At 41.3% G+C, this 288,358-nt stretch overlaps 1 protein-coding gene across 3 annotated transcripts; it reads right to left on the bottom strand.

The window, feature by feature from the left end:
- Positions 1-100,133: 100,133 nt before the first annotated feature.
- Positions 100,134-277,528, bottom strand: LOC123850220 (contactin-associated protein-like 3). Of its 3 annotated transcripts, none has more exons than XM_064580022.1 (24): positions 277,317-277,528; positions 246,268-246,378; positions 237,130-237,323; positions 196,160-196,307; positions 185,820-186,023; positions 184,941-185,125; positions 183,712-183,855; positions 179,619-179,880; positions 174,488-174,634; positions 166,327-166,498; positions 157,981-158,087; positions 153,893-154,012; positions 141,531-141,731; positions 137,780-137,936; positions 131,791-131,918; positions 123,721-123,891; positions 122,594-122,812; positions 120,357-120,596; positions 119,584-119,814; positions 118,221-118,354; positions 117,325-117,412; positions 106,389-106,619; positions 105,839-105,910; positions 100,134-101,850 (listed from the first exon to the last, which is right to left on the bottom strand). In XM_064580022.1, the coding sequence occupies exons 1-24, from the start codon at positions 277,399-277,401 to the stop codon at positions 101,657-101,659; spliced, it is 3,945 nt and encodes a 1,314-aa protein (XP_064436092.1). In that variant the 5' UTR covers positions 277,402-277,528; the 3' UTR covers positions 100,134-101,656. The 3 variants fall into 3 exon arrangements, with proteins under 3 accessions (XP_064436092.1, XP_064436093.1, XP_064436094.1); XM_064580023.1 differs by having other exon boundaries at positions 141,531-141,728; XM_064580024.1 differs by lacking the exon at positions 106,389-106,619.
- Between the last annotated feature and the right edge of the window lie 10,830 nt (positions 277,529-288,358).

Raw genomic sequence — 288,358 nt, 5'->3', positions numbered from 1 at the left:
GGGCTCGATCCCAGGACCCCGGGATCACGACCTGAGCCAAAGGCAGACGCCCAACGACTGAGCCACCCAGTCGCCCCTATTTTTTTATCTCTTGACATTCTCTCTTCTCTGCCAAAATCACATGGACTGGATAAAGAGGCTTTTCCAGAATGATATATGAAGAAACCAGAGTCTGTTAAGGCTTGAGAGTCAAGCAGAAAGGTAATAGAATTTGTGTGATCCCAAGGCTTCCATCAGTGGAATGGTCCTCAGGTGTTATGGGTTGAATTGCATCTCCTAAAATTCCTGGGTTGAAGTCCTAACCCCTCTACTGCAGAATGTGATTGTACGTGGTATGAGAACCCTGACTGACTTCTGCACCCCGTGGTCACTGTGGCCTGAGCGACAGTGAGCTCAGTGTCTTAAAGCCTGGGAGCTTCTGGGCTCCTGGAGCAGGAAAGGCCATACTTTCCCACTGCACTGAGCCTAGCCTGACAGTGGATCAAGGACAAAGTAGGGTCTGGGGAAGCAGAGACGAGCGGAAGGACCCAAAGGACTGAGCTTCTTCTTGTGGGAAAATAGTGGACGGGGCTAGGGTCTCACAGCCTGGTGCAAATCTGTATCTGTGTGAACTTGCACACATCCTGGATCTGAGTCTCACATCCCATCAGTGACAGGAGTGAATTCCAATGAGAAATCAGTAAGTTGTCTATGGAAGTTTTCAGCGACCCTACAAATGGAGACATGGTTCCCAAGGCAGTTCTCCACACATAGAAAGTCGATCTCTCCCAGGTAATCTGTGTTCTTGCTAATTAGTATTTTCATGCTCAGGTTATACATGAGACAAGCTATTTCAGGGGCTCTTAAATCCATGAAACCAATTCCTGTGGTTGCTTCAGAGGTAAAGTCTGTAGGCAGCTGATTCCACAGATGCCCATTACTGTGCTGAAGGCTGACCCTTGGGTTCCAACCTGCCATGTGTGTGACTCTAGGACCTGGAAGAGGGTGTCTGAGGGTATAAAATCCCATCAGGTAAAATGAGTCACAACCATTTGTCTTAGTACCTTATTTTCTCAATGATTCGTTTCTGGCTACATGTCACCTACTGTTTTCTTCTTTGTCTAATAATTTTATTTAAAATATGTTCATTATAATAATTTTAATGACATTAGCATATGTTTAAACCATCTTAATTAGAACATATTATTATAGCTCATTGTCATTTGCTATGTTTTCTTTTGTGCTCATTCTCATTAAATAAAGGAAAAATGTATAATTTTAAAAATACACTTTCTAGAGCAGTTTCAGGTTCACAGCAAAATGGAACAGAAAGTACAGAGAATTACCATACACCCCAACCCTGTAAATGCACACCCTCCCCTGCTATGACGTCCTGCCCCAGAGCGGTACATTTGCCACAATCCATGAACCTACTATGAACCCACTATGCTATGAACCCACTATGTCATTAGTTGAGTGTATTTATGTGGGTCTATTTCTGTGCTCTTTGTTCTGTTTTATGGATCTATTTTTACGTCAATACCACACTGCCCTGAGTAGTGTACCTTCGTAGTAAGTCTTTAAATCAGGTAGTGTCAGTCCTCCAACTTTGTTTTTCCCCTTCCGTATTGTGTTCATGTCTGTAATTTCCTTTAAAATATTTCTTCAAAGACAAGAATTAGAAAAGACCATTATGGCAAAATGTTAATGGTTGTTATATCCAGAGGACAAATGCTTTCTATGAAGTTTTCATTATAAAAGGAAAAACAACAGAGAAGTGAGAAGAAATATCATGGCCTTGGCACTAGGGTTTGGAAGTAGAGAAATGGCTGACAGAATTTGTTTTTAATAGCTTTTTATTTTGGATACTTTTAGACTTGCTGGAAAGTTGTCAAGATAGTGAAGTTCCAATCTGCCTTTTGCCCAGCTTCCCCCATGTTATCTTAGCTAACCAGCATTTTCCAAAACCAAAATGAAGAGATTAGCATGGGTATGATGCATGGGTATGATGTACTAACTAACCTACAAATTTATTTGAATTTTACCAGCTTATCTTTCTCTTTTCTTTTTAGCATTCTGGGGATGCACATTGCATTTAGAGTTGCTTAGAGTTGTGGGGAACATCAAAGTTTTTAGCATCATAGGAAAAGGTTTGAGAAGCCTGCTGGTTGCATGGAGCTTGCCTCCTCAGTTAAAGTAAGCGAAGAATATAATTAATGGTCAGCTACTGGGTGATTACTAAAAGCAATTCAAGGATAAGAGTTTAATAAGGTGAATAGTAACTTTATAAAGTAAAACTGGAGATTGTTTATATTTGAACAAATAGACCGGAAGACCACAGGACCACCACCACTACCAACAGCAACAGCAACAAAAAAGAGAAGAAAAAACAAAAAACCACCTTTCAGATTTACAAAACATTTGGCCTTTGCTTTTTTGGTTTTTGGTTTTGGCTTTCCCATCACACAAGGTCAAGACAGAAATAAAATAGAAACTCTTACCTATCCATGGAAGTTTTTCAGTAAATGTCTGCACTCAGTGAAACTAAAACCTAAAATACGAGCAAGTGAGCCTCAGTGTTCTGCTTTCTGCAAGTCAGCTTAAATTTAATGAATGAAATCATTACTTTCAAAATTGGTAATGAACAAAGTCAACAGATAAGCCTGGAAATTTCTACATTAAAAATTCTTTTTCAAGGACAATGCCTAAAGAATTAACATCTTGATTTCATTTGGAAAAACAAAAACATGTATGCATACCGAATACAATATCATTACAGAGCTCTCATTTTACTGGTCCACGTGAGACCACACCTGCCTACAGGGGAAGGGGGTGACTGCTTTAATCCTTTCCCTATGTGACTTTGACAATGGATCCTCAGGGGGGTACATTTCTCAATACTGACATAAATTATAATTTCTGTCAAAAGACTGACATGCTGGTCGGTTTAGAAAGGTTTATTTTTGAAATCAAGATAGGCTTGGCAGGTTTTGACACCAAGTCACATGGTCAGAGACTGTCCTCTTTGGAGTCTGAGAGGTCCATCTTGCTGGAGATGTGGATTTAAAGCTTACCGGTGTGAATTTGAAGCCTGATTGCTTTACAGGCGCAGCAGCTTGACAAGGCGGAGTCCTCAACTGTCCAGCAAGAAATCACATTGCTGTAGACGATGCACAAGGCCTCACTTGCAGCCTTGTGAGCCTCAGGGTTGAGTAAAAGGAGACTTGATGTGACTCTTACATTGTTCGAAACCAATAGAATGGCTTTTATTTTCAGGTCTAGCACTAAGATATTATTCTGTCAAGACTGGCATTTTTGTGAATTCCTAGTGTTTGTTTCCCCATGGTGATTCCATGCCCATATGAGAAGCAAAAAATGGCATAATAATTAAAATTACGATACAAGAGAACTATTAGAGGGGTCTCCCCTATTAAGAGTTACATAAAATTTAATGAAATGCTCAATTCTATGCTCTGTGGAATCCCAAAACTTTCCTCCAAAGTCATGAATTTTCCAGATGATGTAAGACCTCATGATCTTCCTGGATGAGAATTTCTGTTTCTTCATTTCATAGATCACTTTGCATCCATGATACATATATATTAACTCATAAATGAAACTAATTCCCTTCCTCAATTTCACCAATCAAGCTAATGAGGAAATCACAAGACTTCTCTTGAAGTCTTCTTCAACTGAGGGCCACAAAATATGAAAAAAGCCAATTGGACATCTTGGAAATGTAAAATGACATTGAAATAAAAATCAGGTAACCCTCAAAATAGATGAATAGAAAATTAGCAAAAAGAGTCAATTATAATAGAATTTATAATTTTAAAATTTATTCTGAAAAAAAATAAGTGCAATTTATTCTGAAATGAGATTTAATGTATTGTAGCTAGAATAAGGACTACACTCTGAACATAGTACAGTGATACTAAGAAATAGAAAATTAAATAAAAGAGAGATTGAAAATGTCACTTGAGATAGACCAATTAAAATTTACTAGAGTTTGAAAAGTAGAGAATAGCAAAGAAAGGGGCATTATTTTATTTTGTCTGCTTAATTCCAAAATACATCAATTAATTTTGAAGTAAGTACATGCTCTGCTCTCCCTCGGTTCATTTTGTTCTTGACCTGGCAATGAGATCTCCTCAGCATTTCCTTAGGATCTATACTATGTCTCTCTTTTCTTGTAGATTTCTTATCTGCCAGTAGAAGTTAAAATGAAACAATGTTGCTCAAAGGGTGCTATACAAAAGGATATTGCCAAAGGCTGTGATGAAATACAACAAATTCACAATCAAACAAATTGGGAAATTGGTTCTCATGTGAAAGGCTACGGGAACTCCTACAGGAAAGAAACATGCCTAAACCAATTGTAAATTATGTTTCTGAAATGACTTCATTTTGGAACTTCTTTCTCACTTGTAAAATTGAACGATGTCAGACCTTCCACTTCTAACAGAGGACGAAGGTCTGCCGCTCCCTTCCCACAAAAGCAGCTATAAATGAGCAAAAGTAACAAAGCGATTCCTTCAGACAGCTGGGAAATCAACCAAAGTCTTGAAACAATGGGAGAACTGTTCATTCTTGGAAAAGTGCTACATCTTGGGTAAGAACAGAGGACTCGCTGGTGCTCTAGCCTGGGGCTCAGGGGGTGCAGACATGCTGGCATGCCGTGGCGGGCCGTGACAACTGCCAGCTTCTCTGTCATGGTAAACAGGGCTCACTGGCAGAAAGAAAGGGCCCCAGTTAACCACAAATACGGCAGATCCCAAGGCTGTGTTCAGGCTCATGAAGGAGGGGAACGAGCCCAGCAGAAAGTATAAGCAAGACTTGAAAATGGCCTGAACTTTGAACTTGCTCCTCCACCCACACCTAGCTACACGGGCAGAGAACAAACGCATCACGAGCTTGAGGTGTTTGAGCACAACCTCTGTTCGAGCCTTGGTCTATTCCTGAGCAATGCAGACACAGGGGTAGTCCCTAGGAAGTCAGAATTATAAATTAAGAATATAACATTTTTTTGAGCAGAGACATCAGCTTCTGCACACCACAGAACTCACAGTCTGTCAAGACAGGATAATAAACAGAGAAACAAGCAAGTGAACAAAACTGATAGTAACAGCAACCTAAGGGGAAAGTCGGAATCTATATTTGATATGTTATGTAAAGTGTTCAGTTTTTAACCAAGATTAGGAGATGTGAAAAGAAAGAGGGAGCCGTGGCCCGTGCTCAGAATGAAAGGAACACATCAGTTCATATATTCCCAGATGTTATACTTAGGAGAGACTTCAAAGCAGCTATGACAAGTATGTTCAAACAAGTAAAGAAAACCGGGTTTAAGGAACTATAGTGTGAAAATAATCTCTATTTGAATAAACCAATAGAGATTCTAAAAGGGATAGAATTTATTTTTTACAGAAATGATCTAAGGAATTTCTGCAGTTGGATAAGGATAATAACAGAAATGAAAAAAATCACCTAAGGGGTTCAACATCAAATCAAGATGGCAAAAGGAAAAGCAAGGAATAGCATATAGATAAATAGCAATTGCCTTATCTGCAGAACATAGGAAAATGACAAAAAAAATCTAAACAGGAGAAACCCGTGGGAAACCACTGAGTGCACCGACCTGTAATAGAAGTCTCAAAGGAGAGCAGAGAGAAAAAAAGCAGAAAACATATTTCAAGAATGAATAGCCAACAATGTACCAAGCAGCTCAACAAATCCCAAAGAAAATACAGAGATCCACACCTAGACACATCATAGTCAAAGATCCAGTCAAAGGTAAAGAGAAAATCATGGAAGAAAGGAAGGAAGGAAGGAAGGAAGGAAGGAAGGAAGGAAGGAAGGAAGGAAGGAAGGAAGGAAGGAAGGAAGAAAGAAAGAAAGAAAGAAAGAAAGAAAGAAAGAAAGAAAGAAAGAAAGAAAGAAAGAAAGAAAAGAAAAGAAATGACTCATCACACACAGGGAAGCATCGATGGGATCCATGGCTGATGTCTAACCAGACACAATGTAAGGCGGAAAATACTGGAAAGGCATATCCAAAGTGCTGGGGGACAAGTGGGGCAGTCCACCAAGAATTCCATTTCCAGAAAAAAGATCCTTCATAACCAAAAGTGAAATAGAGACATTTCCAGATAAACGGAGTGAAAGAATGTATCACTAGCAGAATGGACATACCGGAAATATTAAAAGAAGGCTTTTTGTCTGGGAAAAAATTTACATCAGATGGCAACTTGAAGCTATAGGAAGAAATAAAGAGCTATGAAAACGGTAAATGTGTGGGTTAATATAAATATTCTGTAAGTGATTTTTTTCTTATTTCTTCTCTTAACTATGTTAAAAAGCACAAAATTGTGCAAGTGGTAATTATAACACTGTATCATTGGACTTACACAAAAGTTGAACATATATGATGATGAAAGCACAGAGGTAGGTTTGCAAATGCATCTATAATAGAGAAAATTTTCTATATTTTGTCAGAATTAAGTTCTTGTTAATCTGACCTAGGTTGTGAAAATTAGGAAATATTGTAATCCTTACAGCAACCACTTAAAAAAATAACTCAAAAATATTTAAGGATCAACATAGTCTTAAATGCTACAGTGAACTAAGTTTATCACAAAGGGTGGTGGCAAGAGGAAAAACAGAGGATCAAAAGACAGGATGTTCTCTGACTGCAACAGAATTAGAAATTGACAACAAAAAGAAAGCTGGTAAATCTAAACATGGGGAAATTAAAGAACTCACTTCTGAATGACCATTCAAAAAATTTCACAAGAGAATTTGGAAAAGATCTTGAACTGAACGCAAGTAAAAAACATGACCTGTCGTCGTTTGGGGGGTACAGCTTTTGCAGGTCTGAGAGAAAAACCTACACACATAAGTGCTAATATTAGGAAAAAAGAAAGGTCTCAAATTGACCACCTAAATTTCCCCTCAAGAAACTAGAAAAATATGTAATAAAAAGTCTGACTTCGGTTTTTGATGTTTGACTGCTGATAACTCTTAGGTCTCACTGGCCTGGTTCCCATTCTGTCGCCATCTGGACAAGCTGATAAGAAAGCCCCGGTGCAACCTCCTTTGAGCCCACGGGAAGTTTAAATACACCTGAACATCCGCACCCAAGCTGCAGACCCTAATCACCCTCACAACCGCAGGCCGGTCTTCTCTCCTGGCTTGCTCAAGCAATTCTCTTTCCTGCCTGGGAGCCGATTTCCCTCTCAAGAAAGCATCCTTATGATGATGACAGACATTTCGTTTCCTCGTGGTGGATGCATGTGGCATCTTCAGTTTTGACATCCAGACCAAATTTTGGGTGTGGAGAAAATAAAACGGAGTTCAGTGGAGGGGAGGAATCCAGTTAGTAGGACACGGGCAGTCTGGATGAGGAGGGACCAGAGGTCAGGCTGAGAAGATGGCAGCGTGTGTGGGGCCACAAAGTAGCATGGGATCTGAGATAGGGAGGACTGAGGGATTCACAGGAAGTGCTCAATGTGGCATTTTACCTGAAATCCTCTACCTGCAGGTGGGAAACTCACAACCACCAAGATAAGCGCCTAAAATCTGGCTTATCTTAGCAGATTGATGCTTTAATACTGTAGGTGCTTAAGAAATTTAACCAATGCAAATTGTGATCCGGACATGTATCAAAGTTGAACAAATTCTATCTAGTTTTTCTCTTGTCCCAGACAAGCTTGTAAAGAGGGTCCTCTCGTGGAAACTACTTCTTCAGAAGTGAGGGACTGCTCTTCGGGGTGTCCTTTCTGACAGTTCCATCTCGGCTGCGAATATTTGGGTCATCACATGGCTTGGAAAGAGGTGCCCGGATTGCTGTGGATTGTCACTGTGCTTTGGCAGCTCGTCTCTCCCCTGCGCCCCTGCATGGTTATAGGACCTGTTGTGGGGAGTAAGTCATCAGTGAGCTTCCACCAATAGAGTTTATTGAAGCTACAAGAGTTATTTTATTTTTACAATCATCGATTCCATGTTTTCCAAGCAGACGTTTAGTGAAAATGGTCACCTTTTAAATGCATGATAAATGTACAAATATGTTCGCAACAACATTTAGGTAAAAAAAAAAAAATGAGGTACTGATTTATTTCAGATGCTAGGCAGTTGTCAAACCATATTAATGTCTGCAAATCAATAGATGAGCCCAGAAGAATGGCAGCGAGGTCTGTGACACAGATGGGCAACATAATGGAGTCCATCTTTCATCAACTTAACCAAATTCCTCCTGTTCCTAATGCCTCTTCCCTTAGGACGAATGGGCTTTGCTGTGGCTTGTGCACAAGCCGTCTCCTACTTAACAGCTGCTGAGGGATGCGTGCTGACAGTGAACAGCCAGATGGTTATTAGAGAGACCCCTTGCATGAATGACAACTCTATGCAGAGGACACAAGACATAGCCAGACTTTTCATCTACGTTTTTAGAAACTTAGAGGAAACCAAGAGCTTACAAATCATACAGACGGACGCTAAACATTGGCCGCACTTAGTTCATGTTTGGCTAAGCAATTAACTAGGGGAAAGCCAAGCCCAGGTTCAGTGAGAAAGAGCCAGGAAAGCAAGCAGAGACCTCTGGGCAAGGCTTGGTGAGTGTGGCCACACTATGAGACAGGCTGATGGGTCAGGGCACACAGAGCCCCACGCTGCGTGTTGAGCCTCTCTCCCAGGGCTCAACCAAATGTGGTTGGAGGTGCTTTATTGGCCAAGTTGCAGAAGAGCCTCAAAAGGACACTGCCCCTTATTATCCAGCAGGAAAGGGTGAGCCCATTCCATAAGAGATGACAGACCTGCAAGAGGCTCTACCATGGTTTCTCTTCTGTGAAATCTAAATACCAGGCAGTTCCAGGGAAGAGTCCATGGCCTCCACTCCAGCCTGCCCAAAGACTGTCTCCAGGGGACAGCATCCAGGAGTCTACGAGTAAAGCACACACCCTGTTTGATTCTTATGCCCCTGTATTTAAAGAATCATGAGATTTACTGGGGATCCAGAAGACAAAGATAACCATTTGACAGCATTTCTTAACTTAAAAAATCAATCCCAAAAGTTACTTATCAAAGCAGATTGCATATTAGTCGTTATAAGGAATTTAACAGATACGCACAGCACACAAAACTCCCAAGGCCCAGAAGCTAAATCAAGACATAATGAAGAAGATCAGGAGAATATCAACATCTGAAACCATATGTTTTCATGCAAAGAGAAGCAAAGCCTAGGGAAATGAAAGCTAGAGGGAGCGATGCAGAAAGCAAAAGAAAAGAAAACCCAACTTTATATTTTGTGTGTGTAAGAGTGATAAATATCCCTGCCCACCATTCAAAGACAAAGAAAACAATAAAATACACTTAACTTGGCAAACGGAACAAACCATAAATCACTCATTCAAGAATCCTGCCCAAACTAGGAAGTTAGTGACATATAGTTTAAGGGAGAGTTCACAAAGTACTAATTACTTTCTGGGTGAAAATTTAGTTGTGATTAAATCCAGTTTCTAATGCATGATGAATTATCATGCTATAAAATACTGTGCTTTCTAAAATCACTTTCCTTCATAAAACGTGAGGTTCACAACCTCAAAAATTCCTCTAGAGACAGCTCATTGAAAAATGGGACACGGAATCTAAGATAAATGATGAAAACACAACAGGTTTATTCACATGAAGTTAGACAATCAGGAGAGACATGAACACAATTTGATGTCACTGAGGAAACACCAAAAACTTTATGTTTTCTAAAAAAAAAAATAAAGATGTTTATGACCCTATACTAGAGAAAGAGAGATAGTATCCCACAGGATTTTTTTCTTTTAGAAGGAATTTTATTCTTAAATGTACTATTTACAATATAATCTAAGCTTCTGGTAAAATGTTTGTTTTTTTTTTAATAATAAACCATCATTTATTAAAATAAAGTAAAATGGAATGAAAATGCATAATTCTTAGTATTTACAATATTTTGATAGAGTTAATGGTGGAGATTCTGAATTTATAGACTTATTCATGAACGTCTTCTTTATAGAATTTCGACTATATCACTTTTTCTTAGTTAGCCTGGCTGGAGGCTTGTGCGTTGTTATTGATCTTTTCAAAGAATCATCTTTTGGTTTTGTTGATTTTGTCTGTTGATTTCTTGCTTTAATTTCATTGATTTCTCTCTAATTTTTATTGTTCCTTTACACCTCCCTACTTTGGGTTTAATTTACTCTTGTTTTTCTAGTGGATTAAAGTGAAAACTTAGATTATTGATTTTTAGATATTAGGTCTAAATATAGACCTATCTAGATGTAGATTTTTAGATCTTAGATCTTTCTTCTCTTCTGGAACACTCATTGAATGCTATACATTTCCTCTGGAGCACTGCTTTTAGTACCTTGTAGACTTTGATAAGTTATGGTTTCATTTTTACTTCTTTGAAAATTTAAAAAAAATTTCTCATGAGCTGTCTTCTTTGACCCATGCATTATTTAGAAGTGTGTTGTTGAATCTTCATGTATGTTGGGATTTTCCAGCTATCTTTCTGCTATTGATTTCTACTCTAATTTCATTATGGTCTGAGAACACACATTGCATGATTTCCATTTTTTTTTAAATTTGTTAAGGTGTGTTTTATGGTCCATAATGTGGTCTATCCTGGTGACTGTTCCAAGTGAGCTTGAGAAGGATGTGTGTTCTGCTGGTGTTGGATGAAGTGGTCTATAGGTGTCCATTATGTCTGGTTGGTGGATGATGCTGCTGAGTTCAACTATGTCCTTACTGATTTTCTGCCTGCTGACATACCCAATTCTAACTGACAAGTGTTGATGTCTCCAACTGTAATAAGTCCACTGATTTATCTTATTCTCCTTGTAGTTTTATCAGTTTTTGCCTCACATATTTAAATGCTGTAAAACATACTTTATCATTATGTAATGCTTTTATGTATTTTAAGTTTATTTATTTATAATCTCTACACCCAACATGGGACTGGAACTCGTGACCCTGAGATTAAGAGTCACGTGCTCTACTGACTGAACCAGCCAGGGGCCCCAGTGCTTTTCTTTATCCCTGATAAATTTCTTTGGTCTGAAGTGCTCTATCTGAAATGAATAGAGCTACTTCTGCTTTCCTTTGATTAGGGTTAGCATGGTATATTTATCTTAATCTCTCTACTTTTAATCTATATGTGTCTTTATATTTAAAGTGGGTTCCTTCTAGACAACATAAAATTGGGCCTTGTTTTTTGATCTACCGACAGTCTGTGCCTTTTAATTATTGATATAGTTGGATTAATATCTGCCATATTTGCTACTATTTTCTATTTGCTGTCCTTGTTTCTATGTTCCTGGTTTTGTTTTCCACTCTTTTTTCTGCATTGTGTGGCTTAAACATTTAGTATGATTCCATTTTCTCTCCTTTCTTAACATATCAATTATACTTACACCTTCTCTTTTTTTATTAATAGACTTTTATTACTTCAATCACTTTTATTTCTTATTTTTATTTATTTTTTTACTTCAATCATTTTTAATTGGCTTTGTCATATTTATGCCTCTTATTGTAAAACCACCATAGGTCTCTTTGGAATTAAGTAGATATAAACGATTAATAAACATAGGGGCAAAATCAAGCTAACATATCAATTGCACATAAGAAAATGAAAAGTCAGCTCTTTTAATCCAGGGAGAGATAAGAGGAAAGAAATCACCTTTAAAATTAAAAACACATTTTAAAAATGTAAATATTAAGAGTGGTATTGCAATTATATCTTGATTTTCTTCGGTTTATGTCATCTGGGGCATTGACCTCATGAGTCAGGGGAAAGAGAGAAGCCAGGGAGAGGGATCTTTAAACACCAGGGAGAAGAGAGTATCTGATAGTGTCAAAGTGTTCAGATAATCAGAAAAATCAGGGCTGAAAATATGGCGCTGGGCTGGGAAAATGGTGGGCCATTCATTGGCTTGTACAGAAACTGGATGTTGTTCCCATAGGGACGAGGTCTCTCCTTTTGGAACATTTGCTGGGGCTCTGATCTCTTGGATCAGAGGAAATGCAGAGAAAGCACCATTTGTCTTAATTGAACCCATGCTATTCAGGCTTTTCCCACTTCCCATGAACTTGGATCATATTTATAAAATACTAGAATTAGTACCAAAGTAAAATTTATGCGAGAATGACTATGCACATTTTTGAGAGACTTTGATGCTTAATGCATTTAAAAATTGCTTATCTTATTAAATAAGATAAGCAAAAACTTATTATATTTAGTTGGATTATTTATTTAATGAACTTTGAAACTCACAGGGTTTTTTCTTTGAATTGGAAAAGTTTGGAAAACAGAAGTTTTGTGGAAAAGCTGTAAAGCTTGCATTTGACCTGAGCCTCAAACTCAAGAGATTATCTCATCTTAAAAGAACTCAGCTGAATAAAGAAGAATCCAAGACACTAAAAACATGGATAAGGTCAGAAGTAGTATCTTCTGAATGCAGAATTCAGCAGACAACGTAGATATAAGGAATGTGGTAAAATTCAATTAAAAATCTAGAAATATATTACTTTGACATTTTGCTTCCCCAACAGAGTCTTAGTGCAGAGTGTCTGCATTTGGGTTGTGTTTCTAGTAGGTGTATGGCCAAGTTCCTTAATATACATATCAGGGGAAAGAAGGAAAAAATAAAAGAAGTACCAAGGGCTTCCAATTCAATTCAAAGCATTGTAATGTTTATCTCTACTCTCTCACCAAATCTTTTTAAAAGGACAGTAAATGGATTTTAAGAAAGACATATACCCACAGAACTATGGTAAAATAGAGAAGATAACAGCAATATAATTTTGCAAGCAAGACAACAAACCCAAAGAAACCAACCCCAGGCTGGGAGAGGGAAAGCTGAGGACACCTAAATCCGTGTTGCCGAAGTCGCCGGAGCCTGAGGAGCTGGTGACAGCCCAGGTCCCTGGAAATGCAGGCAACCAGCCCTGCAGCAACACCCTGCCCCAGGGAATGTGTCCAAAGTCGAGGGGGTGACAAGGGACAGTAACACCGGGCTGCAGAATCATCGGAGACCATCCGGGAGGCTGCCCACCTCAGTCAGTATTGCCTTCCGGAGAGAGAGTCTATGTAAGAAAAGACCGTCTTTGGTAAGAATTAAGTGAAGTCAGCCTTAGAAATGAGAAATGTTAAATGCAGTTTTCAGAGCTTTGTCAGAGATGGAGACTGGAGAAAATAATAGAAAATAGAAAAATGCATTCATGCAAAAAATGAAGATGTTAGGAAAACCTTACAGTATAGATAGTCGTTACTCACCTGACTGATTTCTTCCCCTCAGATCAATGGACTGACTTTCAGACTCCTAGACTCCTAAACGGCTATTTTAAGAGTTATAGATAAAAGTTCAAGGTTTGCGAATGCTGCTTGGCCTCAAATTCTCTTGACGTGTTGACATCGTTCAATTATTTTCATTTGTCATTCTGCTATAATGGTAGATCCTATCGTACTGAAGTTGATAAGTTGATCAATAAACTGGCTTGTTATGTGTTGGTTAATTATTACTGCTGTGACATTATCCACTATTTACAAGTAACCATTATGTTCCTAAGCATCAGGTGAAACTTTTCATCATGACTCTAAAAAATGTGCAGGCTTGAACTCTGGGTATCCTTTTGTGGTCCAGACCATCGGTTTTTAGCGTATCTGAAGTGGTTCTGAGATCAGCTGAGCAAATGGCCAAGCCCGAAGCCTTGGAGCCCTTCCCCCCCTGGACGGCTCATTTTGCCTCTCATCAGAATGACAGCTGAAGACTGGTCCTTTCTTCAGTGTGGCTTTTCTGCTTTCCTCCGTGGAGAACCCACAAAGCTAGAAGACGATGCTAAGCGAATCATGTGGGTTCCACCACTGTTATTAATGACTTCTATAACAAATGATGCTCAGTTTTAAAGAGCAGCATGGGGACTGCACAGTCTCTGCCAGATCTTCCTCACCAAAACCCACATAAAGCTTTAGAGGTAGCCAGCTGATTTATTAAATGGAAATGGGAAAAGAGATGAAGGGGGATCATTATTTCATCAGTAGAATGATGGACAAATACACAGAAGAAGTTTGAATGAAGCTAGGATTACTGCGTGACAAAGGAATGGTACCTTCCCTCTTGCAGACAGCACTTTGAAGGGAGGAAACTTAGGCAAGGAGGAGAAGAGAACACTGAAAGAGAATAGGCTGGAGAATGGAGGCCAGTGACGGGAAATGGCCGAGCGGGCAGCACCTGCTCAGGGGGCGGGGCCTCGACAGAGACAAAGCACAGCCCCCACCGCTCCCGAGCACACCTGTCTCACCTCAGCACCCCCTACACAGGACTGGTGTAATTTAAATTACAGAACGTCCAACAGTGTTTGCTCGACGGCCTTGGTGTGCATCAGGGTGACAATGGCAGGTGCAGGTGTGAGCCTAACCTGAAGGAAGAACACAAGAGGGTCCTATGGAAGCCACTGGAACCAGTGTCAGTGAGGACCATTTGTATAAAAAAATAACCCAATGCTCTGATCTTTGACTTTTTTAGCACTTTTCTGAAAATATACTGCTTCTAATTGACTTAAAAATCAAGGAAGAAAATTGTAGTCACACCTCCAGATGGGAAGAAGAGAAAGGCAAGTCGAGACCTCAGGCAGCAGCCCCCTAGCCTGTCCCCCCTGCCAGGGAGCACGCAGCCTGGGTCTGCCCCAGACACACACGCTAGCTCCTACAGTGCACGAGCCCACTTGAAGCTACTGAGCTGCACTCCCTGGTAAGTAGTGAGTAATGGAGGGTGAGGAGTTGTCCCCCCATCAAATGGCCAGACCCCAGGGAGCGATGGGGCTCAGTGGTGGAGAAGTTACATGAGGATGGGGCCTCTCTCCTTGCAATATGTGACTGTGACCTCCTTTTTCTGGTTTCTAAGATTCCTAATTTAAAAATCCTTTTAGAGGGATGCCTAGGTGGCTCAGTCGGTTAAGTGTCTTCCTTTGGCTCAAGTCATGATCCCAGGGTCCTGAGATGGAGCTGTGGATTGGGCTTCCTGCTTAGCGGGGAGCCTGCTTCTCCCTCTCCTCCTACTTCTCCCCCTGCTGTGTGCATTCTCTCTCTGTCAAATAAATAAATAAAATCTTTTTAAAAAATCCGTTTATAGCGTCTTCTCTTCTCCTTGTCTGGAGAGACAATATACCTAACATCATGGACACTGTCTACTGATTTGTGAGTAGAAGAAAATAATGTATTTTCATGATGATAAAGTACATATCCATACTTTAGTGTTTCAGAAAACAGGATTCTTCTTTCAAATAATACTTGCATTTCAAAGTAGTGATGTTTATTTTCTGATCTTTACTAAAAACTTATTTATTCTATGTTGTATCTTCCATTTTATGGTATTTTGGAATCTAGAAAACATGGAGGAATGAAGCTTTTTCTGGCCTTAAAAAAGTAAACATTTATTGTTGGGGGTGAGTGGGAAAAATAAGAAAACAAGGTCTGTGAATGTGGTCCTTGATATAAAAAGGATGATTGGAGGAGGAGGATGGGGAAGGCAGGAAAGCTGAAGGTTTTACCCAGAGGAAGAGGTGGGGGAGAAGGTGGGGCGCCTTGCAAAGCTGCTGGTCTCCCGTTGTGGAGGACAGATCGCTGTTAGGACAGGCAGTTGTGTGAAGTCATCCCTTAGCTGGAATCCATTTATGATCCATGCGGACATATTTAAAAGGAGAGTTGTTAGAGCTTTTGGACATAAAGCCATCCAGAGAGGGAAGGATCTTGAATCTTTAGGGGTTGAAACTCAGCAGCAGGGAGGAGAGATTCACAAAGAGGAGAGAGATGGAGAGCCACCATGATTAGCAGAAGGGACTCCATAGCCTGTTGGAGGAAGGGAGTTGGGAAGCAAGGAGGAGATGTTCTGCCTGAGGAGGAACCTGCTGTGAAGGATGGTTTCTGTCTGGGACGGCATGTGTGAGCACCAGATGTTCTGACTGCTCTGTCCACAGTCACATCGGGCTCAGGGAACAGCTCAGAGACCCAACACCAAAGAAGGGAATAAGCAGTGTGAAAGGCACAGGTATGCACACCTTGGCGAGATGTTTTATTTTGCAGCCAGTGCTAAGCAAAATGAGCCATCAAGGCACGAAGACCGCCAAAGGGGTCTTGCCCTCCTTGGTAAACCCTGCTTGCCTGGTCATTGGAAATCGGGTGGGAAAGAGACACTGTGGGAGAAATAATTAAACACAAAACTTGTTGCTGGCTGAGAGAACCTCTCACAAAGCAGAAGACAAAGAAAGCATCCTCATTGTTGAGGAAGTAGGGAGCTGCATGTCCCAGGAGGCCCGCTCAAGAGATTGCAGAAACAGAAGGAAATCTTACCCTTTCATACAGCTGAGCGGCTATGCCCGGTGACGTGCATGATCTCAGGGTAAATGACAAGCTGCCCTCGAGGACGAGGACTGGAAAGCTCCATTTGTCACACGCGGTTCATCCTAAAAGCACCTGGCACTCGGGGTGGCCACCTGTGTTAGTTGCCTTTATCCAGAGGGAAAAGAAACTTCTCCTGTCTTCACAAGAAGAGATTTTAACATTTTGGGCCAAGCAGTTGTGTTAGTCTCCTACTTTCCCACTGAGATTGGGAGATGGGGCATCATCTTCCTTGATGATTACATTTTAGAGATGGGTCCTGGGTCCCTGAGAGTACCTTCCTTGGGATGTAAAGTAGCCAGAAGCTTGTTTAGGCTTTAGAACAATTTCCATTCATCTCAAAAGGGAAGAGCAAGAATTTATAATTACAAGTTTTCTAAAGTAAATGTTCTCAGAAAAGGGAAGGAGAAAATTCTTTTTCCTTCTTTTGCACCTGGGACAACTAAAAAAATTTTTTAATTGGTATTTGCCCTATAGCACCTGAGGTTTTACTTCACCAAAAGAAAATTTCCAGGCCTTAAAAGCTCCCAAGCATGCTTTGTTTGCCCCATAGGGGACTATAATCATTTTTAAGTTTGCCGTCAAAATTTAAATATCAGAAGATGGCCCACGAAATCCAGACTTTCCGTGTCTCAGAGAATTCAGAGTATTTTGTGGCAGTCAGCTGGAACTAAGATTAAAATATTAAAATGTCATTCCACTGTTATTTCAAAGTGAATTTATTTACTGTTAATGAGCTGCATGCTAGGTTAAAATCTATATTGCATGGCGCCGGGAATGAGGACATTTCTAGATACAATAAAAACGATCATTCGTTGAGCCCCTGTCATGTGCCATGCTGTTTTAATCATCTCCTCTTCACCCCCTTGGTGAGGGCGGGACTCCCGCCCTAGAGGGACGGGGACGGCCACACACATGGACTGGACAGCAGTTGGGTAGTCACGTATACTCACAGACTGGGCAGGGGAGGCCAATGCACACACCACGCAGGGCCACACGGGGCGTGCACTCGGGAGCCAAGCGAGCTGGCAGGTTGTGGGAGGCAGCTTTGTGGGGACAAGAGGGTGGGGCAGCCCCAGTTCCCACAGGAGGATGAGATGGGTTTCTTTGAATGATCCTGCAGTCTGGCAGGGAGTGGGAACCTGCTACTCAGGCAGAAGCAGCCACCTCACCTGGTCTGCTGGACAAGGAGGATTGTTTGCGGGCAGGGGCGGGGGGCACCTTACCCACAGGTGCAGAGTGCGGAGAGAGCTTGAGGTCAGGCTGTCCGAAGCTCTGCCAGCTTCCCGTGTCACTTAATAATACTAACCTTAGATCTATCACCCACCCTTGCATATTGACTCTTTTAATGCTCATAGCACCTTTATGAAGTAGTCCTGCTCTCATGCCCACCTTACAGATGGGGGAGCTGAGGTTTGGCAAGGGAAGAGATTTAACCACAATCACAGCTAACTACAAGTAACTGGGATGAGTTAGGCTCCAGGGTCCAGGGCTCCAACGCCTATCTAAGGAAACTGATAAAATGACATTGTCTCCTGAGTTACATTTTACCAAAATACTTGTCTCTATTATTTAATCTTACTATTTTATTTTGATGTAGTTAAGTCCTGTACCAAAATGTACTATAGGCTTTGACTTCAATGAATCAAAGTGAAATGAAATCTGGAGTGGTGGGGGGTGGGAGGGATGGGGTGGCTGGGTGATAGACATTGGGGAGGGTATGTGAAGTGAGCGCTGTGAAGTGTGCAAGACTGTTGAATCACAGATCTGTACCTCTGAAACAAATAATACAATATATGTTAAAAAGAAAAAAAAAGAAGAAGAAGATAGCAGGAGGGGAAGAATGAAGGGAGGGAAATTGGAGGGGGAGAGGAACCATGAGAGCCTATGGACTCTGAGAAACAAACTGAGGGTCCTAGAGGGGAGGGGGGTGGGAGGATGGGTTAGCCTGGTGGTGGGTATTGAGGAGGGCACATTCTGCATGGAGCACTGGGTGTTGTGCACAAACAATGAATCATGGAACACTACATCTAAAACTAATGATGTAATGTATGGTGATTAACATAACAATAAAAATTTTAAAAAAAGAAAAGAAATTTTTACAGTGTCTTCAGTATTAAACCAGTAATTCAACCTTTAAAAATGCTATAAATAAAAATAAAGAGATAAACATTAGAAAAACCATCTTTGCCTCTTGAGGTTAATAGATTTCCAGAGTAAGGTGCTTTGATTCCAAAAATTGTTTTTATTTTATTGAGCCAAGACCGCTAAATGATGAAGCCAAGCACTGATCTATGAATGGTTCATGGAATAATTACCCCAGAACGCTGGTAGTTCCCAAGAGCAACTGTGAGGAACAATTGAGAAAGACTTTGAAGTGGGTGAAAAAGATTATTGGGTGTCATGTTTAACACATTTTCCGTTACCTCTGTCTTTGAGCTATTTTATAACGCTTCAAGTTATAGAATTTTTATAGTAATGCAAGTATTCCTATCCTTAGAAATGCAAATTAGTTCTAGAAATGCAACTGAGAATTATCATGTGGACATTGAGCAGCTTTGCATCTTTTTCATACATTTATTTGTAGCATTCCTGATGACCTGTAAATGTTTATGTGTTTTGAATCCTCTGTTTAACTACTTGTAACATTTTCCCAGTTCCCTTGTGAGAAATAAAACCTTTGACACATGTTTATCCTTTTAGTTATATGACTGTCATGATTTACCTCTTTCTTTTTAAAAAAGTATCGTTTAATAAAACTAACTATTAAAATGTTGCCTTTGATCATTGAAATTACATGATACAACTCTGTGGTATGGATGTAACTTAAATTTGTATGAGCAAATGGTAACCTGCAGTTAATCAGAAAATTGATTCTCTTTGGTGTTTTAAACATGTCAAAACTAGTTCTGGCCCTTAAAACTGAATATCTAAGAATCAAAGTCAGTAAGGCACATGGGAAGATGAACTTGGTTCTTGGGCAATGATAACAACTGTCTTGTCAAGCCACAGTAGTGTAGCGTCTACAATTAGAATCATCAGTTCGTGTCCCCATGTGAATTAGTTCAAAGGACACCTGCTGGGGTCAGGTGTCCTCTGCTTCTCTCGATGCCCTGGGTGAACACTGGGCTCGGCGCCCACACAGCTGCTCTCCGCGTCTGTTCCCTGCACACAGAGTGTGTCCTTGCCCCCCAGGGTCTGGTTTAAGTGGCTGTGACAAGTGGACTGAAAGGCCCCGTTGGGCAAAGACAATTCAGGCACAGTGTTCTGGTTACTTTTCACTGTAATTTAATTTCAAACTTGGGGAAGAGTTTTGAGAGTAAGACGAAAAATTGCCCCCTCCCCATATTGTTACGGCTAGTCTTTGTTTTCTGGATTCAAATGTTGTATTGGCCCTTTTTCCCTTAAGTACTTTATTAATTTGGTATTTCGGTATTTATTTATTCGGTATTTCCAAAGAGCACAGACATTCTCTCATCTGACACTGTACAATGATCAAAATCAGAATATTTAACTCGATACAATACTGTTCACTAGTGCACATTCTGCAGATGTTGGCGATTGCACCAACATATGTCCTTGATAAGTATTTATTTTCCAGTGTCGGCACCCAACGCAAGATCACAAACTGTCATTATTTGCTTACTTTTCCTTTGATTCAGAAGAGCTCCTCAGCGTTTGTTGCCTTTCTTGACCTTGACATTTGTAAAGATCACAGGCCATTCTGCGGAGTGTCCCTCATGTGGTGATTGTCAGATGTTCTCTCATGAGTGTCAAAATGTTACGCATTTTGGACGTAACAACACAAAAGCCATGTGTCCTGTGCTGTATACCGTATCAGAAGGCACACTACCCCAGTCTGTTCCTATATTGATCACTGGTGTAAGGTCAATACATTTCAATCGTTTCATATAGACAGTGGAAAAGTTTAAGGATCTCATGATCAATCATCTTTATCAGACATGAGAAATGGCCATTGGACACCAAAATTGGCATTTGATAAATCTATAATATGCCAAGGGAGATCTCCATCCCCTTGTCCTTGAGGCACGTGGGCAGGGCTTCCGGCTTCACATGGAAGGCGTGACAACTGGAGCATTCCTCCAACCTCACAAGTGGCATCCAGGAACGCTGTGTGGCCAAGTTTAGCATACATACAATACCAAATGAATTATTGCCTATGTGTGTGCAGAATAACAACCAGAGAGTAAATGAGAAAATTTTTCACTGTAATGAAAGATTTTATGAAGCTGGTTTCTTTTTTCTCATTTTCCTTTTTTATTGTTTTTGTGTTTGTTTGTTTCTTCCTTTTCCTGCCTTCCTGTCTTTTTTAGTCTAATGTAAGACTTTCTTTATAGCTATGTCTTCAAAGTAAAACACTCTTAAAATACAATTATGAAATAAAAAAATGCCACTTGCCACACGTCTATGCAAATCAATTATGACTATAGATTGTTCTACGGTGGTCTTTAAAAACATTTCTTAAGTTTTGTTGATTTGCACTGCATTTACTCTGCAAAGACAAATAGCGGTTGTATTAATTTTGATTTAGGATGATGTATTTTGTTCTGATTCAATCTGAGAAGCAATGAGTCTTTCTTCAATATGTATCATGTTAAGACTGTGATTTCACCAAGAAAGCCCAGCACAGCAACTTTCTTCATATTTATGAAATATTAATTAAAAGTAGTCAAATATATTTTGCTTCCAACAGTGTGTAGAGAGAGAGAATTAGTTTTCCAATGTACCAGTTTTGAGCATGTTAAATAGCTAGATAGCCATAAAAGTTTATGCAAATAATGGTTAGGAGCTAACTCATAGGATATTATATATGACATACCTAAAAGTGGATATAAATTACATTCAGCTTTCTGGTGGTATCTGGGGAATGAATTTCTGATTTAATTAGATCTATAATCTCTATTTCAGAATTTATAAGTATTGAAAATCATCCAATGGTTGCAGATAGCTTTCAGCTGATAGAACTTTATTCAATTTAGTGCCTAACATTTTGAAAACAATTTTGAACTAAATATGATATAACCACATGAGTCATCTTCTCTAAACTTTTTGCTAATAGCCTTTAAAACACAACCATTTGAAGTTGTGAGAGGAAACATTTTCCTTTATGTAATAAAGCATAATGCATTTCTCATTAATTTCATGTAAATCCCATTCACTGATACGTTAAAAGTAATGATTCATGGGAAACAGTGTCTGATAAAGTGAAGAACGTGAGGTTCAGCCTTTCTGATGCCCACACGCTAAGAAAACGCTATACTGAGAAACACCAGCTTTGCAGTGAAATTTCTCTTTGACAACGTGAAGGAGCACACGTATGTCTATTTCAGTTTAAACTGTCTCTCTCCCCTAACCACTGTGTTACTACAAACACACTGTAATATGTTTGGGGAAAAATCTCTTCGGGCTCTAGAGGTAAAGTTTGAGTATTTTCCTTTAATAGACTGAGTTACATACCCACCTAATTCGGCAATGACTTTGTCAAATGTGATGGGAACTCAGTGGGACTTATCCATCCTTCAGTGATGCCAACCTCTCGTTTTCAAGCCACATTTCAGGCTAAGGGGTTGCCCACCTTGCCCTGTTTTTCCTGCTGCCATCACTCTCCCTTGGTCCCCCACCTTCCAGTGGTTCCTGTGGCCATCTGGTGTACAATGTTCTACCTGCCTAGGGATAAAGGGGTGCAGGGGGAGGTGGGAATTAAGGTTAGCTGCCTCTGTCTGTCTAGATTTTTCCAACAAGCCGGTTAGCTGCTAAGACAAGACGTCATTTTGAGAGAGACAGAGAGAAAGAGAGAATCCTTGGCCCCGATGACAGGTGTCTTTTTTTTTTTTTTTTTTTTTTTAATACTAGGAGTCACCTAAAAAGATTCTCCAGGGAAAAACTATCTATCTGGTCACATTAGGAAGACAGGTACAACCCGGGCAGCAGAGGGGCTGGTGTCATCTGCTTGGACCCAGGAAGGTTGTCCCTGTGTTAAGCTGTGTCACCCCGCAGGAAATGACTCCCACTTCCTTCTCAGAAAAGCCAGCTCAGGAAGCAGCCATGGCGGCCCAAGTAGGCACACACGTCCCTTGCTCACCAACCCCTTGGGCAGATCCCTACTGATGCCTCCAATGGACCAGGAACTGTGGGGGCACCTGGGCACGCGGAGGCCTGGACACCACATGCCCTGTCATCCCACATGCCTGCTCTCTCCTGAGGAGGTAGACACTGACAGGTTTCCTTTCAGACAAAAGTAAACACAGAAGACAGTGTAGACACAAGGAGCCCGGGGATCAGTCCAGAAAGGTCAAACCAGTTCACTCAGTATGTCTGGAGTGTTCAGTCAAGGAGGGGATGTAAGATGCATGCGTGCATGCATGTGTGTGTGTGAGTGAGTGTGACGTGGTGTGTATCATGTACGCATGGGCGTGTGTGCGTGGTTGTGTGTTATGCGGCGTGGGTTTGTGTGTTTGTGGTGAGGGTGTGGGGAGGGGAGTGGGGCTGAAGGTGGGACCAGAGGACAGGCTTGTGATTCAAATCGTGAGCGTTTACTGAATTTGCATGATACAGAGCTCAGATTTTTATTTTAGGCTAGTTTGTGACATTTGGGGTAGATACTATAGAATGAACATATCATTTCTTCTCTGCCGTGTTTTCTTCAATACAAATCATGCCAGTTGCTCTGGTGTTACTGCCGGTATTTCTAATTATTCTACAGCTTAGTGCCTCGGTTCAGGCAGATGCAGGAAACCTCTTTAATTAACTGCATCTAAGGAAATTCAGCTTAGCAAAGTGGTGACAAATACAAGACAAGGGCGTCCGGGCTCTCCTGGTCCTCCGCCAGCCTCGCCTCCTGGCAGGTCTGACCTAGACTGTGTGCTTCAGCTTGTACACACTCGGAGGGGATGGTTTGAATGGTTTTCTGACCTGTGGTCTCCAAACTTCCCCCTGGAGGACCTGGCCAGTTGTGTGCTAGGGCTAAGACCCACCTCCCAGGGCCCCCTCCCAGGGCAGAGCTGGAGAAACTGCGAGTCCCAATCTCTTAGCCTCTTATTTCGGTTTCTCTTCCAATCAGATCCCTGTGTTTACACATTTTGTCTGCAGGCATATGAAGACCATTAATTAGACAATGATCTTTTTATAACTTATCAGGACTTAACTTAAAATGTTCCTCGCTGTTTTGTCTTCTTTTCCCCTGGGATGATGGGGTGGGGATTTTGTTTTCTGTGGCTATGCGGTATGTGAACGGTCACCCTTTGCTTGTGAACCCCAAAACTATGTGAACCCCAGAAGCCTAAAGGAAGGCATGGGCTTCCCTCATCTCTCCCCCTCCCTCCGATTCCTGGAAGTGACCCTCTGTCAGTTGGATGCCTCTGAAGCAAGAGGATCACAGGGCGCTTGGAATTCATGCTGGGGGCAGGGACGGGGCCTGAGCACTGTGGTGCTGTGCCCCCTGCCACACCCCTGCTTAGAGCATTGCACAGACTGGTTGCCTACAGAAGGGGGAGAATGTTGGCTGAGCCCTAGCCTTCTCATTTATCTGTGAGTTGTTCAATACTATTCCAATTAATTTCTTATGTTGCTCTGGAGACTGTTTCTGTGGCTGATAGTCAAGAAGCCCTATGTTTGCAAAATTTGTCTGTGGTGCTGGTGATCTCATCCACTGGGTCAGCCACTGTTGCTTTACTCATTTCACGTTTGGAGTCCTGGATGTGCATCGTAGCAAGTGCGTCCTGATTTTGCAGACTTGAAAATGTCTTGTCAGGGTCACAGAACTATGGAGCCTCAGAACCAAGATTTAGACGTGGGTCTACCAACCTTAAAACCTCACATTTTTCCCTGAATTTGCTTGCACAAGAAAATGGTAGTGGTTGGAAAACTTTTATCAGGATTTATCCTGTTCTCTCTTTACAGTATATTATCAATTACCCATATTTAAATAAAAATAATCCATAGAGGCTCAGTTTTCCACATTGTCTTTCAGCCTCAACTATATGTGTTTAAGCCTCTATTGAAAGAATTAAAAATATAATGTATTATTTCCTAGCTAATGCAAATACAGATGTTGATAAGAAATAGAGCCAAGCTCCTTCTGGGAAAAAACAAAACAGAACAACAAAAACAAAACACACACACACACACACACAAATAATGGGCCTAACAGAGTTTCTAGCTTATTCCTACTGCAGCCACCCTGAACAATTTCATTACCCTGCAAATTTGTCTACCTCTAGGAAGTTTTGTGTCTCTCTCTAAGTTAGCCAATGATCCTACTATGGAGCCCCACAAAACCTAAGAGACATTGAAAAATTGGACACCCAATGTCAGATTCGCAATAAAAATGTAACATCTATTGGGGAAAATGAATGGGAATTGTAGTGAGCAGGCTTGGAGATGGCCCCCAGTCCTCCCAATTTCCCAGCACTACTCCCCCCCATACTTTGTGGAATCTCTTCCCCTTGAGTGTGAGCTGGTCGGCCTCACTTCCACAGCCCAGAACACAGCAGAAGCGATGGGGTGTCCCTTCTCACACTCCATCCCAAGAAGACCAAGACATCTAACTGTGGGGCTTCTCTCACTCTCCGTCGGGCTACTGGCCAAGCTGTCAGGTGGCCCGGGAGAGAGGCCCACGGAGCGATCTTGGAAGCCGAACTTCTGAGGCCTGCAAAGGCCACATGCAGGACAAGTGGACACAAATGCTTCAGCCCAGCCCAGCCTGAGACAGGTGATGGTGGCAGGGCCACCAGCTTGACTGCAGGTCCCTGGAGACCTGGGGCCAGAGACCTCCGGCAAAGCCACGTCCAGATATCCAACCCACAGAACTGTGACATCACACATGCTGGTGGATTTTGAGCTGCTACATTTTGGGGAAATTTATGATAGAGAACTAATTTTGATAAAGAACTAATAATAGAGAGATTCAGACACAATTAGCAGCTCTCCCTTAGACTTGGACTTGAGAAATGATAGGGCACTTCACCATGGTGGAAACAGGTCCTGATAAGTATCTTTGTTGAAGACTAGTCTTCAAGGAAGGACAAACTTAAAACCAGTGCAGGGGTCTCAGCAGCAAGTTGAGTCATGCAGACAACGCTGCAAAGGACAAACAGAAGCCACAGGGAAAAAGGACAGAGCCTCCTAATCAAGATACTGCTAGAACAAGCATGCCTGGTATGCCCAGCTGAACTTCGTTGTTATTCTGGAAATAAAATAAACAGAACAAAACAAAACAAAGTGAATACTGTTGCACTGAGGTGATGGTGGGAGAAAGGATATAAAATCCATTATTTTTGAACAGCCCATGTGCTCCTAGAACAGAAGTGGGCGCCAAACACCTGCATTGTGATGGTGGAGCTTCTTCCTTTTATGTTCCTGTCAACTCAGAAGCACTTGCAATTTTATTAAAAACTTTAAGAACTAATCGAGTTTATTACTGATTTAAATATCAGCGTTGTTCTCTTATATCCTATGTATTTTTTTCTGTCTCACATGCACTTTGTTATCGACTGCACAGCCTCTGAAATAACCATTACGATTTGACGTGTAATATTAATGTGTGGAGTCAATAGTGTGTGGGGGTGGGGGGGAGATGGGAATCTAGAAATGAAATCTAAAATGCAGAAATCTTAGGTTGTAAGGTTGTTTAAGGCCCTTGAGAGCAATTTGATAAATTATTGTCCAAGTACAAGAAAGAACACTTTAGTGACCCAAAGGGCTGAGCAGCTTCAAGTTAAAATCTGTTTCTAAGGAACAGTTGGTCCACTGGGAGAATCTGCTGAAATTTAAGTCAAGAATATTAACTTAGGGACTCCTGGGTAGCTCAGTCGGTTAAGCGTCTGCCCTTGGCTCAGGTCATGATCTCAGTCCCGCATCGGACTCCTTGCTCAGCGGGGAGCCTGCTTCTCCCTCTCCCTCTGCCTGCCACACCCCTGCTTATGCTCTCTCTCTCTCTGACAAATAAATAAAATATTTTAAAAAAGAATATTAACTTAAATCATCTATTCTAGGTTTTTATGGGAAAAAAGTAAAAGGTTTTGGAACTGTTTAGAAAAAAGCTAGACAACTAGTGGAATCAAGTGCCTGCAGAGACTTGGTGCTTCCCATGTCACTTTATGACTTCTACCTGCAGTCACAAAAGGTCAGTCCCTCCCCCCCTCGCAGACACAACAGCTCTGGAGTCATCTTCCGACCCTAACAGTAAACCTGGTTCACACGTGCTAAATTCTCCTTATGCACATCACCATCTTGACTATTCCGGGTCTTCCTACACTCTATCCCACTTCACAGATGAGCCCACCCAAGCCTCAAGGTCAGTGGAAGAGGCAAGAAATGACCCACATGTGTCTGATTCCCAATCCTCGTTGTGTGCCCTCTCCCCACAGGAAGGCCCTGCAATAATCTATTCACGCCGTGAGCAGCCACCGTGGTTGTCCTTGGCCAAGAGTTACAGAACAGGGGATTTATTTATTGTCCCTTCATGCTCCATTAATCCAAAACTTTGTTTAAAAACCTCTCCAAACAAAGGTGGACTGATCAAAAGTCATTTCGTTCTCCCATCCAAGTACTAGCCGGGCCCGACCCTGCTTAGCTTCCGAGATCAGACGAGATCGGGTGCGTTCACGGTGGTTCTAGAGGGGAGGGGGGTGGGAGGATGGGTTAGCCTGGTGGTGGGTATTGAGGAGGGCACGTTCTGCATGGAGCACTGGGTGTTATATGCAAACAATGAATCGTGGAACACTACTTCAAAAACTGATGATGTAATGTATGGTGATTAACATAACATAATAAAAAAAAATAAATTTTTTAAAAAAGTCATTGCATTGCTGTGCTCTCTGAGTGCTCTGTTCAGTCTTCTTATTAAGAAATGATTGCTCGATTTCACTCATTCACTCAAATATGTACAGACCACCTACTCTGTACCTGGCCCTGTGCTTGATCCTGGGAATGTGATGATAAACCAGAAAGAAACGGTCGCTCCCCAACACATGAAACTTCCATTCTAGCCATGGCATGACCACAATGCAGGGAGTGCCAGCCCCTCTCAGTGTGGAAGCGGAAGGAAGGGAAAGTGCAAGCTATTGGTTGAACATTGTTTGGGACATTCATGCAAGTAGGAAATATATACTGTAAATATAAGCAGGGAAAAACTGGAAAAAGTATACATATTAATACTGGCAAACAAATGCTTACAATGTCATGAGCCACCCAGTCGATGCTTAGAGACAATTTCCATTTGATTCATAAATAAAGGCAAAAATAAAGATAAACTTTGGGGGTAAAAATAAAGATGTGAACATTGACCCAAACCCATGAGCACAAAATAGAGTAGAAACAGTCCGGGACAAGAACAATTACATTTTTCTTACAAAGAAAAGATAATGTCAGGACTCTACAGTTTGGCGGCGCTCGAATGGTTTTCCTAGAAACAATGAGGAGGTAGTCAGGGATTCGTATTTTGCAAGGCTTCAGAACAGCTCTTTTTTATCGGCTTCTGAGAGAGTCGTGTATGACTTGGCCCCCAAACACGGCTTAATTCCTTTCTTACTGTTTGTCCTGCTCTGTGAACTGCAACATTTTTGCATTCTTGCAGGGCTTTGGGCTTTATCTCTGCCGACAAGGCACAAAATGAGAAGACTTCACATGAGCGGGCAGAACCTTTCCAACCAGCCTGGGTACTTCCAGCAGTTCTATTGTCTTTGGCGCCCCTGGTCAGTGAAGCCTGGTGTTTGTTTTGTCCGGAAAGCTTGTGCACCAGATAAGGTCATTTTAATTAGGCTTGAAGTCAAGAACTGAAGCAAACACACTAAGCACAACATGGATGAATCTCAAAAATGTTACTTCGAGTAAAAGGAGCCTTACACATAAATTCATCCTGGATGCGTCCATGTCTATAAAGTTCTAGAACCAGAGAATCTAATCTATGGTGGGAAATAAGGTCAGGACCCAGGCTGCCGCTGGGGAGGGGTGGGGGGGGGTCAGGGATGCAGCAGTTGCTCAGATCTGCTGTGGGGAGCAGAGCTGACGGATGGTTTGTAGCTGCCTGTGGGTCCACACCATGATGGCAGCAAGACTGCCCTTCCCCACCCCCCACCCCTGGCTGCTCACAGCCCATAATCAGCAGCGAGGCTCCAGCGCAGGCCCATCCTTGCCCAATGTGGGCCTCCCACAAGTGCAGCTTTGGCTTCTAGAATCCCCGTTGGGCTGGTCAAAATTCCCTAGCACTACACTGCACGGAGTCTCAGACTATCCCAGCCTCCTTCTCCTCCCTCTCCCAGGGTCAGAGGACACCATGGTCTGGTGGTTTTCTCCTCCTTTTTTTCCCTTCACAGACCTTCACCCAGCAAATCTCTTGCATGTTTGGTCCTCTTCTCAGAAGCCCACACAGACACAGTGATTAAAGACAGAGCTAGATTTCTCATTAGAAAAAATACTGTGAGCAAATACTGAGACCTGGGTCATTTTATATGCATGTAGAAGTCTTTAGGAAGAAGCAGATGGACATTTGCAATTTTCTTTAAAAAGTATCCGAAAAAAGATTCACTGATGAATAGATAGAGAAATGAATAGAGGGATAAGATAAAGCAAAGTTAGTAATGTTAAGGGTGGAATCCAAGTAACAGGTCATGGATTCTTTCAAAAGTGCTGTATGTTTGGAAATGTTCCAATAAGGCTGGAAGGCAGGTGCACACCGGTCAGAACACGATGATGTGATGGAACGTTTCTTGGCTGCTCACACTCCTGCTGGATTTGGCGATCACTTACAGACCCCTGGAGAATGCAAGCAGCCCCAGAGGTGGGCTGAACCATGTCCCTCCAGAGGTGCCCACATGGGGAATGACCCAGGAGGCAATGCCGGAGGCTGGGCTCTGACCGTCTGCTCCTGATTCTCTCATCTTCCTTTTTTCAAAATAGATTTTATTTATTTTATTATTAGATTATATATTATTTTATTTATACAGAGAGAGACACAGCGAGAGAGGGAACACAAGCAGGGGGAGTGGGAGAGGGAGAAGCAGGCTTCCCGCTGAGCAGGGAGCCCGACGTGGGGCTCGATCCTAGTACCCAGGGATCATGACCCGAGCCGAAGACAGATGTTTAAGTGACTGAGCCACCCAGGCGCCCTGATTCTCATCTACCTGGTGCAACTGCATGCATGCAGGATGAGGAGAGCAAGGCTCTGTGCTCCTCTTCCTCTCCCTCTCGGCAGGAGCTCTGCCTGTCGGGGCCGACTCACCTCGGTCGTCCACAGAACTGCTGGCCACTGTGGAGGGTCCTCCGAGCTGAGACCAGCCTGCCTGCGGAGCCTGGCCTGCAGATAAGGGGTGGGTTTTCCGTGGGAAGCCCGGGGCTGCCTCCCGTGCAGGTGTCCAGGGCTGGTGCAGGGCTTCCATTAGCACAGAGGGCGAGACCTGCCAGGACATGAGGAGTTGTCTTTTGTCCCCAGGTTCACGGGTTTTCTGATGGGCTCATCTGTGACAGATGCAGGGCTGTGGGTGGCATGTTGTGCTGGCCATTGTCACACTCAGAGGCAAGTTTGAGAAGAAGGAGAAAAAACACTGCTTCCTAGCCATCTGCTTCTCGTCTCTGCTTATCCGAGAGCCTGGGTGATCACTCCGGGTCACGTTCAGCGCTGCTAAGCTACAGGGTGGAGAGAGCAGGGCCCTTCCTCCATGTGGGGATCCCCCCCAGTGGGGAGCATAGCAGTTTGAGGTCATCTTCTATGTATTTTAAGACCCTCTGGCATCCTCGCAGCCTTTATCAGGATGCAGGAAATAGTGTTGGAGGAGGATGCACCTGGAAAACAAGCCTGTCCTGGAAACCAAGATCCAGCCCTCTGAACAGCATGGCTGCTGGAAGGCAAATCAACCTGGTGCAAAATCAACCTTTTGTCCTCATTGTGGCAGCAAACACCTGCCGACCAGGATGTGGCTGTGCTCATCCCTGAGGCTCTTCAAATGCTCCACGAACTTCTGCTGACAGACACCTAAAGACAGACTTTCTCCGGGCATGGGGCATGCTGGCCCCACCGCAGTCCTCCCCAGTGATCTCCCAGCCGGTGGCCCCATTCACACATTTGAAATCAATATTCTAAAGATGGAAAGGACTCCGAAAACTGGTGGGGGTGGGGGGAAGGCACATAAAGGAAGGAGAGTTAGTTATGGGCAAAGCTGTTAATTGGAATCTCTCCTGCAGAATTTATGCCTTAACTTTCTCTTCTTTTCCTTTTTTTTTTTTTTTTTTTGGCAAACCATAAATAATACCCAAACAAACCACCTTCTCACAGCCAGGAGATTGGGAGATAATAGAGAAAAGACTTCAAGCCACTGTGAAAACCGCTGGGAAAGAAAACTCATACCAGCCGACTTTAACTTCACACACACACACACACACACACACACACACACACAATCCCAAACCCAGCTCATAGTCCCTGCAACTGGAGTGGGGTGAGCTTTGTTACCCAGTAAGGAAGGAAAAACCATGGCATATACCAAAGGGTTTTCCATGGCTGATAAGGCCTTTGAACCTAAGTTTCTCTAACACACAGGACTGGATTTCAGTGAGATGCTAGACATATCTCCTAAAGAATACAGGTGAAAAACATTTACAGGATAATAACACTATTCCTGCACATTAGACATTTGGCATGATTAAAGAAATTCATATTAGTGTATTCGCAGTATAAGACAGTTTAAAGTTAGTGAGCAAATTTTCAGCTCTAATGCTAATAAAATATTTATCCTTCAAAATCTCAGATAAAATATGAAATAGATTAATGATGTAGGAGAGCATAGCATATGTATGACATTCAGCTCTAAGTATTCGGCACGTCCTGACGGGGCTTGAATGTAGATGATCACTCATGTCAATCACGAAGCTCCAGATGGAACAAAGTCAGGCAAAGAACCGGTGGGAAGACTTTGTGGCATTTTCATTCCTGCCGCATTCAAGTGCATGTGGGCATGCATTTTACACGTGTGTCCTCCGGCCATTTTATCTGGGGGTGGTCTAGTATTGCATGGCCATGGTCGCCGGTCAGAGCAGACTGCATCATAAGACGTGAGTTCCCGCCTCTCTGTGACTCATCTCAGAACACACTCCTTCTTTGTGCTCATTCAGGCTGTTGAAGGTCAACCACGGTCACTGTGTGCCATCAGCCCAGAGAATCCCGCAGACAAGAGCCTGTGAATTTCCTAAGAGGTAACTCACTTGTCATGCTTGACCTTAGTATTTACAGTAGAACTGTATCTGTCTTTAAAATCAGATGGGGGCTACCTGGGGAGGGGGGCGCTGTTGGTTAAGCATCGGACTCTTGGTTTCAGCTGAGGTCCTGATCTCAGGACCGTGACCTCGAGACTCGTGCTGGGCTCCATGTTCAGTGGGGAGTCTAAATAAATCTTTAAAAAAATAAATAAAAATAAAATCAGACGACAATATTGGTTAATTCAACTCAAGTAGCATCAACTAATTGAGCCCAAGGTGGTGTTGCGCCCTTACGACCTTTGGTATCTCTTTCCTGTTCTTTTCGTTTTTTTCACACTATACATTAATCACCATTGAAAATTGCTCAAGCTTTCATCTTAGTCATATATAATACATGCACTTGTTCATCTAAAATTCAATTATATTCCTTCTCTGGGCCAATGCAGTTTGTCTTCTCTTCTCTAAATTTCCCAAAAAGTAAATTACATTTTACGATTAGCTCAGAATGTCTAAACATTTAAAAAGTACTTATGTGATTTTACAAAGTACTGGGATATGCCATCATTTTGCAAAGTTCTCCAGAAAAAGGTTATTTATGTGAGCATAACATTCATAATATTTATATTTCATTCTATTAATGTTATTTACAACCTGGATCTTAGCTTTCTGTCCAAACTTGCAAGGATAGCCCTAGAATCATTGGTCACCGATCTGGCTCTTCTAGATCCTCCGGCTTTTTTTAAACGAGGAATTCTGCATGGAAGATGGTTTTTGCGACTTACGTTCTTTTCATCTGTCAATCACTGACGTCGCCGGGGCACTTGGACAGCTTCACTGTCTCCAGGGCCCCTTGTTGCCCACCTGCCTCTTCATCCCAAAGTCTCAGTTGCAGGAGGCATAACACGCAGCCCCATCTCCGAAGTCAACATGCCATGCACCGCTCTGCCCACTCCTGGCCTGACCCTCAGGAGAATGTCATGACCACATCAGTCTCTCCAAGCGATTGTCCACTGCAACATTTTTCCTCAAAAGAGCTCTTCTGAGAGCCTAACTCACATTGTCCTGGGTGGATTCTGGAGTTTGGTCTCTACATTGTCAGCCATTACTTTTTGAAGGGGGAGATGGAGGGCAAAAGTTTGGATATATTCCTCTCAAGTATGTTACTGGACTCCATTCATTTTTATCTGATAAACATAGTTTCAGTCCTCAGTTTGGGCAAATGCAGAGACGCTCACCCCAACTATCAGTGACTATTGGGCAGATGCCCAGTAAGAAGAAATTCTTAGTAGCATCAGCAAATGGAGGTGAGAAGGAACCCCAAGACTTAAGGGGATAGTAGTGCTTTCTTTTCAGATAACAAGTATTGCTCAATACTCTCGCAAGTAATTTAGCACATAAATCTTGAGTGAAAATGATGTACCTGGAAATATGAAGGGGAGATTGTGAGACCATCGTTGACAGTTGCTCACCTAAGAGTGGGACAGAGGCAGGTGTGGGAAACGTGGTAGGAGGTTATAATAGCAAACCCACAGACTTCCCTGATGATCTGCGTCTTGGTGCCATGAGAAACCAGACAGCAGCTCAAGTTAGTGCAAAAGAAAGATCCTCTCCAACACCACGGATCAGGGAGAGACCCAGGAGCCAGGAGCAATGTCCGGCTAAGGCTCAGGGATCTCACACTCCACGATGATCTGTTGGAACGACGCCTCCCAAGCGCCTTGATTTTCTGTCCTACAAGCTCAGCTCAGCTCAGCACCTGAAGCCTTTTTCTGAGTTACTCCCAAGCAGCCATTGGAATAGTGAAAAGGCCCTTCACTCATCCCACATGCCCAGCATAATGGAATTATTGTTTTTTGTTTGTTTGTTTTATTATTATTATTTTTTATTATGTTATGTTAATCCCCATACATTACATCATTAGTTTTTGATGTAGTGTTCCATGATTCATTGTTTGTGCATAACACCCAGTGCTCCATGCAGTACGTGCCCTCTTTAATACCCATCACCGGGCTAACCCATCCCCCCACTCCCTCCCCTCTAGAACCCTTAGTTTGTTTCTCAGAGTCCATAGGCTCTCAAGGTTCATCTCCCCCTCCGATTTTCCCCCCTTCATTCTTCCCCTCCTGCTATCTTCTTCTTCTTCTTCTTCTTCTTCTTCTTCTTCTTCTTCTTCTTCTTCTTCTTCTTCTCCTTCTTTTTTTTAACATATAATGTATTATTTGCTTCAGAGGTACAGGTCTGTGATTCAACCGTCTTGCACACTTCACAGCGCTCACCATAGCACTACCCTCCCCAAAGTCTATCACCCAGCCACCCCATCCCTCCCACCCCCCACCACTCCATCAACCCTCAGTTTGTTTCCTGAGATTAAGAATTCCTCATATCAGTGAGGTCATATGATACATGTCTTTCTCTGATTGACTTATTTCGCTCAGCATAATACCCTCCAGTTCCATCCACATAACGGAATTATTGTAAGTTAATCCCACACTTAGAAGAGAATAAAGGATTTAGAAAATACCTTCTAACCTCAAGTAGACACAAGGACCGTGGAAGCACATTACCCTGCTCTCTGGGCTCAGACTCACACTGCATCCCATCCCAATCATTGGAAGGAACAGAAGAGGCAGCACGTACATTTGTGTATTCACTTACATTGGGCGTTGATAGGTCTCTTGAAGTTCAGGACGGAGTATCAAGAAAAGATGGTCAGTATTGAACCTGTGAGAATTTTATGCTCACAAAGAAAGTGAGAAATAATAGAAAATTTGCTTTTGAAAGTTTTGCTTTTAGAAGATATCCTCATTTGGGTTAGACAGACATGGCTTTTAAAGCCACTTCAGCTCCTTCTAGTAATGTACCTTAGATAAATGGCTTGCCCTCCCCAGGTCTTCACATTATCCACTGAGGGGCAGTCTGTTACTCCTAGGGTGTCTTCCTGAGAAACAAATGACACCATGTATGATGAATACTTACCAAATGGCTTGGTTACAACCTCTGAACTCACAACTGCCAACCTCCCCAGGTGGATGAGCTCATGCTTTCCACTCTGGTCCTGGGGAGCAGAAGGCGTTCATCAAATTCAACGTCCCCTTAATGGTGAAATCTGATCCCAGTATTGTCTTCAATACACAGCATCTCTATATTAGACACATGCATACAAAGATAAATGATTACAATTAAACCCAACAACAAATTTCTAGAATAAGACCAACGTTGGAAGCAGCTAATAGCAGTTAATACCATGAAAAGAAATAGAGGATGAGCTTGAGAAACAACTACTGAAATGCAGAATTAACATTAAACTATTACACAAAGAGCCATCAATCTTCTACTAGAAATTTGCTTTATGTTCATAGCACCATTGTTTTATTAAGAGTTGCAAAACACCATTTATATTCGATAGAGCCATATTTTCATAAAGATAGTTGTAGACTATTTTAAGTGATATTAGCAAATTGCTGAATAAAGTCATGCATTACTCATTCTAAAAACATGTGTGCATGAGTGAGTGTGGTGTGTGTGTGTGAGTGTGTGCGTGTGCAAACCACTTTTTAAAATTGGGCTAAGAATTCTGGATAGCTGCAAGGAATTGTTAATTACATAAAGAGATGCTGAAATAGACTTTGAGGTTTGATTGAGAGGATATTACCTTGGCAACAGTTACAATCACATTAAACCTTGGTAAGATTCCAAGTGAGCTTGAGAAGATATTATAAAGGTAGAAGCATGGAGACAATGCTTTAAATGTTACATAGGGATCCACTTTCCCTAGTGTGCCTTTATGAATGGCAAACTCTTTTTTTTTTTTTTTAATTCAGTTTATTCTCTGTATCATTTTGCACATGCAAAATCTTTTTAGTAGAAAGCCTTGGAATGAGAAGTTTATTGAATACCTCATTTGATCAAGCAAAGAATGTGGTGACTAAATCTTATAAATAATTTAAAATCCATTTTTGATAAACTTAGTATGAAAACAGAAATAACAGATGTGACCTAATAAAAACATTGCTTGAAAGCTTGGGTACAAAGATATTGATTGTCATAATTTAAAACTAATTAAATCCAAATGATAAATAGTGAGCTTCTTTTTGAAATTCAATCTTGGCTTCCTAATTGAAAATGGTGAATTAAACACATATGTGTGCATGTGTTGTTGTTTTTTTTCCCTCATTTTCCTCCAAATTTCCTATTGAAATGACAGAGATGACGGACAGAGGGATCAAATCTGCAACTGGGCTGACAATTGTGGTATTGATGAAGTCCTGGTACACCCTGGATGTTGTAGCCAGATGGTTGGAGGACACGGTTGACATAGGAGAGGGACCCCATCCTCTTCCCCCCGCCCTAACACACACGCCATGCCTGAGCAACGGGGGTGGATTGTCCTAATGGGGAAGGGAAGGAACCACGACAGTATTAAAAGACTGATTTTAGATCTGCTGTGGCATCACCACTTTTGCTCCCTTCAACCCTGACGTAAATGAAAACAGAGGTATTTATAAAAGGCTAAAACCAAAAAGCAAGCCAATCTACAGATAGCTGAGTAAGGAATGAGCCAGGCCCAGATAAGACGAGCTAATCCGCAGTCTTCTGGCTCAGGACACACTAAAGGATGCAGTTTCAAGCCATTGGGTTTGGGGTGGTTTGTTGTTGCAACAATAACTAATTTATACAGAGTTTGTGTCTTTATGGAGTCAACATAACTTCACTGAACTCAGTGATCCCAGAGGCCTGAGCTGCATAGCCTCAGGAACCTCTGCGGGTCCTCTTAGAGGAGCCCTATTTGACTTTCTAGAAAATCTAAGATGTATGGGATTGAGCACACTGGGTTTGGTGTTGGTGTTACAGCACCCAAGGGCATTCAAGGGAGACAAAACTAGCAAATAGAATCCACTGAAATAAACAGACTCCCATGAAAAATTCAGCTCAGTTTGCTTAAAAATGTATTGACAATGGGCTAATGTCAGATTGTTAAAAATAACATCAATGGTTATTTGATCTCAAATGAATTTTTCATTTGTAGCCTTTCTTTTATGCCCAAATTACAAACTTTTCTTATAAAAACTATGACTCAAGGAGAAAACAAAGTAATTCTTAATTTAAGGATCAAATCTTTCCGCGTGACAACTCCTGGAAGCAATGCATTTTATTTGCATTAGATGGCCAGGAACTGGGCACAAACCCATGTTCTCAATTTTTCTTTCTCTAACTCATGTTAATTAAGTTTAAACCATCTTGACATTTACGTTTGGGGATTCAAGTTTATGGCTCAAGCTAAATTTTCATAAATTGTAATGTTTCCCTTGGCCATAAGATTTCTTAATCTTTCATGACTGACACTTTTCCTAATATAGAGCCCAAACTTTGTAAGGCTTTATTAAATCTATTCAAATTGCACATATTTATTTCAGTATTTTATATTAAATATCTTATAGAAGCTAAATGTAGAGGACATCCCCGTGCATCCAGCCACAGTAGAATAATTCAATTCATTTGATCTGTCCTTGCTGTCAGTTGTAGTAAAGGCAAAATATAGGCAGTCTTCTCTGAAACTAATTAGAGTACAACTCAAAAATATTTCTACCACAGCACTGTGGAATACCAATTTACATTATAAGACATAAGAGTAGCTCTTCAGCTCTTGATTTTCTAGGAAAAAATAAGGAAAAATGCAACAGCTATCCTTTCAAGAGTTTGCGTGTCCAGAGTGTCCCCACCTGAAAGGCTCAAGTCCTGCCCGTGGGAGGGGTCACAGGGACAGGGAGAGCAGGTGTTTCTCAGAGCATTACTACAATGGATAGCATCTGTCCACAGTAGAAATTTTCCAAGACAACATGACCTCAAGGCTCTAGTTTTCCCCCTTAGGAAATAAATTACTTCTCAGGAGAGAATCTTGTATCCCAGCGCACTGAGGGACAGGAGGCCTTCCTATTTCCCTTTTCCAATTCAGGAATCCTTTGTCCCAAGTATCCAGAGCTCAGAGACACACAGTGACTCTTCCAGGACACTGGTCCCCTTAGACTCTGCCACCCAGCAGCCTGGGGGAGGGTAGAAAGTCTGCAGGAGACGTCAGAAATAGAAGGGTCCCTTCCTGAATAGAAGGGTCTATTAAACACATTTCAAAAACAATACTGTCCTTCAATAAAATTTCTGTTTACTGGCTAAACGACAGGACTAGAAGCAGAAAAGATATTGTAGTAAAATTCTCATATTTCTTCTCATATCATTATTTTTTAACAAAAATTTCCTATTTCCTGTGTTGAAAATATGTGATTTTTATGTATTCAGTTAATTCAAAACCTGTCTCCACTTTGGCTGTGCAGTGAGAGGCTTTCTCCCTATCTTGGCATTTATATTTCCTGCTTTTCTGGGTAAAATATGCCCACTTGGCACCTTGGCATCTTTTAAATGTCTTCTTATTTATACCCTGTCTTGTATTTAAACAACAACAACCCCCACGTAAGTGATGAAAACCGGATGAAAGTAAGGCAGGCATATAAAACGTAAGATGGTTTCTGGTCTAGTGTGGGTGCAGAAGTGGCCAATTTTTTGCCTTTCAAATTTCCAGAATTTAGTGCAAAGAGGAGTCTCAGCCGCATGGCTGACCTGTGATGTGACCAGGTCCTCAGATGTGGCACTGGGCGTTTGGCTGACTCTCAAATAAATGCTCTCCATGAGGACCTCACAGAATAGACCTTAAGTACGATACTGAGCAACATTTTAAACAATGAAATGTATTCATGAGATTGTTTTCTTTCTTTTCTTTTTTCTTTTCTCTTGTCATTGGATGAATCTGTTTTGCTTTCATGAGGCTGTTTCTTAAAACATCCTTCAAAGTCAGGTGATGGCAGTAACCCAAAGCTGCATTCCAGAAAAAGCAGATCTCTACGGGGCCAAAATAATGTGGTTCCCATTTAAGCTCGCCCTTCACCCTGCTTAATGGAAAACAAATTAGCAGATGCAGAGAAATAGCTGAATTTTACATCCTCTAGACCATCCTGAGCAATTATTCTTTTGAATCAACTTTCACTTTGTTCAGAAACAAGAGTGAAACCACAGTCAAGGGCCCTGGGAAGAATGTAGCATGCTGGTGCTCTGCCCTACAGCGGGGAGAAGTGCCCAGATGACTCATCAGGTGGCCAAGCTCAGGGAAGGACGAGGTCCTCTTATGAGAGGAGCACACCAGGGAAGGGCTCAGATCTGTGCATGGGTGCCCCCCCCGCCGTGCCCCCAGGAACCTGCAGGTAGAGTCTCATCAGTGCAGAATCACAAACCGTGTGTCCCGGGGCATAGCCCCTAGTGCCAGTCCCCCCAGACATGTCTGTGTGCAGGCGAACAAATGGATAGTTATGAGGGCTTTTTCCCATGAAACTTTATGGAAGCAGTGAAACTTTCTGGTTTATCCAGAATTAAATGCATGTAATCATTGCCTACATCAGACTTTGGATTTCGGGGATCATAACACCCACACAAACACAGAGAAACAGAAAGAGCAGGTCCACATAGAAGCGTAGGGTTGCCCAGATGTCCCGCCAAATAGAGCCAGAGCATCACAACAAATACAGACGCGGCCATCAGACCCAAACATAGTCCCCTTACATCTGTGATCACAACCATTTCAAATTGAAAAGTACCTCGGCAGATATAAAATATAGAACAGACATAATAGTAAAAATGGAGGATTTTTAAATGGAAAATGCCATGTTATGACACCATCTTTATTTTTCTCATTTTTCTACGGATGAAGTTTATCCGTATTTTGATCTTCTTTTTGTCACTTTATTCAGAACATGATAAGCCCTGGGGAAGGTGAGTTAGATGCCTGTGGCCGACTTGCCATTTTGTGCAAGGATTTCACAAAAACTTACGCTTAATGGAACCAAATTCTTCAGATTTATGATTATGTAATGACAGGCTTTCATACTTTATTTCAATTCAAACCATTTCATAAAAAGGTATTTTATTCTCAATAAAGTTTCAGTTAATTAAAATAATCACAACAATTCCTGTTGCCTACCATGTTTGGATAAAATTAACAACCATTCTATCAATTCAGAAGCTCACTAAAATCCTTAATTTGATGAATTATTTTCATCTTGGTAGAGTCTCAAATTGAGAAGCTGAATTTGGTGACAGGCCTATGGTCTGAATACTTGGAAGACAGGAAGTCTGATTTTTTGGTTGTGGTTTGGAAGTGGACAACATTGATCTGCCACTCCTCACAGAGTGGTAAAGACAATTGCGTGTTTCGTGGAGGACACTCTCCCTCCCCCTAATCTCCTTGCCCTATGCCACACATCAGACTATAGGTCCCTCTATGGCTCAAGCAAAATGAGACCGTAGGGTAACTGTGGCTTATATGTAGGATATTGGCTCCCAACGATTGTTACCTCACCCATGAATAATCAGTTCATCAGGATATGGATTGTGTCTGATAGCCAGCCCTTCATCCCCAGAAGCCAAACCAAAGCAGCTAAACAATATTTAACAGTCTTACAATATTTCACAGTTAAAAAAATCTATTGAGTCCTCTAGTGAAACTTGGGCATTTAGTTCATAGGCACAAACATAAACTACTGGATATAAACAGTTACTTCTCTCAAAAGAATTATAATAACTTGTGAATTCAGAGCTGCTGTTCCAGAAAAACTATTGTCCATGTCTTGGGGCCATGAAGTTCTCTGGATTTTATGAACACAAGGAGCTCTGAGGCTGAGATTCTCTCAAACATGAATTCTCTGGCTTCCATTTGCCAAACAGATGAAGAAAGAAACTTGATACAAGTAACTCAGATCACCGATAAAAAGGGTATCCAATGAAATGTAACCACTATGGATATGAGAAGTCTAGCAACATGACTATTGTTGAAAATGATTTTCCAGTTTCCAGGTGAACCGTTTTTATAGCTGACCCTCTGAACTTAATTTACATAACTTGCATCACCTTTTCAATAAAAATAATTCCCAATAAACATTGAATTTAAATATTAAATTAAGAGCAATTTAAATTAATTTTCAGCAAATATTAGATTCACATGTCCAAAAACAAATGGAAGATGAAGAAATGATGCACATTACATTGTTCTCTAATCATCTCATGTCAACAAGCTCCTGACTTCCCCGTCCCCCCCCCCCCCCCGGGGGGAACACAGTGCACTCTCTGTTGCCCCATGCAGCTTCTCTCTCCGGTGCCCCGATCCTCCCCAGAGGCAGGCTCAGGCTGTGCACACTGGCAGCTCAATCATGGCATGAAGGCTCAATGCTTCACCCACTGTGAGGTGGGTGATAACAAACTCTTGCTTTGTTATCATTGTGCTTCGAATGACTTTGCGCCTCGATTCTGGAAGTGATGGGATCATCCTTTTGTCTCCATTTCTGTTCACAGTGACTGATAGGGAGTTTGGGCCCAGAGATGAAAGCCCTTGAGGGACACAGTGGAGATCAAGCTGGAGGAACCTACAGCTGGGCACTCGCTTACTGCTCTCTGAGTGTCTCTGAGGCGAGTGTGCTCTTTGCCTTAAATGATGAGACCTCGGCATATCAGTTTGTTCTCGTCCATGTTTGCCATCCCAGAAAGTATTTCTTTAAAGATTTATTTATTTATTTTCAGAGAGAGTGAGAAAGAGTCAGCGGTGGGGCGGGACAATGGGAGAGGGAGAGAATCTCAAGCAGACTCTCCGCTGAGCGCAGAGTCTGACTCGGGGCTCGATCTCATGACCCTGAGATCATGACCTGAGCCGAAACGGAGTCGGAGGCTCAAACGACTGAGCCACCCAGGTGCCCCAGAAAGTATTTTCTCTTCTTTATCTGTTAATATTGTTTTTACTAATCTTGAGTGCTTCCCTGTTAGAGGTGAACATTTATAGAAACTCAATATTTTCCTACACCAGTCATTCCAAAGTCCTAAAGGGCAATATTTACATACCAAAACATGACAATTTTTGTTCTTCCGTTGAAGAATATTTGATATTTACCAAAGGAAAGCATTATTTGCAGTCTTAAAAGTAGGGAAGTTAAAAAGCCAGAGGTTTTATAACACAGAGCCTAAAAATTTCATCTGCAACCTCAGATTGTCTGAGTTTGAAACTTAGTTTTACTCTCTAGATGCGTGACCCTGGCAAGTCACTTAACTTCGGCCTCTTGGTGATTGTCGTCAGACCTTCCCCGCAGAGCTGTTGTGAAGATCAAATCAAAGGAAGAAAGGCCCCTCACGTGCCCAAGACAAAGCTGGCTGCAAGGGACAGATACATCACCACTAGTTGCTTACGGTCGTACATTTTCATACTACCACATAAAGCATCAGCAAAGGTCTGACTATGGGGAACTCCAAAGAAAATTTTTGTTGTATTTTAAGAGGCTTGAATATTTTAAAGACTCACTAATTCATTCATTCTTTTATCAAACAGTTATTGGATACCTGCTCTGTGCTGAGCATTGCCTTTATTTTTTATTTTTATTTTTTTTAAGATTTATTTATTTATTTATTTGAGAGAGAGAGAGCATGAGACAGAGGAGGGTCAGAGGAAGAAGCAGACTCCCTGCTGAGCAGGGAGCCCGATGCGGACTCGATCCCGGGACTCCAGGATCATGACCTGAGCCAAAGGCAATCGCTTAACCAACTGAGCCACCTAGGGACTCTGAGCATTGCCTTTAATGTGAGAGCTACATAAAAATAAATAAATAAAAATTTAAAGACAACTAATCATCTCATGTCAAAAACATAGTGCTGGACTTGAGTTCTCGAAACGGTAGATGACAGGTGATCAGAAGATGGGCTCCTGAAGGGTTCTAGAGAGTGAGGACGCCCCAGGAAAGGTTTGTACAGGGCCACGTGGGGGCACAAAGCTGTGGGCATGAGCCTTCTGCAAACAGTCCCTGCAGTGGGTGGGAGCTGATACAACATCCAAGCCTCTTCCCTGCCACCATTCAAAGTAACCACCCACCCATCAGCTAATGAGCTTCCGGTTGCAAGTGACATTTACAGTAACCAGTTGACTTGCCAGGGTCCCCTCACTTACACTCAACCTGGGATGGGATGGTGATGGAGACCTGTGCCCTTTGGAGAGCAGAGACTATGACGACCCACTTTGTAAGACGATGGGACACCACAGGAAAGCCCACTGCCCCATTAAAAGAGACTGGATAGGACCTTCTGGAAATGGGGCTACACACCATAATACAATAAAATTATATCTTTATTAGAACCTGGGAGGAGTTTGGGTTAAAAAGAAAACAATTATTACCAATATGAATTCAAGACCTATCTTGACTGTCGTTGTGATTTCAGGGCTGTATTGCACATGTCAACACTGATCAAGTGTAATGCACAGTGTATTATTATATTTCAATTAAACCTTAATGAGACTGTCAGAAACGAATCTCTGTTCTATTAAATCACCTGTAGAATATGAGTTCATAGAAAGACCATAATATTTCTGATTAGTTTATGGCTTTGTTCATAGATTAAAATAATTATAACATTTTGTGATTTGATTGAAATTTCATGTATTTAGAACCATGTGTACCAGAATTATTTCTACATATCAGGCAGTTCTTTTATTCTCAAAATTCACTGGGGAAGATGTTTAGACCTTTTATGCTGGAGTCAATAAATATCATTGAAGCATTCTGATAGTATTTAAACTTATTTTAGATTGAACACTTTTGGCATTTAAAATTATCTAATATTTCAAAATCAATAATAAATTATAGAACGAGAAACACTATGTTCTCCAAGTTCTGAGCAGCATCAGATTCTTCATTGCTTTGACTTTAACTACAGCTCATGGTGATTTTTCCTGGTTGACCTGAGTATGCTTAACAGCTGGTTGTTTAACAAATATTTATCAAATACCAATTATGTACAAAATGTTACAGATACAGGGGTGAAAACAGACACACTCCCGACTCTCCTGGAGCGTATGTAATTCAGATATTAAAAAGAGATGACACTGGTTCTGTATCTAAAGAGTCATCCCTCCATCCTCCTAACAGGTATAGAGCTGGATATTGTCAAGAGGTCAGTTCTTCCCAACTGAATCTATAGATTTAATGCATTTCCAACCAAAATTTCAGCAAGGTATTCTGTAGATGTCCACAAACTGATTCTAAAATGTATATGAAGGGGCAAAAGATCCAGAACGGACAACACAGTATTGAAGGAGAAGAACACGGTTGGAGGACTGATACTACCTGACTTCAAGTTTACTATAAGGCTACAGTACTCAGGACAGTGTCATACTGGGAAAAGAATAGGCAAAGAGGTCAATGGAACAGAACAGAGAGCCCAGAAGAAGACCTTCATAAATGGAGCCAACTGACCTTTGACAAAGGAACAAAGGCAAAACCCAATGGAGCAAAGATAGTCTCTTCAACAAATGGTGGGGGAACAGCGGGATGTCCACATGCAAAAAAGTGAATCTGAACACAGACCTTTCACCCTTCACAAGCATTGACTCTAAATGGATCATAGACCTAAATGTAAATGTGAAACTGTAAGACTCCTAGAAGATCGCATAGGAGAAAATCTCCTACCACACGGAGAGCAAACCCTAATGTAAACTATGGACGAGGAGTGATTGTGTCATGTAGGCAGCAGGGGGATGTTGATAATGGGGAGGCTGAGGGGTGTGGGGACTGGGGGTCTATGGGAAACCTCAGTACCTTCCTCCCAATTTTGCTGTGAACCTCAAACTGCCCTAGAAAAATGGAAGTTTTAATTTAAAAAATGTAATGACACAAACAGATGTGTATTTGCAAGTTATAACAAATGCTGTCAAGAAAAAAAACTCCAATACTCGAGGAATGTTCCCCGAAGGTAGATCAGACGTAATCTAGGCGAAGAGCCAGAGAAGTACATTCCTTGAAGACGGAGCTCGCGGGGAAAGGCTTGGGTGTGAAGAGTCCTGTGGTGTTCCAGGGCAGGAGAGAGCAGGTCCCGATTGAGACAAATAGTTATTTTTGCAGAAGCTCAACTACTTAGTTGTCTCTGAAATCCTGCCACTTCTTTTTCTCAGCACAAGAGCCTTGTGTATTTTGCATGCAAGTGGCTATAGTGCTAAATTCCTGTTTGCCTTCACCGAGGAGTGAGCTGCTAGGTGCTTCCAGAATCATCATTTCAAGACATGCTTTTAATTAATAACTGAAGACTTATTAATTATTAATCAGAACTGAGGATAAAGTGCTTCATAACCAGGTAGTCGAGCCTTAATCAATTTCTAAAACTGCATTGTAGAGGATTTTGAAACTACGTTACTCCTTCCTAGTAATCTCTAAGTAATTCTCTGGTTTATGAACACACTGAAGCTTCTTTAACTTCCTCTGTTTACACCTGGCTGCCTGCACACTTCTTTAAAATATCTCCGGCTCATTTGATTCTTGAATTGTTCTCACATCACTTCTGCAAAGTAAGTACCATTTCTTCATTCCAAAAAATAAAAAAAAAATTTTCTTTTAAAGAAAGAATTGGAAGCTGTAAACTGATGACAGGTGAAATGTAAAAGGATCAAAGGCTAATTGGCTTTGGATTGTTCAAGAAAAGTCCGAGGAGCTCCCTTCGATGTGAGGGCCCAGAAATGTCTGATCCTGTCACGTGCTGTCAATATGTAGGAAAGGCCAAGGGGGCCAGTGTGCCCCCAAAGACAAGAATAATTTTTTTAAAGATTAATGGATTGTCTTTATATATTTCAAAAAATAATCTTCCATTTGATAAGATAAGTAGGAACATATATTAACAATAATAATTAATTGTAATAAGTAGGAGAGTATATAAATAAGTAGGGAAGTATGTATATCGAGCAATCTCTTGAATGGTAATAGGAAGTTTTTCTGACAGCCTGGCTTACCATTGATTAAATCATAAATAGTTCGGGGGCACCTGGGTGGCTCAGTCGTTAAGCGTCTGCCTTCAGCTCAGGTCATGATCCCAGGGTCCTGGGATCGAGCCCCACATCGGGCTCCATGCTCCGCGGGAGGCCTGCTTCTCCCTCTCTCACTCCCACTGCTTGTGTTCCCTCTCTCAAATAAATAAATAAAATCTTAAAAAAAAATCATAAATAGTTCGGATAGTGTTTAGAAGAAAACGTCCTCATTCCCTTTATTGTAGCTGTAGTTCTTGTTATAAAAGCTCGGCTGACTTGACATCTTTCAATGGGTTTTGAAATGACTTCAGGTTATCAAGCATGGAGCCCGTAGAAGGACAGGAGCACCGCGGGAGTGGGACTGGCGTGCCCCCTTGGCCTCAGCCCAGCAGAGGCTGACAGCTGCTCGGTCAACAGCTGAGACACTAGGATGAGGGTTTACAAACTTCCCCCCCCACCCTTCCCAAGAGCACAGGCAAAAACCCAAATGGAAAGACCAACAAAGCCAATAAAGTTAGAGGAGGTATGCCTCCAAGCAATTCATCATGCTTGTCAACACAAGCCATAGCAATGGTCATTGCAGGACTGGTTAAGCTGAAGACCTCTTGTCTCACGGATTAATATGCTGAAGAACATTTGTATTCGTTTTCTATTGCCCTGCAACCAACTGCCACAAACTCAGGGGCTTAAAGCAGCACACATTTATTATCTCACAGTTTCTGGGGGTCGGGAGTCCAAACACAGCTTAGCTGGGCTCTCTGCAAGGCTTCAACTAAGATGCCAGTGAAGCCTGCATTTCCCCGGGATGCTGGGCTGGGGAAGGAAGGGTCTACGGCCAAGCTCATTCAGCTTGCAGGCAGGATTCGTTTCCTTGCAGTTGTAGGGATGGAATCCCATTTTCTTGGTGACTGCAAGCCAGAAGCCCTTGCAGGCTGATGGCTAGAGTTTGCCTCAATTCCTCGAGGCCACGGCCAGTTCTTTGCTCTGTGGGCTCCCTAAGAAAGCTGTCTGTTTCATCAAAACCGACAGCAGAAGGAACGTGAGTCTCTTAATGAGATGAGTTACAATCCTATGTACGGATATCACTTTGGGGAATCATGCATTCCCATCCCCTTTGCTGTATACTATGGATTATTAGCAAGTCGCAGGTCCCAACCTCAGCGAAGTGGGCAAGGAATCACAGAAGGACAGGAACAACAGGAGGTGGGGGTGGGAGGGTGGTAGGACACACCTTTAGAGTCTGCCTGCCACAGCCAACAGCGTGGTAAACACAATAATATGAAGGCCCATCAATCATCTAGAGTTGCATTGGCCAATATCTCGAGCTTTGTTGTCCAATGTTGCAGCCACCAACCACATGTTAATATCTGAATTTAAATTTAAATTAACTGCAATTAGAAAACTCAGTTATCTGATCACACTAGTCACAGTTCAAGGGCTCAACAGCCACATGGGGTTAGTGGTTAATGTATTCAGCCCAGATGAAAAAATATTTCCATCATCACAGAAAATCCTATTGGGAACCAGTGGTCTAGAGTGACTTTCACGTTGGTCCCTTTGTTTATGGCGCTTGATAGATGACATTGGCTTTCACAAATTATAAAGATTCTTTATATCTTATTTGAGATCTATCTAGCCAGTTGTTTTCTGACATATAATTCAGAATGACATTTTCTATCCAATGTAAATATATAATATAATAACATCTAAAATAATGGGAATAAATAAAAAAATATATTTTAAAGTAACAAAACATTACCAGCTGTGCATTGTTAATATATATGGGTAGAATGATTGTAAATTCCATGAAGTTACAATTCCAAGTACATAAAGTTTAATTCTCTTGATTTTCTGTCAGTATTACAAACATATATAACCATATATTCAAATTCTTCCTTCTTTCCCTCCCTCCTTCCCTTTCTTTTCTTTTTTTTTTTTTTTGCCTTCACTCCACCCATACGATAATATTTATGTAAGGCCTACCATATGCCAAGCTCTACTGCAGATGTTTGGGACACATCAGAGAACCAAATGTGCATTCTAGTGATGATTAAAATACTTTCCTGAAACTCAATCTTTCCCATACAAGAGTATGATAGGAAATGACCAAATAGAATAAAGCAAAGTTCCTTTTGTCTGTGTCCTCAGCTTGCCAGATACACTAGTCCCAGTGCACGGGATGATACCTTCTGGGGTATTTTTAAGGCTGCTTGGCCTTGCCCAACTGGGAAGTTTCCTATGGGACAGTTAAACCTCATTTCTTATGTTGTCCTTATTAATAATGAGCAAAACCAAAACCAAGTAGAAATGAACAAAGAAATAAACAAAAACAAGGTAACACCTAAAGAGAGTTGATTTCTCAAGCGAACATTTCACAAATTCAATGAATGTCAAAGTTTTTCAACTTCACCATAATGTCACTAACTTCAAATTTATATGATTATTGAGAATCTCACAAAGCCTATTAGCAGTCAATTGTTCACATTGCTATAATTACCAGGAATATTCCAAAATATATTGTCAGTTCAGTTATTTTTAAATGTTTCTTGCCATCTTGGGATTTTTTTAATGAATTGAAATATAATTTTGAGATATAAGGAAAAGCCATTCCAGAATATAGATGCAGGCATATGTCATTGAAAGATCAGAAATGCCTTGATCATGAAGAATTCTATAGCTCCTTATTGCTTCTCTTGATTAACTGGTGAAATGCTCAATTAATTCACTCAAGTCAAAATAATTTTACTTATAAGAACATTGATTAGGGAAATTATTATAAGGCCCCCCAAAAGACCTAATAGTTAAATAAAATGTTCATTCTGTATAATATATGATAACAAAATAATAATATATTGGGCAAAAGTAGATCACTGTATATGAATTTGCTGATTTTTGTAGCTTTAGCTATCACATGTTCTGGGTGAGGAAGAAAACCCTTTGAGGAAAAACATTTTATCTGTACTTCTCCCTATCCCACATAATAAAAGCTGTATCATTCTCATTTCCATAGAAACTTCCATACTCAATACCCAGGGTTGTTTTTTTTTTAATCCACTATTTTCCAATTAGAAGTGAATGCAATCCTATCAGATACATATGGCCTCCAATTAGATATGTATGACAATCAATTAGATAAGCATGCCCTCCAAACAGATATGTGTGCCCTCCAGTTAGATATCTGTATCTACCTATTAAATATGCATGTCCTCCCACCAGACCAGCTCGGCCTTCTATTAGAAATGCAAGCTCCCCAATTAGAATGATCTGTCCTCTAATTATATACATTAGACCTTCTATTAGATCTGCATGCCCTCCAATATGATAGATCTACCCTGTAGTTAGATGTGTCCTCCTGCCTATTAGATTGGCATGCCTCATGAAGCCGGAATTCAAAGCTGTGCGGCACACACAGAAGCTTGAACAACCCCAGTAAAGGACCAAGGATATCAGAAGTCTTAAGATTGCTGCTTAGCTCTATCAGAGTCCTTGATCTGTCTGCTAAGATCTGTCAGAGGAAAGAATTCTTCCATACGAGGGGGCTCAGATTCTTCAATGATGAAAGATTGTAGGGACTGGAGTTACATCTTATGGAAAAAGTAAATAGTTTGATGTCGCTCAGTTGCCAGAAGCAAAAAACGGTGGGAGGAGGGAATAAAGCCAAATAGCATTAGCTAACACTTCTAGTATTTAGTAGGAATGTCTATTGGTTTCTGGTGTGTAGGTGCCTTTTATCCTGAGTGCCTCATTGTGACTTCTGCAGGTCCTAGGAACTTTTGCATTTGTGGGCCCCTTCTTCCACAAAAGATACTAAAAATTATATTTTGTGATTATATTGATTTAAGGATTTATATAATTGAGTCTGATTATTTTTATTTTCCATGAATATCTGTTTATCTGTCAATTTTCCATAGAAGTTGCCTCTATCAGATTCTTAGGGCTGCTGCGAAAAATTAGTTCAAAATTGGTGGCTTAAAACAACAGAAACTTATTTGCATATTTCTGGAGACCAGAAGTCTAAAATCAGGGTGTTGGTAAGCCCCCACTTCCTCCAAAGGCTCTAGGGGAGGGTCCTTCTTTGCCTTTTTTGGCTCCTGGTGGCAACTGGTGGCTCTTGGTGTCTCCTGGTGACTCCTAGCGTCTCCTGGTGTCTCCTGGTGGCTCTTGGTGACTCCTGGTGACTCCTAGTGTCTCCTGGTGACTCCTGGTGGCTCCTGGTGACTCCTGGTGTCTCCTGGTGTCTCCTGGTGACTCCTGGTAACTCCTGGTGTCTCCTGGTGACTTCTAGTGTCTCCTGGTGGCTCCTGGTGGCTCCCGGTATCTCCCGGGGGCTCCTGGTGTCTCCTGGTGACTCCTGGTGACTCCTGGTGACTCCTGGTGGCTTCTAGTGTCTCCTGGTGGCTCCTGGTGACTCCTGGTAACTCCTGATGTCTCCTGGTGACTCCTGGTGTCTCCTGGTGACTCCTGGTGACTCTTAGTGTCTCCTGGTGACTCCTGGTGTCTCCTGGTGTCTCCTGGTGACTCCTGGTAACTCCTGGTGTCTCCTGGTGACTCCTGGTGTCTCCTGGTGTCTCCTGGTGACTCCTGGTGGCTCCTGGTGGCTTCTAGTGTCTCCTGGTGGCTCCTGGTGGCTCCTTGATTTCCGGCAGCATCATCCTGATCTGTGCATCTGTTTTCACATGGCCTTCCTTCCCATTTTTATGTGTTGTTTTCTATCTCTTATAGGAAACACTCATTGGAATTTTTAGAAGATTTTATTTATTTATTTATTTGAGAGAGAGAAAGAGAGCACAAGCTGGGGGAGCGGCAGGCAGAGGGAGAAACAGACTCCCCGCTGAGCATGGAACTCGACACAGCGCTCCAGCCCAGGACCCTAAGATCATGACCTGAGCCGAAGACAGACGTTTAACTGACTGAGCCACCCAGGTGCCCTAGACATTCCATCTTTACCTTAATTACATTAACGAAGACCCTGTGCCCAAATAAGGTCTCATTCTGAGGCTCTGTGTGGACATGAATAGTGGAGAGACCCTATTCAACCCACCACATTGCACAAAAGAATATTTTTACCCTTATGATTTTAGATGATGGTATTGTTTTCTTTTCCGTGACTATGCCAGAGAAAGTGGCTGAAAATCAAAATGGAAGCAACACAGTAAAATTTTAATCATAAAGGAATATGCACTTTTAATACATCACCTGCAACTAATGTAAATGAGTTCTGTTCATTTTGCTCATGGACAATTTTTTCATTCGGATCTTACTGTCTCCTCTCATCTGTCCCTTCCCTCTCACTTTTCAACCTCCTTCATCTGACTCCATTCTGAGACCTCCTCCATCTTGGTCACTTGTCCCCACTGTTCTATAGCCTTCGTGTGTACAGATCCCCCAGTGAGCTATGACCAGTGCTGAACAGACAGGATTCCACCCTCTACTGCCGAGTGCAGCAGTGGGTGGCTTGGGTGCACTGGAGAGGTGCACTGTTGACTCCCATGAGTTTGCTATGGAGGGATTTCCTGAGTCAACTTCACATACTCTGATTATATCATGTTTTTAATACTTACTGTTTCAAACCTAAGGGTAGGGTAAGGATGTGTGTTAACACAGTTCCTATCACCAAGCAGACATTTTCCGAGTTGCCCAATGTGATGCGTGATTGTGTGCATTTATGTGTAAGACACACCAAAAATGTTTCTAAGTGTAAACGTGAAAATTATTTGGAGAGCCTCTCTCTTTCTTTTGCTCTCCCTACTTTTCAGTATGTTCAGTACATTCAACCCACCACTAGTGGCCAATGGCCCATGTCATAGTCCGCTGAAGCCTGAGGTCCCAAGTGGAGTGTTCCACCTGGACCTGCTTCTGGTCACAGGAGCTATTCCTTCTCCTCATCTCAAAATTCCTGTGTCCCATTTTCTTCCAGCACTGGAATATAATTAATGTGCTAATGGCACAACATAAACTGAATTAATGTCAGTGTTACTAATAGCTTAATGTTCTACTCCTCAGAAAGTATCTGCATTGTATCAGTGGTCAGTCGCTTCACTTTCAAATGGGTCATGTGGGGATTCTCAATGGAACTGCAACTCTAATATATGAAATAAACCTAGCTGTGCACACAGCAGACCCACACACAGACTCGGCCGAACATATTGTCAAGACTCTTCCTAAATAAACTGAGCTATTTTCCATAACTTGCATGAAGTTTGTGATGGGCTGTATTCGGCAAGATAAAGGGGTTATTGTTCAATGAATAGCAATGAAAGGATCAGAATTATAATGCAGTCTTTTAAAAAAATCCACAATGAATATTTATCTCTCAAATATTCACTTGCCTTGACATACCTCATAACTGACTGCAAAGCAAAGTATAAGAAGGAAATTGCTTGAAAGATAATTTAAAAAGAAAATATTAGCAAATAAGCTCTGTTATCAAGGAAAAAGCTAATGTATAATGTCACTTTTTTGACAATTGGGTTTGAAGAATCAGATATTTTTAATAAGTTCCTCATTCTATCACATACAAAGCATCTAGGAAAAAATGTATTAGAGAAACCTAACACAGCTCATGATTTGTGTTTTTAGCCTTAGCAATTATCCTGGTACAATGTGTAGCTTACGTTTGCCTAAATCAGAATATACATGGGACTATTCATGGCCCTGCATAAACTCTCATCTAGGCAAACTGATGATAAATAATCACTTGAGTAGACTATAGGGTGAATATTAAGTGATCTGATTTGAATTAACCATTTAGTTACATGGTGATAGATCCTGTTAATCAATTTCTACCGGTGGGTAAAGCCAGCAAATGGGATTCAACAAGGATATTGTATATACATACACCAATGGAAACAACTACAGGATCCAGAAGCAACTACGTTTGTATGTGGTAATTGATATATGATGCAGGTCACATAGAAGATCGGAGGGAAAAAGATGGGTGGGCTTCATGGTACATGAAGCCAACTGGTTTTCTATATGGAAAAAAATAAAACTGAACCTCAACTTTGCACATCTTTAAACAATAAATTTCAGGTAGACAACATAAATAAGCATTAACAACAAAACTTTAGAACTATTAAAAACAGCCCTCATCTAGAATTTAATCAGTGTGTTGTCTTTCCTCAAGACACAGATAACTAGCTGGAATTGAGTCTAAATAAATTCATTGTATTTCCCAAGGCACCATATGAAGAATTAAGCCATGCTTACCCGAACTCTGTCACACTATTGTCAACACTGCCTCGCTTAGAGTTTTCAGAACATATTAAAAATTAAGAATGAAATACCTTGCCATTTGAATCTACTTGGCCTTAGTTTTGGAAACGGGGCAAGATCGATAGGGACTGTGGCAAACAGGATAGTCGGTTTTCCATTCAGAGGTGGAACCACTTTCAGCAGCAGTGAATTGATTGCTTTGGGGAATATTCACTTATTCATCAAATAAATATTTACCGAGTAAATAGTGTAAGTCAATTGCTTTCTGGGTGTTCAGAAAACACTGATCAAGACAGAATTGCTATCTTGGAGGTGACCTCCCAGTGGAGAAAGAGAGGCAGTGAGCAAACACAAGGATATTCCAGTGTTTAGTGCTGCAGGTGCACGGGAAGAGCCATGGGGGTGAGCTTGCTGTTTTTCCCTAAGACAGTTGGGGGAGTCCTTAATGATAAGATAACCTTTGAGTAAAGAGGTGAGCCAAGAGGAGTGCATTCTATTCAGTATTTTGAGATCAGGGCATACTCAGGAAAGGCAGGCAGTATGTTTTAGGCAAAGTCTGCAAATATTTAAATGGGCAAAATATTTAAAAACTTAGTTGGGCCAATGCAATTATTGCCCTGGACAGAATGTGGCATTGGTCATTTTCCCATCCCCACCACTGTGAACCACACGCAGTCCGTCCTCCACCTGCCCCCATAGGCTGGGAGCCCCGTCTGCCAGCAACTCAAGGCTCTGAGTCTCCAGGGCTCTCTGACTCTGGGTCTTTATGAAATCGCCATCCCCTCTGGATTCAGGTCTTCTCATCTCAGAAGTAATAAGATTAGAGTCTATAACGGCACAATGCTATGATTGTATGAATATTAACAATGATGAAAATGGGATAGAACAGTTGATTTTAAAAGGCATAACCTTTTTAGTAGGAGCATTTAATTCATAACTGAACAAAAAACATGGGGAGCAAATCTCAAAGAAATATCCACGTTTCTTCTACATCAGGTAAACATAAGCAACCTCCTCCTCCTCCTGGCCAGTGCTGTAAACACTTCGAAGGAGCAAACAGAGAAAGACCGACCTCAAAAGAACAGACCAGTTAGCACAAAGAGAGTGTGGGTAAGAATAGAGAGATGGAAACATGACATTCCTCCCCTACGTTTTTATCCTTCTAAAGGTCACGGCCATTTCTCCCCAAAGGCATCCGTCCTCGGCCACTGCCCAACACATGACTCCATCCCCAAGGCCCATCCTCACCCCTCCTGACAGGATTAGACATAAAACCTGGACCAGCAATTTCCCCATCACGGCGCCATCTTATTATTTGTTCCCACTAGCTTATTCTGAGCTAAAGACCAACGATATCAACTACCCTGTTGCCAGGCATGATTATTTATAACAACAATTAAAGTACTTCCCAAGTGAGAAGTTTGACTATGCCAAATAATATACAGCTCCAACTTAAAATGACTGACTTTGGCCTCAGGTTCCTTAATTAACCTCTCTTGGCCTCAGGTTCCTTAATTATGTATTACTAATAATTAATAATAATAATAATACTCCACCCCATAGAGTTGTTATGTGAGTTAAGTGAATCAAAATATCAAATATGTTTAGAACAGCATCTAGGATATTTTAAGCAACGTATCAAGATTTGTTGTTATTATTTGTAACTATATCTGTCCCCAGACTAGAAGCCTTAGTGCTGGCTTTCACATTGCTCTTACATGCTTAAAGAAATCTCGTTCTTTCTCATATTGATTCATTGATTCATGCATTGTCATTCACACAGGCTGACTTAAGTCACATTTTCATTCTAGGTATGTGAGCCCCTCATTCTGATGGAAAGATCACACGTCTACAGGAGGGTTTCATAAATGAGCAGGATTGAAGGGTTTGAAGTTTAAGCTCTGAGATTTGACTATGGAGAGAAGATCTCAAAGGCAATGAGGCTTTAATCAGCATAAAGGAGTGAATGGAGGGCACTGGGTGGAAAATCCTAAACAGAAGAAGCAGCAGAGCATAGTCCTTGTAGGGGGAGGGAGCAGGGAGCAACAGAAGATGGAAGGTGGTCCGTGAGCCTGGGACACCAAATCAGGGGTCTGGAGAGGCACCAAACCCGACCCCAGTGCACAATCAAACCAGGATTTCATTGGCCAAAGACAGCTGGTGAGCTGCCTCTGAGTTAGGGCATGTCTACATATTCCTAACAGGCAAGAGTTTAGCTGAGCCGGGTGCTGGCCATCTGACGTGACAAAAGAGGAAATCTGAGAAAGCTAGGGCTTTGCTAAATAGAAGAAAGAAATCGTATATATATTCCAAATCCTGACCATCAGGAACCAAGATGCAAGCCAGCATTCTGATATCTGTTTATACAATGCATGTGTTACCATTACACTGGTAAATTAGGTGGTATGTTTGCCTTATATCAAATCACTAAGTTTTATATTAGAGTGATATACTCGTAATGCTTTGCTTATCAAACCAGAAAATTCATCATGTGAAGTCCATTTTTCACAGCACGTCTGGATCTTTTTTTTCCTAGGCAGCCAGCCGGTCCATGTTAATGCAATTCCTTCAGATATCACTGCCAAGCTCGGAAATCAGAGCGCGCCCTCTGGGGGCGCTGAACACATTGTGGTAATGGCTTTCTAAGACTGTTTTTCACAAAGTTGAAATGCTTGTTACAAAAATGTGTGTTATAGGACACTAAAGATGTTTATCTAAAATTGCACACAATGGTTGTCTATTTACCCAGTATGAAAGCCCAGGTGCTTTCCTTAAACAATTCTTACATAAAAAGCAAGTGAGGGTTTAAGTTTAATATCAGGGCCTAACATTAAGTGTATTATATATGTTGTCACAGAGAATGGACTATTCCACAACTATCTCCTGACATATTTTTATTTTTCTGGAACTAAGTTCCCTATATATGCAACTATTTCTTAATTAAAATATATAGCCTAGATTAGAAATAATCAGTTATGAGTTATGGATTTATTTTCAGAATAAATCAACCCAGAACCCAATAAAAAATGCTTTTACCCGGCCCTGGGTGGCTCAGTTGGTTAAGCAACTGTCTTCAGCTCAGGTCATGATCCTGGAGTCCTAGGATCGAGTCCTGCATCAGGCTTCCAGCTCATCAGGGAGCCTGCTTCTCCCTCTGACCCTCCCCCCTCTCATGCTCTCTCTCATTCTCTCTCTCAAATAAATAAATAAAAATCTTAAAAAAAAAAAAAAACACCTTTACCTATAACAATTTTTTTCTCTTTTGTTTTTTTCTGAGTTGCTTAATATGCAATTATTGAAATTTCTGCAGCTTTGATTAGATAGAGAAATAGATAGATGATAGAGATGGATGATAGAGACAACTGATTGATAGAGATAGATGATTGAGAGTTGATAGATGATGGATGGATGGATAGACAGATGGAAGACAATGGCAGATAGATATATAGATAGATAGATGATAGATGATAGATAGATAGATGATAGGTAGATAGATGATAGGTAGATAGATAGATAGATGATAGGTAGATAGATAGATGATAGGTAGATAGATGATAGGTAGATAGATGATAGGTAGATAGATGATAGATAGATAGATAGATAGATAGATAGATAGATAGATAGATAGATAGATAGATAGATAGACAGACAATGGTAGGTAGGTAAATGGAGAGATGATAGGTAGATCTAACTATCTGTCATCTCCCATCACCTATCTATCTGCCTACCAGGGAACTTCACCTAGTTGGTCTGGGGTCTCAGTTTGCTTGGAAGAGTAAGAACACCAGGAATGTCACCAGAGGAAAGGAGGAGAGAGATTAGGGTGACATCCAGCTCCTACTCTATGGAATGCAAAGGAAGAGTCCCGAGGGAATCCCCTGGGTGCCTTGTTCCTGGGGACCAGGGGAGCTCAGCTCATCAGCAAAGCCATAAAGGCAGCTCATCAAACTAGCACTGTGCCGAACTTTGTTAAGTTCTTTCACCTACAGTTTTAACTGGCTGGTTTCCATTTTTCCTTCTTAACAGTATTTTTTTAAATTATTTTTATTGTTATGTTAATCCCCATACATTACATCATTAGTTTTAGATGTAGTGTTCCATGATTCATTGTTTGTGCATAACACCCAGTGCTCCATGCAGAGAGTGCCCTCCTCAATACCCACCACCAGGCTAACCCATCCTCCCACCCCCCTCCCCTCTAGAACCCTGTTTGTTTTTCAGAGTCCATCGTCTCTCATGGTTCGTCTACCCCTCCGATTTCGCCCCTTTCATTCTTCCCCTTCTTAACAGTATTTTAAGGAACGTTTGATTTGTCACTGCCTCCCTGACCCTGATTCTGGAGACTTAAGAACGGAAAGAGAGCTAGAGCACAGAAATATATTCATAAGATTATTGAATAGGATGAATGCTTAGGACTCTCTTTTTATTAATATATTCTTTTTCATCAGAATGCATTCAATATATGATGTTCTTCCTATTCAAGAACATACTTGAGAATACATATATACGTAAAAGAAAGTGTTCTTTGATAATACATTCCTAGTGTATACATTATCTGTGAATAGGCCTATAATAAGCATTCATCAGTGAGAAGAATATATTCATGGGAAAACTCTATTAAGAAGAAATCATCTCATTCACAAACACATTCATATGAATGCATTTCTCTTACGTGTCATCAGCTTGCCCCTTTTTTGGCCTCCAGCTACAGCAGCAGGGAGCTGCTACAAATAAATTGGACATTCTTTAACGTGCTCTTAACCTGAAGATAAGTCAATCCCAAGTAATGGAAAGAAACACATTCTGCCAATAATCATTCAACAGATTGACCCCACGGTGAACTGGTTTTGTCTATTGGCCTGGTTATGAGCATGTGGGACCTGCTGCCACAGGACCTACCATGGCTGGAAGAGATGACCCCATAGCAGAGACTGGGGATGGTTGGCCAGATGGAGAAATGGTTCAGTCTCAGGGATCTGAAATCAGCAGGAGGGAGAAGTAAGCTGAATCGGGAGGGATCTAGGGCGGGCATCATCCTGGGATGTTCCTGAGTCCAAGTGCAGGCCAAAACTGCGGTGAAGCCCCTGACCACCAAGGCATCCAGTGACCAGGCCACGTCCAGGAGACATCCGAGGACATAGTGACACTGGAGGCCCCTCCCCACATCCACAACCCCAGGAGCCTAGGGTAGATCCACCTTCCTACCTCAAACACACCGATGAGAAGAAGAAGGGAAACTGCCTTGAGTCCAAAAGTTACTGCCCTGCCCTGGGCACTCTGTAATCAGGAGCGGACCAGAGACGGGTTGCTTTGGCCCCTCGGCTACCGACTTTGACCCTTCGGTTACTGACTTTTTTGATTGGACTGTTCAGAAGTGCTAACTAATGGGTTTGCTGCCAACCTCACTGGTGGAGGTTAAGATGACAAATCAGAAGGAGACAAAGAGAGTAATGAGTTCATTCAGTGACCCTATTATACAAGCCATCTGGAAACCCGTCTGCTGCCACCACAATGCTACATAGTCCTCTATATATGAGAGATGTTTCTGAAAGCAGAATATGAATTACTACCTTTCATGGGGCTTTCCTTGCTACATTTCACAATTGCCCTGTTTCCTTCCAAGTCCAGGCTATAAACATTTAAATGAATTTGAGATGATTTAATCATAGTAAATGATTTTCATGCAGATTATCTGCTGAGTTGGAAGGTAAAATTCTCTTTTCTATCCCACAGGTAGTCATCAATAGGCAGAGGCATATTTTTTAAATTATTGAGCTTGATATTTTCTTTCTTGTTGGGTTTCTTGGCCAAGATGCTCCTTGGAATTTGAGGGGGAGAACGTTTTCAAGAAGTGTTATTTAGGGGCGCCTGGGTGGCTCAGTTGGTTAAGCGAGCCCTGCATTGGGCTCCCTGCTCTGCGGGAAGTCTGCTTCTCCCTTTCCCACTCCCCCTGCTTGTGTTCCCTCTCTCGCTGTCTCTCTCTATGTCAAATAAATAAATAAAATATCTTAAAAAAAAAAGAAGTGTTATTTTTCTTTATGTGATATAATGAAATTGCAAAGATGCTTTGAAAAATATATAAAAAAAATAAAAATAATGACGTGGATACCACACCCCCCACACTGCCCTTCCCTATGCACTATCGCCGGTCGGGTCTATGTGGCAATGTGCACATTTTCACACAACTGTTAAGCAATTAATGGCTCTTGCCAAGATTGGCGCTTTCTTGGAAAATATAAATGTAAATCAACATTATCATCTTCACTGCAAATTGGTTCCATATTTGCAAAATATGGTTTATATGGCAGTAATAAGAATGGCAAGTAATCTTGGTGGCAAGACTGGTCCCATGTGTATCTGTCTATGGTCAAATCAACCAGCAGTAAGTTTTCACTCTTGTGCATCACTTCTTTATTCTTTTTTATTTAAGGATATAACCAATCAAGTCCCAGTTAAGTCTGAACTCGTAAATAGTCTAATCACACTGAGGGAGGTTCAGTTGAAATTTATTCTTCTATCTGTTCATGTTCAATAATTGCCATGTTATTTTTAAGAAGTATAAATTCTCAGAGGTTATACAACACAAAATAGTCTACGTTGAAACAGGAATAAATATTTCTATTTCTATTATCTGTAGAAAAAGTGGGTGCTAATAAGTTTCTGAGCAAAAAGCTAAAACTGGTGTCTTTCCTCATTATCCCATAATTTAGAGTTTGCATCAGTGTTTACACTGATTGCATAAAGCAATGTATAATCACATGCATATAACATCTGCTTAAAATAAGTCACTTCAAATTAAAATAAAAACCCAGCTAGATATATGGCTGGTACTAAAAAAAAAATTTATTTTCCTTAAGTCTTGAATTTCTAAAAACAATATTAGAATGTTGAGGTGTATCCTGCTGCTTGACTGAACTTTAGTCAATGAAACAAATGTGCCATAAACAGAAAGTAGATGATATTTGTTCAGGTCTCAAAGGCAGCTCGTATGGACACATATGAGGGTTTTCTACCTGTGTTTTCCATTCATTCATCACACAGTATGCATTGCTATGAAGGGAAGGTTCTTTATCTTCTTGCTTTACACCCTTTTGTCTGTTTACTCACTGATTGATGAATATAGCTATTTCACTCACTTGTGACTATAAAGACTCATGTCCAGTGTTTACACCATTAGAATGCACCTACTTAGAAAGGAATCCCAGGGTGCCTGGGTGGCTCAGTCTGTTAAGCATCTGTCTTGGGCTCAGGTCATGATCTCGGGGTCCTGGAATGGAGCGTCTCCTAGGGCTCCCTGCTCAGGAGTCTGCTTCTCCCTCAGCCACTCCCCCTGCTTGTGCTCTCTCTCTCAAATAAATAAATAAAATCTCTAAAAAAAAGGAATTCCATCTAAAAGGAAGTACTTTATCTCCCTTTTTATGATATTCCCTTTGTTGAAGGATAACTATTTTTTTAAGAAAGGTATAGTTCTTGTAGAAATACAAGATGAACAGGAAGAGTTTTTATTTATCTCATTAGTTAGTGAGGGAGCCAGCAAGATGTAATAACCAATATAAAAAGGAATCCAAAGAACAGGCCATACAAAAGGCTATTAAGAATGCTGGAAGGAATTTGCTTAAGAGATGTAAAACTGGCTGCTTTCATACTGGGGGAGGGAAATCAATTGCATTTCCACCTGACAACAACTTTGCCCTCTCTGAACAAGGGTCATTTGCATTGCTCTGCAGTTACCTTCAATTCAAGGAGTGTGGAATAGCTCAAAAGCATTGAAAAGCAGGAGGTAGCTCTAAACATGGTGCACTCAGGACGTTCAGTTTCAAAGTCCTTTATAATTTTTCGTGACACTTTGCTCTTGTAACTATTATCATGTAGGCATAAACAAATTACATTGTTTGGCTGCATAAAGGGGTGATTTAACTCCTAACATAAGTATCACTCAAATAGGTGTGTGTGTGTTTAAGATCCCTGTCAGAAATTCAAATATAAACGGTGTATATCTTTGAAAGATATACACCTTCAATAAATCTTACAAATATAAAGTTTGTATCTTTCACAATTGTATTCTCTTTCATTAACAATTTTGTTACTAAGTAAAAATTACTATTAAGTGGAACAGTAACCCCCCCAAATAATGAATCCTATCCTTAGGCAAAATGGTGAGGTAAAGGGAAAATATTTTATATTATGCATTTTCTAGTTCAGAGATAGATAGCTTACACTAATGTATATCTAGGGAAGTTACAGACGGTATACAAATAAGTATTACTTTTCTGATTGGATTAGATCATGCTAAATCATACACGTTGAAATATACCTGCATTTTTTATCAGTGACTAGATGACCATCTGTATTATGCAAACCATCTCATCGACCTATTCCCATTGTGGATCCTAAATGACCCCCTAAGTTTGCCGTGAACTGAATATGATGAACCATCTCCTCATCCAGTTATGTTTAATGTGATATATCTTGCCAAGCTCTGAAAATCCTCTTAACTGCAGCCCACAATGGGAAGGTGGAGTCTTCTCTGCAGGTTCTCCAAAGCCGTGGGGTTGATTAATGTCTCTGAGCCTCCACTAACACACGTTTAAAATGGATTTGATTACAGAAGCATCCTCATGGACTGCTGTGCCATTAAATGAGATAATCCATGTCAAAAGGTGAAGGGGTTTAGAACAAGTATCCCCAAAATGTGCCACTTTGGCATGTGATTTGCTTAGTACTGAAGGCAGTCAAGACCCAGCAGATTCAAGAACATTTACTTCTCCCTTAAACTACCTAAAAGAATTAAGATAAGGGACCTGACCCAGAAAGAGAACTATGACTAAGAGACAAATTTTTTATCTGAAAGATCTATCTGTATGGCAGGACAAACATCTAACTACCAAACATCTGATCTTTTTATCATCCTGTGAATCACCTTCCTCCCCTTTGAAACACCAGGCCCCCTCCCATTCCTTAGCTCAAGATGGCACATAATCCTCAATTGTCCAGGTGATCTTAGGTCTCATTGTCTTTCTGGGGTCCCCATTCACACATAATTAAATTTGTTTTTCTTCTTTCCATCTGTCTTATGTTACTTTGACTATAAAACCAGCCAAAGAACCTGGAAGGATAGAGTAAAGACTTTTTCTCCTAAACAAAGGTCTTCAAAGGGTTTGATATTAATCACTTAAATATTGTTATTGTCATTATTATCACTATTGTCCTCAGCGGAGAGTCTGAATATACAAACCACCAATGACCAGACCATACACGACAACAGAACTCTGACCAACTACCTCTGTACCACATGCCCTGCTTCTATCCCTAATATGCTTTCCAAACCATCCACATAAGATGTTTCCTTCTACTTAGCCTGCCTCTAGCTTCTCCGTGCTAACAAGCTCCAATTACAGCTTACCTAGAACCTGATTTGTTTCCAATACAAAGTTTTCCCTTTCTCCCATCTCCTTTGAGTTTCTGCCAAGCACAAATGATGGTGGCTGACCTTATAACACTGGTGAGGCCAAATAGTCTTTGGTTGTTCTTACTGGGGTGATGGATCTCAGACAAATTTGTTAGTGTCTGTTCCTCTTTGCCAGATGGCTTGCCCCTTCCTACCTGGCACCATGTCTAATTTACCTTGGCATCGTTAATGCTTAACACGCACCAAGTCACCACTAAATACAATTTGCTGAGTGATGGACTACATCACTGAAAGTCCAGAACACTGCATTTTCAAGTCCTTTAGTTTCTGAGCTAGGACTCAAGGGACAATTGGCCTGTTCTACCCAATTGAGGTGAAAAAAGAGAAAAGGAAGAAAAAAGCAGAGAAGTAAAAGATCTGTTCTGGGAATGGAATGGATGGGAAGGGGTGGTTAATGTGACTAGGACTTGCTAGCTGGACTATGAGTGAGGTGGGTCCAGAAGCTTAAGCACTTTGGGGTCTTCTGTAAGGCAAACAATAAAGATTTAGATACAAGCCTTGGAAGAGGCTGGTGCAAATGGGTGCCTCAAACTTAAGCCACCTTAGCTTCCAGGTGAATCTGTCTCCGGGATCTGTTGATGGCAGAGGTAAGTTTTGTGAAACTGACATGTCCCTTGTGGCTGACTTAGCTTTGATGTTAGGAACTGTTAAAAGTTAAACTGATGCATATTAAAACTAGTAAGAGTTTGTTTTAGCAAAAATCGATTTGAATCGGAAAGCATGCAGTATAACAGAAAGGAGTTTAAGTAGCTATACAAAATGAAAGACTTTTATAGGCAGAAGAGAACAGGAACGAGGTAGAAAAGCAGATTTACTGTTGCAAGTTAACTTTCCTTTAGGGGATGACAAGGGGTCTATCAAGGCAATGACCTAATACTGATCAGGTGATTCCTGACTGGCTGGTTTAAGATTCCATTTCTGGGAGAGACAAAACTCTGTATAAGTCTTGGTTTAGTGATGTCAGGTTTAGAATAAGCTATCCATCCTGGGCCAGTTGTCTTATTTTTAACAGAATACTGCAAGTAAATCGGGGACCCTGTCGAAAATATCCTAGGGTGTAAGGGCAGGAAGCGTTCTGTAAACTAAAGGTGACAAACAGCTTGTTGAGGTCACCTAACTCCTTTTGTGGTGCCATATTTAGAGTTAAAGTTCCATAGCACTTTTTTCTTAACCTAGACTGCTCATTATACTTTACAAAATGTCTTGCAGGCAATATTCAAAAGTGTCCTTGTGCTACCTCAAACACAGAATATTCATACGTGGCCTAGGGATGAATATTAGGTGCTGGGAAATTAAATTAAGCTCCTGTAAATCCCAATTCCTAACTTTGCAATTGTTCTAGCTGCGCTTTTCCTTGCTTCTTTGCTGTTGATAATAACAATTCTAGAGCTCAGCTGCAAGGATGTCATTGCTTTGGGAGTTGTTTGTTTTCCTTTGTGTCGATGGGTTGTTTAATTACTTAGGTACTAAGTTCACAAAACACAATTCTTCAGTATAATAAAGAGATGCACATAAAGCAAGGATACCCAAGAAGGAGATATTTTAAAATGCTATTGTCTTTGCTGAAGGGTTTTGTCTCTATTCTTAACTGCTAAGGAATAGATATGAAAACTAAGATCTAGGGAGCTGGTAGGAATTAAGTGGAGCTGTTCCTACACTAGACCTTTTAGCTGAAAAGTCTAAGATAAGGTTTCCATTCTATCATATTTTTGACATTAAGGCTTTTTACATCAAATCTTTTCAGAATGACACGTAAACAATAAAATAGAACTGATCTGCTTATAAGGAAGAGCCAAGTCTCCAAGCTCCTAAGTTCCTGCTCTCAGTCTGTCCAGCCAGATGTACCCGTTGTTGCAAATATGCGTGCTTCCATGGAAAATTCCACATTGTTTATGTAAAGCACACCCTTCAGGTTATCTGACTTGAATTCTGTTTGCTCTGAACCTTTTATTGTCCTTGAGGTATTTAACAACTAAGGAAGTTTCCCATAACTGAAGCAATGCTAAATAATTCTTGTCTATACACAGGCAAATAAATTCTTTCAGGTGGGAATTCAACAGACGCCCTCATTCTGGGGAAGGGGAGCAAAACATATCACTCCCAAATATGATTTTTTGTCATAAGGTTTATCTTGAACTGATTATTTTTTTTAAAATGGCAGACACAGAAGAAGCTCTGAAAACTGAGTACAAGGTACTCACATTTATAAGGGAAATCTCCATTTGTAAGTATGTCTCCTCTCTGTACCAAGAAGGGGAGGAGGACTAAATTTCTAGAAACTCTTATCAGTGGAGAAGGGACAACCTTAGGGCTGCACAACAAACTCACCTTCATTTACTGTGCTATGCCTGGTAACCTCCCCTAACTAGCTTCCCCTCCACTCCAAATCTTTCTTTTGTCTTTCACTAAAGACGGCAGTGAGGATGGTGGCTTGAGCCATTTTGGGAAGTTGCTGTTTTCCTGGGTTTCTCCCACGTATACAGCAGGTACACGTGTTATTAAACTTCTGCTTTTTCTTCTTTTTTCTCCTTTTTTTTCCTCCTCTGTCTTTTATTATAGGGTGGGGGGTAGGGGTATCTCAGTCAAGAACCTAGAAAGGTAAAGAAAAAATTATTTTTTCCTTCCCTGTAGTGTAAAAGTTTCACCTCCACCAGCAAATTCATTTCAATATTCCTAATGTATGAATGTGTCTATTTTTCAATTATCCTTTGAACCAATTGCAACATCTGCCTACTTCACTCATTAATAATGAGTTCAATAAAATTTTTAACACATATTTAGTTTATTTCTGCACTAGATAGAGGATTTTACCCTTTTTCCTTGCTTGTTTGTTTGTTTGTTAATTATCCTTTGAAACCATTTGATACTGTATTTTGCTTAGGTCTATTACATATGTGGTTTTAAATAATTCCTTTCACTATTTCTTGATATTTTTTCTTTCAAAAATTTGGAGTCTTCTCTCCTAATTTCTGAGACTTTCATTTTCTTTTTAGTTATTACTCAGTTATTAGACCTTTTAGCTGCAAAGTCTAAGATAAGGTTTCCATTCTATCATATTTTTGACATTAAGGCTTTTTACATCAAATCTTTTCAGAATGACACGTAAACAATAAAATAGAACTGATCTGCTTATAAGGAAGAGCCAAGTCTCCAAGCTCCTAAGGTTAAGGACACAGTCGTTAAGACTGCCAAAACTTTAGACACCAGAGGAAGCTTGGTTGTCCCCAGGACCATTCTCACATCAGGCCAGATGGTTAAAAATTTGGGAGTCCCCATGATGACCTCCGGGCTTGACAATCCACTAGAATGACTCACAGAATTTAGGAAAGCACCATACTTAAAATGAAGTTTTATTGTAGTAAATAGATACAAATTAAAATAATCCAAGAGAAGAGATGCACAGGGCAGGGTCTAAGAGGGGTTCAAAGGCAGAGCCTCCCACGATGCCATGACTCCTTAACTCTCCATGGGGCTGTGGATGCCAACACATCCTCACAGCCACAATGAGTATCACCAACCAGGGAAGCTATCTCGAACTCCAAGTCCAGAGCTTCTACTGAGGCTTCATTACTTAGGCATGATTGATTGATTCATTGCCCATGTAGTTGAACTAAACCTCCAGCCCCTTTCCCCTCCCTAGAGTTCAGGCTCATCACCCTGAATCACCTTGTTTGCAACACCTGTCAGCTGTGGCTTCCGGGGTCCACTGCTGAATAGCAAAAACACTCCAATCACTCAGCAGTTATTGGATTTCAGAACGTAGCTGGGAACAAAGGCCAAACCTCTCTCTTAAGAGAGGCCAAATTCCTTACTACACTTTTGTACTGTTGGGTTTTATAACCTTAAGTAATAAACTTGTATCTGGTTTTCTCATCCAGAATCCTCTAGAATCCCAGAACGTGGAACACCAGTGCCCTACGATCTTTTCCTACTTTTCTCTCCCCACACGTTCCAACTTCTTTCAGCGATACCTTAGTTTTTACATGAGGTTGAGACTCTTTAAAATCTATTTTTATAAGCACAGGGTAATTTTTATTTTTTTGATCAAACTAACTTATCACTATTATAACTACACATACACATTCTTTGCTACAGAGACTCACCAAATGCTTCCATGATGATCTCAGGTCATGATCCCTGGGCCACTCAGGGAAAACTGCTTTCTAGCACTAAGGTAAGTTAGGTTTTCACACCCTCCAACACTCACTCCAAATTATGCCTCATTTTACTTTGCATCACATTTGGACCACTATTTTCTCTTTTAGATTTTGTTCTGGGATTTCTAATCTTTATTCGTTGTCTCTTATTGAAGAAGACTATTGTGTCTCCAACACATCATCAAAATCATCCAGACCCTCAATCCCATTTTCTATTGTGTATTATCCACTTAGTCTTTAAAGATGCCCTTACTGGGGCCCACCCAATCTTCAAGTAGCTTTGCTGTTTTGAAATCTTCTGAGGATGTTGACATGGATTTTTTCATTCATTCCTCTCAGAGGCAGATAGGGAAGGGTAGGGTAATCCTTTATGGTTATCCAATTGTCAGAACACAAGAAGTGTGGGGATCTCTCAATTATAACTGGTATCCAGGAGTACGGGGCTTAGATAAATTCAACATTGTTCACCTCTTAAATTAATCTCATATTTTCCAGGTTTGGCCTTTTATTGTTTTTGTTGACCAGGAGAGAACCTGAACAATTCATTCAACTTTATCTTGAAGTTCAACTATTGAATTCATATTTAAAAATATTTCCCAAGTGTAACTTCAATTTCCTAATTTTTTTTCATTTTCTTATTATCTTTTCTTGGAAAAAAATTTTATATATGCAACATTTTCTTGAATCATTTCAACGATGCTAATTAGAATTTTTAATAAAACAATTATTTCTGTTGCCTGAATTATTAATCCTTCCTTAAGGGATCAGTTTTTTACTTTCCCTACCTTAGTATTTCTCTTACATCTTTTCTGCATAGATCTGGTGATCTCTGGTTGCACATTTATTTTTAAAAACCAAGGATTAGCAATCAAAATGAAAAGAGAGGGCTTGAAGTTACATTTGCCCAGCATATTATAAGATTGAAATGGGACAGGGAAAAAGGCTGATGCAGGTAATGGGAAGACACGGCCCCCAAGATCCCCACCCCAGAGTTGCCACTGAGTGATTTTAAGGGAGGCAGCTTGGGTGGCTATCCCGAAGGAAAATGTTTTCCCAAGAATTCTCTCCTCAAGTTAGAAGTCTGCCTGGAAACTCTGTCACCGGAATCTGGGCATAACAATCATAGAGTTTTGTTTTAATTTCTATGACTGAGCTATCACTTCTTTGGAAGCCCTACTCCTGAAAATCAAAATCACCCACCCAGCCCAGCTGCCAGTTCATGTTAACATGACTTCACTCTTCCCCTGTCTTCATCAACATAGTTCCAAGAAACTCAGCCAAAGAGATCAAAGCTGCAGTTCATTCTGAGAACTTCTTGAACAACCTCTTGACCTTTTAGGAGCAAGCACCATCTCCACTACTGCTATGCTGCAAATTCTGGGAGGTGGCCTCCCAGCCAGCTCCCATCTATCCCCACACTGCTAGAAACTCCCAGGAATCTCACCAGCTGAAGAGCCCATCACACAATTGTCACTCTAAGAAGTCAACTTCCTTTTGAGTATCTTGTCTGTCATGGGAATAGGTTCACGCAGAAAGGGAAGACACACATATGTGTTTGTTCTGCCATTTTCCACCAACTTATTCAGTGATGGCCCCAGAGTTTGCAGATTTTCCATAAGCTAGATATTACTTGGACTTTAAAAAGATAAACTTATGTTTATGTTTGAAGATACCAGTTAGTATTTTTCTAAACCTAAATTTCCAAATTCACACTCTCCTATATGTTAATAATGATCCCAAAACTTCATGCAGTTCTGTCTCATTGATTCATCCTGGAGGCTCTTTGACCTCTGCATCCCTTTCCTACCTTTTTAAGCCCTGCTCTCTGCCCTGGGCTGACCTATGTGAATGACAGCAGTGAGTCCCTATGTCCTCTGGCCAGCAGGGAGCTCTGGCTGGAAAACAGAGAGAGGGAGAGAGCAATCAAGCTGTCTATTTTCCTAGTTCCCTTTCGGTGTGGTCATCCCAGGCTAAGTCCCCAGACAAAAAGGTCACTGTTGCTACCAACGTGGCCTGTTCTACAGACTCTTCCTTCTTCCAAATTCTGGTAATCTCTCTCCATGTGCCTTCAAACCTGGGGATGGTTACAGCTTTGCTGCTGCCAGCCCTGGGTCCCTGCACTGTCCTTCGTGGCTTCCCTGAAACCTGCCCACACCTTATAATTAGGCCCTTTAATGAATAAATACTCCTTGAATATTCCTTGAAGAATCCTCCCTGGTGTGTACCATCTGTTTCCTGTTGTTCATCTGACTGATACAGCAGCCTAGTTCGGAATAAAAAATATCATTTTTTTTGCACAATGAGAAAGTCATGCCTTTGGGACTGGATGGGTGATAGGTATAACTCATTCACTAAATAATCACAGGGCCTTTGCTCAACACAGCTTTAGACAGTATTCTATATGTCCTTGTGTTTATTCAACTTTGGTGTACATATCAATGCTAGTCTAATACACTTACCATTTCATGATAAAATGATGATTCCTGAAGTATCTTACTATTTAAGCAAATGGCCACCACTTGTACTAATCACAGAATGAGCTTTTGCCTTTTTGTGATTTTATTTACCCCATTGTCATAAAACTGCTATACTCAAGATCCAAGGTTATGAACTGCCCAACAAAGGCCAGGACGGTCCTAATTCATAAGGTCCTTCCTACCCATTGTACGATGCTCTACAGGGGTTAGATCTCTGCTGATCACCCAAGATCAGATAGCAAGCCTCACTTCCTACTTCACCTGACCCCCACCTTATCCTGCTTAATTTTCCCCAAAGCATTTACAACCACCTGACATTTTGTTTGTTTGTGTGCTTAAATTTATATGATTGCCCATAATAGAATGTAAGTTTTATGAGGTAGGAGGTTTGATTTGGATCCCAGCTCTATCTCCGATGGTCAGGACAATTTCTATTGGTTATCATTTAAAAATTACCTATTGAATGAAAGAATAATGGATATGGCTTTGGAGCTCAGGAAAGAGATCTGAGTCTTTGGAGATGACAGTTAAGTCGATATAGATAAAGAGAGAGGGAGAGAATTTCACGATTATCAACAAAGAAACAATGGTTGAATATTCACTGTATATCTGGCCACTCAGAATATCTGTGAAGGCTGTAGACAGAGGAGAAAGAAGGTTGGAGGGGTCCTGAAAAGATGGTGCTAGAGAAGAAGAGGGAATCTGGGTGCAAAGTGCTGTGATGGAAAGCCGTGTCATAAAGGAAAAGTGTTGAGATAGGACTAGCCACCTAATTTTCAAATGCAGCAGAGAGCCCTGGTGAGGGCGAGGGACATGTCCATGTGGTGTTCCATGTGTGGTCAACACCAGATGGTCTTCCAGGCCTGTGCACAGGTAAACAGAAGGGAGGCAGGGGCACCTGGAAATCTTCCTGTGCCATGGCTGGTGGATGTGAGCACCCCTGGGTCCTGGAAGCAGAAGAATGGGAGAGTCAGAGGGAAAACACACAGGAAGAAGAGCTGAAGAGCAGACCCACAGCTGTTGCCAAGTAGAGTGAGCAAGAAATAAAAATAAAACATTTGTTTTGAAACCCGATGTTTGGTGAGCGGCTCATCACAACAGCAAAGCTGACTAGTTATTCCTTAACATATCCCCTTACTCTAATATCTATTCATAAGCAGGAAAACAATCACCTGGTCAAGTGCAAGCCAGGCTAATAGGGTTCAGACCTAAAGTCCTAATGATCAGCATGAACCCTGATATGACCCCTAATCAATTATTATCAAATATTCTGTGGCTATATATTATGGACTGGTTATGTCTCTTGATCATAGGCATTTCTGGAAGACTTCGCACTCTGGAGGGTAAAATAAAGACATGTGAGGCACGATCATAAATCAGTAAAAATATAGATTCACAACCGTCTCAAACGAGCCCTTTAGAAGTGGCCCGCCATCCTACTATGCTGCTATGGTAAGCTCTGTCTCCTATTAGTAAAGAAGACACTGTGACATATTGTCGAATTGTTTCAACTATCCCAGACTAAAGTCACACTTGCCGTGGTCCACACTTCACTGAAAAAAGCTATCAGAAACTTTGTCATCTTTCCAGCGGTACAATAATACATCGACATGTGTCCGTATCTTCTCCCTTTTTCCGACTTTTATCATAAAAAGGAACATCCCATCTCAGATCAAAGAGAGTACAGGACTCTCAACTCTTCTGCCTTCTCTGGGGACTCTGTCCCATCCACTGCTTTAGGGACAGGAGAATCTCCCACGGACCATGTACCCTGTAGGACCTGGGGTCAGCAGAGAGCCAGACGTTTGGGACAAGAGAAGGGTGAGCCTGCGTTGGACTGCAGTCACTCTCTGGGTAGCAGTACTGTTGGCCGACGTAGGACTTATTGGAGGAAGAGGAAATTAAGAGTTCCATTTTGATACTTCTAAGTTTCAAGCTGTCTCTTTGACATGCAAATGAACACGCTTGTCTGAAGAAGTTTAAGATGAATTTATTGAAAGGTAGTGCACTAGATGAGCTACCCATGGAGAGAATGTAGCTACAGGAGAAGATCCCGAAGTGGGTGCTGAGAGCCTCTGACAGCCAGCAGTCAGGTGAAGGGGATTCAGCAAAGGAACCTTAGAAGGGCAGCTGGTCTAGAATAAAAACCAGAATCTGGTGAGCAAGTTATTCTGGGCTTGCTGAGTCCAGATGATGTGAGTATCATCACTTAGAATTAGCATCTCTGTTGGCCTAACTCAGACTTCAGAGGACTAGCGAGAATATTATTCAGGAACCTTAAGAGTATTCCTAAAATCTCCTTAATCCACATTGCATCTAACAGGCATATTATAAATAATTTATAAGAACGGTTAAGATTTGGGAGTTTAATTAGAAATTATAGTCCTTTCTACTCAGTCTCCAGGAGTCGAGAAAGCATCTAAGATGTTGGAATACAAACCATTCATAAAAAAAGTTAAGTAGGCCAAGCTGTTATTAACATGGGCAAGGGAATGCCTTCTGTAACTCATGACCCAGTCCAGTAGCTAAGGAGGCCAGTCATGCTCTGTAGGAATGCACATGATACCTTTACTTCTAAATTGGAGTTTATTGTTTAGACACTGCTTTGCCTGACCTAAATAACACAAATTTTATAGTGCCCTGTAAGTAGAGAAGTAGAGAAGTAGCACTAAATAGGAACTATAAATAATCTGCTTGTTAATTCATAAATTCCAAGATTTTTGGAAGCTTGACTAGTATGGAAATACGTTAAGTTTTGTTATATCTATATAAAGAGTGAGCATATCAACAAAAAGTGTATTTTATTTATTGCATCAAAAAAGACTTTGTGTGGTGTCTGGGTGGCTCAGTCAGTTAAGCATCTGCCTTTGGCTCAGGTCATGATCCCAGGGTCTTGGGATCAAGCATCACGGCGGGCTCCCTGCTCAGCGTGGAACCTGCTTCTCCCTCTCCCTCTGCTGTTCCCCCTGCTGGTGTTGTCTCTCTCTCTCTCTCATAAATAAATAAAATCTTTAAAAAAAAAGACCGCATCAAAAAAGATATAATCATAAAGAGTCTGGTATTTCAGAAATTGTATACAATTTTACATTTAATGTAGCATAACTTTTGTGTTATACAAAAATGTATCTCTGATTTTAGATTTTGGTCTAGAATGGACATGATAAAACTAACTAGGAAATCACGATTCATCTTCATGCATTTGAAGATAAACTTCTCTATAAACAAAGTGACTCAGAGATTTGGTACTTAATCCACTGAATTTAGAACATATAATCTATCAAAATAAATAATTTAAAATAACATATGTTATAATAAATAACAAATTATGTTTTATTATTACTACTCTAAGTAAATAAATAAGTACATAAAGAAATATTCGAGGGAATAACCACGTGTACATCAGATTTAGCAGTATCTCCTGATGGTTTTTTTTTTCCTGTTTTACCAACAAATAATTGACATACATCACTATATTTGTTTAAGGTATACAGTATGAGGGTTAGATTTACATATATTATAAAATTATCACCACAATAGGTTTGGTTAACATCCATCATCTGATATGGATACAGTAAAAAGAAAGACAAAAATTATCTCTGTGATAAGAACTTTTAGGATCTATTCTCTTAACTTCTGAATATATCATACAGCAGCGCTAACCGTAGTCATCATATTGTACATTGTATCTCTAGTACTGATTTATCTTACTACTTTTTCTTTGTGCCTTTTAGCCACCTTCTCCCAGTTCCCCTCCCCTAACCCCCATCCCTAGTAACCACAAATTTGACCTTTTTCTGTATGAGTTTAGCACAATTTTTCTGTTTTATTTTGTATTTTTCCTTTAGATTTCACATACAGGTAAGATCATATGGTATTTGTCTTTGTCTGACTTATTTTCCTTAACATAATACTTCCCAGTTCCATCCATGTTGTTGCAAATGGTAGGATTTCCTCACTTTTTATGGCTGAATAATACCGTGTGTGTGTGTGTGTGACAACTTCTTTATCCATTCATTCACTGATGGACACTTAGGCTGTTCCCATGTCTTGGCTATTATAAATAATGCTGCAGTGAACATAAGTGTGCAGATAACTTTTCTTTTTCTTTCTTTTCTTTTCTTTTTTTGCCGATATCTTTTCAAGCTAGTGTTTTCATTTCTTCAGGACATATTCCCAGAAATGGAATTGCTGGATCATATGACAAATCTACTTCTAATTTTTTGAGGAAACTGTACAGGCTGTAACGATTTCAATAGTAGCTGTACCAATTCACAATCCCACCAACAGTGCCCAGGGGGTCCCTCTCTCACACACCCACACCAGCATGCGCATCTCCTGTCTTTGTGATGATGGACACTCTCACAGGCATGAGGTAATAGCCCAAGTGATCTTAATTTGCATTTCCCTGGTGACTAATGATGTTGAGAATCTTTCCATGTAACTCTTAGCCACTTGTATGTCTTCTTTGTAAAAATGTCTATTCTGGTCCTTTGCCCAGTTTTTAATTGGATTTTTTTTGCTATTGAGTTGTAGGAGTTCTTTATATATTTTGAATATTAACCCCTTATCAGATATATGCTTTACAAATATTTCTCCCTCTTTTGTAGGTTGTCTTTTCACCTTGTTGATAATTTCCAATGCTGTGTGGAAGAAATTGATGTAGTTTGAAGCAGTTTTTAGTTTGATGGAGTTCCACTTGTTTATTTTTTATTTTGTTGCCTTTGTGTTAGGTGTGATTTCCAAAAAAATCATTACCAAAACCAATGTCAGGGAGCTTTTTACCTACATTTCTTTCTGGGACTTTCATGGTTTCAAGTCTTAAATTTAAGTCTTTAATCCATTTTGAGTTAATTTTTGTGAATGGTGTAAGGGGTCAAGTTTCATTTCTTCACATGTGAATATCCAATTTTTTAAGCACTGTTTATTGATATTAGTTGATTGCATAAAATTGGGTTTACTTATGGACTCTCAATTCCAGTCCATTGGTCTATTTATCTGTTTTTATGCCACTACCATACTGTTTTAATTACTCTAGCTTTATGGTATAGTTGGGAGTCAGGAAGCTAGGATGTTTCCTGCTTTGTTCTTCTTTCTCAAGATGTCTTTGTTTAGTCCGTGTCTTTATGGTTCCATATAAATTTTAGGCTATTACTCTATTTCTGTAAAAATTGCCATTGAAATCTTGATAGGGATTGCTTTGAACCTATGGATGGCTTTGGGTAATAATAGCATTTTAACCATATTCATTCTTCTAATCCATGAACACAGGGTCCCTTTCCATTTGTTTATGTCTTCTTTGATTTCTTCCATTAATGTCTTGTGGTTTTCAGAGTGGAGATCTTTCACCTCCTAGGTCGTATTTATTCCTAAGTATTTATTGTTTTTGGTGCTATTGTAAATGGGATGAATTTCTTTTTTTTTTTTTTTCAGGAAATTTGTTGTTAATGAATAGAAATGCTACAATTAGTATATGTTAATTTTATATACCACACTTTACTGAATTTGTTGATTAATTCTAACAGTTTTTTTCATTGAGTTTTTAGGATTTTTCTGTGTATGAAATCATATTATCTACAAATAGAGACACTTTTACTTCTTCTTTTCCAATTCTGATGGCTTTTATTTCCTTTTGTGCCTGAGTGCCCTAGCTATGACTTCCAGTACTATGTTGAATAGGAGTGATGTCAGTGGGCAGCCTCGTCTCATTCCTGATCTTAGTGGAAAAGCTTTCAACCTTTCACCATTTTGTATGATGTTAACTGTGGACTTGTCATATATAGTCTTATTATGTTGAGATATGTTCCTTTTATGCCTAATTTGTTAAGTGTTTTTATTATGAGTGGATGTTAAATTTTGTCAAATGCTGTTCCTGCATCTATTGAGATGATGATATGATTATTTTCTCTCTATTAATGTGATGCATCCCATGGATTTATTTGCAGATGTTGAAACATCCTTGCATTGCAGGGATAAATCACACTTGATCATAGTGAATGATTCTTTTAATGTGCTGCTGAATTTCGCTTACTGGTATTTTATTAGGAATGTTTGCATCCGTATTCATCAGGGAGATTGGCTTAAGGTTTGCTTTTCCAGTAGTATCTTATCTGGCTTTGGATTAGGATAATACTGTCCTCATAAAATGAGTTTGGGAATGTTCTGTTCTTTCCTCTCCAATTTTTTGGAAGAGTTTAATAAGGATTGATGTTAATTCTTTTTTTAATGTTTCATAAAATTCACCAGTGAAACCACCTGGTCCTGGTATTTTCCTCATTGGGAAATGTTAGATTATTGATTCAATCTCTCTACTAGTAATTGATCTTTCATATTTTCTATTTCTTCCTGATTCAGTCTTGGTAGGTTGCATGTTTTTAAGAATTTTTCAATTTTTCTAGGTTGTTCAGTTTGCAGGCCTATAGTTGTTCATAGTAGCCTCTTATGATCCTTTATATTTCCTTGGTATCAGTTGTAGAGTCTCCTTTTTCATCTATAATTTTGTTGATTTAGCTCCTCTCTCTCCTTGGTTAGTCTAGTTAAGGATTTGCCAATTTACCTTTTCAAAGAACAAACTTTAGTTTGGTTAATCTTTTCTACTGTTTTTCTGTTCTCTATCTCATTTATTTCTGCTTTAACATTTATCATTTCTTTCCTTCTGCTAACTTTAGGCTTAGTTTGTTCTTTTTCTAGTTCTTTTAGGGGTAGAGTTAGGTAGTTTAAGTTCTTTTTTGTTTGTTAATATAGGCATTTATTGCTATGAACTTCCCTCTGTAACTGCTTTTGCTGCATCCCATAAGGTCTAGTATGATGTGTTTTCAGTTTCACTTGTCTTAGGAAATTTTTTATTTCTTTCTTATTTTCTTCTTGATCTATTGGTTGCTCAGGAGAATGTTGTTTAATTTTCACATATTAGTGAATTTTCCAGTTTTCCTGTTGTTATTGATTTCTAGTTTTATGTCACCAGAATCAGAGAAGATACTTGGTATGATTTCAGTCTTTTCGAGTTTGCTAACATTTATTTTGTGGCCTAACGTATGGTCTATCCTAGAAAATGTTCCATGTGTGCTTGAGAAGAATGTGTATGCTGTTGTTGTCAGATAAAATGTTCTGTGTATGTCTGTTAGATCCATTTGGTCTATAGTGTTGCTCAGTTCTTCTGTTTCCTTATTGATTCTCTATGTGGATAATATATCCATGGTTGAAAATGGGGTATTGAAGTCCCTACCTATTATTGTATTGCTGTTTATTTTTCCTTTTTGTTCTGTTAGCTTTTGCTTTATGTATATAAGTGTTTTGATGTTGGGTGCATAGATATTTAAAATTGTTATATCTTCTTTTTTTAAGATTTTATTTATTCATTTGAGAGAGCAAGAGAGAGCACAAGCGGGGTGGGGGTTGGGGAGGAGCAGAGGGAGAGGGAGAAGCAGGCTCCCTCCCGCGAGCAAGGAGCCCAAAATGGGCTTGATCCCAGGACCCTGGGATCATGACCTGAGCTGAAGGTAGATGCTTAACCGACTGAAATACGCAAGTGCCCCCAAAATTGTTATATCTTCCTGATGGACTGACCCCTTTATCATTATATAATGACTTTCTCTGTCTCTTTTTACTATTTTTAGTTTAAGGTACATTTCATCTAATATAAGTATAGCTACCCCTGCTTCTGTTATTGTTGCTACCATTTACTTGAGCTATCTTTTTCTATCCCTTCACTCTAAGTCTGTGTGTCTTTAAAGGTAAAGTGAATCTCTCATAGGCAGCATATCACTGAATATTGGAGTTTGTTTTTTATTTTTATTTTTTCAAAGGTTTTATTTATTTATTCATAAGAGACAGAGAGAGGCAGAGGGAGAAGCAGGCTCCCCGCTGAGCAGGGAGCCCAATGCAGGACTCGATCCCAGGACACCAGGATCATGACCTGAGCCGAAGGTGGACGCTTAACCATCTGAGCCACCCAGACACCCTTGTTTTTTATTTTTAATCCATTAAACTATTCTAGGTCTTTTGACTGGATAATTTAATTCATTTACATTTTAGTAATTATTGATAGGTAAGGATTGACTATTGCCATTTTGTTCATCGTTTCCTGGGTGTTTTGTACATCCATTGTTCCTTGTTTCTTGTTTTGATTTATTTTGGTATCAGTATGCTTTTGTCTTTACTAAACCTAAACTTACTCGAAAAGAGTCTTCTAAATTCTTTGTCTGACAGTTTATAGATCCCCATTTCTTTATAGTTAGTTATTGGATCTTCATTAGTTACCTTGGGTGGTGTCACATTTACCTGATTTTTTGTTATCTGCGATCCCTTACATTTGTGTCTGCACATTTGAGTAGGCTCCTTTTCCAGACTTCAGAGGTTTGCTTTGGCAGAGAAAGATCTTTACCAGTCAGCTCAGTTCGGGTTCCTGGGCACGTCTCTTGGTAACATTCTTGGACAAGTGAGACCTATGGTTATGGTCTACTTTGGGGCAAGGCAACTGTTTGAGCTCCGAGATCAGGGATGGGAGGGTGCATGCCACTGTCTGAAGACAGTTGTACAGGATTTCTAGAATGGTTCCCTACACCATGGGGCTGCAGAATGGGCTCTGTGCTTGCCTGGATTATGTGGTCAGACTTACTCGATGGCCAACACTGGGTACTATATTCAGTAGTAAATGAGGGTATAAATTTGCTTCCTTCCTCATCACAGTCAGATTCTCAGTGGCTGAGCCCCACAGATTCTCCTGCAATCCCTGTGGTGTGATATCAGAGCAAGGGCTCCCACAAAATGACCCACAATGCTGGGGAAGGCATCTTTGTTCTCTTTTCCCCCCTGTCAGAACCAGAGGCTCAGGGGAGACCTCTCCAGAGGGTGCTGCACCAGCTTTGAGGAAGGACAATGAAGTCAATGTGTAGCTGCTCCTTTTGTCCTTCTAATGCAATCTGTCTTTGTCTCTGTGATACAGAGGATGTTTCAGCCTCACTCCTGTGTTCTGGGATTTTCTCAGTGGTATCTTGATTATCAATAGTTGTTAGGTGTTCTTCTTGTGAGGGGGAGCAAAGTAAGGCATAACATATGTTCCTATCTTGGTGACATTACTTTCCTGGCTGTTATTAAAAATAACTTTCCAAAAAGGAGAAAATCATGACTCTCATAAACATATAAAATAAACACGTGTTAAAGATTTTATTTAACTCATTAATTAAATGGAATAGCCAAGCATAATGTACACATCAAGGCAACACAGTCCCCCCCCCCCCAACCCCACCCCATGGGAGGTCTCTCCCTCTGGACAGAACTCACCTGCATGTCTATAGATAAGAATTATTCTGCATTGCTGTTCCTTACCTACAACTTGCAGAGCTGTAAAATAGCTCCCACAGAGACAGCATCTGATTACCCAGAGAAGTGTGCTATGCAGCAAATGCACGCTTTTCCATTGAAGTACATGTTTTCTCTACCCAGCCCACATCATGGAAATGTTCATGAGGAAACCTAATCAGAATGCCATGTGGAATCTGCTGTGCTCTGTCTGCTTCTGGCCGTGCAACCCCCGGCTGAGGTTTCTGAAGGTGGCCAATACAGCAGCGAGCAGGTGTGATCTTGAGAGGGTCTTGTCTGCCTGCCCACCATGCGTTAAAGATGACAGGCTGGTGCCTGCAGAGCATGAAGCCTTCCACAGAGACCCTCCGAAATCTGCCAGGAGCTCCTGGGAGTCCCTCAGATGACAGATGTTTGAAGAATTCCAGATGGCACATCAGAAGAGATTCTGCTTGTAGGACTGGTCACTGTTATGGAAGACAACTCTAGTTCCTTTAGCTAGCAATCTCTTGAAGGAAGGCACCACACAGTTCCTCCCAAGATAGCATCCTCATGCTGAATAAGAGATGACAGACCGAATTTGAGTGTGCAGACGATGTTCGCAGCTCCATACTATTACGCATGCACGGCATGGCTATGGACTCTGCAGGTGATGGTCTGGGAAGTAGGCACACTCATGCAGACCACATGTTGGGCTCACAGTAAGCTTTTTCACTCCCCCAGGGATTATTGCTGACTCCTAGGTCACGTGTTCAGAAGGCATATTGTAAGATTTTTTAAAAATGAAAATCATTTACATATATGTTGCAGGAGTCAGGGCGTGGGGGGTACTAGTGTTAAAATTACGCTTTATGCTTTTCGGTTCTGAGTTGCTAATCATTCTGCACCTGTTAAAACCAAGAAACAAAGGAGATACAGTAGAGCGTGACTTTGCCTGGATACCAACTGTGTTTTTAAAAGAAAACAAAATTATATATTCAACCGATGACTGGAAAATGTTCAGAAAGCCTTCCAACAGAAAAGCTTTGTTCTAAATAAGTAGTACTGTGTGACCAGGAAACTGATTACACAAGCCTATGTTTAAATGGTGTGAAAACTATTATGCAAATAAGGCAAAGCCAATAATAATATTGAGGTCTAGAAATGTAGTGGCCATTCCTTTGACTGTGGTTGGGGTCATGGCCATATGGATACAATATGATTTGTGAGAGAAAATGGTTATTATGAGCCATATTTTACAGACAAATGTAAAACGTAAATTCCCTAACAATGTTTGGGAGATGCTGAGTTGGGGGGGATGGGAAATAGAGCGACTTTCCCCTGAAAACTCAATGAATTGCTATACTTTGGAAAGCAAGGGGCAGGAAGCCTTTTCGTACCATGGATAGGCAGCGTCGTATTATCAAGTACCTGGCCCGCTTTGCTTCTCCTTCTCTGACAATCTGTCAGAAAATAGGCAGATAGATCTTAGCGGCTTCTTGGCTCTGGAAGGGGTCCCCTCCTCTTTTTCAGTGGGGTGTGGACTTTCAGAACCAGCAACAGCATAATGATTCTGGAGGCCAGTGCAGAATGGTTGACAGTAAGAAAACGATGGCACGTATTTGGAAACAAGTAGATAAACAAAGATGGAAATGTTCATTGGAGGTTCTCAGGCTTGTTCTTGGTCTGCTTTCTGGTTCTTTCTCCCCACGTCTGTCCATCCTGCTATACTACATTTGCCATCATTTTGGGGGGTTTCCATGTCTTTTTAGTGGATTCTCAGTCACCTGGTGAGCACAAGATCCCTCCACATCATGCCCCGCCATACCCACATTGGACACCTCAGGAATGTTTCAGCTTCCAAAAGTCTTTACAGCCAGGGTCGTTAATCTAGTCTCACTCCAAAACACACTGAAATGCATTGTTTCTTAAATGGCAGAGTGAGGACCCCAGCAAACTGCTCTTCCATGAAAACAACAACAACAACAACAACAAAATGCCAGCCAAACAATTCAAAGGCCAATATATTTATGAATGCACAGAATTATTATTTTTAAAAGCCATACCTGATGCGATGCCTTAAATGCAATGCGATGCCCCACTGCACGTTGTTTACACACTGTGCTTAGCCCATAAGAATCTGCTTCTTCTGCCAACTACCATGAATTATAATTGCTTATTTCTGTTTCTATGTAGACTTCCTCCTGAATTAAACTTCCTCTAAATACAAATTATTAAGATACGCTCTTGAGGGTATAAAATAATGAATTTTATTGCACAGGGTCAGCTCACCCACCTCCAGAAATATCCTTTGAAGAGTACCTGAATCATTGATAAAGTAAACCTTATTATTTAACTCTTAACATATAATTTGTGCTGAATCAGGTGCCAAAAGCATAACGAAATTAAACCTAAGAGAGGAAATGTATTTTTCCTATTAATTAGGAAAATGCCACTCTTCTCAACGTTAGTTCGCAGAGCACTTCTGTCAAGATCACAAAAAGTTAGAAACTGAGAATAACAGGGCATTTTGTGAAACATCGTAGGAGAGTCATTAATCTAGTCTGACCCCAAAACACACTGACATGCACTGTTTCTTAAATGGCAGAGTGAGGACCTCAGCAAACTGCTCTTCCATGAGAAACAACAACAACAACAACAACAACATGTCAGCCAAACAATTCAAAGTAACTAGTTTTGAATTCTGGACATTAACCCAGTCACAGAACAAACCAATAGCCATCTACCCAACAGAAGCTACTAAACCTCAGTAAGATAACAGGATTTGGAATGTTTTAACTCCCGCTTCTTCACACATCCCCCCGCATCCCACACCCCTGCTCAGTGGCACAATGCAAAGTTGCCTTGACATGTTAACATTTTAACAAGGTTGGCCTAATATTGGACATCAATTCAGGTAATACACCAGATTGATAGACAAAAAAGACAAGAAACACAATAATCTCAATACATGCATGAAAAGAACTTGACAAAATACATTACCAACAAACGATCCAAAATGAAATTAAGAAAACAATTACATCTCAAATAGCATCAATGAGAATAAAATACCTAGGGGTGATTTTAACAAAAAAGGTGCAACACTTGTATATTACAAACTATGAAACATTGTCAAAAGAAATTAAAGAAGGTGTAAATAAGTGGAAAGACATCCCTTGTTCGTGGATTTGAAGAGAATATTATTAAGGTGGCTATCTCTCAAATGGACCTACAAGTTCGTTGCACACCCTATCGAAATCCCAGCTGCCTTTTGTGCATAAGTAGACAAGGATGATCCTAAAATTCACATGAAAATGCAAAAGGCCCAGAAAGTAAGAATTAATCTTGAAAAAAACAAAAAAGGACAAATGTAAAGGTCTTATATTTCCTGATCTCAAAAACAAGTACAAAAGCACAATGACCAAGACAATGTAGTACTGACGTAAGGACAGACACAAAGACGAAGGGAACAGAATTGAGAATTCAGAAAGAAACCCTCACATATATCAATTGATTTTTGACAAGAGCGTCAAGACCACTTAATGAGGCAAGAATAGTTTTCTTAACAAGTGTTGTTGGGAGAACCGAATATCCTTATGCAGAGGAATGCTGTTGGACCTCACCTCACACCATGCACAAAAATTAACTGTAAGTGGATCACAGAGTTACATGCAAGAACTGAAAGTACAACATTCCAGAAAGAAATACAGGAGTAAATCTTCATGAACTTGACTTAGGCAACGATTTGGCAGTTTCTTAGAAAGTTAAGCATAGGCTTAGCATGTTACCCCGCAAATGCACTCCTAGATGTACACCCAAGGTAATTGAAAACCTACGTCCACACAAAAGTCTGTACACCAATGTTCATAGCAGCATTATTCTCAATAGCCAAAGAGTGGAAACTCCTAAATGTTTGTCGGTGGGTAAATGGATACACAAAATCCTGTATCCATACCATGGGATCTCATTCAGCTTACTCAGAGTCAACAAAACTGGAGGTTAAGGGCACAGTCCTCTAGAGTGCCCATTCTGCCCAAGACCGAAGACAATAGCCCAGGTTTGGAAAACTCTGAGATCCTCTTCACTTCAGACCAGCTGGCTACGAACTTGAGTGTCCCTACGGACGTATTCAGGTTTGATTACTATGCTGGAATGACTCATAGAACTCAGTAGAGTGCTATACTTAGAGTTTTATTATAGCAAAAGGATACAAATCAGAACCAGCCAAAGGAAGAAACATATAGGGTGGAACGTGGGCCAGGGAGGGTTCCTGTGTGAAGTCCTCAGAGATGTGTTACTGTCCTGGCATTCGTGTGGGCAATGCACACATGGAGTATTGTCTACAGGAAACTCACTCAAGCGTTGCTGCCCAGTGTTTACTGAGGCTTTATTACATAGACATGATTGACTGAGCCATTGCCCATGTGATCGACCTCATTCTTCAGCCCCTGTTCATTATCAGAGTCCAGGCTATCATCTGGCTCATTAGGTGAACCCACCCCAAGACTATCAGTATGGCCAGCCCTACCAGGAGTTATCTGTGAGCAAAATCTAGCAGCTGTGGTGTGAGGGGACCTACTATGATTAACAAACGTATTTCTAACACTCAGGAAATTCTAAAGATTTGGAGGTTGTCTTCCAGGAGCTGGGGACAAAGGCCTGTGAAATTCTTTATTACATAAACCATAAAAAGGAATGAAGTACTGATTCATGCTACAACATGGATTCGACCCTGAAAGCGTGATGCTAAGTGAAAGAAGCCAGATGCCAAAACCACATATTGTCGGACTGCAGCTTATATGAAATGTCCAGGAAAGGCAAACCCATAGAGAAAGGTAGTAAATTAGTCATTGCCTGGGGCTGAGGGGTAGGGGGTATATGGGGAGTGACTGCTAATGTGTCCATGGTTTCTTTGTTGAGGGGGTGAAGGAATGTTCTGGACTTAGTGGTGATGGGTGCACAACTTTGCGTATACACTGAAAACTAAAGAATGGCACACTTGAAGCAAGTGAAGTTCATGGCACTTGAACTGTATCTCTATATGAAAAAGCATGTAATCCACAGATTCTATATTTAAAATTTACCTATTCACTAAAAGTGATTTGTCCCCCAAAGTCAATACTTACACTGCTTTCACAGCCATTCACGGACATGCACACGGTGGTGAAAAGTTTGTCCCCTGGCACACATGCTCCCAGCTGAGTGACAATGGAGCATGATCTTGGCTTTCATAGAGAGATGGACAGAAGATGCAGGCAGCAGAGAAAGCACCATGTAAAGCAAGCAGCTTCCACGCTGACACCTGCTCGTGCTGTCCTCAGGCAACTCGTTAACACCTCTGAACCTTTCTTTCTCTTTTGTAAAATAAAGAAAATTGATGAGTTGCTTTTAGGTTGTAAGGTTTTAATCTATGCGAGGGATGTGTGCATAAGTTTTCCTAGGAGAAATGTTTCAGTATTCACTAATTCAGTGTTCACTATGACTTTATAGAACATAAGTACCAGAAATAAAAAGAATCCACTATACATATAAATGTGTCTACACATTTATATACATACCCATATATGTGTGCATATTTATATATATGTATTAAAAATACTGTCTTTGCCCTGAATTCTATTTTATCTGATAGTAGACTGCTTTCTTTTGATTACTATGTGGATAATACAACTTTCTTCATCCTTTTACTTTCAACCTGCCTATATTATTATATTTAAGATGAATTTCTTATTGACAACATGTTTCTGAGTCAAGATCTTTATTCCATCCTGCCCGTCTTTTTGGCATTTGGTATTTTCATTGGTTTATTTTGACCAGTTATATAAAAATAATTCTTTTTGTCAGGGCTTAAGTCCATCATTTAATTTTTGTGTCCTGTTTCTTCTCTCTGATTTTAGGTTTTGTTTTTGTTTTGTTTTTGTTTATCCTTTCCCCTGCCTTCCTGTGGGTTTCTTGAACATTTTTTTAGAATTCCATTTTTATTTATCTCTAGTATTTTTGAGTGTGTCTTCTTGCATAGCTTTTTAGTGGTTGCTCTAGGTGTTACATTATATATACATAAATGACCAGGGTCTGTTTTTAAAATGAAGTCCCTTTACCCATCCCATTTATGGTTGTCTCAGACATTTCCTATTCATGCATTAGGAAATTCATCACACTGTGTTGCGATTTTTACTTTCACTGTCCGACACGATTTAAATAGTTCAAGGGGGAGAATGAAAATCCCTTGATCTGCCCATATTTCTGTTTAGTGTGTCCTTTTTTTCCCTTCCTGGTGTTTCAAGATTTCTTTTTTTGTCATTTCCTCTCTGTGTAGAGAACTTTCTTCCTCCGTTCCTTTAGGCTAATTCTGCTGCTGAAAGACAGTCCTGCTTTTTCTCCATCTGAGAATGTCCTGATTTCCCCTTTACCCGTGAAGGACGTTTTGGCTGGATATAGGAATCTGAGTTGACAAGTCTTTTCTTTCAGTACCTGAACAATATGATGCGACTTCCTTCTGGACCCCATGGTTGCTGATAAGTCCCCTGCCATTTGGAATGTTTTTGCTCTGCAGGTGAGGTATTGCTTCTCTCTTGCTGCTTTCCAGATGTTTTGTCTTCTGTGTTTGGAAGATTGACTACAACGTGTGGTGGTTTAGAATTCTTTGGGTTTTGCTGGCAATCTTGTCTCTACAAGTTTATGTCTTTTGCCAAATTTGGGAAGTTTTCTGCAAGCCAGTATTTCTTTTTCTCTTGTTGAAGTACAGTTGACACATAATATTGTATTAGTTTCGGGTGTACAACATAGTGATTCAATAATTGCATACGTTACAAAGTGCTCACCAGGAAGAGTGCTGTCACCATCTGTGACACAGATGTTGTTACACAAAGTTATTACAAAATTACTGACTATATTCCCTATGCTGTACTTTTCACCCCCATGAATTCTTTTTCAGCCCGACATCCTTCTCTCATCCTGAGACTGACTGCACATACATTATAGCTTATGTTATCGTCCCACTGGACCCGGAGGCTCCATCCATTTTTTTCAGACTACTATCAGTCTCTTGTTCAAAGTGGCTAAATTCTATTTTTCTATCTTCCTATTCACTCATTCTCCCCTCTGTTGTTGTGCCCACCCATTGAGTTTTTTTATTTTGGTTGTTATATTTTTCACTTCATAGTGTTTCATTTGGTTCTTCTATAAATGATCTATTTCTTTGCCGAGACTTAACTATTTTCTATTTTGTTTCAAGGGGGCTCATAATCGCTTATTGAAGTTCTCTTATGATAGCTGACTTAACATCTCTGTTGGATAATTCTAACATCTCTGTCACCTTGGTCTTGACATCTATCGATCTTCTTTCCTCATTCAGAGACCTCCCCTGGTTCTCAGCATGACAAATGATTTTCTTCTGAACCTGAATATCTTGGGCATTATGTTATAAGAATCTGGACCTTATTTTTTTTTAAAGATTTTATTTATTTATTTGACAGAGAGACAGCAAGAACGTGAGACGGAACACAAGCAGGGGGAGTGGGAGAGGGAGAAGCAGGCTTCCCACGGAGCAGGGAGCCTGATGCGGGACTCGATCCCAGAACTCTGGGATCATGACCTGAGCCGAAGGCAGACGCTTAATGACTGAGCCACCCAGGCGCCCCAAATCTGGATCTTATTCAAACCTATGTTTTAGCTAGCTTATTTTGACACTAGTCAGTAGAGGAAGTGGGAAATGCCAACTTAGCTCTGCCAGGTTGGGGTAGAAGTGCAGATTCCTTATTTGGCCCCCTGTAGCCCCCATCCCGTGAGGGATCCTCATTACTTTCAGGCAGGGGTGGGGGTTTGACTCCACACTGGAGCCTGTATGATACCTCCCTGGCTGAGATGGGTAGTGGTGTCTTGTGACTGCTTCCCCTGTGACTTCCAACAATATGGCCAGGAGGGGGGTTGGCCTTGTTATCACAGGCAGCTAGGGAAAATCCTGACCATCCACCAGCCCCCCTGTGGGGAGCCCTTGCTACTGCTGGGTGGGGGAGGGAATCCAGCCTCCCATGTGCTTTCTGCAACAGGACTTTGGGGGATGGGGAAATCCTGACTGCTTTGCAGACCTTCTTCAACATTACCCTGGTAAAGAGCACGCTTTGGGGTAATTTGTTACTGCCTCATGAGGGAAGAAGTCTAGGATCTGTACCTGACCTTTGTTGGCATGTTGAGAGTGGGACTACAGGTTTTTCTGTGGTGTTATCAAGAGCAGAACAGTTACCCTAAAAGTTTTCTTTCCTGATAAGCTGTCCCTTCCCAGTTCCTTTGGTTAGAGACAAAGCAGGCTTTCATTGGGTGTGTGTGTGTGTGTGTGTGTGTGTTTTAATTGTGATAAAAAACAACATACAACATAATTTTTTTTTAAGATTTTATTTATTTATTTGACACAGAGAGAGAAAGCACAAGTAGGCAGAGAGGCAGGCAGAGAGAGAGGGAGAAGCAGGCTCTCCACCGAGCAGGGAGGCGGATGCGGGGCTCGATCCCAGGACCCAGGGATCATGACCTGAGCTGAAGGCAGCCGCTTAACCGACTGAGCCACCCAGGTGCTCCAACATAAAATTTTCTATTGTAACCATTTTTAAGAGTACCGTTCAGATTCAGTAGTGTTAAGTATATTCACCTTGTTATGAAACAGATCTCCAGAACTTTGCCATCTTGCAAACTGAAACTCTATACTCATTAAATAATTCCCCTTTCCCCCCATGTCATGGTAATCACAATTCCTAGTATCTGTTTCTATGAATTTGATTACTCTAGGTTCCTCGTATGAACAGAATCATATATTATTTCTATTTTATCACTTAACATAATGTCCTCAAGGTGCATTCATGTTATACCGTATGACAGGATTTTTCAACAAAACTAAGAGTTGTTTTTTTAAAAGATCAACAAATTTGACAAATCCTTAGCTAGATTAAGTAAGAAAAAAAACAGAGGATACTCAAATAAGTAAAATCAGAAAGGAAAAAGAAAGAGGGGGCATTATAACCAATGCCACAGAAATAAAAATGGTTGTAAGAGCATACTATGAAAAATTGTATGCCAACAAATTGGGTAATGAAAAGAAATGGAAAACTTCCTGGAAACTCACAATCTACCAGGGCTGAATCATGAACTGGAAAATCTGGACAGACCAATAACTAGTAAGAAGATTGAATCTATGATCAAAAACCTTTCAACAAAGAAAAGCCCAGGACCAGATGGCGTCAGTGAGAATTCTACCAAACAATTAAAGAAGAATTAACACCAACTTTCTTGAAACGCTTCCAAAAAATTGAAGAGGAGGGAACACTTTGAAGCTCATCCCATGGAGGTCAGTATTACCTTGATACCAAAGCCAGACAAAGAAACTACAAGAAAAGAAAATTACAGCCCAGTATCTCTGATCAATATTGATACAAAAGCCCTCAACAAATACAAGTGAACTGAATTCAACAGCATATTAAAAAGATTATACACCATAACCAAGTGGGGTTTATTCCTGGAATACAAGCATGATTCAACATATGAAAATCAATCAGTGTAACACACCACATTAACAGAATGAAGATCAAAACCACACGATCACCCCAGTTGGTGCAGACAAGATTCGAAATCTGTTCTTGGTGTATACAGCCTTGGACCAGCAACCTTCAAAACCTGTTTTTTTTATTACCTTTGTCTGGCTTTGTTATCAAGAGTATGTTTTTTACCCCAAAATATTTGGCATTACATTGGAAGTACTTACTCCTTGAGTAAGGGTAGAACTTCAGGCCACCCAGGACTTAGACTTTGTGAGAAGAGTTTGGACTGTTGATGTCTGTGGTCCTAGCTGGGACTCTTCCTCTAAAGAGGAAACGGCCACCCAGTCCAATACGCTCCACACAACCCACTGCTCAGGTTGTGAGGAAGAAACAGACCCGGAGGATAGCCTTCGCATGACTCTCTGTTCCCTGAACCCTTGAACCCCGTAGAGGAATGGGTTGCTGGGTCATCAGAGGTGTCAGGGGCTAGCTGTCTGCACCAAACACAAAGGGCTCAGCCCAGAATACCCGAGATGATTTTCTCCCTGACAGAGTAGCCACATTTCACATGCTTATCAATAACCACATGTGGCTGGTGGCTACTTTTTTTTTTTAATTTAATTTTATTATGTTATGTTAGTCACCATAGAATACATCATTAGTTTTTGACGTAGTGTTCCACGATTCATTGTTTGCATATAACACCCAGTGCTCCATGCAGAATGTGCCCTCTTTAATACCCATCACCAGGCTGCCCCATCCCCCCACCTCCCTCCCCTCTAAAACCCCGTTTGTTTCTCAAAGTCCATAGTCTCTCATGGTTCATTTCTCCCTCCGATTTCCCCCCCTTCAGTTTTCCCTTCCCTCTCCTAATGTCCTCCATGCTGTTCCTTATGTTCCACAAATAAGTGAAACCATATGATAATCATATGGTGGCTACTTTTCTATCTTCGTAGAAATTTCTACTGAGCTGTGTTGCTTTAAAAAATTCCATTGATGAAGATCTTTATGGGGCAGACTTACTCACTTTTTGTTATCCAAAGTGTCTTCATTTTGCACTCCCTTTTCACAAATCTCAGGAGTGTAGGATTCTGGTTTGAATGCCTGCATTTGCATATAACAAGGGAAGGGTGGTGCTTCTGTAATCGCAAGGCTTAAAAACCCAAGGTCATGGGGTCCTTCTCCTTAAATCTGATCTCTGTGTGCATTCCCAAAATGAGGTTGGAAATTGGGGTCTAGCACCGCTGATTCCTGCTCCTATAACTGTGAGCATCCCCTGATGTGGAGGACCACATCTGCTGCTCCTGTTACTTCCCTGTAACCATGGATTAAAAGTGGCTCCAGTGTTTTTAGATGGATGTGAAATGGCAATTAACCAGTTACTTTCAGTTAATGAATTTTTCCCATGGGGCCTGAGATATCTGAATCAACTGTTTATATTGAAAAAAAATAGCCAAATAATCATTTTACTTTCCATTTCAGTTTACTTTATATATATATGAGATCTCCAAAGCATCAACTGACTCAACAGAAGCAGTAAATTATAATAGCACTCGCTGTGGGTTAAGGGCTGTGCTAAGCCCTTCCCATGGGTTGGTTCAGTTTGTATTAGGAAAATAAATGAACACAATTAGCTTTAAACCAGAAATAGTACTTTGAATTCATTATCTTAAAATGTTTTTTCCAACCTTGTCTTTAAAGTGGCCCAGCAATGACATAGTCCTCCCTTCCAACAGGATGCATGGGAAACATTCTTATACACACCCTGGTGCTCCTATATTTTAATAGATAGAAAGAACGCTCCTTGAGGGCAACTAATTGCATGTCTCGGGACAGAGAAATGAGAGACGTTATGGAACATCATGTTGCTGACAGAAAACAACGTTTGCTGTTTTTTGGGTTTTTTTTTTAATGTCCGGGAATAATTCTGGAAGAACAATGGAGTCAGGGGATACCAATCTGAGAGACAAGAGCGAATACTAATTATCATGATAATTATAGGTATTTGGAACAAGTTGAGACTGTGAAGAGGCATAAAGTAAAAACTTGATATAAAGGAGATAAAGGTAGCCGTTATCCAAACTTATTTTAGAAGTAATTTTGATTAGAATTAGATTGCCAATAAGTGGATTTTCTGCTTAAACAATTTAGTTCATCTTTGTTTCTAAGGAGCTCCTACAGGTTTATGCGTCAAAGTAGGAAAAGCTGGATAAATGGAACTATGATGAGTTTTAGAAAAAGTAAGTTCTGCACTCAAAATAGGAAGGTTAAATTGGTTCTGAGAATCACAGAAAATGACCAAGTAGATAACAGATCTGTTAGTGACATAAAGCACCCTATGCGGCTATAAAGGTTCTATCTTAAGAAATGTCTTCAATATTAAGTACATTATGAAATCTCATTTTCCAAGTCTAAAGGCAAGTGCAGACCTGAGAAAGGGGCATATTCACAAAGGACATGATAAACTGAGTAAAGGGTCTCATCCTTTTAACATATATAATGATACAATAAAATGAATATATTATCATTTTTTGGTCACAAAGGATGGCAAATGTCTTACATTATTAGTAATTCTGAAGCGGAAGGTTTCATAGGAAGTAGCCCTTGAGCTTACTTTCCCAGCCGTGTGCTTTACATATGATGAATCCTGCCACGCATCCTAGCCACACAGACCAGTCTTCCTAAAACACAATCTGTACTTTTACTGAAGTTACACCACGTATTATGGCTGATGCTCCAACAAAATGCTCGGCAGTAACTGTAGCCGGAGCTATACCCCGGAGAACCTGTAGAGAGAAACAAGGCTCTTGCAACCTGACTTCACTCCTAATAAACAGTGTTTCCTTGGAAAAAGCAACTTGGACTTGCTTCGAGGGCCTATGTGGAGGGGAAACGAAGACTGCATGGCAAGATGGTTAATGTCCCTGCTAACAGGAACTCTCTATGATCCTGAGAATAATGAGAATTGTTTTGTGTTGTTGTTGTTTTTTTTTGTTTTTTTTTTTTTAATTTTTTTATTCTTATGTTAATCCCCTTACATTACAACATTAGTTTTAGATGAAGTGTTCCATGATTCATTGTTTGTGCACAACACCCAGTGCTCCATGCAGAATGTGCCCTCCTAAATACCCACCACCAGGCTAACCCATCCTCCCACCCCCCTCCCCTCTAGAACCCTGTTTGTTTTTCAGAGTCCATCGTCTCTCATGGTTCGTCTACCCCTCCGATTTCCCCCGCTTCATTCTTCCCCTCCTGCTACCTTCTTCTTCTTCTTCTTTTTTTTTTTTTCTTAACATATATTGCATTATTTGTTTCAGAGGTACAGATCTGAGATTCAACAGTCTTGCACAATTCACAGCGCTTACCAGAGCACATACACTCCCCAGTGTCTATCACCCAGTCCCCCCATCCCTCCCACCCCACCCCCCACTCCAACAACACTCAGTTTGTTTCCTGCGATTAAGAATTCCTCATATCAGTGAGATCATATGATACATGTCTTTCTCTGTTTGACTTATTTCACTCAACATAATACCCTCCAGTTCCATCCACGTCGTTGCAAATGGCAAGATCTCATTCCTTTTGATGGCTGCATAATATTCCATTGTATATATATACCACTTCTTCTTTATCCATTCATCTGTCGATGGACATCTTGGCTCTTTCCACAGTTTGGCTATTGTGGACATTGCTGCTATAAACATCGGGGTGCACGTAGCCCTTCGGATCCCTACTTTTGTATCTTTGGGGTAAATACCCAGTAGTGCAATTGCTGGATCATATGGTAGCTCTATTTTCAACTTTTTGAGGAACCTCCATACAGTTTTCCAGAGTGGCTGCACCAGCTTGCATTCCCACCAACAGTGTAGGAGGGTTCCCCTTTCTCCGCATCCCCGCCAACATCTGTCGTTTCCTGACTTGTTAATTTTAGCCATTCTGACTGGTGTGAGGTGATATCTCATTGAGGTTTTGATTTGGATTTCCCTGATGCCGAGCGATATTGAGCACTTTTTCATGTGTCTGTTGGCCATTTGGATGTCTTCTTTGGAAAAATGTCTGTTCATGTCTTCTGCCCATTTCTTAATTGGATTCTTTGTTCTTTGGGTGTTGAGTTTGATGAGTTCTTTATAGATTTTGGATACTAGCCCTTTATCTGATATGTCATTTGCAAATATCTTCTCCCATTCTGTCGGTTGTCTTTTGGTTTTGTTAACTGTTTCCTTTGCTTTGCAAAAGCTTCTTATCTTGATGAAGTCCCAATAGTTCATTTTTGCCCTTGCTTCCCTTGCCTTTGGCAATGTTTCTAGGAAGAAGTTGCTTCGGCTGAGGTCAAAGAGGTTGTTGACTGTGTTCTCCTTTAGGATTTTGATGGACTCCTGTCTCACATTGAGGTCTTTCAACCATTTGGAGTCTATTTTTGTGTGTGGTGTAAGGAAGTGGTCCAGTTTCATTCTTCTGCATGTGTCTATCCAATTTTCCCAACACCATTTGTTGAAGAGACTGTCTTTGTTCCATTGGACATTCTTTCCTGCTTTGTCGAAGATTAGTTGACCATAGAGTTGAGGGTCCATTTCTGGGCTCTCTATTCTGTTCCATTGATCGATGTGTCTGTTTTTGTGCCAGTACCATGCCGTCTTGATGATGACAGCTTTGTAATAGAGCTTGAAGTCCGGAATTGTGATGCCACCGGCTTTGCTTTTCTTTTTCAATATTCCTCTGGCTATGCGGGGTCTTTTCTGGTTCCATACAAATTTTAGGATTATTTGTTCCATTTCTTTGAAAAAAGTGGATGGTATTTTGATGGGGATTGCATTGAATGTGTAGATTGCTCTAGGTAGCATTGACATCTTCACAATATTTGTTCTTCCAATCCATGAGCATGGAACGTTTTTCCATTTCTTTGTGTCTTCCTCAATTTCTTTCATGAGTATTTTATAGTTTTCTGAGTACAGATCCTTTGCCTCTTTGGTTAGATTTATTCCTAGGTATCTTATGGTTTTGGGTGCAATTGTAAATGGGATCGACTCCTTAATTTCTCTTTCTTCTGTCTTGTTGTTGGTGTATAGGAATGCCACTGACTTCTGTGCATTGATTTTATATCCTGCCACTTTACTGAATTCCTGTATGAGTTCTAGCAGTTTTGGGGTGGAGTCTTTTGGGTTTTCCACATAAAGTATCATATCATCTGCAAAGAGTGAGAGTTTGACTTCTTCTTTGCCAATTTGGATGCCTTTGATTTCTTTTTGTTGTCTGATTGCTGTGGCTAGGACTTCCAATACTATGTTGAATAGCAGTGGTGATAGTGGACATCCCTGCCGCGTTCCTGACCTTAGGGGGAAAGCTCTCAGTTTTTCCCCATTGAGAATAATATTTGCTGTAGGTTTTTCATAGATGGCTTTTATGATATTGAGGTATGTACCCTCTATCCCTATACTCTGAAGAGTTTTGATCAAGAAAGGATGCTGTACTTTGTCAAAAGCTTTTTCGGCATCTATCGAGAGGATCATATGATTCTTGTTCTTTCCTTTGTTAATGTACTGTATCACATTGATTGATTTGCGGATGTTGAACCAACCTTGCAGCCCAGGGATAAATCCCACTTGGTCATGGTGAATAATCCTTTTAATGTACTGTTGGATCCTATTGGCTAGTATTTTGGTGAGAATTTTTGCATCCATGTTCATCAGGGATATTGGTCTGTAATTCTCCTTTTTGATGGGGTCTTTGTCTGGTTTGGGGATCAAGGTAATGCTGGCCTCATAAAATGAGTTTGGAAGTTTTCCTTCCGTTTCAATTTTTTGGAACAGTTTCAGAAGAATAGGTATTAATTCTTCTTGAAATGTTTGGTAGAATTCCCCTGGGAAGCCATCTGGCCCTGGGCTTTTGTTTTTTGGGAGATTTTTGATGACTGCTTCAATTTCCTTAGTGGTTATAGGTCTGTTCAGGTTTTCTATTTCATCCTGGTTCAGTTTTGGTAGTTGATACATCTCTAGGAATGCATCCATCTCTTCCAGGTTATCTAATTTGCTGGCATAGAGTTGCTCATAATATGTTCTTATAATTGTTTGTATTTCTTTGGTGTTGGTTGTGATCTCTCCTCTTTCATTCATGATTTTGTTGATTTGGGTCATTTCTCTTCTCTTTTTGATAAGTCTGGCCAGGGGTTTATCAATCTTGTTAATTCTTTCAAAGAACCAGCTCCTAGTTTCGTTGATCTGTTCTACTGTTCTTTTAGTTTCTATTTCATTGATTTCTGCTCTGATCTTTATGATTTCTCTTCTCCTGCTGGGTTTAGGCTTTATTTGCTGTTCTTTCTCCAGCTCCTTTAGGTGTAGGGTTAGGTTGTGTACTTGAGACCTTTCTTGTTTCTTGAGAAAGGCTTGTATTGCTATATACTTTCCTCTTAGGACTGCCTTTGCTGCATCCCAAAGATTTTGAACAGTTGTGTTTTCATTTTCATTAGTTTCCATGTATTTTTTTAATTCTTCTTTAATTTCCTGGTTGACCCATTCATTCTTCAGTAGGATGCTCTTTAGCCTCCATGTATTTGAGTTCTTTCCGACTTTCCTCTTGGGATTGAGTTCTAGTTTCAAAGCATTGTGGTCTGAAAATAGGCAGGGAATGATCCCAATCTTTTGGTACCGGTTGAGACCTGATTTATGACCTAGGATGTGGTCGATTCTGGAGAATGTTCCATGGGCAGTAGAGAAGAATGTGTATTCCGTTGCTTTGGGGTGGAATGTTCTGAATATGTCTGTGAAGTCCATTTGGTCCAGTGTGTCATTTAAAGTCTTTATTTCCTTGTTGATCTTTTGCTTAGATGATCTGTCCATTTCAGTGAGGGGGATGTTAAAGTCCCCCACTATTATTGTATTGTTGTTGATGTGTTTCTTTGCTTTTGTTATTAATTGCCTTATATAATTGGCTGCTCCCATGTTAGGGGCATAGATATTTACAATTGTTAGATCTTCTTGTTGGATAGATCCTTTAAGTATGATATAGTGTCCTTCCTCATCTCTTATTACAGTCTTTGGTTTAAAATCTAATTTGTCTGATATAAGGATTGCCACCCCAGCTTTCTTTTGGTGTCCATTAGCATGGTAAATGGTTTTCCACCCCCTCACTTTCAATCTGGGGGTGTCTTTGGGTCTAAAATGAGTCTCTTGCAGACAGCATATCGATGGATCTTGTTTTTTAATCCAGTCTGTTAGCCTGTGTCTTTTGATTGGGGCATTTAGCCCATTTACATTCAAGGTAACTATTGAAAGATAGGAATTTAGTGCCATTGTATTGCCTGTAAGGTGACTGTTACCATATATTGTCTGTGTTCCTTTCTGGTCTATGTTGCTTTTAGGGTCTCTCTTTGCTTAGAGGACCCCTTTCAAGATTTCCTGTAGGGCTGGTTTTGTGTTTGCAAATTCCTTTAGTTTTTTTTTGTCCTGGAAACTTTTTATCTCTCCTTCAATTTTCAATGACAGCCTAGCTGGATAGAGTATTCTTGGCTGCATATTTTTCTCATTTAGTGCTCTGAATATATCCTGCCAGTCCTTTCTGGCCTGCCAGGTCTCTGTGGATAGGTCTGTTGCCAATCTAATGTTTCTACCATTGTAGGTTACATATCTCTTCTCCCGAGCTGCTTTCAGGATTTTCTCTTTGTCTGTGAGACTTGTAAGTTTTACTATTAGATGTCGGGGAGTTGACCTATTTTTATTGATTTTGAGAGGGGTTCTCTGTGCTTCCTGGATTTTCATGCCTGTTTCTTTCCCCAAATTAGGGAAGTTCTCTGCTATAATTTGCTCCATTATACCTTCTGCCCCCCTCTCTCTTTCTTCTTCTTCTGGGATCCCAATTATTCTAATGTTGTTTCGTCTTATGGTATCACTTATCTCTCGAATTCTGCCCTCATGATCCAGTAGTTGTTTATCTCTCTTTTTCTCAGCTTCTTTATTTTCCAGCATTTCATCTTCTATATTACTGATTCTCTCTTCTGCCTCATTTATTCTAGCAGTTAGTGCCCCCATTTTTGATTGCACCTCATTAATAGCCTTTTTGATTTCTACTTGGTTGGATTTTAGCTCTTTTACTTCTCCAGAAAGAGTTTCTCTAATAACTTCCATATTTTTTTCAAGCCCAGCTAGTATCTTTAAAGTGATGATTCTGAACTCTAGATCTGACATCGTACTAATGTCCGTATTGAGTAGGTCCCTGGCAGTCGGTACTGCCTCTTGTTCTTTTTGTTGAGGTGATTTTTTCCGTCTCGTCATTTTGTGCAGAGGAGAATAGATTAATGAGAGAACAAAATGCTAGCAGAGTAACCACGTCCCCAGAAAATATACTCTAAACAAATCAGAAAAGACCTGAAGCAGTGGGATAAGAAGGGGAAAGAGAGAAAAAAAAAAAAAAGAAAAAAAAAGATAAAGATAAAGATAAAAACAACAACAAACAAAACAAAAGAACAACAACAAAAGAAAAACCAGAATGTGATCAAATATGATCTATATGGTATATAGATCAGTGCCACACACTAGATTTGGGGTGTGTTTTGGTCTTTTAGAAGAAAGTGTCTCCCAAAATTTTAAAGAAAGAAAAACTTATATATGTACAAAAATAAGGGTTGATATGATGAAGGGATGGAAAATGACTGTAAAAATGGAAATTATAAAAAATTTTATAAAAGGAATTGATAAGAAGTTGTTTGAAAAAAGAAAGAGGATTTAAAAAAAGAAAAAAGAAAAAGAAAAAAAAAGGGAGAGGATGTGATCAGGCAGGGGAATAGAGAACACCATATACTAGAGATTTAGGGTATATTTTAATCTGTTAGAAGAAACTATCTCAAAATTTTAAAGAGAGAACAACTTATATATATAAGCCAAAAATATGGGTAACTACTATGAAGGGATAGAATATGACTCTAAAAATGAAAAATAAAAATGTTTTTTTTAAAAAAAGGGATTGATAAGATGTTGTTTGAAAAAGGGAAAAAGAAAAATTCAAAAAGAAATAAAAAGACAAAAAGACAGTTAAAAAAAAAATTAACTTTAAAAGACTAAGGAATCATGGTAAAAAAGCCGTGAATTCTATGTGCAGTAGTCCCTTAGCGCTGGAGTTCTGCTGTTCTCATTGATCGGTAAACTTGGTCTTGGCTGGCTGTTCTCGCTGATCTTCTGGGGAGGGGCCTGTTGCCGTGGTTTCCAAATGTCTCTGCCGGAGGCGGAATAGCCCCGCCCTTGCCCCCTCCCGGCTAAGTAATCTGCTCGGGTTTGCTCTCCGGGGCTTTTGTTCCCTGCGAGCTTTCCGTACAGCTTTGGAGGCGGAGAGTGAAAATGGCGGCCTCCCAATCTCCGCCCCGGAGGAGCCGAGAACTCGGGCCCGCTCCTCAGTGAGCCCCCAGAGAAAAGCCGTCAGTCACTCCCGTCTCCCCGGTCTCCGGCTGCACTCCGTGCTCAACCGGCCTGTGACCACGCGTTTCTATCCCTGGCCCCCGACCCCGGGTGGAGTCTCCCAACCCAGCAGATCCCTGCGGTGCCCTCCCGCGCGGCTCCTCCCGGGGGAGGAAGGTGAGTCTCCCCCGATCTGCCGCTTGCTGGGTCCCTGCTGGAGGAGCAGGGGCCCGACTGGGCCGCGGATCGCGGTTAATGGCAACCCCAGCTGAGAGCCCGTGCCTGGGCTCCGCCTCTGCAGCCGGCTTCCGTGCTGCGTTACCTGGGAGCTCTGCTGCCCTCAGGCACCCCCGGTCTTTCTGTGACCCCGAGGGTCCTGAGACCACACTGTCCCGGAGGGTTCCACCCCCCGCTGAGCCACCAGAGTGACGTCCCTCGGTGGAGCTGACTTTTAAAAGTTCCGATTTTGTGCTCCGTGGCTTTATCACTTGCCAGAAGCGGCCGACGGAGGCCCCTCCCCCGCCGTCTATCCTCCCGAATATCGCCTCGGATTCACTTCTCCGCACGTCCTACCTTCCAGAAAGTGGTCGCTTTTCTGCTGAGACAGTTGTTGCTCTTCTTTTCTTCGATCTCCTGTTGGGTTTGTAGGTGTTCAGAATGGTTTGATCCCTATCCAGCTGAATTCCTGAGAGGAGACGAAATCCAGGTCTCCTACTCCTCCGCCATCTTGCTCCGCCCCCCGTTGTTGTTTTTTATAAAAACTTGAACTTTCTCTGGACTTAAATTTGCTAAACCAGTGCTTATGAATATTTTCATCCCGCCAATAAGTCGTAATACTCCTATGTAGGTTTAAGTAGCCCAAAGATCTATCACTAATAATATTTCTTTCAGCTGTAGTAAGTATTTTCAACGTGCACAGAACCCGTTAATGCCCTAGAACTTGAAAATGTGCCCATGGGCTCCAGGGTAGCCATTTCCCCACCATTTGGAGTGCAAACCACTTCATGTTTATTACTGTCTTTCTAATTCTTCCTTCCATGTTGCCACTCATGATGAGCCAGGCTGGGGTAGAAGAAGACAGTCAGGATCCATTGAAAGCACCGAGGGACTCCTTAAACATGTTAGTTACATGGATTGCAAAACAACAGATTAAGCAATCCAATAAACATGTTTTCATTTACTATGGGTCCGCTGCATCCCCCTTGTTGGAAGACTATTTCAACATTCCAGTTGCATCATCAGAGCTAATTTATACTTTATACAGAAAACACTTCAATTGTATTTGTCTTCCTTCAAGGCAAGAAACATGAACTTTATATTTGATTCTTAAAAAATCCACTGAGGGCGCCTGGGTGGCTCAGTTGGTTAAGCGACTGCCTTCGGCTCAGGTCATGATCCTGGAGTCCCGGGATCGAGTCCCGCATCGGGCTCCCTGCTCAGCAGGGGGTCTGCTTCTTCCTCTGCCCTCTTCCCTCTCATGCTCTCTGTCTCTCATTCTCTCTCTCTCAAATAAATAAATAAAATCTTTAAAAAAAAAAAAATCCACTGAAAACAATGATCTATCAGATGTTCTGTAAGGAAAGGAAATGAAAAAATTCCAGAAGTAGTGATTATTCTAGACACACAGAATGCCCCAATGTGTTTTTCTACATTGCTACATAATACTGGGGAGGTAGTGAAGGGGGGCTTTACTTCAACATGGAGTAAACAGGGGTTCTGAAGTTCTAGTCCCAATAATAAGTGTTAATTACGCACTATTTTCCTTTTCTATTTGAAAATAAAACTTGGGGAATTATTATCTTTTAACATTTATTTCATAGAAGGATGTTATTTGCAAACTGGAATTTGTATGTTTATAGTGCTCAAGAAACCCAGCTCTGGGGGGAAATCCTGTGCAACCAGTTTTGAGTATATAGTAAACATTCGACAAATAACTTACTGATTGTTAAATTATTGTTCTCTGGTAAAGGTTTAAATATCTACATTCATAGGCATTTTAACTTGTAATAATCAGTACATATTAGGTACTTTATGTTTTACTTTGTGTTTGATAATTTAAATACCATCACAAATGATATTAACAGAGCATAGTATTCTCTCTATATACAGTAGAGATAAAGCAGTACACACACCATAACAGAATATATACATTTGCACATTTTTTAATATTTTAGGGGAAAAACAATATAATTTCATAATTCAAATTTCACTCAATTTCTCTTAAAAATATTTTCCTAATTTAATTCAAAAAGGTTATTTTATTAACAAATAAGCAGGTAAAGTTTACAAATCAGGAAAGTGGGTGAAACATCACTGCAATTTGGTACAAATATTTTGTTTTCTCTTTTAAAAAGAGAGCAGACTACCATGAATTTCACTATCTATAAATCTGCAAAACGCCAGCTATCAAAGTGATAAACATTTTCGGAACTTAGTATGATCATTTGTTAAAGTTGCAGTGATTTCAGGGTGTTAAAATTCAGCTATGCATTAACTAGAACCTATCATTTTTGTCTTGAATCCTTCTCCACTCTGCATAGGCCTTTTGGAAAAAAAAGTATGTATATTATTCACCAAGGTAGGTTCTTCATATATTACTATATTGAGACCCTGAAAATCCTTCATTATTCACTTAAAGAAACTTCAATAAAGATCTAGTACTGTGGTAGATTAACTTTGATCTCAGCCTGCTGGTTCAAGTCCTTATGTAATCCCCTCCTGCTGAGTGTGGGCACGACTTAAGATTTGCTTCTAACCAACTGAATTTGGCAAAGGGGATGGGCTGTCACTCCCATCACCACATTACATTATATGAAACTCCCTCTTATTAGCAGACTTGCTCTAGAGTCTCTCTCTCTTTCTCTCTCTCTCTTGCTAGCTTTGAACAGAAGCAGGCTTCCATGAATCTTCCAGCAGTAAGGAACCGAATGCTGCCAATAACCATAAGACCAAGGATTCACCAGCTGAGTCTCCAGATGAGGACACAGTCCTGGCCGATACTTCACTGCAGCCTTGCAGAAAACACAGTAAACCCATGCCCAGCTCCTGATCCACAGAAACTGTGAGATAATATATGGGTGTTGCATTAAGCCACTAAATTGTGGTAATTTGTTAAACCTCATAGAAAACTAATACGAAACCATAAGAAAGAAGGTATTTTTTTGAGAAAAGACTTAGGATAGAGGATATCTTTTTCTGTTGTTTAAAAAAGTCACAGAAAAATAGGTATACACTCAAAGACTCGAAGGTCATAGCAAGGCTAAGTGTATGGAGTTCTGGGTGGTCCCGTTGTGGTCAAAGGAAGCAATCTAATTCCTGGCAGGCACATGGCAAATGGCATATCAAGAGTGTAGCACATTTTATTTATAACGGGCTAGTGAGTGCAAATGGTAGGCTCCATGCAATTATCTTACGACCCCTGCCACATGAGTAGTTACTGGAACAATTCCCATGGTTAATACAAATTCTTTGCTCCCCTACTTTGCAAATATCCCCAAATATGAAACGAACTGGTTGATTTTGGGTACACTGATGGAAGCTGACTCCAAGATCCTAGATTCTTGACCAGAATGACAGATTTAGTTCAGATCCTACAACCTGCGTTTTCCCTCAGCGTAAGCATCCTTCCACTGATATTCCAAATGGTAACTAGACCAAGATGGTATTTCAGGAGATGGTTTGCCTAGATTGGTTCAAAATTTAGAAAAAGGAATGGAGAGCTTTAGTTCAAAATGTGACTTCTCCCAAGTAAATGAAAAGACAGTCGCAAGAAATCAAACTGTTGTGATAACCTTCAGAACAAGAGAACCACAGGACTGCAAAAAATAGTGACCTAATCACCCCACGTTTGAAGGAAATAAGTTCAGGATTATATTTCTTCCCAATGGAATGAAGGATACATTGACAGTGTTAAGTACAGAGTTTATACCTGGGCACAACTTCAGTTAGAAAATACACATTTTGGGGAGATCATCAGATGATCTTTACCATAATTTACAAAGAAAAATAAGCGAAGTACTGCAGACTGGAATGCTTTATACGCTCTGCTACTTACGAATTTTTCTGTTCCATAAATGAACAGAATACTACAATTTCATAGCTGACACTCAGTACTCATTTCATCATAAAAATGTATGCAAACTAACTTAAAAGAGACAAATAATAAAAACAATTGGCCAAAAAAAAAGTTTTTTTCTAGGTTTCTAGTGCATTTTTGGCCAGTGGGCTCTGGTTCACCGGAAGATGGAAACGCACTCGAAGACCATCCAAGAAGCACTTCCCAGCTTTCAAATGTCAGTAGGTGATCAGTAAAGGAAGTAAAACAGATTTCCACACAACACAAAACACTAGAGTCCAACTTTGACTTTTATAAACTTCTGTGTCTCATTTTTAAGAGAGTAGGGCCACAGCTCAAATCCTTGTTTTCACTTAAAACCCAAAGTCGTTATGCAAAATACATTTGAATTTTCGACGATCGGGCCAGAACAGTCAGAAACTGCCACACAGGGATTAACGAGCACACCTAAGTCACTTCTACATAAATAGATCGTGAGGCAGAGCAGAGCCTCCCAGGACCACACAGCCATCACCTGTCCCAGGGGGCTGGGAGGGGGTGGGCTTCACCCACTGGGAGCCCCTGGCTTAGCGAGAAACTCATCACGTCACCAGAGCCCTAAGTAAGCCACCGCGGCCCCTCAGAAGAAATATTCTTTCTGGCTTTCACTAATTGTACTTTGCATGTTGACCTCACTTTTCAGAGCAGTCTCAGCGTTGTCTCCGGTTTGGGGAACATTTGACTCATTTTTTTGGTATAACCATCTCTGCTGATAAATGCGTAGGGCTATGGCAGTGATGCTGAGCAAGATAAATATCACAACCACTATCACACCTAGTGAGAGAGGAGAGAGGAAAAATATAATCAGAATACAAACTTTGTGGACAGATAGATATAATACAGACGTTATAAAACTTTGTTTACATCATATATTCATCACCAGAAAATTGGAAACTAGGCGGTATTAGAACACTGAGTTTGCTTCTAAGTCCGTACATCCGTTAGATACAGCAGTTTGATGCCTTTTTTGCTGAAGCTCTATCAGCTTGGCGTTCAGTTAATGCCCTCATGCTTAAATTCAGAACCACAGCGTGGCCTCTTAGGTCATGCCCGCACTGCATGCTAATGAACAAGCACGTTTTCATTATTTTAAAAGGATAGCGTGTATAGCCCTGTCATAGAGTAATTAAATGCTTACGTATAAGGATGTTAACAAAAATCTGGCGCTGATGTTCTGCTGACTTACCAGTTCTGCAGTGAGTATACCACTTGTTTCTATGAATCTAAAAGAGTCTTAAGTGATCTCTGCTGCTGGAGGGCCATGCCTTATGTGAGATCCCCTTCAGTTGCTTGTGCATAGGGCCTGTGACTTGTTTTTAACCAACGAAATACAACAACGGTGATAAGCTCTACCATAATTATGTGATTATGTTACATAAGACTGTAGCGCCTGTCTTATGGGACTGTCCCTCTTCCTGCTGTCTGTAAGGAGGCAAGCAGTCACGGTGGGAATCCATATGGGAATCCCTACATGGCAAGGAACTGCAGGCAGCCTGCAAAAATCCAGAAGCTCTCGGTCCTACTGAATGCTGCCAACACCCATGCAGGTGAGGAGGGGGATCCTTCCCCAGAGGAATCTCCAGATGAGACCTCAGCCCTGGCTGATACCTTCACTGCAGGCTTGTGTGACCCTGAGCAGAGGACCCAGCCAAGCTGTGCCCAGACTCCTGACCCACAGAAACTGGGACACAATAAAAGTGGGTTGGGTTAAGCTCTAAGTGGGTGGTAATTTGTCAGGAGCAATAGATAACCGATATACCACCATATTAGAAATTTGTAAAAATATAGATAACATTCAGCTATAGGGAAAGTAGATCATTTGACATCTCCTGTTGGTAATGCTGTAAGTACCGAATGCATTAACTATGCCAGTGGTCCCCAACTTTGAGTGCACAGCAGACGGTAACTCAGAATCTCTGAGTGGGAGGCTTGGACATCAATATTGTTTTAAAAGTTCCTCAGATTTTTTTTAAAACCCTGCCAGGTTTGGGATGGTCAAATGAGGCCTAGAAGTGTTTGTTCAAGCTATCATATTCATAAAGAATGAGTGTTTAATCCATACCAAAACAAGGAGGTACCAAAAAAAGCATCCACTAGTCAATATACTTTTAAGATGACTGACACAGGCATTAATATTCCAATTAGCAAATGTTAGAAAACACATTACTGTTTTGTTATGTGAATCAAAATTTGTGTTATAAAATGAAGATTCTTCACTATACTCTGGGACAGACATAAAGAAGCTAATGGAGCCCAACCAACTCGAAGCTTGGTTGGGTGTATTTGGTCACAGGGATTCCTGAGCAGGTGCTCAAGAACCTTTTGAAAGATTCTTGAATATCAATAGGTAGAATAATCATCACTTTCAATATATTTTGCATCTCACTTGAGAACAAACAGTAGAGTTGCTTTAATTTCTTTTATGTTTCGTTATAGGACTTTGCTTAAAAGAGCTACATCATATCCAATTTTAGGGTCAGGGACAGTAACTCAATAACAGCAGATCAGGACACTTGATTATACAATTACTGTCACCATTATCCTCAAACATCCAGGATGTTATTATGTACGTAATTGATTACTAGCTTGTTTGTTTTGTGAGGTTTGGTAGGGTCCTAGAATAACCTCTGTCTTCATCCGCTATCTGAAGAGATGGAGATAATTTGAATAATGCATCGGATGCCTTCCATAACCGTCCTTTCAGCAATTCCAGTGTAAATGTGTTTGTGACAAGCACTAAGGTCTGCCTGCCTCTGCATGTATCTACACATCTGTCTCTTTCTCTATCTGTCCATCTACATGATGGCTCTCTTGGCAAGAAAACCCTGTGATGCCTGGTTTACTGGGTGTGAACGTTATTTAGGTGAATTCTCCTTTCCTATATTGTCCCCTTGACTTGCAAGAGGAGAAGGTGATAAAGCATAGTGCAAAACATACAGAAATCCACCTATAGGAGTAATCCTTTAAACAGATCAAGTACTTTACATGTGGGTGCAGTCTGTGATCAGTTCGACAAAGGGCTGAGAATTCTACCCAGAATTCTACGGTGTGGGTCAATATACTTGGCAGCTGACAAACCACATGGCAAACGGCCACCGCACAGATAGAAGGCAGATCCAAGTGACTTGCAGGGGCCAGTAACCTGAGTTGTTACCACCCTAACAGCCCATGTGCTCTGATTCTCCATCCCGTCTATCGGGAGCCAAGTAGGATTTCTCAGGGGAATAATACTGGTGCAACTTATTTACTTTGTAGAACTTGCCGATGATATCTAACCAAATGCAATAAAGCCCCAAAGACCACATCTTCTGTTCTATCATCAACCTATCATCGTTGCTCCCTCTAAAAATGGCACCAACCATGACATTTTGCATTTTGGGATTTGGATTCCTATTTTGAAAATATTAATCACATTTAAGTCGATTTATTTTAAGTCAGCTTTTGCTTTATAGCGAAGTCTTCTCATTAAAAATAAATGAGAATGGTTCAGGTTTAAGATTTGATTTATATTTTAACACAAAAGTATTCCTTTTAGATATACATTATAAATAACATATATGTTTTTTGTTCTTGGAGTTGTGAAATCAGGGGATCATATACCTCATTCATTACAAAAATAGAAGTAATTGAGATAGGGAGGGACATGTTAACAGTCTTACATAGATTTGGTCAGGGCTTGAAAATGTCTGAATACCTTCCTAACAGTCTGGAGAAAACTGGCGTCTTGATGAACAGAGCGAAATGAGCAGATCCAATCTGACCTGGTGCACAGCCTGCCTGAAGAGTGGACACCCACTTGCATCCCCCAGCTCGAGGACTAATTCCCTTATTTGGAATAGCAATGAAATGGAGAGCAGTTCACTTCCTCCTTACCAAGCAGAGTTTGCAACTGACACATTTCAATAATCTAAATAAATAAATGTAAATGTTCTCTGAATCATAAGGAGGAAACTTGAATATTCATTCTTTAAATCAGACCCAAATAAATTGTTTCAGAGAATACATTGGGAGATATTTAAGATGTAATTATTTTTACCTCTTCAAATATATATATATAAATAGATAGAAAATATGAATATATATTATATATGAATATATATTTAAATACATATATAGTTTAACTATAGGACTTTGCCTTAAAGAGTTATAGTATAGCCAGTTTTAATGTCACATATATAGAATACATGTGACACTAAAAGTATATATATTATACAAATATACATGAATAATTTTATTTATAAATATAAATAAATAAATCTAAGATAAGACTGACACCAGAAACAGTTTTGTGTATTTATGTTCAGAGAAATCTTTAAGTTTTCTATCTTCATATTTACGAAAATGACAATTTGCATAGTTGAGGCGCTTCTCTCACCTGATGTTTTATTTTAGTATTATTTTTAAAAGTTTTGGGCTAAGGGACTGAGAGGTGCATGGCTATTTTGAATCGAAGAAGTAAAGGTGACTACGTCACATACATACACACATACATCCTGAGAAATATGAAGGGGTATTTTCAAATGAAAAACCTCCTTATTCCGTGGTTTGGCAACTATCCTTTTAAGAGCCTCTCCGTGGAACCACGGGTTGCTTCCACTAAGCGCCTGCAGGTGTTGACGTGGGTGCAATCCCATCAAGAACATCAGCAAATGTGTGCGGCCTGCCGTTGACCTCGCGCATCAGCGCGGACTCTCGGACACTTTTTGGTCCATGCCAACAGTGACCACGACGCCAAGGACCGGGTCCTTCACAGCCCTGTTACCTCCGATGACAGCAGAGTCACTTCTGTCAGCATTGACTAAGGGCTCTCCCCCATCTGTTGGTCCCGAACCACCTGCAGCAGAAAAAGGGAGAGTGACAGAGGCGAGAGGGAAGGAGGCCTTTGGAGACATTCGCACACACTGCACAGACGAGCAGAGCATCGCGCTGCTGGAAACGAACATGGAACCGGGACCGGGGCGTGGCCCGGCGAACCAACAGAGGGCTTTGCAAAGAAAGCTGCGGGAGGGAGCCCGCGCGGAGGGCCGCGGGCGGCGAGCGCGACCGCGGGCGGCGAGCGCGACCGCGGGCGGCGAGCGCGACCGCGGGCGGCGAGCGCGACCGCGGGCGGCGAGCGCGACCGCGGGCGGCGAGCGCGACCGCGGGCGGCGAGCGCGACCGCGGGCGGCGAGCGCGACCGCGGGCGGCGAGCGCGACCGCGGGCGGCGAGCGCGACCGCGGGCGGCGAGCGCGACCGCGGGCGGCGAGCGCGACCGCGGGCGGCGAGCGCGACCGCGGGCGGCGAGCGCGACCGCGGGCGGCGGGGCACGCACCTGCGCCTCCTGCGAGCGGCCGGGTGGCCTCCCGCGCCGGGGCTCCGGGCCCCGCCCCCTCCGCGCAGCGGGGCGCCGCGGTCACGCGTCCGCGCACGGTGACGGGGGCGGGGCCGCCGGGGCGCAGCGCGGCCTTGAGCGGAGCGGCGGGGCCGAAGCGCACGGCCGAGAGGCAGCCGGTGAAGCCGCGCGCGCCGGCCCGCAGCGTGTCCGGGTCCGCGCCGGGGGGCTCTGCGGGCAGAGAAGGGCACACGTTAGGGCGCGGGCCGAGGCGGCGTCCGCGCGGTAGCGACCGACCGACCCTCCCCCGAATCCTCTGTCCCTGCTTCCCCGGGAACAGAGGCCCTGGCCGGTACCTGCGGCCTGCGCAGGTGACCGCAGGTGCCAACCGTGCGTGGGGGCAGAGCGAGGCTGCCCCGGATGCAGCCCCGCCGCACAAAGGAATTCCGCCCTCTGCCAGTGCGCTTTTCAAAGGGTCATCACAACATTGCAGGATCTAGGTGGCCCCAGTGAAATGTCTCCTGAGCTCGGGGACAACAGTGCTCTGCGAGTCCCGTCCGCAGTTCTAATCTCGCCATTTACACTTCGCTCCGGCTCACTGTCCTCAGCCCCGTAGAGGCCCCTCCCTAAGCGCAGGAGTCACGGAGGAACCCCAGCTCCCGCTGCCTGTCCCCCTTCACAGTGGTGGCCTCTGTCCCCCCTCCGTAAGCCTAGGCTTGCTCCCCATCGTGGCCCCCGCCCTCACTTGGATCCGACCGAGGTTGGAAAGCTAAAGAACAGCAGCGACGGACCCAGGAGAGCAGGACATCCATTCCTTCCCTTCGATGACGAGCACTTGCCCAGTGCGCCCCAAATCTGACCAGGGCAGTTAAGGGCAGGCTGCATATGTTTCATGGATGCTCAGGGAAGCCACCCCAATGTGGGGACACTTGGAATCTGCTGTCAGACTTCCTCCCTGCGGGGGTGTGTACACTAGCTGGTCGACGACATCTTTTCCTGCCAACCGTAAACAGCAACCGAGAATCTATCCAGTGGCTTCCACAGGCTGGGCATTGTGTGAGGTCTTTGGCAGAGGTGAGAATTTAACGCTCACAGCGTCTAACACCATGAGTGCTTTTATTCCTACTGAAGCTGGTTAACATTCGATTTTAGAAAACCAAGGTCTTTCACGTGGGGCGACCTGGATCCAGCTGGCTGTAGGAACCCCCTTTTCAACAGGATATTTTCTCTTTTATTCCTTCAGGATCTTTTGGACATATTCATAATTGCTCGCATTAGGGATAGGTAAATGGGGATCATTATACTATTCTTTTCCACTTTAATGAATGCATACACCGTCCATAGAATATATGTATAGACTCTAGAAGTGTTTTTTTGGTTGGCATAATAGCTGGTCTTTAAGTTCACCCTGAGAATCTCAGCTGTGATCCCGTGTATCTTAATGTTGTAGTTAAACTCTTGGGGGACAATGTTTGTTTCCTTTGAGTTTTTCAGGGGTACTGTAAGAGCTATGTAAAAGACCTCTAAAAGCAACTAAAATTAGGGGCATGTTTACATTATTATAATCCTAATAAACAACTCTCTGAAACATATAGCTATCTTAGGCAGGTTGATTATATGAGGCATCAAGTAGCTTTATGTATGATGAATTTCAGCTACATTCTTAGAGTGAAGTAAAGCAAGCTTGAGACAATTAAATGATTATATTAAAGAGTTCTTTTGGGGCGCCTGGGTGGCTCAGTCGGTTAAGAGTCTGCCTTTGGCTCAGGTCACGATCTCGGGATCCTGGGACTGAGCCCTGCATGGGGCTCCCTGCGCAGCAGGGAGTCAGCTTCTCCCTCTCCATCTGCCCCTCCTGCCCCGCCCCCCCCCCCAGTTTGTGCTCTCTTTCTCAAATAAATAATCTTTAAAAATAAAAAAATAAAGAGTTCTTTAAAAATCACTTAACTTTTTTTTTTGCATTCAGACTATATATATTCCATAAAGAAAGGCAACCTTGCTTGAATATACTTGAGAGAATGTCAAGAAGAACTAAAAGGGGAAAACACTATAATAGTAACACAGGACTTCTACAATGCGAAAATACTCAAAAACAGAACAGTACAGGCCAATTAAAAGTCTCAGCCGCTGAGCAAAAAGAGGGACTGGACAACACTTGCTTTCCTGGTCAAAGTCTGACATGAACACTACCAGGCTAGGGTCACAGAACAAATCCTGGGCAGACATTTATCTTAATATTAATTGGACTAATTTTGTCAGATTTATTTTTTAAAGATAAATTTTAAAATGTCTATAGGCAGTGCTATTATTCAAGAAAGAAACATCAGTAGAACATATTGCAGTCAAGAATTTGTACTTGACTTTTATACATATATATGGATTGTGGGTATGGACGTGTGTGGGTGGGCTTTTGTGCCCACATAGCCTATTACTAACCATGTAGCTGTAGCCGTGACTTTGTATGCTTGTTGGGTGTCGATATACATCGAAGGGTTTACTGCTCACTGTTTCCTCTTGCCTTCATATTTTCCATCCTGGGGTCATGATTGTGATTCATTTTTTGACTGGAATAATTCTCTAGTATTTTCCTCAGATGGGATGCATGGTCAATATTTAATCTCCATCCTTCCTTGTTATCCAAAATATCTTTTCTTAACCTTGTCAAATACATTATATATTAGATGCTTGCGTTCTGGCTCATTCCTCAGCAATGTTGACCATAATCCACATCATTTTTTTATCCCGCTGTAACAAATGAGAAGTTGGATGCTGATGCCAAAATCATTATTTTTTCATTGTAGTAACTTCTGTCTAGAAAGTTTGGAAGATTTTTCTCTGTGGGTTTTGCAATTCGGAAATTTTCCCAGTTGTATGTCTTTTTCTCGTCAGAATTGATGAGAATTTCTCATCAGCATTCTTTCAATCTGCAACTCAGGTTTTCCTTTAGCTCAGAGAAATTTTTTTTTAATGCATAATTACTGTCTTTGCTTCCAATTCTGTTTCTGGATCTCTAATTATTCCCGTTAGGTTTTCTCTTATTTTCCCTCCTAATTTCTCTCTCTAAATCTTCTTTCTCTGCAGTTTGAGATACTTCCTCTCTATAATATTACAGGCCAGTGTTTGAGGATAACCAGTGATGATTCTTGCCTTCAGATGACCAAGTGAAATCTTGAAAAGCCGTATTTACTTTAACCCCCAGAATTGGTGTGTGCATGTGTGACTTTTTTCAAATTTTCTTGAGTGCCAGTTTTCATCCTAGTTGTGTCCTGTCTTCTTTAACAGCTCTATTTTGATGTGGGAATTGTATTTGTTGTCTTTAATCCTCCTCCCCCTTTCCTTAGGGATGACATTATCTTTTTACTTGTTTATTTATTGGTCTGCTAATGAGGACTTCACGGTTGGGGATCTTATACAATGGAGGGTCCTGGCAAGGGGGAGGCTGTAGCCTTTCTGCCCCATACCCAGCAGCGGACCTTCAGGCTGATCCCCTAACCCCAAAGTGTAGGAAGAAGTCTTTCTCCCTCACCCTCACCATGGTAGAAGGAATGTATCCCAATCATCCAGTCCATCCTCCACTCCACAAGGGGCACTGAGGATGGGCACAACCATGCTGAGCGGTGTTGACTTTCCCTTTGGAGGTCAAACTTTTTAAAATTCTAGATAAATGACACAATTAGAAAATGAGTAGTAGAGGGGCACCTGGGTGGCTCAGTCATTAAGCGTCTGCCTTCGGCTCAGGTCATGATCCCAGGGTCCTGGGATCGAGCCCTACATCGGGCTCCCTGCTCTGCGGGAAGCCTGCTTCTCCCTCTCCCACTCCCCCTGCTTGTGTTCCCTCTCTCGCTGTGTCTTTCTCTGTAAAATAAATAAATAAAATCTATAAAAAAAAAAAGAAAGAAAATGAGTAGTAGACAGACTTGTCCAGTTTATCTTTCCAACAATTCAGAGCTGCAGGGACCTGATTTTTCAGAGTTGGAAAGAAGTGAATGAATTATTCCTTCCTCCCCGAAACACATGCCCATGCACCAAACTCTCCCAGCACCTGCAGCTAACACCTGAAAAGAAATCAGGGATACTTTGGGACCCTAGGCGCTTTGAACAAGCAATGCCAGTGGGTACTTACTGGAAGACTAGTCTTTAGTAAATAATACCAACTCTTCATGTAATGACATGTGAGCCGTCTCCGCCACTCTTTTACCCGACAAGGTGATACCGTCAGAACTCTACACAATTGCTGCTCTTAGTTCCTTAGTCCTTTTCAAAAATTGTTCAGCCCCTCCCGATGTGGCCCTGCTCTGTCTCAGCAGTCCTGAACCCTGGGCCCTTCCAGTTCTCTCCCCCCTATCTCCCATCACACCCTATTCTCGAACAAACTCATTCACATGTCAGAATAAACGTCCAGTTATGGCTCATCACTCACCTCTTCCAGCTGCATGTGCAGAAGGGCTCTGGCAAAAGAAATAAATCTCTAATAGTTTTTTTATTATTATTGAGATACAATTCACATTGTATCATAAAAGGGTCCCATAAGACTGACCCTTTTAAAGTATACAATTCAGGAGGGTTTTGTATATTTACAAAGTTGTAAAACCATTACCAGTATCCACTTGCAGAATCTATCACTCCAAAAGAAACCCAGTACACATTAGATTCCATGTCCCATTCCTACCCTCTCCAGCCCTGGGCAAATCTAAACTTTCTGTTTCTACAGATTTGCCTATTCTGGACATTTCACACAAAATAAATCATACAGTATGTAACTTTCTGTGTTTATCCTTTTTCATTTAGCATAATGTTGTCTGGATTCATCCATGTTGTGTCATGTGTTGGTACTTTATTACTTTTATGGCCAATATTTCATTGTATACCAACAAAAGTGGTATACAACAAAAATACTGGCCATAAAAAGTAACACTATAGCACTTAGTCGATGGTCACTGGGGTTATTCCCACTTTGGGTTATTAGTGGAGAATACTGCCATGATGATTTTGTGTCTGGACATACGTTTTCAGTTCTCTTGGGTTTATACCTAGGAGTGGTCATATGGTAACTCCGTGTTTAACTTTCAAATAAACTGCCAAACTATTTTTCCATAGTGGCTGCACCATTTTACATTCCCATCACCAATGCACAAGCATTCAAATTTCTCCACATCCTCCACAAAACTTGTTACTGTCTTTTAGTGATATCTTGTGGTTTTGATTTGCATTTCCTTGACGGCTAATGATTTTGAGCGTCTTTTCATATTGATCATTGGTATATCTTCTTCGAAGAAATGTCTTTGATTTTGACCTTTACAAATCTTTTGACCTTTACAGATCTTTTGACCGTTATTTGTCTTTTCATTTATTTGTAAAAGCTCTTTATATACTCTGTACAAAAATTTCTTATGAGAGACATGACTTGCAAATGGTTTTCCTCACTTTGTGGATTGCCTTTTTATGTTCTTGGTAGTGTCTTTTGAATCACCAAGGTTTTAATTTTGATGAAGTCTGATTTATCTATTTTCCTCTTACTCCTTGTGAGAAACCATGATCTAACCCAAGGCTTTTGAGAAGCCTTACCCAAGAAACCATTGCCTAACCCAACATCACAAAAATGCACAACTATAGTTTGGTCTAAGAGTTTTATAATTGTAGTCCCCCCCCCCCCCATTTAGGAGTATCATCCATTTTGAGTTAATTTTTCTAAATGAGGCAGGGCCAACATTGCTTTTTTAACCTGTGGATATCTGGTTGGCTCAGTACCATTTGTTTAAGAGACTATTCTTCCTGCATTGAATGGGCCTGGCACCAATATCAAATGTCAATCGACGATAAATAGTTTTATTTCTTGACTCTCAATCTATTCCATTGGTCAATATGTTTATCCTTATGCCAATACCACACAGTTTTGATATCCATGGCTTTGTACCAAATTTTAAAATCAAGGGTGAGACCTCCAACTTCATTCTTCTTTTTGAGATTGTTCTGGCTATTTGGAGTCCCTTGCATTTCCATATGCATTTTGGGATTAACTTGTCATTTGGATTTTGATAGGAATCTTGTTGAACCTGTAGATCAATTTGGGGAGCACTGCCATATTAGCAATATTAAGACTTCCAATCCATGAACATTGATGTCTTTCTATTTATGTAAGTCTTCCATAATTCCTTCCAGCAATGTCTCATAGTTTCCAGTGTATGTGTCTTACACCCCTTTTGTCAACGTTATTCCAAGGTATTTTATTCTTTTTGATGCTATTTTAAATGGAATTTACATTTCAGTCTTCATTTCTGTATTATTCATTCCTAGTATATAGAAATACAATAAATTTCTATGTATCAATCTTATATCCTTGCTCAAACTGTGTACTAGCTCTAATAGCTTTTCTCAAGGATTCCTTACAAGATCACCTTCTCTGCAAATATAGTTTTGCTTCTTCCTTTTTGTTCTGGATACTTTTTACTCTTTTTTTTTTATTGCCTAGTAGCCCTCACTCAAACCTGTACTACAGTCTTGAACAAAAGCAGTGAGAGTATACATCCTTATCTTATTCCTGATCCTAGGGAAAGATTTTCATTATTTTCCATTAAGTGTGAAGTTAGATGTGGGGTTTTTCTAGATGTCTTTTTTCATGTGAAGAAGTTTCTTTCTATTCCTAGTTTGTTTTTCATTATGAAAGCACAGTGGATTTTTTTCAAATGTTTTTCTGTGTCTATTGAGGTATCCATGTGGTTTTTGTCCTTTATTCTATTAATATAGAGTATTACATTGATTGCTCTTTATCTGTTGAACCAACCTTAAATTCCTAGGACAAATCTTATCTGGTCATAGTGTATAACAATTTTTCTATGTTACTGGATTAGATTTGCTAATATTTTGTTGAGGACCTTTGCATTTCTATTCATATTGCTGAAATTTTATAAACTTTTTGTGTCTTCCACTCCATGACTTTCCTCCTAAATGAGATAAATTCTTAGGCAGAGCATAGCAAAGACAAACATATGTCACATAAGTCAATGGAATTTTTAATATCTAAACTGTTGTCTGTCCATGAAGATATCAGTAGGTAATTTCCACAAATTATTTATTACCCAATTCTCATATATGGAGTTCCATTTCAACATAGGATCCTTCAGTGGATTTTCTTTCCCCACACTCAAAATTGACCCACTATGGTTTATCTGCATGACTATATTGATTTGAACTAAATTCAACCTATGTATTCTTTCCCAGGAGGAAATAGAATGGCACATCTTTATTCTGCACACTTCACCACAGATTTTTGTTTTGATATTTTGGGGATCTTTGCTGTTGTTGTTTTTTCATGCACAAAAGACAAAATCAACAGAATATCATTTATACAAAAGTCTTCAGAGAAATAAAACTTAGTAAAAATGCTAGGGCACCTCACTGGGTTGTTGTATTTTAAAGCTCTCATACTTTAGGATTAAGGCCACATCCAAGTCAAGACTAGACAGAAAATTAGAAATCTAATGATTTGCATTTAAACTAGGATTTTACTAAAATTATTTTATAGTAACTGGGAACACTTAACCTGAGTGGCCATCATTAATAAGACCACTGAAGAATGGGAAGAACAAGAGCAGCCTGTTAATTTAGAAGATGATCCTGAGCCATCTTTCCCAAAGCACATTAGGGTAAATAATAATAATGATAAATTAGATTCATCATAAACACTATTTTATTTTTTATATTCCCTATTATATTGCAAGTGCCTTGAGGGCAGGTACAGTATGTCTTGTTGCTAAGCATTCAAAATGTCCAGGGAAATACAAGTGCACATCAGGGACCACCAAAGCATTTTTAATGAATGGATAGCTCTTTGAGTCAAAGTAGCTAACCAAAAATAAGTACTGGATATCTTGCCATGGTTTGAGACAACTTTCTTTGGAAAAATTAATGGCTCTTTATTAGCCAATCTGTTGGTCTATTTTACTATCAGTTTATGAAAGGAAGCTCAGTTTATATTTTCCAAATCTGAACAAAAAATAGTAGTCTATTCATAGTTACTAACTGGTAACTAGAAGCTATCCTGAAATAAAATTATCCAAAACATGAAAAGTTTTATTAGCCTTTGATCAAGATGAGTACCTCTAGGTACAGATGAAATGAATATTTATAATTTTATGAGATTCAATTTCTTCAGGCAATAAACTTCATTGCTGAATTTCAACTTTAATTTTTATAGCCTAAGAGAGATGCTTTTGACTATACCATTCTTGAAACATTAACATCTTCGATTCCATGCTATTGCCCTCTATATATTAACTTGTAGAAAATAAAAATTTATATGATAAAATGTATTATTCTCCTTTTTTAATTAAAATGATTTTCTTTATATAAGGCAGTTTAGTTATTAAATCAATTTCCATAATCTATGTTATATCTTTTTACAGATAATAAATTCAAAGCTAAATTGTCTTTAAAAATATTTCTTCATCAATTTCACACTTCCTGATGGCAACTTTTCTACCTTGAGTCACAGACACTTCTGAACCTGCCTCATCTCTCCTGTCAGAGGCTGGAGTCACTGACGACAGGCAGCTGTGTGGGTGTGTTCCTTTTGTTCCTTGACCCTATCTGTCCTCATGGCTGGGAAAAGAATGCACACAGACACCTGCTCCCACAAGGAAGGGGGGATGACACTGCTGGGGGCAGACGGGGTCATCTCCCCACTCACAGACCTCCCCTGTATGGGAGCCCAGCGCTGAGGCTTGCACACCCCTAAGATGATCCATTCCTCACTCTGTTCAAACCAAGGATAGTAACTCTCCGTCGGGCCAGAGACTGGAGCTCAGCATCAGATAAAAAGGGAGCAAATTCTTTTCCCCTTGGATGTTAAAAACAATTATCTTATTCACCTGACAGCCAAGGACGGGGTTCCATCCCGCTGTTCTGTGAAACTCAAAGTGGGCTTTGAATTTTTAGGAACTTCATAATATCCTCCAGCTAAATGTATACTGTTATTCTCATGGGTGAATGCCAGAGGAGGAGCTTATTTCTTTCCATTGTTCTCCCAGTTCTTGTGGTTTTCTATACTATGCCACTGTTTTGTTTTTTTTTAAAGATTTTATTTATTTATTTATTTGAGACAGAGAGAATGAGAGAGAGAGAGCACATGAGAGGGAGGAGGGTCAGAGGGAGAAGCAGGCTCCCTGCTGAGCAGGGAGCCCGATGCGGGACTCGATCCAGGGACTCCAGGATCATGACCTGAGCCGAAGGCAGTCGCTTAACCAACTGAGCCACCCAGGCGCCCTATGCCACTGTTTTAAATAGAATAAAAAAATCTACTGGGTGTTGTATGTAAGTGATGGATCACTAAATTCTACACCTGACATTAATATTGCACTGTATGTCAACTAACCAGAATTTAAATAAAAACTTGAAAAAAATAGAATAAAAAATCTACTAATACACGAAAACATGGATGTCCAGAAATGACACATTAGAGACTGAGATAGTCCCCCTCCCTCTCCGATGGGCTGCCATAGCTAGAAACTTCTCCCAACGCTCCAGGGGAAACAACTGTTCTCATTTGTATTTCTGTGCTAACTGCTCGATGACTATTCTGTATGTGCAGAAGGGACAGGAACAATGAGCCACACCAAAGCACCTGCAGCGCAAGCTGCTTTCCTAACAGCACATCGTGGAGGCCAATTCTTTATCCACCTTGAGGCGTGATTAGAAAGCAGGACTACCACTTCAGCCTGAAGTTGCTATTCATCATATGGTGCCAAAACTATATTTTCACAGCAAAGCACTCCGGGACCCTCCTTAACTGGCTTAACCTGCACCTGTAACTGCACATGACCAACATGGAGCTTCCATTTATGCTGTACCATCTAAACGATGCGCGTTTGTTTTTACCTTTTACAAGGGGCACGCTGGGATTTGTCACATTTCCTCTGAAAAATAAGAACTCATCATTTTATTGCCCATCATCTTTTTGAAAAATGTGGTCGTTTTAATAGTTACTGTGCTTCTCACCGTATTTTGAATATCCGCCCATGTGCTGTCTCTAAATCTCCCAAGTTTGTAAGATGTTATATATGTGTGGGGGGCGGGGTAGAAGAAATGATCAAAGAACCAATGTACAAATGGCTGAAAAGGTAATAAAGATTCCATGAATTATCTAGGACTAAACAGAGCCAGATGGATGTCACATACCAGAGCAGGAATAATACACAAAACCACAAGATTTCTCCCATATAACTTTAAATATCGAAGCACATACAGTTTACATATAAAAGATCAAAAAGAAAAGATACCTTTCAAAATTTATTTTTATTTCAATTTAATTCAAGGGGAAAAATAAAGGCATAAATAATTTGATGCCTAAGTAGTATAGTATGCTTTTACTCTCCTACTTTAATGGAGAATAACTCAGAGTCATAAAGAGTATGTGTGGGATCTTCAGGTCCTGATTTTCCAAGAGTAGTTGGGACCATTGAACACATCTCAGAACAGGGCCCGGCCTACTGCCCCACACGTATTCACTTGCTAAAAGAAAATTAAGTCTTTTCTCTTCTTCTTGTAAATATAAATTTATATTTATCATTGAATGATTCTGCATTTGACCCCTGATTAATATATAATTTGTGAACGTGATACCTGCTTTAATTTCGCCTTTCCTCAATTGTTAGAAAAATACCAAGATTCATTCTGCTTGATTGCCAAGGGAGAGGGTAAGTGTGGAGGAACTTCCCAGGGATCACTCTGGCTCACCTACAGACAGCCCTTCCTGGTGATTACAGGCACACTCAGACAAAAGAGCAGCTTCTACCTTGATTGTCACTCACTGGGAAACCATGAATATGACAAGGAGCTTCTTTCAGCATGATGAACGCTTCCTGTGTTTGCAACCTAACACTTCTGATCCATGTCATGGGGTTGGGGGAGGTGGGGGGACACCGCTCTTTCTGACACTTACCTAAAATTGTCCCCAACATAAGGGATTTGACAGCATTGAATTCTGTCCCTGATGACAGGATGACTTGTCTCCTTGCATTCTGGTTAACCTATTAAATATTCCACGAGAAGCAAACATCAAAATAGAGAGCAGTTTTGATGATAAGAGAATGAGAATCAGAGGGAGACCAAGAAAAATGGTAAAAATGAGCCATACATTCGAGCTATCACAAAGGTTAAAGGAGAAAATGGTTTCATAACAATTTTTATAATACCTCAGATTTCACACCACCCCATTGCCTATTCTTTTCCCTTTATTTGTCTTCATGGTTTAAGGATCTATAATTGGTACAATCCACAAAGGGATGCAATAAGCTATTTCAAACCTTAAACTTTTAGTTATTTCAAATAGAAATTAGTAACACGAAGCAGCAAAAGGTATTATTCACACAGATTCAATATATAAAGGTTATTCTTCAAAACCCAGTGACAATGAATAATTTAAACACTGATGCTTTTAAAAAATGTATTCCCACTTTAAGCAAAATCTTGCTTTTCCCTTTGTGTTTACATTTCTGCAGGCCTTGCTTTTTTTGTAGTCAGATTGGAACAGGTTCCCATTGGAGTATCTCGAGGAATCGCTGGGAGAAACTAGACAACATTCCCCTACTGATAAGGACAGCTTGGTATTTTAAGTGGTCAAATATTAATAAGAACCTTGTCAGCCTCTTGCTAAACAAACAAACAACATTGTTAAATAAAACACTTTAACTACTTTTTCTGTCCCCAGGACTTTACGGGAAGACTGTGCTGAATATGTATCTCTTTTACTAGGATTTATTATCAAAGTCTTGCTGGAGGTCATACACTAAGTGTCACAAGTTTGGTTACTGTTGCCTTTGTGAATCTACCCCTTACCTCTACAGAGACCACAGCCGCTTCTCTGTGAATCTTCACCTGGTGAAGCTGCCCATCGGCGAGGTTTTTAAAACCAAAGTTAAAAACATCAGGTTCCTGGTGCCTGTCCAGCTTATACCTGATCTGCAAACTTCCTAAAGAAGACAAAAAATGACATTTTTAACTAAAAAGGAATTTTATAAAAAACGTCAATGCAGGTTTTAAAGCACATTTTGTTTTTATTTATTTCATATAATTTGAATTTATTGAGCACTTGCTTAAGGACACCAATAATTCCTGTTCCTGGAAGAGTGATCATTTGTGTGCTATTCTGGGGCTGAATTCAGAATCCAATTATGCTATTTAAAAAGTCAAGACCAAATGGTCTTTTTCCAAGTTCTTCCATTTTCCTTAGCTAAAGGAAAAACTCTAAGTTAAGCATATGAGAACTCGGAGCTAGGCTCGAAGTTAATTATTCATGTGGTATTCATAGTATTAAATGGTAAAACCTCAAGCAATATTGCATTAACATTCAGTTTCTATAAGCATCACTTCTTTTAATATGACTTATTTTAATGCATTTTAATGTATTGCTGACATTTGCATAATGAATTTTTTTTTTTGCACAACCAGAATTTTTCTCCTAATGTTTCTGCCATAATCAAGAAACAGAGGAAAGACAAATGATTTGCTACAATATCTAAATTTCCTGATGCCCTTCACAGATATGCCCACTATCCCATAACTCCCATACTGCCTGTAATAGATCCTCTGGAACGTAAGTCTCTGCCCTTCCTCCCTGTGAAGCAAGGTTATAGCTTGGTTTAATTCTCCATCTTGAACAGTCTTGGAAAGACTTGGTGGCCATGGGTTGGGTAGCTCTCATCCCACTTTTCTTTGTATGTAGATATGACATGAATGATTTCTCAATCACTGATGAGTAAAGAACAATCATATTCATCTGATCCTTAGGAATAGTGGATTTTAGATAGTTTAATATATTTCTTTACTTCACTCAGAAGGACGAGGAAATATTTTCCATGTATAAAACGAGATATCTTGTTTCAAAGTCAATTGCAAAACTAATTTATTCATGTACAGAAGGAAAGACTTCCCAGAATAGCAAGAAGCATAGCTGCACATCAAATACCTAAAATGATCAAACTTTCGTGGGAGAAATGTATCTGAAATGTAATCACAGAAATGTTAACTTTAGTGATAAACACTTGAGGTTATCATGAAAAATAAACCACCCCTGATAGAACGAGAATTGCAAGCCATGCAATTGTGTTTCCTCTGTGTAGTTTAACACCTAAAGGGTCCTCCTCATTGTGGTCCTAATTTTCTAATTCAGTCTTCTTGTTCTTACAGTCTCAACACTCACCATTGGGGGCAAGGATAACGGACAGGTACTCCTCATAGAAGGAGCTCACATAGAGGAGTAAGCTGGGCGTCCCTGTGGTCCGGAAGCTCAGTGTGGCCATTTCGCCAGCCAGCGTCAGATCCTCATGAAATAAAGCTGCAAAGGAGCTGGAGTTCTTACTGGAGGTGTAATTAGAATGTTCTTGAAAGTTGTAGATAACTGATGAGCCAGTTCCAAAATACGCAGAAATCTCTGGAATGACACTCATTTTTGTTATGTTAACACTACGTGAATGCAAGGCTCTTCTCTACGTGTATTTACACACTATCTCTAACCCTTAAATATCTCAAGAGAGAAAACAAGAATGTCATGCTTTACTGGGTGTTTTTAAATTTAAAAATATTTCAGATTAAAAAATAATAAAATATGGATAAAAAGATAACTTATCCCCATGCAAATTCGCATGACGTAGAACTGAGTAACGATATTTTATTATGGCCCACAAAATGCTTCATCTCAGATTTACAGAGCATTAAATGCCGAGTGTAAACATATACTTAGAGTTACTGTTCTCCTCAGTGTTGCATCGATGATGCTGGATCCAACAGAAGTCCTCACGAGCTTCTCAAGAATAGAATCATAAAGGGACGAATTTGGGAGAGAAACAGCTCTACTTTAGCCAATCACAGAGAACTGCCTTATCCTTCCTTTACAGGGTCAAATGCCAGAAACACAAGGCGAGCAGCCAAACGAGGTGCCTCCCTGTCCCCATCCTGCTTGCGGGGCACACTCACCGCTCTCGCAGAATGGCCCGTCATACGCGGAGAAGGCACAGTCACAAGTGATGCCCCCGGGTCTCTCTCTACATCTCCCTCCGTTACGACACAGGTGTCCGTAACTGCTGCAGTGTCCTGAGCACCCCGGCTCCACGCCTGGTGTCATTGTGGCCCTTTCTTCCAGGTCCAGGGCCAGCCCGTTCACCCGCAGCGACCGAATGCACCCCAGGAAGCCTCTCTGTCTGGTGGCCGTCCCGCCTACAAGGGAAACACCACAACTGCAAACGTGCTCCTGGGTGTCTTGGTGGCATCTCGACTCCACATCCAACTGAGGCCGTACTGACAAGGTCAAAAGAGCGACCCGCCGAAAGTTTTACGAACACATACAAGTTTGAAAACACAGGCTGATCACATATTAAGAATCATCAAATGATACCGAATAAACCATTGACAAAAATATTTTTGAAGATGACCTTGGTAAATATTTATTCTAAAAATACTTCTTCAAGTGATATTTAGAAAGATTTGTACACTTTTACATTGGTTCCTTCATAAAAAAAAAAAAAGACCCATCTATCCTTTTTAGAGTTTAAGTCTATAAACTGTGACATGCACGATAAAGTTAGATAGTTGAAAATCTTTGCAATATAATATATATTACAGATTTGTAACGCACAAATTTATATATAGCATATATATTTTATATATAATATACATTATAATTTGTATATGCATTTGTTATATATATTTTGTTACATATTTGTTATACATTTGTTATATAGATAACAAATTGTATATGTAATATCATCCCTTCTTAGAAGCGCTCCCAGTAACAACCCTGTGAAAAGGAATTGAGGAGTGGTCAGAGAAAGCGAAGGCAGAGGGGGGATATTAAAACCTAGGCCCTCAGGCCTGCCTCGCTCCAGCCTGCGAGCTCTGAGGTCAGGCAGGGTAATAGTCACTGAACACTGTATAGCTCTCTGTCTTTCTATCATGTCTCATGTGAGCCTGATTTCAAATCTGGGAGCCCAGGGATCACTGGAGTGCTTGCTAAAACAGAGTTGGGGTTCGTTCCTAGGGATTCTGACTCGGTGAGCCTGGGGTACATACACCAGATCAGAATTTTCCGCTAGCTTCTCAAGCTCTAGAAACATTATTTCAGTGGGGATGTTGATTCTAGGTAGGTGTTCATGCACACTTTTTTCCTAGATGATCCTCAGGATTACAAATCAGAAAATAAAATTGTTTAATTTGATTCCCAGTTTCATGATTTGATGGGAAGCCTTGAAGTGGAGTTTTATGTACCATGGGTTGTACACACACACACACACAACACACACACACACACACAACTCCCTGCACTGCACTAGCCCCCAGATGCCGTGGATGTCCTCTGGCAAAGCAGACTGCATGCTAATCTGTGATTTATATCAGTTTTTAATTGGACTGCATCCTTATTTACTTGAAAATACATGAGAAATGACCAAGTAAGAGCTACCTCATTGATCTGCTTGGTTTCCAAATTAGAATAGAGTTGCCTGAAAAGTAATGTAGCGAAACTTATCTTTCCCTTTGAGAAAAAAAAGTATTAAAAAAAATAAGCAAGTAAATGAAAAGGAAGACTCCCACTACCCAGAGCTTTAATCATTGAAGAGTGGCAGCAAGGATGGAGCCAGCCCGGGTTTGAACCTGGCATTTGCAAGGCCTGAGCAGCAGAGGAGGGCGGCGCTGGTCCCGTGGGGCACAGCCATGTGAGTCCTCCTGCAGTCTGTGTTTGGGGGCGGGGGGACCCTGGAGAATTCTGTCACAGTCACATGGCAGGTTCCCCAACTTCACTGAGAAGTGAAGCGGGAGTATTGGATGAAAATTGCTAATTGTTTTAGAAACAGTATTGATAAGAAGTAACTAAAACAAACGCAAGTCATCGATACTATTGAGTGCAAGCCTGGGAATCCATCCACCAGGGATTGGATTTCTCTTCTATTTGAGTTTCTAGACTCAGTCACTCGATCTCTCTGAACCTCCATTAGCTCATCCATGAACTGGGAAATTGATGGAAGCAACAATCACTAACAACGTTCTATGGAAACTGTATTAACAATAATCTATGGAAAGAGAGGCTGACTCCTGCGTGAGCTCTTGGTACACGGTGCGGCCAGAAGCAATGTGCACCTGCGGCCGTCACCGCCGTACGGTTAGCATCTTCTCTGGGTCTCTCCGTCAGCACAGTTCAGCAAGAGAGCGTCCACACTCACCCACAAAGAGCTGGCTGTTGAGTTGTAGGCGGGCATGCCCGTCAGGGGGTGCAGGTTGCGTCTTGCTGGGGAGCTGATCCACTTGAAGCGATGCCTCCTTCACATTCCTCTCTGCCCTCACGTGGTGCCACCGGTTGTCATTAAAGGGAGTGGGAGACTGCACTGTGACCTCACAACGCCCGTTCCCCACATCAAAGGAAAAGGTCACTTCTGCAGGAGCTGCAAATACAGATAGGAGAGTAGCTTGGTTCATTCACAGGGGAAGAAACTCAGTCTTGAGAGATAGGAGGGAAGCTGCATGACACGCTCCTTATGAAAGCAGATGGTGACATTGATGCAGACAAATGTCACTCTGAGCTGGCTAGGAGGGCAAAATAAATTTGTATCCTGGAGGAAGAAAAACAAAGCCATTTTGTCATATTCCTCTTCAGAGCACACCCTCCATCTTGCTAAACCCGAAGCAGTAGAGATCTTTCCCTATGAGAAGAAAACTGACCTGTGATCTGCCTTCATATATATCAGTGAATTTATTTAAATTTAAATTTTCATATACTTTATTTAAAAAGCCCCACATGAAATTTTGAAGCAAGGAATTAAGCCTTGTGTACATGCATAAACAATGTGAGGAGTCAATTACATGACATGATTCTTCAATTTAGTGAGTAGTTATCAGACCAGTTTGGTTTAAAATATCCTGATTGCACACAGAGTTAGGGTAGCACAAAATTGGACAGACTGCTGTGTGTTTTGTGAATCACTGTTTTACTCTCTATTAAAAATAAGGATTTAAAATAGTAGAACTTTAGGTGCTCCTGGGTGGCTCAGTTGGTTAAGCATCGACTCTTGGTCTGGGCTCAGGTTGTGATCTCAGGGTCATGAGATCAAGACCTGCACAGGGCTCCACGCTCATCACGGAGTCTGTTTAAGACTCTCTCTCCCTCTTCCCCCGACAACCTTGCTCTCTTTCTCTCAAATAAATAAATCTTAAAAAAAGGTCATAGAACTTTAGTATGTACTAAAGAAATACAAGTGACAAAGAAAGCGTGGCAATACATTGGGAATTAGGTTCCAAAAGGGATATTGCTAAGTACTGAGCGCCTGGTGGCTTTGCCCAGGGGGCGACTCACCGTGCAGCTCTAGCCTGATGAAGTCTGTGATCCCCAGGTTCTCTACAAACACCCCAGAAGGAGCTGTCGTCTTAAAAAAGAAAGACACATCAGCACTGAGCTCTCCACGGAACGTAGGGAAGTGAAGGTATGAAGTCTCGGTATTGAAGGAAGCGGAATTCCAAAATGAATCTGTTTCCAAAAAGAAAAAAAAAGACAGTCACAATAGCAATGAAACAGAATAACAACCACATTTTTTATTTCTAGCATTTTTTTTTTTTACCACTAAGTGCATTTATTATCTTTGTAAGCCTTCATTTGGGGGTTCTTCTGAACATACAGTCACAATGTGAATATCCAAATAGTGACTCTTTCAAGGATTAAGATGGACAAGACTGCAACTGAGTGGAGAGATAATCACTGGAAATGTCCTGTTTTTTAGAAAACAATATTATTTAAAAATTATCATTGAGTAAAATTGACTTTTGGGGGATGCACAGTTAGATGAAGTTTAATACATGCGTAGATTTGTATAACCACCACCAAAATCAGGATAAAGGACAGTTCCATCTCCCCCAAAAACTCCCTCTTGCTATTCGCTTATAGTCACACCCTCCTCACGCCCCTAAGCCCTGCTGATCATGATCTATAGTTGTGCTTTTTCCAAGTGTCATATAAACGGAGTCATGCAGTAGGTAACCTTTTGAGAATGGCTTCTTTCACTCAGTGTAAAGCCTCTGAGATTCATTCAGGTTGCCACAAGTTATTGCTGCTCTGTAGTATTTCATCATGTGGATGGGGCCACCATTTCTTTGTCCACATTTGAGAATGTCAGTGTGGTTTCCAGATTTGGTCATTCACAAACAGAGCTGCTATAAACATTTGTGCTGATCACACATGTAATTGTGAATAGTTTTCTTTCTTGCTTTCCAACCTAGATGCACTTATTTACTTCCTTATGTTACTGCACTGGCTAGGACTTCCAGTACGATTGAAGTTATAGAACAGAAGTGATGAGATTGAATATCCTTATCTTGTTCCCGCTCTTAGAGGGAAAGAATTCAGTTTTTCACCAGTAATTATGATGCTAGCTGTTCCATATACAGACACCTTTTATTAGGATGAAGAAGTTCCCTTTTATTCATAGTTTGCTAAGAATTTTATTGTGAATGCTACCTGATATAAATTTATCATGTTCATAATATAATCATCATAATTCAAATGATTGTGTTCATATCCATTGATGCAGAAAAAGCATCTTGTGTGATTTTTCTTCTTTAAACTGTTAATATGGTAGATGACATTGATTGACTTCCAAATATGGTCGACCCTTGAACAACAAGGGGGTCGGGGCACTGACCTTCGCACAGTTGAACGTCCACGTGTAACTTCTGACCCTCCAAAAACTTAACTATTAATAGCCTACGATTGACTGGATGTCTTACCAATAACATCAACACTGGATTAACACACACTTTGTATGTTACATATATTATACACCATATTCTTATAATAAAGTGAGCTGGAGAAAACAAAATATTATTAAGAAAATCACAAGGAAGAGAAAATACATTTACAGGACTGTACTGTATTTCTTGAAAAAAAAATCTGTACATAAGTGGACCTGCCCAGTTCAAACCCATGTTGTTCCAGGGTCAGCTGCACTGAATCAGCCTTGTATCCTGAGGTAAACCCCAGCTGGCGATGGTATATTATTCTTTTAAATATTCCTGGGTTAAGAGCTAATGTTGTTGAGGATTTTTGCATATATGTCTGTGATGATGTTGTCCACAGTTATCTCTTTTTTAATTTTTTTTTTTTTTTTTTGCATTTTCTTTGTCTAGTTTGGGGATTGGGGCAATGCTGGCCCTCATAAAATGTTGGAAAGAATTTCCTCTTCTATTTTCCAAAAGAGATTGTATAAACATGATGTTATTTCTTCTTTGGTGGAACTCACCAGTGAGAAGTCATCTCAGACTGGATTCAATTCCATCAATACTTTTAGGTCTGTTCCAGTTGTTTCTTTCATCTTGGGTGAGTTTTAGTAGTTAGTGGTTTTCAAGGAATTGGTCTATTTTATCTATGTTAGAGAATTTATGTGTGTAGAGTTGTTTGTAGTATGTCATTATTATACTATTGATGTCTGTAGGGTCTGTAGTGATACGCTAGCTGTTACTCCTCATACTGGTAATATTTCTCTTCTCTAGTTTTGCTAAAGATTTATCTATTTTATTGATATTACAAAAATATGTTTTGTTTTTATAGATCTGTGCTTTTAATTGATTTCTCTTCTTATGTTTATTATTTCCTTCCTTCTGCTATTTTGAGATTTTTTTCTTCTTTTTCTAAATTCTTGTGGTAAAAACTTAAATTATTGACACCTTTTTCTTTCATAATATAAGCACTTAATGCTATTAATATCCCTCTAAGCACTGCCATAACTGCCTCCCACCGTTTTTGATATGTTGTATTTTCCTTTTCATTCAGATCAATTTATTTTATAATGTCTGTTGAGACCTCCTTGACTCATTTATTATTTAGCAATCTGGTGTTTAATTTCTAAGGGTTTGGAGACTTTCTCAGTCTCTTTGTTCTTTGTTTCTAGTTTAATTCATTTATGCCAGAGAATGTATTTTGTATGATTTATTTGATATGTGCTCAAGTTTGTTTTGTGACACAGAATATGGTGTATCCATGTGCATTTGAAAAGAATATGTATTTTACTGTTGGTAGGGTGTTCCATAAATGTCAATTAAATTCTGTTGGTTTGTGGTGACATTCAGGTTTTATGTACACTTTGCTTGTTTTCCCCTATTAGTTCCAAAGGTTAATGAGAGAGGAGTATTGGATTCTCTAATTATAATTATGAATTTGTCTACTTCCCCTTTCCATCCTGTCAGTTGTTGCTTTATGTATTTTGAAGCTCAGTTATTAGTATACACATTTAGGATTCTCATGTATTCTTAATCTCCTTTTTGTATCTATTAATTTTCTATGCTTTCAAGCAAAAACTTTAATACAGAAACTCCAGCTTTCTTGTAATTAGTGTTTGTGTAGTATATCTTTTCCTGTCCCTCTTTTTAAACTTATGATGTCATGATATTTGAAGTGAGTTTCTTGTACATAGTACATAGTTGAGTCCTAACAATCTGTCCTTTAATTGGTTTGTTTAGACCAGTCATATTAAAGACAAATGTTGACAGGTTTAATTTGGTTCTACCATTTTATTATTTTTTCCTATTTGTTATGCTTTTTTGTTCTTCTGTTTCCCCTTTTCTATCTCCTTTTGGGTTAAACATTTTTTAGTATTCTATTTTTGTTTGTCTGTAGCAGTTCCTTGATTAGTTATTTTAGGAATGACAATATATATACTTACCTTTTCAGAGTCTGCTCAGAATGTACATTTTAACCACTTGGATTCATATGTCAAAATCTCGCCAACGATTCTGTCATTTTACTGAGTCCCTTTATTTGTTGTTGCCAAATGTATTTCATCTGTACAAATTAAAATTCCTATGAAATAATGTTGTATTTTTTGCTTTCAACCCACAAGTTGGGTTGAAACCCACAAGTATACTTAAAATAACTCCACAGGAGAATAGTCTATCATATGTACCCTGATGTTTACCATTTCTAATGCTGATTGTCCACCCCTGATGTCCCAAATTTCCTTCTGATATCATTTCCCTTCTGTCTGAATCTTGCTTTAGAAAGTCTTTTAAAGTATTTTCTAGTAAGGAATGCTTTTAGCTTTCCTTCACCTGAGAATTTCTTTATTTTATCTTCATCCCTGAAGGAGATTTTTGCTGAATATAGAATTCCAGACTGACAATTCTTTACTTTTAGCACTTGACAAATGTTTTGCCACTTCCTTCCTGGCTTCCATATTTTTAATGAGAAAGTCACTGCCATTTGAGTAGGTGAACACCTATAGATGATGTATCATTCTTCTCTCTGGCTGATATCAAAACATCCCTCATTGCCTTTGTTTTCAGCAGTTTGATAATGATGTATCTGGAGGTGACTTTCTTTGAGTTTATCCTGTTTCAAGTTCATTCAACTTCTCAAGTCTGTTTTTTGCCAAACTTGGACATTTTTCAGCCATTTTTTTTCAATTTTTTTTTTTTTTTACAGCACCACACTTCTGTCTGCTTCTGGATGTTCAATTATATGAATGTTAGATCTTTTGTTGTTGATTCACAGTTCCCTGAGGCCCTGTTCATTTTTAGATTTTTTTCTTTCTTTTGGTCAGATGAGTCATTACTGTCATTAAGGCCAATGACTGTCTCATCTCAGATCCACTCTTTGGCCCACCCAGGGCATCTTTTATTTCAGTTCCATATTTTTCAGTTCTAAAGTTTTCATTTAGCTCTTTATATATCTTATTTCTTTCGTGAAATGTTCTTTTTCTCTTTGCTACCAAAGTGTTTATGATTACTTTTTAGAGTTCTTATGTAATAGCTGTTTTAAACTCTTTATCAATTAATTCTAACCTCTGTGTCATATCTGCATTAGTATCTGTTGATTATATTTTCCTAAGCCAGCTTACATTTTCCTGGTTCTTTGTGCTAAGTAATTTTGGATTATTTCCTAGATATTTTAAATATGATATTAATGAACTCTGGGCTTTGTTTTAATGTTGTGGAACATGTTGATTTTATACATATATATGTACACATTTTATTTTTTCTTTTTAATTTATTTAGGTTTTTTTATTTTTTAAATTTTTTTATTCTTATGTTAATCCCCATACATTACATCATTAGTTTTTGATGTAGTGTTCCATTGTTTGTGCATAACACCCTGTGCTCCATGCAGAATGTGCCCTCCTCAATACCCACCACCAGGCCAACCCATCCTCCCACCCCCCTCCCCTCTAGAACCCTCAGTTTGTTTTTCAGAGTCCATCATCTCTCATGGTTCGTCTACCCCTCCGATTTCCCCCGCTTCATTCTTCCCCTCCTGCTACCTTCTTCTTCTTTTTTTTTTTTCTTAACATATATTGCATTATTTGTTTCAGAGGTACAGATCTGAGATTCAACAGTCTTGCACAATTCACAGCGCTTACCAGAGCACATACCCTCCCCAGTGTCTATCACCCAGTCACCCCATCCCTCCCACCCCACCCCCCACTCCAGCAACCCTCAGTTTGTTTCCTGTGATTAAGAATTCCTCATATCAGTGAGGTCATATGATACATGTCTTTCTCTGTTTGACTTATTTGCTCAGCATAATACCCTCCAGTTCCATCCACATCATTGCAAACGGCAAGATCTCATCCCTTTTGATGGCTGCATAATATTCCATTGTGTATATATACCACATCTTCTTTATCCGTTCATCTGTCAATGGACATCTTGGCACTTTCCACAGTTTGGCTATTGTGGACATTGCTGCTATAAACATCGGGGTGCAGTTGGCCTGGTTAAGATCTGGCCACACATTCCAACCTGCCTTCTGTGGGCTCTCTCTAATGGTGGTCCAGTTTTCAAAGCCTTTGCAGCACGACTCAGCTCTCCCCTACTCGTGGACCATCCAGTGGCCAGCCTGGGTCTTGGGTCTGAGACTCTCGGCTCAGTTCTCAACTTCTTGGGTTTACAATTAGGATCAGATCCATGCATGTGTCACTCTGAGGTGAGCCCAGGACTTCATAAACAACATATAGCATGCTTTCCTGAACTGTCACCTCCCTCTGCTCTTCCAGGTACTTTCTGGTTCCCTGGTCTCCCTTTTCAGTCACAGAACCAGAAAATGGGCTCTATTGAGACTGCTCCACAGTGCTCTCCTATGCAACTGTACCAAGTCCATTGCCAAGCGATGGGTGAGTGGAGAAAGAAAACAGAATAAGAGGAGTCTTCCCACCATCTCTGAGCCACAGCTGTCCTATTCAGAACGAAAGTCCCCTTCCAAGGTCCTGGCTCTTGTGCATCCACAGGACAACTTCTGCTGCTATTGCCATGGGTCTGCCTGGATAGAAAAAGAGGGAAATGGGATTCCTGCATTCCCTGAGAGTTAGGAATTCTATGTTCCCTCCTCCAGCCAGGGGTAGAGGGCTTCTCCTGGGACCTCTCTGTCTGTGACCCAGTGCCCACGTCTGGCTTGGCCAACAGATGCTGGAGGAAAAAGCAAGTGGTGCATTCTGGTTTCTCTTTCTTGCTGCTGTTTGCTTCCCAGGGTCCTGAGATAACTGTTTCAGGCCTTCTGCCCAGGTTTTATAGGGAGACTCAGTGCGAGAGATGAGGTGGGCGTGCTTCATTCATCTTATCCGGACACAGAGCTGTGGTCTGCAGTTTAAGGTCATGAGTGGGAAAAACAATGCTTCGTACTATCATCAGTCAAGGCACATCACTATGTTCTTTACATTTTGACGACCCACCTCTCAATATTTTTGTCATCTGAAGTAGGAAACTTACGTTTTTTCAATAGCAAGGTTCAGAAATGCCAGGATTTCCTCACATGGCAACATCTCCTATGGGGCCCCCGGGAGGGTTGTGGCTCCATGGGCTCAGAGGGCAGCACGGCCACCGCAGCCTTGGTGGACTTTCGACTTTGGCCTCTCCTCTGAGACGCATGCCACTGGAGAGTCTGGGCCAGAGGACTGATGTGCCCTGACTTATCCTTCTGGCCATTATGTGGAGTCTCAGGTAAGTGGGGAAGGTGGCAGCGGGCAGGCCAGTTAAGCCATGGCAACAATCCAGGTGCTGGCGGCCATGGTGGTGGATTCTGCATCTGTTTTTGAAGTGTGAAGCAATACGATCTGTATTTGTGGATGAATCAGATGTGTGTTAAGGGAGGAAAGAAGTTATGAGTCGCTGTCACGTTTTCAGTCTAAGCAAAAGGAAGAATGGAGTTGCCATGCACTGAGTTGGGGAAGGTTGCTGTGGAAACATTTTTATTTTTGGTACAGAATAATCAGTTGGATGCCAGAGGTGGGAGTTCAGGGAAACTGGGCTTGAGGTATATAGATGGTGGATTCATTGACATCAATGTGCTATTTAAAGCCACGAGCCTGTTGGAAACAGCTCACCACTGGAGAGCAGAGGGAAGGAGGGCTGAGGATGCAGGCTTGGGGCACCCCAACAGGATGCCACTGGCACGGGGAAGGAAAAAAGAGGGAAAACCCAGAATTTTTGGGGTAAGCTGGCAGCCAAATAAAGATGTGAATCAAAGAGTGAATCAGGAGAGGACACCAAAGTGGTTGACAGGTCAACTCAGATGACCCCTGAGAGTAAAATTTGGATATAGCAATGTCGAGGTCTCACTGATGAGCTGGAAAAAGCAGTTTTTAGGGAGTGATGGAGGAGAAGGCCTGGAGAGAGTATATTCAAAAGGGATTAGAAAGAGGTAAATTAAAGGTAGAGTGGATATATTTTATTTCAGTTAGTTCGGGAGAGGGGAGGATACAAAAGAAATCCAGATGCAGTTGGAGGGGTAAGGAGAGTTAGGACCACTGAGGTTTGCAAAACTGTCAGAGGGTATTAATGAAGAGGTACCCTTGATAGTTTCTGTCACCCCATTTCTCGTTATCTTACCAGTTTTAGGCATCTCAGCACTCATCCAATACTTATACTTAGTAGGCAGATATTAGATGTTTGCTGACCAGGTGATACAATATTTCAGATCATTCCATGAACATTCACAGCAATAGTCTGATTTAAATACTCCAAAGGTGGGCGCCTGGGTGGCTCAGTTGGTTAAGCGACTGCCTTCAGCTCAGGTCATGATCCTGGAGTCCCGGGATCAAGTCCCGCATCGGGCTCTCTGCTTGGCAGGGAGCCTGCTTCTGCCTCTGACCCTCCCCCCTCTCATGTGTATTCTCTCTGTCTCAAATAAATAAATAAAATCTTTAAAAAAATAAAAATAATAAATAAATAAATAAATAAATAAATACTCCAAAGGTAATATAATATTTCTCTTTTTTTTTCTCAAGTACAATGCCAAGATACCCTTCTTTTATAAGTTAACACATTCCTAATGAAATGCAGATTATTAGGATAGATGGTGTTTTTATGAACTCAGGCAGCTATATGTCTCCTAAAACATTGACATGTATTTTCCAGGGTCAAGACAGTTCCTCTTGCCACTACTTACTGTCCCCCCAGCAGAGCAGAGGCCCCAGTGCATAAGCCGCTTCTGATTGTGGTCGGCCTGTGGCGCTCATCACAACCTGAGTGACTGGCAGGTGCTCCTTATGAGAAAGGATTACTGTGTCGCTGGTCCTACAAAACAAATACGGCCACCTTATCGTTATTCTGAATGACATCCAGAGAAGTAATAAATAGTCTCTTATTGCATTAAGATTAAGCTAAATTTGTAAATACATAACAGTAAGGAAATCAAACAGCTCATATGAACTCTTACATAGTAACGTATTTAATAAGGTCATCTGAGGATCAGAGATCCTTGTTTGTCTACGTGACCACAGAGAAAAAAGTGGGCAGGCCCGAAATCATAACCATCAGTGCGGGCACGAGATTATATTTTCACTGCAATGAAGTAGCTCACTGCACTTTCCAATCTAGCCACCGTGTAAGATTTAAATGGAGAACTTAACACATGCAAGATCTGCCTGGCTTCATTAAAAAAAAACAAAACAAAACAACAACAACAAAAAAACCACCTGACTGAAAAGATTTAGGTTTTCAATTCCCAGATTGTTTTTCTTTTACTAAATTTTCCAAAATTCCTATCGTGGGTACTAGGCATTTCCTTACTTACTGATGCCATCCATTAAAAAAAATAAAGAAAAGATTGATTCAAAACCAAATTGAAAGTATGATACAATGTGCTCTTAAAATTAATAAATGGGGTAATGCACGGGAAGTGCTCTGTCCATGATTGTCACCATCTATTCATTCGACCAACATTTAGTGCACAGCGTTTCCTTGCCAGGCCTTGTGTGTCGGGGACATGGGCATTAAAACCACCATCGATGTCCCCAGGAAACCTAGTGGATATTATAAATAATAACAAAAATGTAATTGTAATTTAATAAGATCATGTAAGTGAATATTTAGGACAGCATTAATGTCAATGGTTCCAATACAACAAAAACTAGAATAGAGCCAGAGGTCCTGGGTAGTTAGCTGGGTGTACCACCAACCACCTCTCTGGGCAAAGAAAGAAGATTTTTCTGCACCTTGTAAGTTGTTCATATTTTTGTTGCGTACTTCAGTTACATATGTACTTTGGATTTAGGAACAAATAATAGTTTGTCTAATGTATTGTTCAGGTGCTGTCTGTGTAGAACCTAGGAAGTTTTAATTTCTAACAATTACAAAGGCCCCCCTCACTCTGATATATACAAATGGAAGCATCTGAAACTGACATTTTTGCAAGTCAAGACAATCAGCAATTTCCAATGGTTCAGCCTAATAGCTTTGCTTCAAAAAAAATCTGCATCACTTAATAGTTAATCATTCTGTTGAGGCATCAAAAATATTCTTTTGAGGTAGAAAGTTTAAAATTACTAACATTTTTATTTTGCTTAAAAAATGTAACAAAATGTCAGTACATATGAGTAAGATATGGAAAATTTGAACTGACTATCCTGAAAGTTCAGAAATAATTTTTTTTAAATCAGATAGTTTCCAAAAATCAAACGAACTAAAACCCCAGGGCTTTATCTGGGTGAGGCCCTGCGATTTCTGTGCATGGAAGCACACAGGCTGGTCATTCCAGACACCCAACACCTGGCTTTGTTGGGAACGGGACAGGTGGTCGGTCACGAGCTAGAAGGTGTCATGGATTGTGGGGGGAGTCAGTCTGAAAATATATTTGTTATAAATGTGGGGCTAACGCACCAAATTAATTCCTGGTGTTAAGTATCAGTAAACGTTACAAATAAACATTTTAATTCCTGTCATTGCTCTTTTGGTAGAACATCTAGAGGGAAGATGTAAGTGCATTAGTTATTCATTGAGTATCCCTGAATTTTAAAGAACCATTTAAAAGCTACATTTATAATGTAGTGAAAAGCTACACTTTAATTGTTTTTAGCAATGACAAAGCACACAGAGCCCTGCAAAAAAACTTAAGGAAAATCATAATGGGTAATTGTGTGTATTAAAGCAGATATTATAATAAGTTCTTTTTTTCATTCTGTTGTTTGCAAAGTAACTTCCCAAATCTGAGGAAATTTTAAGCAACTCTGATTTGAAAATTCTTTATCAGCACAGGTCATTCCCAAATGCCCATGCTTCATGTAGGACAATATTCATTGCCATGGTCCCCAGACTCATTCGAAATCGCCGAAATTTAGTTATATCTCAGTTTTTTGGTTTTTTTTCTCGCTTCTCTATTTTTTTCCCAAAAGTTGGGAGCATTGCCTATCTGGGCATGATGATTTCTCACAATAGGTTTCAAACATTCAGTGAGAGGACTTCCAAAGCCGCATCCTTTTTGTTTTCAGTTCTGAGCGCTCTAGAGATTCTTCTTACCACTGGCTGTTTTGCAGCAGACTTTTTCTGAGGTATAACAGAGCCGTCACGACTTTTGAGTCATGGGAAAAGCTACAGGGAACAAATATCAGGTCAGCTTTCGCATTTCATAATTGTTCAGGAGAAAGCTACACTGGGGACAACCTAATGATCCCCATCTGGAGTTCCCTATTTTGAAAGCTCCCAGGCTCTCTGTCCATTTGCTCATCCCTTCCGCAAACCCCCTCTGTTCAGTTACTGCAGTCCCGGGACACTCCATGTCCGGTATGACCAGCTCCACTGCTGGCTTCCACCTTCAGAACTGTTATCGACCACTGCTTTTCCACGTACATCTTACCAGCGTGTCACCGTCCCAGACACTAAACAAATGTTTGGCGTTGGAATTAAATGGAATCAAGAAAATACTCATTTTACCCACTCATGGCAGTCGTGTGATGTCTCCATTTAGATACGTCTTCTTAGACTCTCATAATAAAGTTTTAGGATGTCTTTTCCATAAAAGTCTTGCATATTTTTGTTATCTTTATTCCAAGGTACTACAGTCTTTGTGTTGATTTTGCAAGAGGTTTTTACGATATTTTCTTATGGTAACAAGCTCTTCATAAGAATTCACAGTTATTCTAAGATTCAGTAAGTAGCCCTACTAAATTCTCATTAATTTCAATAATATTTCTATATATCTTCTTGGGTTTTCCTGGTAGGCAACCATATTTTCTATGAATAATGTAATCTTCATTTCCTGGTTTCTATTCATTTGTGGCTTTGAAATGCCTCCTATATATTTTTTTCCCTCTACTATTCATTTCTAACCTAAATGCACTGTAATCAGAGAAATTGTCCATATGATAACAACTACTGTAAAATTTTTTGGGTTTTGCTCTATGAAATATTAGGAAAATCAGTTTGCAAAAATGTGCCATGTGTGCTTAAGAATATTATATATTCTATAATTTTCAGTGCCTACCAAATCAAGTGGTTGATTTCATTCAAAAACGTTCTGTATCCTTAATAATTTTTGTCCTCCTGATTTACCAATTGCTAACAGATGTGTGCTTAAACCTCTTCCTATAATGGTTGACTTGTATATTCCTTCTTTCACTTCAGCCAATTATTTTCTATATACATTTTGAGTCATTTTTATTAGAAACATACAAGTTTAGGATTATTAGGGGTTTTCTGGTGAAATTAAAAAGCATCATGATATGGTGATAGTTAATTGTTGTCCATATTAAGACATTAAAATTTTGGGGTGCCTGGGTGGCTCAGTTGGTTAAGCATCCGACTTTGGCTCAGGTCATGATCTCAGGGTCCTCTGATGAGCCCCAAGTTGCTGGGCTCCCTGCTCAGCAGGGAGTCTGCCTCTCCCTGTGCCCTTCCTCCTACTTATGTGCTCTGCCCTTCCTCCCACTTATGTGCTCGTGCATGCTTTCTCTCTGTCGAATAAATAAAATCTTTAAAAAAAAGACTTTAAAATTTTACTTACTTCTGTGCATATTTGCTTGGTAGGTTGTATTTAGCATTTTGCTTTCAACATTTCTAGGTGTACAAACAAGATATACTTATTTTTAATTCAAAATGATCCATCTGGATTTAAATGGCTATTTTTGTCACATTTACTATTCATGATTACTCATACGTTCTTTTGTTATTTTGTTGCTCATTGTTTCCTCTTCTTTTTAAAATTTTATTTCCTACCTTCTTTTGAATTAATTAAGTTTTCAAAATCCCATTTTTTTCCTTCCTTCCCTCTATTGATTTGAATATTGCATAGTTGCTGTTCTTTAGCGGTTACACTTAAAATTTTAACGTATGCACTGTAAGCAAATTAATGCTAACAAATTTCTATGAAACAAGTTTTAAAGTTCAATCATGTTTTTATTTCTAAACATGGCTTTAGTTCCTTTGTCAATCACAATCATTTTGTTAGTAGGATCTGATTGTCTCCTCCTGTTTCAATTCCATATATGCCGGGATACGTGACTGGTATCTAGTATTTGCCTCTTTTATTTTTTTTGACCTCTGAGTTTACACATTCTTTCCTCAATATTTTTTCTTGCATCTGACACTCTTCTTACAAGATCACCTACTTTTCATTCTGAAAACCATTCTTGAAGCTTCCTCTTGCGGAGCCCGCTGGTGGTATATTTCTTCTGTGTCTGTCTGTCTGGGTGTTCACTGTATCTCGGCTGGGGACACACTCGGGATCGGACGGTCACTGTACTCCTGCACAGCGAGGGGAGTGCCCGTGCCCACGGGCTGAGCTTGGCTGGCTCCCACGGTCCTTGCTTTGGCATCTTTTGGTCATCTCTGCCCCCTTTCCCATTCTCTTTAATCTTCCTTGGTTTCAGCATGGCGTGTCTACAGATGGATTTACTTTTATTTATGCTCTTGGGTACCCCAGTATTTTCTCAAATCTGGTCATTTCTTAGCTATTCATTATCACCCTTAATTATCGCCAATCTCCTCTTTTGAAACTTGACTCAGACACCTGTTCGGCCTTCTCCACACCACCCCTCCCTGCCCTGCTTTCCTTCCCCCCATGCAAGTCTCTCTGTGCTAGAGTCCCTGCCACTTATCTGTACACATTTTCCATTTCACCAGTGTTCTAATCACTTGTGTCTAATATCTGATCTGACAAGTCTTAAATTTCAATGATAAGATTTTCATTTCTAAACATCCGTTTGGTTCTTTTGGAAATCGTGATCACCTTTGTCGACGGTATCTGATTGCTTTCTCATGTTTCAATCCCAGGCCTTATTTTTCCAACAGCTCACGTATTTCTTTTACCTTATGTTCTTAATGCATCCGTGATCTGGGATTTTTAGGCATCCGTTTACTCTGTGGATTCTTCTGCCTCCCACTTCTGTCCCCCGGGGCTGTGTAGCACTGATTGTGAGCTCATGTTTGGTGGCATTTTATCTGCAGGAATCCTAGGGGAGGCCGGGCCTCCAGCAAGAATGTCGTGTAATTCTATGATGATCCATCGGTGCTGCCAACCTGTGGCCACACTAACTTAATTCAAGGACCATGTAAATTTGAACTCCAAGTATGTATGAGGGCAGGTCTCATGAGTTTTCAGGGAGTTATTTCTTGCTACCTGGAGTGCTAGCTGGAAGACTTGTCCCTTTCCACCTTCTCTGTGGGTTTGGAAGCCTTCTGAGACCTCCAGCAATAGGGAGAGGTTTGTGTTCCATAATCCCCTTTTGTGCACTCCGGGCTTTGTTTGATTTCCCCTATGTGGCCATTTAAAAATGCAGCTAGCAGTGAAGGAGGTGAGCAAGCAAGCCTGGGTCAGCCATGGGGCAGTCATTTATCAATTGGGTTAAACTTAACTGTAGGAAAGTCTGGTAATTGTACTTTCAGTGAATGGGAAACATTAATCTGGTATTCCTATTTTGTCTTATTAGAAAAAAAATAAAATGGACATGATTAGTTATTCACAGGTAAACAGAAATAGCTACCTTAACACTTTAGGCTTTGGATTAATTACATTGTACACATCAAAGCTTATACCTTGCACTGGCTAGGGAATACTTTAATCTGTTCTCTTTATAGAACTGTCTCGTCCAATGTCTGCCTAAGTCACATAGTTTAAGCAATAACAAATTACAGTTTGCACAGGGAAATTATATGGAAATCACCATTCATTCCGGTCAGCATCACAGTTGCAGTAATATTGAGAATCAAGGCAGTTCCCCTGTAATCCACAAGCACATTTTTGAGCATCAGGCAGAGAACCTCCCCAGTAAGTGTGTGTTTCATTGGTTCTTCCAACCCACCAGCTCACTGGGGTTCCATCTGAAAGACAAGTATGAGAAAGGTGACACCTACTTTGCCCCCCACTGCCTGCCTCCCCAATATAGTCCTTTACTCCCCTTTATTTGAAACATAGAGACTATTTTAGACATGAGCAGATGTTAACTCCGCAACAGGATCATTTCTAAGAGGACTTCCAACTGTTTAAAAAATATTTCCATATCAAGACTTACATTCTCACCATATGTTTTACTTTTATTAGAAAATGAGCAAGTCGTCCCTACCTCATTCAGGCATGATATTTACATATTTCTCTTGAGGACTCCAATCACATCATTTATCTGGACATAACATAACAAAGAACTGTCATTTAAAAAAAAAAAAAAAGAAAACCGGAGAAGTTTATACCCTGAATCCAGAATCTGTTTGAGAGCCTAAAATGCCACGGGAAGAATGTAATATTCTGAGGCAAAATATGGATTTCTTATCTATTAGCTGAAACCACTGGTACTATTCTGTCATGTCTTAAAAGTCTCGTGGAAGAATGTGCTTCTTCTTGTACTGAATGGGTTGGCTTTGTATTTGGAAACCACAGACATGGTGCGGACAAGCCTCACCCACTGAGGTGGGTCCTGGGCTCAGGACAGCTGAGGCCAGGAGAGCTCACTCTTCAGCACAACCTCCTCCTCAGGGCAACCCACAGTTAACCGACAGGGCCGGAGGCCGCCTCAGCTCTGCAGGGCTGTGGCCACTGCTGAGACCCCAGGGCAGACGTGCAGGGCACCTGGGTGAGGCTGATTAGGAGGCAGGGCCCTCCGGAGGGTGCGGGGAAACAGTGCCTCATAAACAGAGAATCAGAGCAGGAGGAGAAATGGAAGTGAGCTCCATCAATCGGCCTGCAAAGATGCCCGTCCATTTCAGCATGCTCTCTCCTTCAAACCCTCAGGGTGTCCCCACCCGGCCCCCACCAGGCATCTGGCACACATCCCACCTTCTCCCTAACTTCCAGGCCACCACTCCCTGTTCGATGAGACTTCACCTTCTGCCAACAGCCTCCCAGCTGGTAAACACACAGGCTGTATTCATTACCGCCCACCGCAGGCCTGCTGGGTGAGATGTGCACCAAGAAATCAAGGTCTGCAATCTTTTCTTTTTTTTTTTTTTTTTCTCAGTGTGTTGAAAACTTATCTCTGGGGGTGGAAGATCTTTTCAACTTAAACGGATATTTTTCAAAACACCATTTTAAACATGTGATTATTCAACACTCATTCTTTTCATAGATGGAGGAGCGAAGAAATCATTGCACACAGATGCACAACTGTTTGTTTACATCCGAATTTTTCATTTTCTCTATAGAGTAAGAACCAGCAAGTGTTGTTAAAGGTACAGAATGCATTTGGCTCCTTTCAAGGTTTCTCTGAGAGATCTAGAGAATTTGCAGAAGGAGTCATTAAGAACAACACGAAGAAGAAGAAGGGGCTGGAAGGAAAGGGAACAGGGCTCCCTGGCCTCCAACACCTCAGCCCCTGGTTGGCTGTCCATCACTCCGGCCACAACGACAATCCTCAGAGACCTTAGCGCTCACAGTATGGAGACTGAAGAGTCTCCTGGAATCAACCCTTGCTGTCCTTGAGCTCCCTCTTTAGCCCCGCAGAACCACATCCCCCTGAAACCATCTACAGCATAGAGACCTAACAGCTGCTGCAGGAAAAAGGCCGCCGGACCCCACCGCTCCCCAGCAGCCCTCCTGGGAAACCACGCAACCCAGGGCCTGCGACACTGAGGCCCCAGCCCTGCATTCTCTCCTCTCACGATTAACCCTGGGTCCCTGATAACGTCTGAGAATTTGAACACGAGGAAATTCTTGGGGAAAAAGTGGATTTCGACGGACATTCCCATTTCCAGTCCTCTCTATGACACTCTTAATCTCCCTGCTCCGCACACGGCAGCCACCTGGCGTGGTTCCACACGGCGACATTCTACTGAAGGCTCCCGGTGGAGGCTCCTTGTTACCACTCCTCCCACTCAAGGGTAGCATCATGCTGCGCTCGCCCATTCCTGTCTATCGATGACGCACCGCGATTTAGTGCAACCATTTTAAGGCATATTAGGCTACGCTCTTTTAGGCCTACCTCATCTGCACCCGAATTACGAGCTTCTGGAATTATACAGGTCTGTACTGAGTCTGTCTAAATGAGGTTTGTACTACAAATTCTCCAGTAGCAGAATATAAGAAATGCAGCCACCTCAAGCCCACTGCAGGCCCGCTGGGTCTATCCTGTCATGTCTTCATGCACAACCTCCTCCTCAGGGCAACCCACATAATAATGAAGTCCCTCGTTTTGTCTCTTTAGCGGGTGTTTAACAAGTTTAAAAGCTTTTCCTCATTCCATCTTTTACCCCAACCCTAGCTAAAGACTTGGTTTTGTTGCTTCTGTTGCTGCTTTATACATTGCTATGGGAAGGAAGACAATCAAGGAATCACTTGCAAATCAATGAGGGAGACAATGGCCTTCCGTGTGGGGATTCTTTACTGACCCACACGGTATGTCCAGGTTGTGGGACAGACCACACGCCAGCATGCACGAGTTTGCTCCTGGGTTCACTGGGTGGTTTTGCTTTCTGACCCCGCTAGCGGCTGGTGTCAACACTGCTCCGCCTTCGCCTCCTTTCCCTGGTCCGACAGCCCAACCCACATTATTCCGTAGCACCGAGTTCCTCCCCTGGAGGCTGCTTTCTCCTTCCTCCGGGAACATACCAGTTTAGCTCAGTCATCTATTTGGCAGAAATCAACTCACAGTAAGCACTAAACCCTCTAGCACTAACTATGCATTCAATACATCAGAGAGAGGCAAATAAGTAGCGTTTGCTTCATGCATTTTATCAATGTTGTGCAATTAGGTCCTGGCAAGGTTAGTGTCTGAGTGCTAAAGACTCTGAGGGATGAATCCCAGGGCTGCTGAGCGACAGGCTCGGAACCTGAACTCAGAGGACCCTGACTACTGCCCTCCACTCACTCCACTCCCCAGATGCCTGATCAGCCTCCCAAAAACCAAAGAGTGTCACGAGGGCAGCGGGGTTGCACGTTCTGACAAAATGAGGTATTCCAAAGGAAGAAAATACAAAACCAAAAATAGAATTTTCAAGAATAGAATAGATATGAAAAATGAGCCACCAGCAGGTATGTTGTCTGAGAGGAGCTTCATGATACCAACATTGCTCCCTGGTTAATAATCACCCAAGAGACTAATAACATTCAGTCCATGAAAAGAATCTCATGGAATAATCACCTCCAGATAACTAAGCCATGCGTGATGTCAGCCATCTTTTCTAAGATAAAACATTCCTGAGGCGTCGCCGCCCTTCATGGTGGATGAGCACCAAGCATTTGTGCTCGTAAAGAGGCTTTCATTGATCGGTTGCCCACTTGAGTCTGGGAAGAGACTTCATAGATCATTCACAGCTTTGAGCAAGGAGCAACACATTGACTTTGCTCTTCGCTCCGAGGAAAAGCATCTCTATAACTTGCAGATTGTGACATGGGCGTTATGGCCATGAGTCCTCATGCACCTGTGGCAGGCCCCTGCCACCTGCGGGCACGGCAGCCCACGATGGCTGATGACTCCCACTACTCACCGTGGCCAGTTGAAAGCCTTGACTTCTTGCAGTGGAAGGCCAGCTCCTGTTGGCAGTGGTCCGCATGGTCAATGATGGCTTGGAGCTGGTCCATGCTGGCTGTGTACTTGAGAAACATGGGGTGGGGGCTTTCTCCATTCAAGCTTTTGACCCTGGCCAAGTGGGAGCCATTGTGCTGCACTGAAGTCCAGGTGGTGTCTTCTGGGCAGAAATGGGGTTGGAGGGGCGGGGGGAGAAAAAGACTGTGACTAGGTTGGAGCAATTAAAAATAAATGTGAAAGTCAGAAGCCACTTTTATCTGAATTAAGGTTTTTATGTTTGTAGCAATCAGGTCTCTTTGACATTGGAATCAACATAAGGGACATTGTTAAACTGTTAATAATGGGGACTCTCTTTATTGGAATTTGTTTTACCCTGAATGCAGCCAACAATTTCAGGGGGGCCAATTCTTAAAATTCTGTGTTATAATACTCAAAGTTATAAACAAAACTTTTTGTCCCTTAATTTATTTCTTTCCGTTACCGTAAAAACAAAACTAAGTTTTTATTGTGTGTGTATATATATATATATATATACACTATATATATATATATATATACATTTTTTTAATATGTATATTCCTCATCAGACTGAGCATCTTTTCCTCTGGTAATCAGAGAAATACATAAGGGACACGCGGGAGGAATAAGCAGCTCAGGTGATCATGCAAAATGATAGGAAATAAGTATTTTTGACAAAAATTTGACTGATCTTGTGTCAGCAACTCATTCAGTGGCCAGCACTAAATAATGCAGCGCCTTGGAGAAGCCAATATAACCATTCCTGGCAGGAACCACAGCTACACAAATGTCTGCTGGCAAATTCTGATATATTTCTGTTATATTGATTACCTATATTTTTTAAAAGAGATTTAAAAACAATGAATGAGCACTCCACAATGTTTAAAACAAGAAGAGACACATCTAGCCTTCTTTTACCTTCCCCCAAATAGAGCTCCTCCCACAGTGTAAAAGGCCCACGGTTCAGTGGCTAAAAGCCTGGCTTCATGTTGTCCTAACTCAACTACATTTATAACATCAAGTCACGTAACTTCCTCTGTAACACGCATCTGGTACATACATGATCAGTCTACATATTTCCAAATTATAGGGGCTTGAAACAGTCGCATGAGGTTTGTTCTTATCACTTTCAATGGCTAATACCTAAACAAGGTTAAAAAGTCAAAATGATGCTACCAGGAACCCTCAGAGCACTTCCCACCAGCCCCTCCCCTGTCCTGCCCTGGGAAAAATCTAACAGCCACATTGGTGCTCACAGACCCCACATGCATCGATTACATCCAGAGATCCAGGGAAGAGAACCCCAAGGGCCATGGAAAGAACTCTAGCTCAAAGCCTATGAAAAACATCACCAAATATGCAAATCTAGCAGGAACAGGAAGAGACTGTGAGTCAGCATGATTAATGCAGTCATATAGTCAGTTAGGAAAAAAGGCTTAATAGATCATCCCCTCTCTCTGCTCAACTGAAGGGGCTGCGAGTGTTCCTATAGCAACCTGAATCCCACAGGTTCCTCACCCCCTCTCATGTTTTCACCAGACATTTTATATTTCAACATTTTCCCAGAAAATTACTTAAATGGACCTGGTGTTGTTTTTTGCAATTACCTACTCACATTCACGGTCAGGGTTTCTTCCCTCAGACAAAACGGGGTAAGCGTAGCCATGGAGAAGCCATGTGCTCTGTTTGGGAGTTCATCAATTCTAATGCTGGTGTATCATTTATTTTCATGGCTTATGGTACAAAGAAAAATGCTGTACTTGAGTGGCTCATACAGGCTAGTGGTCACTGTGATGGATTCACGGTCTTGCATGGTTAAAATGTAATCAGAAAAATCTTTTCAAGTGGAGGGAAGGCAAAGCATGAACAGAATCTCAAAGCTGCCTTTTGAAAAAACAGAGAAATTTCAATGATTGCCCTTTCTGGATATAGCATTTCCAAGACCCCAGCGAGGGCAGGTTAGGTTTCCCTGATGTGCCATAACGTAGGACTTTCATAGATTTCCGAACTGTAACTGGGAAAGCACCTTTGAGATGCAATATAACCTAAGCTCTCAAGGATGAGGAGACAGACCAAGGAATTTAAGTGACCAGCGTGCTGGAAAAATACTTTGCTGTTATTCACTGTAATATGAAGCACAAACGGGATCTGAGGAAATTAATTGTAATGAGGGAAAAATTTAAACAGATTTTTGAACTGTTGCATCAGACCACATCATGTCGTGCTCATCCAGCTCAGTGGAGCTTTTCATCGGCACACGAGCAGGGAGGCTGTCCGTGCTCCCGGCCCACCACTCGTTTAGGCAAATCAGCCTAAATTAACTTGACGGTTTGGTTTGGTAAGCAGGATATAAAAAAATAACACTGACTCACCATATCATATGACACCCTCTAGTTTCTCTGTATTTTGCCGAATTATATCCACTTTGCAATTTGCAACCCTTCCTACACTGTATAACGTATCTCTGAACTATACAAGGAGGCTTCGAGGGAAAAACAGGTGGTTGAATGGGGAAAAGAAACACATCTTTATTTTTAACAGTCAGGTAAACATGACTCCAAAGCATATCAGCTATGCTCATTTTCATCTCCCTGAGAAAAAAGAAGAAAAAAAAGACTTCATCACAAAAAACTTGATGCCTGTCTAGGTGGTCAGCCTGTCACTCAGGAGCTGGAAATTAATCTCGAGGAAAGGGAAGGCAAAAATCCCCTTTCTGACAGATGCCTGAAATGAAGTCTGAGTTGGGTCCAACACCACCTCTTTGGGAATGAAGCCAGCTGCCTGCATCTCTTCTGATGGAAAAGGGGTGCTCGAGTTCAAAGGAGAGGAGGAAGGCAACGTGCGAGGCGATTGGACCCGTTACCTCCCATGTGCAGATGAGGAATCAGTGGAAAAGGTGCGCTCACAGTGACACAGGATGGCGGATGGATGCAAAGACTAGCAGGTGTCCTGGGATGCCTGATGACACCAAGATGACGTGAACACCGCGTCCTGAGAGGTACAGCCCCAAAGCTTCTCAGAACTCCACTGCGTTACTCTCCGGAGGGAAACACCACAGCAGGTGGCCGCCATCTGTTACTCGGCTGAGGCCTCCTGCCGCACAGAACACGAAGGGAAGCCTAGGGACACCCCCTTGCTCAACTTCAGGAAACCATGCAACTTCACCACGCATTTCCAAGCAATCCAGTGTGAGCCACCGGGCTTTCTGAGTAGGTCAAGTTCTCAAAGACCGCTGAGGTCCGTGACCTTTCCGGAGTGCCTCATGCACCTGAGCCGTCTCCTGTTTTTCAAAGGAAAACACTCCGGGGGGAATAGAACTAGATCACGGGCATTGAGGTGCACATATGTGCACACGGGGCTGGTGATGGCCAAGCGGCTGCTGTGAACGTCCAGTGGGGGCCCCGAGGAAGACAATGGGGGGCTCCGATCTGCCCCTGCCCTAGGTCTTGGAGGCTCTGGCCCTGCCAGGGTGTCTGTCTACCAGAGCCGGGGAGGATTAGATGTCTGTGTTTCACTGAGGGGAGGGATGACTCCTCCAAGCAGGCAGCCTCCAGGTCTCGGGAGAGGCCCAGAGGTGGTCCTGTCTCAGCCCCACGCCTTCGCGTCCCTCCCAGTCAATATTTGCATTAGGGCCCTTAGAAGGGCTGCCGTTCTTGTCAACAGTTCTGAAGCCTTGAGCTTTGCATGATTTACTTTAATATTTTCCACACAAGAAAATGCTCTAAGACACTACTAACCCCCAAGAGAATGTAGCTACTTCACAGCCTTCTTCTCTGGGGATTTCAGAGAATGATCTTTTCCCTTAATAGGTCACACAAAATGCAGCTTTATGTGTCTGCTCATTCATTAGTGTAGGCACCTGCTATTTAACATGGAAGGACACTTCTTCAACACGACTCACAGTCTCTTGAGGCAAGAGATACACGTGCGTGGCCCCACACCGGGCACCTCCCAAATGCTCAAATACCATGAAATGTCATTAGCGTCTCCCCTCACATTTCAGCCCACCACACAGCAAGAAAGCAGAATAATTTCCTCGGGGAGAACATTATGTATACACTTATAAAATTAGATATGGACGGAGAACTGTGTCATGGTCAATGAGAGAATATAGGTTATAATCTGTGCTCTTGGAAAAGTCAAAAAATTCTCTAAGCCTTCAATGCCATACTTGGTAAATGGGGAGAGTGAACCAGGTGGCATCGAAAGACTGAAAACTATTGTTCTGGCCATCTTCAGATGCCAAGGCAATTAACTGGGCATGCTGCTGGCTGAGCTGCAATCTGAGTGTTGTATTTTTATTGTTCCTCGAGACCATTTGCCTGTCCATCCGCAGGCAGGGCTGTGGTGATGAGAGCAGGAAAATGAAATTTCCCAAAACGTGTGTCTTTTCTCCCCTGTTGGGAGCAGTGACAGGACCTGCTCAGGAAGTTGTGCGTCCCCACGCACCCTGGGCATGCCTACTTTCGGAACTCCCTTTAGGAGCTGCAGGAGATCAGCCAGAATGATGTCCCCTCAGTGGGAGCAGGAAGGATTCTTTCCAGGCAAAAGCCAATATAAAAAGATGCAGGGTCATGGTGCATGACAATCATCAAAGAGCAGCTTTTCTCTCTCTTTTTTTTTCTTAGAAATTCTAACATTTCAACACTATAGAATTTTCTGTAAGAGATACTATTTTCAAACAAAACTTGCCACGCATGACATATGATGATGCCATGCTTACTGTCAATCTCAGTTTTCAAGAGCAAAGCAGAGAACACCGAAATCACGACTCTTTCCAAGCAAAGAAAAATATATACTGTACCAGCTGTGCATGTGTTCATGAAATAAACTCACCAACCCACACTCAGAGCCTTTTTTTTTTTTTTTTTACAAATTTCCAACAAGTGTTCATATATACAGGGATACCTCAGAGATATTGCAGGTCCGGTTCCAGACCACCACAATAAAACATATACTGCAAGACAGTGAGTCAGAAGAACTTTTTGGTTTCCACTGCATATAATAGTTCTGTTTCCACCATACTGGAGTCAATATTAAGTGTGCAATACCATTATGTCTAAAAAATGTACATACCTTAATTAAAAATACTTTATTGCTAAAAAATGCTAACCATCATCTGAGCTCTTAGCAAGCTGTAATCTGCTTTGCTGCTGGATGGTCTTGCCTTGATGGTGATGGCTGCTGACTGATCAGGGTGGTGATTGCTGAAGGTCAGGACAGCTGTGGCCGTTTCTTAAAATAAGACAACAGTGAAGTTTGTAACATTGATTGACTCTTCCTTTCATGAATGATATCTCTGTAGCATGGGATGCTGTTTGATAGCATTTTACCCACAGAAGAATTTCTTTCAAACTATCAATTAAGTTGATGTAATATTCTAAATCCTTTGTTTTTTCAACCATCTTCACCAGGAGTAGATCCCACCTCAAGAAACCACTTTCTTTGCTAATTCCTCAGCAGGAACTCTTCATCTGTTCAAGCTGTATCCTGAGATGGCAGCAGTCCCATCTTCAGGCTTCACTTCTAATTCTGGTTCGCTTGCTATTTCCACCACTTCTGCAGTGACCTTTTCCTCTGAAGTCTTGAACCCCTCAAAGTCATCCATGAAGACTGGAATCTACTTCTTCCAAATTCCTAACAACATTGATATGTTGACCTCTCCCCATGAATCATGAATGTTCTTCATGGCATCTAGGATGGTGAGTCCTTCCCAGAAGGTTTCCAACCGACTTAGCCCAGATCCCATCAGAGGAATCACTATGTACAGCAAGTAGAGTCCTATGAAATGTACTTCTTAAATAAGAAGACTTGAATAAGAAATAAAGAAAAAAAAAGAGACAAAGACTCTTAAATACAGAGAACCAACTGGTGGTTTCCAGAGGGTAGTTGGGTGGGAGGGATGGGTGAAGGAGATAAAGGGAATCAAGAGCATACTTATCATGATAAGCACTGAGTCATGCAAAGAACCATTCAATCATTATATTGTACCCCTATATACTTGAAACCAGTATAACACTATAAGTTATACTCCAATAAAAAATAAATATAATTAATTAAAAAATTTTAAAAAGACTTGCAAGTTGAAATGACTCCTTGATCCATGGGCTGCAGAATTGATGTTGTGTTAGCAGACATGAAAATAACATAAATCTCATTGTCCGACTCCATCGGAACTCTTGTGCGACGATCAGGTGCATAGTCAGTAAGTGATGATAGTGTGAAAGCAATCTTTTCTTTTTTCTTCCTTAGCGGGTCTCAACAGTGGGCTTAAAACATTCAGTAAACCGTGCTGGAAACAGATGTGCTGCCCTCCAGGCTCTGCTGTCCCACTTACAGAGCACAGGCAGAAGAGATTTACCATAACTCCTAAGGGCCTGAGGATTTGAGAAATGATAAAGAAGCACCTGCTACAAGTTAAAAGTCACCAACTGCATTGGCCCCGACAAGACGATCAGCCTGTCCTTGGAAGCTTGGAAGACAGGCACTGACTTCTCCTCTCTAGCCAGGAAAGTCCTAGATGGCATCTTCTTCCTGTGGGAGTCTCTTGCATCCACACTGAAAATCTGTGCGTCAGTGGAGCCGCCTTCGGTAATGACCTCAGCTCCATCTTCTGGATCACTTGCCGCAGCTCCTCCATCGGCACCTCCTGCTTCGCCTTGCACTTTTACGCCCCGGACACGGCTTCCTTCCTTAAACCTCAGGAACCGATCTCTGCTAGCTTCAGACTTTGCTTCTGCAGCTTCCTCCCCTCTCTCCACCTTCATGGAAGTGAAGAGAGCCAGGGCCTCGCTCTGGGTTAGGCTTTGGCTGAAGGGAATGTCATGGCTGGCTTGACCTTTTATCCACCAAACGTTCTCCACATCCGCAATAAAGCTGTTTCACTTTCCTATCATTCAAGTGTTCACTGGGGTGGCCCTTTTAATTTCCTTCAGGAGCCTTTCCTTCGCATTCACAACTTGGCTAACTGGCACAAGAGGCCTTAGCTTTCCACATGCCTTCCTCACTAAGCTTTAATCATGTCTAGCTTTTGATGGAAAGTGAGAGGCGTGCGGCTTCTCCTTTCAGTTGAACACTTAGAGACTACCGTAGGGTTATTAATTGGTCTTTCAATACTGTTGTGTCTTGGGGATAGGGAGCCCAAGGACAGAGAGGGATCTAGATGTGGAAATGGCCAGTTGGTATAGCGGTCAGAACACGTTCAACATTTACCAATGAAGTTAGCGGTCTTAGAAGCACATAGTTCATGGTGCCTGAAAACAACTACAATAGTAACACCAAAGATCACTGATCACAGATCATCATAACAAATATAATTGTAACAAAAAAGTTAGAAATATTGTGAGCATTACCAAAATGTGCCACAGAGACACAAAGTGAGCGGGTGCTGTTGGAAAATGGTGCCGGTAGACTTGTCCTACCCAGGGTAGACACAAACCTTTAATTTGTTTCAAAAAAAAGAAAAAAAAAGCAAATCTGCCAAGTTCAGTAAAGCAAAGTGCAATAAAATGAGGTATGCCTGTATTTAAAATAGCAAATGCATACTTATAATATTCATAAAATGTTTAGTTAGCTGAATTACATCTGTCTCCCTCCCTAGTCTGAAGGTCTGAAGGTCTATGAGAGAAGTTCGTTCCTTCTTCTTACTCTAATTTGATGTGGCACCTGCGGGCTTCCAGGTGAGCTCCATGGCTCAGCGGTCAAGTGTGGAGGATGAGTGAATGAATGCCTGAATTGAATGTCTGACTGGAAAGGGAGGTGTTTGATTGTGCTGAGACAGGAACTGCTGCAGGAAGACAGAGGTGAAAGAAACAGAAAATCTATACAAATACACACACATAAAAAGCATAGCAGGATGGCTTGACTGGTGCCCATTCCGTAGAGTATTTTTTTTTTTAATTAACGTGAGCTGTATGTAAAGCAACTGGGCTGAGTGTCCTCTGTTATACCACGATGCCGGCTGGAGGCCAGTCACATTTTTCTGTCACAGGAAGAAGTCTGTTTAAGAAACACAGTGGCATGGTTTGCATAACTGTGACGGAGTCCATGGTAACAATGAGTAAGAAGTGCTGGGTTATTGACACGCTGAGTCGATGAATCAGGATCTGACGGGGGGAGTGGGCAGGTGTGCAACAGACCGAGTCCTCGGCTTGTTCATCAAGCCCCCTGTTGATTCATATGAACCTGATGTTCATGAATCTTTGCTCTGACCGCATGCCATCTCCTCCCTGGGACAAGTGTTCCCATGGTGCCATGTCTGGGAACCAGTATCTGGAGCACAACTATGAATACAGCAAAGGACAACTGTGAGGGGTTTCAGGTGGGCACAGACGGCCCCACTCCCCCAGTGTTAAACACCCTTGGTGTTTAACATTATTGGAAATCCTCATTATTGGAAATCCTCTCTGCAGTATTTTTAACAAAGCAGGATGTGTGTGTGTCTGTGTGTTCCATGTTCCAACTCAATCCTGATTCATGGAACTTTATAACATTTATCTCATCATATAGAATAAGAACATACTAAATTCAGGAGTTTTCTTTTATGAAAGGCAGCTATAAACTTTTTAAAAAAACTTAATTACCCCAAAGGTCTTGTGATACAATGATCTGTACTTAATGCTTGGTCATTTGCAAAGTAATATGAAGACATACATAGTCATTAAGTATTATTTGATAATAAAAACTATAGCAATGTCAATCATTAAATTATTATCCCTAATTTTCATGAATTCCTACACACATACACACACGTGTGTATGCGTGCTTTAAAACTCTAAGACTTTCCAAGATTAAATTAGAGAGTTTGGAAGATGTTTAATTTGCACAATCAATGCCTTAAATATTATCTTAATGTATGTGAACGATTCTTGTTGCCTTTGTGGATGCAGTGGTGGATCATTAAATTTCACCCACAGCCACCTATACAAACTGGAACAACAGGACAACTGCCTGGACAGAAAAATGAATAGTGGCACCAGAATTTTAACATCTGTGTTAGTTCTATTTCTCCATTCCGTGATGCCCTTTGCTCTCTTTCCATTTTAATTTTGGTGGAGACAGAGCAGGCTGTACACAGTAAAACCAAAGATCCTCAGCCCCGGGGCGGTGGCTTCTAAATCTGTGTGTACATCAGAATTTCTTGGGAAGCTTCATGAAGCACAGCTTCTCCTGGGATGCTGCCCCAGATTCCGTCCTGCCGAGAGCAGAGCTGCCCTTCAGTGGACAGTGGACAAGGATGTGGGGACCCAGAGATGCCCCACGTTGCTGTGGGATGCTCACAGTGTCCACCAGCCCCCACAAAGCAAATGGGAGCCTGCTGGGCTGTTCAATTAATGTATAAAGTCATTCTCCAAAATATATTTTTAAAAGTTTGTGTTGCCAAGGATGTTATAACCACCCAGCGGGCTTTATGACCAACAGGTCCTCACTAACTAGACGAACAGCTGGCAACCCAAACTTCAGGTATTCATGGCGGGAATCCTGGTATTCCTTTTCAGACCTGCGTCTTCCCTGCTGATAGTATCCGCACCTTCCTTCCAGGGCTCGGATCCAAACATGGAAGACTTTCCAGATGCCTGTCTTTCTCCAGCCACATCCGGTCCACGGATTCGGACTCCGACCTCCTCCTCTTCTCCGCTCCCACCTGCTCGGTGCCACCACCATCTTGGCTCCACTACTGGAGGGTCCCGCTAACCGGTCTCCTTGCTCCCTCTTGGCACAGCGTGGTGGTTAAAGGCCCAAACTGCTCTGCTGTGTGAGTCCTGGACCTGTCACTTCCCAGCTTTGTGACTCGAGGGCCACCCTCCGGTCCCTCCACCCGCGTTTGTCCAACACACCAGGCTCCCTGGATCGCATTCCCTCCCCTTGAAGGCTTGCTCAGGTTTTCTCAAAGCTGCTTCTTTTATGTGGTTGGCTCAAACGTAACTTTCAAACTGAGTGCTTTCCTGACCCCTCTATTTAAAATTGTGACCTCCCCTTCCACGGTCTGTGCCCCCCGCCCCCGCTGTATTCACGTCACAGCACCTGCCGCCCTGCACCAGACCACCTGCTCCATTAGCTGCCCTACGCTGTCTGGTTCCCCACACAGACGTGCGCACCGCACTGGGGGAGGGGTATGTGCTACTCCGTTCGCTGCCGCGGTTACCGCCGAGCCTCGCGCAGAGTGGGTACCGCGGACAGAGGTGTTCAAAGCTGTTAGGCACTTTTTTTTTTTCACCTCTTCAGTTTTGTGCCTATACTTGAGCATTTCTTCGAGTCACTCAGGGGAGGAAAATGATTCACATCCTCAGGAGGCAGTTTGCAAGGCCTTCATCTTGTATATAAAATTGACCAGGAGGGTTGACCAGGAGGGTTAACCGGAAGATTTTACCTTTTCCTTCCTGTATTTAGAGGCTCCTTCTTGCCTCGAGGATTAAAAGAAAAAAAAGAAAAAAAAACTCGGCTTATCTATCATCAGATAGTTTCCTATGTTAACCAAAATTAAAAGCTGAGCATCTGTTCTTACTTTCTCTTTGCACTTTGACGATAACTACTCTTCCTTCTGGTAGTGGGTTCACTCCGAAAAGGTAGCAGCAGTGACAGGCCATCAAAACACATCAGTGATGTTATGAAATCACTATTAAAACAAATGTCTTTGAACCAGTGGTACATTCCAAAGGTGCTTTATAAATATGCACAACGGAAGCTTCCTGGTGAAGCCTGGACCACGTGTCCACTTGGGATGATTAAAATATTTTTCTTTTATTATCACCATACACTGCAGACAATCAGGCAATTAGCTGTTTGTTATTCCTTTTGGCAGCAAGTGTCTTTTTTTTTTTTAATAAACGTGACCTCAGCCTTACCAACCCTGCCAACAGTTAATTATCAAGAAAACAGCTTCAGTCATTGAAACCTTATTCATCTTTGCAATGTGCCAGCTAGGATCATTTTCACTTTTCTATGGATCTTGAAATTTTTCAATGTATAAGGAACTTTTCTTATAGGACAAAATATATGAAAATTTTAATGTGTCCTAGACTTCTATGATAATTAAGCACGTGACTGATAAAAGTAGAATGTATTATGGGGATGCCAGCATTTTTATTTAGCTTTCTCTGTTCTTGGCATTCACTTGAGCCATGATAATGCCAGCAAAACAAAACAGAAATTGAATAAGTTGAAGGCCTGTTATAACCACTGGAGCTGAGAATATCTAGAAAGATCCCTTTGGTCGTTTCCTCACATACTTTATAGATCACACATCCTTCAGTAAAGGTAAGTCAATATATTTATCTCTTATCATCACACTGCAATGTTTTGGTCAGTATCGATGATAAAATGCTTGCCCCAAACAACTATATGTGCATCCAGTATAAAGCTGGGGATAGTTTTGGGGCTGGAGGACATAATTGATCCAATTCAGATCAAACCATTTGATTCACCACTGCCAAAATGCTCAGATTTTATGTATGAGGTGATAGGAGGTATAAAAACTGCACCAGAACTTTCAGCTCGTCACAAACCGCCATCATAAATTCCCCCACAAATAACTCCTTCCACCTAGAAATTGCAACCCCCTCCAGGTGACAAATAGCCAGAGCAGAGAAAGCAAATTATAGCTAAGTCACGGTTACCTGAGAACCATTTACAGCTGACTCCTTCCTGACCAGTGTCTCAGACTTTGCAGGGACAAACTCTACGGTTGTCAAAGTGCCTGCTGGGTCCACACCACTAGAGTAGCATGGGAAGTTTTGTAAAGGAGGGTGGTTTCCTTTCTGTTGGTGAAATGTGATGTGAGCGCAAGAGAAAATGTGGCTGCCGACACACACACACACACACGTGTAAAAGAGGTGTTAGAATTTGCATCAATTCGGGCGCCTGGGTGGCTCAGTTGGTTAAGCGACTGCCTTCAGCTCAGGTCATGATCCCAGGGTCCTGGGATCGAGTCCTACATCGGGCTCCCGGCTCAGCAGGAAGCCTGCTTCTCCCTCTCCCACTCCCCCTGCTTGTGTTCCTGCTCTCGCTGTCTCTGTCTCTGTCAAATAAATAAATAAAATCTTTCAAAAAAAAAAAAAAAAGAATTTGCATCAATTCCATGGCCAGCTGTCATTCAGTACAGTGGATGCATTGGTCCTCTGCAGAACTTGTTTACGACACACCTGTATCCATCCACCACCTATAATTGGGTTTCTAGGGAAAATGAAATATTGCTTATATATAGTTGCACAGGAACACGTTGCTCTACGAAGTAAAACCTCGTGGTTTTGCACACAGCAACCAATTACACAAGCTTAACTGGCACGATAAAGCTTATTAGCGTACCTGTCATGTTGCAATATACGAGAGCAGGTCCAAGCGGGCCACTTCCGTCTGAATCGATATAGTAGAGCCCTGAGGAGTCTCCTCTGTGCTTGTGGGCTTCACAGGACTGCTCATACAAAGCTGCAAAGGACAGAGATCTCAGACAGGGGCTGCAATGGGGAAGATTCCTCCCTGTCGTTAGTGATGGGATACTTTCCCCAGTGATACTCATTCTGCCTTGCTCTCGGGCACATTTTCTCTAGGGGAGTGGTCGGTCCCCTGTGTCAATCAGGCAGCATGAAGACTCTGAAGCTTGGAGTGAAAGATTTTAAGAGGTATCACCGTGTGGATCTGAACCCTGCCTGCTCTAGAAAAAAGATTCTTCCCAAAACCATGGTAACTGGACTCACGCTATCTACTTCTATTCTGCCTCATAATATCTAAGCATCTGAAGTGAACTGGCTTCATCTCCCTAAGTGATCTGTTATTATCTAACAACCATGTCGATGTATTAAATTATTCAGTAATTATACCCTCTGTTTACTTCGAACAATCTACAGGTGCAATGCATTGTTTACCAGATGAGTTTTATAAATCGGCAACTCTTCTTCGTTCCACTTATAAGGTGTGTTTTAAAAGAAATTTCCTTAAATGCTTTGCAAATGATTATTCAAGCAAATTGAAAGTCAAAAAAATATATATACATGAAATGTCTCTTGGTAATTTCAACGTATCCTGATTTTTAGTTGAATTTTTTTATACGTGCAATAAATGTTTTGCTACCACAAGGCAAGTGATTAACATCTGCAGATGATGGACTTAATTAATGTTCAGAATAAGTTTAAATGACTAATCAACTGAGTAATACCTTCCATGTGCATCACTCATTTCCTTGACAGGAAAGACCCTTTGAAAACCTGAAAAGTAGCTAATGGCAGCCAGGAAAGAAGTACAGTAATGGTTCTGGCACAGTGCAGACTGGATCCCTCAGCACCCTAAGGATGAGACCTGGCATCCATGAACATAGTCCCAGCAAGTGGCCAGGCAAGAGTCACAGAGCAGAGTGATCCTAGTAGGGACAGAGGGGGCAGAGCGTGGGCGGAGAACTGATGCCATTCTATACTCTATGGATTGTCTGCCCTTTAAAACTCTGCCTATTTTGAAGAATGAAGAAAATCCTGGAGAGGGGGTGGGGCAGGGCAGAGGGATTTTTCTCCCTTCTCACAGAAGAAGAAGATCAAAGTAATGTTCACTTGCCCAGGGATTTTGCAAAATACAACATTCTTTTATAAAATATGGCCAAGTGTCAAGTGTGTCAAATTAGATTGGCCCCCATCAATAGCACACCTAGCACCATCTACTCTGATGGCCACAGAGACAATATGGATCGCTTTCCCAGACATGCTGGTATTTTGTCCACTCATGCTTATATTTCTACAAATACATAAATATGCTCGTAACCACCTAGAGGAGTGTCCAGAGGGACAGACACAAAGTGATAACAGTGGTTACGTTTGGGTTGGGGCTGGACCTACCTGGGGACCAAGGGTAGAAGAGGAAACCCTAGGAAGACACTTGCTCTACATGTGAATGCAGACTCACTCACTGGGCACTTACACCAAAAACTAAAGGTCTCTGATCCCTTACTGTGGATTTGGAAATATCTCACCTTCATTTTGGTATACAGTTAAAGAATCACAGTGAAGTCCATTCAGTTATTAGACCAAATCAAATTATTAAGGCCATAAGTGAAAGACCCTTTATATAACACCTGTGAATTTTTAAATCAGAGTTGTTTGGAATGATGTTTAAATCAGAGTTAATGATAACACTTTAGCAATCATTCCTTAGTCATTAATATTCAGTAGGTATCTGCTCTGTGTAAGACAACTTGTTAGATATGATGAGGAGACACTGTAAGTAGGAGGCCACCCCCAGTCCTAGCTGCAACTCTAGACCAGTCACTCAGCCTCAGACTTCCCAGAAGTCCAGCTACTTCCAAATAGAGTTATCTTGGCAAGTTCTTACCTGGCACCATAATAGTAAATAGAGATGCGGGTAGAATTGCTCTGGGTGAACGTATGGGATTTTTAGGGGGGGGGTGAGTCACCTCCCTTCGCCTGAAAGAAACTCCTGGCTCCTTTGTGGAACCCCCTGAGCTGGGGACCAGGTCTTCTCATCCCAACACTGATGCCTGCTTCCCTGGGGTTCAGTTCACATAAGGTTGGATACATGACAATCCGTTCTTTGCTCAGTGAATTTTCATGTCATGCTATCTCTCTAAAGACCCAGAGAGAGGAGACGTGCTACAAAAGAAGGGACTCAGAAATGTCGGCAGTCACTCTGGAAAACAGTATGGAGGTTTCCTCAAAAAGTTGAAAATAGAGCTACCCTATGACCCAGCAATTGCACTACTAAGTATTTATCCCAAAGATACAAATGTAGTGATCCAAAGGGGCACCTGCACCCCAATGTTTATAGCAGCAATGTCCACAATAGCCAAACTATGGAAAGAGCCCAGTTGTCCATCAACAGATGAATGGATAAAGAAGATGTGGTATATATACACAATGGAATATTACTCAGCCATCAAAAAGAATGACATCTTGCTATTTGCAACAACGTGGATGGAACTAGAGGGTATTTGTCAAGTGAAATAAGTCAATCAGAGAAAGACAACTATCATATGATTTCACTCAAAATTGGAATTTAAGAAACAAAACAGGAGCATAGGGCAAGGGAGGGAAAAATTAAACAAGACAAAATCAGAGAGGGAGACAAACCTTTAGAGACTCTTGATCATAGGAAACAAACTGAGGGTTGCTGGAGGGGAAGGGGTTGGGGGATGGGGTAACTGGGTGATGGACACTGGGGAGGGCACATGATGTAACGAGCACTGGGTGTTACATGAGACTGACGATTCACTAACTTCTACCTCTGAGACTAATAATACAGTATATGTTAATCAATTGAATTGGAATAAAAATAAATAAACTTTTTAAAAAAGAAATGTCGGCAGTGATACACAAAAAAGGAAAAAGTAGAGTAAAAACATAAACAACAAAAGCCAATGATTAGAAAACAATGAGGATCTCGGGGCTCTGTCATAAACTTCTAGTAGGTAATGAATTAGGGGTCAATAAAGTTTGGCTAGCTGTGAAATTGAGAAAGTAATTCTTCAGGAAAGAGACTTGTGTTCAAGGTGGAAGAAATGGGATGGAGAGGGGGTCGAGAGCTCTGGCTGGCAGCTGTGTCACCACAGTCGAAGGAGCTGACCCCTCTCTTTCCTCAAGCGTACAGTGTGGAAAATAAAGCACTTACCTTCTAGGGCAGGTTTGATTAAAGGAGTTGAAACATGCAGAACTAGAGGGAACTAGGATCCCACAGGCACGGGGCAAGTTCCCAGTGTGTTAACCACCACCAGCATCAAAGAGCATCAAGATTGCCAGGGACCTGAGCATTTACTTGTGCTCCTCTGGAGACTCTCCTCGTTTGATTTTATAAACACTGACAATCAGTAATTTGTCCTCTTTACTTTGGCAGACAGGACTTGAGAACCAAAGTTGGGTCCAACTCAAGGAACAGAACAAGTAACACCATCATGTCATCTAGATTGCTTTTTGTATTTTGGGGGGGGTGTTGTTTGTTTTTTCACTTTTTGTTATATTTTATCTTCCTATACTTATTTTCCTTTGCCTGCTATTTTTTTTTTTCATCCTATTTGGTACTATGGATTTCTGCAAGCTGCCTTAACATCACTAGGAAATAAAATTGATTAAAAATAAACCAGACAAGGGCACCTTGTGGTTCAGTTGGTTAAGCGTCGGACTCCTGATTTTGGCTCAGGTCATGATCTCAGGGTCGTGAGATCGAGCCCCATGTTGGGCTCCACACTGGGCTGGGATTCTCTCCCTCCCTCTCCCCCGGCCCCTCCCCACCTCTAAAATAAATAAATAAACAAACCAGACAAAAATTAGTCTCTAAAATACCTACTGGTTCTTGTTGTTGCTTTCTAGCACACAGCTGCACAGATACAGACACATAGGCACCAAATCAGAAAGGGAAAATAGAACTGCACGGAAATCCGAACAGTGAGGCGTGAGGCTTACGGGAATGGCAGGTCGCGCCTGTGTAGCCAGTGTGCGCACAGTCACAGGAGAAGGTGTCCCAGGACTGGGAACATTCGCCCCCGTGTTCACAGTAGCTGGGCAAACACCTACAAGAAAACAGATACACCTGCTATTTCCCACATTCGGTCAGGAGAAAATGTGTATCTTAGCGCTAACCTGCTACACTGAAACATGGTACTGACAGTGCTTTCAGGAGAAAAATGAGACCATGAACAAAACCCGCTGGGTCTGTCAAGAAGGTTTCCTAATGCAATACCCACCACAGACTAAGAAGCCCACCAGATGCTACCAACTGTCCTGTATTGGCAGCAGATAAATTTTCTACACATTGCATTATATCAAAAAATGTGTTTGCTTTTTCACAAATAAGGCAAGATTGGTTTCATCCATGATCAGAGAGACGAAGTGCTAGCAATGGCCACAGGCGGCCAGCCACACCTGTTCCCCTCCCTGCCTCCATGTCCTTGCAGTGGGACCTGCAGATCCTTCCACTGAGAGGCATAGCCTACTTCAGCCTGGGTTGGGCATGGGACCTGCTCTGACAAATGGGGCATTAGCAAACTGATACATCAGAGGCTAGAAGAGTGTTTGGGAAGTGAAAGACCTATACCCAGAAAACGGTAATATATTGATGAGAGAAACCAGAGATGACACAAACCAATAGGAAGACATGCTACGCTCATGGATTGGAAGAATTAGTATTGTTACAATGTCCATCCTACCCAAAGCAATCTACCTGTTGGATGCAGTCCCTATCAAAATGCCAGTAGTACTTTTCACAGAACTAGAACAAAAACATCCTAAAATTTGTACGGAACCACAAAAGACCCTGAATAGTCAAAAAAATCTTGAGAAAGAAGAACAAAGCTGGAGGTATAAGTCTAGATTTCAAACTATACTACAAAGCTATAGTAACCAAAACAGTATGGTACTGGCACAAAAACAGACACAGAGATCAATGGAATAGAAACGATAGTACAGAAATAAACCCACAATCATATGATCAATTAATCTATGGCAAAGGAGGCAAAAACATACAATGGTGAAAAGACAGCCTCCTCAATAAATGTTGGGAAAACTGGACAAGTACGTGCAAAAAATGAAACTGGACCACTTTCTTATACCATACACAAAAATAAACTCAAAATGGATTAAACACCTAAATTTGAGACCTAAAACCATAAAACTCCTAGAAGGAAACAAAGGCAGCAAACCCTTGCACATCAACCTTAGCAATATTTTTCCTAGATATGTCTTCTCAGGCAAGGGAAACAAAAGCAAAAATAAACACCTGGGACTATATCAAACTAAAAAACTTTTTCACAGTGAAGGAAACCTTCAACAAAACAAAAAGGCAACCTTTTGAATGGGAGAGGATATTTGCCAATGATATATCTGATAAGATATATAAAGAATTGATACAACTCAACATTACAAAAACAAATAAATTAAAAAATGAGCACTGAATCTGAACAGACGTTTGCCCAAGAAGACATCCAGATGGCCAACAGACACATGAAAAGATGCTCATCACTCAGCATCAGGGAAATGCAGATCAAAACTACAATGAGATATTATCTCACTCCACTCAGAATGGCTAGAATCAAAAAGACAAGAAGTAACAAGTGTTAGGGAGAATGTGGTGAAAAGGGAACCCTTGTGCAATGTTGGTGGGAATGTAAATTGGTGTATCAACTACGGAAATAGTATGGAAGCTTCCCAAAAAGTAAAAATAGAAATAACGTATGATCCAGTAATTTCACTTCTGGGTATTTATCCAAGGAAAACAAAAACATGAATTCAAAAGGGTATATGCACCCCTATGTTTATTGCAAGCATTATTTACAATAGTCAATACATGGAAGCAACCTAAGTATTCATCAATAGATGAATGGATAAGGAAAATGTGACATATATGCACAATGGTATATTACTCAGCCATAAAAAAATGAAATCTTGCTATTTGATACAACATGGAAGGACCTAGAAGGTATTATGCTAAGTGAAATAAGTCAGATGGAGAAAGACAAATACCATATTATTTCACTTGTATTTCGAATCTAAAAAAAAAAACAAACTAAACAAACAAATGAGCAAACAAAAGACAATGAAAAAAGATACAGACTCATAAATATGAGAGCAAACTAGTTGTTGACAGATGATGGGGGAGGGGAGAAGGGCAAAATATGTGAAAGGGCTTAAGAGATACAAACTTCCAGTTATAAAATAAATGACAGGGATGGAAAATACAGCATAAAGAATATAGTCAATAATATTGTAATAACTTTGTATGGTGACACATGGTAACTACACTTTTCAGGGTGACTGTTTCATAATGCATGTAATGGCTCAATCACGTTGTACACCTAAAACTAATACAATACAAGACTGTTGAATCACAGACCTGTACCTCTGAAACAAATAATACATTCTATGTTAAAAAAAAAAGAAGAAGAAGAAGATAGCAGGAAGGGAAAAATGAAGGGGGGGGAAATCGGAGGGGTAGACGAACCATGAGAGACGATGGACTCTGAAAAACAAACTGAGGGTTCTGGAGGGGAGGGGGGTGGGGGAATGGGTTAGCCTGGTGATGGGTATTAAAGAGGGCACGTTCTGCATGGAGCACAGGGTGTTATACACAAACAATGAATCATGGAACACTACATCAAAAACTAATGATGTAATGTATGGTGATTAACATAACATAATAAAAAACAAACAAACAAACAAAACTAATATAATACATCAACTGTATTTCAATTAAAAATTTAAAAAATTTAAGAAGTTAACTCAAGTTAGATCATAGACCTAAATGTAAAATACCAAACTGTTAAACTCCCAGAAGATAATGCAGGAGAAAATCTAGCTGACCTTGGGTGTGGTGATGACTTTTCAGATATGGTCTAGGAAAGAAAAAATAGATGATTTGGACTTCATAAAATTTAAAACTTAAGGGAATGAGAAAGAAACCACAGACTAGGAGATAGTCTTTGCAAAACATATTTGACACAGGATGGATATCTAAAATATAGGTAAAACTCTTAAAATTAACAGTAAGGGCAATGAACAACCAATTAAAAACTAGGTCAAAAGAGTCAAAAGATCTGAACAGATGCCTTCCAAAAGAAGATAACAAGATGGAAAACACACATATGAAAACATGCCAGACATCATTAGTCATTAGGAAAATGAAAATCAAGCCCACAACAAGATGCCACTTCACACCCACTAGGGTGGCTATAATCAAAAGATAATAACAGCTGTTGGCAGGGATGAGGAGGATTTGGGCCCTTCTACATCACTGTTTGAGAATGTAAAACGGTACTTTGGAAATCAATCTGGAAATTCCTCAGACAGTGAAACACAGAGTCACCACTGACCCCGCAATTCCGCTCCTAGGTATATGCCCAAGAGAACTGAAAACACAAGTCCGCACAAAAACCTGTACATTAATATTCATATCAGCATTATTCATAAGAGTCAAAAAGTAGAAATAACCTAAATGTCCATCAAATGAGGAATGGATAAAACAAATTGGTTATATCCTTACAAAGGAATATTATTCATCACAGCTTTGTCAATGATGTAGAAAAGATGACCCACATGAATTTAAAGGAAGATTACCTGGGTCCCCACAAGCCACACTGCCTCTCTTGCTATATAGTTAAAGTTCTAAATATAGTCCCTCAAAAGCCTCATGCAATTACAGGAGCTATGTAATTACTTATTATCCTCTGGAGCTCAATGCCTATTTCTCTCAAGGAGTCAAAGGAATGGGTAACTTTGGGTTACTTCTACTCTATACACAGCACTCCTTTGCTGTTTGGGAGAAAGATGCTGGAAATGAGCCCAATTTCTTTCAAAGGACACACATAAACACTCTCCTGCTAGGTCTTCTGGCATTTGAGTGGAAGACACCTGATTCTGTGCCAAGAACTAGAAGGTGCGCTTCTTGGGAAAACAGAAGGATGTCTCTTCACCTCCAAGGATTAGAGGGCACGTCAGTCTGCATCCAGGCCCTTCCCTTAGTGACTGTTGTCCCATGTCCTTGGCCTATTTAGGACAGTTTCCTTGACTACACACCTGAGGTCGGCTTTCTTACCCCAAACCTCCTGCTTTCCTGGCAGGACTCGGCATGCACAAGGAAGACCAGAGAGAGGTACTAGCTGTAGTAAGAAAACTAAAATGGCAGCACACTCCCACACCAGCGCGTATCTTAACCTGACTTGAACACTGCTCCACTGCCAAAGACCTGGGGTTGGTGGGAACCACAAGTCCAGCATGCTGGCTATGCTTACAAGCAGATGAGGTGAGCTTAGTCTGTACCAGTTTCTTTGGGAAGGGAGGTTATGAACCCTACACACCGTGCATGGACCAGGTCCCTTCCAGATTTAGGGCAGATGCTGGCCAGAGTTGGTGCAGAGGAGGCCAATCAGGATTGAAATAGTGCTTAACACCCTGGCGTCTAAAAAATTGCAAAGAGAACAGACTTTAGCCTAGAGGCGAGACAATTCAGGAAATTCACTGGGTACTTGTCAGAATATGGGGGTAAAGCGTGCCTAGACTTAGAGCAGGAAAGATGAAGATTCATGGTGGAAATCTGGGTGGGACAGAGGACACTGGTGACGCATTTGGTGAATGGGCAAGGGTCTCGTTCCTGAAAGATGGAACAGAAGCAGGATCCTCTTCTCTACAGTGAGAAAGAGATCCCTGCTTTGAGATGGAGACTTCAATAGATGTCACCTTTAAGATTCTTCTCAACTTTAGGATTTTGTACTTCTATGATTCTCAAAATATCTTAAGATTTAATAACTAAACCTCTTGACTCTGTGCCTCCCAAAATCATGCTTCTCCTCCATCACTATTCCACTGAGTGTGATACCACCCTTCATCCAGCTGTCCAAGCCAGAACCTGAGGGTCATCCTGACAGGTCCCTCTCCACCCCTCCATAGCCACGCAGCTCTTCAGCTTGTGATTCTATCCACCAAACACCGTGTACATCATCTATGTTTTTCTCTTCCCTACTTCAGTCAATCATCCTTTCTCACATGGGTAGGCAGCCCCTTACCTGGCCTCCTGGTCACACACCCTCTCTCTGCGGCCCACACCCAAATCATCTTCCCCTGTGGGCAGTATTGCTTAACTGTGCAAGTGGCTTCCTAGCACAAAGCCCTCAGTGATTTCCCAGGGAACCTTAGATCAATGTCCAGATTTTGAGTTGGCCACTAGGCCTCTGTGGTGTAGCCCCTGCCCAGCCAGGCAGCCTCATCTCTCGCCAGCCCCTGCTCCTTGCCCTCAGACTCCCAATTTCTACAGTAGCCATGCTCAAACAGGCAGACTCATGGCTGCACTTTGGCTTGGGCACATGGCTGTACCTTCACTGGATGTCCAGCCTCTCTCACTTGACTGATGGATCCACCTTCCACCCCAGTGTAGGTGTCTCTCCCTCCTCTCTGACAGCCTGCCTCATCCCAGCACAAATTAGGTACCCCTCCCACATGTTTCCACAACACCCCACAACTTCCACTTCGCTTTGGTCTACTAATCTCTAAAAACCAACACGTATAGTGCATGATGTTGCCTTTAGCATCCAGAAGATTAACGCTGGCCAAAGTCCACGGAAGTGGGAAAAGTGGCCCCATCGGTATAGTCCATGCCTAGAGGTATTCAAGATGGCATTCCTGTGATCTTGAAAGAAACCTGGAAAGGACCGTGTAACCTGAATTATATGACATGAAATCCTAATGTCCAAAACACAACTGGTGTAAGACACGGTCCCTCCTCACAGGAACCTCGTCCTTGAAGCCTTGTCCCCAAGAACCCACCACTGTCCCCGTGTCATGGGAGCCTCGGGAGGACAGAGCACCATGTACATGAGTCTTTGTGTGGCTCAGGAAGGTCTCCTATATCCCCAGCAGATTTCAAACATCTTTTCATAACCTGCTGTGCCACTGGGCCAGGAATGTTATTATGCATCATGAATTATTAACTCCTATGCCTGATGGATAAGAGTTACAAAATCACCTGCATTTTAATAATAAATCTCAGCTTCACCTGAGCACACCATGACTTGCTCTGGACAGGCTGGTAGATGGCTGGGCTCAGCACAGAGCACCCAGCAAGAGCCTGGCCATGGATGGCTGCTTTGTCGTATTTTTTACCTGAATCTATTTCGTGGTGCATTGAACATGGAGGTGGTAGGTATGGCCTGAAGCACTAAGGAAGAATGAACATTTCTAGTAGTGGAGAATAAGGACATGTTTTCAGATGTTAAGCCATAAAAACTATAAAAAATTCCAATTATTGACTATATCAGCCAAAGTGCCGATAGCTCTTTTCATACCCACTTACAGCATTGCCATGAACCTCAATTTCTGCTTTGAGCGGAGAAGGTAACTAATACCCTGGATCCCAGAGGTCTCCATCCATTGTTGGTACATATTTCTAAAAATCATTTTTAGGTGTGATATGGAAAACCTTTCTATTTTGGTGATATATATATAAATATATCATATATATATACCCACACACATAGGCATACTTTGTTGTTGGTTTTTCATTTTGTTTTGTTTTGTTTTGTTTTTGGCTAAAAGACCTTTATGCACAAAGGGGCAACATGCATTTCTTATGTAAGAGAAATATTGTGATTACATCATATTTTGTGAGGAAATTCCCTGGGCACTTAAGTAACTTCCTGTGAGCTTCACCACTGAATTGACAACCTGGCCCCTGACCCCTGACCCCTGACCCCTGACTCTCCTGAGCCACTGATGGCCATTCCCATGCATGAGGGCTATACCCTACCTCCAAGCAAATATTTTTGACCCCCCTCCCAATACCAAGATTCAGGATTTCAGAGCTGGCTGAAGTTATAACTTACAGATGAAGCCAGTTTCTATGCCAGCATACATTTCAAAATCTGAAAATTAGGATTCAGAGTTTTTGCCTAATTCTTTGAATCTCTTTTCTCCCCTACAAATGAATAGAATGTAAACTATACACATGAACATCTGCATTAAAGAAATCTCAAGCTCTTATGAGTTAATATTTTAAGTACTGGAATTTATGGTTTTCTAACACACTGCCAAATTGCAATGCAACTTGTAGTTTATTGGACACAACATGGAATTCCAGTTAGTGTTAAACTGGGAATAGATTTACTGCACAAAGCACTTTGCAAAGCATGAACTCTGAAGAGGGTGGCCACGCACGGACGTGGGGGGATGTCTGGAGTGTGTTCGTTTATTCAACAGGAATATAAGGCAGTCCTACTTCAGGAAGGTCAAACATAGCAGGCACAGAAAGAAATTTAATGTGTTAAAGCTAAGCCATCCCTTTTAGCCAGAAAAACTGAAAGTCAGATAGCATGACAAACAAGACAATTTGAATAAAGTTGCAATGCTTAAGGATTTTAACATGCTAGTGTTTCAAAGCTTCTCTCTTTTTTTATTGAGGTATAATTGACTTATAACATTATATTAGTTTCAGGTGTACAAGAGAATGATTCCATAGCTGTATATTTTGTGATATGATCACCACAGTAAGTCTAGCTAACATCCAGCACCACACATAGTCACAAAATTTTTTTTTTCTTGTGATGAGGACTTTCAAGATCTACTCTCTTAGCAACTTTCAGATACGCAGAACAGTATTAACTAAAGTCGTTACGCTGTGCCTTACATCCCCATGACTTACTTATTTCATAACTGGAAGTCTGTGTCTTTTGTTCGCCCATTACCTCCTTCACTGAACTGGTACAGTGCTCAGTATATGGTAACTGGGTTCCTTCCATTCTTCGTTGTGTTTACATGACTAGAAATCCCCAAAGGCTCAGCCTTTCCAGGAGGAAGAGTTACTTTTCATTCTCCACGTAGATAAGGGAGCATAGGGTACATCCCGATGACCACATGTATCTTTTAACTTACTGGTCCTTGAGATGATTCCTCATCTCTTTAGAACATTCTAACCTGTTTTGTGCAGTAGAAGAGTTTTTAAAAGTATTTATACTCATAGTATTTACACCCATCAATAATTACAGCACCACGAATAGGATCCTGTAAAAACTAAGTAGCTTGGGGACATACACAAGGAAAATTCATGACAGTGAGTCTTCTAAGAAAATATCAATTGAAAGGAGCAATTGTTTAAAATTAAAGATTGTCATTTTCTTGTTTTCAATTAATTATAACTTTTCCATATGGATTGGATATCTTGAAGAAAGAAGGGGCTAGAAGGAGGTGCTCTCTCTCAGCGGTTCATTTGTTTTTAACCTACTATCAAAAAATTGAAATCAAGAATGCTAAAATGACACGGGATGGCTTTACCTGTCCGTGAGGCTGCAGGTGTCTATCTGGAGGTCACGGAAACTCCCCAGCGCCCCCTGCTGTACTGTGATGGGGTCCACCGCCTTGTCGCCAATGGAGATGAGCCTCAGGCAGCCCTGAAACCCGGCCAGGGGACCTCCACATCCAGGGCCAGAGCTGCTGTTGGGACAGCCTGAATGAACATGGAGACACACAAAGGAGAAAGTCAACAGTCGGGAGCAAAATAGTGCACGGATTTTGTACATGCAAGTTTGCTGCCTCCTGCTGTTTGCAGACCCCTGAGGATTATTAGGCTTCCTACACGCGTTGCAAGGCTCATGCTCCTCATGGGGGGCGGGGCGGCGGTGGACGGCTGAGAACAGACGTTACTGGTTTTGGTAAAGCACAGAAATAACAACTACAGCCGGGCTTATGGACAGATGAGCCAAAGGGAGGATGTAAAATCCTATCAGTAGAGTCAAGGCCCATTTAATTTAAGCAGAATTTGATTTCTCTTTTGAAAGCGCCCAGAATAAATCACTCCTTTTAGCATGATATTAAACTATATGAACTAAAGGCTATGAGACAACAGAATCAGAAAAAAAAAATCACAGGCCTAATAGGACTTGCGAAATTTAAAATGCTTGAGAAATAATTATGTATGTGAAATTTCTACTCTTGTCTGCGTGTGTGTGCATGCACGAGCATAGTTTGATTAAAAATGGTCAAAGACATCTAAGAAGAATTTATACTTACATTTCCAGTTGTTTCTGAATGAGGCATTTTAGTCAAATACCTTTTAACATTAACACGCACACAAAATTAACAAGTATCTCAATGATATGGCAATGAAAATAATGGAGGAAAATTAGCATATGGACTATTCCATGCAAAAAGAAATGGGCTTTGATTGTTCTCAATAATAAGAGTTAAATTTTTACAAGTTCTGCTGCATTAACTAATTGGCTTGCTGTAAATTACTGTTAAATTAATTAAGGAAAGAAGCCATCAGACCGAGGTGACCCACCAAAAGCTTTAATGGCCTAGGAGAGCAAACCAGAATCTGAGCCTGTAAATGCCTCAAGGTTCTGAAATCAGAACCTAAGGACAGCCAACCTCAGACAGCCAACCAGGCTTTAAGCTATAGCCAATCAATAATTTCCTCTCTTTGTTTCCACACCTTCTCTATATAAGTCCTTCCCCTGGCTCCTGTCCACGGAGCACCCCTAACCACTTCTACTTGGGTGTTGTGTGATTTGAATCAATGTTTGCTCAAATATACCCTTAAAAATTTTAATACACCTCAGGTTATCTTTTACCATTAAAACCACAATTCCTGGACAGTGGTTTTATTTTACTCCCCTGGGTTTCCCAAGAAGACAATCCTATTGTAACAGTGATGAGCAAGGACACAGCTTTGAAATCAAAGTCAAAACCTATTGGGTTCAGAACCACCTCCTTCCCCACGTGTGGGGCCAGCAGGGTGGAGTGTGCTCTCCCACCCTCCCTTGAGTTGCCCTCTGAAGCAATCACAGGTTCTTCGATTTGAGCACGGCAAGATTCCCCCTGTACAGGAGGAAAGTAAACGCTCCAGAAAGAGAACACTGTCACTGTAAATGCTTTGGTAAAAGGCCACAATTGGAGGAAATCTATAGACACAGCCTAGTCTCCATTACACACATGCCCCTCATTTTTGGGCCTGAGGCTGAGGTTCTCCCCAGGAACTGCCCTGGCTGTGGGGAGCTGAGTCTCGCAGAGTGGTATGACTGGTGCCCACGGATGCAATGGAGTGGTCAGTGACCCACATTCTCAACTGGGACTCCCTGAGGGGCAAAGCTCCTTCAGAGCCTGCGTGGGATCTTCTGAGGCTTCTGTTGCAACTGCATCACACCTCACCTTGTCTCTGTTCATCCTCGCTGCTCTCTCACCACCCCGGGGTTTTTTTATGAGAACTAACCTCACTAAGCCACGGTACACAAATCTCCCAAGCAGAGAGCCAGCTGCCTGGGGAACCTACCTGCAGCAATGTGGGGTAAAATCACAAAGCATTCACTTAATTGAATACTTTATTTTCACATGCAAACATGAAAATGCACAGCATTTTTTAATAATTTGTATTTGATTCCAAGAAATTGTGAAGTAAATTTTATGCTTCCTGGGAAACTTATCTATTTAATTTATTCTTTGCCTTATACAATTATGTCTCATTGACATAATTTCCAGGAAAATGTCTTCTTCTAACTTGTTAGATACAAAGTCATAACTATTCATCTTTTAAAAAAAATCATTAAAAAATCATTTTCCAATCATTTAAATATTAAGGAAGTTTTTGTTAATATTTACAGCCTGGGGTTTGAGGTTATTTGATAAGGCTCTAATTTTTTTAAATGAAATGAAATCAGTAATTTCTTTCTTTTTTTAAAAAAAGATTCATTTATTTATTTGAGAGAGAGAGAGAGACATTGACAGCATGAGGGGAGGAGGGGCAGAGGGAGAGAAACTCAAGCACGGAGCCCAATGCAGGGCTTGATCCCAGGACACTGAGATCATGACCTGAGCTGAAATCAAGAGACAGATGCTTAACTAAGCCACGCAGGAGCCCCTGGAATCAGTAATTTCATAAAGATTTTACTCATTATACTTATATGTTTTTCATTCCCCTCTCTTTGAACTTTTGTTGTGAGGCTCACTGGTGCACCTTCGAAGGGTGGGGACTGAAGACAGAGCCTCCTCTTGTTCTCGCCCAACAGCTGCTAGCTTGCTGCCTAAGAATTTCCACAAAATGCATGTAGTCTATCTTTATTCTGCTCTCAGTGACTGAGGCTTTGATGCTTTGTATTCCTGACAAATATAAACCAAAACCAGCCAAGGCCTGCATCAGGTTAAACCCACTGTTGAGCACAGTGGAAACCCATAAATTAGCCTCATAGAGACTTTGACACTTCAAATGTAATGTTATGTCATAAAGAACTGCCTAACTCTCCAGTTTCCCTTTACGTTTTCCTTGTTTTATGTGAAAATATGCACATTTCAGTTTGTAAAAGAATTTCTGAAAGGTTGGATATATTTGGATGACACCTGGTATATCTTTGTATCTTATTTATAGGTGACTTGTACTCACAGTGCTTAGGAACTGAGAACATTAGGATAAAGGATCAGAAACATTAAATCAATAAACCTTTCTTTTCTCTAGATCACAAACTTCAAACTCATCTAAAATACAATACAGTATCTGGGGCACCTGGGTGGCTCAGGCAGTTGGCATCCAACTCTTGATTTCCACTCAGGTCATGAACTCAGAGTCGTGAGATCGAGCCCCATGTCGGGCTCCATACTGGGCATGGAGTCTGCTTAAGATTCTCTCTCTCCCTCTATCACTCCCCACCCATCCCTGCTCACACGTGCTCTCTTTCTCTAAAAAATTTTTTTAAATAAATAAATAATTTTTAAAAAAGTAAATGCAGTACCTAAGTATTCCTGTAAAGAACAAACCTCAACTGAATCCAGTGGTCACAAAGAAATCTTTCTCAAAGTGGAACTTTAAGAAGGAAAGGTCAAACCGTCAAGTAATTCATTGTTCCAGTTATGAGATAGAGGTCAAGAAGCAAGGGGTGCCACGGCCCAAGATGTGCCTAGACCATGAGTCATCCTTTCATCCATGCAGAAGATTGCCTGAAGCCCTGACAGTAAAATAGCAGAGGGTCATTCCTCGGTGACCTGATTCAGGATGGACAGTGAAAGTGGACAGGGGATATTTATTGCTGAGTTAATGGAACATGTCCATCACTACGGAAGGAGTCAGAAATTTGACTACCTCTGAGGATGTTGGAGAAATTGTCACTTTATGTCACGACACCAGAATGGGTCATGAGGTGAGACCTCATTACAGCCGTCATTGGCTCCCTGGTCTGCTAATGTGTCATGCACGCAAGGACACTTGAGAGATTTGGAACATAATTTAATATTCCCCAACTCTGCAGTGCAAGTGTGCTATTGAATAGTACAAAGATTCCACAAAAGGAATCCAAAAAAGGGCATCTTTCCACTACCCTCCCTGGCAGGCACCAAAACTGAATGATACAGTAGAGTGAAACTGTTGTTGGAAGAACGATTTACAAACAAAGCTCTCACTGAGAAGAAATAGAAAAGGAAAAAGGGAAACCTGCATCACATAGTGCTGACGGGACATATAAAAAGGGCCGCTAATCTGCGAGAGGACCCCCGTCATGGAAAGAAAGCCACAGAGCCCTGCTCTATGCTTGCTGTCCTGTCATCATTATTGAGATCATCTTCATTAGCTAAAGCGTCCTGGTTTGGACAACAAATTATATGGCCATCCTAACTGTAATAGGAAGACGTACTAGTCCGCCTTTATGGGAAAGCACTGCAGCAAAGTGTGACCGACCACACTGTGAGTGGGAACTTGCAATTGAACCTCCATCAGGAGAAACAGAAAGAGGAAGGAGAACCGGTTAGGGAGTGTCTCAGAACATGGGGTATTGATTTCCGAGAATACCAAATATTGCTACAGAGCACGAATTGGATAAAATGAATTTCATTGTTAACAAGATGCATATTGTGGTTCTGGTGGACATTAATTAAGAAGATAATTAAAGAGACACTGTCATACACCACTCCTGGGATTAGATAAAATAACTCTGACATTGACGTCTTTGGGTCTCAAAGTTTCCACTCAACTTGAAACTGACCTGCCCCCCTTTCCCCAGAACAGAGCTGGGAAGTCCAATGGACCATAGAGACAAGGGGCTCTGAACAAGGGAGTCATTACCTGTGCATAAAACTTGAGGATATAGTACATTTATTGAGAATCAGGACTCCATATTCACTGGTCCTAGACCTGCCTCTCCTGCTTTTCCTTGACAACAAATAATACTCATCTTTTTATTTAACATCAGTAAGTTGGTGTGTTTTGGTTTTGTGTGTTTGTTGCAGCCTGGTGAGGGCATTAGTTGAGTTGTTTAAATAGTATATATTCTTCCTCTAGGAGGAAAACATGCTGTTATGTTGGTATAAAATGTACAGTTGACTAAGTTAGTTTGAATCAGTGCCTGGAATTGTTCTGTAGGAATCAACTGGGTATTTACAGCTGAGTTGAGTAGAGGTCATTCTGAATTTATACGTTAGTTACAGATAATGTGCTGTGATTGCAAGATCTTATACTATTTTTGCCACTCAGTGCCAAATTATAATTACAACCAAAAAATAGCACTAAGTGGTAAAGAAAAAAAGTCATTATACTCTCTCATGGGATGTTTAAACTTTGTAATTCTGCTCATCTTAGAAACACTATTTGTTATTGGAAACTATACTAATGAGACAGTTTTTCTGCACATCAACACAATTTTATGAAAATACATAAGAAAAGTCTATTTTTTTTTTCAACACATTGCCTCCAAATCTCTAGGGTCCTTCCGTAGACCAAAAGCTGGAAACAACCAAAAGTTTGTTTCATTAAGTTGACTATGCATATTAGGAAAGCTTGATAGTTTGTACATAAGGAAAAATTTAAAATCACTGGCAAGATGATTCTTGGCAGCTGTAGAATATTTATCACATTTTTTATAATAGCAAAAAAATGGGGCACAATCAAATTATCGCTCAACAGTAAAATGGGAGGGTGGATTTAATAAGTAAAACATGGTATAATATACATCAAAAACCACAGGGCAGTAAAAATTAATTAACTTTACCTATATATATTCACAGGTTTGGATCTCAAAAACTAATATAGAACTACAATGATAGCAATAATAATAAAAAGAACACAGAGGAATGCATTAGTGCCCTATTTGTAAAGTTAAAAGCAAGGGAACACAAAACACTATTGTTTAAATTTACCTACATGGATAATAGGTAATAAAGAAAAGCAATACATTAAAAATTACAAACTTTCAGTTGTAAAATAAATAAGTCATGGGGATGTAATGTACAGCATGGTGACTACAATTAATAATACCTTACTGTATGTTTAAAAGTTGCTAAGAGAGTAGATCTTAAAAGTTTCCATCACAAGAAAACATTGTAACTATGTATGGTGATAGATATTAATTAGAGTTATTATGGGATCATTTCCCAATATATACAAACATTGAGTCATTATGCTGTACATCTGAAACTGACATGATGTTACATGTTGATTATATCTGAATTGAAAAATAAAAAGGCAAACAAAGATTAGTAAAAAGGGGGGGCAGGGTAATACTTAACTGGGGGAATGAGAATCTAGAGGAGCAAGGGAAGCTTTAAAAGCATTGCAGTATTTAATTGTGTACACTAGGGGGTTGGCCCATAAATATTCTTTCAAGAAACATGAATAGTATTTTAAAATATATACATATATTACATAGTAACAACTGATTCATATCATATCAACATGTAAATATTTATGGAAAGTACCTATTCTCACGTAGCTGTGCATTGTACATTTGGAACATGCAGAATGCTCAAATATGAGAGAAGATTCTGTGGTTTGGGAAAGTATTTTTCTTTACTTTTTAAAACAAAATAACAAGTATTCCATTTTTCATCATTAAACAATACAGCAAGGATTTTTCTTCCTATCCCTTTTAATGCTTCAAAATCTTTTACCTTTAAAGTTATAGCTCCTGGATAAATTCTTTATTTAGTGTTGAAGGAATCTGCTCCTCTGCAGAGCTATAAAATCCATCATAAGCATAAAGGTTTAAAAAACTATCTGGGTCAGAAATGCACCATATTTAGCAGGCAAGGAAAGCAAGCAATCCAATCTTTTAATGCTCCTGGCACTACTCCATGTTCACAGTGATGCCTGCTTTAGGGGGCTTGAAAGATTAAACACCCTGATGCACGGTTTGTGTGCTTATTGTCAATTTTTAGGGAGGATTTTATACTTTCTTGTTGGGTTATCAAGTTATCTCCACCATGATTCCAAACTTATTTTGGAAAGAAACAACTATAAAATGCAAAACAGGAATAATATCAAGGACGGCTTCGAGCCAAGATTAGAAATAAGTCTTACAATTGACAGGCCTAAGCTTCTGGTGGCTCAGGATTTTTCACTTGAATGCCTCAGGAATGGAGATTCATTACCCTCAGTGGCTCCCCCTCCCCGGCTGAACGGATCCTGGACAGACTCAGTCCAACATCTACTGAACAGGCAAACACTTCATCTCCTATAGTCCGGAGAGATGGCCTGGTGTTGTCTTGGTAAAGTTCATCACAAAGTAGGGGGTGGACATCAGTAGCCATTAAATTCATTTCTTTCTCTGTGGTATATAAGGGTGCCCTTCTGTACAGACAGTGGGCAACAGAATGCTTCCTAAACTTTAGGGCAACAGACCAGCTGGGGATCTGGGGGAAATGCACATTCTGATTCAGGAAGTCAGGGGGGCTACATCTGCATCTGTGACGAGCTTGCAGGTGATGCTGCCACTGCTGGGTCCCAGGCCACACTTGAGGACCTGGGCTCCTCGGGGAGCAGAGTGGCTAACAGAAAGAAGACCACCCACGTGCAGCAAGAAAGTTGTCACATAAACACCTGAAGAAAAGGTTCTAAGGGTCATTTGGCCTTAGTAAAATACTCTACAGCAAAGTACGAAAGGTAAGAAACAGAGAACAAGGACCCTCAAAGTTGCCTCCATATAGAGTCACCTGGAGAGCATGTTCCCCGGGCTTCAGAACCAGAGAAACCAGGATCTCTGGGGATGGAGCCAGGCACTAGCATTGTGGAAGCTTCCCAGGTGACTGCAGTGAAAACAAGTGCTAAATTTAAAACCAATCATAGCAAATGCACATCTAAACAAGTCCACCCGTAGACCTGCATTTTAGGCCACAATTTATTGCCTTTGTCCGGGCGCCTGGGTGGCACAGTAGGTTAAGCAACCTACTCTTGGTTTCAGCTCAGGTCATGATCAAGCCCCCTGCTGAGCTCCGCACTCAATGGGGAGTCTGCTTGGGATTCTCTCTCCCTCCCACTCGTGCTCTCTCTTTCTCTCTAAAATAAATAAATAAATCTTTAAAAAAATGTATTGTCTTTGCTCAACACTCTCATTGACTATAACTGAAAGAGAAAGATCATTCTTCAGTACTAATCTTCATTTAAAATTGTCAGTTGTCTTAGAAGACAGGAGCTGGAAAGACAAGGATGGTTTGATTGCCAACAAAGCCAGTTCCTTTCACTTACCGCCCAAATAATAGATGTCCCCTGAATCAATCTGCCCACGCAGGGAATGAGCCACAGAAGCTGCCTCACCATCCACCATCACACTCAGATGATTTCCTTTCAACGATAAGGACACTGAATGCCACTGCCCATCACTTAATCCAGCACCTGGAGGTAAACAAAATCAGGTAAAAGAGATTCCTAAAAACCCTATAGATGTTTCTAAGCAGAGCCATGCTTGAAAACAATATGATGAAGATCTAAGACCACCTACCAAAGACCACTACGAATTCACCTGAAACCCACCAGGTTATTCAGCTGTATTATTATTATTTTTTTAAAGATTTTATTTATTTATTTGAGACAGAGAGAATGAGAGACAGAGAGCATGAGAGGGAGGAGGGTCAGAGGGAGAAGCAGACTCCCTGCCGAGCAGAGAGCCCGATGCAGGACCCGATCCCGGGACTCCAGGATCATGACCTGAGCCGAAGGCAGTCGCTCAACCAACTGAGCCACCCAGGTGCCCCTCAGCTGTATTATTACTATATATAACCTTGGTAGACTATTTAGAAAAATATATCATATATATCAATATAACTCTTCAGAAAAATGTATCAGCAACTTAAGTATTAATAAAACATGAAAATTCCTTGAACAAAATGTAAAGTTAAAATAGTATCACATTAAAGCATGCGTGTATGCATACTCAATCACTGCATAAAATCACTGTCTAAAAATGGACAAAGACTGGTAGGAAATATTCTTAAATATTAACATTAACTTTTGGGTGAGGGAATTGTGTTTGCTTTCATTTTATGTCATTTTTCCATTTTCCCAAATTTGTTAAGGCACATTCCAGCTATTGCTATGTTATTATTCTGAAAAACTGATATTAGTCCCCCCTAAAGCAGCCACTGTCTCTTGAATCCATGAGGCAAAATATCTATTTTTTTCTTAAAGTGATGGAGTTAGGGCTGGACATGTGGTTGAACCACTGCCCAGCGGCGACCAACTGCATGTGACTTCAGCGTCTCCTGCACACTTCCTGGCCAGGTCTTAATGGAAATCCAATGCTGTGTCATGCAGAAGACAAATCAGTAAATAGTAGGTACCCCAGAGTTTGTTACTTAGTATGTACTAGATTATTTTGTCAAAGCAAATAATCCCTGAGTTTCGGTGAGGAACAATTAAGGGTTTGGTTGTCGCTCTGGTCCTAGGCCAGTCGGGGCTCCACTCTCTGTGCCCCCAGTATTTATTCACACAGGACTGAGGCTACTGCATGGCCCCATTTCTGTCTCATGGCTGAGAAGCAAAGGTACTTGGCAGAATCTTGCTGCGGTTTCTGCTCAGATGTGGTGGATGTCATTCGTTCAAAGGTAAGGGATTCCTCCCCTCCACGGGGAGATCACGGCCACTTCCACACCCACAAAGATACCTGTTGCTCTGAAGGAGCCAAGTGAACAATTAGAATCTTTAGAAATTGTCTTGGCCACCAGGGTAGGAGGTCATAAAGAAACACTTTAGCTCATTTAAAAACAACAAAGTGATAATCGTTTGATTTCTTTGATGTCATGCCTGAGTATGCTCATGAGCCTGCTTGACTCTAATCTGATCATCTTAGGGAATTGTCCCGATGTATCAGCCTATACCTCTTACAAATGATAAAGTTACAGACTGCTTAGAGCCGTCTAAGTTTGGAAGTCAACCTGCAAGAATGAGGAGTTATTTTATAGCTCATGGGGGTATTGGCCCCAAAGAAAATATGGCCATGTTTCCGTTGAAAGTTAACCAGTCATATTTAATTTAATATCAGAGTTTGGCCCAAGTAACCCAATCAACCACGTAAATCCATGTCCCTCAAATGCTCTTCAATATGTCAACTATACTGCAATTAGAAATTAAAATTAAAATACATCTTTTTTGGTTTTGCTTGATCTCTCATCAGTGACGTTGACATGGACTCGAGATCCGCGTGCGTGGGAAATATGTTTCTGACCTGACCCTGAAGGTCATAGACCCTACTGTAAAAATAGCGATACCTTTGTTCTCCTCAGATTGTGAAATATGAGCGATGGTACTTCCCAGCACACACTTTCAGGGAGGGGACAGTTTTAAAGTCACTAACAGTCCCTTCAGCTCTTGTCTGTGTACACACATTCAGTATAATAAAAATGCCAGACTCTCACTTTCTGTGTCATATTTGTGAAGCCAAAACTGTTTCAAAGACTCAACACTGGTTAGGTTCATGAACAATGATGAGAAGGCCGAGAACAGAATAAGGAGGATTTCGGTGATGACACTGGTCCTGAAGGAAATCCCCCAGCCCTGGAGCTAAAGGAAAGAGCTAAAGCTAAAAAACAAGAATCTGTGAATGTTCCTTCCACTCTTGTCATTCAGTATTGATTTTATTTTATTTTTTTACTTTTTTATTGTTGTGTTAATCACCATACATTACATCATTAGTTTTTGATGTAGTGTTCCATGATTCATTGTTTGCGTATAACACCCTGTGCTCCATGCAGAGCGTGCTCTCTTTTTTAAAGCTTACATAAAATCTAATATTAAAACCCAGTATTTAATTTGGTGTGTGAAATACTCCCTCCAGCTCCCTTCCCCCCCACCCCCACCCCCGCCACCTACCCATCTGTCTAGGACATAGAGTTATTTCATGGGAGAACTTGCAGAAAACACTCCAGAATATCTCCTTGAACGGGTAATAGATGCCATTTGCCTCTATAATAAAAGACTGTTTTTAATAAAATTCGACATGCTCATTTAAAAGTGAAATGCCTGCACTTATATTCATTCTCTGTTTCTACCCATTATAATTCTCACCCTTTGTGTTTCTTTTATGTATGTCCTACCCTCCCCGCTTCTGATGGAAGGACAGCATGTCTCCCAGGCATGGGAGACTACAGTTAAAAGATGGATGGAGAAGGGAGGATAGACTGTTTCTGATTTGCGCTCCTGCCCAGCCCCGCAAAGGTTTCAGTCTGGGCGGGGCGGTTGATGGTCGCAGCATTAGTTTTGGAATCATGAGAACTAAAAGTTACAGAGTGGTTGCTGACTAGCAGGTACTGGGCTGACGGTTCGTAGATGCAGCACCATTGCTTCTACCATCGGTCACACTGGGGTCACTTCAAAGACGAGGACCTGAGGCTGTCAGAGAACACAGGTGCTGCTCATGGAGCCCATCAGCTCCAGCAGCAGAGGCAGGTCTGGAAATGAGCCTGGGAGGCGAGTCCTCTCACTCACCACCCCCACTGGCTTGTGTCAAATCTATCCTGATGACAGAGAATAATGCCCGGGCAGTCGAGGCCCTTCGGGAAAGGGTGGGATTGTGTCTTTTCCTGCAGAAAGGGAATGCACGCTTCCTCCCTCCTCCACTGCCCTTCTGTTCCCACCACGCTCCGCAGGCCCAGTTCCATAAAAACACACACACTAGATTATACACCTTTGCACCTTTCTAGATCCTTTCAGAAACATATTGAGGTTAACTATTAGGAAGAAGGATCTAAAAGCTGGAAAAATGCATTTAATGCGATTTACTTTTAAAATTAAAATTTAAACGTAATTTAAAATGTGGTTCTTGGTTTGGTAGGGGCTTTTGTACTTCATACAAGGTTTGAAATGAAAAACCAACTGCAATCTGTCTCGTTTTCCACATACTGCTGCACCTCGTTTTACTGTGCTTTTCTTTATGTGCTTTGCAGAGATCACACCTTTTACAAACTGAAGGTTCGTGGCAACTTGCCCAGAGCGTGTCCTCTCAGGAACATTTTTCCAACAGCATCTGCCCACTCTGTCTCTGTGTCACAAATCTTTCAAACTTTTTCATTACTATGACATTTGTGATGGTGATCTGTGATCAGTGATTACAACTCACTAAAAGCTCAGGTAACAGCATTTTTTAGCAATAAAATATTTTTTAATTAAGGTACATATATTTGTTTTTCCAGACATAAAGCTACTGCACATTTAATAGACCACAGTATATTGTAGACATAACTTTTATATGTGCGGGGAAACCAAAAAAATTCATTTAATTTGCTTTATTGCAATATTTGGTCTGGAACCAAACCCGAATATCTCTGAGGCATGCCTGTATTTCAAATGTAAAAAATATCACCCCTCAAATGCTTCTAAAAAAGGCAGCAAGAAAAATTCACCTCTGGTTTGCTTTCGGAAATTAACACATTGCACTGAAAAAGCTTAAAAATCAATGCAATAAAACATTTGTGTAATATTTCAGTGCCGGCCTTCAAAAAAAGTTAAATAACTCATACCTGTGTGTTGGAAGGGAGAACAGTGTGTACTCACATGAAGCAACAGTAAAACTATCTCTTTTAGTTAATGCGACATGTGGCTTATAAATCTACACAAACCAAGATTGAAGCGATTTCCTAAATTGGACTTGACACTCTTGGCTCTGCTCATTTGTTGAGGTCCACAAGGAAACTCCGTACGCCAGTGGTCAGATTTTTTTCATTTATAAAGAGAAACAGAAAGCTAAGTTTCATTCCCGGCTTTCAATCCCGACCTGGTAACCCTGTGTCAGGCAAGATGTTCTTCCATATTCAACATTCGTGGAATGGCACCTGCCTGGGTTTAAATTTTCATCAGCTCAAATGCAAAAGAGTTCCCAGAGTCCAACGATAACATGACTCTGGAAGTCAGTTTAGAAACGTGGGTCCTTCTTGGAAGACGAGCAGAACATTCACCCATAGTTCTAAGAAACTTACCCAAAACAGGGATTCCCAAAGGAAGCAGGATGCTCGCAAAAAAGGGAAAAATCGTAACTTCAAATAGTATCAAGACCAGAGTGTGTATAGGTTCAAAAGACAGTTATAAGAAACCTATTTTCTCAAGAGGATTCAGGCTTAGGCTACTGTGTTCCAGTATTTCAAGTTGACTGCCAATTACTAACCATCAATTTATAAATAAGTTATTTTTTAAACTTTTTGATAGGTATGTGTGATGTAGCCAACTTTGTGTCACACTGACTCACACACCAACGGCCTGGAGATACCTAGTTCAAAAGTAAAAGAAATCTAGTTCCTTCTAGAAGGATTACGAATATCTTATTGATTCAGTTGCTCATTTATTGCAGAGATGACGGAAGGACGGTACAGTCATGGCAAACGCTTATTACCTGCTGTGACGTCCCTCGCCGGATGTCCAGGTTGGGAGAGACTCAGCTTGAGTTTTCCATCATTAAGAACGAGGATGAGAGCCCCTGGCCCGTGTCGAAACTGAGAGGTCAGCAGCAGCCCTGCGCTGTTCCACGTTCGAAACTGGAAAGCGACCGACACCTTGTCCTCCCCGGCAGAGCCCGGCAGAGCCAAGTAACTCCTGGAGCTCAGAAAAGTCACGGGCACAATTTGAGGGTGTGAGCACGAGAAGGACACATTTCCCTGTGGGTACAGCGGAAGAGGATTTAGGAAGGGGCAGGAGGGACAACTTTACTTCATTAAAAATGGGCTTTCCAAGATTTGCAGTTTCCTATCAACCTTCTAGCAAACTAGGACTTAAGAACTAGGCTCCCCATCCAACTTAAATCCAGATTTATCTGATAGGTCCCTCAAACCACAGCACTGCCCTAACTGGGCAAACGTATTTCTGAGTCTTTTAGGGAAGCTGTGTCTCCTCCATTTCTGGACATTGGCAAAGGAATCTCTTTCCCAGTCCTCGTGCTGGGCAAGGGATACAACAGAGGAGACAGATATCTTCCCTCAAGGTATTAGACATTTATATCCAGTATGAAGCTCAGCACCAAGAACCACATACTCCGAGAACTTTCCTGCACTGTCCTTGGTTGTGTAAACGTGCTTATAGGTCTGTCACTCAGGTGACATGTACATCTGACTTAGGTGGGCCACGAGCTTTGACCCATCTGACAGAAAGGATGTGCCGGCCTGGCCATCCCAAGGGCTGGCTGGCTGCCTCTCTGAAGCTCACACGGGCCGTGTCAGCCAGTGCGTTCACCCAACCTAACGTCTGACCTGACTGGCAGGCTGTTGTTATTTTTATTTCATTCTATTTTACAAAAAAACACAACTTTTATCTTTAGATTATGTCTATTGCTCCAGGAGCAAACTTATTTTTAATCATAGTGCTTGGAAAGAAGGAACTTAAGTTCTTAAAGTAACTCCAGTTAAGATCTCTACAAGTGGGGCACCCGGGTGGCTCAGTTGGTTAAGCGGCTGCCTTCGGCTCAGGTCATGATCCCAGGGTCCTGGGATCGAGCCCCACGTCGGGCTCCCAGCTCAGCAGAGAGCCTGCTTCTCCCTCTCCCTCTGCCTCTCTCCCTGCTTGTGCTCTCTCTCTCTCTCTCTCTCTCAAGTAAATAAATAAAATCTTAAAGAAAAAAATCTCTACAAGAATTTTTCCTGAGATTGGATAAATTTTCATAAATTCCAGAGGAACATAGGCCCAAACATTGCCCTTCCTCTCCAAAATATATCATGCAAAGAAATAGAGTAAGATGGGACTTAAAGAGCAGACACCAAAGCATACATATGATAAAAGCACTGTAATCAAGTCAATATGGTATTGGTGTAGGAATAAACATAGCAGCAGAGCCCAATAACTAACCCACAGAAAGACCTGAGAATATATGTCCAGCCAGTATGTAATGAAAGGTATGATTCAATCCTGTGAACAAAGGTTGCACCTAGTTACTAAATAGTGCAGGAACAAATGGGTACCCATAAGGCATAAAATTTCAACTGATCCACATAAAGGATAAATCCTAGACAATCAAAGACTTAATTTTTTTCAATTTTAAAATAAGTAAAACCAACTTAAAACTTTTTATGGGAAAATCCATGAGACTATATCTAGAGTCTAGGTTTTCAGAAGCATTCCAAAGCAAGACCGAATATTACAAAGCTATAAAAAAAAATACATAGACACATTGACCACATATAAATAAAAACATTTATATACTCAACATAGCATATCACATTTAATATAAAAGATACAATATATAATATATAATTATAACATGATCTTATATTTAATATAAAATTGATTAATCTGAAAAAGTATTTGGATCATGGATGAAAAAGGGTAACCTATCAAACATAAAACTCTCGTATAAATTGGGGCACCTGGGTCGCTCAGTCGGTTGAGTGACCGACTCTTGATTTCAGCTCAGATCATGATCTCAGGGTCCTGAAATTTCTCTCCCTCTGCCCCTCCCCCACTCGTGCTCTCTCTCTCTCTCTCTAAATAAATAATATCTTTAAAAAAACTCTCATAAATTGACAAGAAAAAAAATTAATAAAACTAAAAATGGCAAAAGAATAAGAATCAACAATCACCAGAAAAGCAAATCTAAACAGACAAAAGGTTATTTCATTCATCAGGAGTCAGATAGCAACAATCAGGTATTAGTTCATGTCCACTGAGCTGGTAAGAGCCTGAGAGCTGTCTGACGACGTGTGGCTGCTTGAAACGTGAGGGGAGGGCTCTGTCGTACATTGCTGGTGACAAATGTCATGTTACAGGTTTTTCTTGGAAAACAACCCAACAACATTTATTAAAATCGAAAGCTATATAAAACTTTCAACCGGGAAATTCTACACCTGAAACCTTTGCCATCAGAATAAAAGACCCAGTATCTGAAAACAGAGGCGTGATTGCCTATTTGTGGTAAAACAGAAGCAGAAATAAAGCAAACGTCTTGATTAGGAAATAACTTTCCTAATGGAACCCTGAGCAGCCATTACAACAGAGAGCTGCAGCTGATGGCTAGAAAGAATTCCTACAAGGTTAGGGGCGCCTGGGTGGCTCAGTCAGTTGAGCGTCTGTCTCTTGATTTTGGCTCAGGTCATGATCTCAGGGTCCTGGATCCAGCCCCGGGACGGACTCTGCACTGAGTGTGGAGTCTGCTTGAGATCTTCTCTCTTCCTCTCCCTCTGCCCCTCACCCCTCATGCTCTCACTCTCTCTCTCAGTCTCTAAAATAAATAAATCTTTTTTTAAAAAAAGGTTTAGCTGAGTTAGAAAATCGAGATGGAGAAAAGCTTACATAAAACAATCCCATTTCTGTAAACGATGCTAGATACGGAGGCATCGATATTCACAATTATGCGTGTGAAGCTGAGGGTACTGATCCGTAGAGAATTCAGTTATAATGAACCAAAAACATGGAAGGACAGATGCTAGTTTAGTAACACGCCAGCCTGGGTGGAGGGCCTGCAGCCGTGTGGAGAGATGGAAATGTGGCAACACTCCGACAGGGGTTAACCTGCTTCAAGATAACACGCTCCTTACTTGCTGACCTAAGTTCCCAGATCCATAGCAGACAGACCGCTGGCCTTGAGGATAGAAGGACCCGAACCTTCCCAGCTGCCTGCCTGAAGCCACATCTACCTTCTGAAAAGCCAGCAACTTTTCTGGCAAAATGTTTTTCTGTTTTAGGTCACACGAATGATTTTACTAACCTCCCTTTGTGTATCTGTGGGCTCTGCCTCCCTTTGCTGAAACAACGGAGCATTCCTGCACATCACAAAAGAGGAACCAGAGAGCCCCTGAGCACTGAGATAAGGTTTGTGGCCAGCATAATGGAGTCTGCACGTGATCAAGAGACGCTGCAGACCACCGCTCTCCCTTTATTGCCGAACTCCTAAACCCCTCTAAAAACCCCTAGCAGAAACCTTGCAGTTGGCCTTTGAGCAAGAGTCCACCTTCTCTCCAGGTTGCTGGCCTCAAATTAAATTAAGCTCAAATTCTTTTCCAATCAAAATTCATCTCTGGAGTATTGGCCCTCCGAGCGAGTGACAGGCAGCTGAACTTGGAGTTCAGTAACAGGAGAAAGAAGCAAGAGGAAATCAATCACAAACAGAGACCCTGCACTGAAAAGTCTTTATTCGAATGCACTGTGACATATTTACAAAAGCATGCATCTGTTTCCATACACGTGCAAAAACTGAGAAACCTGATGGGGAGGAAGGGAGGGCACTTGTGATGAGCACCGGGTGATGTATGGAAGTGTTGAATCCCTAAATTGTACACCTGAAACTAGTGTTTTATGCTGTATGTTAACTAACTGGAACTAAAATTTTAAAAAATTAAATTTAAAAATTAAATTAATTAATTAGTTAATTAAATCAAATATGAACTAAAAGGCATATATGATTGGCACATCCTCTGCCTTCAGAAGAAACATATTCTAAGACTGGATCAATCAGACAAGCTGCAGTTCCCTTTTCTCTAGACCTCGCATATACACTTTCTTACCATGATGAGGATCTGTGGTTTGTGTTTCTTGGACAATTCAATGACATCCACTCCATTATAGTAGAGATTTTCAAAGCAGCCGTGAAAGTTTTTATGTGGGAATGCCACTGATTTTCCGTGTCCAGGAATCCCTCCAAAGCTGATCTTAGAAAGAAAAAGTGACATAAATAATATTGTTTAATGATTTTCTGATTATCTGCCTAAAACATTTATGCTTAGCAGGTACAGGATAATTGCCTCAAATCTATCTGGCATATAACATTATCATGTTAATTTCAAGTGAAGTTTTAGATGTCGATGTACCAATGCTTTCTTTATTATATTTAGATAAGTAGGTTAAATACCCCTTCTTGCAATCTGCTACTCAAATGGCTATGTCACTTCAGTTGACGGGGAATATTGTACATTCATTTCCACGGTCACTCCTGATCTGTGTGACAATGCAGCTGACTGTGTTGACATTCTACTTTATAAACCTTTCTAGAACCCAGACTTCAGGGTCCTGGTCTTTGCCATGATGCTGCTGATAGGTTAGAATAATGAAGCCACTGATAATCTCATTCAGGACCAGGCTCTCCAGCTGGTCTCCTCTGCTGAGGCCACTTATACTAAATGGATGTTGAAATCCTCCCATTTGCTCTGATAGATGTGCTGAGCAGAACTGGCAGAACAAAAGGTGCACTTCAGTGCAGGTTAGATATGAGTAGGCAACGTGCTGTGAATATGTTGAGCCTGTAAGTATCCCAAGAAACAGTATTTTGAATCGCGTGCTTTTGGCTCGTTTGTTCCTCGAAAAAGCAGGTTGGAATATATGTTGATTACTTCTCCAAAGTACCCTAGATTGCTAATTCTGTTTAGGATTGCCCTAAAACACAAAGAAATCTCCAGGGGAAAGGTTCACAGCCAACACCAGATGTAACACAGAAGAACTGTCCGAACAAATGCATTTTCACGTGCACCCGTCCTACCGATAGCTCTTCATCTACACATCTCCCAGATCTAGTGACTACTTCCTCTCATGTGAAAACTAACACCTATGAGTGCTACACCGTTTCCACAGTGCGCATGTACATCTCCCACCACGCCGACGTCACCCGTGGGAAACGTTTCTAAAAAACGTTCCAAATTACTAGCAAACGGAATGTCTCTCTGCGTTGCGGTATTTTCTTAGAAGGTTATGGTGCATTTAAATAATAAAATCTGTAATACTTAAAAAGTCATGTTCACACCTCATAATCAAGATCCAAATAGCTGGACTCGCCCTTTGCCTGGAAATGCTGAGTGTGCCTGTCCACAGTGAAGTTGACATGTGTATTCAGGAGCTCGATGAGGACTGAATGCCAGTGCTCGTCATCCAGCAGGCTGCCCAGGGTGAGGGTCACACAGGTGTCAGGGGAGGGCAGGTTAGCGTGGCCTAGAAGGACAGGAGAAGCAAATGAACCACTCCATCCAACTCAATATGGCTACCATGTGGGAGGTCAGCACTTCTCCCAATTACTTTCCTTACATCCTTCTATCCCGAGAACTGGTCAGTTGCTTTTATCTTAGCCTTATATACGACCTTCTCTCATTCGTGAATGATTTCTTCTGTTTCATGTTTTTATTATTATTAATTATTGCATTTTCGAAAATATCTTCTTCCTAGAACCTCATGTACAGTACTACCTCATAAATTCAGTGACCCACCCTTATCTTTACATTACCAGGTTATTTACTGAACTTCACAATATTACCAGGTTATTTACTGAACCAGGTTATTTACATGTCTTATACAATTATCAAGCTATAAAATTTTTACATGTCTTTATATGTCTTTACATGTCTTACACAATTATCAAGCTATAAAACTTCTTACAGTAACGTATATTCAGGATACATGCATATTGTCTATAGTATACCTCAACTGTGGAGCGACCATGGTTCCATTTGCCTAGACCGTTCTGGTTTACACCTATTGCTTCAGAGTAATTATTTATAGGGTCTTCTTTTTTTCTCAAAAGTGTTCTGTTCAGGATAAATTAACTACTTAACTGTGAAAAACTAAGTATAAAAAGATACTTTCATCTACATAAGCATATTTTCAAAAACACCCACTTATAGTTTCTTACCTGAATTAAGGGATAAGATGAGTTTTCCTTTAACTAATTCCAGGGTGATGTGTTTGCCATTTTGTCCTTCTCTGTGGAGTAGAATCCCATCAGTCTGCCTGGTTTTAAATTTCAAAGAAATAACATCTTTTGTTGGACTCACGGATTTCTGATTAAATGTGTATAGCAAGGAGCTTTTTCCATCAAAATTAACCATCTCAGATCCTACAGCGGGAGACATTAAAAAGTAATCTAAGTATAATACATCTTTACTCATGCACTGAAATGAGCAAGTCGACACAAACACACACAGACATAATACATCTCTGGTTTGTTTAGTACAGAGGGAAAAAACGGTGCCGCCAATTCTCCCTTGATACCAGTAGTTGAGATCCCTAAACTCCTCTTCGCCTTTTTTTTTTTTTTTAAGATTTTATTTATTTATTTGAGACAGAGAATGAGAGACAGAGAGCATGAGAGGGAAGAGGGTCAGAGGGAGAAGCAGACTCCCTGCCAAGCAGGGAGCCCGATGCGGGACTCGAGGATCATGACCTGAGCCAAAGGCAGTCGCTTAACCAACTGAGTCACCCAGGTGCCCTCCTCTTTGCCTTTTCTGACATTTTCCTTAACATGTATCATCTAGAAATACTTCTGTTGACCAAGCCCAATTGCTTCTGCCTTTGCATTGGCCACTTCTCATCCTGTAAACAATGAAGATCAGTAAAGAAGTTGAAGTCACTCCCCGCTGCATCACATCATGGCTACGAAGCTGCCATTGTCCCTCAGCTTTCTGATAGTCTTATTTTTCCAGCTATCAAGGTCGCTTGCATTGTCTTTATTGAAAAAGTTATATTTTATCATTAATGTAAAAAGAACATTGGTCAAAGCAATTGAAGACAGAACAAGAGATCCACAAAGGGATTCATATTGCCCAGAAAAATATCTCATATTTTTCATATTTCACAAGTAAAAAGACAAGACATTATTGTGCCTTAAAAAGACAAAATCATATGATTTTACTCATATGTGGAATCTAAAAACAAAAAGAAATGAATAAACAAACAGAAAGCAGAATCAGACCTATAAATGCAGAGAACAAACTGGTGGCTATCAAAGGGACAGGGTGGGGGGATGGGTAAAATGGGTGAAGGGGAGTGGCAGGTATGGGCTTCCAGTTATGGAATGAAGAATATAAGTCACGGTATGAAAGGTACAGCTAGGAAATATGGTCAACGATATTGTAATTGAGTTGTATGGGGACCCGTGGCAGCTACACTTGCAGGGAGCATCGTATAACCTATAAAGTCATCGAATCACTATGTTGTACACCTGACACTAACGTAACATTGTGTGTACACTGCACTCAAATAAAATTTTTAAAAAGAAAATTTTTAAAAACGTGTATGTGTAATAGATGAAGGTGTAAGAGAAACCCAATGAAACAGGAAGCTGATGTCTTTTGAGCCAATGATACAATTTTGTTTAAATTTGTGGCTAATGTGCACTGGGACCTCCATTTCATTCAGATGAACCAAAATATTTACAGTAAGCCCTTTATGTTTGCAACTCTAAGGAATTTATTTCATGTGGCCACCTTTTGAAAATTCAGGAGTTTGATTTTGATTTCTATACATGGTGGAAAATACATAAACATGGTAGTGTGTCTAAAAATCATGGAAACAAGCAGTCATTCGTCATTGCATAGTTCAATGCATGTCTGATAAAAACATAACCCTTTGTAAAATTCAAATGATGTCCTTTAGTGTGTCAGATGACAATAAAGTAATGAGAATTTTATAATGAAGGATTTAAATGTTTTCACATTTTACTAGTATAGTTTATCCGCCTGGACGTCACTGAAAGGCAATAGTAATAATTAAGGCTCATTTCTGTAGTTAGTGAAGAAGTAATGTTTGTTCCATGAATGATTTTATCAGGCTTATTTTGATCAGATCATGCCTGTCCCCAGCTTCCTTGTTGCCACTATTGTTTTGTAAGAGTAACATTGGTCTTCTAGGGATGACGATGTCCTGGCGTGTTGGCTAAGCACAGAATCCTGGGCTCCATCCCAGAGTTGTGACCCTGCTGGCCTGGGGCAGGACCTGAGAATCTGCATTTCTAACGTGTCTCCTAGCGATGTTGATGCTGCTGGTCTGGTGACTACATATGAGAACCACTGCTCTAAAGAACCTAAATGATATTTCCTGGACATTCCCTCAGGCAAAATGGAGTAGTGAAAAATTTATTGGATTCATAGAAACACAAAAGAATGGCCTTGAAACCCTTTTGTTCTCATGTTTTCCTTTTCTCTCCAGTGAGATCACTAACACTTGTACCTAGAACAATCAACCACATGTTAATCATCACATCATATCTTATGAGGCGCATTTAACATGTATTTTAACAGGTTCGCTAAGCCTCTAAGGGGTCTGAATTATAACCTAGATATGTCGTCAACTGAATAAAACAAAACCACTTCAAACAATATATCTTGTAGTATTCCTGGTAGTTTCACTAAAATCTTAAATGATAACAAATGTAAGCTCAGTGTAGAGGGTAAACACAGCACAGATAAAATTCAGGAATTGCTTTTAGAAATCTGGAATGTGAGGTTGCTCCTTCTCTTCATCTAAAATGACCCATATCACTCTGCAGCCTGTACAGCTCCACAAGCTAATTTTTAAAGGTTCTTTAAAAAAAAAAAAAAAAAGTCGTGGCAGAGATCACAGGTGCCCACAAAGCCAAAAATGTATGCTGTCTGGCCCTTTACAGACGCCTGTCATCCCACACTCTGCGGCATCAACCAGTGATGGTTTTTGTGCTGGATTCCTGACTGCTTCCAGGTGGCCATGATAAGAACCAGCTCACAGCCAGACGTTGCGATCCTTCTTCAATTTAAAAATTAAAAACCCTATTTTAGATGGGAAATCACAAATTTAATTATTTTTGTTGATCTGCCTGTTGCATAATTCAATACATTTCATTTGTGGCTATTCCTGAATATATATTTATGAGGTCAAAAAATAGGTAAATATTTTGGCTCCTGTGTAGTAATATAAAAGATTGGTTTTATATGGACAGTCTTCCATAGCTTCAGATTCTGCTTTGGCAGGGATTTTGCTTTGGCAAATACAGTTTTGTTATGAAAAGACCATTTTCCCCCACTTTTCCTCCCTCCCCTCCCCTCACACTGCCCTGACTTAATTTCCATTCATTCCCCAAGTACAGCTCCATTTTCATTTATTTTTTTTAAGATTTTATTTATTTATTTGAGAGAGAGATAGAGAGAGAGAGAGAGCATGAGCAGAAGAGGGGCAGAGGGAGAGGAAGCAGACTCCCCGCTGAGCAGGGAGCCCGACGTGGAGCTCGGTCCCAGAGCCCTGGGATCATGACATGAGCTGAAGGTAGACATTTAACTGACTGAACCACCCAGGCACCCTCCATTTTCATCTAACATGGGTGTAGCGCCCACCAGGTGCAGGGATGCTGGGATGAAATCCAAGGGGACAGACAGCCTGGCCCTCCCAGAGCCGACAGTGCTTCCCTCACCTTCTCACTTCTGCTGTCATGAAAAGAATGCATTTCTCCAGGAATATCCTAGTCTTACTGTGGGTTGCTAAGGAAACTAGAGACAAGGAAGCTCACAGTCAGGATGGAGGAAGTAGGAGCAAGGGGACTCTTCTCTGGGGAAGTGTCTGGAAAGAAAGAATGTAAGACCTTAGCAATCATATGGCTCCTGTCACATGCAATTTACAGATAGGCACCTGAAAGTAGCCCACATGGTTCAAACAATGGGCTATACTGTTGATCAAGAAGCCCTGGTGTGGAGCCCACATGATAAATAAGAGTACACATTATCACAAAGATGACTTACAACAGGAATATTTAGATTGGAAACTCAATTTTAGGCCTCGTCAAAGAGAATCAATTCTATAAAATGTTGTTTACTAATAAACATTCATAAATCAATCTGAATATCTGAAAACAAACTGACAAGTTACTAAATATAAAATAACATTTTTAAACATGTGTCACTCATACACAATTTTTAAAGGCAATAGATTTTTTAAAATTAAACCAAAACATCATATTGTGAGACAGAGAATACTTAGCCCAGTGAATTTGTAGCTAGCTAGCTAGCTAGCTAGCTCTCCAAGTGCAGATGGGGGACAGCCCCAGGCAGGCCCCCTTGAGTGTAATCTCCACTAAGTAGAGGTTCCCCTCATCTTCATGCCACATGTTAGTGATAGTCATCAAATTATAACTTCAGTTAATAAAACTAATAATTATCAATTAAAATCATATAAAATTAGAAAAACACTTCCTATTTTCAATTAAGTATCACATTTTCTATTTTGGAATACAGGTTCTGTACTCTTACAATAGATGAAACTATTGTTTCCCATTCTAATTCATAATAAGTGACCTCTGTTTCAAGTACCCCAATTATTTAATTAGTTGAATTACATACAAAGACATTTTTCATGAAGCCTTCTCTTCAAAGTTAAGTGTGATGCTAAGCGGTAATTTAATGCATTATTTTGGTGTTTTTATTCAAATAAAAAATGTTAGAGTTGATTATTTGTATTAATTATGGGCATTTAAAATTTTATTATATTTATATTACATATATTTGTATTACATATATTTATATTACATATATAAATTTATATTTATATTATATATATTTATATTACATATATATTTATATTTGATGACTATCACTAACAATATTATGAAAAAAAAAAAGGGCCCACACATACTAGCTGTTTAGGGAAAGAAATCCATTTTATCAGTAGTGAGACTAAATTTGTACTGATAGACTCATAGCTTCTGAATCTGGTCCCACAAACAGCCTTTCAGAACAACACAGAGCAGTAGCTCAGAGAAAGGGCTGGAGTTGCCCTGTGAGGGTCCAAATCCTGATTCTATTGCGGAAAGCCTTAACCCGTCTGTGCCCGTTTCCTCATCTGCAGAGGATGAAGAGGCCTTTCCCACACAGCATTGATACGGAGTATTAGCTAAGTCAACATCTAGACAGTGTGTGCAACAGCGCCTGAAAAACGGGTGTTGGCTACATTATTATGTTAGGGCACTGGGTGAAGAAAAGGAAGTGCCACAAGAGTGAGAGCCGTGTTTATGACTTCCACTCCTGACCAAGATGGAGTAACCAGATTTACTCTCTCACTTGAAGCCAGAAAAAAATAGTGTATGGGGGGTGGCACATAAAACAATGGTCTTCATGATGCCCAAGAGATGAGAGACATACAAGATGAGCCCTGGAACACCACTTGGGGCACTGCCTTAAAAGAGTTTCCAGGTCACAGGGCAGGAAGGAGAAACTGGGGCAGATTCCAGCAGACGCCCTGAGAAGAGGGGACAGGGTCAGGGGTCTGATGGGAACAAAGCACCTGGAGTCCACAGGCAGAGCATGGAGCAGAGAAGGATAAACAGTGAGAACACTGGTGATCAGCATTCAGCAAAGAACTGATCAGTGCATGCGAGTGATGAAGCTCATCAAGACCAGGAAATGAACCATCTAAAAGGATGAATGGGAAAGAGTGCTGGCATGAACACAGCATTGGGAGCAGTACCCACTGTATCATCCAGTCTGGAAACCTCACCAGTCTTTGCCATTGGGTGGAGGGTCTTACCTCAGTGGTGAGAATAATTACCCTAGACCAAACACTGCTCTGGTTTGCACTAACAAATTTTAAAAGCAAACCTAAAAGGATCAAATCCTTTCAATTCAGGGTATCCTCGAAGAAAGCTCAAGCTATAAGAAAACAAAAATATCCAGCATCAACAAGGTAAAAATCAAAATGTCTGGCATCCACTCAAAAATTTCCAGGCATACAAGGAAGCTGGAAGGTATGACCCACAATGAGGAAAAAAAAATCAATCAAAACAGAACTGACACCGATATTATAATTAGCAAAGAAAGACATTAAGGTAGTTGTTATAACTGTCATCCATATGTTCAAAAAGTCAAGAAGATACACAAAAGATACTTTATTTTTTTTTTAAGATTTTATTTATTTATTCATGAGAGACAGAGAGAGGGGAGCAGAGGGAGAAGCAGGCTCCCCGCAGAGCAGGGAGCCTGATGCAGGACTTGATCCCAGGACCCTGAGATCATGACCTGAGTCAAAGGCAGATGGTTAACCGACTGAGCCACCCAGGCGCCCCACAAAAGATACTTAAAAAAAAGTGGAAATTACAATGTCTGAGTTGAAAAATACACTGAATGGGATTACTGGCAGATTAAACATTGCAGAAAAATAGACCAGTGAACTTGAAGACACATCAATAGCAATATTTTCAAGTGACACAAAGAGAAAAAAAATAATAATTAAAAAAAAAAACCCAGGACATCAGTGAAGTCATGTAAGAAAACAAAGTCAAACAGCCTAATACATGTTTTATTTGATGATAACTGGGTCTTTTAAGGAAAAGAGTGAAGAGAAAATTTAGAAAAAAATATTTGAAGAAACAATGGCTGAAACTTTCCAAAGCTGATGAAAACTATAAACCCACAATTCCAAATAACCCAATGAGCTCCAAACACAAGAAACAGAATAAAACAAAACAGAATCAGACCAGAAACAAATTGCTCAAAATCTTAAAAGCAGCTAGAGAAAAAAGGGAATGTCACATCCGGAGAAACATAATTACAGATGGCGGCGGATTTCTCAGTGGAGAGGATACAAGTGTGGAAACAGAAGAGCGCCATCTTAAACCTGATGAACAAAAAAATGTTACCCTAGAAGTCTATACTGAGTTAAAGTAACATTCAAAAATGAAGGCGAAATACCAACTTTCTTCAGACATACAAAAAGTGAAAGATGCCTCACCAGCAGATCTATGCTGCAAGAAAACATTAAATGACATCTTTGAGGGGGAAGGAAAATTATATGTGGAAATATGGATCAATACAAAGGAAGAGAGAACATCAGAATTTACATGGGTCAATGAATGTGTTTATCTCATTGTATATAAAACACAAACTCTTATATTGCATATAAAATAGAATGTTAACATCAGGCTTATAAATATTGACACTTGCTGAGGTTGCTAAATAAAACCTATAAATTTTTGCTGCAACAGTCAATACATTTTTTAAATAAACACAATATTTTAATTTTTTTTTAAGTAGGCTCCATGCCCAGCGTGGAGCCCAACGTGGGACTTGAACTCACGACCCTGAGATAGAGACCTGAGCTGAGATCAAGAGTTGGACGCTTAACTGACTGAGCCACCCAGGTGCCCCAAATAAACACAATATTTTAAAATGGCCAATTACATGTTTTATTCCCTCATTCTCTTCCCTGCGTACCCATTTTATTTTCATTGCCTGATTTGACACAGGACTAGAGTGTCACGTGGATGACTGGTAAATCCCCATGGTGGTGGCCATTCTGTACCTACATATTCCATATTCCTAAGGATTCATGCACTCCTTTCCTTCCTCTTTTCTCTCCTTCTGTCCTCCCCTCCTTCTTTCTCCCTTCCCTTATTCAAACAATCAACACACAAATAAACGTAAGATTACGTTACGAGAGCACACCACATCATGGGAATGATACAAGCTCAAGGGAATGCTTGAGAAGACACCGACCATGAACATGGGTAGTCGAAGTAGAAAAAAAGGAAGAGAAGACCTCCCAAAGAAGAAAAACAATCGAGAAAGAAATGAAGGTGGACCTGGGGCCAGTGTCGGTGTCTGTGGCTTCAGAGACCTGCGTTGAGGATGTCAATGTGGAATTGATCAGAGTGTGTAACTGTTACTGAAAATTTAAGAAAGTGGAGGACACCCAAATGGAGTTCTTTTTAGAGTGGGATACAAAGCCTAGAACAAGTTTGTGGGGAATATGGCACTGGACACACGGGGCTGCTGGAGGGAACGAGGAACTCTAAGAAGACCCCATATACTCCACGTCCACTCTCGGAGTCGGGGGAAGGGAGGGATTTTCAGGTAGAGAACACATGTGTGCCAAGCCAGGAAGCGATGAAAAATGCCTGGTGTTTATAGGAATAGCAAATATAGCTGTAATTGGAGTTTAAAGAAATGAAACCAAAAAGAGAAGTTGCATCTAAGAGACATTATATGCCAAGATAAGCAATCGGACATTTTCTCAATATCAACAGAGCAGTGAAAATAGAAATGGGGGGAAAAAGACAATAATTAGCTCTTTGGGCTATAAACCATATCATATTCAATTACTGTCAAAAATAAAAGTACAAAGCTTTATGCTTGAACAATTATTAATAATAAAAATGAAGACCATACAGAGACCCCACTATTAAGCAATGTACTCTGTCTAGTTTTACAAGTCGTGATGATTATTATCAGTCTACAGTTTTATGCTAGGAGCCCCCTGTGCCCGACAACTCGTGTTTGCTGAATTTAGGATGCACGCAAGCCCTTCTGGGGACCAGGCCGGCAGCTTTGATCTCCCTGGTACTGACCTCTAACCCAAGGAACTGGAGTAGTATCTCCTCACGAAGAACATCAAGCTAATGGCAAATTGCCATCAAAGAGCATGTTCTGCTTTGAAGTCAGTAAACCTGAAGTTGTTTCCAAAGTAATGGGAGAAAGGAGAAGCTAATTTTATGGGATCAAAGAGAAGACAGAATATCGGGTGTCCCAGCCGCTTGCAGCAGTGAGCACGTTCATGGATTTCAGAAACAAAAGGAGGGAAGGAGATGGCCAATGGAAAGAGGGAAAAAAGACTGAGAGCATCGCAACACCATCTCCGCTGAATGTTGCACGGAAATGCCAACCAGAGACAGGGTTTGGAAATGGAGTGAAAGCGGAGCCTGTCCTCGGGAAGACAGATGGAGCTGAGGCCGAAGGGGATCCTTGAATCTAGGATGGGGTTGCTTCTGGGATGGTGAGCCTCACCTCCAAAGGCCTCATTGTCTGTGGGGTTAACAAAGGGGCGATGGTGTCATTGCTATGCAGCCCCTCCCTGCTCCTCAGTGCCCACACCCTCCCGGATCCCTGAGCCACCAGAAGCCGAGATTCCTGCAGCCACTGTGCGCATGATCCTTCCTTCCTCCTTCCTGGAAGCCCCTCCCACCCCCAGCTCACCTCCCAAGCCCTTCACTTTGAAAACTGACTGACCGCTCTACTCCCTAGGCCCCAGGTTCGTGTTCCAATATTTTACATTTGTTTTGTGCAATTTTATGACTTCTCATAAAGTCTTGACAAAGAAAAGCAATCATTTTAGAAGGGCCCCCCACATCCATTCCCTAACACAGTTCTCTGCAAATAGCAAGTGTCCGATAAATTCTTATATGGCACGGGAGGGAATAAAGAAATGAAAGCCTGAATAATATAGTAGTTATGAGAACCAAATTTGGGGAAAAAGACATAGTTGTTAAATCCTAGATCCAGTATATAATAGTTCTGGCAAACATCTCCATTTCTCCAAGGCGAAGATTCTTCCTCCTCTGATGCAGAAAGCTTATTACTATACCAGATCCATTTGGCTGTTGTGGGAGTTGAATGAGAAAATGTCTGTAAGGTAGGATCTGACACATTACATATTTTGCATATGATAGATCTTACTGACACTTTTCTGCAAAGCTAATGCTCTGATCAGGTATGAAATGAAGTGTGACCAAAAACCCAACCTCCCAAGATGTTCCCATCCAACATACTCTTTGGGTTATTCTCCAGTTTTCTAGATTTTTTGGAATACTTTTTTTCTTTTGGACTCATTTAAGAAATTCCAGTATATTCCAGATCATCAAAATGGCAACTGTACAGTCGATTCCCCCACAGATGTCACTGAATGCGTTTCTGCTTGTGTTCATGCTCACGTTGGCTGCAACTTTTGTCACTCTTCTCATTATTGGGGAAAAGAGGGAAGACACAACTCATAAATGATGTTCAAATGAAGGTTCACATCAAGGAAAGTGGGGATTCAAGCGGTGAATATGGGAGAAGCACGGAGTCATTGCGGATTACGGGGAAAACAAGATCACCTGCTGTCACCTGCGTCCCCACACCAGAGTCACCTCAGTGTCCAAGAATAGCACCATCCGTCACAGTGAATTACTGTTGTTGACTTGAACCTCGTTATTTTTATGATGCACCCACTCTAAAATAGGGACCCTGCTCTCCTCTGGGAATCTAGGATTCTGAGGCTCAATTGGGGCGCACCTCTACATTCAACTAGAAAATAACCAAAGACAGCAATATCCAGGCTTTCCATAAAAAACAGTTTTACATACAGGGATATTTAAAAGGCTGAAAAAAGTCAAGCTCAGTTTTCAGCCTGGACAGAGCATGTCCCTCTGTCACTGATCTTGGCAGGGGTGGGGGGCTGCTGGGAGGATTAAACACCACTTACGGTATGTGCATCCATACACTTCTATCCGCATCCCGATCCTGCCCTTAGGGTTCCAGGCTAAGGGGAGGAAGCGCAGGAACCTGGCTTCGAAGGGAGGCTGGAGTCGGTAATGCACCACACTGTCCGCATTTGTGTTTCCTGGAAAACCCTGGTTGAGAAGGGAGAAAGGGATCAATGTGTCTGCAGAACACGGAGTTCACGTCACTTCTCTTGCCCAAGAGCGATGGAGGCTTCACTGTTAATATGCAAAAGGCTGCCTGCTTTATGGAAATGCTGCTAATGTTTTTTTGTTTTTTAAACGTTTTTTAAACGTGCCCTCTTTAATACCTATCACCAGGCTAACCCATCCTCCCGCCCCCCTCCCCTCTAGAACCCTCAGTTTGTTTTTCAGAGTCCATAGTCTCTCATGGCTTGTCTCCCCCTCTGATTTCCCCCCCTCATTCTTCCCCTCTTGCTATTTTCTTCTTTTTTTTTTTTCTTAACATATATTGCATTATTTGTTTCAGAGGTACAGATCTGTGATTCAATAGTCTTGCACAATTCACAGTGCTCACCATAGCATATACCCTCCCCAAAGTCTATCACCCAGCCACCCCATCCCTCCCACCCCACCCCCCACTCCAGCAACCCTCAGTTTGTTTCCTGAGATTAAGAATTCCTCATATCAGTGAGGTCATATGATACATGTCTTTCTCTGATTGACTTATTTCGCTCAGCATAACACCCTCCAGTTCCATCCACGTCGTTGCAAATGGCAAGATCTCATTCCTTTTGATGGCTGCATAATATTCCATTGTGTGTGTGTATGTATATATATATATATATATATATACCACATCTTCTTTATCCATTCTTCTGTTGATAGACATCTTGGCTCTTTCCACAGTTTGGCTATTGTGGACATTGCTGCTATAAACATCTGGGTGCAGAAAGGACTGGCATGATATATTCAGAGCACTAAATGAGAAAAAATATGCAGCCAAGAATACTATATCCAGCTGCTAATGTTTAAGAGGATGTGACAACCTTTCTTCAGGGCCTAGATTAGTCACCATTGTTCTAAGTTTTCCTTATTTGCAGGGTGATTTAAATTTCAGTGGCACCATTAAGCTGGCTATAAACCGGCTACCCTTGAAGGCTTGCTTTTGGAAAGGTGCTCTTCCCCTAAAGCATTTCCCTAATCTCTAAGCAGTTAAAACGCTCACAAGCAGCCCCACATCCAAGGCAATCAAGCACAAGGATAACCTGCAGTTTGTGCAGTAAGAACACTTAACTCTGGGATTTGAGAGCTGGAAGGGACCTAGACAGGGTTCTAGTTCAAAACCCTTCATTTATAAATGCAAAACCAAAATCTAAGAAAGTAGGAAGATTCTGCAGCAGTAGGATAGCTATTATCTAGCATGACCAAGACTAGATTTGGGGGCTTTGGATATCAATCCCAATGTTCTTTGTGTGTGTTCAGGTTGCTCCAAGTTAGCCGCACTTCGGGAGCACCCAGGAGACCCATGATGGAGGGGTGTGCTAGCTCAGACATGGGCACCTGGCCTCATGCTAGAAGGGGCCAACATGAGAGCACAGGATGTTGTTACAGGGAATGTGTGACTCGTTTCTCATGGCGTTGTTTTTCATGTAAATATCAGCATGCATATAGGGAAACCCAAAAAAAGGGTGATGCTTCCGTATATATACACATTAATCATAGATATGTTACTAACAAGTTAATCAATTTTTTTAAAGGTAACACATACATGCAAGAAAATTTACAAAACACAGCACAGACTCCAACACACAGGACGTGTGTTCCCATGCAGCCTCTGCACCCTGTCCTGGCAACCTCTCTTTAACAGTGTTGACTGAAGTGTTCTGTACTTTTATTCAGGGGGTGGGAAAAGATGGGTGGGTTTCAGATGACATGGATTTAGTTATCATCCATTCAGCCATCAGCAAATCCACTCCTGCTCACCCCTGTGGTCTTGCCTACTTCAGTAAGCATTAACGCCCACACATCAGTATTCAGGCCATAGGATGCATCAGAAGATCACAACTCATGTGTAAATAATTTGTCTGTGCCTGCAAAGTCCACTGAAATGCTGGGCTCCTCTGTCCTGCCACCTGAGCCCCAGAACCTCCTCTCGCCTCCTTCAGACCAGGATTTCAACGGGCTCTTTCTGCTCTGAGCATTTTAGAGTCTGCCCCTGAAGCTTTATATCCCTTTTTAAAATTGATCCCATCAATTTTTCATCAGATTCTTCATTTTTCCCAGATGGCCTATGCAATAGTGGAGCCTAACAACCTAAGGTTTTCCTAATAGTAACACAGCATCTTAATAGAAAATGCTGCCCCATCCAAGGACCTTGCCAGTTTATGCTCTGAAGACAAACTGTTAGAGCCCCAGCTATGGTGTGTCTCTTTTAAAATCTAATGTCAAATGTTAAATCTATCTAAATGCTATCAGTTCTTTGGAACCCACCGTCCAAAGTTCAAGTTCTGCACTCTTTGATCTCTCCAAGTTTTATCATCCAGAGGGTCAAAGATGTTCTTGTAATATTCCTTCCTATGATAGTAATAAAACTAAGGGACAAGGGACTTGACCCTTTCTTATGTTCACTTGCACTAGAAGGACAGACTCCACTACCCACCTGCAGGTAAAACAAACAAACAGATATAACCATGTAGCACAGGGCCAAAGCTCTTAGTTCAGCCAAGAAGGCTGCCTGCCTAGTCGTTTTGCTTGGTGAAACACCAGATCTGCCTTAACAACCAAACCCAACCAAACCAAGCCCAATCGCTACTCAGGTTTGTAAGCCATGAGAAGCAGGTATGAACAGATGGAACTAGGAATATAGAAAACCCAAATGTGATGGCAGTCCCAGTTTCAGACACTGTAATACTTCCTCTTGGCTAGTGAATGAAACATCAACTGGGAGGCCCTCAGTCATTTCTCTCTTGCTCAGTGAAAGCATAACCTTTGCCCAATATCATTTTTCAAGGGTTAGCAATTGTTACGCCAAGATCAGGTAAGCCCTTTCCATTGCCGCCATGCTCCAAATGGGAAGTCGGGAATGTGCACTCCCCACCCCCACCTTCCTGCTGGAACCACAGGCTGGCGTGCCCAGGACCTGCACCGTACCAGCGCCACCACGTTCCAGCATATGGTCTTAGCTATTATTATAGGCTGCCAGCCACACTTCCTTCATCTACAAAACCAGCTTGGTCAAACCTAACTCTAAAGGTTGAGGTGCCATTAAGTGAGATACTATCTGAAAAGTCATGTTCCCACTCTTGCCTAGAGGTCCACGAGGGTGGCCACCGTGGCCGTGGCCATGGCTGCCATTTTGGTTACTGTGGGCACATTTGGCAGAGGCAGCTCATTTGTCAAACTCTGCATCTTGTTACTTACATTCTGTCTCAGGTTCAATACCCAAGACGTGCAGATCAACATTCAAGAGAGGGACGTCGGCTCCTATATCCACTGTGAAGCCAAAATTATAATTCAACCTAAGAACTGAAGTCAATATTTATTTGAGTGTAACTGACAAAAATTCTAAACATCAGTATAAACCATATAATGAAATGATTTCCTAGGAAGGATACTTTAACAAATTATTTTATTTTCCTTGGATATCATTACTTCCTTCTGGAGTACTTTGTTTATGGAATAAAAATTCTGAACACAATGCTTCAGATTGTGATGACAATGCCGTATGGCAAAAGGAATTTCTAGTTCTGTTTTAATGGAATTCAGACAGAATGCTATTTAAGAAATATTTCAAGTGGCAATAATGTCTTAACAGCCTATGAAAAGAGGAGATTCAGAAAGCACTCTTTACAACTCCTGGGAATCTGCATACAAAACAAAACATTCATCACGTACAATTTTAATTATATTCAAATACTTGGAACATATGTATGTGTATACACCTATGCAATCATCTTTATTCATTCTAATTTTAAGGAATTACATTATTCTTGTCTTAGGTAGAACTGTCAACAGTCCCTTTGGGTACAGATCAATAATACATTTCTTTAAAGACACAGAAATTAAATGAAATGAGTTTGGCACACGAGGGATCCCTACTAGCATGTCACTCTCACTTTTGGGGCTCATTACTGAAATGATCCCATATATTTTTGTGAAGCTAATGTTTATCTCTTAAGAGATGGTAGAATCTATTCTTTGCCTTATGTACTTTTGCTTTGGGGTTTCCAGAAAACACTGGATGCACAGGCCACACACAGACTGGCAGGCCCGCTCTCTGTTCTAACAAGTGGGAAGATGAAGACCCCATCTTCCCCGTCTCTCATTACAGGAGTGAACTCCGGGAAGCCAGCACTTTTGTGTGTAAAGTAAGAACAAGAAAACCTCTCTTACAATTCTGATGAGTTAGTTAGTGTAAGCAGTCTCATGGGCTTGTCTTTCTGGCATCCCCCTTGGCTCGCCTAGCATTAAGAAACAAACCAACAAAACCCTCCCCACTACTGATCACCGGGAACACCTTAGTTGGACATGCACTCAATATTCAATCACTTTAAAGGCATCACAATTGAATGTTTCATCCACTATTAGGAACAGACAATGTCTGATGAAGTCTTCAGTTTCCACATTAGCTATGCTGAAGGTAACCCGATTCCATGGCTTGGGCTCCACTCAGGTGCTATAAGTGTGTTTCCTAAATAATTTGTTTTAGGAATCGATGACATTTCTGAAAAGCTGCCAACTCTGCATTGAGTTTAGTAAGCAGTCACATCAGTAGGATCTAAATCATGAGAAAGGATCGTTAGGAGGCTCATGCAGAGCCATGGTCTCTAGTGTAACGTGAGTCCTCACAATTCTGCGTTAAAGTCAACAAATGACCTTCAAGATGCCTATTACGTATTTGTCATTTTAGGTTTGAAATATCTGTGTCCTAAGGTAGGCTTTTATAGCAATGCCTTATTTCAAAATACAAGTGATGAAATAGGGCTCAGTGATTTTAAAAATAAATAAATATTAAGCCTCTACTGTGGGCCCCTAGGAAATCCGAGCTTCATTATTCACTCATGTGTTCATTTTATTTTAAGACCTCTGAGGTAAGAGGGAGGATGTTGCTGGGATTAAGAGAGTGTGCAGGAATCCCCGAGCTCTAATTCTGGCCATTTTAATTACGGGGCCATGATGGTCTTGGACAAGATGTTTAAATCTCCCCACGTCTCAGCTTCTTCATGAGTAATGGGGGAATAATAATAATTATTATTATTAAAAATAATATTTTGTCCCTGTTATTTCCGGAGGCTCGCGGACCATGAAAGGATGTACTAAAATTATTTCCTGTAGTTAGACTATATAACAGTTGTACTCAGTTGCTTTAAAGTAAATGCTCTTGTTATAAATTATTTTTAATATTTGAGTGAACTAGAAAGTAATATAACATTTATACATAAATAAATCAAGGAAAGTATCCTCCTTCTCCTTTTGTTTTATTGAGTGAACCGGGTTGGGATGTCAAATGTATGATCTGAAGGGAGTGGCTCACCCCTTGAGATCAGTTAACCAGGGTGCTTTGTGCCAGGTGAATGCTGAAGTTTTAACTCATGCAGATGAGTTTACTTCAACAATGTTCTAGAAAGTGAATGAATAATCTCTCTTCTCACTTAAAACAAGCAAACGTGTACCTGAAGTATACTTAAAAGACCTGCTTGTGTCTAATATGTATGTATTAATGCACAGAATATGTACATTACAGGCATGTATGTGATATCTTCTGATGTGAAAATCTCAATGTGTTGGAAAAAGTATGCACTTAAGAAGTATTTCCTGGGTTCTTTTATGGACTCTTGGTGGAAGCAAGTCACAAAGTCAAACCAGTGACTGAGCAAAAAGAGACGATCACTTCTCTGTGTCCCAGCACCTTCCCCTACTTTGAGAGGGAACCTGCCCCGCACAGCTGCACCACATAGAAACCCATTGTGCCTGGCCCTGGACTCATCCACATCCCAGGGCTAATGCAGATGCAGGAAACAGGGTCCCAAATGCTGCTCTTCATTGACGTACTTTTGTTATCTGTGCTGTATAAAGAAGGGTAATGTAAGCATTACCAAAATATTATTGAAATAGAGTATTTTTAAAACACATTGCTAAGTTGTGGGCTTTTACTGCTTAGTGTTACCTTCTGCTTGAAATATGAACCCAGTTTCCTTGACTGCAGAAAAACTCGTTTGGGTTTCTCAATACTCCTCCCTTCCCCATCTTCCTAAGTGATCAGGAAAAATACATTTTATAAGATATCTGAAAGGCCCATTAGTGTTGGCAAAGAGGTTGAAAGTAGAGAAAAAGCCAGAAAAAAAATTTCCAATAGCAACAAGAGCATACATTAAAAACAATATGTGGTTATTGAAAACAATCCCAGAACATCGCAAAAAATATGTGTGGTTTGATACACGGCACAACTTATTTTTTGAAAACTGAATTAGCTCTCAGTATTTGAAGAGTGACACAAAAGACCAAAATGAAGTATTGCTAGTGTTGTAAGAAATGCCTCAAATGAGTGTTTAATAGTGTGCATCTCCTATCAGCAGCTTGAAGAAATTAAATAAGTTAACTGAATGAAAAGAATTAAATATAACATTTAAACTTGACTCTAGGCACAGTTTTGAGGGCATTCTTTAACAATTCAGATTATTGGTAGGATAGCACTATCCTGTTAGCTTCCTGTATATGTTCAAAACAGTGATACGTCAAATAGGTTATTTGTACAAAATTTAGGAAGATTTCTCGTCAAGAAGTACCAGTGACTTGAAGTGATACCATATGTATTTAAGTCAACATCAAAATACTTCATAGGGGCGCCTGGGTGGCTCAGTCGTTAAGCGTCTGCCTTTGGCTCGGGTCATGATCCCAGGGTCTGGGGATCGAGCCCCACATCGGGCTCCCTGCTCTGCGGGAAGCCTGTTTCTCCCTCTAACTCTACCCTGCTTGTGATCCTGCTCTCACTGTGTCTCTCTCTGTCAAATAAATAAATAAAATCTTTTAAAAAAAATACTTCATAAAGTAGGGAACTCATCTAACTTACTGCGGTGGGCTGAATTGTGTCCCCCCCCAAATTCATATGTGGAAGCCCAAACCCCCAGTACTTCAGAATGTGACTGGGTCTATAAAGAGGTGATCAAGGTAAAATGAGGCCATTAGGGTGAGTCCTAATCCAATGTGACTGGGTTGTTACAAGAGGAAATCCGGACGCACAGAGAGACCGCAGGGAATGTGCACATGGAGGGAGGACCACGTGAGGACTCAGCAAGATGTTAGGCGCCATTACAGTACAATAAACTGGGGGAAAAAAACTTGGCACTGGTGTTAGACATCTTGAACAAAAACTCCATTTTTAAATAATTTCTGAGGGAGAGCGAATACCACTGAGCAGCTAAATAAATACTTCTAAAACCTTCTATGTGGATTTTAATTTCTTTCAAGAGGCTAACTGCCAGGGTGCCTGGCCAGCTCAGTCAGAGGAGCATGCGACTCTTCAGCTCAGGGTCTTGAGTTCGAGCCCCAAGTGGGGCGGAGAGATTTCTTAAATAAATAAATAAACTTTAAATAAATACATTGTTTTAAAAGATTTTATTTATTTATTTGAGAGAGAATGAGATAGAGAGAGAGCATGAGAGGGGGGAGGGTCAGAGGGAGAAGCAGACTCCCTGCTGAGTAGGGAGCCCGATGCGGGACTCGATCCCAGGACGCTGGGATCATGACCTGAGCCGAAGGCAGTCGCTTAACCAACTGAGCCACCCAGGCGCCCCTAAATAAATACATATTTTTAAGAAAGAGGCAAACTGGGGCGCCTGGGTGGCTCAGTTGGTTAAGCGACTGCCTTCAGCTCGGGTCATGATCCTGGAGTCCCAGGATCGAGTCCCGCATCGGGGTCCCTGCTCGGCAGGGAGTCTGCTTCTCCCTCTGACCCTCCCCTCTCTCATGTGTGCTCTCTCTCACTCATTCTCTCTCTCTCAAATAAATAAATAAATAAAATCTTTAAAAAAAAAAAAAGAAAGAGGCAAACTGTCCATTTTAATATAGGGGAACAAGCAAACAATCCTGCAGTAGTGGAATGACAGTGTTTTCCATTCTAAATTTTCTTCTCCAATCAGATATTTAGATTTATCCTACACTCTGTTTAATAAGGGAAACATACTTACCATCCCAAGATTTTGCTGTCATATATATTAAAAAATAAGAGTCATTTCTGAGTGGTAGTCACAATTCTGCACTCAAAGGAAGTATTCACTTACATAGGATTTAGGCAAATAAGCTTAAAATTGTATCCTGATCAAATAGCTGTGTTTCAGCTAATTGTCTATCTAAGGTTGTTTTGGTTATTTTAGTAACCTCCCCCTCCCCCCCAAAAAAAACCCTGTTCTTTTCTTAGCATTTTAAATTTGGGTGAGCAATACTGTTAAACCAAAGTGATTAGGGTCACTACGAGTTCAAAATTAATTCTGACACAAGAATTATGCTTAGAACGGGATAAAAGAAATACATCTCCGAAAAGTAAGTTGAAATACATATGATGTAAGTCCCTTGCCACAAATACTTGCCATTTCCTAAGGATGATGAAAGGCTGTGGGGGCCAGAGCAGAGGTAAGACAATTCTCCATGGGTTTCTCACATTTCTGCACATCTTACAAAAAGAAGCCCTGACTGTCTTTTATTCTGAACTGTCTTTCAAAGACATTTATGTAGAAAGCAGCCTTGTAAGATCATTTTTTTTCTTCCAGGCGAAGGGCAGGCATGCTTCCCGCACACAAGATTCAGGTTCCCTAAGCTCTTGTAACGTAACCCCCTGAATGTGCAGGCAACCATCTGGGCCTATAAACATAGCACACATGTGACGTAGGGTCAAGGAGAACCAAGGCCGGGACCTGATGCTGCCTGCCGGGCTTTCTGAATAACCAAGTCAGTCACACACTCCCCTGTCTCTGACCCAGGAGCCTCCTGTCTTCTCCCAGCATCCAGGAAACAAGCAGGCTAACTTGTTGCAAATAGAGCAAAAGCTCAGACACCTCAGGGTTCTAAAAGGAAAGTTTAAAATTCATCTCCTGACTTCTTAGAGAACGTGTAGGAAAAGGCATAGGACTAAATAATCTATTTAATTCAAGCCGCTATGCAAACATTTATATATTTTAATATATTGGTCTGTTATGTTGTGCTCTTTTGTTTGCTTTTATTAATGCATGGTTACAAATTATTTTTTAATTTATTTTTTAAATGCTACGTGTTATATTGTTTCTTAAAAAATACCAAGAAAAAACAAAATGTGGTCTGTGTTCTCACCAGCAAGAAAACCCCAGTTAACATGGAAAATAAATGATAAGCATAGATAGCTTTGGCTAGAAAAGTCAAATAGTACAGAAAAGCTTAACATGCAGAAGCCACTCTTTCCCCTGTCCCCAGTTAGCCATTGTTTATGGTTTATTATAATTGTCTTCTGCATTTATTGCTTCCCACCAGTCCTTTTTTTTCCCAGATTTTCTAAAGTAGGGATCCCCGTGATTAGAGATGGGCAGACCTGAGGTCCCCGGCTTAGGCACAGCAGATGCCATCCCCCTGCCACAGGATCCTTCCCATCATTAACAACGTTCTAGAGAAGCTCCAGCCGACATCCCAGGCACTGGGGAAAATATTAGCAAACACTGCCTCATCCCTCCCCCCAGCAGGGAAGCATGCTGGATCCACAAGACACCAGTCCCTGTCACCTGGAGACACCGCTCTTCCCTTCTCCTCCAAAAGGGAAGCAGGTAGGAAAGATCTGCCCAGGTCCCAATCTTTGGAAAGGCAGATCAGGAGCTCCTGTTTGGTTTAACCACTGAGAAGCCAGATCAACTGAAGTCACTTTTGTCAACTGCTTACCATTCATTTTTAATCAACATGTGGCATAATAAAAAAGTATGCATCTCATTAACTATATATTGCATTTGCTCAGTGGTAAGTTTTGCTACGCTAAATTCTACTCATGTAATTTTTCTCCACAGTTGGTCTCTGCAGTGAAATTTCCACCTACATAAAGTTTTACAGAATTGGAAGAAATCTACGTTATGTTCTGTGTACAATCCAGATCTTTTCCATTTCAAAATGTTTACCTCTGTATTTCAGTATGCTTGATGATCTCATTTATAATCTCAGGGTATGTTTTGGGCTCTTTAAATATGCAGATTAAACTAGAATCCTGAGATTTCAGAGTCACAGGGGATGATGATATTATGCACTGAGTACCTGCCAATGTCAGGGAGGAAAGACTTCTCGGCTCTTTTAGAGGGTCCTAGAATAAACCGACGAGTGGCAGATTAACAGGAGAAAAAGTGTGTTCCTATAAACGGTAGTTAACAAGAGAAGAAGCTAGCTCCTGGCTAAAGTTGGACGCTTATTAGACCTCATTTAGCAGGGAAAGAGGGAGGAGACAGGGCTTCTAAGGAAAGAACAAAGTAGTCTCTTTAGAAAAGACAAATGGGTTTTAGGGAGAATGAATCAGAGATGGGGAAGTTTGTGATAATATTTGTTGATGCAGGTGAGAGTGGTCTTTCTTTTTCTGTGCCATGAACCTCTGTGGAGAGGATTTATGGTAGGTTATCTCGGTCTCTCCCCTGGGAGTGGACCTGCCTAGAGCAGGGGATTCACGGCAGCCTCACCTCTCAGAAGTGGCTGCTTTTAGTCAAATTAGTGCCATGAAGGCCGCTTTCTGCAGCTGTTCATTCCCCAAGGCTTTCAGTTTAAAATAATCTTCATGCCAATTCTGAGGTTCAGAGTGGGTTCCCCCACTAGGAGCTCCTCCCCCTGGGTCTTCACCATGGGCTCCCCTGCCTGTAACCCCCTGAGACCATGCCTGCTCTTTACTTTGCACAGACCAGAAAACCGGCTCTGAGGTACTCGGGTCATCAGCCCCAGGGGCCAGATGGCCAGTGGCAGCGCTGGGTTCTTACCCAGGGCTGTCTGACCCCAAAGCCCGGGCTGTTCCGACCACTCAAGAGATCTCAGAGCGCATCTAGATCCAGCCCTCCTTGTGTTATTCAATAAATTTATTTACCTCACTGCCAACCACTAACTGTGAGATCTTGGACAATTTCCTTAGCCCATTTGTGCCTGTAAAATGATAATAGTACTCACTTCAAAAGCTTACTGTGGGGAACAGTGCCCAGCACTCAGGAAGTACTAAGTATCTGCTTATCATTTTCTTATTTACTTATTATCATTTACTTTGTAGACACCAAGGTGTTCTCATAAAATATTCAGAAACTAAATATTGACTTCACATGATCCACCCATCCCATATGGATAGACATCTAGGTAGTTGTTGGTTTTGGGCTGTTACAAACCCAGGCTGCAGTGACCATGAACACCTTAGTGGGTCTGCGGGAGTGGGGAGAGGGCCCTGATTCGAGGAATTCTGAAATTCAGATTCCTACGAATAGTGTTGCTACCTGAAGTTTGTGCACACACTACTACGTGATCACGTTTCCCCTCTATGATGGAGGAGCTTTGTTATGCATCCTCCCAAGTCAATTTCTGATGGTATTCCGCCACTAGGCAACAGAAGGCCATCAGTTTCCAAAATCTCATGAAATTTACATTAACTCAAAATTTTGTTTTTTAGACTTTATTTATTTGAGAGAGAGAGAGAGATGTGGGGGGGCAGAAGGGGAGGTGCAAAGGGTGAGGAAGAGGGAGAAGCAGACTCCCCACTGAGCCGGGAGCCTGACGCTGAGATCATGACCTGAGCCGAAACCAAGAGTTGGTCCCTTAATCGACTGAGCTAGCCAGGCACCCCTAACTGAAATTTTTGAACTAGCTTTAGAAGTATGCAAGGAGGAGAATCCAAGAAAGGAGAAAATATGTTACCAAATTACTCACAAAATGATAATGATGATGATGTTCTGTGTTTGTGGAGTGCTTCCTATGAATGAAGCCCTGAGCCAGGAACTTTGCTTTGATCACCTCGCTTACTTGTCACAACCTAACCCCTCCCACCTACACATGAATCAATCCATCTAACTGGACGAAGTGCAATAAAGAGTTTGTTGCTGTTGTCTGGTTTGTAAAGCGAAGTTGCTCGTTATCACCTCTCTCCTGGATTATTTCACAGACATTAGACAAAGTTTCAGAAGAAAATTCTCCCTTGCATAGAAGAGTGGCTCTTCCCATGTTTTCTCACAAACCTTAGCTACAAACATTTCAGAAACGCTAATATAATATATAATGTTTTCTATAAATAAATAAAAGCAAAGATTTATCTCATTCATGTAAATGCTAAAAAAGCAAGATAGAATTAATGAGTGAAGCCTAACACCTGAACGACAACAGATGAGCAAAGATCTACAGCAGATCAACTATAAAGGACAATACACATAAGCAACATCGACTTCACAATCACCGGGCAAACTGTGATGTACGATTTGAAAAATACTAGAAGTGGTCCCTGTCTTTCAAAACATCCCTCCTATTCTTTCCCACAGAGTCTGAGGGGCCGCTGTAGCCTTGAACTTGTGATTTACTGTGAGTCTTGAAAGCTTTTCAATCTGGAGAAGTCTCTTTCTGAAATAGAACTACCATTTTGTGCCATTCTTTTAAGTCAGGGTCTCTCATTCGTTTATTAATCCAACAGTATTTATTGAACCAGCGTTGCGGGCAGGCGTTGTGTCAGGCTCTGTGGAAGATGAGAGACAGAAGCAGTATGGAAAGCTTAAGAGAGCTTACATTCACCTTACATTCACTGTCCTCTATTCCTACCTGCGAGCGAGGACACAGACGAGGACGGAGTGGAGGAAATGCTCATCTCTGAGCAGGTAGGAGGGGAAAATCACAGAACACTTTCTTTGCCTGCCTTACTCTTTTGCCTCAGGCTCGTTCTGTGGACAGAACATAAAATATATGGGAAAACATATAATGTGCAGGTACTGAGCCTCCAGCCAGGGCACCCCTGCCTCTGTGCTTGGCCTCGTGGTCCCTGTCCTGGTCCCCGCAGCTGCTCCCCCAGCAACTCCTCTTCCAGGGTTGTCATGGAGCCTGGAAGAGGATCCCATATTGCCTCTTTGCTGGCTTGAACCAGACAGACATCCATCTGAAGAAAAGGGGCTCACCTGTGCTAAGATCTATTTCCAGGACACTAAATGTGATCTTTTTCAGAAGCAGGATCTCAATAAATCCATACCATGATCCTGGGTGTTAGGATATATCAGGCTGTTTTTTATGGAAAGAAAGAAAAAGAGAGGCTCAGATCAGAAAAGTTTCTTTGACAAGCTTTATAGCCAACGGTGGAGCAAGGGATCAGCCCTCCTCTGAGACTGAGGGTGGGAGCTTTTGGGAATAACATACAACACACTAGAGCGCAGGCTGGAAGGAATCCACTTACTGACAGGAGGTTTTATCTACACATACTTCTAGTGTGATGGGAACAGTAAGTAGGAATTCTCCGGGAAAAACTCCAAGAAAGAAACATCAAGAGTAGGATGCTGAGTTACTGTTTGTCTGAAGTCAATCCTTCATCTTTCTCATGCCTTCAGCTTCCCCTTCAGCACACTGAGGGTTTGGACGGATGGGCTCAGAAGCCCGATCCACTCTGGCTAAAAGAAAGACCCATGACAAGATTTTACCAATTCCCAAGAGTTTAAAGGACAACAGAGAGGGTCAAGATTGTGCATCAGAAGAAGCCAGGAACATCTGGGGAGAAAGGTACAGCTTAGCCCCTCACAGGCCTGCTTCATACAGAAAGGAAGGGAGAGAATTCTGATACTCCTTCCTGTAAGCATCCACATACCATCCTTCCTTCATTCGAGACTTACCACCCGGAAAAGCAAACAAACAAAACATGTAGAAAGGCTGAGCCAGGGTAAGTGGTTTCTACACCAACTATTTCTAAGTTAGTATTATGGTCTTACAATACCTCACTTTTATTGTTTAACTGTCTCTGCTCTGAGTACTTTTCAGAGAAAATTCTTAAGTGAGCATTCAAGTGAAGCCATAAAAATGTTCTGTAGTGTGATCAAGTGGGTATTTTAACGATTTATAATTATGCTTCTAACATAGAAAATGCTCCATTCCTCCCAAGCTGAGCTTGTTAGGAGTCAGATAGATTCATGAATGTGTGCAATCTCTATTATATTTCTGTCCTGGGCTATTTTCCTTAAAAATGTTTATAGCTGCTTAAGCAGTGATTTAGAAAAAATACTTGGACTCCTTTTTTTTTTTTCACTTTAAATACTCACTTCAAATATTGTAGAAATACTAAAAGATAAAATTCTCCCGTTCTCATGCCTCAAAGTTTTTAGTTTGTGTTTTTGAGTATGCTGTGTATTGAAAGTGATGTAAATATGCTAGGTGTCCTGATACAAGGGTGGTATTTTCCATTCGATGCCTGTTTCTCGAAGGTTCAGTTAAGCACAGAGGACCAGCTGACATCTTCCGCTACTTCTGTGCGGGCTCTGTCCCATCACTAAACCTGCCTGCTGTACTTTGTGCAACCAACAGGTTATGGGACCACTGGGGTCTGTGTTCTGGGATCCTGGCTTCTAAGCTGGACCCACTGGGAGAGCCCTGGAGACCACACAGTCTGCCTACAGAGTCCTACCATGGCCCAGGAGAGCAACAGGGAAGATCAAGGGCAGTGAGAACGCTCAGCACTGCTGCCCTTGGGTTTCCTCTTCCCCCCCCCCCCGCCCCCCGCCGACCCCAGGACAGCACCCCACCTCACTCCTGGCCACCTACTCCCAGGGCGCAGTGGTGGATGCCCAAAAACTAGGGTTCTAAGAGCCTTCTGCCCACATTTGACATATATATAATCTTAGTGAGGCAGTGATGGATTGGTGAAGAAAATAATGTTTGTTAAGTGGATCTAATTCAGAGCTCCTGACTGTCATGCAGCGTCTGTGCGTAAATCTTTGAATATTCTTGAACTTCCATTCTTTCTATGCAAAATCGAGGTGACAGTGATTGCCCTGGCTAGCCCCCATCACGGAGGAGGGAAGATGTGTTCGTGATTTAGAGACTGAGCAAAAGCACACAAATTCCATGGCCGGTGCTTTGTGGAACGAGGCCAGGTAGGAAGAAAGAAGTAAAAGAAGGAACAAAAACAGAAAGACGAGGTGTTCTTTTTCCTTCAGACAGTAATAAATGCACTGAGGAGTCTGAAAGGTGCCAGGAGCCGGGGTCCAGAGCCCGGCAGGCACCACAGACACCTGAGCCTGAGGAGAATGTCACAAATCCCAGTTCCCCGTCACCACAAACTAACAAAATGCGTTTCCTCTCCGTCAGTTTCAGGTGACAAAAGACTGTTTATATATTTTGGAACTGTACGGAGTGGTATCAGAGTCTTGGTTCTCTTACCTGGAGAAGGAAAATAAGGTTGAAAATGAGAAGAAAGAGTGAAGACGACTGGATCGTAAATTGTTAACACTTCCTTCCCAGACGAACCAACACCCCTACGCAGAGGGGGTGAGCGCCCCGCCTGGGTGCATCAGGGTTGTCAGGCTGGCTCCTGTCCCAAATTCCCCCTCTCGCCCTCCCCTGTCTGTGACCCAGGGATGTCCAACACCAGTGAAAACCCTCAAGGTTTTGTTTCCCATCCCAGCCCCGAATACGGGTACCTGCCCAGGGGTTCTCACCAGCACAGCTCCGCACCTGCTGGGTAGGGCCACCTCCTGGGCGCGCCTGCCAAGCAGCTACCAGCAAGGAGGGCCGGCTGTGCCTCCCACCCTAGCACCTGTGACTGTAACAAATGTTGTCATTCCTTAGCTTTCCTGAGTGTGATTTCCACAACGGCGTTGGAATGCTCCTTAAAGACCCCACAAGGGGAACTGAACTCCCCCACTCACAACACAGTGAAACTGGTAGAAAACAGAATTTTCATTACAAATACATGCGGTCCGGGAAAGCTAAGTGATTTACTAACCCACACTTCTAGAAGGTCTCACTGTGTCCTAGATACCTGATAAACTCAGAGAGCCCGTTTCCTGGACAGTAGATCACAACAGCTCAGTTTCTCTCTGCCCCCATCCTTGTTTCTCTGCTCACGACTGACCAACCTTGTTCTCATGACCATCAGCCATGCTTATGACTAGTAAATTCCTATTGTGTAAAATGCACTAGAATGAGGACCTTGCACAACAAGTGATTTAGGCAGAAGTCACACTTCCGCCATATTCTTTTAAAACACTAAGTAACTTTTTAAAAGATGAATTAGGAGATGTCAGGGACATCATCCAGCATAGGTAGATATGCAACTCAATCTGTGCAGGTGCATCCCTCAGATCATTCACCATCTATGATTTATTTTCAAAAGACATTGTGTGCTAAGTAAATGTAATTTAACTTACATAATTTTGGAATGCGTTATGAAAAGGACAATCACACTTCCCAATATTATCTTTTTATTATTGTGAAAAGAGTCAGTTTGACCTTTGCTCAATATGTATTCGAGTGTGATTTTTAGGTCTCATTTTACTAAATTTGATGAACCATAAAGCTATGGGATATCGTAGCATCAGCAATTCGGAAGTCATCAATGCAGCTTAAATGCTAACCCGCTCAGAGAGGATCTAAGTGCATCACTGGGCCCTCGGGGACCGTAACGATGTGCTTGTGGATGTATTCACCATATGCTTATGTCACACATGACTTTCCAGTCTTAGAATGAAAGGGATTTGTGAATTCAAAATTATTCTGCAAAAGTTGCCATAGCTGTCCTTGCCTTTCATCTTCACCCTGGTGATTTGGCCCTAGGAATACTGTAAAATATCTTACATCAGCCCCGCTCACCCACCAATTATTAAACTAGGATATGCTCTATAGACAGTGAATCATTTCAAAAGGTTATATTCTATGAGATGACAGTTGCTTACACCGGGAAATGCAGTAAATACTTCCCTTACAGGATTCTGATGACTGACAGGTGAGAAAACACACCGGGCATCGAACACAAGGGGCGGGAGCCGGGCCCTCAGGGCTGCGTAGGCTGGTGCTGCGGGCCGGGAACCAGCACCACGCGGTTCGGGAGCCCCCTCCGGGTCTGCAGGGAAGTCAGGCACGGCTCCCTGGAGGAGGAGGGCGGGCTGCGGGGCTTTCACAGCAGGGAGTTCAGGCTGAGGCCACGAGAGGAGGGGCGTCTGGGGCGGAGCGCACCCTCAGGAAAGGCGCGGAGCTGGAAGGAGGCACCGGCAGGACCGGCAGATGCCCCAGGGAACCGAGCGGGTTGGCCAGGTGACGAGCCCAGAAGCCTGGTCGGGACGCCGCCCTGGGAGGGGCCCTGAGTGTCCAAGCCAGGGAGGGCGACCGCGGTCCCCAGGCAAGGGGCCCCCGGGGGGCTTGGGGGCACAGGCGCCCACCTGCTCTGGTGGGACGACCCCGCAGAGCCTGGAGCGGGGATGGGGTGGGGGCTGCTTCTGAACCTGGACCCGGATTCTATTTTCTACAGACTGTATCTGAAATGAAGCTAATGAGCGATCAGGAGTGAGTTGAAATAGAGACCATCTCACTTGGAATGAGGCCAGTTCTTGGAAGCCTGCAAGTTGGTTTATCTCCCGGTGCTGAGTCGGGCTTGCTTTTGTTGCTCTTGGGTTTCCCTCCTTTTCTAACCAGCTACAGTGAAATCGGGGTGACACAGAATTCCCGTAGCTAACTGGGCGTGGGTGGGGGCCGCAGTAAGCAGGGTCCCCATCTCCTTGTGTGGACGCGGCTCATCCAGGGCTCCCCGGGGGGAGGGCCGGCACCTGGAAGACTTGCGTGGATCCCGAGTCCTCCACCCTCCCCAGCCTGAGGTCTGAGAGGTGGGCTGTCCCTCCTTCCTCTGGAGGGCTCTCCCTGGGCTGAGGCCCTGAGCGGGGCCCCGAGGACCCGTCCCTTCTTTGACAGCGGCCTCCCTGCTAGTGCTTGTAGGATCCCTGGGCTGTGAGGATGTGCCCCACAGAATGGGCATTTAGTGAGTCCTCGAGATGGCACTGCTGGGCCCGGGTGAGGGTCCCATCTAATGGCCCTCGGGAAACGTCCCACTGGAAATCAGTGTGGGTCCCTGAAAATGGGCCTGAAGGAGGAGGTGCTGGAGGAGGGAAGGGCCGAGGGGGTTTGCAGAGCCAGGGACAGAGGCACACAGGACATGGCCTGCAGGTCCGTAGGGACACGTGAGGAGCCTGCTGAGTCCTACGTCCCAGCTGTGGTTCCAACTTCCTGTCAGTGTCACATGCTGGCCACAAACCCCCCTGAGGAGTGAAGGCTGCTTTGGTAACCGGCATGTTATCACATTATAATACTGCTGTCACTTCCTGAGCACGAATGGGGTGGTCATTGGGACCCGGAGCATTGTCAGTACCCTCTAAATCTTGTGGGTGTCCAGGCACGTGGTGGTGTTTCCAGCAGCACCTGGAAAAGACCACCACCCCTCAGTGTAGGAAGCAGATCTGTGTTTAAGGAGAAAAACAATGAATCATGGATCACTACATCAAAAACTAATGATGTATTGCATGGTGACTAGCATAACATAAAATAAAATAAATTTTTTTTAAAAAGCAGAAGCATCTCCAATTATACATGGTCACTTGGTTCTCTACAAAAAGCGACAGAATCCATGTGCAGTTCAAAAGGTCCTCTTAAGCATCACACATATCAGGTTGGCAGAGTAACGACCTCTTCTTCTAGAAGGGACTAGAATCCATCCACACTCGTGTTTTCATTTTAAAAATATGGGAAAAGGCAGACAAAAATAACAGAACACTAACATGTGTGAATCAGCACATTTTGAAATAGACTGGATATTTACAAAACTTACTTTAAAAATTCAGGAGAGTGATGTCAGTAAGATGACAGACAAGAAAACTCCAGATGCGTTCCCCCCATAGAAACATCAAATACACAACTAGAGACTGGCCAAAACAACATTATGGGAATGATGGGAATGGTCAAAGATCGACAGCAACCAAGTGAGCGTCCAATCAAGAACAAGCCACATGCAGCAGGGGAGGAAACTCCGTGAAAGTGCAGACAGCGCAGCTTAAGCAAAGGGGTTGCTAAATGCTATTCCCCTCTGCACACCAGAGAGCAGAGTACATTCCCTTGTAACCCTCTAATTTCTAACTTGTTTGCGGGATGCTTAAGGGATTGGTCTTGTGACCCCCAATTCAGAGTTCAGACAACCAAAAGTGGCTCAACATCTCAAAATAGGGGAAATCACTGGAAGCAGCAGATACAACTTGTTAAAACCATCCTAAAGGTAAATACAGACACAGATATCTGGAGTAAGAGATTACTGATTGAGGAATACACTAGAACAGCTAAGGCCCCTAGAATGAGCAAGGGTGTGAGCCTTACAGAAAGTAAGACATTTAAAAGCAGCCACATCAATGGAAAGAAAGCACATGCAGATCTAGGGACAACACAGGCCTGAGAAGGCGTAAAGAATGCATGCCAGACTGATTAGCGAGGGTCTTCCCTGCATGAAGCCAGCACGCAAAGACTGGGAGAGGGGCCTGTTTTTTAAAATACCCAGTTTTCAACAAAAGATCATAAGGCATACAAAGAAGCAGTAAAACATAGCTCATTCAAAGGAACAAAATGCATCTCCAGAAACCATCCCTAAGGAAACACTGGCTTTGCACTTACTAGAGAAAGGCTTTAAAACAACTGCCTTAAATATGCTCTAGAGGCTAAAAGAAAACATGATCAAAAGAACTAAAGGAAATCAAGAAAATATATGAACAAAATGAGAATATCTATAAAGAATTTGGAATTATTAGAAACTATCAAATGGAAATTCTGGAGATGAAAAATACAAAAGTGAATTGAAAAAAGTCATTTGAGGGTTCATTAGCAGACACAAACAGAGACAAAGAATCCGCAAACTTGAAGACAGGTCATTTGAAACTATTGAGACTGAAGAGCAAAATGAGAAAAGAAGGAAGAACAGTGAACAGAGCCTGAGAGATGTATGATGGGAGAACATCAAGCCGATCAATACAGACATTATGGGAGATGCAGAGGGGGAAAAGACAGAGAAAAAGGCAGAGAAGTTACTGAAAGACATAATGGCCAAGCATTTCACAAATCTGAGGAAAGACATGGATATAGAAATACAAGCTTAACAAATACCAAGTAGATGAACACAAAGAGACCCACACCAAGGGAAGAGTGACTCATCACATACAAGGGATCCTCTGTGAAATTATCAGTGGATTCCTCAGGCAAAAATGCAGGCCAGGCGGAATTCTATATTAGGCAAATGTCATGCAAAAATGAGGGAGAAATAAAGACATTCCCAGATCAACAGAAACTGAGAGTGACCATTACCACCAGGCCTGCCCTACAGGAAATGCTAAAGAGAGTCTATCAATGGGCGCCTGGGTGGCTCAGTTGGTTAAGCAACTGCCTTCGGCTCAGGTCATGATCCTGGAGTCCCAGGATCGAGTCCCGCATCGGGCTCCCTGCTCGGCAGGGAGTCTGCTTCTCCCTCTGACCCTCCCCCCTCTCATGTGCTCTCTCTCATTCTCTCTCTCTCAAATACATAAGTAAAATCTTTAAAAAAAAAGAGAGAGAGTCTATCAAGTTGGAATAAAGGATGTGAGATGGCAATTCAAAGCCATATGAAAATATCAAATTCTCCAGGAGAGACAAATACATGGACAAACATAAAAATTAGTGCAGTATTATTGTAATTTTGGTTTGTTCTCTTTTTCAGTTTTATTAAGAAATTATTGACATATATTGTAACTCCACTTTTTATTCTTCTACAAGATTTACAACAAATAGCTATAAATATATATATATCATAATTATAAATCTATGTTAATAAGTACAAAATATATAAAGATGTAATTTGTGACATCAGTAAGATAAAGTGTGGGTGAATAAGTAAATATATAATAAATATATAATAAATAAATAATAAACTGTGGGTGGAAGAGCTAAATGAAGGGTTTTTGTATGCAATAAAGTTAAGTATCAGTTTAAATAGATTATTATAACTTTAGGATACTATTTGTAATCCCCATAGAAATCACAAAGGAAATATTTACAGAATTTACAGAAAAGGAAAGGAGAATTAAATCAAAATGAGTAAAAAAATTAAATACAGAAGAAAACAATAAAGGAGGAACAAAACATTTAAGACATAAAGACAATTAGCAAAATGGCAATAGTAGGCCGTCCCTACCAGTAATCACTTTAAATGTAAGTGAATTAAGCTCCCCAATCAAAAGACATAAATTGGCAGAATGATACCAAAAAACCAAAACCGAAATAAAAACAAAAAAACCCAGGATACAAATTTATGCTATCGGTAAGATACTCATTTTAGATATAAGGACGCAAGCATAGGTTTGGAAGTAAAAAGGATAGAAAAAGATACTCCATGCAATTAGTAACCAAAAGAGCAGGGATGGTATACTAATATCAGACAAAACAGACTAAGGCAAAAAGTGTTTCAAGCAACAAAGAAGAACATTATGCAATGATAAAAGGTCAATTCACCAAAAGGATATAAGAATTATAAATATATGTGCAAACCAACATCAGAGCACCGACATACCAAACCACTGACAGAACTGAAGGGAGAAATAGATTGATCTGGAATAACAGTAGGAGACTTCAATACCACATTTTCGATAACAGAACAATCAGACAGGAGATTGGTAAGAATTAGGGGACCTGAACAACACTATAAGCCAATTGGTCACAACAGAGATCTACAAAACGTTCCATACAACAACAGTAGAATACACGTCTTTCTCAAAAAGGCATGGAACATTCTCCAGTATAGACTAGATGTTAGCCCATAAAACAAGTCTTAAAAAATTTAGAAAGGTGGGGATCATGCAAAGTATCTTTTCTGATCAAAATGAAATGAAACCAGAAATCAATATCAGAAGGAAAACTGGAAAATCTACAAATATGTGGAAATTGAACACCACCACCTTAAACAACAAATGAGCCAAGGAATAAATCACAAAGGAAATGTGAAAATGTATTGAGACAAATGGGAATGAAACCACAACCTACCAAAGCTTATGGGATGCAGCATAGGGAAATTTATAACTATTAATGCTTATATTGAAAAAGAAGAAATATCTCAAAATCAGCAGCCTAAATTTATACCATAAGGAACTAGAAAAAGAAGAACAAATTAAAAGCTAACAGAGGAAGAAAATAATAAAGATTAGCAAAATGGAGATAGCAAAATAGAGAATAAAAATAAGATAAGCAAAACAAGATAAGCAGAATAGAGAATAGAAACACAGAGAAAATCCACAAAACCAAGAGTTGATTCTTCAAAAATCAAAAATTGACAAACCGTTAGCTATGCTGACTAATAAAAAAAGAGAAGACTCAAACAGCTAAATGCAGCAATGAAAGTAGATCATAACTACAGATTTTACAGATAGGGAAGGGTTATAAGAGAGTACTGTGAACACTGTATAGTAACAAATTGAATAATCGAGATGAAATGGATAAATTCCTAGAAACATGAAACTTCACCAAGACTAATGCAAAAAGAAAGAAAGTATGAACAGACCCATAACAAGTAAGGCTACCGAATCAGTCATCAAGTCTCCTTACAAAGAAAAGCGTTGGACTTGATGGCTTCACTGGTGATTTCTACCAAAAGTTAAAGAACTAACACCAATCCTCTCAAACTTTTCCACAAATATGAAGAGGAGAGAGAACTCCCTAACTCATTCAATGAGGCCAGCATTACTTCATAATCCAGAGATACTATAAGAAAAGACAACTACTGACCAACATCCCTTATTAAGAGCAGTGCAAGAATCATCAACAAAATATTAGCAAATTGAATTTGGCAGCATATGAAAAGGATTATTCACCATTACCAAGTGGGATTAATTCCTGGAATGCAAGAATGATTCAATATACGAGAAAAAATGAATGTCATACGCCACATTGCAAAAGGAAAGGAAAGCCACATGATCATCTCGATTGATGCAGAAAAAGCATTTGACAACATTCAGCACACTTTCATGATAAAAGCACTCAACAGACTAGGAATAGAAGAAACTACGTCAATATAGTAAGAGACATATATGAAAAAACCCACAGTGAGCATCACACTCCACAGTGAAAGGTTAAAAGCTTCTCCTCTAAGATCAGAAACAAGACAGGGATGCCAGATTTTGTCACTTCTACTAAACATAATACTGGAAGTACGAGCCAGACCATTAGGCATGAAAGGGATCTACATTGGAAAGAAATAAATAAAATTATCTCTGTTTGCAGATGGCATGATCTTATATGTAGAAAACCCTAAATATTCCAGGAAAACAACAACAACAACAACAACAACAATTTTAGAACTAATCAATGATAGTTGATCAAAATCAACATACAAAAATCTGCTGCAATTCAATACACTAGCAATGAATAATTTAAAAAGGAAACTAAGAAAACAATTCCATTTACAACAGCATCAAAAAGAATAAAATACATTGGAATAATCTTAGCCAAGAGGCAGTAGATTTGTACACTGTAAACTACAAAATGTTGCTGAAAGAAATTAAAGAAGACACATACAAACGGAAAATCACACCATGCTCATGTTTGGGAAAACTTGATACTTTTAAGATGCCAATGCTTCCCAAAGTGATCTACAAATAATTTTCAACATGGGTGCCAGGACTATTCAACAGGGAAAGGACAGTTTTTCCAACAACGGATGTTGGGGAAATTGGATATTAGTATGCAAAGGAGTAAGAATGGACCTTCACCTTATACCATATACAAAAACATATCAAAATGAATCAAAGTCCTCAGCGTAAGACCTAAGGCTATAAAAACTCTTAGGGAAGAAAAACAGGACAAAAGCTTTATCACATTAAATTTGGTGATGATTTCTTGGATACAACACTAAAAGCACAGACAACATAAGATAAATAGATAAATTCAAATACATCAAAATTAAAACTTTTGTGCATCAAAGAATGCTATCAATAGAGTGAAAAGGCAACCCATGAATGACAGAAAATATCTGCAAATCATATATCTGATTAGGGGTTCATATCCAGAATATATAAAAAAACTTGGTACATCCCGACCAAAAAAAAATCAAACAACTCTATTTTAAAATGCATAAAGTACTTCAATAGACATTCATCCAAAGAAGATATACAAATGCCCAATAAGCACATGAAAAGATTCTCAATATCAGTAGTCATTAGGGAAATGCAAATCAAAACTACAGTGAGATACCACTTCACACCCTTTGGCTATTTTTTTTTAATGGGAAATAAGATGTGTTGATGAGGATGAGCTGGAACCCATGTGCGCTGGTGGGAATGTAACACAGTGCAGCAAAGCAGACAGTTCTTCAAAAAATTAAAAATAGAATTACCATATGATCCAGCAATTCCCCTTCTTGGTATATACCCAAAAGAACTGAAAGCAAGGTCTCAAAGAGATATTTGTTCACCAAAATTCACAGCAACATTATTCACTACAGCCAAAAGGTGGAAACAGTCCAAGTATATATCAACAGATGAGTGGATAGACGAACTGTGGCATATCCATGCAGTAGAACACTCTTCAGCCTTAACATGAAGGAAATTCGACACATGCCACAGCATGGATGAACCTTGAGGACAATATGCTATGTAAGATACGCCAGTCACAAAAGGACAAAAATTGTATGATGCTACTTAGATGAGGTAGCTAGATGAGTCAAACTCATAGAGACAGAAAATGGAATGGTGGGTGCCGGGGTCCGGAGAAAGGGAGGAATGGGGAATTAGTATCTAAAGGGGAGTGAGTCAGTTTGGGAAGACGGAAAGGATTCTGGAGATGGATGGTGGTAACAGTGACGCACAATGTGAATATGCTTAATGCCATTGACCCGTCTACTTAAAAATAGTTACAAAGGTAACTTTTATGTTATGTATATTTTACCACAATAAAAAACATTTAAACAAAAGGTGTGCTTTCATTCATGTGAATGAGACCCAGCCTGATCTGTGATCCAATGAGAAACCCAATTCCTAAACATGAACTCCCTGGGGTGATGGGAATCCCACCCACCCCAGCACCCCAGTGCAGTTCTCCTGGTGACCCTGTGTGTCTGCCACCATGCCCATCCCCACCTTCACATCAGTGACACAGGACCCATCTGCCATCGCACCTCATTTGGAGTCACAGAGTGGCAGAACGCGTGACACAATTTCTCACCTGTACTCACACAGTGGGACTATACCCACCATCAACTTCACACAGTGAGGGTCTCAAAATGCCCACTTTTTTTTTTTGAAGATTCTATTTATTTGAGAGAGAGAGAGAGAGAGCACAAGCAGGGGGAGGGGCAGAGGGAGAAGCAGTCTCCCCGCTGAGCAGGGAGCCCAACATAGGACTCCATCCCAGGACCCTGGGATCATGACCCGAGCCGAAGGCAGACGCTTAACCTACTGAGCCACCCAGGCACCCAAAATGCCCACTCTTAATCTAGGTGTTTTCAGCACCAACACCTTTACATCTTCAGGTTAATGAACTCTGAATCATGAATCTAAATAAAACACGGAAACACAGGAAGTTACAATCCCATGATTCCATCAGGATAAAGGCAGAGACTCCACCTCCCACCCCCTTACGATTTTCCCAGGCGTGGTGTGTATGGCTGAGCAGCCAGGTCTGACCGAAACTGCCCTGCGCCCTGAGAACGGGTAGCAGCCTCTCCCAGAAGGTTGTCTGTGAGCCTGTCCCCACTCCGCTTCTTGGGGAACACAAAGCAGGAGAGGGATCATATCAAGAGGCTGCCAAATAGGCTAAGCAGGACTGAGGTAACAAAATCAGCCTTTGGCAAACAACATAAAATGTCTAAGAGGAAAGCAGCAAATGGAAAAAAAAAAAAGTATAACTTGGAAGTCATAATGCTAAAATCAGGAGAAAAAAGCAGAAAGCAAAACTGAAGCACATTCAGCCGCAAAGTGTGAATGAGAAAGGAAACTTAAAATGAAATTTGAAAATAACACTGAACTGCTGAATGGAGAGCACTGGATCTGGGGCGCTGTCCAGCCCCCAGCCGGGGGTGGATGGAGGGAGGCTGGCACAGTCAAGCCGCCCGTCTGAGGCTCTGCACGTGCAGATGGTGCCAGGACCTCCTGGCCGCCTCTCCCCTGCATTCCCTTGCCTGATTTCTCGATTCTTCGGGGTTCATTCTTGGCCTGCAGTGGTTCCCCAGGACCAGGCTCTGGGTTTGGAGTGATCCAGAGAACAAGATGTGTAAGGGCTGCAGAGGAGGGTCTCCTATTACAGGGGCTTCAGAGAGAAAGGATATGAAAGCCAGAAAGGCAGAGAGAGAACCGAGCTCAGAGACGCTGTGTCCAAACAAGAGCCGCAGAAAACCAGAGGCAGGTCTAGCATGGCAGACTTCACTGTCTTGCATTTCCCCGAACCAAGATGCCCCGAGATGCTGAGCGAGTCCACAGCCCTGGATGAGGCAGGCAACGTGTTTTCCCAATGCTGAGCAGCTCTCTTTGCTGGGTCCCAAACCTGGAGGAAACCGCCATGCCTGCTCTATATCTCACTCTCACCGGAGAGAAAGAATCGGCAGAGGCACCGTGTGAGAACTCTGAACAAGACCGCATAGGCTGGGCTGGGACGGTAGCCAAACCACATCATTTTGGAATGCCACTGAGGATCCTGAGGGCAGCAAGTCCCCAGACATTTCCTGACCACTATCCTTGGGTGCACCTTCACCTGCAAAACCTAAGCCTTGGGTGACCCAGATCTGCTTCTACCTCACCAAGAGCACAACCATCGTCTGATGTCTCCTCCCTCCCGTTCTCTAAGGCTTTCTTCTGCATGTGCTGGGAAGCTATCTCAAAGCAGGTGAAAACAAGAACAATAACGAAAAGGAAAATGAAGGACTGCATTGATCAGATCCAGCAATATTCAAGGGTAGCAACGAAACTGACCATTGTGTAACTCAGCTTCAGTTTCTTGTTTTGTAACATGAGGACACTTGTTGAACAAGATGAAATGATATAATGCACCTTGAACGTCTGAAACTATGCCTGGCTCCCGATAACCACTCAGCAAATGTTAGATGCCAGCCACCATGCATCACCTTGACTCACACACCAGCTTCCCTTTCTGGGTCCTACTCCATGTAGCACTTGGGGCTGCTGTTTGCTCATTTTCCCATGTTCTATTCGCCAGGGAGTCCAAAAGCATTTTTTTTCAATTTCCTATCAATTCCAGATTATTGTTCTTCCTCCCTTACAAAAAATGGTCACAACCGTCAATATGAGAAAGTATCTCTCCTCCTGTCCAATAAATATCGTGTGACTACAGCCACCTTTGTCCTTCCTGGCCATTGTCACATTGAGGTATGTTGGAATCCTAACTCCGGAACCTGTGAATGTGACCTTATTTGGAAATCCAGTCTTTGCAATTGTCAAGTTAAGATGAGGGCATTGGGATGGGCCCTGATCCAATATGACTGGGTCTTTATAAGAAGAGGAGAGACAAGAGCAGAGGGGAGATGACATGAAGACACAGGAAGATGCCACACGATGACAGAGGCAGACATCGGAGTGATGATGCATCTGCAAGCTAGGGGCCCCAAGAATCTCCAACAACATCATAAACTATGAGAAGGACATGGAAGATTCTCCCCTAGACCATTCAGGAGAAGCGTGGCCCTGTCAACAGATTGAGTTCAGACTTCTAGCCTCCAGAATTGTGCAAGAATCAATTTCTGTTGTTTTAAGCCCTAGGTACTTAGTCAACAGTACCTAGGAAAATCTTACAGGGATAGCCTTCATTCCTTTCCCGCTAAAGGTGCCCGGGAGTGTCTGAGAGGCAGGTTTTCCAAGAGAGCCAGGAGATCACTGTGAGCTTCCTTAAATAATCAATGAATGGATTTATTTAATTTAAGGGTAGAAAATCTATTAGCAATGTAATGGATGCATTGAGCATTTCACTTATTATTATTTGGATGAAAAAGCATTGCCACAGCAACTTTGCATTCCATTTTCGGGACACTTTTCTGCGAGCTTTTCCTGTGTCTGATTTTTCCCTCAGCGGGAACTTTGGCTAATAAAGCTTTTGCTGCAGCATGCACGCAAGCTCCCCAGGGGTCTCTTTCCTCTGCTCCTGAAAATTTTCGCTTCTCTCTTTTAAAAAAGAAGGCTATTGAATCCTTACAATGTTCAAAGCTCTGAAAGGAAGATAAGGCACTCAGGTTTGAATGATTAAGACCATTAAAACATACACAATAGAAGATGGGACTTCAAATCCAAATAAAGTACAATTGCCTAATGCACATCAAATGGGATTTATTTTAAACTTCTCTCTCTTGGTCACAGACGTAATGTGAGGCAAAGTTCTGGGACTTCCGCTGCCTGCCCTTCTCCTTTCTTGCTCACAGCTCCTTCTGGAAAAGGGCTCTGACCTTGGATTATTTTTCAAAACTGGGCTCTTTGAGAGTTTTAACTGATTTCTCCTCAAGGGCATAAGGAAAAAGACGATTATGCCAATAAGAAAGTAAACAGAGAGTTCTGTTTAACTGGGAAAATGACTGGCAGGGGAGTGGGTGTCTCAGGTGTGAAGCTCACTTGGTGGCCAGACACAGGACAGACACACTCATCTCCATGCAGACCTCTGTACCGTAATTCCAGAGGTAGCTTGCCCTTTTATATGCAAGAAGAAAGTCACCTAAAAAAGTTTTCCTTAAATTGGAATAGTATTTATTCTTATCTGTATCATCAAAAAGCCTATAATAGGAATATATTCACAGTGGAGATGACTTAAGATTCTATTTACATGAAGGACACTCAAGCCTAAATCCTCATTTCAGCTGACAATCTCAAATAAGTGGCGAGCATGTTTTTAATTTTTTTATGTGTAATAAAAAGACAGCATGAATGATATGACTTTTAGCCACGAGCCTATAGATCTTAGATTTGACACAATATATGTCAAGGGTATAATCTGGGGAGAAAGGCCATCATAGAAGCACCATGAAAGAGAAAAGTCAGTAACTGAAAGTTTCCAAATGCCATCAGGGAGACCCTGGGCATCATGTCGGTCATGGTCATCCAGGAAAATAGCTGGGAAATGACACCATTTTGGAAGCCATTCACCTGACAGAGAAGACATGGCTTTGTGAATAAGGGGTCAGCTCATCATGCCTTCCTGAGTACCACAGAGATGCAAAGGGTCCTACTGCTTTAGAGGATAAGAGCACAGAGCTTGGGGGGATCACTTAGAGTGAGCAGAAGCAAACCTGGACTTAGTCTGGGGGAGGCAGCCCCTCATTTCTCAGGATTGCTATTCTGATACACTTTGAGTATAGCCTGCATAAACCACAGCCAGGGTCTTGAGCTCTTGGCATATCCAGCAAGGACATTAGGGCCTCTTGGAGTCCATGGGGGATTGCCTCTCCCTACAAATCTCAAGGGTAAGAGAACCACACAAACACACTATGTAGACGAGGATGCAGAAAAATTAGAACCCTTGTGTGCTGTTGGTGGGAATGCAAAGTGGTGCAGCCGCTGTGGAAAAGAGTTTGGAGCTTCCTCAAAAACTTAAAATGGAATCACCATATTCAGCAATTACACTTCTAGGTATACGTCCAAAAAAACTCAAAGCAGGATCTCCACGAGACAGGTGCACGCCCATGTTCAATGCAGTATTATTCACAATAGCCAAGAGATAGAAGCAACTCAAGTGGCCATTGATGGATGAATTGATACCTTGGTCCGTTCAGGCTAGGAGAACAAAATACCATAGACAGGGTGCCTTCTAAACAACAGAAATTTACCATTCACAGTTCTGGAGGCTGGAAGTCTGAGGCTGGTGTGCCAACATGGTCAGATGAGGGCCCTGTTCTGGGCTGCACACTTTCACTATGTCCTCAAAGGGCAGAACGGGGTAGAGATATCTTTGAGCCTCTTTTACAAGGCACTATCATTTTCAAGAGGGTTCCACTCTCATGACCTAAGCACCTCCCGAAGGTCCCACCTACTAATACCATCATCACCGTTGGGGGTTTGGGTTACAGTGGATGAATTTGGGTGGGACACAAACATTCAAACATTCAGATCATAGCAATAGATAAACAAAATGTGGTATAGCAATACAATGGAATATTATGCAGCCATTAAAAAGAAAGAGATCCTGTCACATGCTACAACATGGATGAATCTCAAGGACATTATGCTGAATGAAATAAGCCAGTCACAAAAGGACACATACTATATGATTCCACTTACACGAAGCATTTAAAGCAGTCAAAATCATAGAAACAGTTAGTAAAAATGTGGTTTCCGACGGCTGGGAGAGGAGGAAGGGGAAATTTGTGTTCAGTGTGTTCAGACCTTCTGTTTTACAAGATGAGAAACTTCTAGAGATGCATTGCACAACAATATGAATATACTTAACACTACAGAACACCCAAAACCGGTTAAGATAGTAAATTTAATGTTATGTGGTTTTTTACCACAATAAAAAGAACTATTTTGTATTTTCTTTGTTTTTTTAAATCCTTTCAACACCTAGTACTTAATTGAACAGCAATATATACCTGTAGTTTAAAAATAACAATTACTGTGTATTTTTAGCCTCTAGTCCTCTCCCCATAGGGAGAAATGCTATTTGTAATTTGTTGTGTATCTTTCCAGAATTATTCCAAATGTTTGCATGCATATGTATTTGTTCATCTTGGGAACTTCGAATGGGAGCACAGTGTACGTATGCATCACTTTTCCTTGCTTTAAAATAATGTTTCCTGAAGCTCTTTGTCAATAAATAGATTTACCTCCCTCTTTTCAAAGGAACGCATTCTATGTAATGCTAATACCCTTCCATAAAATGGAGGTATCATACTTTATCTATGTGCTCATCTACTGGCAGAGAACCAGATCATGACCAGAAACAAGGACGTGAGCATTGTTCTCATAAGCACTTTCTGTGCAGCTCACGTGTCCCCATGGGACTCATTCCCGGAAGCGGAATTTCTACTTGGTGTAGATTTAAGGTGCTGCTCCTTTGGGATTGTCATCTTCAGAGCTAAACAGCAGGTGTTTGGGACACTTTTATTTAATTTTATGGAAATCACCCTCCAAAGGTTTGTGAGAGTGAACTTTTCACGCATTTATAAACTTCTCTGTTTCATTTTTGTTTACTGCCTATTTCTATCTTTACCCTTTTTTTTTTAAAGATTTTATTTTATTTATTTGACAGAGAGAGAGATAGAGCAGGAACACAAGCAGGGGGAGTGGGAGAGGGAGAAGCAGGCTTCCCGCCAAGCAGGGAGCCCGATGTGGGACTCGATCCCAGGACCCTGGGATCATGACCTGAGCCGAAGGCAGACGCTTAACAACTGAGCCACCCAGGCGCCCTATCTTTACCCATTTTTAAATGATTTTTTAAATCTTACCCATTTATTTATAAGAATGCTTTATAGGGCGCCTGGGTGGCTCAGTTGGTTAAGCGACTGCCTTCGGCTCAGGTCATGATCCTGGAGTCCCTGGATCGAGTCCCGCATCAGGCTCCCTGCTCGGCAGGGAGTCTGCTTCTCCCTCTGACCCTCCCCCCTCTCATGTGCTTGCTCTCTCTCAAATAAATAAATAAATAAATTAATTAATTAATTAATTAATTAATTAAAAAAGAAGAATGCTTTATAAATGAAGAAAACTTACTCTTTGTCATATATATTTAAATTTTCCCCAATTTATGTTTGGTGTCTTCTCACGGCATTTTTTTCCACACATCATTTTCAAATTAATCTGATTTATCAGTCTTTTCTTTTGTAGCATCTGGGTCTCCCATTTTGCTTAGCATGCTCTCTCCAATTATCCATACAAAACATTTTCTAATTGCATCTAGTCCTTTCTCTGTGGCTGATTTATTTTAAATTGTATCTATTTAAGGTATAAAATAGGGATCAACCTTTATTTATTTTTTCCAGGTTGTCCAGTATCGTTTATTGAATAATCCATTTTTTCTCACTGATTTGAAATGCCACATTTATTGTTTGCTAATTCTATAAATATATTTATTAATGAACCCTATTGTGTTTCTTCACTAATCTTTGCATTAATATGCTAATATAAACAATATTAATATTAAGTAGTTTCAAACAGCTAGATTTAAACTTTGTAAGGCATTTTACTAACTTAACAGGAATAATTCCCTTTAATGCTATTGTTTTTACCAATCGCTGTGGCTATTTCTGCATGAAAACATTTTAAGATGAAATTTAGAAAGACCTCATTTTATTTCAGGGTTAGTTTAGGATGAGCATACTTTATTACACTATCAAGTCTTGATACCTGAGGACAGGGATTAATCCCACTTTTCTTTTATACCCCTTAATGGTGTCTTAAATATTTACTGGAGCATTTCTTGTCAATTTTATTGTTTGTGATTCTATTATAAATGAGGTCCATGGTTCCTTTATCTTTTAGCTAATTACTTATAGGTACAAAGAGAAATTAATTAATTTTGGAAATTACTTTCATAAGGCGGTACATTGCTGAGTTGTTTTATTTTTTTAAATTATTTCTCAGGAGAGTTTCTTATGTTCTCAAAGAGCATATAATGATAATTTATCTTCATTTCTAATTTTTATGCCTCTTGTATTATTTCCTCCTCTATCAGAATGCACTTAATAACTTGAGAATGTAAGGACAGAGACTTAGAGAGGAGGGCTTAACACATTCATCTTTTCAGGTCACATGGAATAAGTGCTTTTAAAAAGCCCTCCATATTCTCAAAAGTAAGGGAAACCCCAAATTTATTCTCTCTGAGACAAGTTCTGAAATAAGGCAGAAGTAGAAGTTCAAAACTTAATCCGGAGACGAACAAAAAATAAGGGGAAAGACTACTTTTTACCTAAGTAACACAACCCATTTATGAAGACAACTCACACATAGGACCCTCATGACAGAAATGTTGAGAAGCACTGATCTATTTAATTGGTGAACAGGCATCTATTTTACATCAGTGTTAATACTATTCCCTGCTTAATACTGCTCAGTAAATGATACTGGAACAACTAGGTAGCCATATGGAAAAAAATCAATAAGCCCGGATCCCTACCTCACACCTTAAATAGATACAAAATGGACTAAACCAGGGATCAAGCAACCTGTAGTCCAGAGCCACATGCAGCTGGCTGCATGTTTTTGGTTTTTTTTGTTTTTTTGTTTTTTTTTTTTTTTAAAGATTTTATTTATTTATTCATGAGAGACAGAGAGAGAGAGAGAGAGGCAGAGGGAGAAGCAGGCTCCCAAGGAGCAGGAAGCCCGATGCGGGACTCGATCCCAGGACCCTGAGATCATGACCTGAGCCGAAGGCAGATGCTTAACCATCTGAGCCACCCAGGCGCCCCTGGCTGCATGTTTTTGTAAACAAAGTTTTATTAGAACACAGCCACACTTGTTCATTTACATAATGCCTGTGGCTGCTTTCACACAATGGAAGAGTTAAATAGTCACAACAGAGACTATATGGTCTGTAACACTGAAAATCTTTGTTATCTGTCTCTTTACAGAAAAAGTTTGCAGACCCCTGGTCTACACCGATATTTCTCTCAGTCTGAGGGAATATTTAGATGACACCCAGCTTCTGAACTGATGCCTGGAAAGTTTGAGGATTGCTAATCAGAAATTCTCATCATCTCAGAGTTTTAAGACTGGCGACATTAACATGTTTTTAAATACTCAAAACCTGACATCCTCTTTTGCAAAATATTAATATTTATTTCATTGCTGCCTTTGTCTATAGAAAAGCATAAAATGTGCTTGCATCAAAGGCAGAAAATTGTTCTTACTGCAGGTGGGCATAAAACCAAAGGAGTTATTAGGAGATGTGAACACAACAGTGGTCTCAACTACTACCCCTCACGCAGGGGCCATCTCCTCAAGACCCCAACCAGTCTGGCACCAAGCCACTTTTGAATCTCCTATGTCAAAATGAAAGGCCCAGGAAATCCTCCACAGAAAGCCCCAAGTACACATCACCCTTATGCATTCTGTGTATTTACAGTATCTGTAGAAATTGTAGAGTCGATTGTCACTCCATCTGAGACCAACTATTAGTACAACATCCTCTGAAGCTGAGCTGCCCGAGTTGCAATAGGCAGGAAGAATTTCTAGGAGATCCTGCTGGAGATGCTCCCTGAGCTTCCCTGCCTTCTGCCTCCCTGAGACTCGGCTCAGCGGCATTTCCTTTCAATGACTGCGCTGCTGGAGAAACTTTTTTGGTAAGAATTTAATTTTTCCATCATTCACTTTTCTTGCTTAACACAAAAAGCGTTTTTATTTTTGTGCTCTTTCAATGAATAAAAAAAAAAAATCCTACTTTTAATGAAGTAGGTACAAAAGATTGGGAGAGAAACAAGCCAGAGTCCCTGACTCCAGAACAGAGGTGAAATAAGCACGAGATGAATGAATGGAGTAAAAGAGAGTAGTGCGTGAGAAATGAGAAAGAAGGGAGTGTCTAAGCAATTTCAGTAAAGAGTGAAGCTTTTCGGGTTGGGGAGGATTATCATTGACAAAGAAGGAAGGAAGGAAGGGAGGAAGGAAGGAAGGAAGGAAGGAAGGAAGGAAGGAAGGAAGTTAGTTCTGCACATAAAGCAGGGAGCACTGACAAAAGCAGTTGTTACAGGACACCCTGCCTCTAGGGAGCCCCTGGTTACTTTGTGGTTGCAGCTCAGATGGCTCATGTACTTCTCTGCCTCAACCTTTCCAGGTGCTCCGAGTTTTCCATGGATGGAATCCAGCATTTATCTCTATTGTCACTGAGACCTGCAGTTAAAGGCACATGGGACCACCTTAGGCTCAATAGGGCATCATCCTTGTACAGCTTTGTGGGGAAACAGTGTTAAACTTCTTCTCACTCTCAGATTTGGCACCAAAAGCCTCCCACTGCATAAATAGCATCCCATGGTTGGCTAAGGTTTCCATATCCTTAACTACCCATCTGGTTGAGGTCTGAGAACAGCTTTCCCTTAATTCAATCCAACAGCCCTTTATTGAGAAACCGTAATAGCCCTGGGCCTCCGGGGAGATCACTTGCTGACCTAATGGCTCTCAGAGCCCAGGAAGGGAAGACATGTATGGAAAATCCAATCGTGGTCCACGATGGTAAGCGCAATCAATGAAGTATGGTACAAAGTCGCTGTGATCAATATGCTGTGTGTGATGAGCTGGATGGTTAAGAGGGAGACACCCATGTCCCCAACAAGGCTGAGTACACAGAAGTGACTGACAACAGAATCGTCGAAGTGTCGCTCCCGTTCTGCTATAAACCAATCGGTCTCAGAGCTGAACTTGGAACTGGTGAGCCTGGCATTGGCATAAGCCCCATGTCTGACCTCGAAGACCCTACAGACCCTTTCTGCAACCACCCATGTGAGGTGGGGCTTGGCTCTGTTGGGTTGTCTACTCAATAATAAATGTATGCACCTAGACCTGAAATAAACCAACACGATTTAAATGACTGAACTAATATGAATCTGTGTCAGGTGAATTTCCACTTCAGCTCCCAGCAAAGCTTCCTACTTAGCAGAGTGCCTACTTCCTTGCACACAAACACTCTTCCTTATTTCTGATTCAAGTTGTTCTTATCATGATTGGACATGGTTCTTATCCCTCTTTATTTTGAAATCATGTATGGGTCTCATGATTTTTCTATTTATACCAAGTAACCATGGGTCTTTTAAACCTGAATTCAGTATTTGGGGGTTTTTTTGGTTATGCCACATTCAAACATATCTTAAAAAGCAAACACACATGTACCTGTGATCTGGATTTAACAAGGCGAATATTTTGCTACAGGTGCATCAGCTCCTTCTCTCAAATAAATAAACCACTGCAGACGTAACAAACACCCCCCCATCCCATCTGTCCTGTTTCCAATATTTTCTTGTCATTTCTTCTACCTTAAATCTCTGGAGTCATCTTTGTTGCTCTTGTAGAGCACTATAAGGTTGTTGTGTCTTTCAATACAATAGTAATTAGCTTCACTAATTAGTCGACATTTTCTACTTGGTTTAGGCTGTAAATTATCCAAAGTAGAATAAAGTTTCAAATGGTTTGCTATTTCTCTTTTATTTTCACCCGAGGACCTACTGATAACACATTTTTTCAAGGCAAAAGAAATTTATTCAATAGAATTATTTATACTCAATCCTATGTTTACTTCAAATAATTTCTTTTCTTGTTTTTGTTTTTTTTTTAAATACATTTTATCAGTCCATTCTTACACGAATGCCTTTCTCACACAAACATCCTGCATAGGAAGAAAAATCCACTTAAATTCTAAGTTGTCAGTGCGTTCTGAGTAACAGCCCCATCTTGAATTCCAAAGAGATATAGTGTTTGAATTTGAGTTCTGATGAGTTTATAATGGAAAGAATAAAACACTAATTAATGCAAAATGTACAGATCCAGGAAATAATACAGTTTTCAAAGATGGTACTAACTTTAAGCACTTGGTTGTTATTGATAAAAGCAACGAGAAGACACTCTGGGCTTTGTTCTACTAGGTTAGCGGCTATTGGGGAGAAAGAGGGTGTTCTGCAGCCAAAGGACAATGGAGTGAGGTTCCTAAGGTCCCATTACAGGAAGGATCATGTGCTCAGGGTAACATGTGCATGGGATAAGCTGTGTCCTCCAGGAGAGGTGTGATCTCCTGTGATCCAGGCAGGTAAGGTTAGTTAAGGAACAGAACAATCTCTCCCACAGATGGGACTTGGGTTATTTCAGTCAGCACTTCTGGGATCCTCTGGGAATCTTGTTAAAATGCAGATCTGGATCCAGTAGGCCAGGATGGGGGCTGAAATTCCATATTTCTGTCAAGATCCCAGGTGATGCTGATGGACTGTGGGCCACCTGTTGAGTTGTAGGGCCCATGATAATCCATGTCCTCTCTCTTATAGAGAAGGGGAGGATAGGAGTAGAAAGATGTGATGTACAGGCAGAGGAAAGCAGAGAAATATAAAAGAAAGCAAAGGATCATAAAGAGAGATGAAGAATAGGAAATTTGAAAATATGGCCCTCCCAGCATCCCTCCCTTCTAAGCCCATGCCAGCCCATTAGGGTGGCCACTAGGTCCTTACATGGCTCCACCCAGAGCTCAGGAGCTTCAGTGCCTAGGGTGGGGCAGAGGGAGCCACCTGGTGACGTGGACTCTTCCCACAACCAGATGTGAGTTTTCAGATGGTCCCTCAGCCGGAGCCAGGCAAGTCAGAATGCTTCCCCAGACTTCTGAACCCATCCTTCTATACAGGGAAATACATGCCAGTAGCTAACCCATGGAAGGTGGAGCGGAGGCGGGGGCAGGGCTCCCTCTTGGGTACAGCTGAGCCAGAGACCACTTGAATCATCCTCTTCACAGTGTGGTTGGACTCCCAAATCACCTAGACTGATTCAGATCTCAAGGCTGGCCCACTCCCAAGACCCTCATAATGACAGTGGCTCACTGTGCCTAATGTTTGTGCAAACAGTGCAGTTTATACTCAATACCCATCTTCCAAGGGGTCTTGCAAGGAGGGTGCCTATGTGACCAGCCCCCGGTAAATACCCTGGATGTTGAGTCTCTAATGAGCCTCCTCCCTGGTTGACAACACCTCACATGGATTACTATAACTTGTTTTGGAGGGAATTCAGCACATTCCATGTGTCCCCACTTGGAGAGGACTCATGGAAGCTTATCCTGGTTTCCTATGGACTTCACCACATGCACCTTTTTCCTTTACTCATTTTGCTTTTTATCCTGTATAAATCATAGTTTTATGACTACACACTGGTCCTGTGAGTCCCCTCAGTGGATCACAGAACCTGGAGATCCTGGGGATCTCCAGACACCTTGGAGGAGAAAAAAATGCAGCTCTGCCAACACCTTACCCAGAGGACCCAGCCAGGTATAGTGGACTTCAGACCTACATAATGGCTCTGTCTTGTGTTGGGCCACCAAGTGCCTGGTAATGTTTTAGAGTAGTAGCACAAAACTAAGAAAATGACAATAATACTTTTGCTAATAAAGAGTGTAAATATTTCAAGGAAATTTTTTAGAATCTTAAATTCACTCTCAAATAAGTCAAGCAGAGAAAGTCAATTATCATATGGTTTCACTTATTTGTGAAACATAAGGAATAGCATGGAGGACATCAGGAGAAGGAAGGGAAAAATGAAGGGGGGAAATCAGAGGGAGAGATGAACCATGAGAGACTAAGGACTTTGAGAAACAAACTGAGGGTTTTAGAGGGGAGGGGGGTGGGGGGTTGGGTTAGCCCGGTGATGGGTATTAAGGAGGGCACGTATCGCATAGAGCACTGGGTGTTATATGAAATTCACTCTCAAATTAATGGCAGCAATCCATAGATTAAAAACAAGCACCTGAAGAATGGGTAGAGCCTCTGGGAGGGTCTGTGCTTTAGGATTAAGAGCAGGTACTCTGTGTGAGAGGGGCCAGAGAGCAGCCAAATCAGCCTGATCTTCTTCAAGAAACGGTAGGTATAATCGCACAGTTATCAACTAGTGCTACTCACTGTGGTCAGAGTCAGCCACATACAGAGTCAGGGGCAGAGAGATTAATTCACTTAAGCTGTGGTGATGGCTGAAGGAAATGCAAGGATGAGTCCCTTTCCTAGAGGAGATCAAAATGCAGAAGGAATGCCCGCTCTGGAGCTTCAAGAAGCCTTGAGCTGAGACAAAGGGCCTCAAAGCCAGGCAGAGCAGGGAGTTCAAGAGAAGCGTCCTGCCAAAAGGTAGATTCCACTCATGCATTCATCTAGTAAACATTTACCAGCCTTCTGCTCAGGCCCATGCACCGTGAAGTGCTCAGGACACAGAGGGAGAAGGTGGGTCTCTGTAAGCGAGCTCCCCAGGTGTGGGACACCAGTCTTGACTGAGTGATGGCCGGTAGGACTGATGGGTTCAAGCATACGTCCTCACCTGCGTGGTCTAGGATCAATAATGCCACTATTCTTGACCCTTACTTCCCCTGGGCTCCTTTAAACAAGGTGCCAGACGGTGGTGCTTGGATATGGTTCACCCCAAGCTGCTAAGCTGAAAAACAGGAATTGTCACAATTTTGCAACCATGTATTGGGGTGGGACGGGGGTAAAAATATGAACCTTGATTAATACAACTAAGAATAAGCATGCATTAACACCTGATCTCGAAAAAACAAGACTTAATTTGAAACAAAAGTTCTCCATATAAATTGATGCTTCATTAAGCTTTAACTGTTATTCATTCTTAATTAATGTTGACCTTAACCCTGGTTTAGGCCTGGTGTTCTTAGAATCAGCTCAACATCAGTATCTACTTCTGATCACACATTTGGCAAATGCATGTTTAGGGTATTTAAGTCAGCCAGCCCCCCAAGCACAAATTCTCTCCTATTTTGTTCTTTTACCTAATATTAGACAACTGACTACTTCTAAATTCAATTTAAATCAACATTTATTGATGAACTATAAAGAGGTCCAGAGATAAAAAATTAAATAGACCATAATCTATGAAGTTATACTAAGTAACAGAGTTCTAAAGAAGTTCAAATGAGGCCAATTTGTTACCCAGCGAGTATTAAAATTTTGTTGCTTGTTAGTGTTACAGATAAGCTACGAGCTAACAAGTAATAGCTTTTTCCCTGCTACTTTTCCTCTTAACATGACAAGAAAATTTTTTAAGAGTTACATAATATCCTTAGCCTAAATTAAATGGAAGCTAAACTGTATATTTTTTATTGTGAGTAAATACTCCTAAAATTTACCACTTTGGCCACTTGTAAGCATGCAGTTGTATACCATTAACAATCACACTGCTGGGCAACCATCACCACCATGCATCTCCAGAACTTTCTCATCTTCTAAACTGAAACTCTGTCCCCATTCAACAGTAATTCTCCATTCCTCCCTTCCCCAAGCCCCTGGCAAGCAGTTAAAGTGTATTTTTTTAAAGATTTATTTATTCATGAGAGAGAGTGCGTGTGAGTGGGGAAGAGGGGGAACCAGAGGGAGAGGGAGAGAGAGAATCTCAAGCAGACTCCTCACTGAACGCAGAGCCCGATGCGGGGCTCAATCCCAGGACCCTGAGATCATGACCTGAGCTGAAACCAAGAGTCAGAAGCTCAACCGCCTGAGCCACCCAGGTGCCCCAAGTGTTTTTTTAATAAGAAGAAGAAAGTAATTCCTTCCCCACCTGACAAATCTTCTTCAGGCCACACCCCTCCATCCGTTGCCCCATCAACCAACTGCAAACGAGGCCGATGTTTACCACACTCTACTCTCAGAGCTCCTCCTTCAGGGCAGACTATGATTTGAAGACTCCAAATGCTGAATATGTAATAAACTTCATATATTTTAATATTCAAAAAGTCAGGCAAGCAAAATTTAATTCTTCTCAAAGAAGCAAGGGTATGTCATCAGAAGCAGAAACTACATCAGCGGTGTAAGATAATTTAATATAGTTATGATTCCAAAGAATCCCAGAGATCTATCCCCCATGAATTACAAGGGGCCACACAAGTGCCCAAGTTCCTGCTGGAGCTGGACCTTTGTCCCTCAACACACCATCATCCATAGGGAGACTGCCCATTACGTGTATTTTTAAATGTTTGGGGTCCTTCAGAAATCTCACTTAATCATTAGAGGACTCAGAAGAATGAATCTCCTTAACTGAACAACAGCAAGGTGATATCAGCTACTGGATTATGGAACAAAAAATACCGTAGGTTGTATGTGACTTCATTCCTTCGATTTCACACTATGTTAAGGAATAATGGGAAGACGTTTTTCCATATTTCATTACAGTACAGAATTGTTTTACTTTTACTTATTTCATAAATTAAACATGGGCATCGTATTTTAAAATGCCACACGTGTCTTATATTCACTTGAAAACATTTTCAAGTACTTTAGGAGACTCCATCTCTATATTTGATCTGACAGATTTGCAGCAACATGGAGTAACTGGTGTAATTCATACTCTGACAAAGGTCTCTCAGTGAAGGAACATACCGAGATGCTTTCTTCCCGTCGATACTGCTTCCAGTTCCTCCCGCCGTCACTGAACATGAGGACGTAGCTGGTCACCCAGTCAGAGCTCCCATACCCTCCCTGGGTGGCCACAGCTGTGACCTCCATTCTCTCTCCAAGGTCAATCTGCAGCCACTGGTATTTATCTGACACAAGTGGAGACCAGCCACCAGCCCCTTTGAGTGGAAATAGAAACAGGAAAAAATAGTAAAGGGAAAGAATTCTTTAAGAGCTACATTATCCTGTAAGAATGGGATCATAAATAAAATTTATGAAAATCATAGTTCCAAATTCTAGACCATATAACCCCCCATGATTATACACACACACACACACACACATACATGCACTCAAAACCACGGGTTAAGTAAACAGATAAATCCTACATTCATCATTAATTGCTTTGGTTTTTAGCTCATAACCCCTGACTCTGCTGTCCCCCGGTCCCACGCAACAGGTGGACAACTACACACCATGTTTCCCACCATGTGGCAATATCAGCTTAAAACTAGTGTCTTTACTGGCCTGTATGTATGACTTACCTTTGGCTGGACCTAAAGGAAAATATTCAGACCATGGTAGAACTAAAAAAGCCTATTTCTGGAATCCGAACACGAGAAAGTACCGTAGTGAATGTTGGGGTAAGAACAGTGGTGATGGGGGCGCCTGGGTGGCTCAGATGGTTGAGCGCCTGCCTTCGGCTCAGGTCATGATCCCAGGGTCCTGGGATCGAGTCCCGCATCGGGCTCCCTGCTCCTTGGGAGCCTGCTTCTCCCTCTGCCTCTCTCTCTCTGTCTCTCATGAATAAATAAATAAAATCTTTAAAAAAAAAAAAAAAGAACAGTGGTGATGGCCAAACCGTACACTCGATATGCTTACAGATTCATGCAAGAAACAGGCATTTCAAAGAACGATCTGAAACGCAGCATGGCAGGGACGGAGGTGAAGGTTTTTCTGTGCAGGGAGGGAGAGCTCTGAGAGGCCGCAGGGAGGCTGAGGGAGAACCCCGAGTGAGTGAATAAGAAGGACGTTCTCAGGTATTGGAGAGAACAGCCGCAGAGCAGAAATCATGATGCTTTGTTTGGTCCAGTGAGAAACAGATGAGAAACAGAAAAGTTAGAGCTCCCCGAGGATGTGCTGTTGACATATTTTGTTCTTCTGCTGTCACAGAAACATGAGTTTTGAATTTGGATTTAGATGTCACATTGACTTTTCTGATTTTAAATTAATAAGCAATAAAAAATTGGAAAATAAGCTTGAAACACCTTCTGGAACCGGTGTTTTGCTAATTATCTGTGTCTAGAAAACACGAGTAATGTAAACAATGCCTAAGATGACAAAAGGAGTCTTTAAAACAATTTTTCTGGCACTGTTCTGGCACCGCACTTGAGGTTCTCATAATGAGGTCGAATGCATTAGACTTGATCGTCTATGCATCAGATCGTCGAATGCATTAGACTTGATCGACATTGAGTGTCTTCTTGTGAGGAGCTCTTACTGACACCCATATTCGGTTTGCTAACGCCAGTAGGGCTGAGAGTATGTCAGGAGGTATGTGACACGGTTACAGGATGGCCGGGAGGGAAACAGAAGTGGGGCGCTTGCATCAGGGTGCGGGGAGTCCCCAGGAGGTGGGCACGTACATTTCTTCACCACGTCCTCCATTAGTCGCACAACGTGTTCACGCACGAGCTTCAGTAAAGTCTAAAGCTCACAAGTTCTCTAGAACCCAGATTCTTTCTCATTTCTTTCTACCCTGGTTTCCCGCACTGAATCTTTGTTCAAATATTCCAAATTTTCCTCTCAACTCTACCGCAAGCTCAATGCCTTTTCCTTGGACCCAGGAGCCCAAATATGCTGCAGTTTTGGTTGTTCTGTAATGCATTTTTAAACTTTGTATTCTGAAGAGCTGCAAACATGATATAGAGGAGTCCTGTCTACTTTGTACCCAGTTTCCCTCACAGTTAAGATCTTATGTCATCGTGGGACTTGTATCAAGACTAAGATATTTACACGGGTACGATATTAATGAAATGATAGACTTTATTTTGATTTCCCCAGTGTTTCCACTAACTCCATTTTTCTGTCCCAGGATCCTGTTTTGACATTGAGTCTCCTCTGTGTCCCCCAACCCATGACAGTTTTGCAGTCTTTCCTCGCCTCTCATGACTGGATTGGTTCCACTGTTTTGTCCGAGGGTCCCACTAACAGTTGATAAATGGAAGTCTTTCTGTATTCTCTCTGAGAGCTAACTAACAGTCCGAGGGACATTACAAAAATAAACTTAATCACAGTCACAAAAATAAACTTAAAAATTAGGCGTTGGCATTTAGCTGATCGTTTTAACGTGGAGATTCCACGTTTGAAATTCTCTATGGATCAGTTCAAATCTCCAAGGAACTACTCAAAGTCCTGTATCCTAGCTCATCCTAGTTGGTAGTAAAGTTCTGTAGAAGTACTGATGATACACTTGCCCGCATTTCGCCATCCTTCCCTGTCAATTTTAATCTCTTGTGAAGCCAGGAAGTATCATCCGCATGGCATCACCCGCATGGAGAAGCACAGTTCAGTAAACACATCATGGTGTCTCCAGCATGTTGCCTCGGGACCGGTCTCTCCCACGGGTGTAGCAGCCCACCTGCCAATCAGGCTTCCACGCGCAGCTAAGACCCTGAGCATCTCCTATTCCTTGCCTGCAGTGAGGAGGTGCTACTGGTGTGCAAATTAAGCTCTTTGATTACCTAGAGGCTGTGATCAAGGGATGGAACATCGGAATCCCCTATGCCAGGGGGCGATTCGCTTTAGCGGGATAACACGGTCCCGCAATCCCCAGATCGCTGCGGGGTGCTGATGTGGGCTGCTGGGCATTCCCTCCCGTGTGCACTGCGGACTGTGCGTTCCCACCACCACCTGCCTCTCTCCAACCTCCGCCACTTCCTGAATAAAGTGTCAAAATGTGTACAAAGGAAAATCTATCCAAGGGGGGCCCACTTGCACAGAACAAAGTCCCAGTGCCTGGGAGGCCACCCCACACGAAATATCCTTCTCACTCCTCGGGAAAATGTGGTGCGTTGGTGCTGTAAGGAGGATGCAGCGGGAGGATGTGTTAAGCACCCAGTGTTTTCTCTCCCATCGGTTGCTGTGCACTGAAGACAAGGGGCTGTCACCGCCGTGGCTTCTAGGTGAATGAGGGGCCACAGCCCAGGCGCTGAGCTTTCCAGTCACCTTATTACTGAAGGGTCTGTTGCCTGCCACTTTGCACCAGATAGAGATAAGACCGTGCAGTTTATCAGTTACCCAGTATTGTTTGCTGACCACCAACGAGACTGTATTTTTTTTTAAAGATTTTATTTATTTATTTGAGAGAGAGAGAATGAGAGAGAGCACATGAGAGGGGGGAGGGTCAGAGGGAGAAGCAGACTCCCCGCCGAGCAGGGAGCCCGATGCGGGACTCGATCTTGGGACTCCAGGATCATGACCTGAGCCGAAGGCAGTTGCTCAACCAACTGAGCCACCCAGGCGCCCCCAGACTGTATTTTATATCGATCTGTCGCAAGGTTTCTGTTTCTAGTTAATCCTGTGTGACTGCTTCCCCTGCCTTTGGCTGGCTCAGACACAGGCAGGGACGAGTCCTCAGGGAGAGGAAAGGTTGAATGGGAAACTCTCAGCAGGGCCTCAATTACTCTGCCCACTGATCACGATGACAGTGACCACGGCTACTGGTGGTCACAGGGCTTGCGCTCTCACAAACTGTTGGCTTCACACAGAGAAGAACATCACCTGGGGGAGAAAAGCCAAAGCTTATGCCTTCTTCAACCTTCAACAAATACCAGAGCAGCAAACTGTGAGAGACTCTTAACTCTAGGGAACTAACTGAAGGTTGCTGGAGGGGAGGGTGGTGAGGGGATGGGGTCACTGGGAGATGGGCATTAAGGAGGGCACAGGATGGAATGAGCACATGATATTGTATGCAACTGATGAATCACTAAATTCTACCGCTGAAACTAATACAACCCTATATGTTAACTAACTTGAATTTGGAAAAAAAAAAAAAAAGATATCCATGGAAACAAAAGTCAAGTGGGTTAATCTGAAGTGAACAGACCCACCCATCCTCAGGGCATCTATATGCAGAGCGGATAAATGGCTAAGCTGCAATTGTTGCCAAGGGAAGTCTCTCCCCACGATCATTACTCCATTGTCCCAAATGGGATCTCATCCAGCGATGGGTGCTCTTTCCTCACTTACACGCATCTCAGTCCACAGAAGATTTACTCCAAGTTCCAGGCGGGGCCCAGCGTGCAAGGGAAGAGCAGGAGAGAAGCAGGAACCCCTTGCTGCCTTCCCCAGGGAGATGACCGACATCCCCAGGAAAGGGGGCCCGGGAGGCAGCCGGGCTCCGTGGGTGGGTGCCCCCCTGACCTCCCCACTCAGAGGTCCTCGCGCTGCACACGCTGAAGCCTGGGTCAGACCCTGCCCATGTTACTGAGGGGATTAAAGCATTTGCTGCAGTTCTGATTCCTTAGGAGGCAATTCCAGCTACCTCCTGGTAGCATTTCTAGCTATCGGGATGGAGTAAGCCCAGAAACCCCGCCTCTGGGCTTGCCTAGGTGTGCTCTGCTTCCCTTCCCGTGGCTTCCTGCACTCTGCTAGCAGCCTGAGCGGGGGGACAGGACGTTTCCCACAAAATGCATCCAGAAGGGAAAAGTCAGCCGCAGCTGTCTAATTGTAAACCACATTCCTGTGCAATGTGAAGATACCCTAAAATGGCCTTGTAAACAGACCCTTCAGAAGTTAAATAAAAATATGTGTTCACCGGTCAATCTGAGTTTGTATTAAATGCCAGTGATCTCGAGGAAAAGAAAGCACCCTGTAAGCATTCATGTGTGCACCCTCCCCAGGGACAACTTGCCGTGCCCTTAGGCACCGAGCATTCCGACTGCGGCTCTTTCTGCATAAAATAAACAAAAATCTGTCAATCCTGTGTGTTTTGTTTTGCTGTTCTCACATCGATTCCTGATCACTTGTTAAAGGAACATAGAGTAGAGAACCACTGAGATCTGAGCTGATCCAAGGTTCTCCAGCTCTGATTCGTTTGAAGTTCTGCACTGACAAAACCGTAAGATGATTCTGCTAATTTCTCACCTTAGAAACAGAACAAGAATTGCCCAGCAAGCCTATAAGAATCTAAACAAGTCATAAATCCCTCATTTATGACTGAATAAAATGTGTGACTGAGCTTATTCATGTCCCGTGAAATCTCTAGGTTTACAAGGAGCGCGGCTCTGGGATGTATCCTCATTCTATGAAAGCATCATCTCAGCAGCCCCCTGAGTTATGCAGAACAGACAGGATATCCGATCATCCTTGAGGCCTGTCTGAACAGCGGCACCTCCCTCTGCTGTGTGCAGACCAGTGGGGAGTCCAGGCCGCCTGGAAGACCAGGAGGCCAGGCCAGCACGGTCAGCTCCACCGCCCCCAGCACTCCCCACGGATGCTCCGCTGCTTGCTCTCAAGGCAATGTCTCCTTTTTAAAAAAAATAAATATGGTGGAGGATCATGTCAGGAAATGCAAGGGTGAGATGCTCAGAAATAAAACCATGACAACTAAATTATCCACCCATTTGTGACTGCTTGTCAGCCAAATGCCTCTGGAAAAAAAAAAATTCCCACTGATGCTAAAACTTGCATTTTCTTTAAGGATGTTGTACGGCTTAATTCGTAACAATTTGTAAGCACGCCGTGAGAGCCTCCGATGAAAAGAGTCGTGTACCAATTACCTGCTATACAAAATAGAATATCATAATGAATGCAAAAAGGGTGAGGCTTGAGCCTGGCAAAATGTGCATGCTGCTGACGAGCAGCACTCGGGGTGGGGGCATTCAAGGGATTGCACTTGAACGTGTCAGAGCAAAGCCCACTCCACCACCTCCCGTCAGCCCCTAGTCCAGGCAGGTCTCCCTCCACGTTCATGGTAGCAGAGCAGGTGACCACAGGGCCCACGGAGAGGAGCCAGTAGCCTTCGTCCCTGGCTATGGTCTTCCTGGGTCACACATGAAACATGCGGTTCAGGACTCCTGTGTTGATTTCAATATGGCACCTATGTACCAGTAGGGAATCCCAGGTGCCTCGTCAACGATTGCTAACTGGGCCTTACCACTTTGGCAGACATGAAGGTCACCTTAGCTGGTACCTCAATTGCCAGGAATCCTGGGCAGAAAAAAAAGGAAATTCCTAGAAGGGGCAATGCAGTTGAACGTGACTGGAGGGAAAATCAATGTAAAGATTAAGTGTTTTTGTCTTTCCTTAGGGAAGTTATTTGAATCACAGCCTTTATTCCTAAGTAAATTCTCAGTTGTTGATCTCGGCTCAAGTCATGATCCCAGGGGCGTGACATGGAGCCCCGTGTTGGGTTTTGTACTCAGCGTGGAGTCTGCTAGTCCCTCTCCCTCTGCTCCTCCTCTCACTCGCATTCTCTCTCTCTCTCTAAATTAAGTAAATAAAATCTTTAAAAATAATAAAAATAAAATAAAATTATGTACTGACTATTCTCTCACTACCCTATACATCAGGTAGATGCAGTAATCAGCTACATATAAAATCCCTGGCAGGAGCCATGATAGTTCAGATGTTTCTATTTTTCCATAAAAATATTTGAAAGCTCAAACACTGCTGGGCAAAATAAGAAACTAGGGAGGTAAGACAGACCACCTTCTTTACAACCTCCAGGTACCATAACATAGACCAAGGATATTTTAACCATATAATCAGGTAGTCTAACATGATTTCCATCACCAGGTCATGCACTGAATTTTCAAAAAAGCTGAAACTACTACATATGAAGAATCATCATCATTATTATAATCATCCACATTTTATACAATCCACATTTTACATCATAATATCCTAAACTGAAATGAACTAATCTGTTCTCCAGCATTTACAAAGGCAAAAGAAATGTCAGGAAAGAATCTGGAATGCTGGCTTTTATTTTTTTTAAGATTTTATTTATTTATTTGAGAGAAAGGGAGAGAGCACACAAGCGGGGTGAGGGGCAGAAGGAGAAGCAGGCTCTCCTCTGAGCAGGGAGCCCAATGCGGGGCTCGATGCCAGGACCCCGGGATCATGACCTGAGCCGAAGGCAGATGCTCAACCCACTGAGCCACCCAGGCGCCCCTGGGATGCTGGCTTTTAACAGAAAATATTCATAGATAATCCTTCAGAAGGAATACTGATAAACTGTGCTGTCTGAATCTTGCTTTAGGAATGGGTATGAAATCAGATGGTAAAATGAAGGAATATTTAGTGAAATGTGTATTGTACACAATCAGAGTAGCAAGAACCACAAGAAAGAACCTCGTCAGTTGATTGCCACGCTCTTTTTTATTTTTTTAAGATTTTATTTATTTATTTGACAGAGAGAGACACAGCGAGAGAGGGAACACAAGCAGGGGGAGAGGGAGAGGGAGAAGCAGGCCTCCCACCAAGCAGGGAGCCCGATGTGGGGCTCGATCCCAGGACCCCAGGATCATGACCTGAGCCGGAGGCAGACGCTTAAAGACGGAGCCACCCAGGTGCCCCTGATCGCCATGCTCTTAAAAACATTAATTTAAATCCGCAAAGAGAGATCTGAATATAGTAAACACATTTTATACTTACCATTTTACAATGGTTGCTTTTCATATTCTAAGTTATTTATTTTTTAATTAAATGTAATGGAAATAAATTCATCTTAAACATTGGGATTTTCCCTTCCGATGTTTATAAACTTTCCAGTGCCACCACGCTGACAGGACCGGAGGCCTGAATCATAAAGATATTCTGTGTATGCAAATCAGAAACACAATACACAGGCCCCTTGGGATCCTTTAAACTAATTAAGTATGGTGCTTATTTAGTTTTCACAGTCTTTGGGCAACCACTGGAAAGTTTAGATGTTAAGCTGGTATTAGAGTAACCACCAGACCAAAAATAGTAAATTTGATCATTTAATTATTAATTGAAAACTGGCTTCAATGAGAAGATATATTCACTGAAGTACTGAAAGTTATCATGACTGATGCTTCGTAAATATCTGGAGGAGTAATTATCTGGCCAGAAGTGCTTCTTCATAGTAAAAGGCCATGAAGGTGGTCATCAGTGGGCATGCTCTCGCCACCTATACTCACCAAAATCCTTCACTGTGTCCTTACTCTGCCCTACCAGTCTATTTGATCATTTGTGGGGTTCCCGCATTTGATTTTTGAGGACACAATAAAACTCAAGCTATACTTAAACTGTAATCTTAGAAATACCAAATTAAGGGAGGAAAATGCTCCATTCCATAGTAATATCTTCAGAATTTACATTTACATGGGACACAGTCAATTTAAAATTTTACTTTCTGAATGAATCATTCACCAAAAGAGTTAATCCATCCCTTTCAAAGGCAGTAAAACATTTGAGTTTTCAGCGTATGTATTAGCTTATTCAATCTGCTGAACTATTATTCGTGCAAAAGGGAAAGTAACTTAGTCCATGACACTCAAGGAGCAAGAATGAATGAATACCTCTTCAAAAAGTAAGCTCTCTTCCCACGGATATGAAGAGAATCTATTTTTAACAAGAGCCTTTGCCCAGGCTCCTCCCAGGCCAGGTCCTGGGATGGAGCTGTCTCCCCATCACTATCCTGTGGGCAGCTTCACATTTCACTGATGCCAGCCAGTGGCTTGCTGGTGTTCCCCAGTGCCCGTGACGTTGGCTCGTTCGTTTGTTGTTTTAGTTACCCACGATAAGCGTACTTGACTAGTCACCCATCCATAGAGTGCTCTAAAACTAAAAAAGGATGATAAAATAGGAAATATTCCAGAGCCTGCAATAATTCCCTTCTGATTTGCATCTCATTTATGATCATTTGCAGGCCATCAACAGGCAAGGGAAATGTCAGAACAAACAAAAAAGATGAATACTAAAGATGAAGAAGCTAGCAAATGATAAAATGTTGAACCTGCTGCTTCATCTTCATTAAACTGCAATATAATTACTTTTTGAACCATGAGAATGAATATTAAGTAAGAATGATCGTTGTTCTCTCTGAGAAAGAATCATGATGGATTAACAACAAGACGGTATCGGACTCACCATCTCTGCGATTAAGACTTGCAAACCCCGGGCCGTGGCTGCTGGACAGCTCCGACGAGCTGCTGAAGGACTCTCGCGGCAAGGTGGACGCCAGCGGAACATCACAGTTATCTGTGCGGAAAATACCAAATTCAGATGAACCCCCTGCTCCAGGCCTTCCCATCTTCTTCCCTTCCTCCTTTCCTGCTTCCTTCCTACTCTCCCTCCTCTCCTTCCTTCTTCCCTTCCTTTTTAGTTAACAGGCTAAGAAAATGCTAGAACCTGCGGCAAACATCAGTCTCCATCAGATGTGTGTTAGTAAATGTTTAACAACAGGCTCTTAAAGCCCTGATTGGTAGCATTTGCCATCTTCCATGGTGCAAATACTCCCATCATAGGCAATTCCAAGCTGTCAGCGTGATGTCACCAACCATGGAACTGGAGATTCACACGTGTCACGTCATTCTATAGTATTTCCACCACGCAGATCCAAGAGACCGAAATAACCTCAAGAGCATAGGTAATAGTAAGATGCCATGAAATAGAGTAATAAGTGGTGAGTTTGGAGAATTTACCTTTGTTTTTAGCATGATTTACTTAATTGTAACTTTATATAACTTAATCTTTAATAATGACTGTGTTTTAACAACTGGCTTACAAAATTCATGAAAAGTTAACGATTGGCTCTTGCTAGCTACTAAAAGTTTGTTCCAGCCCATTGCCCCTCAATGGATAACTATTAGAATTATTCCCTTTAAAATCAGGAAGAAGACTTTAATAGGCATCACCGCTTCTGTTGAAAGCTGCTCTCAAAGTCCTATCGGTACATAAGAGAACATTTAAAAACTAAAAGAATTGGGGAAAAAAAAAAAAAGCAACTGTCACCACTTTCAGACGATACGATTGTGGAGGTAGAAAATCCAAAATTAAGTACCTGACTGGCTTAATAGCTCAATATCCCAAAACTGATTTCATTTTAAACTCTAGCTGGGGTTAGATGATAAATAGAATAGCAACTAATAACAAAACACATAAAGTATCTAAGAATGAATCTTACAAAACTGTGCAAAACATTTATGGGTATTATTATAAAAACTGTATTGAAAGACATTAAAGCAAAACTGCATAAAATACAGACTCCAGGGCGCCTGGGTGGCTCAGTTGGTTAAGCGACTGCCCTCGGCTCAGGTCATGATCCTGGAGTTCCGGGATCGAGTCCCGCATCGGGCTCCCTGCTCGGCGGGGAGTCTGCTTCTCCCTCTGACCCTCCTCCCTCTCATGCTCTCTGTCTCTCATTCTCTCTCTCTCTCTCAAAAAAAAAAATCTAAAATACAGACTCCAGTGATCACAACCAGGAAGACAGTATTTTTAAAGTCTCAATCATCCCCAGTTTGATCTAAAGATTCATTAGGAGTCCAATCAAAAGCCCAAGAGGCTTTTTCATAGAAATTGAATTGAGGAACCATGACTCAGGAGTTCATAACATGGGGTACAGATATGATTTAAGGAGCTTGTGAAGACAGAGAAAAACTACATCTTTATTTTCATTAAACCCCCAGCTGAAATTCAGCATTTTCTTTAATCATGAGCATAGACAAACCACAGCATTTTCAGTAGTGCTCATGCTTTGTTGTTTGTTTGTTACCATCATAAGTTACAGATATTCTTATAGCAATCATTGTCACAGATATCTAGAAATATCATTCATGTTCTTCCTTACTTCAAAATAATCGTTATTTATTCTACTCACCAGTAGATTTTGTTATTTAATGTGCTAATAACTAAGGAGACTTATTATATTACTATTTCTAATTTATTGACATCAGTGCTTCACTGTAACTGACATATATATATGTTTTACACATTGCTCTGAGAAGGGGACACAGACTTCAACAAAGTACCAAAGGGGTCTGTGGCACAAGGAAGGCGTCAGAAGTCCCTGTGATGGTGTGTGCACTGGAAGCACAAAGTGTTGAGTTATTACTGGGGTATTATTCGTACTTCAGAAAACTCCAGAGGAGGAGGGTTATCTACAGTTCACAGTCAACTGAGCTAACTTAAGTATTAGCCTAGAAATCTCTCAGGGGGAGCAGCATGTTGAGCAGACCTGCATTATTCTCCCCGTATGCAGAGGGTTTCTGGAGACCTCACCACCACCTTGAAGTCACATAGCAGACTGAGGGCAAGAGAGGATTATTCCCATTAACTGTGTGTCTCAGGAAGCCTTCTCTCTTCCCAGCCCTGGCCCCACACAGTGTCCTTTAGGGATCTGTCCTGATGCCACCCTCTCCGTCCCCTCTGTTCACACTATTGTCATCTCACCACTTATGGTCTCCCCTGAAGTTGGAAACTGAATGAGAAGCTAGCATAGATTTTGGAACTGGACTTGGGTGGGGTTGGCATTTATCAGGTTTGCCTACTCTTGGGAGTGTCACTCACCCTTCTCTAAGCCTTGGTTCTCTCCTCAGTTCAATGGGAAATCACACAACAGGACAATGAAGAGACACACAACTGTACAGTGAAGAGACACACAGCTGGACAATGGGAAATCACACAACTGGACAACAGGGGGTCACACAACTGGACAATGAAGAGACACAACTGTACAGTGGGGAATCACACAACTGGACAATGATGATATCCCATAATTATACAATGGAGAGTTAACCCCCACAACTGTACAGGGGGGAGTCACACAATTATACAATGGAAGTCACACAGCAATATGGCAGGGGGTACAATGGGGGACTCACACACTAAGAGGACTGCTGAGGATTAAAAGTATTTGTTTTTATTATTCTCACTATGGTAAGACACACTTTTTAAGTTCCTTCAAATGATGCTATAACAGGGCACCTGGGTGGCTCAGCCATTGAGCATCTGCCTTCGGCTCAGGTCATGGTCCCACGGTCCTGGGATCGAGTCCCATGTCGGGCTCCCTGCTCCGCGGGAAGCCCGCTTCTCCCTCTCCCACTCCCACTCCCCCTGCTTGTGTTCCTCCTCTCACTGTCTCTCTCTGTGTCAAATAAATAAATAAAATCCTTAAAAGAAAAAAAAAGATGCTATAAGGACATTTTCCCCATACAGAGATGTAAAAGTCAGTGTTCAAGGTTCCAAACCATATTGTCATTTTTTATTCTTTCTTCAAAGAAGGCATATGAAGCTTAGTCTTTAAAAAAAGAAAGTAATAGCTTTTGTGCTGTAATCTTTCTTGGAAGAACAATTTATAAAATTTATTTTAAAATGACAATTTTCTTTATAACCCTAACTTAGAAGCTTCAAAAACAGTGTTCCAATCTATGCCAACATAGTAAAAGTTGAGAATATGTGTGGTCAAAAAACAGTGGTCACATCCTTACAGGGAACCTAGAGAGGAGATACTCTGGATTTGCACAGTGCTTTTCAGGCATTCAGTGTGTTTCTAACGAAACTTAGTCCATGTGAGGTGAAGGCTCAGGAGCCATCCCAAACCTCCATTATCTTTGTTTTCAACTTGAAATGTCTATATTTTCTACTAAGATTCCTGAAGCAAAAATGGTCAAGACCCAACTTAATTTTCTTTTTCTTGGCATCATTATAAAACACTTGAATCCGACTAAATGAGTATCATTCTTATGAATAATATGATAAATATTATCTCTATCCAAAAAAAATATAGATGATTCCTGAAATGTTTCAAAGCTACAAGAATTATTCACAAATTATGGTTTTTAACAAGTGAGATGGCAAAACAATTTTAAAGAACCACTATTTATCACTTAGAGGGAAAAGCAAGTTGAGTACAAATAATAAGCTTATGAGAAATAACATATGAAAATAGAGAATATTACAGTTAAGCTAAAACAATTTTATTTCCCTTCATAATAACCACTCATATTAATGAGAGTGATTCTATGGAATAATCTTAATTTTGAAATGCACTCATCCTTCAGTGGTTCAAATGTACTCAAAGTGAGGTTCTCGGAGAAGCTTAAGAATTCTAAAGGAAAAGTGATGGTCCATTGTCATGTGTTTTAGAGAAAAAACAAATACACCACAATTGTTCATGATTTATGTATGACTCAGATCAGAGTGCTAGGAACATCCTTGTGTGCATTCTGATATAATAAATTCATATTTATGAAATACTCAAACCTTTTCTCACTAGTTGTACCTGTTACAACGCCATTTTAATCAAAAGCCTATTGTATGTCTTACCTACAGAACAGCCTTAGACTGAGATTATAACAATATTTCAGCTTCTGTTTTTGAAAATTATATATTTTTCCAGGTGAAATCTTAGAAATTCGGAACTTCACACAACTGGGGGAAATATAACTGGCTTTGGCCTCCCAATCTAAGTGAGCTGATCTGAGGGTTTTCCAGGCTCTTGACCTCCTTCTAAAACTACTTAAATCTACCCCTCCCCACAAACAGAAAACTACTCCAGACAGACTCCCTTAGTTAACCACAGCCCATTGGTAATACATTTGCTCTGGTTTCTTTGGCACTTCAAATTCAGTTTATACTCGATTGTGTATAAATGGTGTATTTTCAGGGTGCATTATCTTCTGGATGAGATTAAAAATTCCTCAACACAGAAAATTCATGTTTGTTTGTTGCTTGTTTTTCACCCTTCAACATATCATAACGGACTTCAGACCCTGGAATGGAAGAGAAAGTATGACACAAAGTCCCCTCGACTTCTGGCCCTACTTGCTCCTCCCACATGGGCAGCTCGAATCAAGGCCCAGACCCATGCAGTGGTGCCCCTTGGCCACTGGACCAGCAAGAGCATCTGAACTCAGAAGAACCTGAAGATACCCGGGAATCTTTCTCTCTCAGGAGGATCGAGGCCCAGAGCTAGGTCGCTGCTCCAATATCCACCATTCCTGGTGGCCCATCAAGGACTCTGAGAGCTTTGTGAACATCTGGGGCCCCCTCCCCACCTTTCCCGAGGTGTGTGCTTACAGAATCCCAATCCATACAGGGTCCTGATCCATGTCTTCAGCACTTTGGACCACAGTGCTGAACTTGGCCAAGTCTTTGGGGGCACTGGCCAGTTTCCAACCCTCTGGTACACACATAGTGGAGAAGAGGTAATGCCCCCCTGATAATCTATAGGACATTCCAAGTTTGTAAGCATGGCATGCAGGATGCTCTAGTGACCCTTACATAATTCTCCAGCTCCATCTCACCCACCCCCACCCTCACTTGCCCCTGAAAATACGTGCTGCTGTGTGTTCAGATCTGCAATTACCCCATGTGGGTCTATACTTGGCACCAATTGGGCATCCCATGAGTTTGAACAACTGTGGGTCTGAGTTGCTTAGTTTCATGATCCTCAAAGCCAGCCTGTTAGGAAATCAGGTGGAGGAAAGCAGAGGTGATTTCAGATTTCTTGTCTGTTCCAATAAGTTATGATGCCAGTAATGGAATATAGTTAAATCTCTGTGAGAACAAAGTCAGAAAGGGCAAATTACTCCAAGTTCCTCGCTAATTTATTTATTTCACCCGTGGAGAGAGTGCATGCTTACCCATTAGCACAGTCCAAAGTTAAGCACTCTTGTTTTTACTTCTAGGCTTCCTTTCTTTTTTTTTTTTTTTAAAGATTTTATTTATTTATTTGAGAGAAAGAGAATGAGAGAGAGCACATGAGAGGCGGGAGGGTCAGAGGGAGAAACAGACTCCCTGCCGAGCAGGGAGCCCGATGTGGGACTCGATCCCGGGACTCCAGGATCATGACCTGAGCCGAAGGCAGTCGCTTAACCAACTGAGCCACCCAGGCGCCCTAGGCTTCCTTTCCTATCGTAACCTATGTCATGAATTATTCCAAAGGTTTGGTTTAGGTTCACTGTATTAAATCAGAGCTATTTAATGAATAGATCTAGATCCAGATGTTGCCTGTAAAATTATTCCTCAGCATTGAAGGATTCACTTTTTATTGTAAGTCAAATGGTAACACTACAAAAACAATTTGCCATTAATTTTAGTGGTGTGATATAGCAAACTAATACTCATTAATTGCAACTATTATTAAGTATAAATTTGAAATAATTATTGTTCTTATAATTAAATTATACCTCATATTCCCTCCAGCTGAGTGAATTCATACTGGTAGTGTTTCCTTTTTTAGATCAAAGCATTTGTAAAATGTCTTACATATTTTTGAGAAATTTTTAAATTACAAAATAGTATATTCGAAATGCTGAATCCAAATGGTAGAGAAGATGTAACTGGGCAAATATTTGTTAATAAAAAGAGCTCCCTGACTAATGATCTGGCTTTGAAGTTCCAGAAAATCTGCAACTCAAAAGCACAAAATCACTTTTGAAAGTCTTCTTGTTAGAGCACAAATCAATAAAATTGAAAATGGGAAATCAATGGACAAAATCAAAAGCTGGCCCTTTGAAAAGGTCAGTAAAAGATTCTAGCCAGGCTAGCTTAAAAAAAAGAGAGAGGTCACAAATTACTAATATCAGAAATGAAAGAAAGAACATCACTAGAGATCCTGTGGACATTAAAATGGATAATAAAGAAATAATATAGACAACTTTATACCCACAAATTTGATAATCTAGATAATGAACTAATCCCTAAATGATACAATCTGCCAAATTCACACTAGAAAGATGACAATCTGTATAGGCCTATATCTATTAAAGAATTTGAATCTATAATTAATAACTTTCCAAAACAGAAAGCACCATGTCCAGATGGCTTCAGTGGTAAGTTCTACCAAATATTTAAGGAAGAAATTTCACCAATTCTCTACAAATTCTTTCAGAAGCTAGAAGCAGAAGGAATACTTTGTAATTCACTTTATGACAATTGAATTACCCTAATACCAAAACCAGTCATAAATATTACAAGAAACCTATAGACCAATATCTCTCATAAACATAGAAGCAAAATCCTCAACAAAATATTAGCAAATTGAATCCAACAATGTATAAAGAGAATTACACATCATGAACAGGTGTAATTTAACCCAGGTATGCAAGACTGATTCAACATTCAAAAAGCAATTAATGTAATCCACCACATCAATAAGCTATAGAAGAAAAATTACACAATCATATAAATAGATGCAGAAAAAAAAGTATTTGACAAATCCAACACCCATTTGTCATAAAAACTCTTAAACTAGGAATAGAGGGGAACTTCCTCATCTTGAAAAGGAATATCTACTGAAAACAAAGTTAAATCATACTTAACGGTAAGAACTTGAACCTTTCCCACTAAGATCAGGAACAAGACAAGAATGTTCCCTCTCCCCATTCCTTTTCAACATCCTATTGGAAGTCTTAATTAATGCAATTAGACAAGAAGAGGAAATAAAAGGGATATAGACTGGGAAGGAAGAAATCTTTGTTCACAAATGACATGATCATCTATGCAGAAAATCCAAAACAGTTGACAAAACAAAAACAAAAACCTGGAACTAATAAGCAATTATAGCAAGCCCACAGGATATAAGGTTAATATATAAAAGTCGATTGCTTTCTTGTATACTAGTAATGAACAGGTTGAACTTGAAATTAAAAACACACCACCATTTACATGAGCATCCACAAATATGAAATACTTGGGCATTCATCTAACAAAATGTGTACACAATCTATACAAGGAGAGCTACAAAACACTGATGCATAAAATCCAAGAACTAAATAAATGGAGAGATAGTCCACATTCAAGGATAGGAAGATTCAATACTGTTGAGATGTCAGTGTTTCCAATTTGGTCTATAGTTCAAGGCAATATCAATCAACATCCCTGCAAGTTATTTGATGGATATCAACAAACCAATTCTAAAGTTCATGTGGCAAGGAAAAACTACCCAGAATAGCCAACAGAATATTAAAGTTAGAGGACTGACACCACCTAGCTTCCAGACTTACTACAAAGCTATGGCAGTCAAGACAATGTGGTATTGGCAAAAGAACTGACAAAACAGATCAATGGAACAGAATAAAGCCCAGAAGTGGGCCCTTTTGACAAAGGAGCAAAGACAGTCTGTTCAACAAATGGTCTGGGAACAATGGGACGCCCACATGCAAAGTCATGAGTCTAGACACAGACCTTTCACCTTTCACAAACATTAGCTCAAATCAATCACAGATTTAACTGTAAAATTCAAAACGATAAAACTCCCAAAAGACAGCACAGGAGAAAATCCAGATGACCTGTGTTTGGCAATGACTTCTTAGATACAACACCAAAAGCAGGATCTAGGAAAGAATTGACCAGCTGGTCTTCATGAAAGTTAAAATTTTCTCCTCTGCAAAAGTCACTGTCAAGAAAATGAAAAGACAAGTCACAGGCTGGGAGAAAATATTTGCAAAAGATACATCTGACAAAGAACTGTTCACCAAAATATAAAAAGAACTCTTAAACTCAACAATTAAAAAAAAAAAACTCCATGTAAAAATTGGTCCAAAGACTTCCAGGCACCTCAACAAAGAAGATTTGCAGATGTCAAATAAGCATATGACCAGAGGCTCAACATCATATGTCATCAGGGAAATGGAAATGAAAACAATGAGATACCACCACATACCTATTAGCATGGCCATCACCTGGAACAGTACCGACATGAAATGCTGGCAAGGATGGAGGGCAAAAGGAACTCTCATTCATTGCTGGTGGGAATGCAAAATGGTACGGTCTTTTTGGAAGATAATTTGGCAGGTTCTTAGAAAACTAAATATACTCCTACCATGCATTCCAACAATTGCACTCCTTGGTATTTACCCAAAGGAGTTGAAAACTTACGTCCACACAGAAACATGCACGCACTGTTTATAGCAGCTTTACTTGTTAATTGCAAAAACCTGAAATCAAAGTGTCCTTTAGTAGGTGAATGGATAAAGAAACTGTGGCACAACCAGACAATGGAATCTTTTCCGCACTAAAAAGAAATGGGCTATCAAGCCATGAAAAAAACATGAAGGAACCTTAAATGTATATCACTAAGTGAAAGAGGCCAATTTGAAGAGGCTACATACTGTTTGATTCCAACTATATGACATTTTGGAAAAAGCGAAATTATAGAGACAGTAAAAAGATCAGTAGCTGTCAGTGTTTAAGAAGTAGACAGGAATGAATAGGCGGAATGCAGGGGATTTGGGGGCAGTGAAGCTACTCTGTAGGATCCGGTCATGGGGGATACATGTCTTTATACATCTGGCAAATCTCATAGAATATACAACACCGAGAGTGACCCCTAACATAAATCATGAACTTTGAATGATAATGATGTGTCAATGTAGGTTCATCAGTTTGAACAAATGAAGCACTCTGGGAGTGATTGCTGATAATAGGGGAGGCCGTGCATTGGTGGGGAAAGGGGGAATATGGGAAATCCCTATACTTTGCTTAATTTCACTGAGAACCTAAACTGCTCTAAAAATAATGCCTATTAAAAAGCAAAGTCTTGGGGCGCCTGGGTGGCTCAGATGGTTAAGCCTTCGGCTCAGGTCATGATCTCAGGGTCCTGGGATCGAGCCCCACATCGGGCTCCCTGCTTGGTGGGGAGCCTGCTTCTCCCTCTCCCTCTACTGTTCCCCCTGCTTGTGCTCTCTCGCTCTGTCAAATAAATAAATAAAAAATCTTTAAAAAAAAAAAAAAGCAAAGTCTTTCTTTTTATCAAGAACTGAGAATTTACTTAAGAATAAAGGCTGTGATTCAAATAACTTCCCTAAGAAAAGACATAAACACTTAATCTTTACACTGATTTTACTCCAGCTATATGTCAAGAAGCCTCTTTGTGAAATTTAGCTCTAGCACTTGGCCAAAAACCTCAAGTCTGTTCCTTCCTGGTTTTAAAATCATGCAAAGCTGTGTGACTTCCAAACCTCAGAGGAATCACAGCCTTGGGGGAGAACTGTTCCAGTTTTCTCACGGGTTGCCCTCCTTCCGCACCCTAAGGAGCCAAGGATTTGCACCTGTTTGAAAGGCCACATTTTAAAAATCCCAATTATTATCCACTAAGGTCCCCCCAAAACTTACATTCAGCAAAAGGCACGGATACCCAATGGTGACTGTGATTCCAGAATTACAACTGGTGCTATTTTAATGAATCATCCTGCTTCTCATGTAGGATCAGCAGGTTTTGTAAAGAACCAATATTTATCTTTATTTCCTCAGCTTCTAGCGCAGGGCCTGGCACATGGTAGGCCTCTGATAAATGTGTGCTGAATTAAATTGGCCACAAGTTGGAGAACAACTTTCTTAAATCTCCATATCTAAGTTATATTTCATCTTGACACATATTGAGCTTATACCATCGAAACAGCCAAATTCATCCTGATAGGAAAAGCATGCCGTCTTCATTTCCGGGCCAGGGGCGGGGCAGGTATGTGACAGTGAGACACATATGAATACGGGTAAAGAAGGGGGTTCTGCGGGGCGCCTGGGTGGCTCAGTTGGTTAAGCAACTGCCTTCAGCTCAGGTCATGATCCCGGGGTCCTGGGATCGAGTCCCGCATCGGGCTCCCTGCTCTGCGGGGAGCCTGCTTCTCCCTCTCCCACTCCCCCTGCTTGTGTTCCCTCTCTCGCTGTGTCTCTCCGTCAAATAAATAAATAAAATCTTTAAAAAAAGAAAAAAAAGAAGGGGGTTCTGCACCAGCACAAGGGGACGGTTTCAGGAGACATTCTTGCTCCTGCCTTCACATATCAGTAAAAGTCAACAACCCACCACACTTGGAATATTTTTCAGAAAGAATTTACAAACGGAAAGAATACAACATCTCTGCATGAGAAGAAAGTATCATCTCTAGATGTGTCAAGATTGTACAATTCTGTGCCATACAAATTCAGGGGGAAACAGGCACAGCAAGAGTTTCTTGGACACTGATGCTCAAGGGACCTTTCTTCACCCATGAAATTATGTGGCTTCCCCACAGGACTCGGAAGGACACAGAGGTGCTCTGGCTGAAGGGTGGCACGGGGTCCGGATGCTGCACCTGCTGAGGACTTGCCCAGACCCCAGGCAGGACCTGCCAATCCCTGACATCAGTGAGCATCTGTCAGCAAACTTGAACACCAGTAAAAAGCACCTGGGGCATTTTTAAATATTGGCATTCTCCCGCCCCCGCCATTCTAATTTAGTGAATGTGTTTTACCTTGAGCCCCACCAAACCAGAGTATTTCAGATACAACTGATGGGACTTGTGTACTCAAGACAGACACATTCTACTCTTCAGAGGACAAAGTGCACACCGTCTGTGCAGTGCGTGCAAACCTCGACTGTGGGCAGAGCAGCTCAACGTGGCCACTGGTTTTCATGTGAGCAGCCGCGGCACCCATGTTGTGTCTGTGGGCAGCATTTAAACCAGTATTGGCGAGCTGGCGGGTAAAAGACACGACTGCAAAAATCCGAAACCCTATCATGCTCCTCCCCGGAAGGACGCACTTGAGAAAGCCAGCTGTTGACTCATCTTAGTATTGATGTTGCCCTACACGTTTTGTTTAAAAAGATTTTAACTATCCACAGCTCATTAACTGGAGAACTGCCTGGCTGGCACATAAATCTGAAATACCCAATTCTAGGGGCAAAGTCTAATATCCCACAAACTATACTCACATTGTTAGAATGGTCACAGAGCAATCAAGTGTGCCTGTTCTTAATTGTTCTGTTCATACATTGTTTGCACGAATTACCAAAATACTGTAATTCTCATAAAATCACATAGCTTCATTCTGTAAATGTTGCTCCTCCATAGGCTGCTATACTTTGCTTAATTTCTCTGAGAACCTAAAACTGCTCTAAAAATAATGCCTATTAAAAAGCAAAGTCTTGGGGCGCCTGGGTGGCTCAGATGGTTAAGCATCTGCCTTCGGCTCAGGTCATGATCTCAGGGTCCTGGGATCGAGCCCCACATCGGGCTCCCTGCTTGGCCGGGGAGCAATAGCTAATAAATATTTCTTGAGTGAATAAATAATTTATTTTGAAACTTGGCACAAATTTTTTAAGTTTCTCAATTTTCTCCACCCCAAATTTGGAAACAAAGTTCCCTCATTCCCTCTCTACTGTATGATGGAAAAGCAATTGAAAAGTACAGCACAAAGTTTTTAAACACTTACGAAGAAACATGAAAGGGTTTAGATGTTCATTTATATTGTAAGGAATGTTTCTCCTGAAAGTCGACGTGACTTTAAAGGACTTAAAAATGTTAACCAAAAAACCTAACGACGTCCTATCATATTTGATCCACAAATATTATAACCAATGGTTGAATTTTTAGGACAAAACTTAGGTGACGTGAGAACTTTTTATACTATCTTGGAAAGAATATTTGGTATTTGGGCATTTTCACTGGAAAGAATTTAAGACAATAAAAACAGGGCGCCTGGGTGGCTCAGTTGGTTGGGCGACTGCCTTCGGCTCAGGTCATGATCCTGGAGTCCCAGGATCGAGTCCCGCATCGGGCTCCCTGCTCGGCGGGGAGTCTGCTTCTCCCTCTGACCCTAACCCCTCTCATGTGCTCTCTCTCTCAGTCTCTCCCTCTCAAATAAATAAATAAGATCTTAAAAAAAAAAAAGACAATAAAAACAAAATAACTAACATATCCCCAAGCTAAAGACTCACTGCTTTATAAGAATGAGAAACAGAATACACACCATTGCAAAGAAATATGTATTTTGTGCTTTAAATAATCAACTGGGAGGTTCAAAAAGCTTGTGTGACTGCAGATGAAAGTCTGGTCATGAGCTTTGTTCTGTGATTTGGATACACTTGCCTTTTGTTCTCTCTCCCTCCTCCCTCCTATCCTCTCCTTCTTCCTTGTCTTCCTCCCTCCCTCCCTTCTTTCCTCTGAGAGAGTCAACAAGGGATAGTTGTTCAAAACAGATCTGCAGTTGGTGGCAGCAAGTACAATCAATCCAGTCCAAGCACAAATATTTGCACATGACCCTTCCGCAAAATACCGTTCTTCCCCATTTTGTTGGAAGGGGAAAAACACAGGGCAGTAATTTCTTTGTAGAGTTCCAAGAATATATACAAAATACATGGGGGGAGAAAGGAAGGTTTTTATATTATGGAATTTGATATATTATGGAATTTAGATGATTCTTAAAGTTTCAGTACAATCCACTCACGGTTAAGTATTTTCTGGTCCAACCCACTGAGATGCTAGTAGAGTACAGCATTGTTGTTTAATGTAATGTTTACCCAGAAATTATTTAAATTTAAATAGTAACAGTTCACTGAAAACTTGGGTCTCTGCCCAAAAAATTTCCATAAAACAATCATTTTGTTTAATGGTTCATGTTTATTCAAAACTAGAGGTCACTGCTGTTACACAAGTGGAAAATCCAACCATTTTTAGGAAGCGTGCGTGTGCGTGTGCGTGTGTGTGTGTGTGAGTACATGTATATCAAGTAAATGCAAACTTAGATTACCACTGAATAAAGCAGTACGTTTTCAGATATCTCATTAGACACATTTACAAAGATAATATATCTATTTGATGTTATTTTCACAGGGTGCAACTAAACTTTTCTTTTAAAAGATTACTCGAAGAGGGTGGGTTTTTTTACTCCTCTACTAACCTTCCGAGCCATGCTGATATATAGCACTCCTGTCAAAAAGAAGGGGAAATGTTGAAATGTTCGGCAGCAAGTAGAGATTTAAAATTCACAGCACGTGTTGAAATATACCATGTACAGCTCCTGCCTTTTCTTTTATAAACCTGACTCTCTATCTGCACCATGTAGGCATTATATAAGACCACAGGACTTAAAATTAGTTTATAAAAGATACAAATCCCCTAACCTCAGAGAACTCCAGATTTTAACAGAAAAATGCATGATAAAATCCAATAGTTTGTTCTGTTTTAAAATATGAGAAATAGCTCAAGATTTCAGACACCCGTAAAAAAATGTCTCAGTAATTTATCAGCAATAATTGTTGAAACTTCACAACTTCATAAGTATACTAGTAAAGTGTTATGAGCACGAATTAATTGTGTCACCTAAATCCACCCATGGTGCCAACTGTCATACTTAGAATTATCGCCGTAACTCTAACAGCAGTCCATAAGAAAAGGAGGTTAGGTGAAAAACCCCACACACCTAAATGATCCCATCCACTGTTTTCAAGTATAAACACATTTTCTTTGTTTAATCAAGAATACTCTCAGGGCGCCTGGGTGGCTCAGTTGGTTAAAGCGACTGCCTTCGGCTCAGGTCATGATCCTGGAGTCCTGGGATCGAGTCCCGCATCGGGCTCCCTGCTCGGCAGGGAGCCTGCTTCTCCCTCTGACCCTCCCCCCTCTCATGTGCTCTCTGTCTCTCTCATTCTCTCTGTCTCAAATAAATAAATAAAATCTTAAAAAAAAGAGAACACTCTCAATATCTGATAAAAGACAAATCAATAAACATACAATCATATTAAAACATGAAACAGAAAATATGATTTTTTTCTAAAGAGGAAAAAAATTTCATTATGTTGAACAGCATGCAAAATATCACATTTAATTCATTTTCTGCTGATTATCCTTCTATTTTTAACACAATGCTTACTCTCAATTTTTGAACAATGCCTCAAGCAAAATTTTACTTATTTCCCGAAGAATATTAGCAAGAGTTTACTCTCCCTTGTCATTCTCCCCACTCATGACTGTAAGTTTCCATCTTTTTGAAGATTTTATTTATTTATCTGACACAGAGAGAGACATCGAGAGATGAAACACAAGCAGGGGGAGTGGGAGAGGGAGAAGCAGGCTTCCCGCCAAGCAGGGAGCCCGATGCGGAGCTCGATCCCAGGACCCTGGGACCATGACCTGAGCTGAAGGCAGACGCTTAACGACTGAGCCACCCAGGTGCCCCCAAAATTTGTATTTATTTCTGCTTTTCCTTTTGCTTCTGATCTTACTGCTCCAATAAAGTCAAACAAGCTCTCATTTCATTATAGCAAATTAGCTTACATCATTATCTTTGGTGACCAAAACTGGGACCGTGTTTCCCTGGTTTTCCCATTTCCACAATTTTCATTTGACAATTGTGCTTCATTTAACTCAGCACAACATGAGCTTCTGTAATGGAAACACATTATTCCTTTTCAGTTTTAGGAAATTTTCTTTTGTTTTTATGTTGATAATTCTTTGAAATTTATTAAAACTGGTTTTTTGGTCAAGTAAAAATGTAAATATTCTATATATAGTTGAAAGCCCGAATAATATTGTCCAATATAATCTATACCCATAAAAATAAAACCTGGAAATAATTTATTCATATCTCCATATCCTTATCACTTCATTATATTTTATTTTATGTAGTTATTTGTCTATTTTATCCAAAGCTTTTTTTTTCTTCCCTTCTCTTTTTGTTTTCTTTTGAATAGACTGCAATCTGTCCCCCACCTAGTCCATTTTTTATTCTATTGGTTTGGAATGTATACTTCCTATTACTATTCTTCTTGTGGGCCTCCTTAAAGTTTTACACTGCATTTTGGTTAACAGTTTAACAAAGCCTACCGTTAAACAGATTTTAATTCTCTCCATAGAATAATGCAAGGATTGTAAAATGCTTTATGTCTGATCATCCCTTTTCATGTTTATTTTCCATTGCTCACATAGATTTATCTTGTCTTCTTTCTTTTCATTCCACCAACTGCACACTGATATTGTACATACAACTTTGTTGTTGCTTAAATGTGTGATCAGATTTGCCCACTAGCTACTAGATTCTTACCTCTCATACCCCCCTGTGTAATCATTTCCTTTCTTGCTAAACTTATCCATCCACATTTCTTTAGTGAAGGTTTGTTGGGCTTTAATACTCTTGGATTTTATTTTTTCTATGAATAACTTTATCTCACCTTCATTATTGAACCATAAAGCAACAAGTCTACAATTCTTTTTTTTTAATTTTATTTTATTATGTTATGTTAAGTATTCCATCTCACAAACTTAAGAGTTCATGTCTCTGATTTTATTATTTGTTTGTTATTCCTATCTCAGGTCACTCTCATCAGCTTCTCTTGATCCTGGTGTTCAAGAGTTCCAACATAAAGTGTTGCTGTGGGTGGGAATTTCTTTTTCTTTGTATTACTAGGGATTTGAGGGGTTTCCTGAATCTAAAGATTGGTGCCTTTTCCATTCTGGGTAATTTCTATAGATTACCTCTTAAGTGTTTCTTCTTTCCACATCTCCTCCTTCCAGAACTCCTATCAGACACAGAGATCTTGTTGCAATCTTCTCCCTGCCCCTTGGCCTGGTTTTCATATTTCCCGCCTCTCTGTCTCCCTGTGGAACATGCTGGTTATTCATTCCATGACTGTCTTCTAATTTGCTAAGTCTCTCTCCACCTGTGTCTAATCTGCCATGTCACCAGCCACTGAATTCTTTACCTCAGTGATAAAGAATTTCATTTCAACACTGTTCTTTTTCAATTCTGCTTGATCATTTTGATCATCTGTTATTCTTTCCACTCTCCCCATCTTTTATTTCCTTACACATATACAACAAATTGTACATTCTAAATTGATCTCAATATCTACATTTATTTTTATCTGATTGTGCAGTTTCTTATTTCTTCTGATTTCCCTCATGGTGCTTTGTGTCTTCTATGTGCTTTATATTTTTATTTTTATTGTGAGCATGTGTTTCCTGGACATGGACCCATGAGCCTAGATGACTGCAGAAGCAAAACACATTCAACAGGAAGACAAGACATGAGGAGACAGAACCGGAGGCAGAGGGAGAGGGATGAAAGTCCTGGTGAGAATGCTGGTGGAGTGAGGTGGCTGTAATTTAGGGTCAGTTAAAAGAGGGGATGAAAGTGGTGAGTGAAGAGAAGGGACTTTCAAGGAGAGAGTGTGTGTGTGTGTGAGAGAGAGAGAGAGAGTGTGTGTGAGACAGAGTGTGTGTGTGAGAGAGTGTGTGTGAGTGTGTATATGTGAGAGTGTGAGAGAGTGTGTGTGTGAGAGTGTGTGTGTGTGTGTGTGAGAGAGTATGTGTGTCTGTGAGAGAGAGAGAGTGTGTGTGTGAGAGAGAGATATGAGAAAATAGATGAAAGTTTTACCAAGGAAAGTAAGATCATCTTTAGAAATATTACTCTGGCAGTAGGATAAACTGGATTAGAAGGATGTAAGATGGTGACAAGGAAACCATGGAGACAATTACAGAACATAAATTCCAGAAACATGGAGGGTTTGAACAAGTCAGTGCTGGAATAATTGAAGAAAAGGCAACAGGGACAAATTGAAGAGAGAGCGCTAAACCTAATCTTTCAGAATCAAGCAGTAATGCTCCCTCTCTAAGGATCCACACAGGTGTCTTCATATCCATTTTAATTGAGACTGCATCCCAATGTCTATGCAAATATGTTTGGCTTGGAGACTAACACTCATTTAACAATCATAAAGGCTGAACAATCTGTGTTGATGGCCAGATACTATGTATCCTAGAAGACTTCAGAAAAAAATAGCCAGATAAAAGAAGGGTCAGTTTCAGGGGCATGTTATCTTGATCTGGGAATCTTTCTTGGCTAATGGAAAAATATATGAAATTGAAAGAAGTTAAAGATTAAGATTGTTAATAACAAGTTAATCCAAAGAGCAAAATCTAAGGAACTTTATTGTTTACAGAGGTATGATATTACAGAAAGCCAAAACTTAACCAATGTACTGTACAAGGTTCTGATTCTGTACCATAGTCTTGTTTTTAATATTCTTATTAGGTAATATTATCTTAATCTTCCATCATAGTGATAATATTTTGGATAATGGAAATACCCAGTACAAATGTTTTTCCTTAAAATATTGCTTATGTCATTATTCTACCCAGGATCATGGACTAAAGTCACATTTCTGATTTTATACTTGAGGTCTACAGGAGAAATAATAGTGACTAAATTTTACTCAGGATTTGCTATGTTCCAGGCAATATTTACATACATTAATTAATGCAATCTTTCCAGTAGCTCTATGAGGTAGGTTACTACTATTACTTATATTTTTTAGAGATGCATAAACTGAGACACAGAGAGAATAAGCAAATTACCCAAGGTCACACAATGGACATTAATTATAGAAGCAGAATTCCCATCCAAGCATTCCTATCAAAATTACCCCACCCCTAAATATATGATCATCTCAACAGATGTAGAAAAAGCACTTGACAAAATTCAAATCTATTCATGATAAAAACTCTCAACAAAGTGGGTTTAGAGAGAACATACCTTAACATAATAAGGGCATACTTGAAAAACCCATGGTTAACAACATACTCAATTGTGAAAAACTGAGTTTTTCTACTAAGATCAGAAACAAAACAGGGATGTCCACTCTCACCACTTTTATTCCACATAGTACTGGAAGTGCTAGCCATAGCAATAAGACAAGGAAAAAAAAATAAAAGGCATCCAAATTGGCAAAGAAAAAGTAAAACTGTCACTATTTATAGATGACATGATACAATAGATAGAAAACCCTAAAGACTCTATTAAAAAACTATTAGAACTAATAAATTAATTCAATAAAGTTCCAGGATACAAAATTCATATACAAAAATCTGTTACATTTCTATACACAAATAACAAAGTAGAAGAAAGAGAAATTAAGAAAATAATTCCATTTTCAATTGTACCAAAAAGAATAAAATACCAAGAAATAAACTTAACAAAGGAGGTGAAAGACCTGTACTCTGAAAACTATAAAACAGTAATGAATGAAATTGAAGATGACGCAAAAAAATAGAAAGATATCCCAAGCTCATTGATTGGAAAAATTAATATTCAAAAAAGTCTACCAATTCAATGCAATTCTAATCAAAATGCCAATAGCATTTTTCACAGAACTAGAACTCTAAATAACCAAAGCAGTCTTGAAAGAGAAGAAAAAAGCTGGAGGTATAACAGTCCATTTCAAAATATACTGCAAAGCTATAATAACCAAAACAATATGGTACTGGCACAAAGACAGACATGTAAGTCAACAGAACAGAAGAGAGAGCCCAGAAATAAACCTATGATTATGGTCAATTAATCTACCACAAAGGAGGCAAGAATATACCAGGGGGAAAAGAGTCTCTTCAATAAATGATGTTGAGAAATCTGGACAACTACATGCAAAAGAATGAAACTGGACCACTTTTTTACACCATACACAAAAATAAACTCAAAATTAATTAAAGACCTAAATGTGAGACTTGAAACCATAAAACTCCTAGAAGAGAACATAGGCAGTAATCTTGGACATAGAACGTAGCAACATTTTTCTAGGTATGTCTCCTGAGTCAAGGGAAATAAAAGCAAAAATAAAACAGTTGGGACTACACCAAAATATAAAGCCTTTGCACAATGAAGGAAACCATCAACAAAATGAAAAGGCAACCTACTGAATGAAAGAGAATATTTGCAAATACCCAATAAGGGCTTAATATTCAAAATATGTAAAGAACTTATACAACTCAACACCAAATAAATAAATAAATAATCTGATTAAAATGTGCAGAAGACCTGAATAGACATTTTTCCGAAGAAGACATACAGATGGCCAACAGACACATGAAATGATGCTCAACATCACTAACCATCGGGGAAATGCAAATCAGAACCCCAGTGAAATATCACCGCACACCTATCAGAATGGGTAAACTCAAAAAGAGAAGACATAACAAGTTTTGGTGAGGATGTGGAGAAGAAGGAACCCTCATGCACTGCTGGAGGGAATGTAAATAGGTGCATCCACTATGGAAACAGTACAGGGGTTCCTCAAAAAAATTAAAAATAGGGGTGCCTGGGTGGCTCAGTTGGTTAAGCGTCTGACTCGTTTTCAGCTCAGGTTGTGATCTCATGGGTCTTGAGATGGAGCCCCATGTCAGTCTGCTTAAAGATTCTCTTCCTCTGCCTCTCCCCCCATTCACATTCTTTTTTCTCTTTTTCTCTTTCTAAAATAAATAAATCTTAAAAAAATAAAAATAGAAATACCATATGATTCAGTAATCCCATTACTGGATATTTACTCAAAGAAAACTAAAACACTAATTCAAAAAGATATACGTACCCCTCATGTTTACTGCAGCATTTTTTACAATAGCCAAAATATGGAAGCAACCCTACTGTCCATCAGTTGATGAATGGATAAAGAAGATGTGGTACATGTGTGTATATATGTATATGTATATACATATATATATGTATTATGTATACACACACACATACACACACACAATGGAATATTACTCAACCATAAAAAAGAATAAGATCTTGCCATTTGTGACAACATGGATGAACCTAGAAGGTATCATGCTAAGTGAAATAAGTCAGACAGAAAAGACAAATACTATTATTTCATTTATAGGTGGAATCTAAAAAACAAAATGAACAAAGGCAGAAAGAGACCCATGAATACAAAGAACAAATTGGTGGTTGCCAGAGGGGATGGGCAAAATGGGTGAAGGGCAGTGGGAGGTACAGGCTTCCAGTTCCAGAATGAATAAGTCATGGGATGAAAGGTATAGCCTAGGGAGTAGTCAGTGGTATTGTAGTCAGGTTGTATGGTGACAGATGGTAGCCACACTTCTTGTAAGCATAGCATAAAGTAGAGAGTTATCCAATCACCATCCAATCACTATGCTGGACATCTAATGTAACATGTGCCAACCTCCCCCTCTCGTCTATCTGAAAGTGTGGTCCACAACTTTAGTACATTTGTTGAATTTTTGTTTTATGCTATTTGAAAGAACGCTGCTGGAATCATCCTCACTTATATACCTTCACAGTGCCCCCAATATGTCATTCTGAAAATAAGATTAGGAACAATCTCAGGGCGCCTGGGTGGCTCAGTTGTTATGCATCTGCCTTCGGCTCAGGTCATGATCCCAGGGTCCTGGGATCAAGCCCCGCATCGGGCTCCCTGCTCAGTGGGAAGCCTGCTTCTCCCTCTCCCACTCCCCCTGCTTGTGTTCCCTCTCTCGCTGTGTCTCTCTCTGTCCAATAAATAAATACAATCTTTAAAAAAAAATTAGAAGCAATCTTCATTTGAAAATAGAGATATTCTTTAGAGGTCGTCATGCCCTTGAGCCAGCTAGTCATAAAAATTTTCAATAATAATAACAGGTTTTGTTGACTCAGAAAATCCCCCAGCCCAGACCAGGGGTGTCAAGTCTGAGACCGCAAAGGGAGCTTGCTCTTGGTGTGGCAGGTTCCTAGACACAGAGTCCATGGCTGTCACGCCAGAGACAGCTGTGGCTCAAATCAACTCAGCCTTCTGGCACTGGACACCCATGCTGAGGTGCAATGGCCATCTGTCCGCCTGCCTTGTCTTCTGCCCTGTTGTGCAGCCAACCTTTCCCACTTGGATGACACACTGCTGCAAGTATCTAGTGGACGAACCAGGCTTCTGGAGACCTCCAGTTACACACTGCTCCCGGGCACCTCTATTTCAGAGCCCGAATATGGAGCCCGGCTCGGGCTTGATCTAGGATCTCCCTAGAAACAGACATCCTGTCTAATGGCCCCTGCCCAGAGGCCTCCGAGTTCCTGCTCATCGGTCCTGGGTAGCGCCCCTGACACCTGGCCTTTTCAGCGCTCCTTGGGGTCCCCAGCAGCTTTTATTATATGCACCAGGCTTCTTATCAAAGCCTCAGGACAGAAATTATGTCATGCATTTTGCAACCGAAAGAAAAGGAAACACTCAAAATCAGCCAGGGGATCTTTCCATGGACAAATGGTGAGCTCAGGGATGCTCATGTAAAAATTAACTTTTTATTAGGCTACCTGCAAAATGATTATAAAACACACATGAGGACACTCCATTTCTTCTGTATACTTTCAAAACAGCGTATTTTCAACATATTAATTACTTCTTTTCTTGGTAAATACTTACTGAGTGCCATCAGCAGAGCTGTAGGGACAAATAACTGCGATTCTGTTTGCAGGAACTTTAAAATCTAATGAAGGAAGCATACACGTAACCAACCATCTGTTATATGAAGCAGATAAGAGCCTGAAAGCTGGTGCTTTCATAATAGATGTTCAACTAATTACCTAAATGGATGGTGCATTTCGCTTCCTTGTCAGGATGATGCAGGCAAAGCACCTGGTCAAGGACCAAGTCCCAATCACTTCCTGGCTCCACCTCGGGTCGGTCAGAAGGCCACCCCCTCCTGTCACAGTCCCCCGATAAGAATGGCCACACAACACAGCAGAGACAACGAGAGTCAGATCTGGGGATTTGGCTGGATGTTTCGGGAAAGTGAATCATTCACTTTTTACTTAACTCGAGAGCCCACTGTCTCTCAGAACTACCCCCTGTCTCCTCAGGAGGCCCCTGCTTTCTTGGAGCTTGGAACAAGGGAATGAACAAGTAAGTAAGTGATCACTGCTTCAAAGTGATGAGGGCCCAAGTCCCAACTAGCGGAAAGCATTCTCTCGAGCAGTGTTGCTGGGCAGCTTGACCTTGGTCATGGATGTGCCAAACGGAGCGCTGCTAGAGCATCAGGCCAGCACGGGAAGCCAGCGCTGAAGGAGGAAGAGAGGCCGAGCCTCCCAGCACAGCCTCACCAACCGGCTCCAACCTTGCCCGAAATGAAATTATGTGCGCCGACAATTCCCTTCTTGGTGTAAGTCCATTTGATGGGGTTTTCTGCCACTTGGAACTGAAAGATGCTTGCCAGTACCCTAATCCTGACACCCCCATTTCTTATTAGTCTACACACAAAATCAAGCAACCACGTAGTCCTGAGAAGTGTTCTTGTGCACGGTGACCCTGCCCCCTCGCACTCAGCCCTGACCCCACGGGCAGCAGTGGAGGACGAAGGACACCTCTCTGGCCAGCTCAATCCACGCAGGTCAACCCAGGCGGTCATTCAGCCTCACTGTCCATCCAAGACAACGGAAGAGGAAGATGCTCATGGAGGCTCTGGGGATGAGGGTGCTGGGGACACAGGGGGGCTGCCCAACCTCCTCCCTGGAGAATGGGGCCATGATTCATGACATAGGTGTCTTTTTCATGCTAAAGAGCACACTAGCCTCCCACTCCCTCCTGCCTCGCCTTGCAACAATACACACGAGGGAAAGGATCTTTTTTCTAGGCAACTATGCAACCTGTCCTCCAGCAAATGAGTCCCATTACTTAACAAGGACAGGAGTAAAATCAATCATCGGTAGGGATGTAAATTTCTCAAAGATCAGGTTTTCAGGTTTACTAAAGTAGAGCAGGAGCTCATCATGACAAAGAATAGTAAATTCTAGGATGACAATTTTAATCTTAGGATCTAGAAAACCAACACTGTGTTTTCTTAGACTTGCGCTATAATTTAGAATAGATCATTGGACTCTCCCTAGCAGGGAACTGACTCTGATATCTGTCAACTCTATTGTGTTCTATGTCTGCAAAAAAAATTTTTAGGAGTTTTCCTTACACTTTAAGAAAGCTTAAAGTAGGGGCACCTGCATGTCTCAGTTGGTTAAGCGACCGACTGTTGGTTTCGGCTCAGGTCATGATGTCAGGGTTATAAGATCACGCTGGGCGTGGAGTCTGCTTCAGATTCTCTCTCCCTCTCTCACCTCCCCCCTCGTCCGCACGCTCTGTCTCTCTCCCAAATAAATAGATGTTAAAAAAAAAAAAAAAGAAAGAAAGCTTAGAGTAATTTGGTGTTTGCTCCCTTAAACAGTGAAATACACCTTAAGCTATCAACACGCCTTCCTTGAGTCCTCCAATTTTTTTAACTCTTAGCAGTGCCTGCACATCCCACATCATACAAAAGGATGTGCTTTGGAAGGTCAAGATCACAGGGTTTCTTATCAGAACTTCCATGAATCAACACAACATTGTAAAGAAGCTTAAGACTCACAGACATGCAGCAGCAGCTCGCGTGATGACAGCACGCAGCTATTTATTTTTCTTTCCATGTTGTAATACTTAGTGCCGCAGTGCTCTTATTTGCAAGTTTTAGTCATCAAAGCACAACAAAGGTAAAGGTACATAATAAATCCTTAATCTTGATAATCTCCAAACATTTGAACAGATGTCTATAGACAAGTATTATTTTTCTTAAGTCTGCCAGACCTGAGACACGAAAATAGATCCCGGTTCTTTAAATATTTTCTTCCATAATAGAAGATTTGATCACAATGACTTTCTTTGAGCCGCATCAAATCATTGCATTATTTTCTAATGCTAATTGGGTTCTTTTTAGTATATCTACTGGCCTGTAAATCAAAACGCTACCCGTCATCAGCCTCACTGTCCATCCAAGACAACGGAAGAGGAAGATGCTCATGGAGGCTCTGGGGATGAGGGTGCTGGGGACACAGGGGGGCTGCCCAACCTCCTCCCTGGAGAATGGGGCCATGTACACTCCTCCCGGGGAGGAGGATGGGATTAGGGGCGGCGGGTGCGGGACGGCTGCGTACCAACATCTGCAACACAGAGCCTTGGCTGGAGAAGGTAATACTTTCACCTGGGTCGGGGCGAATGTCGGATTTCTGAATCACTCACATGCTCAGTAATCCGAACTGGAGAATATCCACCTTACACAACAGTTGATAATAAACAACCCGATTCCGCATAACTGGATTGCCACCTAATCCACCACGCGCCTGGCTCCGAACGATCGACGGTGGTTCCCAGTCCCTTCCGCAGCCCTCTCTACCCATCCACCTCCCCGGGACACGCCAACCCATGCACGCTGTGGTCATTCTCACACCCCTGCCGTCAGTTCACCACTCCCAGAAACAGTGTGCTCAGCTTAACTTTATCAAGCTCTCCGGTTGCCTGGGATTTATAGATGTTAAAATAAAAAACTCATTAGAACCGTGAGTCCTGCAGGCAGTGCCTAATTTAATGTCTCGAGGGAACAGGTCACTCCTGCTGTCATCCAAGCTTGCAATTTGCCTGCTGGCTCACAAGCTCTAGAGAAATCTTCCATTGGGTCTTGAACACCCCAAGCAAGGGGATGACAGTGGCAGGAGCATGTGGGACACTGGGTCTCAGCCACAGCACTCAAGGGGCCGCCCGAGGATACTGAACCCCTACAGACTCCAAACAAGGTGGGCCAGCCCCTGTCTCCCAGTGGCCCAATGAACACATGGCCTAGAAATTCCTTCTCCCTGGGCAACAACCGTGAAATTAGCTGATATAACCACACGTGATAGAGTATGTGAAAGCCACAGCTCAATAAAACTCAGGACGACATAAATTTACACTGTTTATCATATTCCCTGAATTAACACATCCAAAAATAATTGCATTTGCCAGTTCAAAAAACTTTTTCACGTGTCTCTCCACGATTTAGCTATATAACTAACACACCCCCCATGAGTATCTTATCCAGAGTACTACAGAGTAATAAAAGGCACTGCCCAGATAAAATACATTACACCATTTTTTTGTCCTACAACTGTGCTACAGGGCAATAAAACCTTTGTAGTTACCATTTGTACCTGAAAAAAAAATCCATTTAACTTGTAACATCTTAATGTCTAAGCTCTGATCAAACAGTAAATGACCAAGTCAGCCATGGGTGCATTATTCTGAATAATTAAACAGTCATGTGGGCCTATTGAACAATGCCCTGCCTAACTGTAAAAAGGTCATGCGGTCATACCCTCTTTTTGCAGTATTTACAAGTTGTGTATAATTTTTCATAACACATGATAAAAGACATCTTTAAAGCATGTAATCCTAAGCCACAGAATTCAAACGGGGAATAACAACTATGTCTATTTTGATGGAACATATTACATTTGGTCTAATGCCTTTCGGAAATAGGCTGACATAAATAATTCAGTTTTTTTAAAAGTTATTCAACACCAAGCACCCCATGCCTAAAGCAGTAACACCAGAGTGGGTGGCAGGTGGGGTGGGCACCCTGCAGAAGTTACTCTGAAGAATTTTGTATGTTGAAGCTAAGCCTTTCAAGGCTCTAAAAAGTTAGTGGGGAGAGGCCCTTGGATCTATTACTTCCAAATTGTTTGAACTATTTTATACTTTTATATTCCAAGTCCGATTTTGATTTAAGGGAGAAAATTAAAATTAAAATTTGCTCAGTTCATTGAGATGTTTCTGTTAGTGAATAGGTCCTTTATGAAGTACTTTTGAATGGTTTGGTGTTTTTTTTTTTTTTTTTTTCCAAATCAACACAAAGAAGCAGATTTTCATGACCTCTAGTCCTCTCCCCAAAACATCCTTCTAGACCTGGGAGGGTCACTGATGACATATCCTCTGGTCATTTTGTTTGTTGTTGCTTAAAGAGTCTCCCAAAATTGTATAAGCTGGCTCTGTTCTTGCCCATCACTCTGTGTTGAGAGTCTCCATGGATGGACTTTGTAAGTTTTTTGTTTTCTCTGTGTTTCCAAAAGTATCCTCACCACCTCAGTATTTCTGGGAAGTGCATTCAAATACTATAAATATGGGTTTGTCAAAGGCTCTTTCCAAAAATTCTGAGCTCCGCTGTTTGCTAAAACACGTATCCATATACTCTGTGCTCATCTTCCCCAACACAGTTCAGTGCATCAGGAATGGACCCCCCTATTCACCTGCTCCTTGGGCACAGCCTCTGACAGGCTACCCTCCTGCCCCAGGCTGACGAACTCGGAAGACTGGGCTCACTCCAGACAAACACAAACCCGGCTACTGAGGCAAAGAAAAGCCTGAACCAGTGAAAACATTGGAAGGAGTTTAGTCCACATTAGTCAAGGTGAAATTTCTTTACAGACGATATAGGGCCATTCACTCATGACATTACTGGAGACTGAGTATGCTCAGTCAGCAATAAAGAATTTTAATGACACTTACTGAATTACAAGAATCCATGTCCACTGAAATAACAAGACTCATGAAAAACAAAACCCTCGAGAAGAGACATATGACAAATACATTTACTTAAATAAATGCTCATGGGGTGCCTGGGTGGTACGGTCAGTTAAGCAGCCAACTCTTGACTTTGGCTGAGATCATGATCTCAGGGTCATGGGATCGAGCCCCGCATGGGGCTCTGTGCTGAGTGGGGAGTCTGCTTAAGACTCTTTGCCTCTCCCTCTGCCCCTCCCACATGTGTGCCCATGCAGTGTCTCTAAAAAAATAAATAAATGCTTGTGATTTTATACTTCTTAGCAATTATAGCATTATGTCCAGTTACTAAGTTCTGATGCATATTTTTTACTCCAAATTATTAAGGCTAATCATATCATGAGGTTAGGATGATTCATAGACTACAAGAGCCTCACTATTATATCAAACTGTGCCTGTTATTTATATTTCAAAAGGATAATACTGTGTGATATTTCTATTACAGGATTATATTAATGCACTTTCATCAAAGAAGATACAGTAAGGCTTTAGCACATACAGAAGCCAAGGTTCCAATGAAGGAAGGGTGCAATTCTGGTACGAATCTTCAAACTGAGGTGCTAGCACGTTTATTGCTTAGGTCAAGCACCACGTAGTCCATGAAGATCATGGGTTGGTTTCTCATGGCGGCCAGCAAAATGGCCTTGATCCGCACCCCCAGTCATGGTCAGACATCTCTCCTATGTAAGTAGGATTTACTGGGGAAAAGGACAGGTGTCGATATATAAAAACAAATTCAGATGCTCACTCCTAGAGCAGCAATTCAAAGTGTGTACCCCACCTGTAGTGGACCAGAAATATATCTTTCTTTCTTGCAACAAGAAGGGCACTTTTGACGGGAAGGAATCACAAGGAAGCTTCTAGAAAAAATTACAAGTACTGAGATTTAACAAAGTGAAAACAAGTCAGTCATACTTACTAAACTGAATCCCTGGATCTGCAAAAATGTCATCGTTCATATCAAATAATCACCACCAATGCCTGAAATTTCTAACATATGCTTCAGTCCTTTTTCGGTGGAGATGGAAAGGGGGCAGCAACCCATCAGCTATAGCTTATACTTTACTTACATGGGGACAATAATGCAGCTGTGAATTACCTGTCAATTGTGTTGTTCCCAAGTGGGGAGGGGGTACACATTACCCCTCAGAGTGATGCACAATCCGGGAAACAGGTTTACAACATTAAATACACAATCAAAATGTTGACATTTTCATACTCAGATTATGTCTCTTCTTCCTCCCAAAGGGTCTTGGAATTCATAAAGGAATCGTGGATTCACAAGGATGATTCTAAAGTGAAGAGCTATCACCTTCTTCCATTTGTGGCTCTGGTTAGGAAGTGAAGGAGCCAACAACAGCCTACGTAACAACTTCCAGAAAGCAGGGTTCTAACTTGGGATCTATATTCTAACTTCCCTCTTGGGTTATTTAAGAGGACAGATCCATATTAGAACACTCTCGTCTTGACTCAGGACAGACAGTTCTAGAAGGCAGACCAGGGAGATGTTCACATTTTTTAAAAAATATCAGGTCCTAAGCCATATTTTGGAGAACGCAACTTGTTTCATCTTCAAAAAGACAGAGAATACAGAGCAACAAAACAAGCTCATGGTCATGGTCATTTAAAAACATTTTCCCTCCTGTGTGTCATCTTCCTGATATAAAATTTCCCACTGATTAAAAAGATTCGTATCGCACATGTGTAATCGCTGAGATGTCAAATCTTTCAAGCAAGTCCTGTTCCTTGAGAGGATCTCTTAGGCTGGAACCTCCCCTGGGGCTAACCCCTGGCTGACCGATTTACTACTGAGAACCTGCTCTAAAGAGAGTAACTATGTCTTTGGGTCCATCTGGGGAGAAGATCTTTGTCTTTTTTTACTCATACACAACTCTCATTAATTTCTTATTAGTGCTCAAGAATATTTCATTTTTGTTCATTTTAAAGTCCTGTCTGAAAGGATTATTTGAGTTTTGAAAACACTAAAACGGGGGGTGGGGAGGGCAGGAGGATATCCAACAAAAATCTTGAGCAATACTGATGTTCATGATTTCTTGTTTGTACCTTAAATCCCACACTGCTGGCAAACTCCCCTAGAATTTCTCAAATGATGGGGCAGAACAAAAAAGACCCCTCTACTTTAACTTAGTAATAACAGATTACAAATACATGTTGATGTACCTTGCTTGTATGCACATATAACACACACTTCCCAAATATGCAGGAGTTAAAGAAACACTGAATTGGTCAAACTAGCTAATCTAGACATGAGATTCATTCACCATTTACTTCTACTGTTACAAATGATGCGACCAGATGAGATTACTGAGAAATTATCAAAGGCAATCTGTGTGGTCTCTATGAATCTTTAAATCTGCAAAGTCATTTAACTATATACTCGACACTTGAAGAGTGTCATCTTTGTGGTGATCTGATCAAGGACTTTAACTTTAGTATCTAAAACGTCCTCAGCAATGCAAATGTTCATAGGTTCTTTAATTTACTGAACTTTTTGCAAGAGTACTAAATACACCTAAACAAACAGAGGCTGAAAAGCGAAAACTAGCATCAGATTCTGGAGAGTCAGCCAGAGACCCAGAGGGACTCAGCCTGGAGACACAGCCGGTTTCAGACATTAGTATCTGCATGGATAGTCAGACGCGGAGCATCCCAGAGCATGTGACTCCTAAGAAGGATGTTCAGCGTGAAAGAACCTGATACCTCCGTGGATTTCAGGGAGTAAAATACTAACTGAAAATAAATAAATACCCAAACAACTGATCTTGGCAATATGCTGTAATCCCAACTAAGGAGACGAGAAAGGCTACAGGGCACTCTGCTTTCTCTCGTGGGAAGGGTTTTTGAAGTCACGTTTCCTTTAAGTAGGAGTGACCTCCAGTGACTTTTTAATGGTACCTCAGAGGAGTACGTTGAATCATTCTACAATTTATTAATATCAACAAATCATTTAGTAGTGGTCCCCGTTTTTAATTTCTTAGCTAAATGACAAGTGCTCTATTGCAGGATCTAAGGATTTGATTTTATGTAAATGCTCCCCATTTTAATTAATTCAGAGCAGTTGTCGCACCAAGCTAAATTAAAATTGTGTCTGAAACACAGGGCAGTATTTGCTTAACGGAGATTAAGGCTCATTTTTAGGAGTGACTCATACCCAATATGGCATTAAGTGAGCTGATACTAGATGATGACACCACGAAATCATCATAGCCCTGCGGCATCCATGGATGAATGAGTGGGAGAGTGACTTTATGTGTAATGCTTTTTCACTTTAGCAAACTTCCCAGCGAGGGCAGAGTTGGACCCCCAAGAGCTAAATCTGGATACCCAACAGCAAGGTCAGGTTCCGAACAAGCCTGCTAGCCCTTTCTTGAAATACACACTAGCTTGTCCTAAGCCCTACACCTGATTTTTTTTTTTTAATTTTTTTTTTCTTGAAGGGAATGGGGCAGGGAGAGAGGACAAGGGGGACTTTCTCAAAACCCCTCAAGGAAAGAAAAGCCCCGGATGGAGATTTCAATCTGAACAGCACTCTGAAAACTTTTTCTGAGGTTCAGACTCAGGTGGGCTGAGTCCATGCGGCCAGTAGCATCTTTAAGATCGGACTCAGCGCGAGCTAGCCCAGCACCCAGAGGCTAACGTGTGTAGCCCCGGTGAACCTACAAAATCAGAAGCACACACATCACAACATGCAAAGCATGGACATAAAATGAGCCCGGGGGGCAGGCTGCCTTCCCTCTACCCGTGAGGGGTCCGGCTCTCCCGAGTGGCGGGGACCGTCCAGGGCAGGGTGGGCTGCGCTGCGGCCCCGGATTCCGCAGAGCGCCCACTGCAAACGCGTGCGCTAGTGCAGGACCCGCCGCTTCCCACTGACACAGTTCCTACAGAACGCATTTACACCAGATGGAGATCAATGACCACGACCGCCCTGCTGGCCTCCCCTCATCGGAAGCTGTTCTCCCGCTGGATCCTCCGCGTCTCCGTATTCTCATGCTGATTTCTAGGCATCACTAGAACTTGAGCTTTCTCAAAGAGGATTGAGCTCACAGACAAAAAGTCAAATACAGGTTTTGCTGTATTTCAGACTTGGCAGGAGGAAAAAGCACGATAAACCATCCTATCTTGGCGCTGGTACTTGGGGATGTGTTTTTTTTTTAAATGCCTTATTTTCAGAAACACGCCAGCGACCTCCTTCTGCAAGTATTCGTTACCAATAAAAACACAAATTCTGAGTTGCCAGTGCAAGTTTTAAAAGATGGGCTGTACTCACAAGAATTCCCTGCCACTACTGGGCTCCGGGGCCGAGCAGACAAAAGAAAGAGCATCCCGAGGAAGGCTCGCGCGGCGGGGTCCATGGCCCCCCGCCCCAGCACCCGAGGCGTCCGGCAGCGGCTCCGCGCGGGCCCGGCCGCTCGCTCCCGGCCGGGGTCGCGCGGCCTCCTCCGCGCTCTGCGGACCCGCGCGGCCGGCGGGCGGGAGCCCCACCTGCGGCCACACCCACCCCCGCCCTCCCCGCGCCCGCGCTGCGGGCTCGCGCGGCCCCGGGCGCCCCTGGCGGCGGCGGGCGGAAGTGCTCCCTGCGCGGCCCGGGGCGGGGGCGGGGCGGCGGCGGGAGTCGCCGCGCCTCCGCGAGCCCCGCGCCTTCCTCTGCGGGCCCCCCACTCGCGACGGCGCGCGGTTCAGCGAACCGCAGCCCGGGGAGGCGAGCGTCACGGGCGCGATGATGCTGGAGCATCCGCAAGGCCCTGAGCATTAGCCCTGACGCTGGGAAAAGCGTCTTTCGTGGGTGTCGGTTTGTTGTGTGGTTTGTTTTTTTTTTAGTGGGAAAGATGAAGTTGGGAGAGAAATAACTAATCGGGTTGGAAGAAAACCTTTACATGTATTGAAAACTCATTTAATGATTCATAGTAGAAACACCTAATGAACTCCATATTCGTGTATCAGATCGTGTTGAACATTCTAAACTTTCCCAGTGATGTATGTCCACTTGTAGCTCAGTAAGGCTGGAAAAATTTAAAATATACATATATTTTGAGGATATTATATATATAAATTTTAAACCCTACCCTACTTGAGCTATGGTGCCAGCATTTTACTATGGATATTCCTGCTAGGAGATTTGAGGGCTATGACCAACAGACAGATAAAACCATAAACTGGCACCCTGACCGAAGGGGTGTTGTTCCAAATACCATTGCAGAAATCACCTTATACCGAGTCAGTGTCTTGAGTAAATTTAATTGCAGAATGAAAGCTTTTGAAACAACTTGCAGCTACTGAATGTGTATTGCTTTCCACTCAGATTCTTTCGTAACAGTTCCCCAAAGGAACATATTTTGTAACAGTTCCCCAAAGGAACATATTTTTTAAATGATGGAATATTAAAGGAAAAGTATATCCAAAGGGTGGGGCGCGTTTCACAGCATAAAGACAAAAACCTAAAGGCCCATGGAGAGAGAAGGATTTCGAGACCCATGACTCGGAACTCAGTTGCCAGCTTAGTGGCCTTGTCTCCTCCCTGAAGGGGCTCCCAGCAGATGTAAATCCAGGAGTTATGAGCATGGCATCACAGATCAATACGATTGGAATACAATCTTTAACCTTTAGCAGAGCCCCACTTGCCTGACAGCAAAGGATGCAGAAAAGTGTTTTTATGGTTGTTATTTTGCCTGGTGGCGGGGGCGGGGAGAACAAAACCAGCAGTGGAAAATTTAAATAGCTTTGCCAAAGTCATAGTATTAACAGCTAGAAATGCTGAGAATTAGACCAAAATACAGAGATTCTGATCCCAACTTTACTTCTTTCTCTACCCCCACTTGGGCCCTTGGGAATTGGGAACACTTCCCACCCCCACCCCCCACCCCCCACTCCCAGCAAAAGGCAGTGGCAGCAAAACCTGTTCAGAAGGTGTATTTGGAACCTTGCAAAAAGCCACAGGTATTGCAATGAGCTGCATTCAGACACTTCTCCGGGGCCTGCCAGGAATCCTGGGACTGGAACATTTTATTTCTAATTTTGTAAAGCAAATATAAATTAATGATATACATAAGGGTCTAATATATTTTTTAAACAACCTATAGACCAAACACTGTGCATGTGTGTGTATTCTTAGTCTAAATAAATGGCCACAACTTTCCTTTGAAGTAAGTACCATGCCCATTTAAACAGATAAGCTGGACCTCAGAGAGAGTAAGGGATGTGTCCAGAGTCACACAGCAAATCAGGATTGGAAGCCAGGTCAACTGAGCTCTGAAAACACCTTCTCACAAAGGCAGTGTCTCTGCAACGGAAAAGTTGTCACCCTGTGAAAATGGTACGCATTGGTTCATAGGAAACTCATTTGGAATGCATTAGTAAGCACCTCACTAACTGATGCTGATAAAACCAAAAAGGGCAGTGATGGTAAATCACTTGAGCAGGGCTTAAGATGGGTTTTTACAAGTCAGATGACACCCAGCAACAGAAGGGAGTGAGACCCCCTGGGTGGCCTTCCCCCTGCGGTGCACAGCATTGAGTTGTTAACAAAAATTCAACTGAGTAAATTTTAAAGTCTATCTGACTTTATTAATCGATTCAGGAATCCGGCAACATCCCCTCTAGCAAGCAGAGGGGAATTCCAAAGGGCTCTAGAAAGGGAAGGGTTTTTAAAGAAAGGACAAGGGAGTCATAAACAGGACAAAAAAAGGATTATTTGGGGTGGGGTCAGCTTCCTTTAGGGAAAAGGGGTCTTATTAGGTGGATTACTTCATCTTCCTTTGGGGTTTGGAGAGGGCCCATGTGATGGCTTACCTTATTACCTTATTGATGCTGATCAGAAAACTCCTGACTGATCAGTTAAGACTATATTTCTGGGAGAAGTTGAAACTTTAATTAGGTTAGGTATTAAGCCCTGGTTTAGGGGCTTGGTTTAGCATAAGTCTGGGCTTGTGGTTCTCTTTTTAAAAGGATGCTGGACCAGAGCTGGCTTAGTTGGTTAAGCGTCTGTCTTCGGCTCAGGTCATGATCCCGGGGTCCTGGGATCCAGCCCTGAGTTGGGCTCCCTGCTCAGCGGGGAGCCTGCTTCTCCCTCTCCCTCTGCTGCTCCACCTGCTTGTGCTCTCTCTCTCGCTTGCTCTCTTTCTGTCAGATAAATAAATAAAATCTTTTAAAAAATAAAAGATGCTGGACTGGACATCAGCACTGGGGTCACAGCATGACCTCCCAGGACAAGGGGAGCCCCAAGTGAGGAGGGTTGGAGATATCACACTGGAGCAGAGACGTGCTAGCAGGCGGCCCATATGGCTCGTCCATTCATCCCTCTCCCGCTGTCTCCTCTAGTAGGAGACTTAGTGGCTTGTTTTTAATTTTTTTGTTTGTTTGTTTGTGTAATGGGGATCATAGCCAGTCACGGAGCCGTTATAAAGTTGCAGGTTTGAAAGCCCCGCAGGAGGCTGGAACCTGCAGAGCGCACCAGCTGCAGAGCCGCCCGAGACCCTACCTGCTCCCCAGCACCTGGGAGCCTCAGCTTCCTCGTCTGTTTGCTAGGGTGACCGGAGTCTCTCCACAGAGGACTGATCCAGGCATTAAAGGAGAAAATGTACGTTGAGCGCTTAATGTCATGCCTGTCGCAAGGGCACTGGATCGGGTGGGTGTGAGGCTGGAGCTCTGGGCTCGGAGGAGAGAGGATGCAGCCCGGGCGCCGCCAACCTCCGGAAGCTAACACACTCCATTCCCCGACCCTTCTCCATAGCTCTTTGCTATTTTAAGTAGGAAAGATGAAACAAATGTGGAGACGTAATCTTGCACATTTCTGTGGCTGATGATTCAAACCCACAAATTGTGTGCGTGCGTGTGCGTGGCTGCGGAATTCATACAAAACACAAAAGAGAACTTAGTATCAGCATGAGTCACAGACTAAAGACAAGAAATGCGCTGCTGATGTTCAGAAGCCTGCGGACACTCATGTATGTCACCGCAGACAGGGTGCCCACAGAACTATTCCAAGTGAACCCAAGCCCGTAGCATTTCCTGATCAACGTCCTCTGTCCTCCCTGCACTCCGTCCCTGAGCAGAGGAAGGGCCAACTTGCCCGACCAGAGTGAAGACTCTTCTGAAGGCTCTCCACAGACTGAAACATGATTCCGTTAATTCCCTTCTTCATTCAGTAATTTTTCCCTATAAATTCTTATTTCTGCATGTTTTATTTAAATCTAGAAATACATTTAACTTTACTCTCATAATGGGAACAGATTTGTCATTAAATCCTCTGAAAGTTAGAATACTGTGAATAAAATATAATAGTATTTCTGTTAGGAGTAATTTTTCCCATAAGCCCCTGAGCAACAAATCCTGAAGAACAATTATCAAGAGACAGACTCCAGCGAGAATAAATGTCACATGTGTGATATAGGACACACTGCACAGCATCTTTCCAGGTTCTCTCTGATGAGCTGTGTTCCCTATAATTAGTCCTTGGAAAGCCGTGGTTTTAACAGCCAAAGGATTATGCATCTGATTACATAAATCTCAGCTACAAGAATAGTCAACCTCATACTTCTTACAAAGTCAGTCTGCTTCGACCCAGTAGGACTTTTTGTGACAACCGCTGGTGTCTAAGACAACCTAAAATAAGTAATAACCAAGAACCTGAAGTATAAAAACAATACTGCGTGGTATTTCTCAAAGTGCGTGAGGAAACATTTCACATCATTATTCCCAAATCATCACACACACTTTCCCTGACATTCTGGCTTGGATAGAATCAGAGAAGTTTAAAATTAAGATGGTGCTCAGATTCAGGTGGCCAGCACTCCACCGAATTCAAACACTGCCCTCTCCAGGACCAATCCTTGCCCATGCCCACAGATGACACAACTTTCAGGAGAGAAGGAAGATGATAGGATACCCTCCAATCACAGCCCACAGGCAGATACATTCACGGAATCAATGACATGAGTTTCCACAAATATTTCTCTTCTTCTTTTTAAAAAATTACAGAGATCTATTTGTACTTTTTGAACCAAATTTCTAATTCTATGGAAGGCATGAAAGGTACCTCTGATTTTTTTCCTCACTTCTTTGGGGCTAGGAGGAAGGAGGCAAGGTGGAGTGTGTCTAAAAAGGTTTTGTTTTTTGTTTTTTGTTTTTTCACTTAAAATGAAAATCAACATCTGAGCTTGACATAAGAGTGCCCCTCCTACATGAAGGGGCACAATTTTAAAATATGATTTTATGCATTCAGACTCTAAATTGTACCTCTTTTAATATAGAAAGAAAAAATAAATAAATGACTCCATTTGGGTTGAGAGATCTCATTTACTAAATGGAGCTTTTAGGGCAAAAACAAAATGCCAGTTAATATACTGCAGTTTGAGGAGAGTTTGAGTAGAAACCGAAAGGGAGTTAAAAATTTTCATGAATTTAGCTGTTGAAATTTTTAGGCTTAATGGTGAAAAGTTAAGAAGCTTTTTAAGAAACACATACTTAATCTCTAAATCGTGACCACCTCGAAGAAGTTAAGAAAATGTAAAAAAAAAAAAAAAAAAAAAAAAAAAGAAGAGAAAAGAAAATATAGTCAGTGTGAAGTCTTGGTTTTATTACAAGGTAACACAAGTAATTGAGCATCCAATTCCAGGTATAAAACATACTTTCTAAATTTGATTGAGAATAAAATTGGCTCTGGTCTCCATGTGAAACCTACCAGAAGGCCCTGATAGTGAATCAACACCATATTTTGTATACTGCCATCAAGAAACATAAAGTTTGTTCTTCAGAAAGACAGGAAGCGTGAACATTGTTGCATTTTTTTTTTCCTTTTAGGTTAATACTTGGATAAGGAATCGTATTAATTCTATCGCCCTTTTTTTTTTTTTTTTTTTTTTTGGTTAAAGGGCTTAAAGTCCTATAAGGAAATGATGTTCATAAGTGCAATTTATGTTGCTGTAATCACTGGTAAAGAAATGTTATCATTTTTGATAAATTTGTATTTGAACCTTATTTTGACAATAAAGCTTGCTTCAAACTGTGTTGCATTTAAGAATACTGAAATTTACCACAAAGAGATCACACCCATAAGGAAGGCTATAATAATAATAACAATAATAATAATAATAATAAAGGATAGGTAATGATAAATATTGGTGAAGATGTAAAGTAGAAGTCCTTGTACACCTCTGGTGGGAATGTAAGCTGGTATAGCTGCTTTGGGAAAAAGTCTGGGGGTTCTTCAAATGGTTAAACATAGAGTTACCATAATACCTCGCAGGACGACTACTAACTACATATGCGAGAGAAATGAAACCATGCCCCCACACAAACTTAAGCACAAATGTTTAGAGCAGCATGATTCACAATAGCCAAAAGGTGAAGACAACCCAGATGTCCATCAACACGCGAGTGGATAAACAAAATATGGTCTATTCATATTGTTAAATACTCTCTCGCCTTTAAAAGGAAGGAAATTCTGATGTATACTACAACATGGGAGAACCTTGAAGACATCATACTGAGTGAAATAAGCCAGTCCCAAAAGAAAACATGGTATGATCCCACTTCTGTAAGGGAACTTTCAGAGACAAATGAAGGGACAGAAAGTAGATTAGTGGTCACCACAGGCTGTGGGGAGGGAGGATGAGGAGATAGTTTTTAAGGCATACAGAGTTTCAGTTGGGGAAGATGAGAAAGTTCTGGAAGGTATAGTGGTGAGGGTTACACAGCATTGTGAATGTAATGCCCCTGAATTATATGCCTAAAAATGACTAAAATGGTGAACTTTATGTTATGTATATTGTATCCCAATAATATACAATCCAATCCAATCCAATGTTATGTGTATTATATCCCAATAATATACAATCCCCAAAATATAGCTTCGTAGATACAAAAGTTGTAACTTTAGTAGACTTACAGATCTTAATTTGGAACAATTTCAGTTACTAAAATGTTGACTGGGGAAGAAATACTACCAACGTATCGATGTGTACTCCAACATGGAGGAACCTTGAAAACATGCTAAGTGAAAGTCAGCTATAAGGACCATGTATTATATGAGCCTATTGATAAGAATTTCTCAGAAAAGACAAATCTACAGAGACAGAAAGTAGACTAGCTATTGCTTAGGGCTTGGAGGGGGGCGGTACAGATAAAAGAACAAGAGGATAACAGCTAAGGGGAAAAAGGTTTCTTTGGGGAGTTATAAAAATACTCTAAAATGGATGGTGGAGATGAATGTACAACTCATTAAATGTATTAAAAACCATTGAGTTGGACACTTTAAAGAGGTGAATTAGATGGTAGGTATCTCAAAGCTATTTTTAAAAAAGAATACAGGAACTCTCGAAATACATTGAACCCATTAACATCTACTTGACCACAGCTATTCCAAATAGAAATTTAACTGACAAAGGAGAGTTCACAACCATAAGCAGCTCTATCAGTTATTTACTGCCATAATAATGCAGATGAACAACCTCAAAGCTCAGTGGCAGACACTGCCCTACTGAGCTCCCAGGCTCAGGGCCATGGTCGGCTCAGCAGGTGCTCCGGTCTCACCTCACCTGTCTTGGGGACACTGGCCGTTGGCTGATCTAGAATGGCCCCATCTGGGATGACTCAACTCCTGTCTCACCATGCAGCCAACAAACCCAAGCACCTCTTATAAAGGTGGCGCAGAAGCAAGAGAAGACACAGGAAAAAATGCAAAGCTGTTCCAAGCCCTTCATCTACCACCTTGGCGAGCATTCCACTGACCAAAGCAAATCTCGTGGCCTAACTCAGAATCAAGGGTCAGGAGAGCAGATTCTGCTTCACCTTTATTTTCTCCCCATTTCTACTTACGATTGTATCAGGAACTTTGAGACGTCTTGCTTTATTTCCTTTTAATCTTGATTTAAATAATAGCCACATTTAACCTCTTTATAATTCAGCTTGAACAATGACTGCATAATTCAGGTAGATTCAAAAGCAAATAGAATCTGTTTGCAACAGCAAACTCTGGCATAAATGCCACCGGACGATGCTGTATGTGACATGAGCCTTGACTGTGTCACGTACCTTCTCCTTAAAGCGTCTTTGTGGCCGACGTCTTTGCTGCTCAGGTGTGTTCACCACAAGCATTTTTGCTGCATAACTAGCAGTGAAGGAATTTGGCCATAAAAATTTTAAAAAGATAAAAAAAAATAGCCGGTTGGCAGTTTGGTTTGACCGTTTGGTTTCATTTCTCCATGGACATGCTACTCTCACTTTTATAGCATATAAATCTTAACCCCCCTAGTGGTCCATAGAGTGGCACGGTTCTGAACCTACATTGCCCATAGAACTTTGGCACGTCTGTCCAGCAACGGATACGTTGGCAATATGCCAAGAACAAAAAACAGTGTGGAAGGCTTTCACAACAGGCTACAAAACTCAGTTACAAATATGTAACCTAGTGTTTGGAAACTGACACTGCTTTTAATGAAGGAAGGAATTTTAGTGGGAAAAAAAAGTGTGATGCAAAATGAGGACACAACTCGACAGGCAAAACAAAACAAAACAAAAGTATGAACAAAGACTTGAAAGACAAGTGTTTAGGTACAATCCAGAAAATAAAATCAGTTATATGCAGTGTTGGCATGAATCTACACCTGTTTTAAATGTATTCAAATATTTTGTACTTCACAGTAAAGTCTTTTTAATTTTGACATTGATTTTTCATGTTTCATTGGGTCCTTTTTAAAGAATGTCTCTCTTTCACTTTTTGTGATTTTATCTTTTTTTTTTTAAGATTTTATTTATTTATTTATTTGACAGAGAGAGACAAAGCGAGAGCAGGAGCACAAGCAGGGGGAGAGGGAGAGGGAGAAGCAGGCTTCCCGCAAAGCAGGGAGCCCGATGCGGGGCTCGATCCCAGGACCTGGAATCATGACCTGAGCTGAAGGCAGACGCTTAACGACTGAGCCACCCAGGCGCCCTGTGATTTTATCTTTTATGGCAAAATGGCCTTATGGCCAATTAGGAATGTGGCAAAAGTGTTTGCTACAAAAATGCTCTTGGCCAAGATGCTTTCGGTGAAACTACGGAGAACCCAGCCTGATGACTTGCGTTTTAATTATAGGAAATTTTAGCTTTTACAAAGATAACTACTTTTTAAAGTGCTTTTCTAAATATTCTTCTCTTATCACTAAAATGCATGCCTGTATGCACAAGTATAATTAGAATAGGAAAATGTTAATAACGACCCCCCCTACACACACACACACACACACACACTTCCCCTGCTCTTGCCTGTGGATGAAAAGTGCTATGTCACTGATATAACAGATGATAACTCTTTCTTTATGTTCATTTATAGGACTAGATTCATTTTATTTGTGTTGTAATTATAAAGTGACATTACTCTGCATCGTGTTCTGGGTTTGCACGTTTTATTTCCAGAGAGTGGCTTCATATGTGGAAAATGAAATCCTATTTTTGCCTGTCAGTCTAAAATGACTTTGAATCCTAAATGGGTCTCACATGGCCCGCCTTTAAGACATTCTTTTTTGTTGCTACATTTTCTGCATGACGGACTGTATCAGACTGTATCGCTTACATGAATTATGTAACAAATGCCCACCTATATAGTGTTGGGTATACTTTTTATCCACAGGCAAGAATCAGAGGAAAGAAATGATTATATCATTAGAGTTTTTTTGTTTGTTTGTTTGTTTTGTTTGTTTGTTTTTTTAAGTGGTGGCTGTGGTTGATTTTGTAAGGAGTGATTTAAAAGTGGTGGCTCGAAGTAGGAATCTAAAGCTGCTCCGTTATTTGGAGGCTTAAGTAATTGTACCTGCCAGGAAATAGACCAGGGCTCTGCATCTCTCTTCTCTCCCCCTTCCACGTGTTTCCATTACCAGGAAGGTTAATGGTGCCGAACAACAGAGGTATGAAGGCGCCTTTCATTACGTTCAGCGTCAGAAGCCCCCCAAGCCTATTTGCCTTCCCTTAGTGTTTATGGGGAAAGACAGAGTGTTCTCTCACACGCCAGAGAACATGAGAACTGACTTCACACAGCCGAGCAGAACTTTGCCAACATTTTCTGGAAAACAATTCTGTCCCTTTCAGAGCCAGCCCGGAATGTAATTTGAACTCGAATATAAAGCAAAACGTCCTTTAAGATGAGTTATGAAATCCTTTAATCTTGTGAAATCAGCAAACTGTCTTCTACATTCTCCTACATGTTCTCTCCAACGGCTTAGTTACTAATCAAGCAAAGGCAGAGTAGACAAGTAGAGTGTCTCTTTGAATTTTTTATGATGAATTAACAAAAATAATTGGGGTGTTAAAAACGAGAGGGCAATAATGGGCAAAATGCCCTAAGGCACCTACCTGCATAGGGTCTCTCATCTCCCATCTTCAGTGTACCATTTTGCTACCAACTAAAGTTTAAAACGTTCTGTAGATGTCCTCCCACTCTCGCTGTGCCTCTCTCTGTCAAATAAATAAAATCTTTAAAAAAGAAAAAAAATTCTATAGATGTCCTTTGTGACCTCTCCTTTTGAAATATCATCCTCCATGTAGACTCCATCAGGATTAACCTTATATAGAAATAATCGGTACCTGTGAGCAGGGCAGGTTTTCAGGGAATGGAAATGAACTTCTGACCCCTACCAAATCTCTCTTGTTTAAGTATAGACTCGCTAATATTTAGCAAAAGACAAAAACCTTGTTTCCTTTTCCTCTTTATTGTTTCCAACATGTAACAAAAGCAATTAATTGTAAGACAGGCAATGTTGCCTTAAATTCTCCCTCCTCGGATCCTCGGCTTTGATCTGGGGAAGGACAACAAGCCCCAAGAAAGGGTAACAGGTGCAAAGAAAAGATCACTGGAATAAGGTTGCCAGATAAAATACAGCACATCTACATAAACATGAATTTCAGAGAAACACAGAGTTTGGGGGACATATGTATACTACACATAAATCTGGCAACTCTACATCAGGGTGTACTGCGGAGATGGGGGATGATAAAAAAAAAAGAGGTCATGGAGGGCATCAAAAATGAACATGATACTTCACAGTTGTGTCTAGGGCAAAGGTCGGCGAACTCTGGCCTGAGCTGTTTCAATAATGTTTAACTGAGGAGCGCCTGGGTGGCTCTGTCGGTGAAGCGTCTGTCTGTCTTCAGCTCAGGTCATGATCCTGGGGTCCTGGGATCGAGTCCCGTATCGGGCTCCCTGCTCAGTGGGGAGTCTGCTTGAGATTCTTTCCCTCTCCTTCCTCGGCTCCTCCCCCTGCTTGCAACATGTTCTATCTCTAAATAGATAAATAAAATCTTCAAAAAATAATGTTTTACTGAGACACAGTCACACCCAGT

Source organism: Mirounga angustirostris, unplaced genomic scaffold, assembly GCF_029215605.1.
Source record: "Mirounga angustirostris isolate CCGP_5_RB_7025 unplaced genomic scaffold, mMirAng1.0.hap1 SCAF_15, whole genome shotgun sequence".
NCBI classification, from domain to species: domain Eukaryota; kingdom Metazoa; phylum Chordata; class Mammalia; order Carnivora; family Phocidae; genus Mirounga; species Mirounga angustirostris.
The sequence above is the reverse complement of the archived record's forward strand: the minus strand, read 5'-3'. Positions and strand labels throughout refer to the sequence as shown.

Coding starts and splice junctions, on each gene's coding strand:
- LOC123850220 (XM_064580022.1), bottom strand. CDS start 277,401: ATGGACCCCGCCGCGCGAGCCTTCCTCGGGATGCTCTTTCTTTTGTCT. Junction 166,499..174,487: donor GGACATCTATTATTTGGGCG/GTAAGTGAAAGG, acceptor ATGTTCATTCAG/GCTGTCCCAACAGCAGCTCT. Junction 141,732..153,892: donor CGTATATTGCAACATGACAG/GTACGCTAATAA, acceptor ATTTCTGCCCAG/AAGACACCACCTGGACTTCA.